The sequence below is a fragment of the Prionailurus viverrinus genome, chromosome A1 (genome assembly GCF_022837055.1).
Source record: "Prionailurus viverrinus isolate Anna chromosome A1, UM_Priviv_1.0, whole genome shotgun sequence".
NCBI classification, from domain to species: Eukaryota; Metazoa; Chordata; class Mammalia; order Carnivora; family Felidae; genus Prionailurus; species Prionailurus viverrinus.
Window position 1 is genome coordinate 178369593 of NC_062561.1, and position 288358 is coordinate 178657950.

Consider the following 288358-nt stretch of genomic DNA (forward strand, 5'->3'; position numbering starts at 1 on the left):
AAGTACTTTCTGAACGAATGACAAAGAGGGGCCCAATATGCACAGGTTCCCTTTCATTTCTCTGCTCTTCCCAGTTCGTGGTGCGTACAGACAGCACCAATTGTTCATCTCCATAAACCCACTTTCCCCAATGAAATTTCCAAACCTCGCACTCCTGGGATGCCCATACTCTCAGAGCCTCCTCCCTTGCCTGAGCTTCTTTCGCTGGCTGGCACCCTCCCACACCTGAGCGCCAGGGCTTCCTAACGCCCCTAGAACCCACCTGTCTCCAACATCTGTCCCTATCACCAGCGGCTCGCCCACCAGCCTCCCCGCTACCTAGGCGTCTTGTGGACACTGCGGCGTCGAGTGCGCATGTGCGGAAATCGGTCCACACGCAAGATTTCTGACGAGTGAAGAGTTACCTCGGAGTTTCCGTCCCGGTCCGAAGCGCCTGGGGCTGCCAGGAAGTCAGGGGAAACTAGCCGGAAGGAGAATCCGCGCGAGGGCTTTCTGGGACATGTAGTTGTGGCGCTCCTGAGGCCCTGTTTTGAAGGAGCCCTTCATTCTTTAGGTTTGCACGTGCCACTTTCAAAGTCCAGTGCTACTTTCGGCTCAGAATTCAGCTTCGGGGTGCCATGAGAGATTAGCCTGGTGTTGGCTTCTCGTTCCCACAACGCTCTGCGGGCTCCCCGGCGCCTGCTGGGAGCTGTAGTCCTCGATCGGCGTACTGCGTTCGCCGAGGGGGAGGGCGGAGCTGCCGGCGGCCCGGGCGGGCTGGCAGCTAGAGTGGGTACGATAGCCGCCTCCGCCTCTGCCGCCTCCGCCGTCGCCTCCTCCGCCCGGGCCGTTCGCTGCTGCGCGGGGAGAGCGAGGCGGGGCCGCCGGGGCCGCCATGGAGCCCGACTCGGTGATTGAGGACAAGACCATCGAGCTCATGGTGAGTGCGGCCCGCTGGACCGTTCTTCCGTCCGACCGGCCCCGGGCGGGCCTGCCCACCTCAGCGCCCGGCGCGAGGCCGGCTCCGGCCCTTCCCCGCCGCCGCGGCCCCGACCTGGGCCCCCCGCCTTCCCTGGCCTCGGGGCCAGCGCGGTTCCTCCAGATCCCTCGAGATCTCAGGCCGGACCTGGCCCGGCCCCCTCCATGCTTCTCGGTTCTCATTCCTTCCTCTGTCCTATATCCGGGCCCGTCTCTCGAAGGACCCTCGCTCGCTTCTGCTGTGGCCTTAGCGCACACTCGGTCTAGCATCTCATTCTCCTTCTCTTAGAAGGGGATTTTTTTTCTCTATTTCTCCGGCCCAGGCCTGCACCTCTCTTGCAAGCCCCACTCAGGCCGAGTGAGATGGTGGTGGGAGGGGGGTTAGGAGGAGATGGGTCAGGGCCTCGGTCTCCGCGTCCTAGTAAGGGTCTCAGCACCCTCTCCCCAGCGTAGGGCTGTGTGGATGCCGGGATAGGCCCTACAGGGGTGGAGGTGGGAGCTGTGGGGTTTGTAGATGTGACGTATAAGGGGCCTCTTTCCCGGGCCCCTGTGGTGTCCGGCTTCTCGGACAAAGGGTTTCCTACTCCGCGATGAGGGATGTTTGCATAGCAAGGCCCCAGGTACTCTGGATTCCATCTCCCAGGAAAGGGAAACTGTAACTTCATGTTTTTCAGCGCTGCTTTGGGAAAATTGGGGAGGAGCGGGGTAGGGTTGTCCTCATCACTGCCGCCAGTTCTTTCTTATTAAAAAAAAAAAAAAAAAAAAGAGAGAGAGAGAATCCTAGGCCCCTGGGGAAGCGATCACTCTTCTGTTACTAGCCATTGGTAGCCATGCCAGACTCCCTGGCCCTACGGACACCCCAACCGCTTTCCGCCTTAGGACTTGGAGCCAGAAGGGGTTTTTGGAGACAGGACTGTGAGAGAGTGGTTACCAGAAGCGAAGAATTTGCTGCTTGGTGGATGGATTGGTGGAAGAAAAGAAACATGGCAGCTATTACCTGCCAATTTGAACATTGGGGGAATCAAACTGGGCTTTGGAGAGTTGGGAGGAGGAAGTCTTCAGGGTTTCTTTCCTTTGGAAACCTTGACAGTTTCTTTGTATCTCTCCTAACACAGTAACCACCTCAACCCCAGGGTTGAGAGGGAAGATGAAAGAATCTACTTAACCCAGCACAATGTTTTCCTAGCCAGATTTTCTCCAGTGTGAAAATGTTTATTGAGTCAGTGATTCCACTGGGTAGGGTCGGTGACATCAGAGCCACTTCCCCCATTTAATGCTATAAATAATAAATGGTGACACTGAAAGTCTGTTGGATAGCTGCATGGTTTCTGTGGATGATGGTATCTGGGGAGTTGAGCTGCATGTTTTAAAAATGGAAGTACAGTAGCGTAAATACACAACTTAATATTTGCTGTCCTTTGCATAATTCACAGAACTAGACCTCTCCAGTATTCTTTAAAACTAGAAGGAAAAAAAAAAAAAAAAAAGCTTTGGTTGTTCCTGCTTTGGGCTCGTGTGCACACGTGTGCTTGCTTTTTCAAGGATGTTGTCACTTGTGAGTTTTTCTTTGATTTTCATGTAGTAAGTAATTTTTCCTTTTTCAGTATAATTTATCAAACTATCGTAGTCAAGCCTTTGTATTCTGAAAATTTTGTAGTGGGTTATTTTGGTAAATATCTTCATTGGGATTCCACATATAGTACATCCGTATTCTTATGGATGTACAGTACAAACACTTAAACTGGAGGAGTACTTCATATTGAAAAATTGTAACTTGGTGCCTCTTTGAAATTGGCTGTTCTGTGCTCCTTCCATTTTCATTCATTTAAAAAATGACTAAAATGTCTTTATTTTCAAAAGACTTAGAAGAAATACTGCATAATTCATTTAGTATTTTTGAGTGTATGGTAAAAAAAAAAAAAAAAAAAAAAACAACAAAAAAAACCTCTGCCCTAAATTTGTTGGTTCCCCATGCTCATAACTTAAAGTTTTGATTATACATGATTGTACTTGTCTGTGATCTGAAAAGATATTTCAGCCTTTCAAGGACGTTATATACTGGAATTCTCAGAAAATTTAACAAAGAGAGCAATTTTGAAATGGCTTTTCATATACGGATTTTGATATTCTCTCAAAGGGATACCAGTTAAGACTCTTAGGCAACCCTTTTCATAAACATGTATGTATTTATTGTAGTGGATAGTGCAGGTATTTAACAACTGATTTGGTAAATCCAGGATTGGATGTAGGAATGATAATGCCTTAAAATCTAATTGCATGTGGCTCTCTGTATTCGCTGCATTTTAATTACAGTTTCCAGAACTAGGTTAAAAATACTCTTTACGTTGGTTCTAAAATAACATGATTGAAAGAAAGGAATGGGTTAAACTGATGGTATGTTAAGAGCCTAAAGCATGAAATATTTTTAGATTTTTATGAGTCAGCTTCAATACTCAAATATTTGTGATTGTGCTGCCTGTACCAGTTTGGTACTTAATGGTTAACAGGATAACTTTCATTTGATATTTCAGAGAGTGCTATATGAAAGACAGGAAGCAGACTTTTGGGGTATCTCCAGTTTCTTAATCTTCATCCTTCCACTTCTTTTGATTTTGATTCTTTTTCTTTTTCTTTTTTCCCTTGTGTTTTTGTTTTTCTTTTTAGTTTGCTAGGAAATAAAGCTGGTGATAGCCCAATAATGAAATCTCCAAAATATAACCTCCCTTTGTGACTCCTATCTCTGCCTAAGGCTGGGTCCACAAAGAATGCTTCTCCAAGTGACCTACCTCATAGGGTTCAGTCTTTAATATAGACTATAAACTCTTGATTGAGACAACTGAATTTATAATTGCTGATGGTAAATAATTTAACCACCAAATGACTTTCATGGCCTTATATTGGACTATAGTAGTTTGTGGGACTTTGTTTCTGACTTTGGTAAAATGAGTTTTATTATTATTGAGGTAGCGAAGTAATAATCCAGTTGGAAGTATGTCTATGTCTAGTGCGGTGGATATCACTGGAAAGAATGAAAACTGCATTATGTATCACATGATGTTTTTTAATGCTTGAGTTAGGAGTAGGAGTTGATGTTCAGGCACTCATTGCTAGAAAGCGCTCACAGAGCTGCTGATTGGAAGAGAAAGATGGTAAGTTTTCCCTATTAGAAGATAGCAGAAGCTGATGTTAAAGTTTTAGGAAAGGTAACCCTTGCTTTCTCTATGGGTGTTAGCGTGTGCCCACCCGTCACCCCCAAGCACAAATTATACTCTTATTAGCTGTTGGATGGTCCCCCTCTTTGGTAAGTGACCTTAAGTGACTCATTTTCTTTTTATGTTGTCTCTAAGTGGCTATATTACTTGTTGAATGTAGTAAAATACATTGGACCTAAGAAGGTAAGATATCAATGCTATTTTTTAGAGCTGTTGAAGTATAGGCAGGCTACAAGGCTAAGGAGATGAAAGAAACTAAGTAAAGTTATGGGAAATTTTTTTTTTCTTTTTGGATTGTCCCCCCCTTCCTGTCATTGGTTCTCTCAGTGGAGTAAGTGGGATTGTTTTTTAGTGACTGCTTTAAGAGATTGGATCTTAGTTTGTCACTATCACTTACCCTCATTTACCTCTAGCCATGTGTTGATTTACCAAATGCCGATTAAATAGACTAAGGCTTAATTAAGTAGGGTCCGAATGGAATAAACCACATACGTATACCTACTTACAGACTCATTTACCTGCCTCAAGACACTGTGGCTCAAATATATCAATTTTTGTTCCTGATTTTTGAGCAAGTTAGCTGCCCCTTCAGAAGTGACAAACACAAATACGATCCTGTGCGCACATCTTGGTACTCCTGGCTCCTGACTGCTCTAAACTGAAAACAGAGAGCTGGTATAGGAAAGTCACTAGGCCATTACATGGGTTCACAGAACAGCACTTAAGGCCACTTGACCCTTGAACGACGTGGGTTTGAACTGTGCAGGTCCACTTATAATAATTTTGTTTTTTACAGTACTGTAAATGTATTTTCTCTTTTAATGATTGTCTTACTATCTTCTTTAGCTTACTTTATGTAAGAATACAATAGGTGATACATATGAAATACAAAGTATGTGTTAACCACCTGTTTATTTTATTGGTAAGGCTTCCAGTCAAAAGAAGGTTATTAGTAGTTAAGTTTTGGGGGAGTCAAAAGTTATATGTGGATTTTCTGTTACATGCGGGTCAGTGCCCCTAATTTCCCATGCTGTTCAAGGGTCAACTATATATCCTTCTGAGTAGTGCTGTTTGATTCTATGATCCTCTGAATTTTGTACTCTCGGGTTCCTGGGTTCCACCTGGTGGTATTTCACTTTAAGGGAAAGAAGGCATTTCAAGTCCTAGTAATTTCAGTAACAGATTCCCTTCTAGCTTTTCTTCCCACATCATTCCTCACTTATTCTATATTTCAGCCAGACGGTAGACCAGGGTTCTTCAGATTCTGCTCACATTTTTTTTTTTTTTTTTCTTTTTCTCCCCCCATGCATTGAAGGCTACCGATAGTTACTGGCGGGACCTAATAGTTGGCTCTCTGGCCAAACTGGCTTCAATCAGATCTCGGCAATTCTCTCTTCCGCCTGTACTGAGAAAAGTCCTGTCTCCTCAAAACACAATTTAGGTGCCACCTCTTTTGATGTCAGTTTACGTTATGGTGGCAGATACTATTTTGTTTTTATAGCATTGCCTACCCGATGTTCACTGTTAAATGAAATGAATGAATTCTGGCACTTTGTGTTTATCTTGTGGCACGTAGCATTTTCCAGGCTTGTATTAGAGTTTCCTGTTTGTGTCTCCTATTAAATGATAAACTCCTCGCAGTGCCTTCTTACAGTACACGTTCAGTAAACGTTGAGTTGAATTTTCCTGTTGGTTGTTTATATGCATTATTGGTGTCTGTCTGGTAATTCTCACCTGTATCAGTAATTCTCTTAATGTATTCCTAACTCATATGGGACTTAATCATACCCTCCTGTATATCGTAAAAGCTTGTGATTATGTCTCAATTTCCCTTCCAGAGGCTGTATTGTCTTTTGAATCCTTCACAATGCTTAGGACTTGGGTGTGTAATAGGTACATTGATTGAAATTAATGTGAGGTATTTCTTTTTTCATGCTGTGAAATCTTTTTAAGGTTTCCTTTTGATAACTTTTAAGACAAAGGCGTAGATGAATAGAGGAATAAGACTGGTAAGGCAGAAGAGGAGAGTGATGTGTGGCACACACACATCTATAGACCATTGTTTACTGTTTATACAGACATCCTATAAAACCATTATTTACAGACTTTTACATCCAACAGATAGATTTACATACATCCCAGAGAGTGGTTGATAGCAAAGTGTTGAGGAAACCCTCTTATACATGTTGATGTGAACTTGCCAAACAGTAAATTCTGAGGAAGTGTGATTTATCAGCAAGGGCATGGACTTTAGAGGGAAGCACCCAAGTTTTATCCTAGCTTTGTCACCTGCTGGCTGTGTGACCTTAAGAAAGTTAACCTTTCTGTGCTATGATTTCATTATCGGTAAAAACAAGAAAATGTAGGTTTTGCTCTGAGTTGTTGGGAGGATGATGGGAGAAATGTGTGTGAAAGGACCTTGCAGAAGCATATCTCAGCAACTGCTTGCCGTGCTAGCTTCCACCGGTACAGGGACTGGGTTTTGTAAAGCACAGTCAAGGCAGATGGCGGGAAGAAAGTTTTATTTTCCCCCCTTAGTTGTGCATGTATTTATTTGTGAAGTTTTACAGAGGCCTGACATTGAGTTGCTTTAATTATATGTTTCATGAGGTATCTCTTTGGAAGAAATCATGAAATCATACAGAATCAGTATTATTTTGGAAATTTGGGAAGTGGAAGGAGCGTTACAATTATTAAGAACTGTCAGTTAGACTTAATGGCCTGTACTCGAACTACAGAGAGAACCCACCGGACCCTGCTTTAGGTATCCTGGTAGAAAGAGACTGGTGATTCGTTCCTATTAACATTGAGCATTGTGATTTACGTTTGATCAGTTTAATTTTGATGAGGAAATTAGGATTTTTGAGTTCTTATTCTGGTTTTAGCAAAGCTGATGATTTTGACCTTTAACAGAATAAGCAGTGAGTATTATACAAGATTTCCTCCTGAGTTGTATTGTTGTTCATTGAATTAGTTGACAAAGGGGGAAAAAACCTGTTGGTCAAGAATGTGCTTGTTAGCTTCAGTTAAGTTTCTGCTGATCACAATTGCCTAACAGGAAGTTTGTCTTTGTAGGCAAATGAGAGACGAACCAGGAGGACCTGACAGTCCAGTAGGGTATTTCTAACCTGGAGCTTATTATTGTTTTAACAAAATTCAAAGATTGCAGAGTTCTGTGATGTCATCAGGAAGCATTTTTAGGAAATTCCCTCTCAGGGTTAGTCAACAATGAAGAACTTCACAGAATGGAAAGCTGTGAAGTAGAAACAGTGGGACATTAACTTGTAAAATGAAGGGGAAAAAAAGTCTGTGAGTAGAGAGATTGATAAATATAATAAGTGTAATGAATATGGGAAGTCATTCTAATAGCTTGTCTCTGATTCACAGAAGAAAATTTAAGAGAGAGCTCTACTGTTGAGAAAAAGGAACTTGAGTCATTTTTAATTTTGATTTAAGAGTTAAATTGAGAACCCTTAACCAGTTTTGGGAACTAATAATAAAATACATTTTGGTTCTGTGAAATGATTGCTTGGGAGACTCAAAGAGAAAGGGACAGAGAACAGGAAGAACTCAGTCTTTACACTTTTGGTCTGGCTTCTATTAATCTTGGTATCTCTAGCATTAGGGCCGCCACGAATTAGGCATTCAGTAAATATTTATTTGAAGGGAAGACCAGAAAATTAACACAGTAATACAGGAAAAAGCTTGATGACTCAGGAGGTTCAGAAATGAGTCCATTAGTCAGATTGTGGTTGTGTTTTGCTATCATTGCTCAGCATTTTGGTTATAGCACCGAGTTACACTTTGAAAAGCAGAGTATATTCTTTTTAGCAGTTAGCTAGTAACTCGCTGCTTCTATCAAAATAGGGTTTTCAGTTTATTCTTAGGCTTATTCTAATATCACTTAACGGGAGAAGCTTGAACACTCATTCTTTGCTTGAGATTTTACTTAAGTGATCTCTCTTTTAAGTTGTGGGTATTAGGATACTTTCCTAAGATTGTTACGTTATGGTGAGGCTAATCATAGACTTTTTTTCAGTCACTCCCGTTGCTTTGCTTACAATGTGATAAATCAGAACATCTTCAGTGATTGCCTGTGGACTATTTATTGACAAATCTTGGAATTTTAAAATTTCTTGGTTTCAGTTGGATTTGAGATTCTTTGTCACAGACAGTCTTTGCTGCTAAACACAAAGACCTACTTGGCAACATTATAATGTGTTTTATTATAAATATTGTGAGCCTCACAATTGCATGCCTTTGTTAAAGAAATGCTTTTTTAAGTGGTAAAATATGGAGCGTTAGCCCTTTCAGGATGGCTTAACTGGTTCAGTTGTGTTTTAGTTTGGCTAGGCGGAAATATTTACTCTTCTGTATTTTTGTGCTTCTCTATTCTGACGTTAACTCCGGACCTTTGAGAGTAAAGCTTGGTTTCTTCTGCCCCAGGAATCATGGCCTTTCTGATCCTTAGACTTGGCAGACCACAGTGCTCTGTGGAAAGGGGATGGTCTCTACCAATTAGTAGATGTGGGACTTTGGGCAAGTTATTTCTTCTCTTTTTTCTCTTTTTTTTTTTTTTTTTTTTTTTTTTTTTTTTTTTTGAGAATTAAATTTGAGTAAGGAACGTAAAGGTCCTGACCCATTAGTAGCCCTAAAGGTAGGTATTCTAATTACTGCAGGAACATTTTGGCTGTAGGTTTTTAAGGAAGTAGAAAATTTATATGTAACTAACAGTCTTTTGACTGATTTTTAAAATTTTTATCTATGTTATTCCGTAGAATGGCTTTTTTCTCTCTCCCTTATAATTTGTTTGTATATTTGCAGTCTGATGGAGAAGTTGGTACGGTAGTAAAAGAATGTTGATACAATGTTGACTCGGCTTATATATTTAAAGGTGTTATTTAGTAAATTGTTTATTAGTGTTTTTTAAATTATTTTCCTTAGTTTCCCCAATGACTGGTCATTGTAGAGGGTTGGTCTTTATTGAATCAGAAGTTCACTCTTAAAATTATGCCATGTGTTTTTAAAATGTCGTGTATTTCAGGTGAGGTTTGAAGATTTGGGTAATGTGTAGATTTGATGTCTTATAGGTAGCAAACCAAAAGATTTCTTGTTAGGTGCCTAAATATCTTTTTGGGAAGTATTTGAGCCTTCCTATATCATTAATTTTTTTGTAATGCTGGAGGAGCTGTCTTAGAAAATGGGTAAAGAAGTTCATCGTAGCTGAATGGTCTGGGACAATTTATGTGGATAACGGAGTAAGTTTTTAGCTGCTCTCATTGGAAGACGCGTATTTATCATGAGTAAAAATTAATATTAGGGAACGTTTCTTTCTCTACCATGTAGAATTTCTTATCCTTTTGTCGGCACAGAGGTGAAGAATGCTGCTACAGAACTTTTATACCAAATAGCTGACTCAGGGGTTGTGACTTTTCTGTGCCTCAGATCCACCACTCCGATGACCCTTCCTTCCATTTCTTGGTGGCTGTCCTTTGCCGCTGGTGCCATGGTGGGTGTACGGATTGCTTTCTGTCTTTCAACAGTTACCGAAGTGCATGTTTGGGATTTTATTGAAGAAAGCTGGATACAGTAAACGGAAAGAATCTTGGAAGCTGCTTGACTGCTGTCTTTTCTCAGACTAGTCTGAAAGGGAATACCCCCATTCATTCTGGATTGGTGGATCTGAAGTACAAAATATTTTCCAGGTAAGCAATTACCCTGTATTGTTTTGTTGTATGGACCTCAACTCACTGAAAGAAACTTAAAAAACAGAATTTCTCTACTTTTTTCCATTGGTAGAGACAGGAAGGATGTTAGATGTTTAGACACAGTGTTCGTGTCTGGGGTGGATTAGTGAAGGTGCACGTGGCAGAATTGCTAGTGGACGCTTGGTTTTAGTGCGAGAAGGGCAGTTATTTTCATTGTAGGCCCAGATGGTTTATAGTTATAATCCAACAGGGAATACGGAAAACAAGGGAAATTTGGGGAATAGCTTATAAAATATGGAAAACAAATGGTAATTTCGAGGTATTCTCTCATGATTTATACCTGATACCTGGTCAGAATAGTTTTTGTAGTCACTATGTAAAGCAGTGGTGTTTCATTCTTAGGACTCTTGGAGGGTCTTCTCGGGAAGATTTACTACCTGTAGCACCTGTTTCTTGAGCATCTGCTGCGTACTAGGCACTGTTGGAGGCTCTTTACACACATTTCTGATTCAGTTGGCACATGCTTTTACCTTACATTTTACAGATAGTGAGATGAAGCTCATAAGCATTAAGTTCAAGTTGCCCAGGGTCATAGAGCTAGTAAATGGCAAAGCCAGGCTTTAGGCTTGAGTCTTTATGCTTCCAAAGTTCTGGCTCTTTCCATGTGACTACATTTGCTGAAATTTGTACTTCAACCTCTGGATTTTCAAATTGCCCATCTGCAGGAGCAAGGTGTGGGTTTCTATGGTGGGTTTCCACTCAGAAAATACCTGACTGGTCATTGTTTGGTGTGGCATTTTAATTATATCTGGTGCTTTCTCTGCTTGATGAAGAAATTAGAAGATCTTCGGTCAGTTCGTCAAGTGAACGTACAGGTAACTTAGGGAGTATGAGAGAGGCAGTGCCTTTAAATGTCAAAACACGGTTTATACAGGGAAGTATCATTTGGTCTAGTGAACTCGAACCTGTATCTTCTCAGTTCCTCTTTAGTTTTTACTGGTTATTTAAATAGCTCAGTAGCTTATTACATGGACTTCTTTTGACCTGTAGTTTGTCAGCCTTACAAATAAGACATTGTTGGGTAACTCTCTTAAAAACGTGCCTTTTTTTGGGTATCTAATATTCCCTACAGAATCCATTTCCTTTAATCTTAAAAAAGAATATCTTTTTATCATAGATGGATACTCTTGCATTGTGATCCTTGTTTTAGTTTAATTCCTTTATATTTGCTAATGTTTCTCCTAAGTGAGCATTTTACACACTTGTCATCTGAAGAGCTATGAGGGTGGTGTGGTGGGAACAGTAAAAATACTAGCAGTTAACACGTACTGGACACTTACTCTGTATTGAGCACAATTATAAGCACTTCATTTGTTTTTTAATGTTTTTATTTTTTAGAGAGAGCGAGCGAGCGAGCAGGGGAGGGGCAGAGAGAGAGGGAGACACAGAATCTGAAACAGGCTCCAGGCTCTGAGCTGTCAGTACAGAGCCTGACGCGGGGCTCGAACTCACGGACCATGAGATTATGACCTGAGTCGAAGTCAGACACTTAACCGACTGAGCCACCCAGCACCCCTATAAGCATTTTATGTGTATAAACTTTGTATATTTATAGTAACCCAGGGAGGTAGGTGCCAGATGAGGAAACTGAAGGATAGAATAATTAAATAATGTGTCCCAGATTACATGTCTAGTAAAAGACAAAGATGAGGTATGAATTCAGGGAGTCTGGCTTCAGAGAATGTGCTTCTAACATCTGTGCTATACCGCCTGTAGTACGAGTGTCATCCTGTGATAAAAAGAGGGGTGGAAATCCTGAGGGCTGAAACTGAAATCAGTGCAGAGGAAAAGGAAAATTGTTGTTGAATATCTACCTCTTACCTTTGGTATAGAAAACGGTCTAGATCTCGGTTCTGTGGTAGCCATCCAGTACTGTCAGGCTGTTTCCCAAGATGACTCATGGTAGGGTTTATTGGAGGTTATCTTCCAGAATAGTCTGTCCGGTAGAACTTTCTGTGATAACGAAAATGTTCACTGCCTGTGCTGTTCAGTATGGTAGTTGCTAATCACATGTGGTTATTTTGAAATGTGGCTCTGTCACTGAGGACCTGAATTTTAAATTTTATTTAATTTAAATTTACATTTAAATAACCACCAGTGCATTTTTAGAACTTACCTTAATCCTAGGTCTGGTCATTTGTTTAAACCCCTTAGAAATCTGATCTGGTCACAGGCTCAAAGCAACTCCTTATTCCAGGTCAGGGCACATTAACCAGCTATGCAAGACTGATGTATAAAACCAGAATTCCAGTTTATTAACGATATGTGCATTTTGGTATGATTAATATAAACATTTTGAATTTTTTTTTTATTTTTGAGAGAGAGAGGGAGAGAGAGAAGGGGGGAGGGGCAGAGAGAGACAGACACACAGAATCTGAAGCAGGCTCCAGGCTCTGAGCTGTCAGCACAGAGATCGACACAGCGCTTGAACCCACCAACTGTGAGATTGTGACCTGAGTCGAAGTCAGACGCTTAACTGACTGAGCCACCCAGGCACCCCAATATAAACTTTTTTGATAGGTAGTTTGCTTATTAGTTCCTAATTAGTATATCAGTTTAATTTTTTCGAATAAGAAACAAAAGTTAGAGGGACCCGAAGGTTCAAACCTAGTGACTGGCATATTGTATTTATGTGTGTAGACTTTACCTATCAGGTTCAATCATAGTCGGGTGGCTTAGTTGGTATGAACTCAACCAGAGAAGTGAGATATTTGCTGGACAGGGACTGAGGCCACCTTGGTCCCACCCTACGTCAGGGATGGGTGGTTTTTCCCTGTGGCAGAACCTCTTTGTTTGCTTTTATTTCCCAAATCCTTTTCTCATTAAGGCACGTGTTTTTAGACTAGTTAGTATATTCAACTTGAATGCATTCTTGACTTTATAGGTCTCGGAAGCCCTTTGTTTTCCTTCAGGTGCCTTTATCACTGCTATGATCCATTTTGTGTTCATTTTTTACTCTAAGAAAGCAGTTGGATGTTTTTGCTTCTGTGTAGTCTCTTTTTACCAAAACAGATTTATTAGCTTATTTAATTTGGTCATATAGTGTGGGGTAGAGTAAGAACATACTCATAAGAAATAAATTAGGTAGTACATTCTCTTTGCATTGTATCATGTTATTAAAAGAGCTAGTTTTTAGCTTACTTTATCGTTACTTTGGGACTTGTTCCTTCTGCTCTTAAAGTACCAAATTTGTATTTTAGGAAGTTAACCTTTCAGGTGTGTGCAAGGTGGGTTGAAGAGACAGAAGGCACGGAGACCAGTTAGTTCACGTGAACAATGGGGAAGGCAAACCGAAGCATCGAAGCATCGACAGTGGGTGTGAGGAAGGTGGGGAGGACTTAAAAGAGATGTAGGTGATAGGATCTACAGAACTTGGGGACTAGTTAAAGGAGTAGGTGATAGGTGAGTACAGTATGAATTTTAGGTTTTTGCCTTGGGCACCAGATGGATGTTTACTGTCTTTTCCAAGATAGAGAGTACTAGAAGAGCAGACAGGAAGTGGGAGTGGGGGAGGGAGAAAGAATGAGTTCCAATTTATAAGGAATTTGAGTTGCCTATCAGTGAATCCTCCAAGAAAAGTGTCTAGTGGGAATATGAACATCAGAGAGAGCAGGGAGAGAGAGAATGGGTTGGGAATTTTTATTTTGTTTCAGTGGTAGCTCACTTTACTCAGAGTTCTGTTTCGCAGAGTGTAGATCTAGAAATCTACATTATCAGTGTATGGGAATGTTAACATAAAGGAATGGGCTATAACTCAGTTCAAATGACCTTGATACTGATCAAGAGGTATTACCACTCTCCTTTTTTTCTGAACCCAAGTATTCAGATTTAGATGCAAAGGAGTTTGCAAATTAAGTTCCATGCATCTGGTGACAAAAATAAGGGGGAAATAGCCTAAACAGTGAAGGTTCTGGATCAAGTGTGACATGGGAAATGAAAATTTGCTCTTCTCTCAGCCTGTCTCAATTCCTGAATGCTTCTCATCTAGCCGTGTGATGAGTGTGATTATGGTTTTTTAACGACACATTTTTAACATCACAGCATGAGGTCTAAGGACAAGCTAGCTGTTTTGTTGAAGAAAAGGTGAACTATTCAAGTGGAGTGAAAATTAGCTGTGTTGGAATTATTGAGATGGTGTATCAGTCTAGTGGGCATATATTTAAGGGATTTGTTAGGCAAATGTTTACTCTATGTTGTTTTCACCTTATTCACTAATTCCCAGGTGAGCTGTAGCTCCATGATTTTGGTAATGAAAACATGGAGATTGGAAGAGTTCATTATAGCTACAGTGAATCAGTACTTACCAAAAAGATTTTTCGAATACATTATATATGTCTATGCTACAGAGTTGATTGATAAGGTACAAAAAGGAGTGGACAGTTAAAAAAAAGTCTGCAACTTTTTTCCCTCTGGCTCCAGCTATTCAACCATATTTTTGCATAGGTTTCATATACGTGTGTGTGCTGTACATAATTCTTCTGAATCTTGAATTTTTTTAATATAAAACATGACACGGTCATTTTTCATATCAGTTCCCTAAGAGCTCTCAAATTTTTTGAAGAGATAATTTAGAAGATGCATACTCATTTATTGTAGGTGCTATAATTTGTGAAACCAGTCTGGACTGATATACATATAGATTATTTCCAGTCTTTTGCTGTTACACCTAATGCTGTAAAGAATAATTTAGTGTGTATGTCATTTCATGTATGGAGAAGTAGATCTTCAGGACAGATTCCTAGGAGTAAGCATCACTAGATACACACTTTTAAAAATCCCATAGACATTGCCACATTGCCCTCCAGTTATACCGCAACAGTACATACTCTCACAGGTTTTGCTTGAGAATATTCTTTTTTCCTGACACTCTTAATGGTGTTATGTGGATTTCAAGCTGATTACTTTTTAAACTGTTCTTCTCTTTTTCCCTCCCATAACTTTTATTATGAAAAATTTAATATATATATATATATATATATATATATATATATATATGGGAAAAAAACAATACAACAAACATCTGTATAGTCTTAACACCTAGACTCAACAGTTGTTAACATTTTGCCGTATTTGGATCATTTCTCTGCTCTCTGCCTCAGTCCCCCCCCTTTCCTCCCCTTATTCCCTCTTCCCTCCCCTTGTCTCCCTCTCATCCTTTCTCCTTCTCTGTCACCTTCTCCTGTCCTCCCCCAAAATAGGTATCCTTTGTAGTGGTTAAAAATTTGACAGTGAGTTGCAAACATGATATTTCATTCTCTAAACATTCCAGCACCTGTCTCCTCTAAGAGTAAGAATAGTCTCTTTCTCTAAAACCACATAAGCACACAGCCATGTACAAGGTATATATCTATCTCTCTCTATATAATCTATATACATATGTAACCACACATTATAATAGTCATATATTTCATACATTTATAAAACCACAATACTATTTTTATGTCTAAGAAAATGAAAATAACTCCATAATGTAATATCAAATATTCAGTTAGGTTTTCCTAATTGTCCCAAGAATGTCTTTTCTGGCATGCCCCCCCCCCCCCCGCTTTTGTTTTAATGCCAAGACACCCTTTGTATTTGATTGTTCTATCTCTTTAATTTCTTTTCATTTAGAACATTCCCTCTACCTTTTCCCCTCCTCTCCCGGCATTGTTTTTGAAGAGTTCAGCTCAGTTGTCCTGTAGGATGTGCAACATTCTTCATTTGTTTATTTCCTTATGGTATCATTTAACTGGTTTCTGTAGGTACTATGTTTCCTGTAAACTGGAAGTTAGGTGAGAGGCTTGATTGCAACCAGGTTAAACATTTTGACAAGAATGTTTCATCATAGGTGAAGTGTACTTTGCATTGAGTCATGTTGGGAGGCACTTGATGACAGGTTATCCCATTATGAGCTATGCTAAATTTGATCCCTTGGCTGAGGTGGCAATAGCCAGATCTCTCCTTTTTAAAGGTACAATTTTATCCTCTGCTATTAGAAAGGAATTTATGGGACAGTATTTTGGCACCTTGTAAATACCCTGTTCTGTTACAACATTTCACCCAGTGGTTTCAGCAGCCTGATCCTAGAATCAGTTACAATGAGAGTTACAAAATTGTGGTTTTCTATCATTCTGTCTACATTAATTAGCTATCATTCACAGAGGCCATCCCTGTTTCTTCTCCTTTCTTTTGTGTAGCATCGTACTCTCATGGACTTTTTATTTAGTGTGTTAACAATCAGAGTCTTTATTGGTGCTCAAATTGTCCCAGATTGGCTAATGAGAGCCCCTTCAAGGTAGTTTCTGCTTCTTTTTAATATGATCCTATCAGTCTTTGTTTCTTGACTTTTTACTTTCCCTGCATTTCAGACACCAGCCATTTCTCCAAGAAGCTCTGATTCCTTTTAGTGGGGAATGGTATTTAGAAGCCCAAACCATTGTTGTTGGGTCGTGTCATTGCTTCTAGACCTTTTCAACAGAGCTAAAGAGTATATTTAAAAAGAACCATGAGATCATGTTCTGATTCAAATTTAATATTAACAGGGATGTTTTTCTAAACCCGTTAGCCTTTTGATTTTTCAGCATTGTAAGGGACCATATTGATGTGTAATGGCCATCAAGTTGAAATACAAATTGTTATGGAAATAGGTAGATAAATAACTTCATTCATTATTCCGCATGTACTCAAACAGGTACTGTTTGATTATTTGGGGAATACAGAACAGAATCAGATATGTACCTTGCTTCCAGAAGCTTGCAGTCTTTAGCATAAAAAAGTATAGTATAGGGTGAAGACTGGTAGGGATTGTGAGAGGTAGACACACAGTGTTTTACAGTTACTCTTTGAGGCCTGAGTGGAAATTAGATGTGATTGTGGGTGTATTGGGGCAGGGGATGGCTTTCATAGCAAAGATAAACAAATGAACGATGGCTGGCAGGCAGTGGTGTGTATTGCCTATAGGGCGGGACAAGTAAGTAGTTCTGTGAATGTTGGAGTATAACTTGGGTGGTAGGATTGAGGGCAGATAAATTTGTAAAGATAGATTGTAACCAAATCTTGGACTTTATCCTTTAGGCCATACGTTACAAACTAGTAGCCTGTGGATTGAGCTCCACAGATTTACTTGGTCTGCATAGATTTAAAAAATGGAGACATTCCTTGTCAACACTGATTTCTGGTTTTGTCTGAAAATTCGAGCTGGGGAGTGGCTGCTTTTTAGAGTCAGGGCTTGTGCTTTCCTGGTTCCTGTGTCCCCTGTAAGTTTGTCTTTATCTATTTGGCCCTTACAAACTTCTGATCTTGTGATCCTGCAGGATTGGAGGAGGGGTGTGAGGGTGGTGGATGTGATTTGAGAGGAAAGGTGACTGAAAGCTTGAGCAAGACCTGTGCTTTAGAAAGATCACAGTCGGTTTGGAGGATGTTTTGGAGTAGCGAGACAAATACGTAGACTATTGGAATATCCCAGGGAAATACAAGATAGTAACAGATGGTGCAAAGGGGATAAGATGAAACATTTTTAAATGTAGAATGGTTAGATTGTATTGATAGATGAGAGTATGTGTGTGTATATTGACGAGAATGTAAATCAAGCTCTATTAAAACATGATGTCCTGTTTTTAAAAAGCTTTGCATTCATAAATTGATTTCTGGAAGTTAACCACATGTTTTCATTATCTATTGGTTAATTTTGGAAGATAGTAGTAATGGTTCCATGCATTGTTGTCACTGTGTAAAGTTTAGTTTTGTAATAGGCCAATAGCATCTTTCATCAAAAAATCTAACTGTGACCCAGCTTTATCTGAAAGTTGTGGATGAAGTGAATATTTATGATCTTATCATTTTCCTTATAATTATGGAGCTAAATATTCAGACAAAAATATTAATAATGCTATATACTTATTTTTTTTTTTTTTAATTTTTTTTCAACGTTTTTATTTTATTTTTGGGACAGAGAGAGACAGAACATGAACAGGGGAGGGGCAGAGAGAGAGGGAGACACAGAATCGGAAACAGGCTCCAGGCTCCGAGCCATCAGCCCAGAGCCTGACGCGGGGCTCGAACTCACGGACCGCGAGATCGTGATCTGGCTGAAGTCGGACGCTTAACCGACTGCGCCACCCAGGCGCCCCTATATACTTATTTTTAAAGAGCTGCCTGCTTGTAATTCATTTTCCCCACAGTGTCTCTCAGAAGTTAATCCAAAGGATAATGAGTTGACATGGAACTGTCTGGTACACTTAAAATCACACGGGTATTAAAACCATGTATGTGGTTACGTATTTTGGGCATCTTCCCTGTCTGGTTGGGGCATGACTTGATCCAGTTCCATTGTCAATGCCATTACTCCAGGTATTTAATAGCATCACCAGCTTAGGCAGTCTGAGAGAGATAGACATGCAGAGCATGTAAGTGACAAGACTGGGAGTGAGAGTGACTCACAGTGACAGAATCCATACCAGGATTCTGTGTCATAAGCTTTGGCTTCAAGGGGTGAACAAAGATTGGTTTAAAGGGCATTTGAAAATACATTTTTGTTATAACTTACATATAGTATAGAACACAAATCAGCTGAAAAAACCCACAAGTCAGCTGAATGAATTTTTGCATATGTATATACAGCACACTGTGTAATCACTACCCAAATCAAGATATAGAATATTTCCAGAGCCTCTTGAGGGCTTCCTCATGTTTATGCCTCACCCAGTCCAGACCTCCCAAAGGTCTGTTCTGGTCTTCTTCACTGTAAGCTAGTCATGGCTGTTTTTGGATTTTATACAAATGGAATCATACAGTTCATAGTCTTGTGTTTTTTTTCCCCTGCTTGTTACTATGTGAAATTCACCCATTTTGTTGTAACAGGTTCCCCCCGCCCTGCTCCGTGCATTATTCCATAGTATATATAGTCCATGGTTTGTTTATTTTATTGTTGATGAGTTAGTTGGATTGTTTCCAAAATTTGGCTGCTATTGTGAATAGCACTCGTAAGGTGGACATAAGCACTTGGTTCTTTCGGTTATAAAAAACCTAGAGTGGAATTACTGGGTCATAGGATAGGCATATCTTCATATGTAGATACTGCTAAACAGCTTTTCAAGTGCTCGTGCCGATTTACACCCCCACCTCTAATGTGGGGAGTTCCAGTCATCGCTCGGTTTTGCTAGTCCTTTTAATTTTAGCTATTCGGATGAATGTGTAGTGGTATCTATGACTATAAGCTATTGAGGTATAGTTTACATGCAGTAAAATGCACTCATTTTAAGTGTACTCTTTGAGTTTTTAGAGCTATATACGCTCATGACCACTACTGTGATCAAGATGTAGAACATTTGTACCCCCTTCCCATCAAAAAAAAACCCAAACTTCTCTCACTCCCTTTGCAGTTCCCTCACACCTGTCCTTGGCCTCAAGTAGCCTGCTTTCTATAACTGTAAATTAGTTGTGCCTGTTTTAGGTGGACGTGTATAGAGTGTGTAGCATGCATATACTGCAGGTACTCTTGTCTTTAGCTTATTTTGCCCAGTGTAATATTTTTGAGATTCATTCCTGTGGAGTTAGTTTTTCATTCCTTTCATTCCATTCTTTTGTTTATCTGTGCTCCTGGTGAAGAATATTTGGGTTGTTTCCAGTGTTTGTTGTGAATAAAGCTTGTGTGAACATTTGTGTTCCAATTTTTGTTGGGACATTTCTCTTGGGTATACCTAGGAGTGGAATTGCTGGGAAGTGTAGATGTATGTTTAGCTTTTCCCAAAATCGTTGTACATCCTTACGGTTTTCCCTACAATATATGAGAGTTCCAGTTGCTCTACAGCCTTAGCAGCACTTGGCATTGTCAGACGATTTTAGCCATTCTGACACATGTGAAGTAGTATCTCCTTGTGGTTATAATTTACATTTCTTAAGGACTAATGATGTTGAGCATTTTTACATGTGCCTGTTGGCCATTTAGATATCCTCTCTAGAGGAGCGCTTTTTCAAATCCTTTGACCCTTTTAAAAAATGGAGTTACCTCTTTCTTATTGATTTGTGGGAATTCTTCACAGTAGCCAGGAAACAAAATTCTTTGTCAGATACACATATTGCAGACATCTGTTCTGTGGCTTGCTTTTTCAGTGTCTTAATGTTGTCTTTTGATGGACAGAAGAAAAGTCTTAATACTTACAAAATCTAATTACTCAAGTTTTTCTTTTGTTGTTACTGGGTTTTGTGTCCTGTTTAAGAAACTTTGCCTACAGTCTTAAAAATATTCTAGCATCTTCATGGTTTTACTATATTAAAATAACTTTTTTTTTATGGTTGAGGCTAGGAATCAAGATTCATTTTTTCCCCCATATGGCTATCCAGTTAGCTCAGTGCCATTATTTACACATACATTAAAAAACTATTGAAAAACTGTTGAAGAACACAAGAACATATGGACATAAGAAGCTTTTGTTTTTACAGAATTAACCATCATTACAATAAGACAGTTAAAAGAAAAATAATGTAAAATAAGAAACAAAAAGAAAAAATTCCTGATAACTGTTAATATTTAGTATTTACCTTCCTTCGTGTACATACTTTTTCTTTTATGTACATTTCGTATGTTTTTCACATGTAAAATTGTTTTGCAAACTGCTTTTAAAATTCAGCAATACTTGTGGCATCTTTCTGAGCCATTTTATATTTCTTTATAATATTTTGAAGGTGTGCCTTATGTGTATGAATGTGGAAATAGCTAACTAGTTAAACTCTTACTTTGTTAGACATTTAAATTATTTCTAATTTATAACAACTTAAAGCTGGCTTGTTCCTTCTTATAATCTAATTTTTGAATACATCCATGAGTATTATCTTGAGTATTAATTTCTAAGAGGTGGAATTGATGGGTCAAATACACATTTTTAAGAACATGGTTATTTTGTATGGCCAAAAGTTTTATCCATTTTCTATTACTTATATGGACATTAATATTCTTTATATTTTCTCTATAAAATTGCTGTTTTCTCCACGTTTATGCCATTTTCGAGTGTTAGTAATTAAAAAATAATACCAATTTGGTTAAAGAATTAAGTGATTTCTGTAAGTACTAGTGTTATTGGGTATGTTATGATGCTTGTCGCTATTTATGTTTCTTTTGTGAAGAAAGGGAAATGTGTAGAATAGCTGTAGTTGTACTCTTGTTGATTTAAATCCAGGTGCCTTGGGGAATTTGGCGGAAGGAAGTCACCAGGGTAGGGAACTTCTGAGTTTGTTGTGGCTGGGACAGTGTTGCCTTTTTGTGATCAAAATGGCCATTTTTGGTAGAAGCCAGCTGCAGAAATATTTGCTTTACTCAGTGACCTGTCTGTGGCGAGCTTAAGCTGGTCCCTGCTCTGGCCAGACCCTGGCTTCAGATGCTCTTTGTGAAGCTCTTTGGGATCACTCACTGCCTCAAGGACACTCCTTCCTACTAGCCTGCTTTGAGCTAGGAGGCGAGGTTCTGCTGGGAATTTCATGTACTTTTTAGGTAGGCTTCTGTTTATTTACATTCAGTGAACCCTACTTCCACTCTTGTTTTTTTTTTTTTTTTTATTGTATTTTATAGAAATTTCTTGAAATGTTTTATATATGTGCAGGGCATCCTAGCCAGGTTTCCAGTGCCAATGTAGACTCTTTTATTTTGACATTGCTTTGATGATTTCAGTTGCACCAATCAGAAATCCCAACCTTGACACCTCTGTTTCCCTCCTAAGTCTTGTCTGGTTTTTTTCTTTTTCATTCTAGCTTTCTGTACTTAGTTACAGTGATTCCCCCACCCCTTTCTCTAGTGTCTTGACCCAACAAGTTCTTTATTGGGGAAACTTCATCCTTTCCTCCTTTTCTTGCATAATTAACCTCTGCGTGTCCTTCAGAGCTGATTTCAAGCATCAGTTCTTTAGGGGTTGTGTCTGGGTCACCTAGGTACCCCTACAGGTTGGATTCCCTTGTCACATTCTTAGCACTCACTTCTTTTCCTTCGCTGCTGTTAACATAATTGTACTTGATAAATGTATTGCACAATCCCCCAGTAGACAGCTCCTTTGTTAGAAAGTACTCTTCATGGGGACAAGGATCATGTCTGTCATGCCACATTCAGCTCATAGAATATTTCCAGCATACAGTGCATACCCTATATCTGCCCAGTTGAATGAGGGAATAAATTTGGGAGGGCAAATGAGAATTACCACGTTGTATCAGAAGTTTATATTCACTTTAAAAATGAATGTATTTGTTCCTTACATGCTTGGTGTTTCCAGTTTCAGTATCGTCTCTTAATTTTAAATGACTTGATCCTGAAGATTAAACCGTCGGCATTAGAAACTCCTTTCAGGGGTCAAAAAGCATCCCTTCTTTCCCTCTGCCTCTAAACCAGATTTCTAAATCTGTCATTGACTTCTAATCTCTCCAGATTATTTTGCTAATACTTAAGCTGTCATTCTGAAGGATTTGTCAACTGTTGTAACTGCTGATTCTTTCCTCCTCCCCTTTCCGTGTGTGTGTGTGTGTGTGTGTGTGTGTGTGTGTGTGTGTGTGTCTGTCTGTCTGTCTGTCTAATAGGATCACTATTCCTGGGAGTTGGTTCCTTAGGTCAAGTAAATTGGGTAAATTCCTCATATAATCTCCTCTTGGAAATTCACTTAATAGATGTCATTTTAATAATTTGTTTCCCAACATTTCCCAAACTTTCTGACCCCAGAATGCTTTTCCTCTATTGTGGTTTAAAACCGATGCAATCTAAGAGCTATTCTTGACTGTCATTTTTGTCATTTCATCCCAACTTCTTGTATTCAAGAGTTCTCTATCTTCTTGTCAAAGTAATGAGGGAGGGAGCTAGCACTTGTTAAATGCCAGATTTACATCTGTTATTCCTTTTAACCTTCTATAACTTTGAGTGAAAGATAGGCTTATTTTCTACATTTTAGCATGTGAGGAAACTGAGACTAGAGAGGAGAGGTTTTTTGTTTTTTGTTTTTGTTTTTTGCTGAAGGCTACATAATGGGTTTTATCTATATCTGTTTATCTGCGGTGTCTACAAAGCATTGTGTTCTTTCCCTTGTGTAGAGAAAAACACTCTTCTGCTGATTTGAGAAACTGCACCTCCAGCTATCACTTAAGTTCGTTTGAGGAGTGTTAGCCTCAGGAGCCGCAGGGCCTCTAGGCTCTTGGTGGGCAGCAGCATTGGTGCCTGAAGAGATGGAGAAGAGAAGGCTGAGAAAAGCCTGGACTCCTCCTGCCTTTGTAAGCCCTCATGCTTTCTTCTCCCTCATTCCTTGCTTACCTCATTCTCTTCAGTTCCAGGCTTTCCTACTCTATGTGACTTCTTCGTTGGAATTTTAGGTTGGCTTTTATCAGTAACATAGGAGCTAATATTTATTGGGTGCCTGCTTTGGATGTAGCAGGCTGTCCTCTTTAGCCCTCTAAATAGCCGACTCACTTAAAGTCACATAGTGTTGAACCTGGGATCTAAACCCACCTCTGTTTTTGTGTTTTTGGTTTTTTTTTAGCCTCAGTAAATTTTTTCATAGGGAAAACCTACCTAAGCAATTAAAATCTATGAAATCGTGGGTTTGATGTGCTAGTTATTTTTTATAATATATATTGAAGTATATGGCTATCAAACATTAAAACATCATTTACGTACCACTGAAAATCACCTTGAATATTAAACCTTGGGAAATGTTCCTGTAATCCACCCTTTTAACTTTTTCTCTTTATCTGTTTATTCATGAATACTTCAGTATGTATCTGTAAAAGAGGAGGACTTTAAAAACAAAGCAAAAGATTGTTAAAAACACACACAGAGCACACAATTCCATTATTATACCTAAAACATTACCAGTATTCCTTGCTATCAAATAGTCTGTTTATATTTGCCTACTTGTCTCAGAAATAATTTTAGAATTAATAAACTTAATTTTTTAGAATAATTTTAGATTTACAGAAAAATTGAGCAGACAGTACAGAATTTCATGTATTTTCCCTCCCCTTACAGTTTTCCCCACTATTAACATCTTAAATCAGTGTGGTACACTTGTTAAAATTAATGAACTAATATCGATGTTTTATTATTAACTACAGTCCATAGTTTATGCAAGTATCCTTAGCTTTTTTTTTTTTTTTTTTTTTTTTTAACCTCACGTTTTTTTTTTTGCTCCAGGATCCCATCCAGGATGCTATCTTAACATTCAGTGGTCATGTATCCTCAGGCTCTTCTTGGCTGTGTCAATTTCTCAGACTTTGTTCTTGATGATGTTGACAGTTCTGAGGAATTTTGGTCAGGTATATTGTATTGCCCTCTATTGAATTATCTTGTTTTTCTCATAAATGGTTTTTTAATAATTGTTTTTTTTCAGTTTAGGGGCCAGACTTGGTTCACACCTTGCATATAGTTAATAGCCTCTTAAATCTTTTTAATCTATAAAAATTGCCTCTCCCATTTTTTTTTCTTGTCGTGTATTTATTGAAGAACTGGGTTGGTCATTTGTTGTGTGTAACTTTACAAATTCTGGATTTTGCTGATTATATCCTCTTTAGGTCTACATATTCTCTTCTTGGTATTTCTTGCAAATTGGTAGTTAAATCCAGAGGTTTGTTGGATTCAGGTTCAGTGTATTCTGTATTCGTTAAAAACCAAAACACAACATAACCCGTGCTTGCTCTCCTGTGCCATGGTGCTTTCTTATTTTTGTGATATTCTCTGTTCTTTCCAAGTAGCTGAGTTTTGAAGAAACCTAGGACTCTCATGCATGTACGTTTTTCTGAGTTAAAAATTGTATAATTAAAAAAAAATGCATCATTTATTGATGGTAGGTAGTGCAGCAGTATGGTGGCAGGCATGTCTACATGTAGTTGTCAATTTTGCCAAGGACGATGATGACACAATTTATGGTATTGACCATCAGTATTAGAGTATTATTCCTGTAGGTTTTTATTTTTAACCTTCTCCTTTTCCCAATTCAGATATGTAATGACTTTTGCTACTGTTAGTATATACTTAAACTTTATTAAAAAAAAAGAATTTGAATGATTACAATGACACATACAGTGTAGGAACATAAAAACAAAATAAGTGGGAAAATGAAGATGAAAGGAAAAATAAATGTAGGAAAATAAGATGAAGGAAGGAGTAAAGTAATGTAAAAATGCACAGAATAAGATCAGTTGTCATAGGGGCACAGATTAGGCTCTGCTTGTCGATAGTGTTCTTTGTAGCAGTTTGCAGGAGTTTTGTATTTTTAGATGACAAATATATTACTTTCCCCAGGGTTATTTATTTATTTGGTGTTTGTACTTAGTAATGCCAGTCTCATTGCTTATTTGGAATGAAGTGCCTGCTAAGATGTGGGTCAGGTTTCTCAGTGTTTGGTTTCAGAGCTCATTAGAAAATCAGGACTCATTTTTTTCTGTTGTGCCTTCTTTGTACAGTTTTCTTGCAGGTTTGATTCGTTTATCCTGTTGTATAGGTTTTTTGTTCTCTAGTCTCTGTCGTAGAACACAAATGAGATATTCTTGGGACATTTAGTTTTGAAAACCTTTGTTTATTAGTAGAATAAAGTGTGACTTCATAGGAAAGAAAATAAGAATTTCAGAATGTTTCACCAGCAGAATATGGTGTCTTTATAACTTTGGCCATATCAGATATCTTTTTTGAGTTTTGCCTGTTGTATTCACACTAAATAGTTCAGGTTTCTTCCGTTTTTTCCAGTTAAAGTGGCCGAAAAGCCTACTTAAAGCTGGTTTAAGCCAAAACACGGAATTTGTAATACGAAAAATATAGAGGTAGTTATGGATTCAGGTTTCTTCCTCAGATGCAAAGTGATACCTCCTGGTGACCCAACTCCACACTCTCCCTTGTGGTAGCATGAGGAGGGCATCAGCACCTCCAGCTCTCATCGTCTCATGTTCAAGCTCAGTGGGAAAAGAGATGTCTTTTCTTGTGGCTTCCATAGAGGTCCTGGGATTCGAAGCAGAACTTGTGCCCACCTCTGAATTCATTGCTGTGATTAGGAGATATGGGCAGAAAACAAAATGTCACCATCAGCCCCTTAAAATTATAGCACATTCTTCTCTGGCCCCTGAGTCAGGTTTTTGCCCTGCATGTAAACTTTCTGGACTTTCCATGTTAATTATTTGATAACAAATATTTATGGAGTTCCTACTATGAACAGGCACTATAAGGACTTAAAAATATTACATTGTGAAGTTTTTAATGTTTATTTATTTTTGAGAGAGTGAGTGGGGGGGGGAGGGGCAAAGTTGGAGGGGGACAGAGGATCCAAAGTGTGTTCTGTGCTGATGGCAGAGCCTGATGTGGGACTCGAACTCATGAACTATGAGATCATGACCTGGGTCAAAGTCCCAGCTTAACCGACTGAGCAGCCCTGGTGCCTCCAAAATAGCACATTGTAAATTGGTAAATTGCCTTTCCAGTTGCTTGTAGGATTCTCTATTTTTATGTTATTATGGAAAGATAACAGTTGTTTTGGAAATAAACTATAATTTTTATTTTATTTTTGTTTTTATTTAAAGATTTTATTTTTGTAAATGTTTATTTTTGAGAGGGAGCGAGTGGGGAGGGGCAGAGAGAGAGAGAGAGAGAGAGAGAGAGAGAGAGAGGAATACAGAGAATCCCAAATAGGTTCCAAGCTGTCAGTGCAGAGCCCAATGCAGGGCTTGAACTCACAAACTGTGAGATCATGACCTGAGCTGAAATCAAGAGTTGGACGCTCAGCTGATTTGAGCCACCCAGGTGCCACTTAAAGATTTTATTTTTAAGTAATCTCTACATCCAACATGAGGCTTGAACTTAAAACCCTGAGATCAAGAGTTGCATGCTCTACCGACTGAGCCAGCCAGACACTCCTGGAAATGAAGTATACTTTTTAAAAGAAAATTGATGACTTTAAGATTTTCCTGTGGTTTATAGACCAGTTTTTGGCTTAGGAATTTGATTATTTTCAACATCAGAGTAATATCACCTTTTGAGCCTTTTTTCATTTACATCCCAATCTTGGTAGCTATTTCTGTTGTTTCTTTGTAGAATTTTAACTCACCAGTTAAAAGAAATATGGCTTGTGGATTTTTTTTTCCCTCTTAAATGCAGTAGGAAATGTTCCTTTGAGATTTGTTTTCTGATCTTCCTCTCAATTCTGTATTCTCTCAGAGTTAATGAAAAATTTATTATGATGGTGACATCTGTGTTCTGTGCTTTGTAGAACATCTTGGCTGAGTGCGTATAGCTGAGTCATTCATAAAGTTATTAAAACAGTGAAGTTGAACAAAGAAGTCCAGTATCTCTTAAACTTATATTTGGGCTTTCCATCTTGACTTCATTACTTTGTGTGAGGACTCCCAGAGTGCTACCGTCTACCCATGTTCATATGTACTCCTGCAAAAAGAGTCTGAAACGTACAGGTTGACCTTACTGGAGCATGTGTTCAGCAGTAATTATCTGCTGTTGAGACTAGGTGCTTTCAAGAGGATGCGCACCAAAAGCACAATGTGAGAGATTTAGAGGACTTAGGCTAGAAAAGCATTTTAAGAAGACGGACAGAATGCTCTGTAGAGTCCCTTTCAGCTCCAGAATATAATGAAATCTCTGGCTTCAAGCAGTGAGAACTCTCCTTACCCAGTTGCCTGCAGGAAACAGACAGTGTGAAGGGAATCAAAGACATCCTTGCTGTGCAGCAAGCAGCAGGAATCCTTCACTAAGGCAGCCCTAGCCCCTGGCTGAAAGACAGATTCATTTGTTCGCAGGGCCCAGTGGATTGTGAGGCACATAACTTCATTCTTATTTGAAACCAAGGTCAGCCTAGGATATGAGGACAATGAACTACATGAGAAACTAGAGCAAGTGTAAAGTTTGCTATAAATTTAATTAAGGGATGATAAAATGTGACCCTTTATAGGTTAGCTTTGACAACTCTTTGTGCTCTTCCTAGCTAAAGAAGCAAAATTTTGATTGCCATTGTTTTCTTTTCTTTTTTTTTTTAAGTTTTTAAATTTATTTTGAGAGAGAGTGGGAGTGTGCAAGAGGGAAAAGGGGGGGGGAGAGAGGGGGAGAGAGAGAGAGAGAGAGAGAGAAGAGAAGAGAAGAGAAGAGAAGAGACGAGACTCAATCCCATGACCCTGGGACCATGGCCTGAGCTGAGATCCAAAGTCAAACGCTTAACCAATTGAGCCATTCAGGCACCCCAATTACCATTGTTTTCTAAGTCAGTCAATACACAGTTGATTGTGTTTGTGTATGTATAAAGTTTTAAACACTGAGACTCTACTAACTTGGCTGGTTAGGTCTCTGAAAGTAAGCATACATTTGAGAAATCAGCAGTGTTTAGAAAATGTTAGAGGGCTTGTTTAAAGGGTGTAAGGTCTGAATTGAAAAGATTTCTTTGTAGGATCAACTATCATTCTATAGATGCTTTTTCAGAGTTAATAATGAAACAGGAAGCATATTAGATGGTGAAAGCTTTGAAAGTCTTTGGAAGGTTTTTTTTGTTTTTTTTTTTGTATTTTGGTGTTTTTAAAATACCATTAGTTAGTAGGGTTTAAGTTTTAATACTCTTAAAAGCTGTGAAACTGCATTTCTTTAAAATATTTTATACTTCTTTAGGAATTTAGCTGTCTTCTTTAGTGAACTGGGAAGTAGTATAGCTTTATTTCCAGAAATAATTTTAATACCAGAATATTTAGTTTTGAGAATTCTTGTGTCTATTGAGGCAGTTAGTGTACTGGTATGCTCAGTAAGCCTTTTTGAATAAATAATCAGTTTAAAATGAAAAAGTTCCAATATGATTGTGGTGTGGTCTGACTGTAATTGAGTCAGACCCATTGAGAGTAGCTATAAGTCATATCATCTTCCTGAAAATGATATCTCTTCCTAGAAAAAAATGAGAATATCCATTATATCAGGGAAAAAAGTTTTCCCTTTCTGTATGTTCTAATGGTGTTTTAGAAACATGGTGAACTTTGCACTCTCATGAAAATAGGTCAAGGATTTTGGTTCAGTATGTCATATAGCAATCAGACCTTGTTGTGCAGACATGTTCACAAGTTCTCTGATTAAAGTTTTTTTGGCTTGTGAGAGTTGATAGGACTAGGAAGGGATGCAGCCAACCCCTATGTTTGGAATGGGAAGTTGGATTAACTCAGAGTGGGGTTTGGTGCTGTGGTGTAGATAATGAAATCAGGTGTCCCGCAGGTCTCAGATGATGTCGAAAACATGAGGTGAGGTTTCAGGTCTCTTACCCGGAAGTCCTCTCAGATGTTATGGAGTATGGGTTGTCGGATATATGGAGGTGGCAGCGTTATAAGACAGAACACCTGTACTTAAGAGGTTGTGTTTTTTTTTGTTTTTTTTTTTTTTGCTGTGTTCCCTTAGTTAGCTGTCTAGAAGCCTCAGGCATTGAAATGAATTTAGGTTAGTGTCTTTGTTATCTCAGAGTGCAGCTAAATTCTGAGACCTAGCTTAACCCCACCTGTTCTCCACCTTCATTGAAGGGTAATAGGCCAGAATCAGGGGGACAAGTTGCGATGACCAGTTCCGTAAGTAACAGTGGGGAAGTGACAGTTCCTGTGTTTGGAGGTGGCCTGGAAGAGAGAGGATTGAGAAACCGGAGTACTGTGTTGCCCATTGTCTGTCAACTGCATCTGAAAATCTATAGTGGACCAAAAAAAAAAAAAAAAAAAAAAAGAGAAAGAAAGAAAAAGTAAAGTAAACATCATCTGTATTTACTTCTGGATATTTTATATATATTTTATGTTTTATTAAGTAAAAATGGGATCATTACAAAAGTCCTGATTTGTAGCCTTTATTCACTTCATATTTCTTGAACTTTTTCAGTGTCTGTTAATTTTCCATATATTGTAAACTTCCTTCTGGGTCAATAAATATACTCCTACAACAGGATTTTTATTTGGTGGACACATAATATTCTGTCTTCTGGATGGTCTGTAATTCATATAACCAATCTCTATTGTTGGGCATTTTTTCCTTTGCTGTAATGACAGTGATGTGATGAACATATTCTTAGCTATATTTTTGGACATGTCTTTATTTTTGTCCATAATTTAATTTTCCACACTTGAAATTGCTGAGACAATGATGTACCTGTTTTTCAAGTATTGAGTATGTATTGATAAGTTGCACAGGAGAGGTTGTATAGATGGGTAACAAGTAGATAAAATTTGCAAGTAGATTAGAGGAAATTGCTGCTCCAGGGAGTTTAATGGCAAGCAAAGGAAATGAGAGGCAGTATAATTTAGGGAAGAAAGCAGGGATTTTGGAGTCAGATAGAATTGCAAATCTGCACTTTTGACCTCTCGCCAGTTATTTGCTGTGTCTTGTCTTCAGTTTCTTCCTCTTTATTTTTTTTTTATTTTTTATGTTTATTTTTTGAGAGAGAGACAGAGTGTGAGTAGGAGAGAGGCAGAGAGAGAGACACACACAGAATTCGAAGTAGGCTCCAGGCTCTGAGCTGTCAGCACAGAGCCTGACGCGGGGCTTGAATTCACGAGCCATGAGACCGTGACTGAGCCACCCACGCGCCCCAGTTTCTTACTCTTTAAAGCTAAGGTACCTGTCTGGCCAGAGGTGGTATGAGAGTTAATGAGATCACAGTACAGTGTGTGGCACATAGTAGGCACTTTGAAAATATGAATGTGCATCCCCCTCCCACTTTATCCTTTTTTGGTAAATTTTCATTTACATTTATCATTTTCATTGAAAATGAGGTTAAGCTTGTAGTTTGGTGGTCTCCCCTAGTCCTGAATAACTTTCCTTATTGGACCACAGATGCTAATTGACAAAGGCTCAGATGTACTTAATCTTACTGTTTAATTCTCTCCTGTCTCAGGATTTGTGGATCTTGGATAAACCCCATTGGGATTGGGTTCAGCCTGATCCGACCTGGAGCTTGCTGGGGGAGACTGTTCCTTCTTGGCAGCTGAATCTGATACTGGGCCTAGTACAACTGAGGACCCTTGTGGCTCTGCCGGAAGTAGATGACTTTGTTACATCCTGTTCTGTGTCATGCTGCTTAGAATAGAGATTTTGCTCCCCCCATTCATATATCTAATCCTCCTTTCCAGCTTCTGTGAGAGCTCTGAAAAACCTGGGGACATTTTTGAATGCTGGGTGATAGTTGTTAAGTGGACAAGGATGCCTTTTTACCTATGGAGTTACTCATGAATAAGGTGTTAATCATTTTGAGGTGTACTGCTGAGGGTCACTAGGTAAAAAATATTTTTCTACCATTCCAGCATCTTAACACAACTGTAAACTACAGTTGTTAAAAATGGACTTAACTCATTCTTGGGAAAAGAATTTGTTTTTATTTAAGTTGTCAAATTACTGTTTATAATGTATAACAACTTACAATTAAACAAAATAAAACATCACTTAAAATTATGCAATGTAGTGTTAAACTGTTATAAGTACTTGATGTTCATTGGAGAAAAATCAGAAAATATGAATGAATAAAAATTCAAAAAGAAAAATTACCTTCATTTGTCTACCAAAGATAAATCTGCAAAGATCTATTTTAATTTTATTAGCTGCAAGTTCTGGTCTCTCATTTTAGATAATCATTCAAGATGAGATCATTTCCTGGACATTAAAATATTTGTTTTTAAAATTATTGTAGGGTTTAAGGAAAGTCTGGGCTCTGGCTTTGAGTCCTGATTTCACTGCTGTTTGTTTAAATTTGAAGCTCTAAAACTTGCAGATAGTATCAGGTTTCCTCACCCTTCTTTTTTTTTTCTTCCTCCTTCCACTGTGGCCTCTTCCTCATACCCTTTTCTTCTTTTAACATATATCCCAGCCTGAAGATGCTCTGTGGTATATTGTTTATAAATACGGAGTTCTACCATACAGTTGTTAACAATTAAAGCAGTAACTTTCTTAGTTATGTCATATAGTTTATACCATCAAATTCTGCTATAATAAAATATCATTATAAGGAAAAGAAAGTCTTTCACACATGGAGGCATTGGACTAGTATTCAGTTCTTCAAAGGGCTTTGGTGAATGCCTTTAAATCGTGAGTTAACTTTTATTCTACAACCTGATTACTGAATTATGGTTCTTGGTTTTAAAAGTAATACAGTTTTTGGTGGGAGTTCGCTCTTGTAGTTTGCTGTCAAACATTTTAACAGTAGAAGCCTAGGTTTTGAATCTTAGGAGATGCTTTTAAAAGCTTTCTGTGGCTCTATTTTCATTACAGCTGCTGCTTCTTGAAAAGCAGTAGTCTGAGAATTCGGACACAATAAGGATAGTTCCTAATTTGGATGACTTTTAATACTTGCTTTATTTGCTTTGAGGTGAGGACAGGCTCCAGCTGAAAGAATGGATACTCTGTAGCTTTCACATCCATGTTTAGAGAGAGAGTTACATAATCTCCTTGAGCCTGCCTATTGTATGATTCTTCAGGACCAAATCCCCACTCCTGGATAGAGATTCCCAGTGGAGAGTGTCATGGCCAAATGGTAACCATAAAATGGAGCTTTTATTTCACTTCTGTTATTTGGTAGCCCTCATTTCATTATCATGGCACTCTCTGTTTTATATCCTGTCCTATCAGTAGGGCATAGTGGAAATTTTATTAGGAAAAAAAGAACCTAGACTGGGTTATGAAAATTGACTGTAGGCATGTACTTCCAAAGGTAAGTGCTGGCCCTTGTATCCACTCTTTGCAGCCTGGGTGGAAGAACTTTGTTGGTTGTAAAATAAAAATAAGAGACTGTCTTGTAGGTTCTTCAAGAGACTTCTGTTTCTAACTTCTCTTCAACATGCTTCTCTCCGGCTACCAGGAGTCGTTCCTCTCTGCTTAAAACGGTTTAACAGTTGTCTCCTCATTGACTGTAGCAGTGTTTTGAACTCTAAAGTTTTTGATGTCTCACTTGAAGGCATTAAAAAATCAAAACGCTCTTATTTCACAATATCTATAAAAACATAACATGGTTTTTATACCATTGACTTCCTCTCTTTATCTCTTTATTTGGGTTACTATTGAGCAGAATTCTTTTTTCTCCATTCTTGCATGTGGCAGATGCTTCCCACATGTTCCTGAAAACATAGATCTTTCTCTGATGCTGGCTTGAGTTGGCTTGGCTTTGGCTTGATATTCTGCTTTGTCCCCACCTTTGAGTCTAAGAACCTTACCCCCACCCTTGCCAGTATGTTGCATGTTCTGCTTCTATCCCTTTTTGACAGATGTGTTTGAAACAGTATGTATGCTGAGTTGCTGGAAAAAAAAACTTGCACATGTTGATAAAGAATTGGACCGCACACTTGGGGAGTTTTGGTTGTTTACTGGTGAGTTATACAGCACACAGTATGAGAGCTGTTGTCCTACAGGATGAAGTCCAAGTTTGATAGAAGGGTTTATGAAAGACCTCTGTGATTTGGCCTTTCCGCTTTCCCCATGTTGTACTGAAATACTTCAGTAATGCTAAATTAATTGCAGATCTTTGAGTAGGATGTGCCATTTCTTAGCTCTTTGGCTCTGCTTATGCTATTTATTCTGCCTGGAATGTCTTTCTTTCTCTTTTTACCCTGGCTGCCTCCTACTCATCCTTTATGGCTTAGTTTAGGCATCCTTCTCCTTTGGGCGGGTTAAATCTGTGTGTGTGTGTGTGTGTGTGTGTGTGTGTGTGTGTGTGTGTGTGTGTGTGTGTGTTAGTTACACTGCACATTCTCAAAATTCCCTCCTTTGAACTCCCGGACAAGGGAGAATTTCTTAATTGCTTTTCTGTCTGCAGATATAAGTTGTTTGTTGAACGAAATAGTATTTAAGCTACTCTATTGGTTATCCCAAGCATGATGATAGGAGTTAGATGAGGCTGGTAATGATTCTGTGGGAGGTGGTTTAAAGAAAAGAAATTAAAGGATTTATAGAAAACCCCTAAATATATACTTATAAAAATGTAGAAAATAAGGCATACTTCTGAATCAGAGTGACATTAGAGAGACCATTGACATAAAATACCTCTTTGGGTAGCTTTTAAAAGAATTGCCTCTTTGAGAAGGAATCAGGGCAGGATATTCAAAACAATCCCATCTAGAAACAGACCAAAGTTAGCTTTTGTGAGTTCTCCTTCAAGCCAGCCAATTAGAAGACAAGGTGCCTGCAGCTACTTTTTCCTTTTGATTTGTGGTTCCTATGGCAATAGGAAGAGAGACTAGGACATTTCTCTCCTACCTCTTTTAATAACTTTTTGCTTTTGAAAAATGCCAAAAGCTGTTATTCTTCTTGTCTTTACTTACAGTATTTCTCACCATGATGGCCCTGAGTTTTAAAAAAAATTTTTTGATGATTATTTATTTTTGAGAGAGAGAGAGAGAGAGAGGGAGAGAGAGAGAGAGTGTGCTCGTGCATGTGAAGGGGGAGGGGCAGAGAGAGACAGGGAGACACAGAGTCTGAAGCAGGCTCCAGGCTCAGAGCTGTCAGCACAGAGCCCAATGCGGGGCTTGAACTCACGAACTGTAAGATCATGACTTGAGCCGAAGTTGGACGCTTAACCGGTTGAGCCACCCAGGCGCCCTTGATTTTGGTTTTTGATTATACAGTGGATATGACAAAATTAATAAACATTCTCTGTTCCCTTGACTACTGCTATTTTCTTTGGCTATAGAACTGCAAATATAATCAATCTAATTGAGTATTTGCTGTTAATATTAGAACACTTTGTGAATCATTTCTTATTCTTTATGGATAATCCTAAATTAGTATACTAGTCATTGCAAATAGCTAAATGTGAAATTAGAGCAAACATTTCTTGGGGGTTTTCTACCCCTAAAAAGCCTCTGTTAAGTGTTCCCATTGTGACCCAGTGGGTTTCTCTTGAGCTTGAGGCTAAAGTCTCAAGAGGAAAGAGGCTTAGTTTGTATTGTTGTTGGCCTAATAAGTAGGTCAATAAGCATTTGTTAAAATCGGTAAATACCCACAGTGTTAGGGTAACTTCTTGAGATATATTTTAATAATCAGATAGTGTTCCTTAAGTTTATAGAGAAACCAATAATCTTAAAAAAAAAAAAAGACAGTAGTCTATACATTTTGAATATAGCTCACAGGAAGAAGTCTTTATTCTGTTGAAGAATGATAGATAATAGTTATTCCATAATAGTCAACATAGGTTTCTATCCACGTCCCTAAATTTAAGATTGGAATCTTCAAGAATCAGTTACTCCTGTGGTCCTACCTGCATTTTAATGCTCTTAGGTTGATAAATGTGGAACTTTTAGTTTTATCCATTGTTTTCAAATTACGTCAATGTCTTTTTGGTCACTACACTTAAGAGGAACCTTGTTTAGACTAGCAGGTACATCCTTATTAAAAATAGGTGTATTTTCTAGAGTGGCATTTTCTGTTGAGTAAAGACTTTTTCAGCACTGTGGTTGGTCTCTTAGCTTCAAGGTAATTAAGAGTGAAAATAAAGCAGTTCTAATACCTTTAATAAATACTGGCATTACTCTCTGTATCCCACAATGTCCTTCATAGATGTTATAAAGGTAAATTCTTGGAAATTAGATCTTGAAAGTGTCCTTATATTTCCCTGAATGTACAATTTCAATATCAAATTTTTAAAAACAGTATAAATGTTTAATATTTTGAAGTTAAGTTCTCAGGAAATTTTCTTTATATCGTTTTCCATATATTTTTAAGTATTAGGTCATTTGACGGTTTCCTAACCTTGGGAAGATCATTATTTTTCTTTTTGGGCTTTAGTTTCTTCTAAAATTAGGGGTGGAAGTATGGACTAAATTGTCTTCCAGTTCTTTGTGATTCTTTGGTTTATTAAATGTGAAAATGTGTCTCCCCCCCCCCCCCCCCACCTTTTTTAAGTTTTGGATCCCAAGGCATTAGCAGAATCTGATCAGGTTATAGTATTCTTAGGCCTTCATAGTTTTACTCTTTGAGTCAAATACATATTAAACCTTGCGAGCTCTGGAACCTATTTTTTGTGGAATAAATGAAAATTGGTTTGCTGGTGAGCTTTGGTGTTAATTTGGTATCAATTGCTGAATCCAGGTGTAATCCTTAAACTGTATACTCAGATCTAAGTGATTCTGTGATTTGGTTAAAGATTCCAAAAAAGAAACTTAAATTGAACTATGGGGATATTGAGTTTATTTAATTTAAATAATTGATGTAAGCAGTGTGTACAAATGTATTGTGTCTGGGTCTTTTCTCTGCCCATCTACTTCTGATGCATGCTGATGTAAGTATTCTTTTAATAAGCATTTACTAGATACCTCTGAATAGTTTTAGTGGAAGGAAAATGAGTTTGCTTAGAGTCAGGCAGGATTAACTTCTAGTCCTGATTTTGCCACCAGTTAGCCCTTGTTTTCTTGTGTTAGCTTGTTTTTTTTTTAATGTTTATTTTTGAGAGAGAGAGAGAGAGCCAGCGAGCGAGCGAGCAAGCGAGCGAGCAGGGGAGGGGCAGAGAGAGAAGCAGGCCCCAGGCTCTGAGCTGTCAGCACCGAGCCTGACGTGGGGCTCGAATTCACGAACCTTGATATCACCACCTGAGCCAAAGTCCGAGGCTTAACCGACTGAGCCATCCAGACGCCCCATAGCCCTTGTTTTCTTGTACCTTGAACAAGTTGCTATTTCAGTAAGTTAAGTGCCCCTTTGCTGATCCTCAGATTCCTCATCTGTAAAATGGAATAATACCTCCCTTAAAAGAGTAAAACTCTTGTAAGGGTTTACTATGTCAGCTGTTTAGTGTATGAGAAGGACTTGATAAATGGCAGCTATTTTTATTATACAGATATTTATTCAGCATCTTTTGTGGCACTCTGCAAAAGGGTTGGGGTTACAAAATGTGTGCCTGAAGTATCAGTGATAGATTTCTGTATTGTCTCTGGTAAACTTTGGAGTTGAGGCACATGTTGGAAATGTATGGCATTTTTGTTGTTACCAAAAAGCTGCTCAAGTTTTTATTCTGTTTGGTTCCTCTGGTGTTGTATTCTTTAAATGCCTTTTCTAAATAATCTCAATACTCTAGCTAAATTGTAGGTGAGATGTAGCTAGTAAGTGGCAGATGCTGGATAGGAGCCCAGGTTTATTTGGTTTCAAGCATAGCTGACTTTGTTTATAATATAATTGGGGTGACCACAGAATTTGTCTCCCAAACCAGAACACTTCTGAGAATGAAAGTTATTCTGGGACAACAAGTGTAAACCTGGACTGTCCAAGGAAAATGAGGATGTCTGACCATCCTAATTATAGCTAGGGTAAACAAGTTTATGATGTTGAGTCTAAGACTTCTGGAGTATTTTGGTTGAATCCAAACACCCACCTTCAGTTAAAAAAAATTTTTTTTTTTTTTTTGCATGGTTGTTGTTTTTGCCACAGTGAATTCATTGACCTTAGATCTGCCAAAAAAGTACTTATTGAGTACAGTATATAATCTAATGGCTTAAAAATACTAGCCACAATGCCTATATTCATTTTTATATTTCCCTTTTTTCTTAATTCCTTTAAAACCAGCAAGTTTTTGAAAGAGAATGGGAATGGGTAAATGAAACAAACCTTTAAATTCTTACTTGTGTCAAATGAACTTTGTAAACAAAGTCTAAAATCAATATCATCATATTCCAAAGTTTTTTCTTTGGAGGGCAGAGGTGTGGGTGTCACTGAAAATCAGATGTGTTTTTAATCAGCTCTTTTATTGCCTGTGTCTATCAATCTATCACTCATCTTTCTTATTCCTTTTGCCTTATGTCTGTAGATGTCCTGTGATTTTTATTTAGGGAAGTGCAAAACTGTATCTACATGATAAAAATTCAGGTGGTTTTACAATGGAAGCATCATAGTCTTGTAGAATTCATGTGGGTTTAATAGCAGACAAACGAAGATTTGAAATTCTGGCTTTCCACTCCTTTGCTGTGTGTCCTTGTGCAAATGATTTAACCTCTGAGCCTCAGTTTCTTTACTGTGGTGTGGGAATTAGAAAACACGTTTAAAGTCCCAGGCACATAGTAAGTGATGGTAATGATGGGAGTTATAATTTTATGACGCAGACTAGAAACCGTTACTTTTATGAAGCTATAGTCACAATCTCACCCCTAATCTTGTGCACTCAACTTTCACAGTTCCCTCTAGTGGGTTTCCATTTAAACATTCTCTCTCTCCCTCTTGATTCTGTTCACTGTGTCCTGAGGAATTCGCGGTTGGCAGCAGAAACCTCCTTTCTGTAGGACAGAAAGTGGGCCCTCTCCCAGGGTTTCAGTAAGTTGTCTAGGACCACCACCCCTGACCTCCAAACTGCCACGGGTGCATCCCCTGCCCGACTAACATTCAAGTTGCCTGTGTGAAGGAGTGATTTGTTGCGGCCTCTAACTGCTTCTTCTCTTCCTTCCTTTTTGTCATCCTGCAGTGTTCTGTGCCAAGGTCTTTGTGGCTAGGCTGCGCCAACCTGGTAGAGAGCATGTGCGCACTGAGTTGCCTGCAGAGCATGCCCAGTGTCAGATGTCTCCAGGTGCCTCTCTTCTTTCTTGTTGTAAATGTGTTTTTTACGTATGCCATGAACATTTGTTGAAACTTGCAGTAGTGTGTTTAATCCAATGTTAAGTCTGCTAAATGTTCTGTGTAACCCTCTGCTTTTCTCCAGCCTGGGTGCCCCCCATGAAGGAGTTTAGTACCAAGAGGGGCCCTTCTGAGAAAATGGGTCTTTGGCTGGGCCCTGTTCTACTCCTCTTTTTCTGCTCCTGCTTTTTATTCTCCCCTCCTCCCTACCTTGAAGTTCTGATTCTTACGTTTAATAGTTGTGCATGTGCCCACAAAACCCTGATAATTTCCATTTGGCTACTTTTAACAGTTCTTTGTTGAGTTGGGAGGGTTTCATAATTCAAGTGCTGATTTTTCTATTTCGAAACTCATCTTTTGGCATGCTTTCACTCCCTCCTTCAAAAAAGGAGTGGGGAGGGAATCCCTAATTGTATAAAACCTCAAATTGAAGTTCATTGAAGGTCACAGCTTTATGCTGCCAATAACTGTTGGTTTGGGCCACCTCCCAAAGGCCAGATCTGACACCTGTCCTCAGGGTCCACCCAGGTTTCCAGGCCGAGGCTGGCAGAGAATTCCACAGATAAAAGTAAAACTTTTTTGGGGGTGGGGAGGGTTGCTCAGGAAAAAAAACTGTCAGCAGCAGTGTGGCCGGATTGCACTCTTGCACTCGTTGGGATGGAATCTTAGGGAGCCAAGGCAGAAAACGTTGTGGCTTTATTGGGGAAACTCTGTTTAGAGGAAACGTGTATTTAATTAAGTATGGTTTCAGTAGCAATATTTAGTTTTCATCACTGCATATTCCACACAGTTTATTATATCTTTAAAAAGCATTATGAAATTCCTGGTATCCTGTGGAGACTGCCCTGTTTTAGGAAAACACTGTAAAATCAGGAAATGAGTTAGAGGGATATTATTGATGGCATGGATGACTTTACTGTTCTCAAGGTTATCTTTCTATTCATGTTTACAGTCTCTAAGTGGAGCGGGGAAGCAAGGAGGGAGGAGAACTTCTTTCACATTGGGATTGTGTATTTTATTTACTTACTAGCAAACATTCTGAGTAGCATTAGTGTGGTTATTGATTCAGATTGCTTTCTTTAGAAAACTCTACTGGAACCTCATTAACACAATTAACTAGAGAGTAAGTTCAGTGTAAGATCCAGTTGTTATAGGAGTGTGCATAAAAAGGCAATACAACTCTTCAGGGTCCAGGGATCAGATGTTTCAGTGAGGCTCCAGCGTGGTGTGCATTTACCTTTGGAAAAGCAGCTTCCCTGCATGCAATGTAGCTTTAACAAAAATGTTCTTGAAATAGCAGACATTGTCGCATGTACTCTCCTTGGTGCTAAATAATGGATATTTGCCTTGTAGTAACAGTGTCTCTGTTTTTCTGAAAATGCTTACTTGAATGTTAAAGTTAATTTTCGGTGGAGTGATTGAGTTTTTTTCCAGAAATATAAGTAGGGGAAGAATTGTTGTGCAGATTGAAGCGCAAATTCTTTTTATTGAATTCGGTTAAAAGTAATTGACCAATGGGAAGCATTATTCAATATATTTTAGTAACATTATTTTGAGATCTCTGGAGGTGGGGTGAGTAGGAGGAAATACTGGTTCTTACCTTGTTGAAAATGGAAACACTAATGTGTTCAAAGTTCTTTGACTTATCTCTCCCAGTGAAAATCCTTTAAGAGAAAAAAATGTAAACTTGCCTTGACTGGATCTTGAAATAAGGTGAAGTATTGAATGATATTCACTGAAATGTGAATGGAGCAAATACTGTCTTTAGAGATGTATAGGGAATTTTGTTTATTTAGGTTTTTATTTTCTTAAGTATATAATTGAGAATCTGCAGCACAGTAAAGTGAAATACATACTCAGCTGATTGGAATTTGCAAATAATTACTCTCTTCCGTTTGTGAATGGAAAGTAAGCATGTATCCATGAACATGGAAGATTTCTTTCCTGTCCAGTCACTGGTTTTACCTATTACTTTTTAACACCTGTGTTCCTGCTCTCTACCTACAGTCTCCAAACAGTGCTACAATTTAGTTGGCTTAATTTGGGTTTGGGTTTTCAAAGAATGCCTTTTGGCTTATATGCTACATCTTTGGTTTATCACAAAGATGACTCTCGCTTGACTTGGCACATCTCTCAGCTCACCCATTTTAAGAAGGCCTCAGAAGGGAAGAAACAGGTTATCTGAAGAGCCTAGTTGACTAGGCTCTGGAGTTGCATGACAGGGTCTCCCTTAAAATTACCACACCAGACCCATTGCCAGATGGAGCTTTAGCCAATTAGACTGTGTGGCTGAATTAGCATACCTTTTGAAAAGCAGAAATAAAGATAGTAGTTATCTTTGGCATTATACAGTCCCTCTGGTTTCTGCCATTTGTGAGAAAAGGGATAGCAAAGACTGAAAAAGTGAAAATCACTCATTTACCTCAATAAGCTGTGTAAAAAATAAAGATCATTTACCATCAACTGTACTTGGTGCTTCACATATATTAACTTCGTGATAACCTGGTGAGGTAGGTGTACTTATCCCCATTTTTCAGATGTGGAAAACTGAGTTTTAGAGGTGTTATGGGTGACTGGACCTAAGTTAATACTACATAGCTGTGAGATGGTGGAGTTGGCATTTGAACCCCAGATTTGCCTGATTCCAAAGTTGTTTTTCTTTCCTCGGTGCTTGAATGCTACTATTTCTAGAGTTTCCCATCATAGTTTTGTTTGTGAAAACTTTACTAGTGACCTATCTGGTGTGGGGCTTGTTTCGTCATTATTTATTTGAAAATCAGAAAGGGAAAACCTGTCAGATATCTGTAGGTGAAAAAAATTGCATTTCTATTGCCAGAATGAGCCCTCCTGAATCTTAAAGCTAGTGAGGTTCCTGAATGGCTTTTCTGTGAGAATATTTACTGAGCATTTGCTATGTGCCTTGGCCTATACTGCTGCTGGACACATAAAGATGAATACAGACTTGTTCCCTATTCTCATGGGGTACCCTGTAGTAAGCAGACCCATGAATGAAAATCCAGACTGAACTACAAATAAAGTCCGAGAGAGAAAGAGAGAGAGAGAGAGAAAGTGTGTCTAATAAAACTATGAAGTTAGCCCAAAAAAAAAAAAAAAAAAAAAAAAAAAAGTGAACTGGTTTAAACTAGGACTAACTCTCAGCATTTTTTTAAAGAACAGTTGGACTGGAATATCTGGATGTCTGTGAACAAGCTGAACTGAATCAATATCTCAGTTGGTTCAGGTATCCAGATTGAACCAGTTGATCGTTACATCAGATAATCAAGCGTTCACGTGTAGAGTATTTGCTAAGATTCCAAGACTAATGGGGCACAGGAGTAATAATACTAGTGTTAATAACAGTGTGTATCATTTATTTTCCACCTCCTTTTTATGTGTCAGGCTCTAGGCACTAGGTTGTTCATGTAATCCTTATGCACAAGTTCTCTGTGGTGGCTTTTTGGTATATGCAGTTATTGAACTGAACTGACTTGCTTAAGGTTGCACATTTATTTAAGTGACAGAACTGGGCTATGAATGTAGGTCTGGATAGCTGCAAAGCCAGTGCTGTAGTTACCATTCTGTAGTGATATTAACTTGGCAACGGCCTTTTGTTTGAGAACAAATTCTTTATTTCTGGTATCAAAAGTTGAAAGCTAACGCACCTAGAATGTAGTGGTTCCATGTAGTGGATGGACAGATTTTCTTGGGAATGCCATTTGTGAGCTGTCAGCTGGGGAGAGTGTTAGTGCTAAGCCTTCCTCAAGGGTAGGACTGATGATTTGGATCGACAGCAGGGATCATGTGAATCAAGTTGTAGTGCCTCCTTCCAAGCTCTAGTGTGGGTAGTGCTGGACAATCAGTACAACTTCTTGACAGCTACCTTTCTTGTTTCTTTTCTTTAAGTATGGATAGTGAGCCACAGTGGGTTAAGAACACTACAGGTGGAACTTACAGCTGCCAGCAAAAGAGGATATTTTTTAGATATGGGCTGTAGCTTGGTAGAAAGAATCCTGGCTCTGGAGCAGACAAACCTCAGTTCTAGTCTTCTGCCTGCTACTCAGTAGCTCTGTGACACTAGGCAAGTGACTTAAATTAGCTGAATCTCAGTTTCCTCATCCTTAAAAGTGGAGATGTATCTACATACAGGATTTTGTGAAGTAGAGGAAGCTACCTCTTAGTGATTGCTTGTTGTTGAGGGGATGAAAATCCCTATCTTTTCATTGCTTCTTCCTGGTTCCCTATTCAAGAAGAGTGAATTCCAGTCTTATAAGTCTTAGATTCCATTCCGGGGCAAGTAAGAATAAGATAAAGGCACATGATATGGCCCCTTCTGTCAGGTGTTCTCCTTTTGTTCAGGACTGTTTCCTTAGGTCAGACATGGCTGTTCCAACTCACTGTCTCATTTCTAATGAGCATTGGGGGTTTTATCATTTCTTGTTGATTATCTTGTTGCACTCTGAGGCCACTTTGAAGGCTTTGAGTAACCTTTTGGATTATTTAATGGAAGAGTCTTTTATATTTTATGAACGTTAAAAAAAACACCTTATTTCTCTTTATAAGAAAATTTACAAAATACTCTTATTTAAAAAAAAAAATCCATTGGTACACTCACCACCCAGAGAGAACATTTGTTGCTGTTTTAGGGTCTTCCTTCTGCCTGTTAGGCAAGGAGGAACCATCAAGTTGTGCAGGCTGTTATTATGGTGATGATAATGATTATAAGAGTGGTGTTTTAAATGTCCCATGGAAGCCCAGAGTTTGACTTTGGAGTCACTAGAGGGATAAAGGAGGGCCTAGCACAGTGCTTCGTCCTACTTGTGCCTCACCCAGAATAGCTCTGGATTTATCTGTATTATATAGCAGGGCTCTTAGTAAGATTTTATGTGAAGATTTTGGCTGTGGGAATTCCCAAACATACAGAACAATAAAGAGAACTATTCAACCCTTGAACAATTTTCAAAATCATGCTATTCTTGGTTCAACTTTCTTCTCCAACTTTATCTTTTTCTGGGGTATTTTAAAGCAAATCTAAGATGGTCTAAGAGATAAAAAAAGAGTTTGACAAATCACTGTTTCATATCAGCATTTAAAAAATTAGAAAAATGGTTCATAGACTTAAAAATAATAGGATTGGTACTGAAAGTTATAAAAGACGTATAAAATTTCCTTTGATCCCAGATCTCACTTCCCAAAGGATCACTTATCTGTTTCCCAGTATCCTTTTAGACAAGAGCTTAAAAAAAAATACAAATGGAACCATACTATACGTACTGTTTTTCAATTAAGAACTTGTTAAAAGGTTTATTTATGTATTTTGAGAGAGAGAGAGGGGGGAACAGAGAGAGAGGAGAGAGACAATCCCAAGTAGGCTTTGCACCGTCAGTGTGGAGTCTGACGTGGAGCTCAATTCCATGAACCATGAGATCATGACCTGGGACGAAACCAAGAGTCAGTCCCTGAACTGACTGAACTACCTAGGGGCCCCAATTAGTAACTTTTTCAATTAATAATATATGTTGAGCATTCTTCCCTATCAGTATATAAAACCATATAACATCTTCTTTTTTATAGCTGCAATAATGTTCCATCATATCATTTATCATTGAAAACAAAATTTGGCCAATTCCCTACTCAGGGAACTTTAGACTTCAGTTTTTTTGTATCATAGCACTTTACTAATTTTATTGAACATATATCTTAGACTTAGGTGATTATGTCTATAGAAGGAACTCCTAGAAATACAATTGCTTGACCAAAGAATATCAGTGTTTTATTGTTAATTCAATTATCTATATATAGAAAAGTTTAATACTATCTCCCTTCCAATATCCCCCAAATGCCACATCCAGATGTTTACAGTTTGTCTGCCACTGTGTATTTGTTGTTGTTGTTGTTGTTGTTGTTGTTGTCATTCATCTGAGGATATGTAGCACTATATTTAAGGGATTTAGGGAAAATGGGCTCACAATGCACCTTCGTTAACTTCCTTTATTTACTTAACATTGTATTACAGACATGTCCCCAGATTTATAAAGTCTAAATAACTTTTTCACCAGTGGTACTTTTATCATTCACAGATTTGGTAGGGTTGGGGAGAAAGGAGAGTATAGTTTTTTTTATTCTTTTTTGAGTTAGAACACATGTATAGCAAAGTGCAGAAAACTTAACTGGTTTATCACAAAGTAGGCAGTGCTTTATTTTGAAAGGTATGGCTAAATTTTTTTTTAATTAAAAAAATTTTTTTAATGTTTATTCATTTTTGAGAGAGAGAGAGAGAGAGAGAGAGAGAGGCAGAGACAAAGAGAGAAAGGAAACAAGCAGGGGAGGGGCAGAGAGACAGAGATGCACAGAATCCGAAGCAGGCTCCAGACTCTGAGCTCTCAGCACAGAACCCGACGTGGGGCTCAAACCCATGAACTGTGAGATCATGTCCTGTGCCAAAGTCAGACGCTTAACAGACTGAGCCACCCAGGTGCCCCATATGGCTAAATTGTTTTAATGAAGGTTGGACCATTTTATAGTCCAGTCATTGCCATAAGCTATGGATATCGTCACAAAAATGTTTAAGCTTTACTTTTAAATTTTTATTTAAAATAAATTATTATTGTTTAAAATTAAACCAGTAATAGAAAGTGGCAAATAGTAACATGAACTTTCTGTCATCATTTAAAATCACTGCATAAAGGGCTCCTGGGTGGCTCACCCGGTTAAGTGTCTTGACTCTTCACTTTTGCTCAGGTCATCATCTCATGGATTCAAGGCCATGTCAGGCTCTGTGCTGACAGTGTGGAGCCTGCTTGGGAGTCTGTCTCTCTCTCTGTCTCTCTCTCTTCCCCTCCCTCCCTCCCTTTCTCTGCCCCTCACCTGCTCTATCTCAAAATAAACTTAAAAAAAGTTAAAAAATTAAATCCCTGCATAATATTCCATTTAATATTATTGGTTTGAAAAGTCCGTCCTATCTGCATCAAGACTGCCTCCAGTTTTTAAGACATTTGAAGTAATGTTGAATAGAACCTCATTGTAGCTAAGTTTTTGTATATTTTTGTAATAATCTCCTAGGTAAGAGTGTACACTTGAAAATACTTTAGGTGGCTAAATTGTACTTTTGAGAGGCTGGGTCAAATTATACTCCTAAAAGGAGTGGATGAGAAGAGAGATTATGCCCTAGATGACATTGGATATTTTAATTTTGTATTTCTTCGCTATTTTGATGGATTAATATGTTAATATGTTGTAGTAATGTACATTTATTTGCTTGTTAGTGAGATGGAATATATGTAAATGCATATTTATTTATTGGACATCTCTGTTTCTTGTTTTGTGAGTTGTCTCTTCATACCTTTCCTCCATTTTTTCTATTGATGGTTTTATTTTTTAAAAATCTGATTTGTAGGAATTCTTTTTATGTGTTAGAGTAACTCACTTATTGCATATTTTCCCTAGTTTGACATTTCCCTGTCAGTTTTGTTCATAATGCTTTTTACTTTGAAGAAAATTTCGAAAGGAAGTTTTCCTTTTTATGTAGTCATACTTATTCCTGTCCTTTACTGTTCCTCCAGTGATTTATGACTTTCTGTTCTACACTTAAATCTTTGAGTTTCTGTGTAATTTATTTTGGTATATGCTGTAAATTAGGGATCCACATTCTTTCTAAATGGCCAGTCTGTTTTCCATATGCAGTTTACTGATCTCGCTTTTTCCCATTGATTTGAAATCATATGCTCTTGTTTCACTTCCTTGTATCCCATGATGCTCACTCACAGAAGTCTCTTTCAAGCTTTTGTTGTTTTTTCCTTCCCTAAGTATCATCATCGGTTATCAACCTCTGTGGTCCTTGTGCTATATCATGCCATCCTTTACATATTAATGCTAGTTTCAGTATTTTGTTAATGATGATAGGCTTTGAAAGTCCAATGCCAAACAGAAAGATTTCATTCTAACATTTTTCTAGAAGAGTGATTTTTCTCTATTCTTACTATGAATTGAAATTTTTGGTTGGTTGTTTCTCATCATTTCCATGTCATATTTTCGGAAAACAGTGAGGGTGACTTGATGATCTAATAAGACTTTGAAGCATCAGAAGAGCTGCAAGTAAATTCATATTTTGGAGAAAGTTGTCATATCACAATGCCTCACGTGTAGTACTAGCACTAAAGAAATCACATTTCCTGTGGAGGAGAGCCTCTGCTATAGGAAAATTAAAACTACATCTAATAATTTAATTTGTGGTTTCTAAAACAGAGTGCTTGGTGATAAGGTTTAACAGTATATTTTTGAGGATAGGGAAGTGAGCAGATGAGACTCAGACCACATTAGAAAATGTCTTTTTACTTGTTTCAATAAAAATGATATCTTAAAGCCTCATGCAACAGACATTTGTTACGTTGCTTGTAAAAATGCTGTTTTTATGTATTTCTATTGATTTATATTCAACTTTTGCAAAAATTTTAGAGAAGAGAAAACAAAATGAACCATTTACCGTAATCCCACTTCATTTTTGTGTCCAACCTTTGTTTTTTCTTCTTGGCTCTCTCTTTCTTTCTGGAATTTTATATATATTATATATTATATATATATAATATATAATATATAATATATAATATATAATATATAATATATAATATATATATGTACATGTATTTATTGTTTCTTTGTTTATGTATAGGCCCGTACTTTATATACTGAATTATAACCTGATTTTTATCAGTATGGCTCATATTAGTATATTTAGGTCTCTATTTAAAAATTTTTTTTAAATGTTTATTTTTGATAGAACAAATGCAAGCGGGGGAGGGGCAGAGAGAGAGGGGGACAGAGGATCTGAAGCTGGCTCTGCATTGACAGCAGAGAGCCCGATATGGGGCTCAAACTCACGGATCGTGAGATCACCACCTGAGCCAAAGTCTGACACTTAACCGACTGAGCCACCCAGGCACCCCTTAGGTCTCTATTTTTAATAACTGAGTTTCATTCACTGGGCATACAATAATTTAATCAGTCTCTTGTTGATGGGCATTAACGTCACTAAATTTTAGTGTCTATTTGTGATTAATTCTTAAGTTATATTATTCATTGGAAAAATTCTGAGTCAAAGGGTATGACCTTTCTTAGGGTTTTAAACTTTCGACCAAACTTCCACAAAAAAGATTATTCTAATTTACATTACAGTAGTCTCCCCCATTATCTTTGGGGGATACTTTCTAAGACTCCAAGTGGGTGTGTGAAACTGCAGATAGTATCAAACCCTGTGTATGCTAGGTTTTTTCCTATACATATATACCTATGATAAAGTTTAATTTATAAATTAGGCACAATAAGAGATTAGTGACAAAAACTCATAATAAAATAGAACAATTATAACAATATACTATAATAAAAGTTATGTGGATGTGGTCTCTCAGAATATCTTATTGTACTGTACTTACCCTTCTTATGATGATATCAGATGGTAGAATGCCCACCTGATGAGATGAAGTGAGGTGAATGATGTAAGCATTGTGACGTAGTGCTAGGCTACCATTGACCTTCTGATAGTATGTCAGAGGAGGATCATCTGCCTTCACACTGCAGTTGACTGCGGGTGACTCAAACCACAGAAAGCAAAACTGTGGATAAGGGGGCACTGTTGTCTTCTCAGCAGTGTTGGAATATAATAGAAATAACATGCCCAGTGTAGAAAACTGGAAAGCACAAAGACCAAATTAAAAATCACTCTTGGTTTGTTTTTTTTTTTGTTTTGTTTTTTTGATTTAAAAATCACTCACTTGATTTTCTTCAAGCAACAAATATTTATGATGTTCCTGTTGTGTGCCAGGAATTCATGTAGGGGATAGGTATACAGGAGTGCATCAAATAGACAAAAAGCCACTTTGTCTTAGAACCTAAATTTTAGTGGGGAAAGCAAGAAAATGAGTAAAGCACATAATATGTTAGATAGCAATAAGTGCTATGGAGAAGAGGGGAGATTGGGCACTTCAGGGTTTGGGGCTTTTATTCTGTATGAGATGGGAAGCCATTAGAGAATTTTGACCAGAGGAGTAATTTATCTCACTAACATGTTAACAGGATCTTTGGCTGCTGTGTAGATGATAGAATGAAAAGAGGAAGCAGGGAGACCAATTCTGACTTTGGCTAGTGTATTAGGCTTCTTCAGAGAAGCAGAACCAATAGTAGATAGATGGATAAGTAGGTAGATAGGTACGTACGTGGGTAAATAGATATTTTAGACCTTTGGCTCATGTGATTGTGGGGACTGGCAACTGTGACATTTGTGGGGCAGGCCCAGCAGGCTGGAAACCCAGGCAAGATTTCTCTGTTGCAGTCTTGAGACAGAATCTTTGCGTTAAGGCCTTCAACTTATTGGATGAAGCCCATCTCATTATAGAAGGTAATATGCGTTGCTCAAATTATCTCAATTATAAATGTAAATCACATTCACAAAATACCTTCACAGCATCATCTAGATTAGTGCTTGAGCAAACAACTGGCTAGCATAGCATGGCCATTTTGACATATGAAATCAATCATTACAACTGGTGACTGAGAAGAGCCTAAACTTTGGGAGTTAGGGGCACAGAATGGAAACAGGCAGTTCATGACCAAGTGAAGAAAGAAAAGGTGAGTGTGACATTAGTAAAAATGATAACAACCTTGTCAAGCCAGTGTCGTTTATATCACCAATGTCTAACAAGCATTTAGTCAGAGGTGATTTGGGCTTTGGAGTCCCTGATATGATTGGAAGATAAAAACATATGTGTCTGTTTGTAGTAATGGTATGCTTGCAATAATGAGTCTTCAGGAAAAATCATTCAGTATATATATATACTGAATGAATATGAATATATATATATATATATATATATATATATATATATATATATACAGCATTCATTTGGTGGAAGAACCATAATGTGTAGGGAACTCACAGTGAATGAATACTTATGCCCGTTACATTACTAGACTCTTTCCCATACATTATTTTTCTTAATCCCCTGAACAACTTTCTAAACCAGGTACTAGTATGTCTCTTTTATACATGGGGAAATTGAGATTCAGAGAGAGGGAGACAGACAGACAGACAGACATGGAGCTTACGACTCGCTTAAGGGCACACACGTGCTAAGTGGCAAAGTGAAGGGTTTAAATCTAGTCTGTCTAGTTCAGTATACCTTACTGCCTCTTAAAAATAGAAACTATTTTCATAGGGATGATTATTTGGTTTTTTATGTTGTAAATAGAGTTTTCTAAATCTTGGGACAATTACGCAATAGGAATGCTATTTATGTTATTAAGCGAATAGCTTACGTGATCAAATATCTCTTCTTTAGAGGCCTTCTCTGACCATCCAATCTAAAATAACTTCCCCCTTTTCACTCTGTTCCTTTACTCTGCTTTATTTTTAATTCATAGCACTTAGCACTGCCTGAAATTATATTCCATGTTTGTTTTTTTCCTCGTATCTGTTGTCTTTCTCCCCCACCAGCATGTAAGTTCCATGAGAAAAAGAGTTGTGTCTTGTTCATTGCATGGTAAATATGCCCGTTTCTAGAATAGTTCCCAAATAGGCATAATAAACTGGAATGTGAAGGAATGGCTGTCTTTAAGTTTTGTTCGGATTATATGGTATAGTGGTATTTGCTGTCCTAGCTAGAACTGCTTTGAACTTTGTTCTCTGAATTCTTTGAATCCAAGTGTTCACGTGAGTTGAAAGAGTATCTTGAGTAAAAATTGATTTTGCTTTGAAGACTAGCTTGTGTTTTTGCTTTGCTTTAAAAATACTCTTTTCTGATTATAAAAGTAGTGCATGCATATTGTAGAACGTTGGGATAAGAATGGAAAGGAAATTGAGAAATAATCCTCAATTTAGGGAGTATAATTTTTACTATTTTGGCATATTTTTTCTTAGTATTTAATCTACGGGTGTGTTTTATGTAGTTGAGAATTTTTATATGTGTATATAATTTCATACATTTATTTTACTTTATATGCCTTGTACATTTATTCAGGATGATTGTGTAAATGTTTTCCTATTATTAAAAATTTCTCATGGCATACTTTGAAATTTCCATGTAAATGTATTTCATGAACATCCCACGATTTGTAATTTTTCTGGGTGCTTAGAATCTTCATTTTTAACTATAAAAAACCTAAGCACCATCTTTGTACATAAATCTTTGCTTTCATTTTGAAATCCTTAGGATATATTTTCAGGAGATATACTATGTATGTTTTGTTAAATTGTCTTCCAAAGAATTTGTATCTTGTTGTACCCAGACTAGGATTAAACATTTTTATTTCGAAAAAGTTTAACAAGCCTGTTCAGTAGTATACTCTAAATTCACAAGCCTCCTTGCAAATGGCACCTCTCCTCTCTGAGCAATTTGAGTATATGCTGAGTCAGCTAAGGCATGGCCTACTAAAAGAAGCTATAATACTACTGGATATGCTTGGCCAAGGAAAAGAACTCCAGAGACATTTTCAAACACATAGCAACTGTGCCAGCCTGTTCTTCCAATTACTGAATTGCCTGGGTGCTCTGATGGAGTTCAAAATTGAGATCATTCAGTTAGAATGAGGTTATTCAGAAAATACTTAAGAAATCTTAGAATCATTCGTAAATCCTGTCCAGATTTACTGACTACCTACTATGTGCCATGCATCAGATACCACGCGATGGCATGGTAATACAAAGAACCAACTACCAATTTTTGTAGATAGATTGCACAAAAATACTCCTTACCCTAATAGAAGGAAGGTTCTTTCTACCCTGTCCTCCTGTAGAAAACTAGGAATCAGTTACTGGAGTCCTTGTAAGATCTCTTCTTATAGGATGCTTCCTAGTTGTTTAATTTGGAGTAAAAGGAAAATGTTAAATCATCCACCGTTAAGACAACAGGAAATGAAAAATTAAGGATTACAGTACTGGTAGCAGAAGACACTATTACCTAATTAGTTTCAAAGAAAAAAATTCTGCCAAAGGAAATATTGCCCCAGGGGATCTGGTAGAGTTCACAGGGAAGGGATAGATGGATGAACCCCTCATTGCTGATTTAGTAGTGAATGGCTGGCTTGGGGAAGACCTGAACCTGTAGTGTCCTCAGTACTAGTTTGAGATGTTTACTAAGATCATTTAGCAGTAGTGGTGAAAAAGAGCACAAAAGATTTCAGCACATTTTTTTCCCATGGATATGATCTGACAATTTGAAGTGTTACTAATTAATGCAAACCAACTGTTGAAAGATTGCTTTTTATTTATTTTGAGACAGTCTCAAGCTTAATTGTAAGTACAATGCAAAGAACTTTTTGTTTTCCAAACTATTTGAAAGTAAAGCTGAATGAGTATTTTGTCATGCTCTAATGTTTTAGTGTATATTTCTTACAAAGGAGGTGGTCCTACATAATTTTAATATGAGAATCAAATTAGTAAAACAACTTTGATACACGACTGCCATTGAGTCTTCAGTCTCTAAGTTTCATCAAAGGTTCACTAACTTGTTTTGTTTTGTTTTTTTAATTTTATAGCAAAGATACCCAGTTCAGAATGACGTGAAGTTGCCATACTTCGTTTCTTTCAATTTTGAACAGTTTCTCAGTCTTTGCTGGACTTTTCTTGACCTTGACACTTTTGAGGATTACAGATAATTTATTTTGTAGTAGGTCTGTCAATTTGGGTTTGTCTGTTTCCTTATGAATAGATTTAGGTTACATATCTTTGAAAGGAATAACACAAAAGTGGTGCTGTGTTCTTCTCACTGCATCTGATTATCAGGTGGTGTAGGATTTTGGTTTGCCTCACTACTAATGGTGATCACCTTGATTACCCAAGTAAGGTAGCGTCTAGCAACTTTCTTCGCTGTAAAGTTATCCTTTTTCCCTTTGTAATTAAATATTTTGTGGAGAAGTGTTTTGAAACTGCATAAATATCCTCTTTTCATTAGAATGTCAGCTTATTCATTTACTGTATTAGTATAGATTTGTGGTTCCTATTTATTCAGTAGTTATAATGTTATTATCATTATTTATTTTGATGGTCAGTGTTCGAAGTTTGGCTAGTGGATAGATGCCCTTTCACCTTGCCTCCTGTATCCTTTTGATCTGTCCTCATAATTCTTTAAACACTTCTTACTTTCTGCTGCAACAAAAATGTTCCAGGCTCATTTTATATTTTCCCATACTCAGAGCTGGGTTGAGTCAATTCTCCAAGGAGTGTTGGTGACTTTTAGTGAAGAATGGCAGTTAAAATCTTGGTGGTAGGTGTGTTTAGTGCTACTGGGATTGCTTCTAGTCATTGCTTCTAGGCCTTTTCAGCCAATCATGTTAGGTAACACACGTATAATTTTGTCTTTCTCTGTTAAAAAAAAAAATTCCCTCCTTTTCTGTGTATTAAATCCATGAGTTCACAATATCTCCAAATCTAGTCTAATCTCATAATTTCATTCTAGCCTTTTGTAAGGTCATGCTTTTTGTTTTTATAACTCCCTTCTCTGACAGTGAGAAACTTGGCTTCTGTCTTCCACAATATATTTACTCAATTCTAGAATGTATATTAAGTCGTTTTAGGATTGCTCACTTACATCACTGAAAATAAATGTACTCATCAATGCTGAATACTTCTTTGTAATTAAAAAATAAGTCTTTTGCTTGTGGCTGTATAGTCAGTCTTAACTACTGAGTTCAAGAGTCACTTGATATGGTTTTCCCCCACCATTAAGTGTGATTATATTATTCATTTGAAATATATTTAGTTTTATTTCTTTCTGCTGATACTCCATCTCTCCCAGTCTTTGATGATTGTATTTTTATTTGAGTATATAAAGCATTTAACTTACCTAGTTCTAAGAATCAAAATAACACAAGAAGGTATAGTCATCGTTTTTGTCCTCTTCTCATTTTTCCATTGTTTCCACTGGGTAACCAATTTCATTGGTTTCTTCTGGTTTATTCTTTCTGGGTTTCTTAGCACACTAATGAACAGGTACACATACGTTTATTATTTCTGCTTATTTCTTCCACAAAAGGTGGTACATAGATACCTTTTTTCACTTTGCTTTTTTCACTGAAAAATGTATCTTGAAAATTACTCTTTTTGGTCTGTTCAGGCCTTCTTTATTCTTGCTAAAGGTTGCATAATATTCCCTTTGTGTTGATGTGCCATAGTTTATTCAGCCAGTATCTTATATATGAGCATGTAGGTTGTTTCCAGTTTTTTTTCAAACTATAAACAATGCTCCAATGAATAACCTTGTGTTATTTTCATGACGTTATTTAATTACAGTGTATCTTCAGGGAAAATTCCTAGAAATGGGATTGCTGAAACAAAATGTAAACTATAGGTGTAATTTTGTTAAATATTGCCAAATTCTCCCAAGGGTTGTACACATTTGCTTTCCCATCAGACATAGGAGAGTGCCTCTTTCCTTACTGTTTCACTGACAGAATGTGTGGTCATACTTCTAAATATTTGCCAGTGTTAGGTGAGCAATGTGTAACTTTGATTTGCATCTCTTATAATTATGAGCAAATCCGAACATCTTTTTTTATTTAAGGGTCATTTTTGTTTCTTTTAAAAAGTGCTTGTGTCTTATCCCCATTTCCTATTAGGAGTTTGGTAACTTTTTACCCCTCAGTCCAAAAGAAATTTTTAGGCATGTAAGTCCTTTCATCTGTGACATATATGTGCAAATATTTTTTTCCCAGTCTTTTCATTCTCTTGTTGATTTTATAGTGTTTTTAAAAAATATTGCTATGCAGGGGCACCTGAGTGGCTCAGTTTGTTAAGCATCTGACTCTTGATTTTGGCTCAGGTCATGATCTCACCGTTGGTGAGCTTGAGCCCCATGTCAGGCTCTGCTCTGACATTGTGGAGCCTGCTTGGGATTCTCTTTCCCTCTCTCTCTGTCCCACCCCCAAATAAATAAACTTTAAGAAAGAGAGAGAAGAGAGAGAGAGAGAGAGACAGAGAGAGAGAGAGAGAGAGAGACAGAGAGAGAGAGAGAAAGAAAGAAAGAAAGAAAGAAAGAAAGAAAGAAAAGAAGAAAAAAAAACTGCTATGCAAAAGTTAAAAATTTTTATTGGCGAGATTTTCCTATTTTTTCTTTTATTGCATTTGGATTTTGACTCCTAGCTAATTAAATAACCTTACCCTGCACCCAGATTTTAAAGAAATTCACAAATGTCTTTATCAGTACTTAGGGTCTCACTCTTTAAATTTCTGATCTATTTGGAATCTATTCATGTATAATTTGTTAAGTATGGATCTAATATTATCTTTTTCCAAATGGTTAACAAGTTATCCCTTCTTGTTAAAAAGATCTGGGAATACAAGGTTTGGAAAACACAAACTCGAAAAGATTATCTGCACTCGCGTGTTCATAGTAGCATTATTTACAGTAGCCAAGACATGGAACCGACCTAATTGCTCATTCATGGATGAATGCATAAAGAAATTGTGTTATATATATTCAATGGAATATTACTCAGTTATAAAAAATGAGGAAATCCTACCATTTGTGACATATCTTGAATAGACCTTAAGTCAGACAGAGAAAGATAAATACTGTATTATTTCCCTTCTATGAGAATCTTAAAAAGCAAACAAACAGAAGCCCCCAAACTCAACAGAGAAAGAGATCAGACTTGTGGTTACCAAGGCAGGATATGGGTGGTGGGAGAATTGGAGGAAGGTGGTCAAAAGGTACCAACCAACATCAGTAGGGATGTAATGTGCAACACGATAACCGTAGTGAACGCTGCTGTACAATATACAGGAATATTGTTAAGAGAGTAAATTTTAAGAGTTCTCATCACAAGGAAAAAAAAATTCCCCTTTATTCTTCTTTCTTTTCTTTTTACTGTAAGTATATGGATGTTAGTTGTTGTGGTAATCATTTTACAATATATGTAAATCAGACCATCTTGCTGTATGCCTTAAACTTAAAATTGATGTTTGTTAATTATTTCTCAATAACTCTCAGAAATGCCAAAAAAAAAAAACCCCAAAAAACAAAAAAAAACCCCTTTATCATTGGGGTTTAACATTTCCCCACTGATTGGTAATACGTAACATGTTATCTTTAGCAGTGCATATAATGATAAGGTTATTTATGTTTAAAATATGTGTGGTTTAATCTGTGGGACTAAATTACAGGCAATATGTAATGTTTAACGAAACTTGTCTGTAAAGCCTGTTGGTGGGTCCAGGCTTTGTTCCAAATGTCTGTATAGATAAATAAAGAATAAAAAAATAAGTTCCCGAGTGATTTGAGATGCCACTTTTATCATATACTAACTGTCCATTATGTACTTGGGTCTATTTCTGGATATTCTATTCTGTTAGACCAGGATTTGGCACACTATTGCCTGCTGGCCAAACTCAGCCTTGTTTTTGTAAATAACAGTGTTTTGGAACACAGCCACAGTCACTCATTTACATATTGTATATGGCTGCTTTTATGCTACAACAGAAGAGTTGAGTAGTTGTGACAGAGATGGTGAGTCTTGCAAAGTTTAAAATATTTACCCTTGACCCTTTACAGAAAAAAACTTGCTGACCCTCCACTGAAGTAATTATGTATTCCTTTGCCATAGAAGTTCCTTCTTTTTAATTAGAACGGCTTATAGTAGTGTATTTTAATGTCTGTTAGGGCTGATTCCACTCCCCCCCACCCCACCCCACCCCACCCCGTCCCTTGTAGCTTTTCTTTTCCCATGTTTTTTTCCCTGAGTATTCTAACAATTTTGTTTTCATATGAACTTGAGTATCAACTTGCTTATTTCCACAAGAACCTTTTTTGTAATTGTTGGGCATGTGTTAAACGTATAAATTAGGGTAAACTGCATTCTTTATAGTGTTGAGTTGTCTTATCTAAGAACAAGTTATGAAGACAAGAATAGGGAAACTTACCAAAGAACTAGTCCACAAAAATGCATCAGACCAACATGGCTTCACGGGGGGAATTCTACTAAACCTTCAAAGGACATACAGACCAGAAGCTTCATAAGTTTTGTAGCATTGATTTTGAAGGAGAATGCTTAAATTATTTTTATAGAAATCATTTTTAGTTTTATTGTCTTTTGATCAGTGACTATTATTTGATTTTTCTCCTTTTATGGAATTTACTATTTCTTTGTGATCTAAATGTGATCAATTTTCATGTGTGCTTGAACAGTAGGTTTAGTCTCTATTAAGGGTGTAAAGTTTAGGGCCACCTGGGTGGCTCAGTGGGTTAAGCATCTGACTTCAGCTCAGGTCATTATCTTGTGGTTCATGAGTTCAAACCCTGCATTGGGCTCTGTGCTGACAGCTCAGAGCCTGGAGCCTGCTTCGGATTCTGTGTCTCCCTCTCTCTCTGCCCCTTCCCTGCTCATACTCTGTCTCTCTCTCTCTCAAAAATAAATAACACGTTAAAAATAAATAAGGAGGTGAAATTAATTTAAGAAAAGAGTGTAAAGTTACTATCTCTGAGATCTGCCTGCTTTCTTGATTACATTTACTCTTTTTTTATTAAAAATTTTTTTTTAATGTTTACTTATTTTTGAAGGAGAGAGAGACAGAGCATGAGTGGGGGAAGAGCAGAGAGAGAGGGAGACACAGAATCTGAAGCAGGCTGCAGGCTCTGAGCTGTCAGCACAGACCCTGATGTGGGGCTTGAACTCACAAACTGTGAGATCATGACCCGAGCTGAAGTTGGACGCTCAACTGACTGAGCCACCTAGGCGCCCCCGTGCTTACTCTTTTTAAAAAAAGTTTATTTATTTTGAGAGAGAGAGATAGTGGAGGAGGGGCAGAGAGATGGGGAGAGAGAGAATCCCAAGTAGGCCTACACTACTAGCGTGGAGCCTGACGTGGGGCTTGATCCCACCAAATGTGAGATCATGACCTGAGCCAAAACTGAGTCAGACACTCAACCGACTGAGCCTCCCCGGCCTCCCCATTTATTCTTTTGAATTTTGTTTGTCTTCTTGATCTGTCTTGTACTGGGAATAGTATGTGTTTGTGTATTTTCAATCCATGTCTCTTTGCATATCTTCTACTTTCTTTTCATGATGTAGTTTTTTCTTTTTGAAACTTCTTTTTAAGATTAGGAAGGCTCTATTAATTACCCTTATAATTGTTCTATAATTGTTCTGTTAATTACCCTTATAATTTTTTAAAGGCCTCTAATTCTTTGTTTTTTACTTAATGTTTTATTAAGAAGTTTATCAATCTTCAGTGAAATCCTTTAACTCCCACCTACTGCCTATATAACAGAGTTTGTTCTTTACTCTTTCTGATCCCTTCTCCTTTCAATTTTTTAAAAAAGTTTTGTTTATTTTGAGAGAGAGAGAGTGAGTGAGAAAGCAGGGAGGGGCAGAGAGATTAGGGGAGAGAGAATCCCAAACAGGCTCTGCACTGACAGTGAGGCTGGATTCCACAAACTCTGAGATCATGATCTGAGCCGAAATTAAGAGTCAGGACACTTAACCGACTGAGCCACCCAGGTGCCCCTCTCCTTCCAATTTTTTTTTTTAATGTTTATTAGTTTTTGAGAGATGGGGACAGAGATAGAGACAGGAGAGGGGCAGAGAGAGAGGGAGACAGAATCTGAAGCAGGCTCCAGGCTCTGAGCTGTCAGTGCAGAGCCCCACCCAGGGCTTGAACCTGCAGACCAGGAGATCATGACCTGAGCTGAAGCATGAAGATCAAGCAAGAAGATCAAGACCTGACCTGAGCTTAACCAACTGAGCCACCCAGGTGCCCCTCTTCTTCCAATTTTTAAGTTGCATTATTTTGACTTTGCCAGAATGAATGGCGTATTCTTCTACCCTTCTCCCTTTGTCTTATTCATAGGTCCATAATTAGTTGTTTTAAATGTCTACCATTAATCTTTTTGCTAAAGTTTTCTGAGTCATCTCTTGGTTTCTGAAGAAGGGCTCAGGGGTACAGAATTCTCTGACCTGTTTACCTGTTTAAAACTCCTTTTCTATTGCCTTTGGATAGAACATCTTTGCTCTACACTTTCTTTTCTTTTCTTTTTTTTTTTTTAACGTTTATTTATTTTTGAGACAGAGAGAGACAGAGCATGAACAGGGGAGGGTCAGAGAAAGGGAGACACAGAATCCGAAACAGGCTCCAGGCTCTGAGCTGTCAGCACAGAGCCCGACGCGGGGCTCGAACTCATGGACTGTGAGATCATGACCTGAGCCGAAGTCAGCCGCTTAACTGACTGAGCCACCCAGGCACCCCTCCACACTTTATTTTCTACAGTGTTTTGAAAATGCTTCTCCACTGATGCCTTGCTTGACACATTGTTTTTAAGACATTTGATGCTAGTCTAATGCTCTCTCTCTTGTAAGTTTTTTTTTTTCCAATGAAAATTATTTTGGACTAGAGACTGTGAGAATTTTTCTCTTTCTCTTTAAAATCTAATAATTTTCGGGGCGCCTGGGTGGCGCAGTCGGTTAAGCGTCCGACTTCAGCCAGGTCACGATCTCGCGGTCCGTGAGTTCGAGCCCCGCGTCAGGCTCTGGGCTGATGGCTCGGAGCCTGGAGCCTGTTTCCGATTCTGTGTCTCCCTCTCTCTCTGCCCCTCCCCCGTTCATGTTCTGTCTCTCTCTGTCCCCAAAAAAATAAATAAACGTTGAAAAAAAAAATTAAAAAAAAAAATAATTTTCATTAGCTATCCACTAGAGTTTTATGCTGTGAACCAATTTTCTGTAGTACCTGGACACGTTTTTAACATGCAGTTTAGGTTTCTTTTTATTTCTGATATGTTTTCTTGAATTATAGTATTTTTAAAATGGCTTTATTGGGGTATAATTCACATATCATACAATATACCCATTTGAAGTATACAATTCATTGATATTTAGTATAGTTACAGAGTTGTGCAAGCATTAACCACAATCAACTTAGAACATTTTCATCACCCCAAAAGGAAACCCTTTTAGCTGTCACTCTCTATTCTTCTTCACTCACGGAACCCTAGAACTTTATCTTGAAAAACTTGGATCATAGTTTTAAATGTTATTTTGGCTTCATTTTGTGTGTGTATATGTGTGTATGAACTCCAGTTATGCTTGAGCTGGATTTTTTTTTGTTTTGTCTTCCATTATTTCAACTAATTTTGTCCCATTTTGCTTCTTTCTTTTTCTCATTTCCATTCTCTTAGGTTATTTTCCTGCTTTTCTTCAATGATTCTTACTATGTTTTTCATTTGATATTATCACTTTGCGGCATTATAATTTACTTTTATTTGTTATAGGCTTGTTTTTCTTTTCTAAGTCATGTTTCACTTCTTTCTGCTTTTGGTGCATTTCTATTCTTGTTTTGAGCTTCCGACTTAACACATGTAAAAAATAACATCAAAAACTTTTTTGAGCATATGTAACTCAGTTTGGAGTAACTCTTTTCAATCAGATTCCATAAGAGCAGTTGTTAAGGCATGCATGTATATTATAAATTCACTTTTCTCATACATAACTAGAATGATAGTTACCTATATACTGTCCTTAGGAAAAGTAAGAAGATAGTTACTGATATTAGGGCTTAATTATCTTGTTGAACCCCAGTTAAGAAAGGCTGATTTCTGCTATTTTCGTTTTCTTCTTCTGTCCCCCTTCTCTCTTTCCTTCTTTCATGTGTAGGTGTTTTTCTGTTTTTGTCTTGATGAAGGTTGCTGATGTCACTACATTTTTTGGGACAGGACTGGCAGTTTGAAGTTAAACTCACAAAATTTTAGTGTAAGAACATCCTTTGCCAGTGTAACAAAGTATAGTTTCTTTATTGGATGATCTTTTTTTGCAGGAGGGGGGATTGATAGGGAGTAGGAGATACAGTGGGGGCAAGCTTTGCATCCTTTGAATGGTTTTTAAAAATTCTTTAATGTTGCAGGATCTTAAAATCCCTCCCCTGGCATTTCTTTTTCCTCTACTCATATAGTTTCTAAAAGATGCCTAGGCTTTTCTCTTCTTTTAAAAAAAGTAAATAGACTTTCTTAGTGCGGTTTTAGGTTCATAGCAAAATTGAGTGGAAAGTATAGAGGGTTCTCACACACGTACAACCTCTCATGACAGTGATACTTTTACTACGATATGAACCTACATCATCACCCACAGTTCATAGTTCACATAGTTCACTCTTGGTGAACCCTGTTGATCACTTGATGGGTTTCAACAAATGTATAATGATACATATTCACCATTATAGTACCATATGTAATTGTTTCACTGCCTTAAAGATCTTCCTTTGCCTGTTCATCCCTCCTTTCCTCTAACCCCTGCCAGCCACTAATCTTTTTACTGTCTCCATGGTTTTACCTTTTCCAGAATGTCATATAGTTGGAATCATACAGTATGTAACCTTTTCACATTGGCTTCTTTCACTTAGTAGTGTGCATTTAATGTTCCTTTGTGTTTTTTTCATGGCTTGATAACTTATTTCTGTTTAGTGCTGAATAATATTCCATTGTTTGGATGTACATAGTTTATCCATTCACCTACTGAAGGACCTCTTGATTGCTTCCAAGTTTTGGCAGTTATGAATAGAGTGGCTATAAAAATCTGTATGCAGGCTTTTGTACGGACATAAGTGTTTACATCCTTTGGGTAAATAACTGTGGAGTGCATTTGTGTGATCATATGGTAAAAGTATGTTTAGTTTCGAAACTGTCCAGCTGTCTTCCAAAGTGGCCGTACCATTTTGCATTCCCACCAGCAGTGAATGAGGACTGTTGCTCTGCATCTTCAGCAGCATTTAGTGTTTTCATGTTTTAGATTTTGGACATTCTAATAGGTGTATGGTAGTATCTCCTCATTTTAATTTGCAGTTTCCTGTTGACATACGATGTTGAACATCTTTTCATTTGCTTACTGCCATTTGTATATCTTCTCTGGTGAGGTTTCTGTTCATGTCCTTTGCCCATTTTAAAAATTGGATTGTTTATTCTCTTTATTTCTTTGAGTTCTTTATATATTTTGACTAACAGTTCTTTATCAGATGTGTCTTTTGCAAATGTTTTCTCCCAGTCTGTGGCTTTTCTTTTCATTCTCTTGACAGTGTCTTTCACAGAGCAGAAGTTTTTACTTTTAATGAAGTCCAGCTTATCAGCTATTTCTTCCATGGATTATGCTTTTGGTGTATATCTTAAAAGTCATCACCATACCCAAGATCACCTAGATTTTCTCTTACGTTATTCCAGTCCTGTTCATTGAGAAGTCTGTCTTTGCTCCGCTGTATTGTCATTAGTCCTTTGTCAAATATCAGCAGACTATATTGGTCTGTTTCTGGACTCTGTGTTTCATTGATTTATTTGTCAGTTCTTTTACCAATACCACACTGTCTTGATTGCTGCTGTCGCTTATGATAATCCTCGAAGTTGGAAAGTACCAGTCTTCTAGCTTATTCTTCTCCTTTAATATTTTGTTGGCTGTTCTAGATCTTTTACCTCTTCATATAAACTTTTAAAATTTGTTGATATCCATAAAATAACTTGTTGAGATTTTGATTGGGATTGCATTGAATCTTTAGATCGAATAGAGAAGAGTTGACATCTCGACAGTGTTGAGTCTTCCTATCCATGAACATGGAATATCTATCCAATTATATAGTTCTTTGATACCTTTCACCAGAGTTTTGTAGTTTTTCTCATATAGATCTTATACATATTTTGTTAAATTTAGACCTAAATATTTAATTTTTGGAGATCCTAATATAAATAGTAATGTATTCTTCTGAAATCAGGTGAGATTGGGTGCGTTCAGGATGGTATGGCTGTAGACAAAAGTAATGTATTCTTAATTTTAAATACCACTGTTGGTGTACCTGAATGCAAACGACTTTTATGTATTAAGCTTGCATTCTCCAACCTTGTTACAATTGTGTGTTTATTTCAAGAGTTTTTTTCTTTTTTTGTTAGGTTTTATGTGTTTGGTTTTTTGTTTACATAGATGATCATGTCATCTGTGAGCAAAGACAGTTGCATTTCTTTTTTCCTCACTATGTATACCTTTTTTTTCTTTTTTGTTGTCTTATTGTATTAACTACCTCCTTGAGAAATAGTGTTGAGAGGGGACATCCTTGAATTATTCTTGATCTTAACATTGAAAACTTCAAGTATTTTAAGTATGATGTTATGTTTACTTTTTTTGTAGATTTTTTTTTTAATCAAATTAAGGAGCTTCCTTCTATTCACCTTTCCTTTTGCACTCTTTTTTTAAAAAAGAGCCTCCCCTTGATGACTCCTTTTTTGCATCTCTGATACTTTTTTTTAAGTTGCTTATCTATAATCAACTCTGATACATTAGGACTCATTCTCATTTTTTTCATACTTAATGTGGTTTTATGTCCATCTTCGGTCTGTTGCTTGTTTCTCTCTTTTTGTCTTTTGTGTATTTTATCCTGGTCTACTCTTGCTCTCTAGGACGGCTTATGGCAGGAGAATATAGGTGTCCCAGAATTTATTTACTTTTCTACTTATGTTTTGTTCCTTCTGGTTATGCTGAGGGCTTGAGTTTCATGCAGCTTTATTCGTCCTTTTTATTCTTTGTATCCTGTGACTTTACTACCATCACATATTAGTTTGACTTGTTTTGTAGGTTTCCTAGGATTTTCTGTGTAGACATCATGCTGTCTGGTTCCTTCCTGACATTTATTTTGCCTTTTTCTTGCCTTATTGTACTGGCTATGATTAGTGAAATTTGTATAGAATGGACATTCTACTTTTGTACTTGAGGATGGGGGAAAGTTTTCCATTTGGCCATTAAGTGTGTTAGCTATAGGTGTGTGTGTGTGTGTGTGTGTGTGTGTGTGCGTGTGCGCGCGCACATGCACATGTACATCTATATATTCTTTATCACATTGAGTAAGTTACCTGAGAGTTTTTATTTTTTTAAAAATGTTTGTTTATTGGGGTGCCTGGGTGGCTCAGTCGGTTAAGCGTCTGACTTTGGCTCAGGTCACGATCTTGCGGTTCATGAGTTTGAGCCCCGTGTCAGGCTCTGTGCTGACAGCCCTACAGCTGCTTCGGATTCTGTGTCTCCCTCTCTCTCTGCCCCTCCCCTGTTCATGCTCTGTCTCTGTCTCTGTCTCTCAAAAATAAATAATTTTTAAAAAGTGTTAAAAAAATGTTTATTTTTGAGAGAGTGCAAGTAAAGGAGGGGCAGAGAGAGGGGGACAGAGGATTCAAAGCGCTCTTTGCATTGATAGCAGGGAGCCTGATGTGGGGCTCGAACTCATGAAACCACGAGATCATAACCTGAGCTGAAGTCAGATGTTCAACTGACTTAGCCACCCCGGTGCCCCACACCTAAGGGTTTTTAATCATGAGAGGGTTTTGAATTTTGTTATATGCCCTAAATACATGTATTGAAATCATTGTATAACTTACTGCCTTACTGTGTATTACATTGATTTTTTGACTCTTCAGCCAGTCTTTAATTCTGGGAAAGCCCCAACTGATGATGATGTATTATCCTTTTTATGTAATTTTGTATTTGACTTGCCAATATTTTGTTGAGGGTTTTTACACCTTCCTGCCTGAAGGTAATTGGTCAGTTTTCTATTTTGATAGTGTCTTTTCTCAGGTTTTAGCATTAGGATTATTCTAATACAATGACTCATTCTCTCATTCTCTCTGTTTTTAAAAAGAATGTGAAAGATTGCTGTTATTTCTTGTCTAAATGTTTGATAGTATTTACCAAGCAAGTCATTTAGGCCTTGAATTTGCTTTGTGGGAAAGTTTTTGTTTTTGTGTAGCACTTAAAGTTTTTAAAAAGTTAACTTTTTTGAGGTATACTTTATACATAATAAAATTTTCCAGTTTTAAGTGTGTAGTTTATGTAGGTTTGACAAATGAATACATGTAACATTCACAGCAATCATATTTATCCGTTTTGTTTTGTTTTTTTTCTTGTGATGTGTTTGAGAGACTTCGGTATCAAGGTAATGTTGGCCTCAGAATGTGAATTGGGAATGTTCTTGCCTCATTTACTTTCTAGAAGTTTATGTAGAATTAATATTACTTCTTTTGTAAATACTAAATAAAATTCACCAGTGAAGACAATTTCTTTAACAGATATGGGGCTGCTGAGGTTGTCTATTTCTCTTGTTGGTATCCATGTGTCTTTTAAGGAATTTGTCTCTTCCGTCTGAGTTGTAGAATATATTAGTGTAAAATTATAATATTTCCTTATTTTCCTTTAATGTCTATAGGATCTGTATTCATGGTCCCACTTTTTATCCTGAGATTGGAAATTTGTTTCTTATCTATTTTATTTTCCTTATCAGCTTGGCTAGAGGTTTATCACTTCTATTAATTGTTTCAAAGATACAGCTTTTGGTTTCATTGATTTTTCATTATTCTTTTTCTGTTTCATATTATATTAATTTTGGATCTCATCTTTACTATTTCCTTCCTGCTGCTTATTTTGGGTTTCATTTGCTAATTTTCTAGTTTTTTAAAGGGGAAGCTTAGATTGTTCCTTTGAAGACCATGTCCTTTTCTAATGCATTTAATGTTATAAGTTTCTCTCTAACCACCATTTTAGTTATATCCCACAGTATTTAATATGTTGAATTTTTACTTTCATTCAGTTCACAATATTTTCTAATTTTCTTTGTGATATCTTTTAGTGATATATTAATTTCTGAACCTTTTGGGATTTTCTGTTACATTAATTTTGGATTAATTCTTTGTCATTCTGGAGCATACTTTGTATAAATTCAGCCCTTTAAAATTTATTGAAACCTGTTTTATGGCCCAGAATAACATTTATCTTGGTGAATGTTGTGTACTTGGAAAGAATGTGTTCTCTTGTTGGGTAGAGTGTTCTATAAATGTCAACTAGGTTAAGTTGGCTGATAGTGTTTTTCATGTCCTCCATATCTTTACTCTTTTCTGTCTGCTTGTTCTATGTATAACTAAGAGAGGAGTGTTGAAGTGTCCAAATATAAATTTGGATTTGTCTATTTCTCCTTGGAGTTGTGTCATTGTTTTTTCCTCCAGATGTATCTCCAATATTTGTTAGAAAAGGGCATATACATTTTGGATTGTTATATTCTTTTGCTAAGTTGATCCTTTCATCAATATGAAATACCTCACTTGATCCCTGATAACATTCCTTGTTCTGAAATCTGTTTTGCCTATTATTTATATTAATTTACTTTGACTTTTGGATTTCCTTTGATAAGTAATTCATGGTGTATACTTTTTTCTGTCCTTTTAACCAGTGTGTCTTTATGTTTAAAGTGGGGTTCTTTTAGAGGGCATATAGTTATCCAGTTTCACAATCTCTGCTTTTTAATTGGAGTGTTTTGACTACTTATATTTGATTAATTATTGGTATGTTTGGTTTTATTTAAAAAGTTTTTTTTAATGCTTATTTATTTATTTTGAGAGAGAGAGTGCATGTGCGCAGGGAGAGGGGTGGGGAGGGGCAGAGAGAGAGCGGGAGAGAGAGGGAGAGAATCACAAACAGGCTCCATGCTATCAGCACAGAGCCTGACGTGGGGCTCCATCTCACAAACCATAAGATCATGACTTAAATTTTGGACGCTTAACTGACTGAGCCATCCAGGTGCTCGTCAGGTTTCTTTTAAAATGGTTAACGTTAGAAGCAAAAAAGTAAAAATGTTTTTCTGGTTTATATTTTTGAGCAATGTTATCCTGTAGGTGCTTTGCACGTGTTATTTCTCTTCCTGCAATGTAGGCAGTGTTCTCCCTGCCCTATAAAAGAGGAAACTGAATCCGAGAGAGAAGTCAAGTAACTAACAGGAAGTCAAGACAGTTTGTCATTGTCAGAGCCCAGAGTTTGCAGTGGGGGCATTGTGTCTCTAAAGGCCTGCTCTTTACTCTTCAGCTGACTGACTCCCTCTGTGGTGCCGTGACTCAGTGTCCTTTGGCCATTCTTCTACTACTTTGAAAGCACCTTCTTTTTCTGGCTTCCTTCCTCTAGTGAATATGAAACATTTTACAGGTTTTACTTTAGTAGTTCTCTTCCAAGTGTTAAGCACCAGGAAGCATTAAGGGCACATTCTGCTACTCCCCGTTTGCTTTCTCGGACTCTAGCAGACTTTTATCTATCCATCCTTTTGTTGGACCTTTTTAAGCAGTCAAATAATTAATGAGGTGTTCTTCTTTTATGTAGGTGAATGAATACTTTAGGGGTAAAAAAGATGACTGCCTTTCTGAAACTAGATTTTGTTTCTTACTGCTTTTTGTGAGGGCCAGAAATTGTGTTGCATGCCCCCCCCCCCCCCCCCATTTTGAATCCTTGCTCTTTGTGGACAGTTTGGAAACTATGGGAAAGGAATAAGCAGAAACAAAATTACCACTTTTGTCATTACAATTCATAGGAAGATTGTAATAATTATAGCCAAGACTCATATCAACAGATACTTATTATACTTCTGTACTTAAGTAGTGTGCCAGGAATTATCGGAAGTGGAAGGAATACAGAATGAATAACTCAGCCAAGCTTTTTCTGCCCTTTGGAGGTTAAATTTGACTAAGGGAGCCCTTATAAGTGCCAGGATTCTCTTTTAAATTTTGTCACTCCCTGTCAGGGAGTGCCTGTTTCAACCTCAGTTTTCTGGATGAGGAAGTGGGCACAGAGAGGTCAGGTGACATGCAGGAGGATCCTGCCTCAACTTTCAGTAACTAGTTTCTGTTTCCTTAGACTAGAGCATATGTATCTGGGGTCTTGGCATGGATTTTTACTTTTGAAAGTTTAATGTTAAAAATCACCATTCCTTACTGTTAAAAAGAGAGGTCTTTAAGCAAATAGAAAGCAAAATAGATAAGAAAGATAACATTGTTAGCATTTTAACACACCTTTTCTAGATACTGCTCTAAATAAATCAATAATTAAGTTTTATCCATGAAGATGGAGTCCTACAGATATATTCTGACCCCCCCCCCCATTTTATTTTTCATTTAAAATTTACCTTAGACCTTTTTTCATGTCACTATTCTTCCAAGAAGTAGTTTTCCCGTAACTTTAGACAGGTGAGTACTATCTTCACAGTTTTGGACATATCTGTATACTGTGTGTCCTTTTATCTACTTCACATATTTAAAGAATCTGCTCTCTTTTAAAAAATCAGAAAAGGAGACCGTATTGTTGTATGACTGGAAAACCATGGCACTTGCTGAGACCCATATAAAATTCTAGCCACATACCGTTTGTTACAGTAAACTGAATAGGAAGCTAGGTCTTTTTGTTAAAAACAGATAATTGAAAGTATTTAACAGTGTAAAAAATATCTTTTGATATAGTTAGAAGAATCGAAAGACAACTGAAAAGGTGGTAGGTAACTTTCGCAGTATGGGATCCATTGTACTCCAGTACCTTACTTAGGGGTTTTCAGTGTTTTTAAATATTTTCATAGTGAGAAATAAAACTTATATTTAGACCCCGCCCAGATTTACATTTAGACTTAGTACATGTAATCATATGTGTAATCATAGGTGCACACACATATTTATGTGTATGTTTTATATATGTTTGTGTGTGTAACATAACATACATTCCTAAAGTCACCCCAATGTATACTGTATTCCACTGTGAAACATAAGACAGCATAGATTGTAAGATATGCCATTTTCTGTAACACTCAGAAAAAAATGCTACCAGTTTTAAGATGCCATTGATGGTTAAGAAATATCTCAATTTCAGAGATACTAAAATGTGAAAAAATATGTGTTAGAATTGATGAAATAAGAGATGTGTTGTGTGTTCTTTTCTTCTTTCTTTCTTTCTTTCTTTCTTTCTTTCTTTCTTTCTTTAATGCTGGGTGTCCATTAAGTTGGTATTATAAACCACAGTGGGTTGTAAACTGCAATTTGAAAAACATAATGAATGCTGACTCCTACTTTGCATAAAAATTAGTATAGATGAATTTTAGATGTAAGTATAAAGATGAAATAGGGTCACCTGGGTGACTCAGTTGGTTAAGTGTTGGACTCTTGGTTTTGGCTCAGGTTGTGATCTCCCGGTTCCTGAGAGAGCAAGTCAGGCTCAGTGCTGACAGCATGGAACCTGCTTGGGATTCTCTCTCCCTCTCTCTGCCCCTCCCCTGTTTTCACTCAATGTGTGTGCCTGTGCTCTCTCTCTCTCCCTCCCTCTCCCTCTCTCCCTCTCTCTCTCAAAATAAATAAACTTTGGGGAGGAAAAAAGTAAAACTTCTAGGCTACTCCATGGGAGACTATATAATAAACATTAAAAAATTAAGATTAGTTACTTCTCTTTATCAAAAGACACCATTAAGAGAATAGAAAGTTAAGCCACAGATTAAGAGGAGACCTTTGCAATAAATATATTTGGAAAGGGACTCTATTCTAGGATAAATAAAGAATTTCTGGAAATGAGTAAGAAAAGACTGTCCAATTAAAAATGGTCAAAACCTATTTTTTTTTAACATTTATTTTATTCTGAATTTATTCCTGGGCCGCAAGGTTTTGTTTCTCCAGTTTCCTCTTGGATATCTTTTTCTTTGGTGCAACCACCTCTTCTGATTTAGGAATACTTTGCTCTTTTTCAGTAAGGATCATCTCAATGTGTCAGGGAGAGTTCATGTATGGGATAATCCGACCATGAGCTCTGCAAGTTCTGTGCTGCATCCTGGGGGCTTTGTTCACCTAGATGTGGTCAATGACCAGAGAATGTACATCTAAACCCTGAAGTTCAGCATTACTGTCTGCATTTTTAAGCATTTACAGTAAAAGTTACTATATTTTATGATCTGATTGTTCACCCCTACTATAGACCCAACAGAAATACCTGCCCATGTACACCAGCAGACATGACAGAATTATTTTAAATGCCAAAAGTGGAAGTGACCTACATGTTAATCAGTAGTAAAATGAATAAATATTTTTTGAAATAATATAGAGCAGTGAAAAAGAATGAACTGTTGCTGTATTTAAGAATCTCAAATCATAGTGTTAAGCAAAAGAAGCTAGACCTAAAGAGTATATATGATAAGAATCTATTTACTTAAAGTTCAAAAATGGGAGCAACCTGAGTGGCTCAGTCAGTTAAGTGTCAGACTCTTGGCTTTGGCTCAGGTCATGATTTTATGATTTGAGACCCACATTGGGCTCTGTGCTGACAGCACAAAGCCTGTTTGGGACTCTCCGTCTTTCTGCCCCTTTCCTGCTTGTGCACATGTGTGCACCCTCTGTCTCTTCTGTCTCTGTCTCTCTCAAAATAAATAAACATTTAAAAAAAGTTCAAAAATGAATGTATAAATCTATGGTGATATTAAAAAAATAGTGGTTACCTTTGGCCATTAATGACTGGGAGGTAATATGAGGAAAATATTTATGGACCCTGGCAATGTTCTTTATGTTGGTCTGAGTACTAGTTACACTTGAGAATTAAACCCTTTATTATATTATACTTTAATAGAAATGTTTTTAAAAAGAACTAAAAATTTCTACCAGCATATATTAAAAACAAAATTTTTTTTTTTACATTTATTTTTGAGAGACAGAGAGAGACAGAGCACAAGTGGAGGAGGGGCAGAGAGAGAAGGAGACACAGAATCCGAAACAGGCTCCAGGCTCTGAGCTGTCAGCACAGAGCTCAACACGGGGCTCGAACTCACAAACCATGAGATCATGACCTTGAGCCGAAGTTGGACGCTTAACCGACTGAGCCACCCAGGCGTCTGTATCATATTTTTAAATGATACCCTGTTGTTGGACATTTACATTGTTTTCTAGTTTTCCATGTTATAAATTGTCATAGCTATAATTTTCTATAGACATACAGTTCCTTAGGAAAAATTGCTAAAGTTAAATTATGTCCATTGTTAAGTAGTACTTTTTGAAGTTATGTATTGATAAATATTCTCTGAAAAGTAACAATTTATAATCTTACCAGAGTGCCCAATTCCTGTAGAGTACATAAAAATAAAAGTTGCCAATTTTGGTAGGTGAAAAATTGCATCTTTTTATTGTTGTAGGTGTTCATTTTTGATGGCCATTTAAATTTCTCATTTTGAAATATCTACTTACTCTTATTTGCCTATTAGGGTATTAGTTTTGGTTTCTTATTAATTTATTAGAAATATTTACATAGTAACTTATTTATCATACATTGCAATACTTCCCCCAATGTATTGTATTTGTTTTTGAAATTTATTGTGAACATTCATGAGTTTGAATTTTTTTATCCAATCACATCTACATTTATTTCTGTCTTTGGTATCATGCTTAGACAGCCTTTCCCTGGTTCCATGAATTTGTAGAAACTCCTGTATGCTTGCTTTTAGTAGTTTTATGGTTGTAATTTTTCACACTTGATTCTTTGTATCCATAGTATTTATTGGGATGTAATATGAGGTAGCATTTTAACTTTTCTTTATTTTTAAAAAGTTTTTATATTCATTCATTCATTCATTCATTCAAAGCAGGCTCCACACCCAGTGTGGATCCCAATGTGGGGCTTGAACTCACAGACATGAGATCAAGACCTGAGCTGAGATCAAGAGACCCATGCTTGACCAGCTGAGCCACCCAGGTGCCCAACTTTTGTTTATTTTTATTTATATTTTTCGAGCATGTGCGTGTGTGCACAGGACAGGGGCAGAGGGAGCGAGCGAGCGAGAGAGAGAGAGAGAGAGAGAGAGAGAATGAATGAATAAATGAATCTTAAAGCAGGCTCCACACTCAATGTGAGCCCCACAGGGGACTTGATTCCAAGACCCTGGGATCATGACCTGAGCCAAAAGCTAGAGTCAAACCCTCAACTGACTGAGCCACCCAGGCGCCCTCCACCCCCATCTTTTATTTTTAATCCCATAAAGAGTATTATCTCTTTCTCACCAATTTGAAACTCTGACTTTAAAATACACAGATTTGTAAGTATAAATGATCGGTTTCTGGACTTTCTATTTTGTTTCATTGATCTTGCTTTGCCAGAACCATACTGCTTTAATTATTGTAGCTTAAATTTTTTAAAAAATATCTAATAATATAAGCATTCCCCTCTTTTAAAAAATAATTGGTGGTGAGGAAAGGAAGAAAAATTTTACCCTGTGTTCATTCTTCTACATACTTTGATATGATCTTGTCATGTAGTGTCAGGAACAGCCAAACACCTAGTTAGAAGTGTGAGTAGAACTGCAGATTAGATAAACTGGAACAGAACTTACTACATTATAGAAATTACGTGGCAGTGATTTCAGACAAACTCCCAAAGAATTAAAATTTAAAAATTTTATTTTAATTGTAGAAAGAAAACAACTGGTTTGTTCCTATATGTTGATATTTGTGTGGAGGGACAAGAAGATTTTTGATTAGCTATGTTTAATGGTGGCTGGAGTTGTTGCTTTAAAAAGTCATGTATGCATAGATGCGTTCATGTTTTTCTTTCTTCTGGAGTTGTGAGATTACTATGAGAGAGGGGACTGCTTTTTTGGAAAAGCTTGTCTCTTCTTCTTCCAAGTGAATGTTTCTCCCTCTTCAGTGATCTCATTTACCAGTAATGTGTTGGTAAGATTTAGGTTTAAGGGGAAAGAATTTTAGGTTAGACTAGGGGCCTGGGTGGAATTAACAATAACAACACAGAGGTGTTTGGTTTATTTGTGTGAGTCATTGTTCTGTTTATCTTTGGAATTTGTGGCACATAGTAACTAGCAAACTAGATTTGGACATTTCTGCTTGGCTTGATCTTAACACAATAATCTTTTCTTGATTTCTGGCTGTATTTGATACTTTTTCTGTGGCCTGGGATGCTCTGTCAGTTGTTTTTTTAATGTTCTATGGAAAGCCAAGCTTTTATTTGTTTGGTCTACTTGATCTGTCAAAGATGCAAGGGTGTTTTAAAAATTAAAAAAAAATATACAACTTTTTTCCTTGATATATTTTGTGGAATTTTATATTTAGTGTATATATAAAAGTACACATTATCCTCTTCACAAATTACGACTTTTAGAGATTTTTAAAAACTCTTTGTCACTCATGATTTGACTTGAGTATTGTTCTCCTTCTGCAATAATGAGTTTTTCTTTCCTTAATTTGAATTTTCCTGTTCTGGTTTTGCTCATTCCTTTTATTTACCCCTTGTGATTTTTGTTATGCTTACCTTTGTGAGCAGGGGAATGCCCAGATTCAATTTCGTTTTATTAGAAAATGCTGATTGCGGCCCATTAAATGAACTTCATAGGCTACAACCAGCAGTTGGAAAAAACTTGAGATGTGTTTTTCTGTACGGAAAGGACATTGACTTCTGGTTAGAACAGACCTAGATCTGATTCCTGCATCTCTCATTTACCAACTTTGTGACTTTTTTTTTTAAATTTTTTTTTTTTTCAACGTTTATTTATTTTTGGGACAGAGAGAGACAGAGCATGAACGGGGGAGGGGCAGAGAGAGAGGGAGACACAGAATCGGAAACAGGCTCCAGGCTCTGAGCCATCAGCCCAGAGCCCGACGCGGGGCTCAAACTCACGGACCGCGAGATCGTGACCTGGCTGAAGTCGGACGCTTAACCGACTGCGCCACCCAGGCGCCCCCAACTTTGTGACTTTTAATCACTTACTTATCTGTTCCTCATTTTTTTTTTTTTGTAAAATTGCAATATATACATTCATATTTTTTTCCTCAAAATTAAAAGGCAATGTATGAAACAAGCCTAGATTAGAGACCCAATGAACTTAGCTAATAGCATTTTTGCATTATATGTCTGTCATTCTTAATGTCTTAAGTCCCCCAATTTTAAAACACTAAAGAAAATGGCAGAATGCTCCCATGTTTTCCAGATCCTTTGTGGTTTTTTTAATTTTTGCTTCCTCTAAAGAGTAAAGACTCCTTTTGTATGAAAATCTTACGTTGTATAAACATTTCTCTTTTAAAAAAAATTTTTTTTTAATGTTTTTATTTATTTTTGGGACAGAGAGAGACAGAGCATGAACAGGGTAGGGGCACAGAGAGAGGGAGACACAGAATCGGAAACAGGCTCCAGGCTCCGAGCCATCAGCCCAGAGCCTGACACGGGGCTCGAACTCACGGACCGCGAGATCGTGACCTGGCTGAAGTCGGACGCTCAACCGACTGCGCCACCCAGGCGCCCCATCATTTCTCTTTTTTAAAAACATTTTTTAATGTTTGTTTATTTTTGAGCGAGAAAGTACAAACAGGGAAGGGGCAGAGAGAGAGGGAGACAGAATCTGAAGCAGGCTCCAGGCTCTGGGCTGTCAGCACAGAGCCCAATGCGGGGCTTGAACTCACGAACTTTGAGATCATGACCTGAGCCAAAGTCGGACGCTTAACTTACTGAGCCACCCAGGTGCCCCTGTATAAGCATTTCTATCATGAAACTCATAATGCCGAATTGGTAGCATTTTTAAAGTAGGAAATGTATTTCTCTTATATAACTCTTAAAGTAGGTTTTTTCAAGTGACATATGTTCTCTTAGCTGGTGGCACCTACTGGCAAAGATGTACCACAACTTAGAGCTTATTGTACCTACACATAGACTCAGCTCATAAAGCAGTCTGGGAAAGATGAGAGGAGACTCGGAATATTTTGTGCCTACCAAAGTGGTCATTTCCTTTGTCTCCCAGAAACCTGGGTCTGGTGAAGTGAGAGGAGGGAGGACTTCTGCATGCTATTGCCCTAGTCCAGTGTTTTCCAGTATTTGCTGAGCTCTTGTTAAATGAGGTATTGTTATAATAAGAGAGGTGTCCATGTCCAACAAACTTGGGAAAGCTAGGTTAAACTATCTTAACCTGATTGTTACTTACGAGACATCTCTGAACCTTTAGTGTCTTAAGTGTTGGTTTTTTAAAATGTTTTTATTTATTTTTGAGACAGAGAGAGACAGAGCATGAGCAGGGGAGGGGCAAGGAGAGAGGGAGACACAGAATCCGAAGCAGGCTCCAGGCTCTGAGCTGTCAGCACAGAGCCCGATGTGGGGCTCAAACTCACAGACCGTGAGATCATGACCTGAGCTGAAGTCGGATGCTTAACCGATTGAGCCACCCAGGTGCCCCTTAACCAAGTGGTTTTTAACCTCGGGGGTGGGGAGGGAGAGAGCAAGTGTTTGTGCAGCATATAGCATTTGTCAGATTTTATTAGACCGTGGGACCCTTTTTTCTCTGAGCGTCTCTTGTGTCACCTGGAAGACTCTTGGGAAATGATCCTCTGATCAATGTAGCTTCAGAGTAGCATTTTCCCTTTGGCAGCTTCTCCTCAGGGCTTTATAAGAGAAGTTGAAAAGATATGTATGATGGGGGAGCTATTCCAGCCACCCCAGGGCTTTATTAAATACAATTTTATTAAATCGTATCTTTTTATTCATTTTTATCAAGCCTTAAGAGAATAGTTGCTATTTTTATCAGAGGGGTTGTTTCTTTCTCATCTGTATAAATAAACACCATTTCTCTGTCTTGGAATGAGTGAAAGGAAGAAAGACAGTTGTTTCTTGTGTAATCTGTAGGGACTTCTGACTATTTCCTCCCTGAGTAAGGAAAGTATTTAGGTAGCTTAGGTCAGAAGAGTTCTGATGGGTTCAGACTCCTGTATAACAGAAGTTTTTACTTTAGTTGTTTTAACATTGTATTTATTTTTGAGAGACAGAGCCTAAACGGGGGAGGGGCAGAGAGAGAGGGAGACACAGAATCTGAAACAGGCTCCAGGCTCTGAGCTGTCAGCCCCACAACATGGGGCTCGGACCCACCAACTGTGAGATGATGATCTTAGCTGAAGTCGGATGCTTAACCAACTGAGCCACCCAGGCGCCCCAAAAGTTTTTAGTTTAAAACCCTACATATATGCATTCCTCATACATTTCCTCAGGTGCCTGAAGATGGGGGCAGGGACTTGCCATTTTTCTTCTACTTTATACGCTTACTCTTCATGTTTCCAGCCATGGTTTCTTCTTGTTACTCTCTTAGAACCCAGGACATTGTGACCTTGCAAAGATGGCTTTGTAACTACTAGTTGGACCCAGCAGATGAGGTATTAAGTCACTGTTTCCACTTTGTTCACTCCCCTGCCAGCTTTATGAATCTTAAGTCCTTCAAGATAGCAGTAAAAGGAAAATTACATGGAGAGAGAAGTACTACTTTTGTTTTTCTCTTCTCCACCCTCTTCTTCCCATTCAGGATCATTTATTACCGTCTACTCTAGACCTGTTTTGGACTCTTGGACACAATGTCCTCCTCTCTAGCTCATGGTTGGCTTTCCACATGTGGGGAACCCTGACCGTTTGCCCTTCTCCCCCATTGCAGACCTTGGCACTGTGGGACTTGTAAGATTTTATTGAGGGAGCCAGTGGATTTTCTCTACAGGCAACCATCTGGAGCCATTCTGTCAAAGCCTGAGGTTAAAAAGTGTGAGACGATAACACTTAAGGGAAAGTAGCATCTTCAAAGCTGGGCATGAATGATTTTTTGAGTACCAGTTACACACCAAACACTGTGCTGGGGAGTCTCCATCCCACAGTACCTCTATATGGTTTGTATTTGTCCATGGGTAAAACACCTTACTCAGAATCACACACACACACACACACACACACACACACACACACACACACACACACTGAATAAGTGACCACCTCACAAATGCAACGTGTCTCTGGTTTCAAAGCCTTTGACTGTTGTACTACATACTGTATTCCTGATCAGAGCGAGCTATGTGACCTGCAAAGCACTAGTGTTCTGTAGTGATTCTTCTGTCATTAACCCACGTTGGGAAATACTGTGTGGGTGCAAACATTTTATGACTTGAAGAAAAAAAGGAAAAATAGGGAAGTTTTGAGAGATAGGCTTATCCCTAAAGGCAGTAAACAGAATCTTGTAAACACCAGTGACTTAAACAGATCTATAGGATTCTTTTGAATAATACTGTGGAGGGTTACAGTTTATCTTTTGTACCCCAATCTTAGAACTTTAGGTTTGGGAAAGAATCTTAGAGGTTCTTGAATTGTTATTCCTTTCGGAGCACTATTCTCCCACTTCCCCTTCTCATTAAGTTTCCATTTAGCCATTAGGTAGGAGCTTCAAAAGGGAAAATCCAATCATGTATAATCTCTAGTTAATGGGCATCTATTGAGCGACTAGGTCACCAGAAAGAATAATCACACAGTGCCTCTTTGTGCGGTAAACACAAAAATCAAAAGCTAATGCATTCCCAAGGCAAGCCAGATTGTTACTGGCTACCAGCATCCTCCCCTTCAGGGAAGAAGTTGGGGCACCCACCACTGGTGCTTGCTAAGGGAGATTGCAAAGCCGGTCTAGAAAAACAAGGTTATCAAGGAAGGAAAGAGAAAAGCAAGGGGGGTACTTCCAGAGCTTGGCAGTCCTAATTGCAGGTGATGGTTGGGATGGATTACTGAATAGCAGACATTCTAGTAAATGTTTGTGCAATCAAAGAACTAAGTGGGTCTCCGTGGCTTCTTGCCACAAGTTAAAAGAATAACAGTGATGGTTGAGGTAGAGCCTCAGCCCCAGTCCCATAATTTAGCTTGTTTTCTAAGTGTGCCCAGCCTTCATAAATAAAGGCTTTATGCTTAGTTTTGTCCAGCAACTAACTAATTTCAACTAATGTATGAAGATGAGCACAACCCTTTTGACCCCAAAATGGCGTCTGTCAGTCACAAGCCAAATAATTCTTGGGTTGGTGTTGGTACATTCTACTTTGGGTTTTCAAAATTATATTTTGGTGTAGGATTTGCAAAACTCGGCATAATTCAAATAACCTGTTTTTCCCCCCTTAGAACACTTCAGTTATGGAGGATCAAAATGAAGATGAGTCCCCAAAGAAAAATACTCTTTGGCAGGTAGGAATGACGACGCACAGATAAGAGCAGTTGACTTACTATAGATAAGATGCTCCCTCAGCTCATGTCCTCAATGAAAACCAGAGCCAAGCAAGCGTTTTTGTTTTCTTTTGTGCAATTTTGCTAGTTTCGGAATTCACCCTAATTTATCTTCTGTTCCTCAGGGAGGTGTCATTACGAATAGTAAAAAATTTTGGAGTTGCTACAAAGATTCTGAAGTGTCTGTAGCCTAAAATACTCAGTTTGTCGCCACAGCCCAAGCCAAAGATGGTCAGTGGTGGCATCCTTTGTCACCAGAATAGCACCATGCCATACCAGTGTGTGTGCATTGGTGATTTTGTCTCCCTACCCTCACCCTTCTCCCCCATTTCTTGTTAGTTTGCCTTTTCCTTTCTTCTTTCTTGGTTCTTTTTAGTCCTGCCAGTTTTCCTCCCAATTCCCCAGGGTTTTTTTTGCCCTAGCTACGGGGAGGGATGCTATGTAAAGTTTCATGATTGGATCTTTCCATCAACCATTATGGTGCAAATAACTTTGCCCCTCAGAAAGACACAGTAAGAGGCAAATAAACCTAAAGATGAAGAGAATAATGTTAAAAAATCTTCTCTGCGTTCATTTGATTTGAAATGAGAGGAGTAGATGAGTTAGCAAGAATAAAGTATGCCCAACAAATTTATGATGAAATAAGCAAAGCAAAACAATGTCAGGAAAATCTGGGCTCAGCAGGTGGCTAGAAGTAGAAATGGGAAATGTGCTGTAGAACTGTGCACTTGCCACTGCGTCGGGGGAACTGTGTGCAGCTTGATGTCTGTTCCTCCTTCATGCTCCGTATTTTCCAATAGGGTTCTCTTCATTGACTATTGATTTTTCAGTTCACAGTGGTTCTTAACATTTTGGCTTTCAGTTTTTCTTTCGTAAGTTCTTTTAGTTAACTAGTTAATGGTATCCCAATGCTGTAGGGAAGTTAGATGTTTAAGAACCCTCCTGTAAATGAAATAATAATCTCTTTGCTTATCAAATGATAATGGATATGAAAGTATTTTGGAAATTATAAAGCAGTACACAAATGCAAGTTGTTACCATATATTTAACCTGTCAGGAAAGCAATTATTTTGACAAGTTACAATGAGTAAAATGTAGAAAAGAAGGAGGAAGGAAATACGGCTGTTTTTTTTTTTAATATATCCTTTATTCTGTCTTGTGTGTTCCCCATTGCACAAACTAACCGTGATTGTAATGCTGTATAAAATTCTGCATCCTGTCTTTTGTTCCTTAATATTGTTTCATAAACATGTTCTCTTGTTATTAAGATGTTACTATATAAATCTAATTTTAATGGCTTCATTATAGTACCTTATGTAGATGTATTATTATTTGCTTTAACCAGTTGCCTATAGTCGGGCAGTTACTATAACATTATACTCAACATCCTTATACTTAAAAGTAGCGGAGATGTCCCTTATACTAGCTGATACCACCGTGAAGAATTTTCACTTCTGACTGTTTTGAACGTTGATTTTTGGGCTCTGTCAGATAGAGGTCTTAACTACAAGCAGCATCATAAATTTCTGTTCAATGCTGCCCTCTGGTGGTACCCAGTGTCAGTGAGCTCTCCATCCAATTTCCAGGGGGGGAAAAACATTCCTAGAGAAGGAGGTAGTAAGATAAATGGGATGGGAGGTGAATGCCTTCTCACTATGTACCTTTAAATGTGGACATAAAAACTTGCTGCAGAGAGGTATGATATATAAGATTTTAATAAGGAAAGTCAGACTCCTTTGGTTATTTATGAAGGATGTCTTCTTTCTGGGATAGATTCAGTTAAATTAGGGGACATAGTGATAACAAAGCTCTTGGTTCTTTCTGTGTAAAACTTCTGAGATAAGCTCGTGCATGGAGTTAATGCATGTCTGTAATATAACTCTTCAGTTTTCAAAATTCTCTTCTAGGCTATTTCTGGTGTTACACATGAAGGGGCTCTCAAAGGAGTGACTGGTAGATAGCTTGGCAAATGTTTGACAAAAACATTGAAGTAATTTTGGTTTTAAACAGGGATGTTACTGAGCCTTATAACACCAGTGGCAGTTGTGGCTTCAGTCTGGGGATTCCAATTTTTTTTTTTTTTTTGATGCTGTTGTCAGATAAAGTATATGTAGTTTTTATTTTTTAAGAAATATACTGGTTTTATGCAAGAACCATCATCCATGTAGCTTTGAGGAGAAATGATGCATAGGTAGTATAGGAGTCTGTGGGATATCATCGACCAACTCTATAGGATGAGAATCTTTTGAGGTGTATGTGGTTCACCTTGGGTTGCTTTCAGAGTAGGTGAAGAAAAAAAAGGAGTGAAAGGCTAAACTGTTATTTGCTAGCAGTCTAGTAGCTCTGGTAACAGTTTGGAGATGGGTTCAATTTTTAGATTGAATTGCCTTCAGATTTCTTCATTAAATGGACCAGTGGTTTTCGAAGTGTGGTCTCTAAAGTGCATTCTCCGGACCATCAGCACCAATACCACCTGGGAACTTGCAACTTCTCAGGCTCTACTCCAGACCTATAGAATGAGGACATCTGTGGTGGAGCCTGGCAGTCTGTCTGTTAAGAAGCCCTCTTGTTACTCTGATGCACACACAGGTGTGAGAACCATTGGCTAGATGAATATAGCATTGACTTTGATCTTTGAAGAAGTAAAGCAAACTACTAATAGTCAATCAGTTGCTACTTTGCCAAGTTGAGCACGTTCTCTAAGATAGTTATCTCTGACATTGGTTATCTAATAACCACATGGTTTTGGAATAAGCATTGGAGAATGATGACTTGGGACACCAGATAGCTTTATAAATAGCTGTAAATTCGACATTTACTTTAGAGACTTAATTTGAGGCCCTAAATACGTTTTAAATTACTTCATGAATGAATTAATAAAGGAATGAGTTTGGCTTCAGGGTATAGCTGGTATTTTAAGATTAAATACACAGGGTGAAAAATGTTTCCAATAAAATACTAATTAGAGTTTTTTTCTTTGTCAAACTAATTATTTTTTTTGTTTATTTTTCTAAAATAGATAAGTAATGGAACATCATCTGTGATCGTCTCCAGAAAGAGGCCATCAGAAGGAAACTATCAAAAAGAAAAAGACTTGTGTATTAAATATTTTGACCAGTGGTCTGAATCAGATCAAGTGGAATTTGTGGAACACCTTATTTCACGAATGTGTCATTATCAGCATGGACATATTAACTCTTACCTGAAGCCCATGTTGCAGCGGGACTTTATTACCGCTTTACCAGGTAACTGTACTTGTCTTTTAAAAAGCTGAGCAGTAGAAGAATGTCTAGTCCAAGGGCCTACGCAGAAATCAGTAGATATTTGTGAAATGAATGAATGAGTACAGTGTGACTACAGTGTGAGTTTCTTTGGTACCCATACTATATTTTATTATGGCATTGGAAAAGGAGTTATAATTTAGGATCTGTATAGGAAATGTAGGCAGTTGCCACGATTAGTGGTGTTGATCATTGGTCATACCATTGTTTAATTTAGTTTAATGAGCTAATGCTATCCTGTTTTTTAAAGTGTTTATTTATTTTGAGGTGGGGGAGAGGGAAAGAGAAATCCAAGCAGGCTGTGTACTGTCAGCACAGAGCCCAATGCAGAGCTTGATCCCATGAACTGTGAGATCAAGACCTCAGCTGAAATCAAGAGTTGGATGCTTAGCTGACTGTGCCACCCAGGCATCCCTATGCTGTTAGTTTTGAGGTAGCCTATATATAATCTGGATTTTGCTTTTATAAGTAATTTAAAAAATATATGAGATAATTTTTCCTACAGCATTTATGTTTAAGCAGTATCCCAAAGTTTAGGATGTTCATTTGTACTTAAAATGACACTTAGGGTAGGGAATGGTACAAATGTCTTGGAAAAACTGATGGCATGTCTTTATTACATTTTTTGAAAAACTTATTTCTGGATCTTCTCCCTCACCACTTCTCTTTTTCTCTCTCCCTCCCTCTCTGTCTCTCTCTCTCCCTCTTCCTCCCATCCCCATACTCCTCTGGTTAAGTTTACTTTGATTTAAAAAAAAAAAGAGAGAGAGAGAGAGAGAAACTATTTTCTTAGAGTAGTTTTAGGTTCAGAGCAAAATTGAATGGAAAATACAGAGAATTCATATAGTCTCCATATCCCCATCCTACCTCACTATCACCATCCCATCCAGCCTCCCCCGTTAACATCCCATCCAGGTGGCTCATTTGTTCTGGGACACATGGGCCTACATTGACACATTATTATCACCCACTCCATACTCATTAGGGGTCACTCTTGGTGTGCATTCTTTGGGTTTGCACAAATGTGTAATGACATGTATCTGCCATTATCGTATCATATTGAATAGGTTCACTGCTCTAAAAAGCCTCTGTGCTCTGCCTGTTTTATGCCCACTTTGATTTTTGATCACTCATTAATTCTGTCTTTTCTCTCTTTATTTCTCTTCCTCCTCCTCCTCCTCCTCCTCCTCCTTCTCCTTCTTCCTTTAATTTTGATTTTAACTTTAATTTTAAATTTGGCTAGGTAAGATAGATTTCTGAAGAGAATGCTGGCCAGAATGTTTCTTCTAATAATGGTCATTGTGGTCTAGAGGTTATAACTGCCATGCCAGGGTAGACCTAGAAATAGCCAGGGATAAAAGTGCCATTGCCACCAGCCCTGTCCCGTCAGAGCTTCTCTTCAAAGAGGAGCTCCTTCCTTAGCTTGTCTGTGATTTACAGTGCATCAGGACTCCATGCTCTAAGTATTTTCATGGCAAATAGGAGCTGTTCTCAGGTCTCAGGCAAATTGAAAGGCCAGTTTTGAATTTCGAATCTTTCTTCCAAAATGTGTACATTTACTTTCTACAGTGGGAGTGTAAGGATATTTGAGAGTTAGCTTAGGAAATTTTGACTCTTCTGGTTTATTTTATGCTGAAATATAGCACTGTTTGCGCCATTTCATTCATTAGTATTTCTAGAAAAGAAAATAAGAACCCTCTCTTTCTAGAATTGTGTAGTATTTAATTGCTACGAAGGATCTTAGCCATCACTTAATCCTCTTTCTCACTCTATAGACCAGGAAGCCAAGGATCAGAGAAATTTCATGAAATGACGAAGATCATACATCTTGGTTATTGTGGTGATTGAATGGTGGGCGATGGTGGGGGCTGGTTCAAAAGTTAGTGCACAGGCTGAAATTGCTAGGATTACTCTGGAAAATTCTTATTGGCCATAATATAGAATACATGTTTACAACCCAATTTACAGCCCAGTTACTTATGATAGGGAGAAAGGAGGAAACAGATATGGTTTTAATTGTATGAGAGGGAAGGAAGGTGAGGGGCTCAGGGGGAGAGAATTATAAGTGAGTTTAAGTAAGGTGATTGACCATGTGGTGCCGTCTCTCTGGTATGAGCAGTGCCAGAACTCAGAACCTCCAGCAACCAAGCCTTTCTGTGGACTCAGGTTGCATCTCATATCTAGAAAAGATCAGACAGTTAAATATTCGATGATGGTACTTGTTCCTCATCAGTGCTTTGAAACTATGCCTCCATTTTGCTCAAGGAAACCTGTTGTTTTTTGGTGTGCTTGCTTTCTGCTGTTCTGGTTTTATTTTATTTTTGCCTGTAATTTGCTTCTCAAACATTTTAGAGTGCCAGGAAACTCACCTTGTATTTACAGAATATCCACAAGGTGGCACTGTTGAAGTTCTCTTGATTTGCAAAGTGTAGTCCAGAGGCAACCCCTTCTCTTGGGGAGTGTACAGTCTTGGAGAAGAGACAGAACAGATGAACATGTGTTATGTATATAAATATGGTTAGTATAATTGCATACAATTCAGTTTTCATTACAGCGAATTTTAAGGCATTGTCCATATCTCTGTTAAAGTGGAATTTTGTGGTATTGAATATTACATGAAATGAATGGACCATTGGCTGGGACATGGAAATATTTTTGTTAAAATGCTATTTGTTTTAACAGGATTTGATCTGAACATATATACATATGTCAGTATATATCATACATACGAATCTAATAGCTGGGGACAAGCTGGCCAAGTTGATTGTGTTCGTGTCTAGTAGACTTGGATTAAACCTGGCATTAGTTCCTTAACACAGACCCTGCCTTAAGAGTATTAGGGGAGAAACTGGTCCATGTGTACGTGCATACTTAAATTTAATAATGTATGGAGCAACTTAGTAATCACTATTCTAGTTTGGTGTTGAACTTTTACCATCGATGATCTTGAGTTTGAAGTTTTACTGTTTCAGTTGTCAAGTTAAGACTTCTTTTGATTGGGAAAACCATTAATTCTATAAAAATTGTCTGTAGTTCTCGCTTTTTAATGCTTACTGTGAATATCATACCTGTCAGTATAGGGAAAATGGAAAATGTTTGTGGTCTCTGGCTCCTTTTGGTTCAGTGGAAAGAGTGATAATTATGATATGCTTTTCTAAAAATCATGGTAAATGTTTAGTCTGCAATGTCAATTTCTGCAGGCTAAGTTTGTGGTTTGTAAGAACTGTTGTTAAAGGGAAAATTTACATCATTTGAAGTAGAGGCAGATTGTACTTCAAAGAGGATGATAAGCATTGGCGATGTTTTTGGTGAGGTATCTGAGCAATTAAGAATTTTGAAACACTTAGCTTCCTGGCCATGGTTTATTCATTTGTCTTATCCCCAAGTAAGGGCGATAAACCGTTATGGACTGTAAATGTGACAGACTAAATCAAAGGTCTTGAGAGAGCATAGCTGAGGCTTCAGGCTGGGTGTAGGGCCAAGGACCAGCATGACAGAGTGGAAAGAGTGTGGGTGTTGGATTTAGACAGTCCCTCAATTTGAATCCCAACCCCTGCACTTCATAGTTACATGAGCCCACTTTTTGGAGCCTCCGTGTCCTTATCTGTATGGGAATAATAATAATAATACTTCATGGGATATTGTAAAGATTAAAGACAAGGTATGTAATATGCCTGACATCTGGTGGGTATTGTGAGGATGGTAGCTTTAAAAAGAAAAAGAAAAAAGAAAAAAAAAAACCTGGAGAGACAGGAAACACCTGCTTCTCCAGAGGTAGTAAGATTTGTTGCCAGGAAGTTTTAATTATTCACCTGCTAATTTCGGAATTGATTCATCCTGACATCATAGAGGTAGATGCTTGCGCCATTTTGTTGGGACAACAAAATGTTGAACTTTGTGACTTGAGTGTCATTTCAGTTCATTTCTGTCTGAATCCTTAGGTCTGTATATGCCAAGTTAAAGGCATCCATTGACATCCTATTGCTGTCAGCAGTTGCATTGTTTTTTCTTTCAAAAGGTTGCTAAGTTCAGATTTTACCACTAGATCTGTGACTAGGAAGGGACAGCAGGAGTGGGTGGGGAAGGAAGTTTCTTTGCAGCTGCCCTTTGAAATGTGTTTCTAAAATAATAAAAGTTTCTGTAATTGTATGATCTAAGCAGCTGTGTTAAAACTGGCTGTAGTCAAGGGCATTGAAGTGACATTATACATTTGAGTTTCATTTTGATATAGTGTTGTTTACATACTGAGCTTTGAAATTTGTGCCTCTTAATTGTTTTAATTTATTGTTGAAAATTTTCCAGACCTTCGTCTGGTGCCTATAATTAGCAACAGAAGCACTTCTTCAGCATTGTGTGTGCCGTATTCTGGCCTCATTTTCTGAAACCATAATGTGTCCTCTTGTTGCCTTGGGAAGGGAGGTGGTAGTGGGAGACGGGGTGGGGGGGGGGGGTGTCTCAGCAAGATAGAGAAATGAGAGCCAGATATTGGTACTTAAGAAAATGCTTAGTTTTAACACTTCAAAGCACTTTCTGGCCTGAGCAGATGGCCCACCTTCTTCAGTAACTTCTTTGTCCTGAATAGGCTTGAAACGAGAAAGTTCCATGGTCTGCTTGGCTCCTGGGGATACTGTTCTAAGGTGTTCTCGTAGAGGTTGTGGGATTCCTGTTATGCTGACATTTAAGGGGATATGCGACTTAGCACCAAGATGTTAGAATGGGCTTTAGTGCTTTGCTAGAGGAGCTGTTCAGCGTTTTTCTTTGTGGAAAATAACAAGAGCAACATTGCTTAGTTTCTTTGACCAATGGTAGCAGTTAAGGGGATTTGGAGATGAGGGAAGGAGAGCAGAGACTGACACTTAGCAAGAGCCTGCTCTGTATCTGGCTCCTTCATAACCTTCTCCTGTTAACCTTCCCAACAAGGCTAAGAAGTTCCTTCTCTGTAAAATGAGGATATTGAGAATAACTGTTGTCAGAGTGTTACTGTGCACATTATATCAGATCATTCATGACAGGTGTCTAATATTATTCCTATTTTATGGGAGACTGAGATCCAAAAAGGAAAACTGATTTGCTTCAACCCAGGTTATCTGACTCTACAGCCAGTGCATTTTCCAAGAGACTGAAATGCCCTGCCTCCTGGAATTGATGGCGTGAACTTAAAGCATTATGCAAGGGAAGTCAGTCTTCTAGATATGATGGAGATGTGGCTGGATTGGAGTGATGGCATTTGAAAGAGGAGGAAAGATGTGTTTGAGATTTCCTTATGTAGCAACTCAGTGCTAGTCATTAGACTATCACTAGACAAAAAAGGATATCAATTGCTATAAGGCAGTAGTTCCCAGTATCAGAATTATCTGGTGGCATTCTAAAAACACAGATTCCTGGTCTTCACCATGTAAACACACTGATTCAGTAGACCAAAAAAATGTCCAGGGAATCTGTTTTTGGTGGTGGTGTTTTTGTTTGTTTTATTTTAAGTTTTTTTTTTTTTTTTTTTTTTTTTGAGAGAAAGAACGAGCGAGCCCACAGGCACACACATGAATGGGGGAGGGACAGCGAGTGGGGTGGAGAGAGAATCCTAAGTAGGCTCCACGATGTCAGCACAGATTCCCACTCGGAGCTCAATCCCACGAACCATGAGGTCATGACCTGAGGACCTGAGCTGAAACCAAGAGTCAGATACGCTATTGACTGATCCACCCCAGGTGCCCCTGTTTATTTTTAAAAATCACTTGCCCTAAGTGATTCAACTACAACTACACAGGCTTCTGAGAGCCAGCTCCTGGACCATCCAGCCAGGTAGAAGACTTGGATGGATGCCACTTTCCCAGCTCAGGTACAGACGATGGAGGTGTTGCAGTCATTGAGGAAGTTGCACTGAGTTGCAGTGAGAAAGCAACTATCTGATGCATTCTTATCTCACTATGCATTTCATCACTCAGAGCGAGGGACTCATGAGGGGAATTGGTTAGGGGTGTGTTTATAACCAATTAAGAGGATTTAGTTGACGATATGGAAGTAATATGGACCTTGAAAGGTGACTGTTCTCATAGAACGTGAGAAACTAGATGAGGTAAGTACCCAGAATTAGAAAAATTCAGAGAAGAGCTAAATCTATTAGCCCATGATTAGAGGTGCTAAAAGAAAATGTGATTGTAGAGGGCAGAGAGATTCTGAAATTTGAAATTCTTGTCAGTAAATTTGTCAGCCCTAGCAGTGGAGAGGTACAAGTACCCTATGATTATCCATGGATCTCCCTGATTTTAAATGCAAATGGAAGAAAGGAGCACATGATCATGGAGATACACAAAAAGGAAACACATAGCTTCTATAGACAAGTAGACCTAAAGACATTGTGTGCCAGGGTAGTGATTGAACACGGAGTTGTGATTTTCAGAATTGTGGAACGTTGAGAAGTAATTGAAAACCATAGGCAGAGGGGCTCCTGGGCGGCTCCGTCGATTAAGTGTCTGACTTGATTTTGGCTCAGGTCATGATCTCAGAGTTCGTGGGTTCCAGCCCCACATTGGGCTCTGTTCTGACAGTATGGAGCCTGCTTAGGATTCACTCTTTCCCTCTCCCTCCATCCCTCCATCCCTCCATCTCTCTGTCTCTCCGTCTCTCTCTGCAGCTCAAAATAAACAAGCATTAGAAAACCGTAGGCAGAGCTACTAGGTACAGTTGTACCCTTTACAGCTTGTACAACTGCATTTGGTAGCCCTGCATGGATAGTACTCTGAGATGATTGATGAGCAGACTTCCTGGTGTTAAGAGCTGGAGACCTGAGGTTGGGTGTACTTGGGGGATATTGGCTAGTAAATTTAATGTTACACTGTGGCAGACTTTTAAAATGGATTATCGGGGCACCTGGGTGGCGCAGTCGGTTGAGCGTCCGACTTCAGCCAGGTCACGATCTTGCGGTCCGTGAGTTCGAGCCCCGCGTCAGGCTCTGGGCTGATGGCTTGGAGCCTGGAGCCTGTTTCCGATTCTGTGTCTCCCTCTCTCTCTGCCCCTCCCCCATTCATGCTCTGTCTCTCTCTGTCCCAAAAATAAATAAAAATGTTAAAATGGATTATCAAATTTAATTAATTTGCAGCTGAAGAGACCGTGTAGGGTTGTGTAAACCTATAAGGATGTATACAGAATGCTAGGAACCTTTATCTCTGAGAGGATTTAGGGATTAAAAATTTTTGCTTATATGCATTTTATAATTTTTGTGTCATGAACTTGGGTTATATATGTTAAAAAAAGGGATACAAAGCAGCTCCTTGCCAACTTGTAAACAAAAAATACAATACCAACTTTATGTAGGAAGCACCAGCAAGGGAATACAAAGAGTAACCATACCAAATTCACTTGATTGTGGGGTGGGAGATTGGGATAAGCCTATCAGATTAGTAGGTCAGAAGAATGGTGCAAAGGTAAAGGTGATAGGGTCTTTATGGGGGGCAGAGTTTCTCCAAATATCCGAACATTGAATAGAGAGATGTGGGCTGGACAGTAGTACATCCGGGTGGCCACAGAACCAGTGGCTCTGTATTGGTACTGTGAGTATTTAATGAATGGATCCACAGTAGCCTCGATGGAAATACAGATCTAGAATCATGGGTGCTGTCCTTGGTTCTGACCCATTTAACATGTTTGCCAAGAACTTGGGATAAAGACTTACTACATTTGCCCATCATGCAGATTTGGTGTGGAATATCCACTCTTCTGGATGACAGAATCAGAATTCTAGAGGTGACATGCAAGGGTCAGTTAAGCTTCAAAGGTGAATTACAGTAAGGATAACTATAAACTTTTGCATGAAGCTGCCCTTCACCTCTCCATTAGCCATACAAATGTAGAATTAGGGGGAATTTTATTTTTTAAGTTTATTTATTTATTTTGAGAGAGAGAGAGAGAGCATGCCTGTGAGCAGGGGAGGGGCAAAGGGAAGATGAGGGAGAATACCAAGCAAGCTCCACACTGTCAGCACCAAGCCCAATGTGGGGCTTGATCCCACGAACCGAGAGATCGTGACCTGAGCCAAAATCAAGAGTGCCAGACACATAACTGACCGAGCCACCTGGGCACCGTGGGGGAATTGCTTTAATAAATCCTTTTGGAAATCAGGCCTAGGAATTTATTTATCTTACTCATCTTAGGAATCTACTGTGATAGGACTACTTAGATAAAGGCAGTATAATCTTTGACTGCATTAACTGTGATACAATGACAGTCATCAGAAAAAATAGTGGTCTCAGTGTATGTAGTCTTTATGATCAGATCAGAGCTTGGATATTAGATCTAGTCCAGAGTAGGAGAATTAGTATATGAAAAGCCTGTAAACCACAATCAGGAAAGAGTATAAAGTGTCATTCTCAGAGTTGAAGAAACCATTAGTCTATAAAGCATTTTAATGCACCATCTCATTTTGATATTTTCAAAATAGAGATTATTATCCCCATCTTATACAGATGAGGAAAACTGAGCTCTGAAAGTTTAAAAGAATTACTTACATCCTGCAAAGTTAATGCTACTATATGGCTTCTATTTATCTTGAAAAAGAGAACAAGTATTTACCTTATATGGTGTTTTGTTGCCTTAAAATCTTTTTATAAAGTTCTTCCATCTGATTCTTACTGGTAGTATGCGAAAGGACAGTGGTTACTGGCAATTACCATTTTTTAATGGTAAAAGACCAAGGGGCAGTGATGTTTCAGGATTATGTTTAAATATTTGTTTCATGTCAGAGAACTGCTACATGGTGAGCCTTCACTTGAAATTGAAATTTTCTGCCTATACGTCTAGTGTTCCCACCACTACAATAGGTCTGGGAGGTGAGCTTTATTTTTTGTAGCTACAGAAGACTTGCCTAGAGCCATAGGATGGGAGTTCACAGGTGGCAACGTTGATGAAAATGGTGATTTCCTTACTAGATGGCAGTGTCAGGCAGACTCTGAATCTTGGTTGTCTTTGGGATGACCCTTGCATTGTGTGGGATAAATCTCATAAGGTTCAAGAATTTACAGACATGTGGTTCTTGCTTTTGAGGATTCTACCTCCATAAGAAGGAGATGAAGAAATGATTGGCAAAGATACATTTAAGGAGACCTGACTTTAACTCTTGGATTGTCACTTGACTTTTCATAAGCTTTTTAAGATGTGTAAGTGTTTCTCCTTCTTTGTCTCCTTGGCTCCAAGAGATTCACATAGGTCATATATTAAATGGATGATTTGTTATGAGAGACGGTAAGTCAGAGGGGAAAGAACACAAACTTAGGAGCAAGAGATCGGAGTTGCAATCTTAGTTTTAGTATTCTGTAGTTGTGAAACCTTGAGGACTTAATAACCTCTCTGTGCCTCATCCTTAAAATTTGAGGAATCATTTCCCTGTAGTAATTTTCTAAGAGTTATGTAAAAAGAATGCAAATAAGTCTTTTTTTTGTAACATCTGACAAATAGAGACCTGTCCAGGATCCACTTTTATACATAGAATCTGTTGCCATCAAAACTTTTTTTTTTTTTTTTAATTTTTAGGGTGCCTGGGTGGCTCAGTCAGTTGGGGATCCGACTGTGCTGACAGCTCAGAGCCTGGAGCCTGCTTTGGATTCTGTGTCTCCCTCTGTGTCTGCCCCTTCCCCGGTCTCTCTCTCTCTCTCTCTCTCTCTCTCTCTCTCTCTCTCTCTCAAAAATAAATAACCATTAAAAAAATAAATGTATTTTTTTTAAGTAAGCTCTGTGCCCATCCTGGAGCTTGACCTCACAACTCCCAGATCAAGAGTTGCATGCTCTACTGATTGAACCAGCCAGGCACCCTTCCATCAATTATTTTATCTTAAAAACTCAGAACCAAAAAGAAGTGTATGTGTTTATGTACTCATGCACTTGTATATCTGAACTTTTGATACTAGTCAGGTATGTTACCTGGTTCAGGATTTCTTTATTCCTCTTACCTTTACAGAAATGGTGACTGGTACATTTCCATCTCCCTTCCCATTCCTTCATTGCCTTTTCTATTTTGTAGAGCAAGGCTTAGATCACATAGCAGAAAACATTCTTTCTTACCTGGATGCCAGGTCTCTGTGTGCAGCAGAGCTGGTATGTAAAGAATGGCAGCGAGTGATCTCGGAAGGAATGCTTTGGAAGAAGCTGATTGAAAGGATGGTGCGCACTGACCCTCTGTGGAAGGGACTTTCAGAAAGAAGAGGGTGGTAAGTTCCTGGGTTGCTTGTTCCCCTGAAAAAAGTTTCTTGGACATAGGGTCAGTTTGGTTATTCAAACAAGCAGTTTGACTTGCCAGATGTGTTGGCCTATTTTAAAGTGGGAAGGAGGAGTGGTCATAAGTGGCACGTGGGGGAGGGGGAGTTAAAGCTGTTAGAGTAATTCCTTCTGCAATGCATATTTCCTTTACAAGTATTAACTGTTAGGAAGTATTATATAGTTTGAGTGATTTGGCTTTTCAAATCTATGAGTTTATGTTTTCGTTTTCCTTTCACATTTTTCTTAGGTGATGATACTATTACCAAAAGATAGATAAGAAAAAAGAAAATATGAGAAAGTCAATAACATTTTGTTTTTGGTCATTGCTCTGACTGAAGATATGGGAGGCAAGGCGGGCAGGAATTTTCGGCCGACCCATTAACTTACGTACAGTTCTTTACCTTTATACGTGTCCATAACCTGGCCCACTTAGCACAGAAAGAGAGTTACAGCTTGTACAGGCTATGGTGTGAGTGAGGGATAGGGCTGTTGTTTTCCTTATGGGAGGAAGTTTGATGTGTCCCAAGTAAGGTTTTTCACAAAGCTGCCTTAGCGTTTTTTATTAAATTGTAGAATGAAAGGCTGGATTAATATGCGTTGGGTATTCAGAAAATAAAAGGCCAGGATTGTGTTAGAGAGCTGGAAGTTAAAGTACATTTGTGTCTAATATGTAAATGTAATGGTCAGAAATCCTACTTTTGAACTGTTAAAATCAAAACACTCGAAGGGTACACTATCTTTGTCAGCACCACGTTTAAATAAAATTCACCTTTTTATGTGCAAGATTATAACATCTGTTTGTTTCCATTTGCCAGGGATCAGTACCTGTTTAAGAACAGACCTACAGATGGCCCTCCCAATTCATTTTATAGGTCATTATACCCAAAGATTATCCAGGACATAGAGGTAACTTTATGATTTATCTGTTTTATGGGCTCTTTGTGTCTTGTTCTCAACTTTTTATGTTGCCTTAGAGCGTTTTGTTGATCTAAAAACATGGAGCTAGTAATTTTTTTTTTAAGTTGAACTCTTGAAGCAAATATGTCAACAGTCAGTATAACCTGCAGCCATACTTCAGGGTAGATAATGCCTGTTTGTAAAAACTGACCTGACTTTTCTAAAACCTGAAATGCTTCTGCAAAGTTGCCAGTTAATTAAAACCTGAGTCCAAAGTCAGCTTTTTATTCTAATTTGATAAATTTTCCAAAATCCCAGGCACAGTTTTTCAGGTTAGCAGTTTTACATTTTTGAGCCATCTCTAGAGAATTAGAGAAGGCACAAGGCTCAGTTTCCTCTGTAAATTTCCCATAATTTTTTCATAAAAATGACTCAAATATGAATCTAAGCAATAGTTAAGTGGGTTTTATACAGCAAATTATGCTCCTGGACCATTTTGGATTTGAGTGTAACTTCACCAGACCAGTAAAACTCTGTAAACTTGATGAGAAACATTGGAGATGTTTGATATTATTCATGTGTTCTAATTAGTTCAGTTTTATTATTTAGCCCTTTTCCTTGAACCAGGAAAGACAGGCACAGGCATTTCTCATTAACTCTTTCACATGTGTTCTTGGCAGGTCTTGGTTACTTCACTATTTCCTCCTTGGCGAAAAGTTTAGCCTTTGCTAGGCAGTGCTGTATCACCCATAAAGTTATACTCAGTTTCCCAAATGTCAAGTAATCCTCTCTCCCAGGTGATAGACATAAAAGTTATTGTGCCAAAATTCATTAATGGAGAAACATGTGCTTTTCTGGAAGTTTTCCCCCACCCCCTTCCCTTTTAAGGCAGATGTGAACTGATGGAATCATTAGGTTAATGGTAAATTTCAATGTGACTGGAACATCATATTTAAAACACAAACCCTTGTTTTGAGTATCTACTTCCTAAAATGATCTGTAAAGCAATCTTTTATGGAGGGCTAAATAATTTAAAACTTCTGCCTGACTAATCAAAGGTTAGGAATTACTTGATCCACTGGAAGTTCAAAACTTAGAATAAATTGCTCCTACACTGTTAACTTGAATCTTGAGTTGGTGTGTGTGTGTTTTAGGGGAGAAGAGCTGTCTCTTACCCCAAGATAGTTGTACTAATTATTGCTTTGCATACATATTAGAAACTATATTACTTTTTGCTTCTTTTTTCAACTGTTCTTTCCAAAGCAACTCCAGATTTCCTTGACTAATTTCAGCAAATCCTTTGTTATGAGAAGGATGATGTTTAAAGTCAATATTAATAAATAGGAACTCTGGAAGAACTTTGATCAGGTTGAAGATTTTGGTGACATAGATTATTTAATCCTCATGAGTACTGTTATAATCAGTAGTATGAACTCAGTACTCTGTGGCATGATAATATGTGACACTACCTACCGTAACCATTTCCTCAGGCTAAAATAATATTTTAAAGTTAGTGGAGGAGGCAGATGTGAGGGAAATAGAGCTATGGGGGAAAACCCTATTTGATGCAAAACCTCTACATCATGGTGGTCTACCCAGTGGTTCTTAAAGTGTGGTTTGGGAAAACCCACTGGTGGCCCACAAGAGTCTCCTCCAGATTTTTGTGGGCTAGATCTCTTAGTGTAAGGGATGATGTTTTATACTTTGGCATATCCACTAATAGTAGTCATAATAAAAAATAATGTATCATGCCTACAAGACCGTTTACTTGTACTAGATACTTTGTTAAGCATCTTATGATACACTTTTCCATTTAGCATTCTGAACAGTACCTGAAAGGTAGGCCATGTCCTTACTCAGAGCTAAGGAAATGGAGACTCAACAACATTAAATAGCTCGCCCCAGATCACACAGTGAGTAATAGAGTCTGTGATCAACCTACAATTCTTCTGCACTTACTACAACTTTTTTGTACTCGAAATCACTGGTGACTCATCAGAATAGAGTTCTTTACCTCTGTTTTGGGAGTGTGTTTTATTCTGACCAGGGTGAACACACATGTAGAGAGTTGTGTCAGTGACCTATGGATCAAACAAATAGAGACTCAAGGACTTGATTCTTGACCATATGGCTGGCATGAAACTCTCATAGCAGAAGAGAATAATTACAGGTACCCTCTGTTGAGCTCTTGCAGTATACCATGAACTATGTTGTATGACTTACAGAGATTATTGCGTTTAATTCTTAAAACAAGGTACATATTATCCCTATCTGTAACAAGGGAAAACTGAGACTAAGGGATGGGAATTGAACTGAGGTCTGTTTAGCTTTGGGGTTAGTGTGTTGTTTATCATTTTCAAAGTGGAAAACTCAGGAAGTGAAGGAGAAAGAGGTGTGATGTTACATGCCTATGGACTTTTCAAGGTGATCTCATCTCTCCCCAGTTGTCTGAGTACTCAGCATCCTTGACTGCTAGTTTAAAAAAAGAGCATGAGTTAAGGTAAGATTAATTGGCCTTGTTATAGTCTACTTACGGCAAAGGTAGTATTTTAAAGGGTTTTAATTTTAAGAAGCACATTGCCAAAGATAAATTACACCCCGAGCATCAAGTGGGTGCTTATGCCCCCTGCCCAGTTGCCCCTCCATGCCTGCAGAGTCTCTGCGTAGTTCCCATATACTTGGCGAAGTTGCCAGTACACAACAGCTGCTTCTTTTCTTGCTCTACTTTGACAGCTGTGTTTCAGGTACCGTCTTGTGTCATCTGTCCATTCCTAGATTTGACTGTGATGAGCAGATGACCTTGCCCTTCTACATTGACCCATCACAAATCGGCTAATTTTTAAGAAAAAAAATAGAAAACCTAGCTTAGTGTGGCCAACTCCCATTATTGAGGAAATGAAGATGTGAGAGATGAAGTCTAGGGAGAATAAGAATTCTTAGCTTTCTGCAAAGCTTCATTTCTCTTGGGTGTTCTTGCCACACGCGGGGGGCGGGGGGGGGCGTGGTTTAGAGTACCTCTGAGTTGAGAAGGAATTCCTGGAAAACCTGAGGCACATTCCTCAAAGATGCAGCCATATTTCCCCTGCTGTCTAGAGTCTCAGTTGTTCTGCTCACTGCTAATGGTGAGCTTACTATTAGGTACTTTGCTGCAGTGATTTAATTTAACTCTCAGACGATCAAAACAGAGTCTTAGTCCAAAGCTCATGCTCTTTTCATGCTCTTTTGGGGGTCTACCATGCCCCCAATCGTCTCTCAGCAGAGAGGTGGGAATTGTTACAATAGACTTAATCAGAATTCTGTGTCCTGAACTTGGATTTTTCTCTGTTGCCATCTCAGAGTAGTGTAAACTCTTTCATGTAATATGCATTTCCCCTCTTTTTATTCACTGGATTAAAGCCTTTGAAGCACTCTCCTTGGAATAGACCACTGGTAAAATGATGGTGTGTTGTATCGCACCTTTTAATAAACCACATTTTATTCAGGGAAAGTGGGAAGCTTTTTTGTGGTTTGCAAACTTGATATTAATATTGTCCTGACCAGAAAATGCTGAAACTTGCCCACCCACCCAGTTGTGTTTAGGCTTCTAAAAATAATGTTATTCCTCCATACTCAGACATCTGTTTTCACTCTATTGCCAATTTAAATGCCGCTGTATACTCTGTGTATCATGGCTACTTTCCCAGTATTTTTAAAATTTGCACAGGGTAAGGGGATTTTACAAGTTCTCAAAAACACGAAGGACTCCTCTACAGTAGCCACACCACATGATGTCTAAGTGTAATGGCAGGTATCTGCATAATTAAAGAGGTGCACCTGTGTATGCCCTGTATCCCTGCTGCTGGAGTCACAGTTGAAATGCACTGGAAGGTTGAGCCCCTTCCCAGGAATGGTTAGGGAGGGCCCAGGGCTAGCAGCATTAGATACCAGCCGAGACCGAGACAACCGTTCCTGACATCTTGGTGAGAAGATTTTGTTGGTCACAGCCTACTCCTTTGGGTCTGTGTTCTCCGCAGCTGAGGAGGAGCATCGCTGTTGTCGTTTGTAGGCACTGTGATGAGCACTTTATATGTGTAATTTCATTTGCTCCTTACAAGAGTTTTAAGGAAGTAGATCTTATTTTTCCCATTTTTACAGAGGAGGAAACTGCAGCGCAAACAGTCCCACCTCATTTGCCAAAGCTGCTAACTGACCTAGGTATTTTCTGTACCACACTGGGCTGCCTTCCATTTTTAAGGGTCTAGTATTTTATTTTTTATTTATTTATTTTTTTAAAGACCTGGCTTATAAGCATTCTAGTAAGAGTTGAGGTCGTCGAATATGGTGGTAGGTAGTATTTTGGGCAGGCATAGTCAGCAGGACGTGCTGCTTTCTTTTGTGGGTGGCCCAGGGAATTGAGAAGAGTAGAGTCTCAGGAGTTACACGAGATTGGTGTGCAGCAAAACCATCTGTTCCCTGCTCTGGGTTAGTGTCCCTTTCCTGGCATTTTGAAACAAACCACTTCTGTGGTGATTCAGGAGCTTAAAAAAATTTTTTTAACACAGCCTTAAGCAGGAGCTCCCTAAAACGACCCATCAAGAATGACCTGGCAGACCTTTTATTTAAAATTCAGAAATGTATTTTAGAAAAACTAGGCTCTTTTCTGAATATTGAAAAGCTAAGCCATTTCCTAGTTCTTAACTTCCATTCAGCTTAGAACAAGAGCCTGTTATCTGACAGAGCTTTGGAGAGGGCCTTGCCTCCATTTCTTATGTGAGGGCCAGAGGCAGAGGGTATGGCCCAGGCTGTCACGTCAGGCGGTGTTCTCTGACCAGACGTTGCAGGGGATGGGTGTACCCCAGGCTGTCTGCTGCCTCACCCCAACTCCTCTTTGGTCCTCTCTGCTGTATCTTTAGGTTTTTAGGTATAGTAAAAGATTGTAATCAAGTCGCCCAGTTCTAGAAAACATTTTCCACTCGAGGGAGCATATAGGCAGTTCTTTTTGGTATGAGGCTTCTTCTGCTTTCTCTTTTTACATTATTTTTTTTTTTTTTCAGTCTCCCATGTGATAGTAAATACTTTTCCTTTGCATTGAAATATATAGAGTAACAAAGCTGCTTTACTGATTTGATGATATTTTAAAGCAAATGTTTATGTTTTATAACTGAAAGCAGTTGTATGAATTTTTAAAATAACACCTGAGATGCACACACACATCTATATATATACACACACACACATATATGCATATATATGTATATATGTAAGTTATGTTACGTATTCAACTTTGTAATACTTCGGGTTTATATGGAGTCATACCTTCTGCAGCAACTCTCTGGGCCCCTGTAGGGTGTAGCCTGAATATCGGTAACCACTGCCGAGAGTCACTGGCCATGAATGAGACTTGTTACCAGTGCATCTGTCTCCTAAGTCAGCGTTTTCCTGGTATACTTAGCATGCTGAGGTGGCTCAGTCACTATCTAAAAATATATTAGCTCTCTAAATGATTCTAAGCATTGAGTTCAGTTTAAGTCTTTTTTTCTGGACCCCTTTTCTAAAAGTTGCTTATATACTCAGATCTGTTATCTACGTTGGTAGCGGTAACAGAGGTGGGGTGAATTGTTAATATTCTTATTATTAATTTTGGTTTTGGAATATTCTTTATTTCTGACATTTCACAAACTTACTGGAGATGATGATGCTGGCTCAGAAGCTCTGACTTGGTAGCAGATGGGCAGATGAGCGTTTCCTCACTCCTGGCATCTCCATGACACCTCCTTGCATCCCTCGGGTGTTAGAAATATGCAATCCTGCCCTCTCTCAAGGCTGTACATAGGAGCTCTTTGAGGGCAGGGATTATATTTCCAGGCTCCTGTGCTAAGTGTGGAGGCCACAAATGATGAAACATTTTCCTTTTTAGGTATATGTGTATCACTATCTCCAACCTTCCATTCCTTTTTCTATAAAAGGAGGACAGTAATTTCGGCTTCAGAGTTGTGATGATTAAATTAGCTATAAAATATTTAAATCACATATCATAGTGTTATGAAAGCATAGTACCTGGCACATAACATTCAGTAAATTTGAACAGTTTAGAGCATACAGAAGCATACTGCCTTCAACATAAGAGGAGATACAGTTTGTCAGATGTCAGCAGAGCTAGTAATTAAGTGCATATTGTGAATGAAGATGAGATTTATCACCTTCCTTTAGCAGAGCAACTAATTAAACTTTCAGCTACTCATATAATTAACTACTCAGAGATAATCTTTCAGGCTATATCCTGAACTCAGGTGTAACCAATTATTTTAGTCCCCATCGTCCCCTAATTTCAAGGATTTGGAGTTGACGCTCAAGTTGTTCTTAGAAACATTGTGCCCTTTGATCCTAAAAATGCCTCGTATCTACTACCAAAGCTTAGGTCTTCTAGTGCCCTGGGCATGATCCACTTTCTCATTAAACTTTGCCCACTGGTCTGAGGCCTTGGTTCTGTTTTTCTCCTGTAAGTGTCCTACAGAACTTATAGTTTTAATCCCTCATTTGGCACTCATATTTTATCTGAAATTGTTACCGATCTTATGTTTTGTGTTCACTGCCTCAATAGCTAGGACTATACTTCTTTACAGACACCGCATATTTTAGTGGAAAAGCATGGACTCGTTGTCAGGAAGAACCGGGTATAATTTCCATTTAGTCTAGTTACTTAGTTTTGTGGCCTCAGGAAATTAAACTCTTCCCTTGTTTTTAAAAGGGAAGTAATAAGAACTTCCTTCCAAGGTTAGTGTGTGGATCATTTAACCAGATAAACATCTTTTGAGTATATCTAGTTCCACGTACTGTGTGCCTAGATACCTGTGTGCCTGTAGTGGTAGCTCCCTTGAACAGTGTGCTTCCTGTTCTTTTAATCCCCGGCACCTAGCACAGTCAGTATATGGAAAAAAGTAGCATCTCAGTAAATGTTGCATGAATGATGGAAGAATGTTATCCAGGGCCCAGGTGTGCCATTCTTATTCTAAAAGACCTTTCAGTCTAGTAGATGATTAAAAATGGATAACAAATAAAATTCTTTCTGTAGTAGTTGACAGGTAGTAATTGTTCGATGTCTTTTCTCAGTGATTAAGACAATGCCTTGGATGGATACATAGATTGTCAGTATATGCTTAATGTTGGTGGTGGTCTTCTGCCAAATATTTTAATTGGCATTAGAGACTGACCCAGTGAGTTACTATGTATTTGTATATTTTGGGTGCAAATGGCATTCTTTAAGCATATTGAGTTCTGTCTAGGCTATTTTTTTTTCAAACCCAACTCAAACTCATTGGAAATCCTATGGTGGTTGCCAGATAGGGAGCGTTTGACAAAAAACACTGTTGGGCTAATGTCTTACTTGGAAAGAGCATGATTCCTATCCACAGACAGTTATGCAAACCAAGATGGGGTATCTGGTATGCTGTTCCTGGAAGCAACACTAGTGTCTGAAGCCTAATAGAATGGTTGATTCACAAAAACTCATCTGTTGCCTCCTTTTCCCCCCAGACTATAGAATCTAACTGGCGGTGTGGACGACACAACTTGCAGAGGATTCAGTGCCGCTCTGAAAATAGTAAAGGTGTCTACTGTTTACAGTATGATGATGAAAAAATTATCAGTGGCCTACGAGATAATTCTATTAAGGTGAATGACTGTATTTTGTATGTGTTCTTCTTAGAATTGTGGTTGTGTTAGATACTAGATCACTGAATCTCTCCATTTATTCCAGATTGTTTTCATCAGTGCCCTTCCATCTTGGCAGCTCTCAGTGTGGTTCTCAGGAACCGCAGAGTGTTTCCCTAGACTAACACAAGACCCCTGGATTGTCTCACTTCTTATCCTTCTCTAAGCACATGTGCATTCTGTGTTCTGTGTTTAGGTGCGCATGGAAAATATCTCAGTATCACAGGACTCTTGCTGACTTTGCTAGCTGGTGGAGGCATTGCTGCCTAGCCTGTAAATCAAAGTCATTGCCTTTTATGGGTGCTGACGAAGGCTCAAGTGATAACACAAAAGAATGATAGAGCAATTTATATTTATATGTTTTAATTCACTCTTCAAAAGTAGATAAGCTGGATCATTTCTGTGTTTTTAATGTTCGGCAGCTGATCTGACAGATTTTGTTTTACATTGTTTATAGCTTATTTTCTCGTATTTAAGAAAACATCGCAGGATTTTTTTTTTGCCATTTTTTTTAAAGTTACAAGTTACATACAGGAAAATTCACTCTTTTTGTTGTAAAGTTTTATGAGTTTTGACAAGCACAAAGAATTGTGTAACCGTAACAAAAATCAAGATATAGAACAGTTCCATCATCCCCAGAAGTTCCCTTATTCAGCCCCTTTGTGTTCAGTTCTTCCCCTTAGGCACTGGGCTTTTTAAATTTATTTATTTACTTTTTAATTTTTTTTTAAAGTTTATTTTTGAGAGAGCACACGCGAGTGCAAGTGAGCACGTGTGCTCATGTGGAGTGGGGGGGAGGGGCAGAGAGAGTGGGAGACTGAGAATCCCAGGCAGGCTCCAGACTCTGTGCTGTCAGTGCAGAACCCTACTTGGGGCTTGAACTCATGAACCTGTGAGATCATGACCTGAGCTGAAACCAGCAGTTGGATGCTTAACCAGCTGAGCCACCCAGGTGCCCCAACCTTTTTTTTTTTCTCAGTCTTTTTTTTTCCCTATCCTTATAATTTTGCTTTTTAGAGAACAGTCTATAAATGGACTCACACAGTATGTAGCTTTTTGAGTTTGTCTTCTTATACTTAGCATCTTAGATGAGATTATCTCCTTTGTTACATTTAGCAGTAGTTGATTCCCTTTTCTTGCTGAGTAGCAGTCTACTTTCTGGTGCACCCCAGTGTGTTTATCCGTCTACCTGTTGAAGGACATTTGTGTTTCCAGTTTTCACAATTATGAATAAAGCCACTATAAACATGTATGCAAGTTTTTATGAGAACATACATTTTCAGTTCGCTTGAGTAAAAACATAGGAGTGGGATTGTTGACCCATATGGTAAGTATCTGTATTTCTTGCTAAGAAATGGCCAAGCTGGTTTTCAAAGTGGCTGTACTATTTTATGTTCCTATCAATAAGGTATGAGAGTTCCCTTTGTTATGCAACCTTGTCAGCCCTTGGTATTCTCAGGTTGATATTTGCCATTCTAATAAGTATGTAGACAGATGTCATTTTGAGTTAATTTACATTTCCCCAATGACTGATGATCACATGATCTTTTCATGTGCTTATTTGCCATCTGTATATTTGGTGGTGAAGTATCCAAATCTTTTTTTTTTTTAATTTTTTTTTTTAATGTTTGTTTATTTTGAGAGAGAGAGAGCGAGCGAGCAGGGGAGGGGCAGAGAGAAGGAGGGAGACACAGAATCCAAAGTAGGCTTCAGGCCCTGAGCTGTCAGCACAGAGCCCGACACGGGGCTCAAACCCACGAACTGTGAGATCATGACCTGAGCCGAAGTCGGAAGCTTAACTGACTGAGTCACCCAGGCGCCCCGTGAAGTATCCAAATCTTTTGTCCGTTTTTAAAATGGGTTGTTTTCATATTATTGAACTTTGAGAGTTCTTTACATATTCTGAGTACAAATCCTTTTTTTAAAAAATATTTTTATTTATTTTTGAGAGAGTGCAAGTAGGGGAAGGGCAGAGAGGGGGACAGAGGATCCGAAGTGGGCTCTGTACTGACAGCAGCTAGCCCAATGTTGGACTTGACCTCACAAATCGCAAGATCCTGACCTGAGCTGAAGTTGTATGCTCAACTGACTGAGCCACCCAGGTTCCCTTGGATACAAATCCTTTTTTGAGATATGTTTTGCAGATATTTTCTTCCAGTCTTGTCTTCTCATTTCCTCAATGATATCTTTCATAGACCAGGAGATTTTGATTTTGATGAAGAATAGTGTACCATTTTTTTCTTTTATGGATCATGCTTTTTTATTTTAAAATTCATTTATTTTGAGAGAGAGAGTGTATGAGAGTGGGGGAGGGGCAGAGAGAGAAGGAGAGAGAATCCCAAGCAGGCTCTGTACTGTCAGTGCAGGGCTGATGCAGGGCTCAATCCCATGAACTGAGAGATCAATACCTGAGCAGAAATCAAGAGTCAGATGCTCAACCAACTGAGCCATCTAGGTGCCTGTCTTATGGATCATGCTTTTGATGTCATACCTAGCAAGTTTTTCACTGAGCTTTTGGATCTGTAAATTTATATCTTTCATTCACCAAATTTCAAAAGTCTTTTGGCCATTATTTTTTCAAATATTTTTTCTGCCCCGTTTTCTTTTTTTCTCCTTCTGAGACTCTAATTACATAAATAGTAGATCTTTTGTTATTGTCTTACATTTTCTCCAGGCTTCCCCCCTGCCCCTCACTCTTTTCTGAATAATTTCTTTTAGTCCTCAAGCTGATGGCATGCTGTATCTCCTTAGAAATTCACAGGATAGAGTAGCACATAAAGACTCTGAGGTCTGCAGGAGAGAGACACCCAGTGTTTCCCCACTTCTAAAATATATTTGACCTCAGAACCCTATTTTTATGTAATACTTCTCAATCAATAGCCCTGATAACTTGCAGCCATAAATATACTCTGGCAAGAGTGACGTATGTTACTATTTAATTTGGGCAGTTATCCTTTAAGGAATAGTGAGAATGTTTTATAAGGGAGGTGCCTGGGTGGCTCAGTTGGTTAAGCATCCAGCTCATAATCACATGGTTCGTGGGTTCAAGCCCTACATCAGGCTCTGACCCAACAATGTGGAGCCTGCGTGGGACACTCTCTCTCTCTCTCTCTCTTTCTCTCTCTCTCTCTCTCTCTCTCTCTCAAAATAAATAAATACACCTTAAAAAAAAAAAAAAAAAAGAATGGTTTATAAGGACCTTGTCAGAGCATAGGCTGACCACAGGCTTGCGTTTCATTTACATTGGATGTGTTTCTAAAAGAGTGCCGTTAATAGAGGCACACCATGTTTAAAATAGGCATGCATTTTATTTATGAGACATAAACAGTAGAGCAGAGATGCACTTTAGAGAGATCATCTAGAACAGTGGTTGCAAACCTTTTGTCCTTCATTCTGTACCAGTCCTGGATCACCAATCACTCTTTCAAAATAACCATGGTTCTAATAGGTCAGAAATTAGAAGCAGGTCTTGCTGTTGTAGAAAGACAGTTAAATGTCTTGTTTTGGCTATTTGTAGTAAACTTGAGGGATGCTGCAAATTATGACAGTATGATTTTACAACGGAAGAAACAGGTTCACACGATCTATTTTTAACAATCCAATCTTTAAAATAAATGATTTCCTATCCCCTGTTATATGTGGGGAGTATTGAAAACTTGAAAAACATTGGAAAGATCAAAAGAAGGGAGAAAAAGAACACTCAGAGAGCAAAGCCGACTATTTAACATTATCTTTCCTTTTCATCTTTTTTTTGTTTTAAATATATTGATTATATCACCCTATAGATGGCTTTTATTCTATTTTTTAAAAAACATAACTGTAATGAAGCATTATATTCTCTCATTAAAAGCTTTTCAGTTTACTTTGAAATTTTTCTGAAATGTCGAACATTTTTCATTTTAAAATTTTTGTAAGTAATCATAATGGGTTAGACATATGCATTTTTAAAGGCTCTTAATAGATGTCACACTGTTTTTCAGAGTTTATTTAAAAATTCCCTTTATAAGGCTGTTAAATATAGTAAGTATAATAGTTAGAGGGACAAAGTAAACAAAATAGCACATCTGTTTTGGAAGTTATTCGATATTGCCTCTTCCCTTTTTTTTGTCATTTTCCACCTGTTTGAAGTTTAACTGTTCTTATTTACTGTAATGCAGGTTTGTTCTATTTTGTGATTCAGAAAGTAAGGTGAGACAAAAACATTTATCAGAAGGTGATAGACTAAATCACTGTTTGTGGTTTTCTTGTCTCCATAGATTTGGGATAAAACCAGCTTGGAATGTTTGAAAGTGTTAACGGGACACACTGGCTCTGTCCTTTGTCTCCAGTATGATGAACGTGTCATTGTGACTGGTTCTTCAGACTCTACAGTGAGGTGAGTGATTTGGCTTCGCTGGTCTGACTTCCATATCTTCGGTGAGAAGACTGAGACTGCACTCTTTTCGGGGATAAGGACACACGTTCTTTGTATATGTTTTATGTGCTGTATTTCAAAACCACTTTAGATGTGGGTTTATTTGAACAAAGCAGGCTAGAAAGCCACCTTTTGTTAAGTAGGTCCTATGCTCATTGTTGTATGTTATAGAGATGGAAATGTACTAGGAAATATTACCTAGTGTTAGACTAGCTTTCTCCTGGGAGACCATGCTCCAGACATTTGGAAAAGTCACCAGCATGCTAGTGTCCTTTCTCTGACTCAGTGCTTTTCAGGCACTGCTTCTGCCACAGAAGCCTGTGACTTTCCTCCTTTGGTCTGTGTGAATTTGTCCTCTTAAGAGATTGGGTTTACAGAAAAGCTGTGACATGAAAGGGCTGCCCCTGAGAACCTTATATGTCATGGATGGAGCAGCTGCCATATTGCCTTTGTCCATAAAGTGGTTGGGTAAATAGATGCATGTGGGAATTGATGAGTTGTCATGACTTACAGTCTCTAGTGTGCAATGGATAAGTAATGGACTCTGAGACCTATCAGAGGCCAAAAAGAGCCTTAAGCTTGGAAACTGCCCTCAGTTCCCCAGCTATGAAGCCTCCTTCCCCTGTCATCTCAGACTCCCTGCGAGCCCACTTACTTGAAGAATCATTTTGTTGTCCTCACTGTCCCTGATTACCTGATGTTAAATAAACCTAAACCGGACAGAGCCAGAGTTGGCCTTCTTTCTTCCTTTTTTTTTTTTTTTTTAAGTTTGTTTATTTATTTTGAGAGATCAAGAGATCATGAATGGGGGAGGGGCAGAAAGAGAAGGGGAGAGAGAGAATCCCAAGCAGGCTCCGCACTGTCAGTGCAGAGCCTGATGTGGGGCTCAAACACATGAACTGTGAGATCATGACCTGAGCTGAAATTAACAGACGCTTAACTGACTGAGCAGCTACCCAGGCCCCTCCATGATTGGCCTTCTTTTTTTGAAACCCTCTCAGTACTTCTCAGCAAATACAATAATTGCTTCTGGGGGCTCCTTTTAAACATGGTCTTGGGTGTGAGGTCCCAGTCACAAGTGAAGCTTACATCTCCCTAGCCTACTACTAAGAATGGGCCCAAGGCACAGACACTGACTCTTCCTGGTTGTCTCAGTAATCACGCATTGTGCTTTTCTGTTCTCTAGAGTCTGGGATGTGAACACGGGTGAAGTTCTGAACACATTGATCCACCACAATGAGGCTGTACTGCACTTACGCTTCAGCAATGGACTTATGGTGACCTGTTCCAAGGATCGCTCCATCGCTGTGTGGGACATGGCTTCTGCTACCGATATCACTCTACGCCGTGTCCTGGTTGGCCACCGTGCTGCTGTCAATGTGGTAGACTTTGATGATAAATACATCGTGTCTGCCTCTGGTGACAGAACCATCAAAGTAAGTATCTACTAGTCATAACTCTGTTTCCTCCTGTGCCTTTTCAAGCACAGAGGAAGCAGAGGTGGGCTTTACCAACCTGGTACTGGGCAAGATCTGTAATCTCCTTCGTCTGTGCTTGAGCCCTTGAGGCAATCGCATTCTTCATGCTTCTGGAATCACAGGCAAGGTAGGAGGAAAGGGCCACGGGTCCACGATGGAGAGCAGCCTTCTATTTCATGAAATGACACCATTGATCGCATGTTTAAGGGGAAGAGAACTAACCTGTGGAACATGTACTGTGTGCAAGGAGCTTCACCTTACCCTGTCGCTGATCTCTTCCAGCACTCTGTTGAGGAAGGTATTGCCATTTTACAAATGGGGCTCAGAGAGTGAAGAACTGGGCTGGGGACCACACAGCTAGTTAGTGGCGGAGCTGAGATTTGATTTATTCACTTAATTCACTTCATTTGAATTAATCCACTTAATGGTCTATGCCATGCCATAGACCCTAGGCTGGATGCTGGAGAGACAATAATGAATAAGACCCATCCCTGCCCTCAAGAAGCTCGGCATATGGTGGGTGGCAGGCATGAGACAAATGGTTGTAGTCTACGGTGAGTCATAGGATGTAGTAAATGCAGGTCTGATCCCAGTATCCATTTTAACTTTTTAAAATGTTAGCTTTTGAGATATAGTTCACATATCGTGAGTTTCACCACTTAAAGCATGCAGTCCAGTGCCCCTTAATGTAACTACACTTAATGTAGTTACAGTGTTAGCCATTTAATATAGTTTAGTTTCAGAACATTTTCATTGCCCCCTGAAAAAACCTCCTACCCACTGACAGTCAACCCCTGTTCTCTTCTTCTGGTCCTTAGCAATCACTAATCTATTTTCTGTGCATGGATTTGCCTCTTCTAGACATTTCATATAAATGTAATCCTATAATATGTGGCATTTTCTGTCTGGCTTCTTGCACTTAGTGTGGTGTTTTTATGGTTCATCCATGAATATTGTAGCACGTGTCAGGACTTCATTCTAACGACTGAAGAAAATTCCATTGTGTGGATGTACCATGCTCTGTTTATCTGTTCATCAGTTGATGGACATTTTGGTTGTTTGCACCTTTCATTTGTTAAACATAGTGCTGCCATGAACATTTGTGTATAACTTTTTGCACAGACATACATTTTCAGTTCTCTTGGAATTGTAACTCTGGGTTCGATATTTTGAAGAGCTGCCAAACGTTTTCCAAAGTGGCTACGCTGTGTTAAAATCCCACCAGCATTGTGTGAGCATTTGAATTTGGATCAAAAAACCTTCTTTTTGTGACCAGCACTAGGTGGCATTCTGGTATCTAGTATCTAGCCCCACACATCACAGAGGTAGCATCATCCTTTAGATAAAGTGGTCTGGCAGTTGAACAAGTAGGGTTTGTGTGCAGTAACTCACTTACCATTCAGTCAGACCAGTTGGAACAAGATCACTGCCTGGAAGTCAGGAGGGTTTGGGCCTTTTTTACAGAGCAGCCGTTGCATAATATCAGCCTGGAGGATTTCTCCGTATCCTTGCCAGCACTTGTTATTGTCGTCTTTTTTATTACAGCCATCCTTGTAGTTGTGTAGTGGTTATCTCTGGTTTTGGTTTCCATTTCCCTTGTGACCACTGATATTGAACATCTTTTCAGTGCTTATTGGCCTTTTTTGTATCTTCTTTGGAGAAACTTTCATGTACTCAAAAAATGGGATTATTTGGGTGTTTTTTGTTTGTTTTTGTTTTTTTTTTTTTTTGATGTGTAGTTACAAAAATTCTTTATATATTCTGGTTACAAGTACCTTAAGAGGTGAATGATTTGGAAATATTTTCTTCCATCTTGTGGCTTCTCTTTTCACTGTCTTGATGATGTTCTTTGCCACACAGACAACTTTAATTTTGATGAAGTGCAATTGATCAATTTTTGCCTTTTGTTGCCTGTGCATTTATTGTCCTGTCTGAGAAACCATTGCCTAATCCAAGATCACAAAGATTTACTCCTGTGTTTTCTTCTGAGAGTTTCATAGATTCAGCTCTCACATTTAGGCCTTTGGTTTATCCTGAATTGTATTTTTGTATATTGTGTGAGTTGGGGGTCCGAGTTCATTCTTTTGCATGTGGAGATCTAGTTATCCCATTCAACTACAAACGCAGCTGGTAAAATAATTCAGGGCACTCTGGTTGCTTTGCGTCTCCTTATTTGGCTTGTAATATATTAAGTGTGTCTGTGAACATCTAAGTCTTGCAGATGGTTTCACAAAAGAGGGATTATTTATTCCACATACATAATATTAGGAGTGATGTGTCAAAACAAATGGAGCTGTTCAACAAACTATGCTGGAAAAGAGGAGGATGTGAAAGGTGAAACTTTTTCACATCAGTTACATTGGATATGACATGTCAGCTGGCATGAAAACATAAAATCTGGCCCACACTCTTCCCTCTAGGCAAGTGAATGTCTGAACCATCCAGGAGATGTTCTCTTTGTGAATATCTCAAGGTTGGAGACTTCACAGCTTCCCTCTGTGTTTCATTCCTGTTTTATCACTCTGCAGCTAAGAAAACTGTATGCTGGCCAGTCTGTCCCCCAGCTTCTGAACCAGATTTCATAATCAAGTATTTTGGTCATTCTTAGAAGCGCTGATTTTTTTAAAAAGGTAATTGTGAGGGGACTTTTCGGCGTTTATTCTTAAAGTATTATTAATTGGTTATGCAGGTCTGGAGCACGAGCACCTGTGAGTTTGTTCGTACTCTGAATGGGCACAAGCGAGGCATTGCCTGTCTCCAGTACAGGGATCGGCTGGTTGTTAGTGGATCATCAGATAATACCATAAGGTGAGTAGAAGCTGGTGTGCTGACAGAGTAGGCTGATTTTTGCTATAGTTTTGACTCCTGCCCCAGTCCTGATGCTCAAAAGACTTGGAGCCTTTGGAGATACTTCAAGTAAGAAAACTGTAGGTAACTTTTATTAGTCCATTTGGTCCTGTGAACTGAAGTGGGTAAACTGACTCCTCCAATACACACGTTTTATGACATAAACTCCACCCAAGATCCCTTAATACCAGAACTCCTCAGAAGAGAGGACGCTCCAGCCTGACTCTCTACTTTCCCCTATCTGTGAGCTCCTGTCTCCCTCACTAACAGGTGGGAGGAGTGTACTTGATTTATCTGTGTCTCACCCGAGGCTACACTACAACATCATCCACTCCTGTTTCATCATTTATTTTATCTCCCTTTTTTCTTCCCAGCACTCAGTGTCCTTGCTTTCTAATAAATCTGACTATCCATAAACACTGTATTTGTTAAGAATTTCCCTTAAATATCTACTCACTGATCCCAAGTCGTTTTTCCATTGTCCCAACATATGCTGGTAGCTTTTTTTTTTTTTTAACCAAATTGTTTAATGTTTGGGCAAAATAAAGATTGGTTTCAAGATGATTTTTAAAAGAAAGAAGGAAGGAAGGAGGGAACAAAACAGCAATAAAGCTGAAACTGCTGCAAGTTTTTTTATCATTTTAAGTTTTAAGATATTGTTAAAGTCAGTTGACCCTGAATCTTGGTTCTCTTGTATCCATCATGCTTTATATTACTTAATATTTCATCAGTAAATAGTCCTTACCTTTCTCACCGGAATCTCTGAGATTTTGCAAAATAATAATGTATATTCCTTTATAGTTTATAGAGGGGAACCACTTTGGAGTCAGTGGCAGTGCTGAATGGCTCTGCTCACAGTAGGTTAGAGAAGCCACCGTCACTGACACTGATGAGAAGATTTGCTGAGGGTGGCTGTGGTAAAATATTCATTGGGTATATGGTAAGAGCTATTGGGAGAGGGGCTAAGAAAAGGTTGTTACAGAATGAGTTTGCTAACTTTGTTTTGTACACGTTAGTTTGCTGTGATTTATGTTTACAAACAATGTAGAAAAATCAATGATGACAGAAAAATTGAAAAATTTTTATTTTCAGAACTGTTCTGTAAATCATACACCGAGAAGAAGGCTGGGTGTAGTGTGTGGGTTCATGTTCCTGAGACACTTCTTATACTTAATGAGAGGCTCCCACTGTGACTGTGTAAACTGGACAACCCTCGTGTCCGGGAGTGTTATCTAGGAGGGGTGTCCCTAAACCTCATCAGGAGAGGAAGACCATTATGCTGGCCCACTGGTTCTAACTTCAGTGGGTCTCATGGATTCCAGGCTAGAAGTGCCTGGGGTGGAAGCCTACCCTCCTGACTGTATTATATCCTCCCCCAGCCCACACACATGATGCCTTTTCTTCTCTCCTGCCTACAGTCCCTATCTCCCCCGGAAAAGCCCTTCCTAGACCATTTGGCTACATGGTTTAATCAATTCAGACATCAAAAGAATGCCTAGGAACTAAATATAATTGAAGTTTGTTGTTTGTTGATCTTATTTAAATAGTAATACATGCGTGTGATTAAAAAAGGTTTCCAGTTGAGTAAAAGAAAATACAATGAGAAGTAAGGCTTCTACCCAAATTAGTGCTTTAAAATGTACAAATGGTATAAATGTACATGCGTATCTCTCTCTGTGTACAGTGTAGACTGGGAACAAGATAGAAACAAAGTTCAGGAGAGAGTGAAAGTCACATTACGGGGCAGATAGTGTGAATCATGTGTGGGAAGTTGTTTCACAGAGATCTGTTTCACATTCAAGGCTATGGGATATCGAATGTGGTGCCTGTTTAAGAGTCCTAGAGGGACATGAAGAATTGGTCCGATGCATCCGGTTTGATAACAAGAGGATTGTCAGTGGGGCCTATGATGGGTATGTATTTCAGATTTCTAAGTGCACTGCTGCCATGGTATCTAGAGGAAAAGGAGTGTTGAATATTAAGCAGCTACGTATCTGCCAGTTCTGTGCCCGGTCCTTTCTGTGTAATGGTGGATGGCAGGTGTTGCGGTACCGCTTGATCAAGTGAGGCCACTCTGGCCCAGAAGGATGAGCAGTCTTGCCCCAAGTCTAGCAGAGCCTCTGTAACTCCTGTGCTTACAGCTTTAACCATTATTGTAAAGGTTGTGTGGGAATTCAGTTCTTTGCCTTCGCCCTAAATTAAACTAACTGTGTGTGTGTGTGTGTGTGTGTGTGTGTGTGTGTGTGTGTGTGTGTTCGTTCGGCGATACATTTCCTTTTCCCTTTTGGTTAATTGAACAAATACTCTTTAAAAAGCCTTGTGACTTTTTAAATGAGCAAGTGGCAACTGTAAACCTTTCAAGGTGACCTTGTATATACTCACAGATTAGTTGGTCTGTTTATGCTCCTATTATTAACTTTCAGCATTTGCTTAGTTTGAAGAAAGGTATCCTTGGAATTTCCCAGAGAGCCCTAGTTTCTGTCAGCAGCACCTACTCAGCCCTAGAGAGCCCCCTGATTAATGAATTTGGTGACATAGATTATCAAGTCAGGAACTGAATTCAGATAGCATGAAGTTGTTTTCTTATCTCCCTTAAAAATATTTCTTCACAGTTTCAGCAATCCTGAGAATGTGTAGGTCCTTGTTTTTTCCAAAATCAGATGTAATTAGTTTAAGTAATTTGTAAAAACATAAGCATGTTCTCCATTAGCTTATTATTATTTTCTAAAATTTATTTTGAGAGAGAGATTGAGAGTACAAGTGGAGAGAGGCAGAGAGAGAGAGAGAGAGAGAGAGAGAGAGAGAGAGAATCCCAAGCAGGCGCCACACTGTCAGCATAGAGCCCAATGCCGGGCTTGATCCCACAAACTGCAAGATCACACCCTGAGCCGAGATCAAGGGTCAGATGCTCAACCAGTGGAGCCACCCAGGCACCCCCCACTAGCTTTTGTACTAGCAGTTCATGTGCACTCCTTTCTATCAAGGAAGTGCTCGACAATATATAAAATGTTAACTTTCCCACTAATCGCAGTCTTCTTTTCTAGGAAAATTAAAGTTTGGGACTTGCAAGCTGCTCTTGACCCTCGAGCCCCAGCAAGCACGTTGTGTTTGCGCACGTTGGTGGTAGGTAATCTGTTGAAGTGGGAGTGGTTCCCGTGCTGGAGGGTGGCCTCCTGTAAATGGACCTGCCCAGCTGTGTCACAGGAGATCTTGTGTATCTCACAGCGTGCCTTCAGAGAAATGCACTGTTTTGCTCATTTTGGTTAGCCCAAATCAGAGAGTAATTGACATTGACGTTACAGTGAGCTCTTCCCTAAGGAACATTAATACAACTTAAAACATGAAAGCAGACATCCTCATTTGTAGGTGGATTGGTTTCCTCGTAGATCTCAAAGTATTTCCTTCCTATAGATTTGGAAGAGTTCTTTTATTTATTTTTTTATCTATCTATCTATCTATCTATCTATTTATTTATTTAGATGTTTATTCATTTTTGAGAGATGGGGAGAGAGCATGAGTGGGGGAGAGGCAGAGAGAGAGGGAGACACAGAATTCCAAGCAGGCTGCAGGCTCCGAGCTGTCAGCACAGAGCCCGATGCGGGGCTCAAACCCACAAACTGTGAAATCATGACCTAAGCCGAAGTCGGATGCTTAACCGACTGAGCTACCCAGGTGCCCCTTGGGAGAGTTCTTAATACGGGTATCTGGTTACGTTGAATTTTTATAATACAGCACATTTGTGTATTATTAAGATGGAATTTCTCCTCAGTCTATATTGTGTGAATTATTGCTTTGGCATTTAAAAATACTTTATGTAAATCTTGTTTTAACATCTTTAGCAAGCTCATTATTTCTAGTAGTCTGATTGATTTTGTTATATTAATGAGGAGACAGTTTTTTGAAAATATTGATAGATTTTTCGTATTTTTCGTAGCTTTACCTTTTTTTCTATTTCTTTGCTTCTTGCATCGATTAGAACATGCAGAACTATGGTGAGGGCCATTCTTGTTTTCTTCGTGATTTTAATGAGAATGCTTCTTACATTCCACCATTAATTTTGAGTTTGGCTGTGGTTGAGATAGATATTCATGGTAATGTTAAAAACACTATCCTTCTGGTCCTTTCTGCAGTGTATCAAGAATGGGTATTAAATATTGTTGTTCACCTTTCCAAGATCTTTGGTGAGGCGATCACATAATTTTTCTTCTTTGACACATTAATGAGCCAGGATCTCAGATACAAAGATTAATTTAAAGAAGAGGCCTAGAAGGAAAAGCCAGAGTTTTGTCCCTGGGGTGAAGGACAAAGATCAGTAAGCTCTGGAACATTCAGTAAGCCTGGATAAGTAGCTGCATTTTCAGCCTGCGCCAGAGCACGGGTAGAAATGAGGGATTGTAAAGGTCTCATTTTACTCATCAAGCTGTCACATTTCACAGGAACATTCTGGACGTGTGTTTCGGCTACAGTTTGATGAATTTCAGATCATCAGCAGCTCCCATGATGACACTATTTTGATTTGGGATTTCTTAAATGTGCCTCCCAGTGCCCAGAATGAGACCCGTTCTCCCTCCAGAACATACACTTACATCTCCAGATAACAGTCTGCACTTTACCCGTTTCAGGTGAGTTTAATCTTGCTAATTGAATTCATCTTCCCTTTGGGGGAATTTTGTGATTTGGGCTCCCCATCGACAGGAACCAAAGTGATTAGTGTTTTTTAGCTGTGTCAACTTTGCAGTTCTCATGTAAGGCTAGATCTTTATGGTCACATTAAAATAAGATCTAAATCAGAGTCCTACATATTGTGGGTTTTCACATGGGCAGACAGTGTGAATCCTGTTTTTAGAAACTGATTTCCTAAATGATTTCCTGTCAATTTAACACAGGCAAGGTCCTTCAGATTCTGTTTTGGGGTGCAGGAATCTCCTTTTTCTCTTTCCTGTTTTTCAGTTCTTTTATTTAAAAAAAAAAAAAAATCAACATCAGCCAAACACTCAAACTTCCCCCTCTGTCCCTGGTATAATCTACCCACCATCACTGTCCCCTAGAAGAGGAATGAAAGAAAGGTGTTTGTTGAGTGAGCCCCTAGAACCCGTTCTTCGTCCACTAGATACAGCAGGTACCCTGGAGGCAAAGTCCTTTGCTCTGGTTACAGGAAGAGTTAGAGCCATTGTAACCATTGATGATGGCATGTTTTGATTACTAAGGGTGTCCAGTCTAGAGGATGAGAAGCCTTACTTGGCTGTGTCCTGGGACCTGATGACCCTGTTCATCTGGAGCAGTATTTCCAGCTCTGAATATTTTGCAAGGGGGCCAGTAAATCCTGTGCACGTTAAACTTTACAGATTGAATAAATTGGTTTGTACCTACTTGTATTACTATGTATATATGTATGTAAAGACTGATTAATAAATAAAATTCATACTTATTTTAAAATATTACTTACTACTTAGTGGCTCCTTATCATTGTATGTTTTCTGCTCATTAAATGTTAAAAGTGTAAAGAGAGTTTAGATGCAGAATTGCGGGGAGAAAAAAAAAAAGGGCCCTTAGATCACCAAGTTACCATCATTTCTAATACTTCTTACTTAAGACTCTAAGGCCCAAAACACAGATGTCCAGGAAGTTTGTCTTACCCAAGGGTCAGCAGACTATAGGCAGAGTCCAAATTTGTTCCACTGCCTGATTTTATTCCCCTGCTATAGCAAGCTAAGAATAGTTTTTTACACTTTTAAATAATTGAAAAAAATTAGAAGAAGAGTACTATTTCATGACACACGAAAATTATGTGAAATTCAAGTTCTAGTGTCCATGAATGAAATTTTATTATAATAGCCATGCTCAGTTTACGTATTGTCTGTGGCTGTTTTCATACTTCATTGGAAGAGTTGACTAGATGCCACAGAGACCATATGGCTTGTGACATCTAAAATATTTATTATACAGCTCTTTAAGGAAGTTTGCCGTCCTCCAGTCTTGCCCCTGTGCCATTGATCAGTGGTAAACCCAGGGTCTGCAGGAATGGCAAATAAGCTTTTTCTTCATCCTGGCTGAGTTTGATCAGTAGTGCCTGGCTGGAGTGCTGCCTTTGGAAGGATTCTGGGACCTTGTGACCCCAAGGGATAATGCTGTGATGGGTTGGCAGTGTCTGCCTGGATGTGGGAGGTGAGCAGTAATGACCTGTAAGCCACATACATAGTTACTGTTTCTGGTCCCAAGTGCGTTCATATTATTTCTCATGATAGTAACCATCTATCTGCCTTGCCATCTTCTCTCTGGATGGATTCTTCCAAAGTTGAAAAAACTGTATGGCAGAATCATTACATTTTTTGAATGGAGCCTTAAAATAGATACAATGGGGGATTACAGAGGAAAAAGGCAAGGATCTCTTGAGTGATTGCTCCTCCGCGCTTCAACCGCCCTTCCCCCAAATCCTAAGGAAGATACAGGGAAGGAGAAATGGACCTAGATGAAAACTGGTTTCCCTCCTGGTCTTTCCTCTCCCTCTTCAGCCCGATCTCCATTCTGCTGTCAGTTAGGATCATCTTAAGCCCTGCCTCTGCCGTCCTCTGCCTTACTGGTTTCCTGCCGTTCACGGGATCATGGTTCAACTACTTCACATTAGCTGACAGGAGTTTGAGCGTCTGGCTGTTACCTTGTGTCCTCACTATCCTCCCCATGCTCTCGTCTCCTGTTACTCCCTTCCAAAACCCTAGCTGCAGCCAGACTGAACTCTGTTTAATGTCTCTAATTACACTACAGTAGTGCAGACCTCCACCATCTCCCTCCCCTTGCTTGTGTTATTATGGCTTCTAGACAGCCCCACTCCCCCTCTGCCCTTTCATTTCATGCTTAATTTATTATTTGATATTGAAATGGTTTGCACGCCTGTCCCACTCACAAGGCCATGGTCCTCCTTGTGTTGCGGAGCTCCAGGGTTCATTGGAGTCCCCGGTATATTGCAAGCGCTCATTGATGTTTGTTGGGCAAGTGACACCCATGGCCAAAATGACATATTTGTGTTTTTTCTCCGAGGCCACACAAGAATTTACCCTTAAGTAGATAAATACAGTTTTAGGGTATTCCTGCAGTCACCTTCAGCAAGCATAAAGATAATAAGTCAGTGAAAAATTGGAGTAAATCATCTAAACTGACACAGTCAGGTACTAGATACGTTCCCTAGGTAGACAGGTCACCTAGATGTACGTGTCTCCCTCTGCCCCTGCCCCTGTTGTTTTTTAAACCAGTTTTACGGAGATAGGATTTGTGCAAAACTTGCACTCGTTTAAAGTGTACCGTTTGATGAGTTTTTACAAATGTATACCTGAAAATCCACAATCTACAACCTGACCTCCACAATCAAGATAAGAATATTTCTGTCACCCTCAAAAGTTCCCTTGTGCCACCTTTGTAGTCAAAGCCTGACCCCATCCCAGCCTTAGCAAAGACTGACCTGCATCAGTTTACATTTTCTAAAGTGCACTGTCCACTAAAGTGGTAGGCAATAGCCACTTGTGGCTATTGAGCTCTTGAAATGTGGCCAGTGTGACTCAGGAACTAAGTTTTAAATTAAATTTTAATTGAATTTAATTGAATGTTTAATTGTATTTAATCATACTTTATTTAACATTACATTCAAATAGTTACACATAGGTAGTGATTCCTGTTTGGACCGGCATAGTTTCAAAAGTTTTGTATTTTTAGCTTTTACATTTCCGTCTTTGATCATTTAATTTGTGTGTGTGGTGTGAGATAAGAAAGTCACTGGTCTTTTTATATAGCTGTCTAGTTGTTCCAGCACTATCTGATTAAAAGAATTTCCGTTTCTCATAGATTTGCTTTAGCATCTTTGTCCAAAAGTCAGTTGACCATTTATTTGTAGGTCTATTTCTGGACTCTGTTCTAAAGTCCATGATTTATGTGGCTGTCCTTTCGCCAATACCATAGTGTGTAATAAATGTTCCAACTTAAAAAAAAAAAATTGCTTTGACTATTCTAGATTCTTTAGGTTTTCATATTCAGTTTTGAATTGTCAAAGTCTATGAAAAGGACAACCGGGATTATAGTTAGCACTGCATTGAATTGTAAGATCATTCTGGGGGAGAATTTCCACCTTAACAAATGTTGAGTCTTACAACCCATAAACATGGTAGAACTCTCTATTATTTAGGTCTTCTTCAGCCTCCTAGCAGTATCGCACTTTTGCTTTGCTTTGCTTCCCTTTGCTTTGCAAAAGCAGCTTTGCACATCTTTTGTTCAATTTATTTCATTCTTTTTCTTTTCTAAGCTATACATTTTCCTCTGCACATTGCTTTAGCTGCATCCCACCTATGCTTTTGTTTTTCCACATAAGAGCATCACATAAAATAGGACCTGGGCAACTGTAGCTGGAATGGATAGTCTCAGGGGAATAGGTGTATCAGAGAACAACTTAAGTGGTTAACGCTTTTTTTTTTCTTTTGTATTTTTGATATGTGTGTTTGTCTTCACATTCTGTTTAGAGAGGTACGTGGTAAAATCCAAGACATCCATAGTATGTTTTCCCTCTCTGGCGTATTTAGTAGATGAATGATAGAACACAGTAAAATTTCACAAATTGGACAACTTTTACATATTACTTTAAAGTGCCCCGGAACAAGATTTCTTTGGTTGAGAAATGGAATAATGGTCACCAGTGGTGTTTCCCTCATTGGCTGTGGTAGAAAGGAAACTGTGGTGTTACTTCTTCCAGGCCCTCCTCCCGCCCCTTTTTGGGAATGTAAGAACAACTGCCCTTGTTATGATCCACAATTATAAATCAATGGAAAAATCTTATCTGCTTTTCAAGCAGCACAAGCAGTGAAACCTCAAATGTGTTTGTCTCTTCAAAGTGAATTACTTTTGACAACCTTGGCAGTCAGCTCTATAGATTTTACTGCTCTTTTCCAAATTCTTTTCATTTATTGTAACATGAAAAAAATTATTACCATGTGATACTGTAAGATTTATGCATAATAAGAAACACTACCCTAATGATGATTTAACCTTGCAGTAAAATATTCACCCCTAAAATATAAGGTAAGAGTATTTCTATGTCAGGAAAGTTAGCAACAGATTTATTTGCTGAGTCATTTTTTTAAATTACTAAGAGCTAATATATACAGTAGTTCTCTTTTTTATTACAAGACAATATAAGATCATTATTAGGAAATTAGAGTAAGTAGATAAGCCAAAAGAAAATAAACTCCTACTCATGATTCATCATTATTCACTCCCTTGTAGATATTCTTTCGGGCTTTCTAAAATTATGGTTGAGAACTGTATATGTTTTTAAAATGCTTTTTTCCCCCCTTTATTGTAAATTTGTTCCTTGTCTGTAATGTCAGTATTTGTCTAAATCACCATCCCTAATGGCAAAATAATATTTAGTTGTTTGCATGGGCCCTGTTATGTACATAAGTTTTCCCCCAGCTTTTAGCTGTTATAAAACACATTGCTGTAATCATTCTTTTAGCTTAATCTTTGCTTTATTACCTTTGGATAAAATTCTAGAAATGTCTGCAGTGTCAGGTTTAAAGGTATGATGTTTAAAGACTTTGGTTCATAGAGTCATGTTACTCACCAGAAGAGTTAAATCAGTTTACGTTCCTGCCAGCAGTGTTTGAGAGTGCCTACTTCTTATCTGTGGATGTTAATGTTTTAAAAATAATACTCTTAAAGATCCTTCATGCGAAAGCTGTGGTGAATGAAATTAAATCTCCCTTGAACTCATTGAAAAGGCTTATTAGGATTCTTGATCTTTATGAAAATAGACAACCTTTTAGGAAAGTTTCCTTTAAAAAAACATACAAGCTTTTAAAAAAAATCTCTTTCTCTCTCTTTTTGTCAGAGAATCTTAGACATATAGGTAACTTTTAGATCTTCTAGGCTATTGGTTTAGTGCTGTGTTTGGAAAGGGTTGTGACCCATTAGTGATGGTGAAATCATTCTAATGGATTTTGACTTTGTTTTGATGAAATTTAGAATAGAAAATGTCAGCCTGCATTGTACATAGTAATGATAAGTTTAGGTGTGTGCGTGTGTGTGTGTGTGTGTGTGTGTGTGTGTGTGTACACATATTTATATACATGGATGAGTGTAGAATATATGATTAAAATGTGTCCCTGACTCAAGGTCACCGTCAAAACAATATTTAACATTCAGTAGTCTTTCCCTCTGCATTGTATTGTCCTTTTATAAATGATTTATTTTGAAAAGAAGTAGTTTCTGATTATTAGCATTCTATTTAGAATGAATACTTTATTTACTAGTTTTTGCATATTTTTGTTTCACAATGATAGATGAGGGCTCTCGGGCAGATATGAGACCAGCCGTCGTAGACTTTGGATGTCATAAAAGATTATGCTAACTATAAAATCTAACATGAAGCATATTTTGTTACATGCATTATTTTTAGCAGGAAGCACTGAAAGATGTACATTATAGGGGTCAGTCATCTCTTCTAATGCCCTCTCTGTCACTTAATGGCTAATGCTTTGAGCTAAACAATGTGTCTGAGCCTTAGTTCTTTTATTTGTCAAGTGGGTATAATAGTTTCTACCTCATAAGATTGTTGTGGTTTTAAATAAGTACGATGCCTGGTATGTAGTACACTCAAAACATCTTGCAGCTTTTATTTTTTATATGTTTTTATATAATACATAAAGTCTATTTTTTTAATATTTTTATACGTTTTATATATTTGAAAATCAGTAATGTGTTATGTGTGCACAAGGGCATGTCTGTGTGGATGTGGATGGGCTGTGGTGTATATCTCCATGTCTAACCAGAATATCCATCCATACTCCCTTTGTGTTTTGTTTTGTTGTTTTGTTTTCCCAGGGTTTCCTAGTCTTGAACTACTGGCTACATGGCTACCAAATGCCTAAGGGAGTTCTTCGCAGCTGAGTTATGAAGCTGGAATTGGTTCTAGACGCTGGGTAGATGCAAAGCAGCCTAACTCTTCCAAGTACCAACATTTCTCACCTCCGATTCCGGCCTCTACTTTGAGAAGGATACCTTAGCTTCACCGACTTCCAGTAGAACAGAAGCCCATTTCCTCCCCCCATCAGTGAAAAAAAACAAAATCTAATGCTTCAAATGTAAATTGTTCATATAAAAGGAACGTACAGTCTGTCTGTTTTACAGAAGTAAATCGACCATCAAGAGAAGACTTGGCCTCTAATTTATATTGCTTTGCACTTTGGTCTGATACTAAGAAACCGCATTCTTCTTTGGTGAAATTTTGGGTGCCAAACACCTACCCAGAATGTCCAGGGCTTTCCTTTTCAGAAGTTAGCATTCTCCTTTTGACCGTCCAAGTCATTATGAATTCTGACCTGTATTAGGAACATGTTGGACAATGGAAACATTTCTCTGGTTTGTTTTAGTAATATTTTTTGGATCACACTTCCTTTCTGTACCAATTTCTTTTAATTTAAAGAACTATAAGCCAGGTTATATTATCTCCCAACAGGTAATATAGCTCTTTTCTTTTATTAACTGTTCTCTGTCCCCCAACCATCTCCTGATATTTGGTAGAGTAACACTTTTACACGTGTGCTTGCCTCCTAATTTAAAATACTGTATCCGCATGTAGATATAATGTACATAACAGTTTAACCTCAAGGTTGCTAGAGTCAGGGCCCCTGTGCCTGAGACACTAATACAGAGTGTGTTCGCACTTAGCCATGGGCTGGGCTCAAGAACCTGATACCAGGGTTGATGTGGATTACCTAGAACCCTTCCTGCAGTATTCATACGGTATTTTTATTTTGTCATTGTCATTTTGTGTGTATGTGTGTGGTGTGTGTGGTTTTAACGGGAATCTTGTTTTTAAAATGTAGTTTCTAAAGTTTAACACAAAATGTTTCATTCATTGTGCAGCATATACAACAGAGAGGTACCTTAACATTATTTTTTGTTGTTCTTTTCCTCCCAAGTACTTCTCTGAGTACGAGCGTTCATCTGACTTCACTGTCAAAGATCATTCTTCTGTGCATTAGTAACCCTGGAAAGGGAGGAACAAGAAGGCCCTGTTGACTGGGTTTCCTGGCTCTGGAATTCAGGCATCCTGGCTTTACCAGGATGTTAACCGGGCCTGCTCATATGTTGGAGCCCGTATCCCATGGCAGGTTGCTTCAGGGGCCCATCTTGAGTGGAAGGGTACCCCTGTGTGGTGCAAAGCCTCAAGCTCCTGAATCCCATTGCCGTCATCTCTGGTGTCACATGTCGCCGTGGCCCTGGCAGGTTCTCAAAGCTCCCGAGTGCCCCGCAGCCCGAATGTGTGAATGGCACTCTCACGCCGACCGTGCACCGAAAGGACTTTGGCATTCGGTTGGCACTCCTTTTCCCTTGTTCAATATTAGGTTCCTGTTTGCCCCTTGCCATTGTTTCCAAAGATTAAGCAACGTCAGTAACATTTTAAAGGACCAATAAGAACCTCCTATTAACTAAACCTCTTCCCGTGGAAGCACACTCTATAACTAAAGGGAAGGGCCCTGGGCTCTGTTCTGTCCTTTGCATTGAGAACGGTGTGGGGATCAAAGTGTGTGTATGTGATTTGTTTATTGGTTTGGCTTGGCTTTTTTGATTTTTCTTTTCTCCTTTTCTAAAAATGCATCCTTCCCTTCCACATGTTACCAAATTAATTTCTATTTTTGAGAAGTTGAGTCTCCAAGTGTAAAAAAAATAAATAAATAAATAAATAAAAGGAAATCTCTATTTCGTGAGGTAGATGTTGTAAGCTTGACAGTGGCTGTGGAAGTGAGTTCACCTTTACCACTCTCCACCTTACAGCTTTATATCAGACTGGTTAGGAGAGCCCGGGGGTGTGGGAGGGGCGGGGGAGGAGGCAATTCTTCTGAACGAATGGACTTTCTGTTGTTGTTTTTGCATGTTTAATATAGAAGTTCTTGTTCCTTGGGAGATCATGGCCTTTGAATATGCACACAACCTTTGAATTGTGCCTATTAAATTATAGCAGGGGACTCTGGCACCCAAGGAATTCTGACTTTCTGGGATTATAGTAGTAATTCCCAGCCGTACTCTGGACTTTATTTTGCTAACCATAATTGAGCAACTGTAAATTACTGCTATATTAATGTTTTAAAGCACTGGGATAGTCTAATTCTAACTTGTAATTAATTATGTTTGCCAATTATCTGTTTGAAATAAATTTGTGTCTGAACAGCTATTGAAACTGTTAAATTGTACAGATATTATTCATGACAGCTTTGTACTGTGGAATGTGCTTAATAAAAAACAAAAAGTTTGACTTTTGTCCAATAAATTGCTAAGTAATGTCAATAAATCAAGTATGAGTATTATGCAGTACACCTAATCTGGCTTCATGCAATTGTTACTTCAGCTACTAATTCAAAGCCAATACTCTTAATAAAGTGTTGCAATACTCTGATGCTCTGTTAAGAAATTTTTCAAAAAAAAAAAAAACCCCAACTGTTATGTTCTCTCAGTAATTCAGTGATGTACCATTAAAGTTTGTAGATTAAAAAACAACAACAACAACTCATCTGCTCTGTAAAATGAGGTTGAAAGCAAACTGCTTTTTGACTTGGGAGAGGTTTGTGTGCGAGAATACCGGTCTGTGCTGGGGCGTCTTGCTCTTTTGTTGCTTTCATCTGAGGAGCTGGGTGGGGGCTGGCTTCCCCATAAGTTCTTCCTTCACTGCTTCACAAGTTACTGTAAAAATCCGAAAACGGCCCCTTCAGTGTCCCAAGTGGCCCCGAGGGTAAGTGGATCCTCTGGTTCTCGAAGAAGCAGGTGGAGGTGTGAAAAGCACGCTTGCTGCCTGACCCCGGTAAATGCAGGACGTGGGACTGTTGAGTTGTCCACGTTCACAGAGGCACACACCACTGGCTGGTTACTAAATCAGGAAGGATGCCGTTTGCGTGTGTAGGATTCTGCTCAGAAGTCCTGCGTGGTAGCGGAAGTTTCCGCGTAACTAGATCTCCGCCCCCCCCCCCCCCCCCCATTAACCCGCCAGGTTGGTAATGTGGACTTTGGGGATGAGAGTGTTTCTAGACAGTATTGCCTCCATCCATTTTTCTTGTAAATGTTTTAAAAATATGTAACATGCATATGATTAAGCAAACCTATGTACAAATCATAGAGTAAAAAGTGATCCTCCCTTTCACCCTGGACCCTCAGTCCCCTAGTATTATCCAGTTTTTTGTATGTCCTTCAACAGCTAATAATACTCTGTGTGTATGTATACATATATGAGTATATCATGTACACATACACACATCACCACACCCCTTTTAACATCAATGGTAGCGTGCTGTGCCGCACTTTCATCTTACGCTTTTTTTTTTTTTTTGAGAGAGTGTTTGTGTGTGAGGGGGGAGGGGCGGAGAGAAGAACCACAAGCAGGCGCCATGCTGTCAGCGCAGGGCCCAGTGCGGGGCTCGATCCACGAACCCTGGCGATCATGGCCTGAGCCGAGATCAAGAGATGCTTAGCCAACCGAGCCACCCAGGCGCCCTTTCATCTAATATTCTCTAGGAGATCATTCCATGTGAGTGCATGTAATTTTACCTCCTTGAGCATGACCGTGTAATATTTGGTTACCATAATTTATTCAGCAAGTTCCTTGAGGGAGGAGTTGAGGTGATTGCTTGCCCTTCCCTGTAGTGACTCATTTTTCACAGGTCTTTCTGTCTGTGCCTGTGCTAAATGTGAAAAACTATTGGTAATTTGTGCTCATCATTATGAACAGCAGACCTTGAGCCCGAACATTGCTGCAGAGTGGGAAGGACCTCAGGTGTCAGACGATCTTAACCTCTCCAGTCGACTCCTACAGTCACATAAGTGTTCAATAAATAATAGTTTCTTTTTTCCTCAGTAGGTGAGTTGTTACTGCAAGAAATTGACAGCTACAAATGCATCCCATATTGATTGTGGAGATTCTAAGAGAGGTTTTGTAGCGCTCCTTGGATATACAATCAGAGATGAGTGGTTCTTTGCCATTCAGCCTATTGGTTTTCTAGTTAATAAGGAGAAAAGGAAGTTGGGCCATCTGGCTAATAACCCTGTTACTAATTAGCTGTGTGGCAATACCCCCTTTGGGGTCTTAGCTTCCCCATGTCTAAAAGAAGGTGTCACTAGCTCAAGTCCTGGAGGGCACATGCCCCAGCTCTAGACGATCTATTTGCTTGCAGGAATGTAGACCCTGTAATGCCAGCTCTAGATTTCCAAGAAAAACTGAACATCCATATTATGTAAAGACCCAATTTTTATAAGTTGGGAACTTTTAAAGTCAGTCACTGGAGCACTGACAGCATTGTGATCCCTGAACCAACATGATTTGAAACATTTCTAGTAGCGACCTCTTGAAATATTGTGCCTAAGTTTGGCCACCGAACACTTGAAGAATAGAGATTTCAGAGAAAAGGGACAAATTAAATGATATGCCCTGTGACAAAGTGACCAGCCCATAGAATGACTCCATACATGTTCCTTTAGGAAAAATGACCAAACAAGGGAGGAGTTTGAAAAAAAAAGAGGAGGAAGGGGAAGGAAGGAGCCAAGAGCTGGCGACCACCGTCTTCAGTCACGTTGTGAGTGTTGAGACCAGCTGCCTGCTTTTGTGCTGGGACTGAGTTCACGTTACAGCAAGGCAGGCTTTAGGCCCCGGATCGACTTGGTCTTCCGGCTGGAGAAAATTCTGGGAGCTCTAGGACCTCCAAGCTCCTGTTGGTTTTCTTGATGCTGGGTCTGAGACCTCATAGACGTTCAAACTTATATGTGGGGTGACTGCGTACATGGCTGTCTTAAGGTGTTTACCTGCCCAAAGATGGGGTGATGGACCCCATACATCAAATGCGCTGAAATCCTAATCCAGTTTGTAAGAATTTTTCTTAGTTATGTGTAGCCATGTGAAAGAATTATAGTGCAGGCCATAAGTAACGATTTTTGTGTGCATGTAGGGTAAACTGGAAAGCAGACTCCTGTAAGTGGAGTTGTATTGTTGATTGCTTTCAACTTTCTGGCTTTTTACTCATCCTGTCTCTAGGAATTGCTTCCTCATATTTTTCGTATGTTGTTGGACTGGCCTGGGAGAACCTACGAGTGACAGCCATAGACTTCATCTGTAGTGGGGTCATGCCCAAGGAACCACTTAAAGCTGGCGAGATCTCAGTGACACAGCGTAAGCTCCCTCCACCCTCTACTACCAACCTCGGATCCAACGGACCTTTCTCGAGGGCTGTGTCTTACTCTCAAATGCCCTGCAGCTCTAGGGGTTGAGAAGGAATGCTCTCAGAGCACTGCAGCCTTTGGAGCTTAGTATCACACCCAGAGATGCCCCATGGGGGGGCTCTGGTCTACTGGATGGAGGAAAGAGCATGAGCCTTGGCGTCATGAGACCCAGCTTGAGACTGGAGCTCTGCCACCTATCTGGCGGCAGCCCCATAAGCAAGGACATTCTCTGCCCTGAACCTGAGCTTCCTCTAGGAAGTGGAGACAGTGTTTTAAAGTCTCTTCAAGAATTAAATGACATAGCCTAAAGTACCTCATCTGAAATCTCAATTCAAGTTGACTCGAACCTCTGTACCCGTACATAAGTTACCTTTATCAGTGCCTGCTCCTTTCGGCAGCTCCAACTGTGGCTTTTAAGCAGCTGGTACAGAGTGTCCGGAGCAGAGAAAGGTATTATGAGGGTTAGGGTTCAGGATGGTGGGGGATGAGACAAAATCAAACGTGCTCAGGCAGCCTGAGCGAGGCCTGTCTGGGCCTCTTGAAGGGAAACACAGGAGCTGGCACTTGGAATTATGCTGACCGTCCCCAGGGAGCATTTGAATCAGTAACCAGGGCCTGGGCTGCTCAGTCGGTGCAACTGAGGGAGGTGGACCAGATGGATAGTATTTATGCCAAGTTACTTTTGTTGGTTTTTAAGTTTAGAATAATTCAGCTTTAAAAGCAGTCAACTTATATCCTCCTGGGGTGTTTCTGGGAAGAGAGCGAGACCTCAACACGCCAGTATGCTCAGCAGATTGTAGTGTCTCCAGAGTGGACAGGCGAGACTTTCACGTCCTCAGCGTGTGTGTGTGTGCGTGTGTGCATGCGTGCGCGCGCGCGCGAGCGCGCATGTGGGTGGTGGGGCGGGGAGCAGGGTGGGCAGTGCAGGGAAGAGGGTGGTTCAACGCCAGCTATAGCAACAACAAGAATAAACATAACCACCAAACAGTGAGTGCCAGGCCTGCTGGGAAGGGCTTTCCACACCGTATGATCCTCACAAAAGCCCTGTGTGCTATGTGTTCGTACCACTTGACAACTGAGGAAACTGAGGCCCAGGTCTGTCTTGCTAGGCGGCTGGGCTTAGCCTTGATTCCAGTCTATCTCGGCTGCCACAGCCGGCCTCTTACCACGCCACCCTCTGCCCACCCACCGCCACCCCGCCTGTGCTCCACGGGCACTGTGATCAGCAGCGTCTCCCGGGAGGAGCCTTCCTCTTACATTAACAGACGCTCTGCACATCTGTTTTCCTCCCCTGCCATACATTCTTTGGTCATTAATAAATGTGTGCAGCGCTTTCATCAATGCACAAAGTTTGGTAGAGTGTAAAGAACACAGCAACATAGGTGCCGGGGACCCGACCGTGGCCAGGTTGGTGGGCCAGGCTGAGCGTCTATCTTGGCAGCACTGGGCAGCCACTGATGCGTTTAAAGCCGGGGATGAGCAGTCAGAAGGCTGGTGCCAAGATTCAGGAGAGGCATGTTGAGGTCTGGAATAAGGCAGAACACTGAGGAGGTGAGAGAGGGCGGTTTTGCGGGGTGTTGAGGAGGCAGGAGCTGTGCGATCCGAGGTTGAGGGAGTAGGAGGCCTTAGCGGGGGCACCCACGGTTGGCGTGTCTCCCATGCGCCGCTAGGTGGAGCTGTAGGGACAGGAGCCCCGCCCCTGCTCTCAGGAAGCTTCCAGTCCGGAGGAAATAGACAATATACCGTGGTTGCTACGGTATACGCACGCGCCCGTGAATTCACGGCTACATCCTGATTGCGGTAAGTGCTGTGAAGCGATTACGACCGTCTGCGAGTGTGCAGCGGGCTGTGGGACATCTGAACCAAGACCTCAAGGATACAAGCAGGAGCCGGTGGGGGACGTCCCAGGCCGGGGAAACACATGCAAAGGCTGTAAGGTGGGTATGTCCCTGGACCAAACTGGCAGGAGGGGCACTTGGTCTCCCCGATAAGGGAGGGAGGTTTGGGTGGAGGGGTGACGCTTTCGGATTTGGACATTGCAGGTGCCTGAGAAATAGTCACGTGAAGCTGACTCGGGCTGCCTCAAGAGAGAGAGAGAGGCAGGGGGCGGCTTTCGAAGAAGAGCCCAGACGCTGAGTCTGGAAGGATGTTGCATTTAGGACAAGGGCACAGGAAGACAAGCCAGCGACAGAGGCGGAGAAGGAGCAGCTGTAAAGGTAGGGTGGATGCTCCCAGAGTTTGGAAAGCCTTCCTCTCTGAAGAGTTGCCTCCGGCCTGGCCGGGCCTCCCGGGGAACAATGCCTGTCCACTCATCATGCCGCAGGACACCTAATCCTGCTTTCCCCTCCTTCAGCACAGCGCCCCATTCTCCGATGGCCAGGCTCCGGTCGCAACAGCAAACAGCCCGGCCCGGCCCTAGCCTCTCTTGTCTTTGGGAGTGTTCCCTGCAGCCCATCTGCACAAACAGACGGGGGCCAGGTCTGCGCCTCAGGAATGAGAAGATAAAAGGGACCATCGGGGCTTTTTCCACCAAAGGCGAAAGCATTTTATAGAACGGGCTGCGAGTTTTTGTTTCAGGAAATTTCATCATGTCTCCAAGAAGGGGAGGGGGAAAATGAGAGAGGGAGAGGTGGTGGTGGGGGAGAGAAGTTAATTGGCCTCAGATTTTCTCACTCCCTTTTCATGTTGGTAACACGAGGCGGCCCAGGTCAGCCTCAGGTCAGCGACGTTTGGGCTCTTTAGTGCCCCTCTGTGAATACCTCATTTCTGTAATAGTTTTTCCTTTAAAAACAGCTCTGCCTTCTTTGGCAGATGGTGACATTCCATTAGCATATGGAATATTTTTCAAAACACATCCGAAAGCATGTCTCTTACGGAGGAGACTGGGCAAAAGCAAACGAATGTTTGAAAAGTATGTTGGGAGCAACTCAACATTTAACAGAAGGCTCCCACTCCACCGCCCCCATCCTGCCCCTCCCCGCCATGGCTCCCGGGCTGTTCCTGTAACCAACAAGAGGAGAGGATTTTCCCCCAAAGCTTGTCTGTTGGCTTTACTTTGACCATCACAGTGCACAGAGGGTAGCTAGAGAGAGCCTGAACCCAAGAGGATAAAGAGCACATTTCTTGGACTGGAATGGACATTGGCAAGCTTTTGTGGATGTGGCACCAGGGGTAGTGATGCACACTGCTTGTTCATTGAACACTTACTGTGTGCCAGATGCTGTGTGTGACATACGTTATTGTCTTTCCTGCTGAGATCCATCTACCACACTGTAGGCAGAGTGATCTCTTGAACCTCTAAGTCAGAGGTCACTGCCCTGCCCAACACACTCCAGTGGCTGGCCATTGTGCTTAGTTAGAATCAAGTTCAAACTCGTTGTCATGACGCAGCAATCTAGCCCCTGCCTGCCTCCCCAATCACAGTTCCCTCTGTCACTCCCACTCCAGCTGTGGGGCTGGCTTCCCATTCCTTATTTCTGCCTCAGGGCCTTTGCATGTGCTGTTCCCTCTGCTTAGCATGCATTTCCTCAGTTATTCATTATGGCTGCTTCCTCATCATCCAGGTCTCAGCTCAAATACCCTCTTCTCCTAGGAGCCTTCTCTTACATGTCACTCTCCGTTGCTTCCTGTGTTCTATTTATTCCGCAGTACTCACCCGGGTTATTACTTTGTTTACTTGTATTTATTCAAGACATATTTATTGAAGGCTTACTATGTGCCAGGTACCGAGGCAGGCAGTGACAAAACAAATATCCCTGCTCCTGGGAAGCCTACAGTATGACACGGGAAGGCACATGATAAACAAATTGTATGGTTTCTGATATCCCTTATCAAAAGTGTAAACTTCCTGAAGTCTGGGACCTTATTTTTCTTCTTTAGAGTCCATTTTGGGCATGGTAACCACATAGTTAAATAAAGGACTGGACCCCATTGTATAAACAGTGGCATTGAGGACAGAACAGAAAGTGGTTTTCAAAACGGCAGAGCAAGGATCTGAATCCAGCTCTGTGTGATTCTGAAGAGGGCTCCCTACAAGGCCGGCCCAGTCCAAGGCCTCTTGCAGGGTGCCTTCCCTACTGTTTCCTTCTCCCAGCCCAATATCTGGGTCCTCCTCATCTCCCCCACCGCCATCTGACCTATCTCATGACTGTGCCTTCAGCTCCCCACTCTCTGTGGAGCTACTAGGTTTCTGTGTCACTCTGGGCCATATCCGTGAGCTCCCTGAGGCCCAGGTCCCTGGTCAAAGTGAGAATTTAAACCACAGTAGATTTGCCAAAGCTCTCGAGGTTCTGGTATCTTGAGTTCTGATTAACTGATCTGTAAATTGGGTTCAGGACAGGTTGAAAACTAATTTTGATTTCTGCAGCCCCAGCTGAATAGTAATGTCAAGGACCAACACAGTCTCAGTGGCTATCTCTTCTCAGACTCTTATTTCTAGCCCTCTACTCAGCTCACTCTGCAGCTCCAGGGATAGAAGCCCAATTCACAATTGCCCGGGCAAAGAAAGGCATTGATCGGCTCATATTACACAGGAACCCAGGAAAGGGCTAAGCTTTAGGCATGGATCTGGGAGCCTCCAGCTATGTCATCAGCCCTTGGGTCTCACTCTCCCTCCCTGCCCAGCTCTCCTGTCTCATGGTCTCATTTGAAGACAGCCTCTCTGTGCACACGGTGGCCAGGTGACCGCTAACAACCCTAGGGGCACATCCTATCCTCTGGGTATCTCTGGGTGGAACAATGTCTCTCTTCCTGGCAGGCCCAAAGAACCCTGGACTCAACACCCCTCGGCTCAGATTGGCTCACATGCCCACTCTGAAAGCCATGGCTGTGGTCAGTAAAATGTGATGCTCTGGCTGGCCAGGCCTGGGTCACAGGCCTGGAACCAGGGCCCGGGGGTCTAGCCCACACAAACCATACAGACTGAGAAGGGAAGGGAGGCAGATCCCAAGGGAAGAGCAGGGTGCTGAGGTCCAAAAACAAAGGAGGGCAGAGGCCAGGGAGATAAAACCCTGGGTCTGCTGCTCCTGACACCAGGCATACATTTTCCCCATGGCGAGTGACGAAGTTTGCATGTTCTTCCAGGCTCAGCTCAAATGCTGCCTCCTGCCCCATCCGCGGAACAGGGACTAAACCCTCCATGCCCGAACCCCTCTCCTGCCTTCCACTTTCCCCTTCGTGTTGTAGCTAGTAGTGTGCACATCTGAGGGCCTGCAGGTGGAGAGGGTGAAGAGTCCGCCTTTGGGGGCACAGGGTTTGGGTTCAGATCTCACCCTGCTGTTCATTGATTTGGTGACCAAGGACTAGGCACTTCTTCGTGATCATTCCTCTCCCCAGGAGCTGCTTGGGACGAAGCCAGCCCAGCCTGGGTTCACAGAGGGCTTTTGATTTCCTTCCTGCCACTCTCTAACCCTGTGTCCCCAGCCCTGATCACAGGGTGTTGTGTGTTGTACACTCAGTTTCAGTTTGTGGCACTCAGATTCAAAGTGAGCCCTTCAGGTGAAAAACCACAGTCAGAGACTCTTGAAAACTCTCGTGATGTGAATGCAGTATCACACATAAGGTGTGTGTCGTATGACCCAGGACAGCAATTCTCACACCCGTTTAGAGGTTGAGAACCACCAGGCTGGTCAGGGAAGACAAGAGAAGTCTAAACACAGACATTCGGTCACTCAAATGATTCTGCTCTTAAAAGGACTATCAGGAGGGATGGAGAGTTACGAGGGAAAAAGGAGAAGAGAAAGTGGGAAGTTCCGAATTTCAAATTGCCTGCAAGGTTCACTCCATTCTGGCTTAATGTGCAGCCTTATTTTCTAAGTTTAATACATGTCAAGAGACTTGTTTGTTATGCGGAGAACATTTGTGACCATATATGTAAGTGCGTGGAGGACAGTGTGAAGCACAGAGTGGGGGCCCCGTGAATGTGATGGACCAAACCCAAGTCTTGCTCGGTGGTCTGACATGCAACGATTCCCTGGGTTGCTGTAGAGGTCTCAGCTGCCTGCATCTCCTGCTGGCGGCTGCACCAAACTGACTCTCGCACTCGCTTTGAGACATCGGTCACTGACATGTAGGTCCTGAAGCCTGGGGTGAAAGTCAGGCGGCATGGACGTAGTTGGGCTGCTGCTCCCGCCTCCGTAACCCTGTGGCTGGGGTGTAAAATCCCGGCAAGTGAAGCTGACCTTGGTCCCTTTTCCCTGAGTCTTGGTTAGCAGCATATTACTTTCAGGACAAGTACGTAACCTCAACCACCTCCTCTCCCCCTTCCCATCCCTCAAAGCCACCCAGCCCTTGAGTCAAGAGCACTGCGGCATTGTTATTCCAGGAACGAAGGTTTATCCTGTGTTTTTGCAGGCTGTGTGATTTCCGGGCCAGCCGCGTCAAGCCTCTGGGTGTGACTTTAGCCATACTGAGGCATGACTGCAGTGTCCCTTGGGGAGAGAGGAAACTGTGAGGTCCAAAGGGCCCTAGAATCCAGAGGTGCGTCCAAAGGCTGAGAGGCTTCCTGCGGAAGCCCAGGTCCTTCCCACCGGCATTTGCACCCTTCGACTGTCATTACCCACATCGCAGTTCTCCTGACTGTGGTCTCTGAAACCACGCCTTTCCTTGGCCTAGGGCGGGCCAAGGCCAGCGGCGCTGGTTCTTTGTGGAATGGCAGAAACACTGGCTCCCTGTGCTGACTCGCTGATTAACAACAGCCTGGAGTCTGACTCCCGTCTCTGCGTGTGAGTGCTCAGAGGTCAGGAATTGAGCGGGCTTTTTGCTGTCAGATCTCTTCGTGGCGGGTCACCAATCTTCACGCCGTGGAACCAGTGTCAGCTCCTGTTTCTTGTGCATTTTTCTTCTGCCACCAACTTGCAGCCTCCCTCGCGGTTTGCCTGGTCGAGTCCCAGAGCGACAGAGCCTCATGTCAATTACTTGAACGGACTGGGAGGAGCTTTTTTGTCCTGGCCTCCTCATAGGTCACCAACCAGCCAATGAAGGGGCTGCCCTTGAATCAGGTGCGCATCTTTTGTCCAACCCGTGACCATCCTTTGTTGAAGCACAGCTGAAGCACAGCGGGCTTGGGTGGACCGTTTCCCTTAGGAGGCACTTACGGGTGGCTGATACCACCCGTCCCCTCCTGACTCCCTGCCCAACTCTTTGGTAAATGCTGACAGGGTCAATATAACTGACTGATAATGTACGAACTGCATATTCCTGAAATGACTTGGAGGTCTTAAGGTTCAAGGGGCAGATGCCCCTGTTCTTTACTGCATCAGAAGGCTCTCCAGGAAGGCTAGCAGTTTCTCCACATCCTGTACTGCAGTACCTACCAAAGTGTGACTTTTTGTTTTCACAATTCCAAGATCTGGCTCAAGGCCTGACACTTGGGCAGCCCTTGGGAGGCCCTTGGAGCAGCTACAAAAATGTAGAGATGGGGCACCTGGGTGGCTCATTTGGTTAGGAGTCTGACTCTTCGTCTTGGCTCAGGTCTTGATCTCAGGATTGTGAGTTCACCCCTGCATAGGGCTCTGTGCTGGGTGTGAAGCCTACTTAATTAAAAAAAAAAAAAAAGCAGGGATGCTCAAATAAAATAAGGATGAGCCATACTGACACATTTAAGGCAGAGAGTTCTCTGGCCAAAGGGCTTTGGTCTATTGCCACCATTATTTGATTTTGTTGGATTGGCTTTTACATCTCATTAATATACTATATTTCACTTTCTCTGTAGTCCCTTTGAAATGTTTCCCAATGCGTGTCCTCTGGGATGATAGTTCCATGGATACTAAATATTATAAGTGAAAAAAGATTGCGTGGTGGAATTTGAAAAATGCGGACCAAAAGAAATTCAAGCACATTTTTTTAAACTGCAGGTCTTATCAGAGCCTTTAATGGGCTAACGCATGCTGTTGCTGCCCATGAAGGTAGTGGAGGCTTTTGTGTTTCCCACATTTATTTGATCTTGGAATCATTTTTTTTCCCCCTGTGACTATCTCACAGGAGTAGTACTCTAAGGGGAAACACACTGAGAAATGCTACTCTAGACAGTAAGGGAATACTATCTTTCCTTTCTATTGGATATGTGGGACTTAGGTCATTTGCTCATTTGTCCGATCCATTATCGCCAGATGTGGGAAGACACGCATGTGTCACCGGATGAGACTGTCTGTCTTCAGAGAGGTTGCCTGCTCTTCCTGTTGGCCCACTAGTTATCGGCAGTGGTTGTTACAGTGACGGGGAAGGTTGCTGCAGACCCACGGGGGGATTATGCGTAAACGGTGTGTACATTTGGGGCAGCCTCTTTGAATTGGGTTGGAGTCACAGCATTGTCTACCCCAAGAGAACACGATGAAGTATATAAAGTCCCCTAATAGCCTGGTTTCTGTCTTCAAGCATGTAGCACTTTAAGACTCCAGGGAAGCTGAGGTGGCTAGAGAAGGGGTTGGTGTATTACTTCTCCTGTGTTTCTCACCCTCAGCACTGTTGCTGTTTGAATGGGATCATTCCTGATCCCAGGAGGGGTGCTGGCTTGTGCACTGTAGGATGTTGGGCAGCATCCTTGGCCTCTACCCCCAAGAGTCCAGTAGCACAGAGTGCCTACCCCTTGCCCCACTGTGACAACCAAAAATGTCTCCAGACGTTGCTACATGTCCTCTGGGTGGGGGGGAAGATTTGCCCCTGATTCACAACCATTGTTTTAAGGAAAGCTTGACCAAAATCTGTGAAAGGCTTTCAGGATATATTACCGTACTCCCAGAAAAAGGCAAATAGTGCGGTCATGCTCAGAGCATGGTCTGACAGCCTATAAGAACTGCCGACTAATGAAACTCTCCTTTCGGGGCATTTCCTTTTTTTTTTTTTCCTTCTTTTTTTAAATGTTTATTTATTTTGGGGAGAGACAGAGTGTGAGAAGGGGAGGGGCAGAGAGAGAGGGAGACACAGAATCTGAAGCAGGCTCCGGTCTCTGTGCTGACAGCTCAGCACATGGGGCTTGAATTCACGGACCATGAGATCATGACCTGAGCCAAAGTTGGACGCTCAGCTGACTGAGCCATTCAGGTGTGGGTCATTTTCTTAACTCATCCTTAAGGCTCATGTGTCTATTGAGGTTCTTGTTGCAAGATACAGAAAATTCAATCCAAAATGGTCTAAGCAGAAAAAGGAATTTTTTGGCTCATGAGATGGAATAGTTCAGTGTAGTGTGAACTTCAGGTACAGCTGGATCCAGGCGCTTAAGTAATGTTATCAAGAATATTTCCACCCCTTTGCCATGATTTCCTCGATATTGGTTCCATTCTTAGACAGGCTCTTCCCATGTGGTAGTGAGATGGCTGCTGTGGCTCCAGCTTACTCCTCACCACAACGCATCTGATGGAAAACGGAGACCTTCTTTTCCATCACAGTTTGAATGAATGTCCTGTGTTGGCCCAGGAAACTATGCTACTCTCATTAGCTACACCTGATTCACACACCTCTCCCTGGTGGGAGGGGAGGAGTCCACACCAATTGAACCATTCAGTTGGGAATGGAGAAGGGATGTTTCTTCAGAGAACTGGGATGGTTACCTGAAGAGAGGTGGATGGACGCTGGTCAGACAAGCATCTCTATTGCCCCATTAATGATAAAAACTGTAACAACAATAACCAGCAGTGGCAGCCTGCAATTGTGGAACATGAGTGCCATACTGGATCCTACCCTGCCTTATTCCTAATCCCAATCAGTATCTTGGGAGATAACTGTAGTTATCCCATTGTACGGACAGGTAAACGGAGTCTCAGAGGGAGATGAAATGACATAGCCAAAGTCACCCTGCCCACCGCAGCTGAGCCACAGACCCGAAGCACCATTTGGCCTCTTGTAGGGCCCCCTGCCTATCCGTCTTTTGCTCTGCAGCAGTCCAGAAGGTTTCATGAGGTCTGTTTGGTGATAGTCTGGAAAGAAGTGGGGGGATAGTGGAGGGCCACCAGCCTTCCGGTCACTGTCCGACCTGCCCAAAATTCTCTTGGCAGTTTGGTGCCAGTTTGTGACAGTCATTCTGTAAGGGCCATTCTAGAGAGAGAAAGCTTGGTTGGCGTTTCCAGGCTTTGCCCTGTTTTGCCTGCTTGGTCTCTTTTCCTGGCCTCATTCTTTGTCCATGACCTGCTATTCTATCTACCCCCCCCCCCACTCCGCCCCCCCCCCCCCCCCCGCCCCGGGTGAATTAATAACAATAGCTAACATTTCTTCAGGGCTTACCATATACTGGGCACTGTGCCAAGGAATTTCCATGACATAAATTTCATAAAACTTCCTCAAATGCCATGTGTCGATGCTACTGCGATCCCCATTTTACAGACAAAGTAACTGAGACTTGGACAGGCTAGGTGACTTGCCCAAGGTCGCCCTGCCAGTCGATGGGAGAACTGGGACTTGAATCCGGGCAGATCCCGTCGCCTTGACCGTGACACAAAACTGCAGAAATTGCAACCCGTGGCCTGTGAGTCAAATTTGGCCTACAGATATATTTTGTTTGGCCCATGTAGCGCTTTTGAAAAAAAGAAAAAAAAAAAACATTTGAATTAGTTGCCAATGTTTAAAAATTGGGAACCTGCACATTAAAAAACAAAATCCGTTCTTTCCTGCTTGTCTTGAAAAAAAGCAGAAGATTGGCGATCCTGGGTCTGCGTTCCCGAGTGGCAGGGCTTGGCGGGAGCTGACGGCCCCGGGCCCGGCTGTCTCCACTGCCGCAGTCCCCATCGCTCCCTCTTGCCTTCCCAACACTGTGTGTCAGTGGTCAAGGCTCATCATGTGTGTTCTGGTGTTTCCTTTACGTGCTTCACGGTTTACCTGCACAGCCTCAGAGGGTGTTTGAGCTGGCCGCCCCACCTCCCCGATTCTGACCACAGTGGTTTGGGGTTGCTGATAGTCCTGCACAAATTAGGTGGAAAGAGCTCTCACTGGTGAAGGTCTGACTTGGACACTGGACCAGTTGGAAAGAGCCCCACTTTTCCTCCAGTGCCCCAACCGCCACCCCGCCCCCCACCCCCCGCCATCTTCCGTTTATTGACCATGCAGGGCCACTTTCTTGGCAGTGCTTGCCTTGGGTACATGGCTGTTGTTTTTTTTTTTTTTCTTGCTCCCCTCAGAGCCCCCGACCATTTTCTCTCCAATCCTCCTCAGGAGAACCATCACTCGGATTATCATGAAACCCGAGTGCATGAGCATGAGGCACAACCTTTTACGATCGACGGACCATTTCGTTTCTGCCCAGTTCTGTTTGTTTAAACTCTTTGCTGGCAGGACCCCGGCTCAGGGGCAGAGTTCCATGGCGTTCTCCGGCAGATGTTCTGGCCTGTGGCAGGGGCCTGCATGAAGGAGCCAGGACAGGAGAGCTGGTGGCTGGAATCCAGGCTGGGGGGGGGGGGGGCGTTGGAGGGCGCCTCACAGGTGTGCTCAGGGAGGAGAGGCATTTGGGATGAAAACAATGGCTCACGATACTTTTGTAGATGGGATTTACCGGCCCCCTTTCATGCATGAGAACGCCCGCCGAGGCTGAGAGGGGCGAAGGCGCCTCGGAGAGGTGAATGTCACAGAGCTGGTTGAGAAGAGAAGAGGAAAGAAATACCGTGTGTTGTTTACGGCATGAGGGTATGCCAAATTTCAGGTGGGCGGGTGTTGATGAGAGCAGCTGACAGGCACAGTGGAGGCCTGAGAGAACTTCTGCAGTGTGGACACCATAACCGGCCTCTGTTCGGGCATGACTGCCTCACCTGGGATCACAGAGTGGGTAGACGGGAGGATGTCGGCCTCTGCTTAGACGGGGTCCTGGCCCTGCTGCGGGCCAGCTGAGTGACCTTACGTGAGTCGTGGAACCTCCATGAGCTTCAGTTTCCTCATCCGTGGAATGGGAGGGGAGGTGGCGACAGGAAGGAGTGGTTTATGGGGCTTTCATGAGGAATACATGCGACAGTGCGGGAAAGCGTGGAGCATGAAGCCTTGGTGTGAGGCCTTGCACACAGTGGGGCATCGGCAAAGACCATCCAGAGCCCTTTTTGGGAGGCAGGGGCCAGAGGCCAGGGTTAAACTCCAGCCCCTCAGGTTCCTACCTGGGTGACTGGGGCAACATCACAGGCCCTCTCAGGGTTCCTGCTTCCTGGTTTGTAAAGTGGCTGGGGTGGGGGATAATCCTCCCTCGAAGGTTTGTTGGAGGATGAGAGGGTACAGTACAATTATGAGTGCCCAGGCTTTTCTCCTGCCCAGGCCCGGGCTAACCTCTGAGGGTCAGGATCGCGCGCGCGCACACACACACACACACACACACACACACACACACACACACGTTTCCTTTCCTCCAGGGGATTAAGATGAACAGGACAGGTGCTCAGGGTAGCCTCACACACAGACCTGTGGAACTGGCCAGCTTCCACACAAACAGAGCAAGAGGCAGAAAGCCAGGCAACCTCTCCTGAGGGCCTACTATGCCCATACACTTTGCCTACCTCAAGTGCATTAACTTCTTAGTCACAAACTCAGGCATGCAAAAATGTCACTTTGTTTCCGAAACACAGGCTGACAACCGGTTTCCCAGCTCCCAGAGTTCCTTGCGTGCCTCATGGCAGCTGCTTAATCTGGTCATTTTCCGACTTGCCTCGCTCCAGCCCAGGGACTTCGGCTCTGTCAATTACAACTGAGTCACCGTCGGATTTGACTGGCCCTCCTTCCCAGGTTCCTCTCTCCTCTTGGAGGGATGGCAGTGGGGGCTCCGCTCCTCCCTTGGCCCCCCTCACTTCTCTCTAGCCTGGCCCCCTCAGCCTGGGGGACTGTTCTAGCAAATGGTGGCCTTGACCTCTGGCTAGTGCTGGCCCTAGAGCCTGGTGAGATCTCAGAGACCTTGAGCCCCTGAACGTGGCTGGAGGTCGGCTGGGGCCATTCAGGAAATGCAGGGACGTGAAGCTCTCCTCCTATTTTCTCAGTTGCTGACTGCTCTGCCATCTGCATAGCCCTCCCTGTGCCCCTGAGGTGGGGACACATCAGTCTTTCCAAATTTCAGGAATGCTGTTGCCTGTGCACCCACAAGAGGGTCTCATACTGGTGATAACCCTTGGGATTGGAAGCAGTCATGAACCCATTTTGCAGAACTATGTGCTCAGGGAGATGGTTAATTGCTTCAGGCCATTCAGTGGGGAATTTAGCATTTGGACCCAGGGCCATCTGATTCCAGAACTTGTCCTCCTTTTACTTCATAGCACTGCCTCGAAGGTACCGTTCCCAAGAAACCCAAGTTCTGATAGCAGGAGAAGCGATGTCTGCTAAACAGTTCATAAAACGTGCTTTCGGAGTCTATTTCCATGGAGGAAACAGAGGCTCAGGAAGGAGGAGTCACTTACCCAAGGTCAGACAGCTAAGAGGCTGAATCAGGATTCAGGTTCAACTGAAGGTTCAACCATCCAGTGCTGGATTCACAACTCCTTGCTGTCCCGGCCCCGGAAGGTCTCCTGACTGGGGAAGCCATCAGCCGAGTCTGAGGATGACATGGCTGTCCACTGGATGTCATTATTTCTCTACCAAAAGCTAGCTAGGCCTTCTCCTTGGCAGGAGAATAGGATTTTCCCCCTTCCCTGGGCAAGGAAGTCATGGGACGCTCAGGTGTGGACTCCCTCTCTTTTGGCTAGAAGACAGAAGGTAAAGCCTGCTTCCTGTTTTTCTGGAGCGGGGAAGTTCTGTGCACAAGCTGACCGTCTCCCTCCTGGAGACCTGTGAACATTGCACCCCTTCTTCGTCCTCTAGGGCCCCTCCCTGTGTCTCGGCCCGAATCTCCTGTTACTCTGCCTTCCCCCAATCTCTCAAAAAATATTCTTCCAAAACACTGCTTCCGTACGGGAACAAGGATGCTGTCTCTCCCCCCAGGATTCACGTCAGTTCGGAGCCACAGTCGCTGGGCAGTGATGCTCCGCCAAGCCCCGTGCTGCCTGCCGCCCGGTGCCGAGGATACAGAAGCAACAGGAAATGCCCTTGGCCCCAACGGGGAGGCCGGCACGGGCTGGACAATTTCAACCCGAGGAGGTCAGGGGTAGACACGGAGATTACAGGGGAGGGGAGCACAGGCATTTCTGGGGAAATCAAGACAATGAGGAGGATGGCGGGAGGAGCGGGGAAAGGATGTGCTCGCCAGAGGCACAACCCATCAAAATGAGAAAGGGTGTGCGTGTGTCAGGAAGTGCTGTATGATTGGAGCCTGAAGCGAAAGACAGGATGGGGCGGGAGACAGCCAGACTGGCACAGAGAAGGGCTTCCTTGAAGAAGAGGCCCAGGGTCCCTGCCATCGTCCACATCACCTAAAGAATCCACCCTCCAGCTCCCACCATGGCACACGCGCACATCAGACAGTGAGGAGAGGCCCCACGTTCAGCCTCCTGACTTTTGATCCGGCTATTAGCAAACGGCCTTGGGAAGGTCAGGTGACCTCTCTAAGCACTGGTTTTCCTATGCGCAAAATGAGAACACCTAGGACGCTGTGGGATCGTGGAGGTGGAAGGTACTTTGGATAAAGCAAAAAAAAAAAAAAAAGGGCTATTCTGGTATTTGTCAAATGAATGTTATGATGAAAGCATTTATCAAAATAATTTTCATTAAATATTCTAAGAGTGAGGCCCAAATGACCACTGGACATGCAGGGAATGAGGGAAAGATTTGAGTTAACCAGTTGGGGGGCAGACTCGGTAATAACCAATTGTTATGGGATGAATAGTGCCCCCCCCACCACCACCCTCCCAAATTATACGTTGAAGCCCTAACCTCCAGTATCTCAGAACGGGACTGTGTTTGCAGACACTGTCTTTTAAAGGGTCGTGAGGGTGGACCCGAGTGTAATATGACTGGTGTCCTTATAAGAGAAGGAAATTTGGACACACAGCAAGACACCAGGGATACAAGCACAGAGGACAGATCACGTGCAGGCAGAGGAAGCAGGATGCCATCTGCAGGCCAAGGAAAGAGGCCTCCGCAGAAATCAAACCTGCTGACACCTTGACCTTGGACTCCCAGCCTCCAGATCTGTGAGAAAATAAGTTTCTGTTGTTTAAGCCACCCAGCCTGTCGTAGTTTATTGTGGCAGCCTTAGCAAAGCCGACACACCACCGAAACCTCATTTTACAAGAGGGAAGGAAAGGAATTTATCCCTTTGTTCCACAAAACTTTCCCGGATGCCCACCATGAGCTAGGCATGCCTCTGGATCCTGGGGAAAGCACAGTGCAGGAGACAGGCAGGCAGCCCGACAGGAAGTGTGTCCAGCACTTCCACGTCTAGTCTCCCCTGTCATCACCGGGAGCCCAAGATGAAAGCCAGAGCCACTTTACTGCAAAGCGTGCTTTCTTTTCATGACCCCTTGTGGGACCCCAGGACCGAACTGTCTTATGCTGTGTGTACACCTGTTGCATTAATCAGGATGTACTTGGCTGCAGGTAATAGGACGATCATCGAACAGTAGCGAAAGCAATAAAAACATCTTATGCTATAAATCTGCAGGCAGGCAGTTGGGCATAGGCTGGTTCAGTGATCAGAGTTCACATCAAGGACTCTCCTTCTGTATTCTGCTCCCCGCCATGTATTCCTTTTAGGAGTCCAGCCTTGTCACCTCATAGTCTTAAAAGGCTGCCATAGCTGAGAGTGTCAGTCTTCACACATCATGGTCAAAGCAGAAAGTAGGGAGCTTCCCGTGTATTGGGGGGGGTGGGGGAGAAGACCTGCCCCAGAGGCTTTAGCAGGCATTTCTTCGACAAGAACTGGCTCACAAGATCAGCCTTAGCTACAAGGGATGGGAAAGTGAGTAATTAATAAAAGGGAATGGGGGGCACCTTGGCTTTCAGAGATGTAGCATGTGTGTCCCCTAAGGCTGGGCACAGCCTACCAAGATGGGAGTTCTGTTAGCAAAGACAAAGAGAGGGGCTGGCTGTTGGGAGTGGGGGGCACCTAGGTGTGTGGGCTACTCTTGGCCCCATCCAGCCTTTAGGGTAACACTGCTGTCATGGTTGTTACTCATGGGCAGATGGAGGTGATAACTTGAGGAGTGGGCATCCCCAGTGCTGAAGGAGGAGGGAGACAACCCGAACCTTGGGCAGCAGGGAGTGCGTCCTGTCCCGTCTGTGGCCCCTGTGGCCCCGCGGCCCCAGCTGAGGCCAGGCACAGCATGTGGGCTCAGCAGGTGTTCCGAGAGTGAAGGAACCCATGTGGGGGCAAATGAAACTGCGGTGGCAGAGATCGCTGCCCTGTTGCCCAGTGTCCTTTATCCCTGCCGTGCCCCCAATACATTCCTTCTGGAGCCTGGTTCCAGTAAAAATGTTGTCTCTGCCGAGGTTTGAACATGCTTTCTGTTGTCGGAAAATGAAAACTATGCAACCCGATGTGTTTCTCTTTCTGCCTCAGCTGCCAGAAGCCGGAGCCAAATGTGTCGCCCAAGTGCTGGGGGCCGTGCTCCCTGGTTTCTCAGCACCGCCCCGGCCTCCTCCAGGGGGCGCTGTTCAGGCTCACCTGCCTGTGTCAGAACCTCGGGGCACCCCCAACGCCCAGTCCCGCGGGTAGGGGGCAGATCGGCAGGAAACCCACGTGCTTGGCAGACTCACCTGGGAGCGCAAAGGCATCAGAACTGCTCAAGTGTCTTCTGAGGCTCTGCTTCCTCTGATCTGGGAAGAGACAAAATAGGGGAGAGGAATGGGTTCCGTCAAAGCTGAAACCAAACATTTTGGCTATCTTAACGACCACTGAATCACCGAATCCACCGTATTTTTCCACTTTCAAGTTGTTTCTGGGCTGCTGTGGAGACACGCCCTTCCTGGGTTTAATGGCTTCGCTGTCAGGCGGTGGGGAGGAGGCGTATTTACTTTTCGCAGGGAAAATAGCGGTTAACGGTGGGACGGGTGGACCTGATTAGTAATCGGGTGATTTATCCCATGAACGTTCTTTGGGTTTTCCTGGTGGTTTGCACTTGAACTTGGGCTGAATGGAGCAGGAGGAGGGGGTTGGAGGAAAAGGGCTTTCGGGAGAAAAGGGTGGGGCTGGCTCAGAGCGGGACAGGTGGAGATGTGCCCAGATCACAGATCCAGGGAAGATGTTGTTCCCTCCGTTGTCCCAGGCTCTTCCTCTGTGTTCATTCATTCATTTGCGTACTCTCTCACTCAACTGCATTTAAGGTTTCAAAATTCTGAGCACCTTCTCCGAGCTGGGGAACCAGCAAACCTACTGAGCCCTGGGGGTGCAATGCTTTGAATAGGCATTCTTCCCTTCCCAGGAGAGCCTAGCCTCCCCAGGGGAAACAGATCATCCCCAAAAGGGATGGGGGCAAACGGCATGAGGTAACAATAACTAACCTGTTAGGCGTTCTCCGTGTACCAGACGCTGTTCCAAGGGCTTTTCATGTATTAAGTCGTTCACCTCATCAACAATCCCAGGAACTAGATCCTGAGAAAATGAAGGCCCAGAAATGCGAATAACTGCCCACGGCCACACAGCAAACAGATCTGCACCTAGGCAGTCTGTCCGCCTTTTTACCATCATCCTTTCCTAGCTCCACTTTGGATATGAGGTGGGTCAGCCTCAAAAGAAAAAAAAAGAGGGGGGGGACTTTGGAGAGAGTGATTTGTGAGTCTGGGTCTTGAGGAGGGACTAGGGAAGTTTCTGAGGTAGAAGTGGCAACCCAAGACCCCCAGAGTTGAGGGTGCCTGCCACATGCCAAGAGCTGCAGGGGTGGATGTGTCCTGAGAGGGGAAATGGAGAGGCAGACAGGGCCAGATAATGAAACTATATTGAAGCAAGGGGGTGAGACAGTCTGATTTTAAATGAAGAAAGAGCTCTGCGGCAGCTCAGTGGAGGATGCATTGTGGGTGGGGGTAGATTAGAGCAGGGCAGTTTCAGCTTTTTGGCACCCACTTTCCCTTTTGCTCTGACCTTCCCCAGGGGATCTCACTCTGCCTCCCCCTTGCTCTCAAGCCAGGGAGTTTGGATGAGTCCAGCTAGACTTGAGGGGTGGGCATAGGACTCAGGGCTGGCCAATCAGCTTCTTCCATCCCTCTGGGCCCAGGGATTGGCTCAGGAGTATGCATGTGACCCAAATCAGGCCAATGAGACTCAGTTCTGGGATTTTTGTCAGACCTGTTAGGGAAAAGAGACTCTTTCCACTGAGGTTGCTGAACTGAGGATGTAAGCCTGTAACTGCAGGGGCCATATCATCATTTCCTGGGAAGCATCTGCTTGAAAATGAAGCTGTATTAGTTTGCTAGGGCTGCGATACCAAAGCACCACAGACTGGGCAGCTTAAATTCAACACTCGTTTATTTCTTCATAGCTCTGGAGTTGGAAGTCCAAGATCAAGGTGTCAACAAGGTTGGCTTCTTCTGAGGCCTCTCTCCTTGGCTTGTAAATGACTATCTTCTGGTGTCTTCACATGGTCTTCCCCCTGTGTCTGTCTGTGTTCAAATCTCCTTTGCTTATAAGGAAACCAGTCATGTTGGAGTAGGGCCCATCCATGTAACCTCATTTTCCCTGACTTATCTTTTTAAAGATCCTGTCACAACACATAGTGACATTTTAAGGCACTTTAAATGGAGGTAGGACTTTAGCATATGAATTCTGAGGAGACACACTTCAGCTCATAACAGAAACCAAAACAGAAAAAAACCACCTGAAGGTAGAGTAAGAGACTGAGTCCTGACCTTATTTGAGCTCCTGGATCCAGTGGTACGTAAAGCTGAACTCATACTATCCCGGACTCTACATTTCATGAGCCAATAAATACCTAAGCATTATTTCCCCCTTTTTATTAAACTAATTGAATTGGCTTTCTCTTACTACATCTGAAATTCCTGAGTAACATACAGGGGAACCAGTTAGTAAGATAGTCCACCTCTAATTAAACTTCATCTTGCAAGATAGTGCTTGTATTTGCACCCAGGTCTATCCAACTCCAATAGCCAGAGGTAGCAAATCCAGAAAAAATATCATCTGAGTTGGCACCAGCCTCTTCCCACTTAGGCAGGAATTTCCACCTTAGCCCTGAAGCCATGGGGGACAGGGCTGGAGAAACCTCCTTTACCCCCAACATTTCTAATGCGTAGAGTAGGCTAGGGTGCTGGCGGGTAAAAATAAAAATGCAGTTGGGGGTTAAAAAGGCTTTCAAGAAGGGGAGAGATCATGTTGAGAAGCCTTGGATGGGGCCGTGAAGGATGAGCTGAGAGTAACGCTTCACAGGTGGTATCTCCCTGGGAGACGCTCAGACAGAACTCAGGAGCAGCGGTTTGGCTCAAGGTGTTAACAGGCAGGAGTCGTCCAGCAAGCACTGTGCTGGGTGTAGCTTCTTCATACCTCGTGTGAGGTGCTGAGCAAGGAGAGGCCACGGCTGAGGTGGTCCCCATCAGCTGCGCAGAAATGAAGAGAAAGCAATAGAAACGGGGTGAAGAGGGAGTCCAGTCTCTGTGCCTTGCAGTCTTGAAGTGGATGCCTGACCCTTCCGTGGCTTTGATCTCTGCCATTCTCATTGCTGCTGAGTCCAGCTTGGGGTCTCCTTCAACAGAAGAGGGATTTGGAGGGGCCTCCTAGGTATCAGGCCTTGGTCTCCTCCCGCAATGCTCAGAGGTGGCCCTTCTGGCGGTGAGACGAGGGCACCAACAGCCCTGGGGACTCAACACACCAGCATTCACTTGGTGCTCTGGGCTTGACCAACCTGGTGACTTGTGGTGAGTGGCTTACTAGGGCTCGGTGCTTTTCATCCTCACCCTGGCAAAACGGTACCAGATAATCTCAGTCTCACCACCTTCTCATGAAGCGTACGTGAAACCGAGTAGTAACAAAGGGACAGGCTCTGGAGTCTGGGTTTAAATCCCGGTCTATTTCCTTATTAAGCTGAGTGACCTTGGGCCAGTCGCTTACCTTTTCTGAGCCTCGGTTTCCTGATCTGTAAAGTAGGCACAGCAGCTCATCGTGGGCGTGACTGTGAGGACTGCCTGAGCTAAAGCATGTAAACTTCATGAGGACTGGCAGTTTTGTCATTTTATTTTATTTTTATTTGCGGTTCCTGAGACATAAAGACAGTAAATAAATGCGAGTCATTGTTACTGTTAACTCGATTCATGATCGTCTGGCATTGGCTGAGACCGCTGGGTGGCGTCCTACAGGGGCTGTCTGTGGGCTTGTGGTCCAGGCGGGAAAGAGAAGACACCACAGCCGGCCTACTTAGTAACCTGCCTTCAGTTCTGTAAGAGAGGGTGCAAGCAGAGGCCAGGGGATGTCCTGGTTAAGCACCTCACATGCATTATTTCACTGCATTCTCGCCACAACCCATCAGCTAGATGGATTTATTACCCCTTTTTTATAGGTGAGAAAGCCGAGGCTCAGACAGTGGCTGAGGTCACACTGCCAAGGAATAGTACAGCCAGGGTTGGTACCTGCATTTGTGCAGCTCCAAACCCTTTGTATTTAAACGGGGAGACACAGGGAGGAAAAGGCTAGAGGTGGAGGTGAAAGGCGGGTCCCCAGGGGGATCGCGGCGGTCCTCCAGCAATGAGCCCAGCGATGAGCTGCAAGGGCCAGGGTCCTGCTGCTCTGAATTCTTTAGCAAGTGGCTTGATGAACCAGCTCCCAGCTGAAACAGGACGGGGGGGGGGGGGGGGGGGGGGCGGGGGGCAGGGGGGGCTCTTTATGGGTGGGGGATGGAGCACAGAAACCACCCCTCCCCCTGCCGGCGCTGGCCTTCCAAGGTGAACAGAACACAGCCGGTGTTGGAATGGCAGTGCCCACTGCCCTAAAAGCCATCCGGGAAATGGCCCCTTTCCTTGTGAACCCACAAACAATAGAGAAAAAGGTGGCCAGCCCAGAAGCATTGCAGAAGCATTGCGGTGTGGCCAAGTTCTCCAATCAAGGGTGAGCAGAGTGGCCTCCGGGTCACCCACCCACCAAAGGAACATGGCGGGCCCTTTCCGAGGGGTTGAGGTTGGGGTGGGGGTTCTGGCCACTGCCCCTGGGCCAGGACTGCCCCTGAGTTGGACTGAGAGCCCAAATGCTCGTGTGCATCTTTCTTATTCATTTGTTTAACTGAGAGAGAAGATAGATTTGGGAAAACTTCTATTAAAAATGCATTATCAGGGGGGTACCTGGGTGGCTTAGTTGGCTAAGCGTCCGACTTTTGCTCAGGTCATGATCTCGAGGTTCAAGAGTTCGAGCTCCATATCGGGCTCTGTGCTGACAGGTCAGAGCCTGGAGCCTGCTTCAGATTGTGTCTCCCTCTCTCTGCCCCTCCCCTACTCACACTCTGTGTGTGTCTCTCTCTCTCAAAAATAAATAAAACCGTTAAAAAAATTTAAAAATGCATAATTATGGGGGTGCCTGGGTGGCTCAGTCAGTTAAACATCAAACTTCGGCTCAGGTCATGATCTCGCAGTTGGTAGGTTCGAGCCCCACGCTGGTCTCTGTGCTGACATCTCGGCAGAGCCTGGAGCTGGCTTCAGATTTTGTGTCTCCCTCTCTCTCTGCCCCTCCCCTGCTCTCTCTCTCTGTCTCTGTCTCTCTCTCAAAAATAAATAAACATTAAAAATTTAAAAAAAAAAAAACACTGTCAGGAAGGAATTTCTTTTTTAAATTTTTTTTTCAACATTTATTTATTTTTGGGACAGAGAGAGACAGAGCATGAACAGGGGAGGGGCAGAGAGAGAGGGAGACACAGAATCGGAAACAGGCTCCAGACTCTGAGCCATCAGCCCAGAGCCTGACGCGGGGCTCGAACTCACCGACCGCGAGATCGTGACCTGGCTGAAGTCGGACGCTTAACCGACTGTGCCACCCAGGCGCCCCAGGAAGGAATTTCTTGAATAATTCTTAGATAGCTCTGAGAATCAAGAGACAAGTGGCAGGATGAGCCTTAGGCAAGAAGGAGGAAACTGAGGCATGGAGAAGTCCCTGCCCAGAGATGGTCCCTTTCACACAAAGGTACTGACACCATTGCCATGGGACACTTGCTATCCCCAGTGGCACTACCAGCCCTGGGTCTCATCTACCCCCGCTGAACGGAATACCATTGAAGCCTCTCTGAGCCATCTCTCTCTCTGTGCCTTTGGGTCCCTCCTTCCAGAGACAAATTCCCCACAAACCGGGTTGGGGAAAAAAAAAAAAAAACACAGGATGCCCATTGAAATTTAAATTTCAGATAATAAAAAAGCTTTCTTAGTTGATGAAGTGGTTGTTTATCTGCGATTCAAATGTAACTGGGCCTTGTCTATTTTTATTTGCTAACTCTGGCCCGCTTACCCAAAGGGCCTTGCTCTGTTTTAGGTCGGTGGGAGGGGATATCTGCTCCTCCGCTTCTGTAGCAAGAACGCCAGTCTGGAAGGACTGGATTGATTGTATTGTTGGATGCAGTGTAGTCACAAAACAGATCAACTGCAATTCCTCAAAACCTGCCTTTAAGAAACACGTCGCACGCCTGACTTGTTTTCAAAGCTGCCTTCACCCAGAGAGGGCCTGGGTGGCAGGAATGACTCACACGGTCATTCCTTTTCTGTGCCCACTTTTCATAACACAAAAGATGTCCCTTCCCCACTCTCCCCACACTGGGCCGTCTTGGAGGCAGAGAACTCAAGGACCTTTCTGGAACGAGCCTGAAGTCTTTACCAATGTGCCCTCGTCACTCAAGAGCAGGTGACGGAGCTGAGCTGAAATGGAAATAATCTATGGGGTTGACTGTCTAGACAGGGCTCGATCCTCTGGACGGGGAGGAAAGCAGACACAAGTGAGCTTTGGCTAAAGCTCTCACCACCTGTCTTCCCCAAGCCATCCTCAGACTGCCTGGGCCATAGCCAGAATTGGCCCAGGGCTGTTTCTCGCTCTCATTTCAAAGGATTTGTGCTTCCACTGAAGGAAAAGTTTGAATTTTCACAGTGAATAATTTAACAAAAGGTAAGAAACAGGTGCCACACCTCCTCTTTCTTATCTTTTTGGTTGGGGGAGGTTCAATGAGAGAAAATGAATATTTTAGCTTGAGACAGCTTGGCCTGAGATCAAGTTTAGAAAGAAAGGCATCTATTAATTGAAAACATCATTTTGGGGGCCCTTAATTTAAGGGAAACAGGTGCAGGTTTGTGGTTTTAGAGTCTTTCTTGTGGAAAAAAGAAGAAAAAGTGCCCCAGATAAGGTCTCTCCAAAGCCAGCAGACCTTTACTCTTCAGCCCCTAATTACTTAGAAGGTGATTGAGAAGATTAACTGAGATGTTAAAAGAAAACCAGCTCACACCCTTCTAGGGAATACTCCAAAACCTCTTTTTTTTTTTTTTTAAATTTTTTTTTTTCAACGTTTATTTATTTTTGGGACAGAGAGAGACAGAGCATGAACGGGGGAGGGGCAGAGAGAGAGGGAGACACAGAATCGGAAACAGGTTCCAGGCTCCGAGCCATCAGCCCAGAGCCTGACACGGGGCTCGAACTCACGGACCGCGAGATCGTGACCTGGCTGAAGTCGGACGCTTAACCGACTGCGCCACCCAGGCGCCCCCAAAACCTCTTTTTAAAAAATTTCTTTTTCTTCCTTTGCAAAGCTGAAGAGAGTGCGAACGTGTAGAGCGATTTCGAAAACGTTCTCTTACAATACTGTCCATTCCTGAGTGGGTTCCCACACCTCATCCACTTTTATTCTGGATCTCGTGAGGCCTGGGCCTTCCTTCTCTTTTTGTACAAGCTCAAACAGAGCTGCTATTTCTCCTTTGCCATTTCCCTGGTGTATTTTTCAGCGTTTTCTCTGGTTGTGAAGGGACGGGAATGTCCAGGTCAAAAAGTCTTAGAAGAAGAGAGTAATATTTTCATGCCGGCTGCACGTTGGGTGCGTGAATATGTCGTATCTCGGCATCCTCACAGTAAAACCATGGGAGCTCGTGGAGGCTGTCTTCCTCCCTAAGCCTCTTTTGAAGGTTGAGGAAACGGAGGCTCAGAGAGGACAAGGGACATGCCCAAGGTGGTCCAGCTCAGAAGTAGCAGCGTTGAACTTGAAAGCCAGGTCCGTCTGATCATCAAGACTTTGCACTACAGTGCCTCCCACCTTTGCAAGCACAGGGGCGGCAAATCAAACTACCAGCTATGAAAATACACAGATTTTTTTCTTCGAAATAGTTCACAGCATCTTCCTGTCTCAGGGAACTGTTCAATGGGTTATCTTTAGTCAAATGTAAATTACTGCCATGTTTTCAGGGGAGATTCTCAATTTCGTGTTACTGATCAAGAGAGGGGGTCAGTGGAACCTGTTTTTTCAAGGAAGGAATATGCTGTATTAGTTATCTGTTGTTGTGTAACAAATTACCCCAAAATTTAGCATCTTGAAATAACGACATTTATTTTCTCACAGTTTCTGTAGGTCAGCAATCTGGCAATGACCTAGCTGGATCCTCTGGCTCAGGGCCTCTCGTGGACTATAGACAAGGTGTTAGGTGGGGCTGTCGTCATCAGAAGGGTTGACTAGGGACAAGGTCTGCTTCCACGCTCACTCACGTGGTTGTTGACAGGCTTCAGTCCCCCACAGGCTGTTGTGGGCCTCAGTGAGGAACTGGCTAATGGCCTGAGTCCCTTGCCGCATGGCCCTGCCCAGTATGGCTGCTTGCTTCATCCAAGTGTACAAGCAGTGAAGGCAATAGGACTGGGTCGGCAAGATGGGAGCCACGGCCTTTTCTAACCTAATCATGAAAGTGAAATGATCCCATCACTTTTTGCTGCAGAAGCAAGCCACTGGGTCCAGCCTGCGCTCAAGGGGAGGGGATTACACAAGGGTGTGAATACCAGGAGGCAGGGATCACTGACGGCCACGTCAGCAGCTGCCTACCGCGCAATGGAAAAGAAGCCGTGGTGATCAGAGTAACAGGAACGAGGCTGGTGGTGATAGCCAGTATTTATTCGTAGTTTGATGTGCAGGCACGGGGCTAACCCCCTTCTTTGCGTTATCTCACTTAATTCCACACTACTCTTTGAACCAGGAAGGTTTGTTAACTTTCCTGAGTTACTGCGGCAAAGACAGTAGAGCCTGACTCTGCTGGTTCCCACTTCAGAGACTGTCCCTTTCCATGATGCAGATGCCTGACTGAACCCACTGGGCTGCTGAAGCCAAAGCAAGCACTTTGGAGACAGGAGTCGGACAGACAAAGCCGAACTCACTGCTCATCAGAAAATTGCACATGATTGCAACCAGAAGCCATTTCTTACCCATCAGATTGGGGGGGGGGGTGGAGTTAAGTTGGTGAGAGTGTGGGGGAATTCTCATGCACTGCTGAGAGACTATAAATTTGTACTGCCACTTTGGAGGGAAATTTGGCAGGATCTATTAAAATTTTAAAAGGACATAAAAATAAAAAATGTGCATAGCCTATGACCCAGCAATTACACTTTTAAGTATCTACCCTAGAGAAATGCTTGCACATGTGCATGAAGAGCTCTGGACACGAATTTTCATTCCATTGTTGTTTCTAAGGGTAAGAAGTAAATCATGGAATTGGAAATGATCTAAATGTCCATCAGTAAAACAAAATGGCTAAATGAATTGTAGAACATCCATACTATGAAAAACTATGAAACAGGTAAATAGAATGAGGTAGATCTTTAAGTATGGCATGGAAAAATCTATAAAACATGTTGTGGAATGAGAAAGACAAGTTGCAGAATGATACCCTCAGTATGATACCATATGTGTAATCCCCAAGAATATTACAGATCATTTGTAATATTGTGTATTGTACATTTACATATACAGTATAACTGTATATATTATATTACATATGATATATACACATACAAATACATGTGTTGTCTATATACAAATAGAAGTATGTTCAAATGCATGGGAATGGCCTGGAAGGGTGCTCAAGAAACTGATAACAGGAGAGGAAGGAGGATAAGAGACTAGACTTGAGGGGTGGTCAAAGGAAATCTCAGCTTTGTAGGTAGTATTATTTTGTTGTAAGTAGGCTCTATGCCCAATGTGATGCTTGAACTCATAACCCTGAGATTAAGAGTAACATGCTCCACTGACTGAGCCAGCCAGGCACCCCAAAGGTACTTTTTTACAAAGTAGCTCTACACCTAACATGAGGCTTGAACTCACGACTCTGAGATCAAGAGTCACATGCTCTACTGATTGAGCCAGCCAGGTGTCCCCTGTATGTGGTATTTTTGGTATTTTTTAAAGAAAAAGTTTAATTACCTTACTTATATCAGTTGATTCTCTCTCTCTCTCTCTCTTTCTCTAAGTTTTTAATTTTATTTGAGAGACAGAGAGAGTGTGGGGGAGAGGGGCAGAGGGAGAGAGAGAGAATATTAAGCAGGCTCCATGCTCAGGATGGAGCCCAATGCAGGGCTCGATCCCATAACCCTGGGACCATGACCTGAGCCAAAATCAAGAGTCAGATGCTCAACCGACTGAGTCACCCAGGTGCCCAGAGCCCATCTCCTCTTAAAACCATGACTGTAAGCCCCACTCAATGATTTCCCTCATATTGAATTGGCCAGAACTGGGTTACATGGCCACCCTTAGCTGCAAAGGGGTCTGATAAGGTGATGAGTTTTTAGCTTTGCTAGTAGAGGAAAGCAAGGAAGAATTGTGAGGAGCTGTTGGGTGGCCAATTAAAAACATCTGTCAGAGTTCGATCTATAGTTACTCAACATTCACACATGCCTTTCTTTCTATACATATACTCTGTATATAGTCTAAAGTCCAAAGTCAATTGCTACATCTGTCTTGAACTCTGGGATCTTTGAGTGACGAAATGCAGGCCACCCATTAGATCCAGATGTGAGACGACACTGCCTTGTCTATTATCTTAGCTATGTATGAGACAGATTTTAGGGTGGGTGTCTTTTCTGGGGACTGTACCAGCTTTAGTAGCCCATTCTTCTTGGTGAGAGTTTGACTCCCAAAGATTATTTGTAGGGTTTAACAGCCTATCATAGGCCACGCTCAGATTGTTTTGGAAATATATATCCCTCAAAAATGTAATAGAGATCAGTCTTTGATTTCAGAGACTTCCATGTATAAGTAACCACAGCAAAAGATTTCATGTAGACAGAGTGTGTAAGCCTAAAGAGTCTCCTCTCTTACCCACTCTCTCTGTGCTCTGCCCAACACTCTAGTCCCTGGTTTAATGGCTGATTCTTTGGGGCAATTTAATATAGTGATCTTGAGTGGAGAGATACCTCCTTTAATTTGATCTTTGTTGGTGCTCCTCCTTTATTTGACAGAGCGCTCTTAGGGGAAGATTCTAGACAATAGTCTAAGTCTGATCTCATTTCCTGTTAACATTGTAGCTTCATTGCTGTTACATGGGCTTTTCCAACTTGGAAGCCTTCAAATTCTGGAATTCTCAGTCAATTTAGATTATAGGCTGCAGTCAGAAGGTGCCTCTCTTAGCAAAACACTATCCCTTCCAGTGGCTTGCAGACTGGCTAGGTCTTGTCTGAGATCATCTCTCTTTTGCAGGACTTTATTAAAAATGGCAAGGGGTGCCTGGGTGGCTCAGTGGGTTAAGCATCTGACTTCGGCTCAGGTCATGATCTCATGGTTTGTGGGTTCAGGCCCTGCATCGGGCTCTGTGCTGACAGCTCAGAGCCTGGGCTCTGCTTCGGATTCTGTGTCTCCCTCTCTCTCTGCCCCTTTTCTGCTTGTGTTCTCTCTCAAAAATAAATAAACATTTTTAAAAAATAGCGAGAAATAGCCAGCATGGACTAATATTCTGGAATTTTCCTATCATTTCTTCTGGCTCTTCAATCTCAGTTGGCATGAAGTCTTTAAAAAAAAAATTTTTTTTTTAATGTTTATTTCTGAGAGAGAAAGAGAGAGACAGAGACAGAGCATGAGCAGGGAAGAAGCAGAGACAGACGGAGACACAGAATTCAAAGCAGGCTCCAGGCTCTGAGCGGTCAGCACAGAGCCTGATGTGGGGCTTGAACTCATGAGCCATGAGATTAACCTGAGCTGAAGTCGGAGGCTTAACCCACTGAGCCACCCAGGCACCCCTCAATTGGCATGAAGTCTTAAGGTAGAGCAGGCAACAATTTGATCAAATGTTTGCCACTGCATAAAAGGTGTCATCTGCTTCAGCCAGTAAAGATCAGGTGCTCCCTCCCCATGTTTTAGGTTCTGTTACCTTCATTACCCTACTCTTGGCACCATTTTTTTTTTAAATTTTCTTTCTTCTTTTAACGTTTTTATTCATTTTGGGGGGGGGGGGCAGAGAGAGAGAGGGAGACACAGAATTTGAAGCAGGCTCCAGGCTCTGAGCTATTTATTAGCACAGAACCCGACGCGGGGCTCAAACTCATGGACCGTGAGATCGTGATGTGAGCCAAAGTCAGGTGCTTCACTGACTGAGCCACCCTGGTGACCCCCATTTTTTTTTTTTGAATCAGAGAGAACTTTTAGTTGCGTGCAACAGAAGTTGAGTCTGGCTTACCAAGCAGAAAAGAAGATTGATGAAAGAATATTGGGTAATTTAGAATTGTTGCAAGGGCTGAAGAATCAGGGTCAAGGTTAAGTGTCCAGAGACAATGTCCCTATAAATTCTTGGGAACCAATATGATGAGAAAACTGTCACCCCTGCTATAAGCAAGCAGTTGCATTGCTGTCAGGAGCTCAGCTTCAGCGCAGCTACTATTTCTACTGATGCTCCTCCCGTGTGCCAGCAACTTGACTTCTCAGCCACTACCACCCTTGCAGCCAGCTGCCTCTGCTCCTGCCTTCCCCTGCAACATGTGTTTCGAGCAATGCCTCCTTGCCCCCTTGGTTACTTTATACGCAAAGCCTGCATGAATACACCTTGTTGGTGGCACCCAGAGCACAGGCCTGTGACCAGGGGCAAAGGAGCTAGAGAAGCAAGTTTTCTGAATTCTACCTTATGGATTCATAAAGCCAAAGAGTTATAACTATATTATGATTTATAAGAAGATACATGTATTTGGTCTTCCTCTCTGTTTCCAGCGCAGAGCTCCTCTAAGAGCCACTTAGGAAACTTGGGTTTCCTAAGTGATAAGAGCAATAAAGGCGGCTTTTGTTATGTAAATGAGACTTTTGGAAGCCTCCCAGGTCACCTAAGGATGGGGGCTGGTCACTAGAGGAAATCAGCCACGGGATTAGAGGGTTGGGACTTTCCCTCCTATCCCGCTGACCTCAGAGGAGGGGAGAAGGGCTGGAGATTAAATTCAATCACCAATGACGACGATTTAATCAAACATGCGGATGCAATGAGGCCTGTACAAAAACCCAAAAGGGTGGGTGGGATTCAGAGGACTTCCCACTTGGTGAAGATAAGGGGATTCCAGGAGAGCGGGTTCTCTGACTCCTTCCCACCTACCTTGCTCTGTTCATCACTTCCATGTGGCTGTTCCTGAGTTATAGCCTTTTATAATAAACTGGTAGTCACTAGGTAGAATGTTTCTGAGTTCTGTGAGCCATTCTAGCAAACTAATTGAACTCAAGGAGGGGGTTGTGGGAACCTGCAATCTATATAACTGCTCAGTCGGAAGCCCAGGTGACAACCTATACTTGTGATTAGCATCTGAAGTCTGTGTGTGTGTGTGTGTGTGTGTGTGTGTGTGTGTGTGTGTGTTAGCGGGGAGTAGTGTTGTGGACTGAGCTTTTAATCTGGGGCATCTGATGCTATTTCAGACAGAGAGTGTCAGAATTGAATTCTTTGGTGGTGTGGAAAAGGACACACATAATGTGCATATTAAGGGTGTTCAGAAGTCAGTGGGCATCCAGACAACACGACAAGTCTATACAGCAGCTTTACTCACTCAACAGTTCCAGGCTCTTCCCTGATGGTGACAGGATAGCTGAGCAGCTCCAAAGTCACACCCTTTCAAATTCAAGACCAGTGGAAAAGAGTAAGATTGTTTTTCCCCCATAAAACTTTGAGACTCACTTTGATCAGACAGACTAGGTCAAGTGCCCATCCCTGAACTAGTTCCAGTGGCCACGGGCATGGCCTGCTTTGATGGACCAGGACTGGATCATGCGCTCCACATCTGAAACAGATTTTCATCCAGAGCTCAGGGCCTGAGAAGGGAGGGGGAGTCATAAACAAATATTGGGAAACGGGGACTGGATTCTGATAAACCGGAAAAAGTTCATGTCTTCTGTCCTATATGTAGAGTGGAACATTTTTCCCATTTCCTAAAACCTCTTTGAACCTCTTGTTTTGTTTATTTGTTCACTTAAGTCAGTATGAATCATGAGTTCCTATCTTAATAGGTTATAATCTGTTACTATTATTTATTTTGATGTTCCACTCATCCCCGATTTGTCCAGTGAGAGCCCCGTAAAGCTGCATCCTGTATCCTTTTGATGTGTCCCCATCTCTTTCTGAGCATTCCCTTATTCTCCGGTAAAGCATATTACAGTCATGTCTCATACTTTTCCCGGCCCAGCCCTAGAATTAGTTACCATTTGGTCTGGGATTGGATTGTATTCTAATTACAAACTATTAAGAGCCCCTTACTCTTTCATGGATGCTGATAAAATACATGAGACCTCTGAGTCAGAGACAAGGGACTTTATTACTCATGACACAGGAAGTGGCATGAGCATCAGCACACTCACATTGGTTTTTCCTACACCCAAGTCCGACGGGAGCAATGTGATATGGCCTCCATGGACAGCTGCAGTGCATTTGCCTGAGAGCTGGACACTGAGCTTGGGGAGCCCACTGCTTTTATAGAAAGCATGAAACAAGCCTTCTCTTCAGCCTGGAGGAGGGAGACATTATGCATTCTGCAAAGTTGGTCAGTGCTGACATGACCCTGGGACAGGCCTAGAAAGGAGTGATCGGATTCTTCTATTCTTGGCACACCAACCAAGAATGTGCAGGAATGCTTAGGCCTATTGCAGATTGCTTCTTCCAACAGCCATTTCTTCACAGACCCCCTGGGTTCTTTTAGGGGAGAATGGTATTTAGAAACCAAGATCTCCTAGTGAGGTGTGCTCATTGCTCTTGAGCTATTGTCGTTTCTAGATGCTCTCAGAAGACAGAGCTAGGGGAACTGTACATACACACACACACACACACACACACACACACACACACAGAGCCATCTATGTATCTCTCTCTGAATTCACGTGAAGTCACAGTGATATCTCCAGTGCCACAGGTTCATTCCAGTTTTCTGCCTTTCCAGATTTATAACTCTCTTCTCTGGCAATGAGAAATTCAAAACGTATTTCCCATTTGGCTTAATGCTCCTATAGTCTCTTCACTGCCACTTCAACCCACCCTCCAGACATATGGATGACTTCCTGACCACTTGGGTTCTGAACCAAAATGCTGGGATGCATCTCTTCTCACCCCGTATGGAGGTCCTCCTTACCCCAGTCAGACTCCACACCCCTTGCTGGCCCGCTGCAGCTGCCGCTGCTTATGAGGACATTCTCCTCCATCCACTCAGGCTCTGAATCCCTGTGCTAGACTGCCCCCCCCACCCACCGCCTCCCTGCAGGGGTCCCCTTCTCATCTGCTTGGTGAGGCACCCTGTGCCAGGCCACCCTCCTGCATGGACACTCATGCTTCAGCACCCTGGGCCGAGCCACCCCTGCCACTGCCACCACCCTGTGTAGACATACTCTGTACGTACCTTACTGAGGCTCTGGGACTCCCCACCCTCACCTTCAGGAGATGCCTACCTTGCTCAGCCGCACCTAATGGCTCCTGGACAGAATTAATCAGGAAGGGAAGGGAGGGAGTAAGGACCTAATGATCATTTGTGATGGCTGTAAAATACTACATTAGGTGGATGTAACCTAGTTTGCTTACCACGGTAAGCAAGTCGAGTTTGTTTGTATTTTTCCTTTTCTAGATACCATCTCAGGGGTCAAAGTGTAGACAGAAATCTTTGTGCGTCTCTCCACGCACCTCTCAGTGGTTTTATTAGGACAGGTTCCTAGAAGGGGAATGATTTCCTGGGTCAGAGGGCATGACCGAGTGCAAAGCTCCGAGTCTTTGTGGTGCAGCCTCTGTGTCCCATCTTACAATCCCTACACACTTGAATAAATAAATAAGCACGACTCGGTCCCAGGCACTGCTTAAGATTTTCTACAGATGATAGTTGTTTCACTGCTCGATGACATCACCTCGCTTTTTACACCAAGATTGATGTGGGAAATTCTGTATAAATACCCTGCATCAACAAGCCATTGTGCCCAGGCCTCTTAAAGATGGGCCGCTTGCTGTAGTGTGGCTGGCCAGCCTGCGCGGGACAGGCGCCTGTGATTTATAAGGTCCAAACATGAAGTCTTCAGGAAAGTTGGTGAAGTACTTTATAGGTCACCTGTATTTTTCCTACCATAGATGTTTTGACTCACGGGTTTCCTTTATGTCACTCTGTCCATAGTCTAGGTATTATTAAAATGGAATAAAGAGGTTACTGTAGCAGAGGCTGAGTAGCACATGGGAGGGAGTTTGTGATTCTAAATGAGAGAAGAAAGAAATAACAGGCAAGGGAATTAATTAGGACAAACATTGGCAGCCAGGCAACCAAGTATTTGTTGCATGAGGGCCACTGGCCTAGCTTTGTGCTGGAAGCTGTCAGGAGGTTCATTTGTTCATTCAACAAACATTTACCAGGCACCGACTCTCTCTAGGTCCTGTCCTAGGCACTGGGGAGCCAAATCCTCCTGAGTTCCTACTGTAGCTCGGGGAAGGTTCTGTGAATGTTTCCAACAGAGTGCTTGAAATAGAAAATGTATCTCTTAGGTGGGCAGCATTTTTCCAGGCAGATGAACCAGTATAAGGAAAACCACGTGATTTTGTCAGCATATCAACAAGGATTCAGTGTGTGTGCTCTACATGGCCAGCCCCGCTCCAGGGAATAAGGAGGGAGTGAATTTCATACTCCAGATTTTACTGGGGCAGTCGTGAGAGGACTGTTTGCATAAAATTATTAAGTGAGTCCTTTTTGCATGCCGGGTAGATTCTGAATGTCTTACCCGGGCATACAAGGCTTACAAGTTAGCATTTGTGGTGTAACAAATAACCACAAAATCTCCTTGTGAATAGTTCTTGTTCATGCACCTGTGGAGTGGCTAGCATGTGGCTGGTGTTGGCCAGGCGGAATGGGCTTGACTGCAGGCTGGGTGTTGGGTCTCGGGTCTGCCCCATATGTCTCATGCTCCTTGGATCAGTGATGGCCTAAAGCGTGCTCTTCTCAAGGCAGAAGGCAGGAGTTCAAGGAGACAGTCCTAATCTTGGAGACACATTTACAGCCGTTGCTCTTCTCAGGCCTGCTAGCATCTGGAGGTCAAAGCAAGTCACATGGTTAAACCGAATATGAAGGGACTCTCAGGACCATGGCAAAAGTGAGGTTGTACGATACATCCTCTGAAGCTGGTCCTTGCAGACCTCAGCTGCCCCAATTCTTTCTTGTCACACTCGGCACCTGTGCACATGCTATTCCAGGGGCCCGGAACGCTCTTCCCTGCTTCAACCCCATTGTATCATTTCTGAATAAGTGAGGTCTGGCTTCAAGGGTCAGGGACATTCTCATTTGTCTTCCGTTTCCTCTTCATACCTGTGGGTGGGTAAGGGGATTCGGCACCCCTCTTGGTGTTTGGTTCTTTCTCGTGGTTGTTCTCCTCCCCCAACCAGAATCTTCCCCCTCCTTCTCTTGTATGTATTTTCAGCATGCATTGGTGTGATGATTTTAAGATTAAGATTTGGAGTAGAGATAGGCGGCCTCACTTTGACCTTGAACCTTGTCTAAGGTGCACTTAATAAGGGTCATCTGAGACGCAGTTTCTGAAATGGCTCCTAATTCCCTTCTGCTCTTGCTTCTTGGGTTTCCTCTGTGGGGAGGGTGGTAGCAAAAAAGCAGCATCCAGACACTCCTGGGTCCTGTGCAGTGACACCATCAAATAGTTCCCAACCCACCTCACCTCCCCTCAAGCATGGAACAGGTTGCACAGAAGAGCTGTCAACAAGTCTTGGGTGGATGCATGAATGAGTGAATGGATAGATGTGTATCCTCGATGTAGTCTTCTGCTCACTGGCAGGGTCTTGGTTGAGTCCAGCGGTCAGGCTTGCAAAGGCAGGAGAGGTGAAGCAGCGATGAGAAGACGCGTGTCTTGGTAGCCAACACAGAAAGCAGTTCTGAAGGGCAGACATGTCTGTAAATGGATCCAGCTTTGGAAGGGGGGACTGAGCTCTAAGCATTCTATTTGGAGAGGCTCTAGAAAGTTATGGAGCTCTGGGGAACCAGCCTGGGGCCACTCATAGCCCACTTAGTGCAAGTGTTGTCTTTAGAGGCCTCTAATTCCCTTTTTAAAGAGGTGTGGTTTTTTTTGTTGTTGTTGTTGTTTTTTTAAATGGAGCCTGGATACAGTTCGCAGTAATGTTGAGCAGGCCAAGCAGTTCCAGCCATTACTGATAATAAAAGAGAGATTCTGCAAATGTAACAGTCAATGCAATGCCCCAATAGGCAGCATATTAGTTGGTCTAAATTGTGGATTGTTCCTGCAATTTAATAGAGAAGAAAGCTGAGGCTGAGGGAGGTCAAGGGATCCCCCCAAGGTCACACAGGTAGGACGTTAGTGGAAACTGGCTAATAGCAGGTTGGCTGAGTGACAGTGCTCACTGTCTGTGTGATGTAGAAGGTCTAGGGGTCTGCTCAGGGTCGCAAGGGAAGCAAATCTCAGGGCATTGATCTGAAGACTGAGGTCACTCACGAGCAGGAAACTGGGCTTTTGGAGGCAGAGGCTGGGAGGATTTGGCATTTGCATAGCATGTGGGGCAGGGTCAAAGACCACAGTCAAGACTACAACTAATGCCCATTTTAAGGGACAGATGTGTGAACCTAGCACAGAAGGAGGGAGTCCAGAACCTGATCTGTTTAGCCTCCTTCATCCCCAGGCACTCCCTTTCTGCTGTACTCCAATGCCCCTCAAGACTGCTCCATGGACAAAAAATGCTTCTTGGAACAAAGCTTGGAGACCAGATTTTTCAGGCAGTTGGACAACCCTGGGCCCCTTCCACCAGAACATCAGCCAATCCGTGAGTCACATCCACCCTGGAGACAGATGAACTGGTCAGATTTGCTTCTCTACCTTTACAAGAATGGAGGGGAGTGGACACAGTGGGAGAATCAGAGCTGATATAAGTCTAGGATAAGGCAAAGCATTCGATGGTGAGGTGTGTATTTGCTGCCGTTGGCTTCTCACCGCCCACTCCCCCTTTTTCTTGGTGTCAGCACCCCAATTTTCCACTGGGTGCTGTCCCCCACATAACTCTTATTCTTCAGTGGGAAACAGGCCCAAACCCTAGTTTCAGGAGGTGGATCCTGTTTGGCCTAAGCATGTGTTCACAGCTTAACATCCTGGGCCTCAGTGACTGGCAAGTGTCTTCGGGAAGCTGGACATTTTTGAGAAGGAAGCCTTTTTTGTTGTTATTCTTTCATAGAAGCTATCTGGGAGGAGCTCTCTTTCCTCACTGGGCTAGGATGCCCTTTTTGCTGCAGGCAGCCATCTCGTGGTCAAGAGGAGAGGCAGACTCAGGCAGAAGGCAGAGTGGGGACATGGAAAGAAACAAGCTTCTCGCACCCTCCCCCGAGCTGCTATCCTGCCCCTCCCTGGACTTCTCAGTTGCAGGGGCCACTAAATTCCCTTAATTCACTATTGTGTATTACTTGGGAATGAGGTGTTCCTAAGTGATTTACAGAGCTACTGCCTCGTTCATGTTCTTTTCTTTGGAAAGCATTTCAGGCCATCTTGCAGATGCAGCCTCTGAGTTATACCCCAGCACTGGGCTCAGGGGACGGCACATGGGGGAGGTCAGAGATCCCTGCCTGGCTGCCAAGGCCCAGCCTCTCCACCCTCTCTGTCACAACCCCCTGCCATAGTCCAGATGTCAGACCGATGCGGCAACCTTGGATGATGGTGACATCTCAGAAACGGGTGGGAGAATATGCCTTCTAATATTTTCTTTTTAATGAAATGTTGTCTTGATTTTCTTTTTGAGACTTCTCTATCCATTTTGGATGAGGTCAGCCATAAGACAGAAGCCCCAGGGGCTGTAAGAACTGAATATTCGACTGGACTTGGACAGAGTACTCTGTCTGGCCCTTTCCAATTCTGATGAGCTCTGATTCTGTGAAAGCTGATCCAGTTATGGTAAAGGGACTCCAAGAACGTGGGCTGTGTGCCAGGCACCTCACAGCCACCCTCTCCTTTGATGCGCTCCTCCCTTATGTGAGGAGTCAGTCCATATCCCCATTTTGCAGATGTGGAAATCGAGGCTCTGAGAAGCCACGTGGATAGCTCAGGTTGACACAGAAGCAGAGCCAGGATTTGAATTTGGCTCCTTCTGATACCAAAGCCTTTTTACTTTGTATGACACTATGTGATAAGCCCTTACTTCGGACATTTTATTCCGTAAAGATGGTTACCCTACTTTGGAAAAGGTCAGATGGAGTGATACAACTGCAGCCTAGTGGGAATTTTCTTGGAGTGGTTGTGCCATGTTTTCTTTCTTTCTTTTTTTCTTTTCACGAACTCACTCAGTTCAGCCAAGGGTGCTTTGAGAGGCCAATTTTCAGCCTCTGTCCCCACTGAAACCTGGAAGAACGTGAACGGCCGCCAGCGAGCTTGCTGGATAATTTTGGAAGCGAAAGCAGCAGAAATCTGCTGGAGTTGGCCCGTCTCTAGCTCACTGTGTACAAGTGAAGGATGTTTGTTGGTTCAGCGGCCACCAAGCAGAACTCAGGGAGAGGGCGCGGAGCCCTCGGCGGCCAAGCATTCTGAGAGGACAGGGCGTGTGCACGCCACAAACCAGCTTCAAAAATACCCGCAATTCGGGGGGAAAAATAACCCAACCTGACTCCATAAAGCTCTCCTGATGAATATACCAATCCCCCGCCGAGGAAACCCTCTTTTCTGCAAGACAGTCTGGGTTTTTATTGAGCATTCGCTGTGTTCACTGGAGGGAATTTCAAAGGGAGTCGACAACTAAAAGATTTGGAGTTGGGCTGGGTGACCTTACTTTGACCTTCGTCTAGAGTAAATTTTATAAGGGTCACCTGGGATGCTGTTTTTGAAATGGCTCCTTTGTTTCTCTTTGGCTCTGGCTGCACGGATTCTCCTTGGGGGAGGGTGGTGATGGTAGGAGGCAGGATCCAGGCACTGTCAGATGGTTCCCAACCCACCTCACCTCAGCCTCAGGCAAGGAGCAGGTTGTACAGAGTAGCTGTCAACAAGGTTGGGTGGATGGACGGATGGGTGGATGGATGGATGCATTTCTTGCTTTCTGCTCACTGTCAGGGTCTCCGGTGAGCACAGCAGCTGTCCTTTGTTTTGAAAGATATGTTCCCTTACTTAGTATATTGACTCTTACGGGCTTCAGACGATAAGACCCTGAACAATTGCACTGATGAAGGGAGGCTCTGAATTTTTGTAACGTTTGCTTCCCAACTTCTGGAGCTCATGTGTCCTATCAAGGCCTCTAGCATATTCGTCCAATATGGTGATATCACCGATATAGTGATATCTGACATGTCTGTCAGTGAAAAATGGGATGCTCTGCAGAATGTTCAGATGCTCCAGATCCCTTTGAACGATATTATGAAAAAGGATGGGAGAATTAATATAGCCCTAGAGTGAGACTGTAAAATTTCTACTGTGGACTGTTCCATGGGGATGCAAACTACTTGTGGTACTCTTTCTTTTTAAAAAAAAAAATTTTTTTTAATGTTTATTCATTTTTGAGACAGAGAGAGACAGAGCATGAATGGGGGAGGGGCAGAGAGAGAGGGAGACACAGAATCGGAAGCAGGCTCCAGGCTCTGAGCCATCAGCACAGAGCCTGACGCGGGGCTCGAACTCACGGACCGCGAGATCGTGACCTGAGGTGAAGTCGGACACTCAACCGACTGAGCCATCCAGGCGCCCCATGGTACTCTTTCTTGACAGGGGTAGAAAAGAATACGCTTACCAGAGATGGGGCTGCGTACCATATGCTGGCTCTGTGTCCCCCAGCAAAGATACTACATCTGAACCGGCAGCTGTGATTATAGCTACTACTTTGTTGAATTTGTGGTAGTCCACTGTCCTCTTCCAGAATTGACCCGCTTCCTGTAGGGGACAAATAGGGGAACTAAACGGGGATATTGTGGGGACTACTACACCTGCCCCTTAAGAGGACGCTCCCTCCCTCCTCGATAAAGGTGGCTTCTTAAAGATTCTTTTTGGGATGTGATATTGTTTTTGATTTAATACCTTGAATGAAGGGTGGGGGACAGTTTCAGGAGATTCCACTTGGCTTTCCCCATGAGGATGGCTCCACATGTCAAGGAACGCCAATGTTGGGGTTCTCCTAACTACAAAAGGTACCCATTCCATTTATATATTTGAGAACCAGGGAAATTACCACGAGGTGGGTCCACTGATTACCTGGCTCCCTCCCATCCCCAGCTTACAGGAGACCAGGGGATGCTGCAACTTAGATCCAGTGTCTCACAGTCCTTGAAAGATCTGGACATTTTATCTGAGTAAATTGGCTATCAGTCCCTTTGGGAGATGACTGGGGGATTCATGACTGTGTATACCCGAGGCAGTGATGCAGGGTCCGTCCTCATGAGGACTGCTTTAGTAGACAGCTTTCAGGTCTAAAAACTGGGCCAGGTATCAAAACTCTACTGATACAGCTCCCCTCAGTTTCCTGAGAAGTCATCCTTGATTTCTTTTCATTGGTATAGTTTGAGTAATATCCTTTGGGAGGCCATCCATTCTGTGCATAGAGGCACTGCATTCTCTTCACCACTCCCATGGGTCTCTGTGAGCCAGCCTCTTGGTTGCCATGCCATCTTGCCAGTCGCACCTGTGGTTGCACTGACCTTGCTTCAGACGGGTCAGCAGCACCACCTGGCCTCTATTCTTCTGTGATCCACTTGCTATCATGGAATCTTGTAACAGCATCTCCTACTGTCAGCCCTGGCTCCTGGAGCCCAGCCCCCCTGAACTTCAGTCCTGTCTCTGTCCCTCTCACCAGCTCATTACTTACTGCATTGGAAGATGGGGCGTGCTCTAGGTCCACCTGCAGAATAGAATTGGAGAACATAGCTACTCTTTTTATCCCTTCTTCCATCATCTACGATGGCAGCTCTGGGATTTCTGCTTCACTTAGTGTTGGCCATTCTAAAAGCCACCGAGTAACATGTTTAGTGCTTTCTCCTGGGGTCCTCGCTGGGATGTTAAATGCTGTATCATATGGGAGGTGACCATGTTGATAAACTCTCCCTTTTCTAATTATATTCTGTCCCCTTGATCCAGCATATGATCCTGTCTGCTGGTCCATGTTGGCTCCTTCTGGGTAAGAGTCTCTTTCTACCCTTAGCGGGCACCTGTCTAGAGAGAGAGAAGCAGGACTAGGCAGAAGAGAAGATGAACCAATGCCGTTGCAGCAGAGGATTCGGCTGATCCCTCGGGGAACGTGGAGGTTGAACTGGCCTTTCTGCACCAACCAGCCATGCGGTGTGGGCTTCTGAGCAAAGGAAGTGTCACTGTGGTTGAGATGGCTTCCTTTTAGCTGAGGGTGATAAAGACAAAAATTATTCTGATGCTTAAAAGGGCAAGGAGGACTTTATTCAAAATTATTGCAATAGGGATATTGCAGGAGGGGTGAGAGATTGGGCTCAATTCCAAACAGAAGGATGGATGGGGGTTTACAACCAAGGACAGGGTGAGGAGGTCAGTGGATGGAAAATTACTAGGAGACATCGAGGGTAGGAGGTTCTTGCTAAACTGGCCAGGCAGGATTCTTACTAGAGGCAGGCCAAGGAATGAGGGATGAAGAATTTGGGATGAGGAACGGGGGTGAGGAGCTTGGTCAGATATCAAGTGGGGGGGGGTAGTTCTTGCTAAGCTGGACTCAGCAAGGATGGATGTGGAAGCTCAAGGTTGAGACCATTTGAGAAGAAGGCTCAGAGGGGCCTGAGTGGAGTTTGATCTTTGTCAAGGGCAGCTCCCAGGAAGGATCTCAGCTTCGAGCCATCAGCGAGTGTGGGGAGTTCTCAGTCCTGCAGGGGGCATCAGACCTACCAGTGTCTGAAGTTAAGGTTCCCTTTGCCTGTTGACTGGTTGTCTGGGGGGGGGGGATTGATTAAAGACAGGTGAGCTGATCTGTTTTGAGGACAAGGGTATTTTCTAGCCTTGGCTTTTCCTCAATAAACTCTACCTGGGTAGATTCAAGCAGAGGACTGTTAGGTTGAAGTTGGAAAAGAAATAGGGTCATTGGTGTGATTGGAGCCAAAACTAGAAACTTGGTTACTTCAGCCAACTTCGTTTTAGCCCACGTAGGCTCTGCAAGATAATGAATACACTAAATTGATTGGTGTCTGAGCCTCTCCCCTGACTGGGAAGCAAAGATTATGGACCACCTGGGACAGGTCATGCAGCTGAGGGTGTCTTGTACCCATCGCTGTGATGCAAAGAGCCAGAGGGAATGAATACGTCTGGGGGAAGGCTGAGGGTCAGGTAGAAGTACAAGTGTCTCCGAAAGGGTCATTAAAGCAAACGCAACCTAATTTTTCCCAGGGCTTCCCAGTTTCATGGTGCCAACGCATTCAACTTTCACAGACTTTTTTACTACAATTCACACAATGTAGGACATTGGATTCCTCAGTGTTTCCCTGGTTATTTACAGCAATCTCTGGGGGTGTCTTATGTGAACCTACAAACTAAGTCCATTTAGATGATCGTCTAGTCCCCTTAATAACGTCTGCTGCCCAAAAACCTACTCGAGGGCAGTGCGTTGCCAGTCGCGATGCCACTGGTGAGCTCCATGGGACTGAGATGTTTTGATGGGGACGTAGTACCTTGCTTTTGTAGCCACAACCCTTCAAGGGGCCAGTCTGGCCAGTCTTTCTGGGGGGCTTGCTCAGTGTTGAAGCCAGGATGAGTTCCAGACAGAGTGGGGTGCCTTCTGCCGAAAGAAGTTTTCTCGTTGCTTTGAGAGGCCCATGGGGAACCAAGCTCTCTTTCTCTCACAGCAAATCCAGTGAGGGCACAGTAGCCATGGCTCCTGTGGAGAGCCATCTCACAGACCCAGGGGAACCAGCCTTGGCGTGAAGCTGACACTGTGGTCAGTAGATGGAGAGATAGACCATTGACAGTGAGACACTGGATCAATTGAATTTGAAGTCTCCCCTGCCCCTCTGCCCCACAAGATTTGCTCTTATTTGAACAGATAAATTGACTATCTCTAGCCGGTTTGATTTTTTTTTTTTTTTCATTTGCTATCTGAAGGATTTTGACATATACTTAGCTCTTTTTTTTTTTTAAATCTGTCTTTAAATCCTCTCTTGAAAGGACTCAGATGCAAATCCATGAAACTTGATTCTTTGCTGTTTGCAAATACCTGTTCTCTCCTCCAGCCAACACTCCACCCCCCCCCCCCGCCCCCACTGCCCACAAATCCACTGAAGGTGGCCACACTTGCACATTAAACCTCAGCTCGGTATTCCAGCTGGGGCTCCCCAAATAAGGAGAACCTAGGGCAGTTATTGGGAGCCAGAGTATGGCACTGATGGCTGGAGAATCTGGGGGGTTGACAACAGGTACTCAAAACAAAAAGTTCTAGAATCAGACCTCTGGTTTCAAGTCCCCACTCCACCACTGGGGGACCAAGAAGAAAAGTAATTTTACTTCTCCATGCCTCATTAAAAAATTTTTTAAAATGTTTATTTATTTTTGAGAGAGAGAGAGAAAGATAGAGAGAAAGACAGAGCATGAGGGGGGAGAAAGTCAGAGAGAGGGATACATAGAATCCGAAACAGGCTCCAGGCTCTGAGCTGTCAGCACAGAGCCCGACATGGGACCCCAACCCATGAACCATGAGATCATGACTTGAGCCGAAGTCGGACGCTCAACTGACTGAGCCACCCAGGCGCCCCTTCCGTGCCTTGTTTAAATTGGATTTGATAATAACAGCTATCACAAAGTCATGAGGATTAAATGGAATAATGTATGGAAGGTGCTTAGAACAGAGCTTGGTATGCAGCAGGTGCTTAATGTTATCTGTCGGTGGCTATTTTAACGGGAAGCTTATGTGATCAGGTGAGAAGCAAGAAGGAAAGGTGTCTATTACTTGCCCTTAGCTCTACCTGAGGTGAGCGGGCTCGGATCTGGGCAGAGTGTGCTCAAAGAGCCAGAGGCGGAATGGACAGTTCCTCCTGGGTGAAATCCTTTGCTGGCTGCCTCTTACTTCGTACATTGAATCCAAACAACTTAGTGGTGGTGATGGGGTGGGGAGGGAGGAGGGTGAGTTATTGGTTGGCGTGTCTGAGAATACTCCCTTTCCTTCTTCTGTGTGGGGAATTATTCTGGATTTGAGGGTTCTGAAGGCCTCAGAAGGTGGCTCACCGCAGCTTTAAACTTCTTCTTTTCATCTTGCTTGGCCCCTGTTGCATCTTTATTGGGTTTATAAACTCTTTTTTCTCCTCTCTTTTAAAAATCACTGTTTATTTGTAGAGCCACTCGTTTTAAAACTTGAGCAATATCTTAAATGTCATTTTTTTTTTTGCCCTGGTCTGCTCATAATGCATGAGCTAGTGTCTCTTACATAATGCACTCAGAGGCCTTTGAAAATAATGATTCCCAGCAAGCATTTAGCATGGGCAGTCATTACATAACATGGAAAAATGTACAACACCCACCATCAATTTGATCTAGTCTTTTACGGTTGGGGAGATAGGGGCCACATATAGACCTTGCCAATAGAACCGGTTACTTCATCCAGTGCAGGCTGAGTCTGCTAAAGGTTTCAAGGTGAGCCGATAGACCCCCAAGTTCACTAGTCAGTGTAGTGAGGTAACCAGCCAGATTCAGTCTTCAACTGGGTCATCTCTCTCAGACAACCAGCTTTGTTTATTTTCTCTTTCCACTGTATTGGCCAATGGAATGGGATTAATTGGCCTGTTGTTTTGGCATTGGGTACAGACACAGTTACAGTCAAATCGTTGGCCAATTCAGTGGGGGAGAAACATCTGTCAAGCTTGTTGTTCCACTAGCTGATCTGGAAGGCCCGTGGAGACACAACTGTCGTTAAGATCAGATGAGAAATATAGGCCCAGGGAACATGGTGGTTAGATGCCTTGTTTCCCTTTTTACATGGCTGTATAATATTTGTGGCCTGACACCCACTCTTCCTGCATGATGCCTCAATTTTGGTAATGCATTCCGGATGACTGGCTGGTTGGTTAAACGGTTGATAGTAGAGGCCTTGCTGACAGGCGCGAGGCGCTTTGGAGGCAGAGGGATGTCGGTTTGTCACTTGGCCCTGCCAGGGATTGCTTGTGTGACCTTTGGCAGTCACCGTTCCTTTCTGAGCTTCAGTTTTCTGCAGTGTAAGTGGGAACAGTTTCAATACTTGCCTCACATCATGGTTATGAGGTGTTGGGACCAACCATCCGGGTTTGCTGGAGACTGAGAGCGTTCCTGGGATGCAGGATTTTAGTTTTAAACTGGGGATAGTCCTGGGAAGACTGGGATGAGTGGGTCACCTGGGTTGTGAAGATCACATAAGACAGGGCCTGTGGAGTATTTGAGGCATGCGGAAAACCTTTCACAAAGGTTGAGAATATTATTTACTGTCTAGATTTTGACCGAGGTTTACTGGAGCTAGTAAAAAAAGAGGTGCTCCTTCCCTCAAGATGGCATGAGTTCCCACAGCATAGGATGGGCCCCTCTCCTCTCCCATATTGGACACTGTCTCTCTCAATTCTTCATTCACATGAGGTGAGGTTGGCAGGCTTTTTGAGTTTCGGGGACACTCGATCTAAGAAAGGCCCAGAGCTTGTCCTCAGGGTCCAGAACGCACTGACCTCAAAGTCAGGAACCTGTGCTTGGTGCCCTGCTCTGTCACCTACTAGTTGTATATATGGGACACTAGCACTTTACTTCTGAGAGTCTCAGTTTCCTCAAAGAGAGAACAATCCAGTTGCCTCCCGAGGCTCTTGTGAGGTTCAAACGACATCATGCATGTCAAAGGGCTTTCCTGAACCATGAACCATCGTTCAGATGTGAGTGCTTTATCAGCAGCACTGGCTTAGCCTCGGGAGAGAAGTGGCAGCAGAAACCTGGACTCTACATTTCGGCCAAAAATTCAATAGTTTTCCACCTTGCCACTGGGCACCCTTAGTGTGCCAGCCCCCTGCTGTGTGCTGTATGAACGCTTGTGGTCTATAAACAAGTAAGTTCAATGTCATGTGTTGAGTGAGGAGAGGGGGTGGGGCTGGATGCTGCAGGAGCCCCAAGGAGAGGGAACCCTGGTCTGGTGCAACAGGAACCCTGAGGAGAGAGGCAGGTAGCCCAGCACGAGGGGTTCGAGAATGGCTAATGTGTGAAGGAAGCAGGTTCCAGGCACAAGGAACAGCCTGAGCAGATGTGAAGGAGAGGAGCTTCAGAGTGCGTGCAGGAAACTCCGAGTGTTTCTATGTCATGGCACGTAACTTTTGAAGTAAGAACATGATAGAAGGCAAGGTAGATGGGGGCTAGATCATGAAAGGCCTCCAATGCTGTGTTTGTGTGGCGTCCTTTTGTTGTAAGAGGCAACCAGATGAAGGTAAGATAAAAGAACAAAAAGGAAGGATTTGTTGAAGGATCCCGGGAGAGTTCAGAGAATTGAGGGCAGCAGTACAGAAAAACTAGATTTGACAGTTCCTGGTCTCTGTCTCTCACTCTTTCCTACCTTCAGTTACCATCTTTCCTATCACACGTGGCCAACATGACAAGGAACATGGTCATCAACAGCCAGAGTCACATCTATCTATCTATCTATCTATCTATCTATCTATCTATCAGGGAGAGAGAGAGAGAAAGCACAAGCAGGGGAGAGGCAGAGGGGGAGGGAGAGAGAGAGAGAATCTTAAGCAGGCTCCATGCTCAGCGTCAAGCCCATTGGAGTGCTTGAGTTCATGACCATGAGATCATGACCTGAGCTGAAATCAAGAGTCAGGGTCTTAACTGACTGAGCCACCCAGGTGCCCCTGGAGTCACATCTTTCTAAGTCTATCCTCCAAATTGAAGAATCTTGCCTCCCAGTTCCAGGAGAAAAATTCCAGCAGAGGTCTCTGATTGGTTGTGTTTGGATCATATGCCAGTTTTTGGACCAATCGCTGTAGCCAAGGGGATAGGACGTTGGGATTGGCTCTGTGTGGTCATGTGCCTATCCTTGCATTCACTTTATCCCCAGACAGAAGTAAGAGGAAGAGGTGCTGGGAAGGCAATGGTAATAAATACAGTTGATCCCCATTATTCACAGATTCCATATTTTCAAGTTTGCTTACTAAAATTTATTTGTAATCCCCAAACCAGCACTCATAGTGCTTTTGTGGTCGTTGACGGATGCGTGGAGAGCAAAGAAAAATTTATGTCACCTGATGCACACATTCCTAGCTGAGGACGAACAAGGTGATGCTTGCCCTCCTGTTTCAGCTCTCAAACTGCAACCAAGTGTCTTTGTCATGGTCTATTTAATGCCATGTTTTCCCCTTTTTTTGTGTGTGCTTTTTCATGGTGATTTCACCATGTAAAATGGCTTCCAAGCATAGCGCTGAAGCGCTGTCTAGCGATCCTAAGCTCATGAAAGATATGTTGTGCCTTATGGAGAAAACATGTGTGTTAGATAAGTTTCATGGACGCATGAGTTGTAGTCCTATTGGCAGTGAGTTCACTGTTAATGAATCACCAGCATATATTAGTATATATGTAAAAATTAAACCAAAACACACACACAACAAGGTTACATATTATCGGTTGACAAAAATGTTGTGATCAGAGGCTCACAGGACTCTAAATGCATTTCCCCCAAGAGGAATAGTTTAGTATTCACTAATACAGTGTTGGCAGTGACTTTATAGAACTTGGCTACTTTGGATAACAAGAATGGACTGTTGTATGTAAAATGTTCTATGTAAAAGAGCTTACACTTTATTCTGGAAGAAACAGGGAACCACTGAAGGGCTTTTTTTGTTTTTTTTTTTTTTTAAACAGTAGAGAGACACATATGATTTGTGTTTGAGAAAGTCCCTCTGGCTACTGGGTGGAGAGAGGATTGGAGGAGCCAAGACTGAAGACAGGAAGAACAGTTAGAAGGTGGTATTGACCCTAAGTGAGAGATAATGAGGCCCAACGCAGGAAGTGGTGCTGGGGATGCAGAGAAGGGGATGAATTTGAGAGTGGTATTTAATAGGCAAAGTTGGCAAGGATGGGAACTCACTGATGAAAGCAGCAGGGAAGGAGAACCCCACACTTCTCAGTGCTTTAAAAATACCTACATCTGAATTTTATTTTCAAATTAAAGAAATGTCTCACTGGTTTGAGCCATGTGTTTCCTTCCACGAGAGGTGGTGGGGACCCTCAGCCTTCGGAGGGGGGCAGAGCAGCTGTAAGGGCTGGTGTTTGGGGACAGGCACACTTTCTCCCAGCGCCCTCTCTGTAAACTGCACGCAGGAGCAGCTGTGTTTTCTCTGCCTCCTTACATCATCGCCAGTCATAAAAACCCTACCGGGGGGAATTGTGCTGGCGATCTGGGCTGTGATGTATGAGACAAAGGAGTCCAGGGGCCGGTTTCAGAGTTTGTACAGTTAAGATTCCTGCTGGTTGGGAGAGAAGGCAGGTTGGACCTGGCACGTGTTACGTTTGACGATCGTCTACGGTCACTCTCCAGGTCAATAATTTCCTGGCTTTAAGCAGCTCTGGCTGATTAGTTCAACCCTCGTCTTTTTTTTTTTTTTTTTTAAGGATTGTTCTGAACTTTATTTTTTTTTAGACATCACCATTTTTTAAAAAAAAATTTTAATGTTTATTTATTTTTGAGAGAGAGAGAGAGAGACAGAGAATGGGTGGGGGAGGGTCAGAGAGAGGAAGACACAGAATCCGAAGCAAGCTCCAGGCTCTGAGCTGTCAGCACAGAGCCTGATGCGGGACTCGAACCCATGAGCCGTGGGATCATGATCTGAACTGAAGTCTGATGTTCAACTGACTGAGCTGCCTAGGCATCCCAACCCTGGCCTTTAATACAGCTGGTGCACCCCAGCAAGGTGCTGCAGCTGGGCTGGAGCACCTCCCTGGCCCTCCCCACTCTCCTCCAGTGGATCTCCAGGTCTCTGGCTCCTTGATTACAGATGACCTGTTTTCCTTGCCTTTAGAGTTCTGCTTCAGCACTTTCCTCTGGCTGACCCATTGTAACACCTCCCCTGGGGCGCGCTGTAGACTTGTGTCTACGTATCTTGGCTCTCTCCCTATGGAATAGGGTGTGTAAGAACCTAGTCCTGCTCCTGCACACTCCGGACGTTTCTGTGGCCCTGCTCTGCCAGTAGGCAAGGATCTGAGCTAAATACCTATCCTTGTTTTAGGAGGAAATGTCCATCTGTTGAATTGGATCCTACCAGGTGCTCGTGCAGGACATATAAGTGTAAAAAATAAATCTTTCAGTATATGTCCTATATTAACACTAACTCACGTTGTAGAGTGTTCACCATGTACCAAGCACTGTGCTGAAGGCATTTACTTGATTTACCTATTCTAAGCCCCATGACCACCTTATTGGGTAGTTTCCCATCCCTTCTCCATTTTATTGCTGAGAAAATGAGGCATAGAGAGGTCCAGGAAGGTGTCCTAAGTCCTGTTGGTTGTGAGGATGTCAATCCAGGGTGGTTGATTCTAAAGCTTTTACTCTTTACTGATACACTGATATCATTGCTGATGAACACCTTCCAGGAACCGCATGCTTGCTAAGTGGGCCTCACTGGCCAGCGTCTGACCCCGTCAGGGTGCAAGAAAATCCAATGCGTCAGAGCTCAGCAATTCCCCAGGGCCGTGCCCATCACACGCCTGGAAATGTGGATTCTTCAGCTTTCAGGATTTAGGAACTCATCTGGAGTGCTGAGGTACCACCCCCAGCACACACGCTTTTTATATTATTTTATTCTGGGCATTTTTCTTTACACAAGTAACACATGACTTTATTCTCATTGTGAACATTTCAAGAATATTCCAACGAGAATGTGAAAGTTCGTCCTTACCTCTCTTTCTTCCCCTTTTCCTCCGCTGGGTGGCCACTATTAATAGTTTCCCACCCCTTCTCCCTGTCCACTTTCTATGCGTTTCCTGGCATATGTGGGGTCTTTGTGCCCCCCACCCCCTTTTGAATACACGGGATCAGCCTAACCACACTGTTGTGCAACTTGATTTTTTTTTTCACTTACTATATCTTAGAGGCCTTTCCATGACAGTCCCTGTCCTTTTCCCTGATTCATTTGAATGGGTAAGTAGTACTCCATATTGTGGATTTACCATAATTTATTTAACGTACTTGACCAGGCACTTTTAAGCAATGCAGATCATTCGAGAAAGTAAACGATCCATGGTGACTGGGTGGTAAGAAAATAAATAACAAAGACTAACGTGGGAGACAGTTGTCAAAAGTGGAATGTTAATTAGGGTATAGGGAGAGATAAGGGGTTGGGCTAGAACCCCTGTCCCCTGCCAGCTTTGACCCAGAACATCACCTGCCTGCTTCTGTCTTCTCCACTCAGCTCCCCACCTGGCTGCGGGCTTTGTAATCTTCCCTAATATTAACCTTTCCCACAGAGTGATGTCATGCTCCTTCTCCATCCGGGCCTTTCAGTCCTCTCTGACCATGGAACCCCCACGTGACCATGTGACCCCTTCCTGCTGCCATCCAAAGGAGGTGCGGACACAGGATGCCTGAGTTCCAGGACCATCTTGGCACCATCCAATGCCACGGGGACAGCCGCTGGTTATAACTTGCTGGCTAAAAGGCACCAGAAAGGCCGCCTGTAGCAACTCAGATTCCACCTAGGCATCTCACCCAGTTTTACTCAGTAAAACCCAAACACCCATTTTTGTTGAGACTTTGACGAGCCCTTGAAGCCACCAAGGGCCCGGCTTGCCTGGGCACGAGTCTGAAATATGTCAGGCAGGTGTTTCCAAAGAACTTATGCTACAGGAAAATATATCCTGATGTAATCTGACTAATTTGGCTTTTGCCTCACTTTCAGGAGAACTAGCTATTCGTAATGGAAACAGTTCTCGGGCCACTTCAGACGGGGCTTTGTAATGTGAGCTGGTTAAACCCTGCAGGTGCTACGGAGGCCTCTGTTTTCATTTTACATCTCAAGTTTGTTTACTTTAATGTATTTCTCTGGGAGGGGGGAAAAAAGTGACCCGGGAGGGGTTTCACAAGTCATTTTTCATTTCAAAAAAAGAAATGGTTTTGTATTAAGAAAATTAGCGTCGAGCGGGCCCCCGGAGTCCTGCTGGCGACAGGAAGCACACATGGCCTAGGAGGATATGTTTCCTGAGACTAATTCCCCAAAGATGTGTGTTCAGGAGCCGACATACCTGGGGCCCTTGGCAGGGGCATCAATTAGAAAGCGGGAAGCCGTGTTTCCCTTGCTAATTCTTGGCTACCGAATAGGGGTTACTGAAAGCTCCTTCTTCCCCCCTTCAGAGTTAGGTGGTTTTGAAAATTGTAAAATTATGAATTCAACCTTGTTTTCAATCAAGAGAGGGGGAAATGGCTTCCAGGGTGCAAAGCCCGTGTGATGGGTGGAGAGGGCCATACTTCCAGAGCACCCAGTGCCAGCCATCAGTACCGGCCCTACGCAGGTGAGGGTGGCCCCAAACAAGAGGTCGGCGGCGGTGGGGGTGTCAGGGTTGCTGCAGGCCCCGCCCCAGGGCAGGGATTCCAGCTAGAGAAGAGACGAGGGAAATGAGAGAAACCCTGTCAGTTTCCCAACATTACTTTATGCAGGTTGAGGGCAACAGATAGCTATCATTAGCCTAGAAAATACGAGGTGTTTGTCACCTATGGCTCTCCTGTGCCCTGGAGATGGGGTTCATTGAAACTTGTACCCCAATTCCCTGCCCTCGATGGGAAAGCTGAGTGCGTGTTCCCCCCCATATGGCATTCCCTGTGGAGAATGTTTTCACACTTCCCGCTCCCTCCTGGACCCTGTGTTTGCATGGGCTGCCTTGAGACTGGGCCATGTCCGTCTGTGCAGGGAGTTTGACCCCTTCTCTGGTTTTACCTAGAAAATCTGCCCCTAGAAAATCAGGCATGTCATGAATTTGGCAACGTTACTGACCCTTGGTGAGGGTATAAGGAGTGAGTGCTTTTAGAGCACACAGCCTTCCGCCATCTTGTGTGTCTATCTGGGTTTTTTCCTTCTCTCCCTCTGTCTTCTTCCCTCTCTGGAGAAATAAACAAAGTCATCGTCTTTCCTCCTAGAGAAGAGCCCCTTTCTCACATACTCAGGTGCCATGATTGGCTCACACCCCTGCTCAAATACTTTTCCTCTCCTAAGGAGAATTCCTTAGGTGAATTAAATGAATTAAATGTTCAACTCAAGCATAAAAGTACCCATAGACACCTCACAGAGCATTTAAAGTAGTGTTACATGCCCTCCTGCACGTTCTCACTCTCTCTCTTTCTCAAAATAAGTAAACTTAAAAAAAAAAAAAAGAGGCACCTGGGTGGCTCAGTCTATTAAGCGTCTGACTCTTAATCTCAGCTCAGGTCATGATCTTGCGGTTTGTGAGTTCCAGCCCCACACTGGGCTCTGCACTGGCAGTGTGGAGCCTGCTTGGTATTCTATATTTCCCTCTCTCTGCCCCTCCTGCACGTTCTCTCTCTCTCTCTCTCTCTCTCTCTCTCTCTCTCTCTCTCAAAATAAATAAGTAAACTTAAAACACACACACACACACACACACACACACACACACACAAAACGGGGCACCTGGGTGGCTCAGTTGGTTAAGTGTCCAACTTCAGCTCAGGTCACCATCTGTGGTTCGTGAGTTTGAGCCCCAAATAGGGCTCTGTGCTGACAGCTTGGAACCTGGAGGCTCCTTCAGATTCTGTGTCTCCTTCTCTGCCCCTCACCTGCTCATTGTCTCTCTCTCTCTCTCTCTCTCTCTCTCTCTCTCCCTCTCTCAAAAATACACATTAAAAAAACCCCAAAGACGAAAACCCCAAAACCCTCAAAAATCCCAAAGACAAAACCAAAACAAGGGTTTTATATATATAGATCCATGGAGTCATATGTGATCCTAGCCAATTCAAACTGAAAAAGGCTTTGGAGAACCACTAATCTAAACCTTCATTTGACAGGTTAGGAAACAGAGACCCAAAAAGGGGAAGGGACTTACCCAGGGTCACCATGAAGTAGTGGGGAAGCTGAGCTAAGAACCTGGACTTCCTGACTCCTGTCCCAGTGCTCTTTGCTCTGGGCCATGTATCTTTAGCCACCTCCTTGCCCCATTTTTTAAAGGCTGCTCTCAGGAAGGTATTTGAGTGCATACCAGCACACTCCATGATAAATCTTGTTGGTACTTTCTATTACATCTCTTTCAAATTCATCCTTCCCTCTCCTTTCCCATCTGGTAGGGGGAAGGATGGAGGGGAGACAGAGTAAAACAGTTTGATCTGAATTCATTGTACCCTGAGATGTGATAACTATTTGCTGGATAAAGTCAAGTTAATGAAGAACGACTTTGAAGATTATAATGCTCAATATTTGGGAGGCTTTGGTTGGGACACAACTCCTGGGCAATGCTGGTGGGAACTGATACAACGTTACCCAAAAGTAATTTGGTAATATGTATCATGAATTTTAATAATATCATCTGTTATGTTTTGCTAAACTTTTATTTTTTTTCTTTATTTTAAAAAAAAAATTTTTTTTAACATTTATTTATTTTTGAGACAGAGAGAGACAGAGCATGAACAGGGGAGGGGCAGAGAGAGAGGGAGACACAGAACTGGAAGCAGGCTCCAGGCTCTGAGCCATCAGCCCAGAGCCCGACGCGGGGCTTGAACTCACGGACGGTGAGATCGTGACCTGAGCTGAAGTCGGACGCTTAACCGACTGAGCCACCCAGGCGCCCCTTGCTAAACTTTTAAACCGAATGATAACATGATACAGTTTCCATGCATGAGCCTTAAGTGAAGAGCTTGATGAATTTTTATTTTTATTAAAAAATTTTAAAATGTTTTTATTTATTTTTGAGACAGAGAGAAACAGAGAATCAGCAGGGGAGGGGCATAGAGAGAGGGAGACACCAAATCCAAAGCAGGCTCTGGGCTCCGAGCTGTCAGCACAGAGCCTGACGCGGGGCTCGAACCCATGGACTGTGAGATCATGACCTGAGCTGAAGTCGGACGCTTAACTGACTGAGCTACCCAGGTGCCCTGAGCTTGATGAATTTTTAAAAGTGAATTCACATGGGTGTCCACCATTCAGATAAAACATTACCAGCACCTCCAAAAGTCTCTCTTGTACTGTCTCCTGATCATTACTCTCCAAAAGTAACCAATATCCTGACTTATAGCACTATAGACTAATTGTGCCCAATTCTGCATTTCATATAAATGGGATCATAGATAAGACTTGTGCTCTTTCTTGTCTGACTTTCAGTCACATTATATCTTTGAGACTTATCCATGGTCTTGTATATACTGATTTGCTTTCTTTTTCACTGCTGGATAGTATTCCATTCCATTCCAAATATAATGGAATACTGTTTATTCCATTCCATTCCATTCCATTCCATTCCATTCCATTCCATTCCATTCCAAGTATAAATGGAATACTACTTATTTATCCATTCTACTATTGACTGTTGAATGGTTTCTAGTTCCTAAGTGTTAAAAATAATGTGTGATATCTTTGGACATGACTTTTCAATACACACACACAGATACACACATATACATATATCTATTTCCAAGAGCATACTATACATTTGTAGTAGAATTCTTGGTTCATAAAACATATGTATGTTCAGCTGTAGGAGGTACTGCTAACAGTTCTCAAAAGCCGTTGTCTAATTTACACTTCCACAGAAATATAGGAGAGTGCTAATAGACCTATATCCTAACAACACTTGGTTTTGGTTTAAAACAATTTAGACATTCTGATTGTAGGGAATGATATCTCATTGTGGTTTTAATTAGGCGTTCGCAAATAACAAATTGAGCCCTTGAGTATTGCTCTGTTGTCAAGTGCCTGTTCAAGACTTTTTTCCCATTTGGGGAGGTGTCTTTTTCTTATTATTCAGAGGAGTTCTTTATATATTCAATGTACAGTTTCTTTGTATTGTAAACGTCTTCTTGCATTTTGTTTGCCATTTCCCCCTTTTAATGGTGTCTTTCCATGAACAGTAATTCTTAATTTTAAAATAGTCTAATGTACCTGGGCACCTGGGGGACTCAGCCGGTTAATTGTCTGACTTTGGCTCAGGTCATGATCTCACGGCTCATGGGTTTGAGCCCCACGTTGGGCTCTGTGCTGACAGCTCAGAGTCTGGAGCCTGCTTCAGATTCTGTGTCTCCCTCTCTCTCTGCCCCTCCCCTGCTCACGCTTTGTCCGTCTCTCTCTCAAAAATAAACATTAAAAAAAATTTTTTAGGGGCACCTGGGTGGCTCAGTCGGTTAAGCATCCGACTTCGGCTCAGGTCATGATCTCACGGTCCGTGAGTTCGAGCCCCACGTCGGGCTCTGTGCTGACCGCTCAGAGCCTGGAGCCTGCTTCTGATTCTGTGTCTCCCTCTCTCTCTGACCCTCCCCCGTTCATGCTCTGTCTCTCTCTGTCTCAAAAATAAATAAACGTTAAAAAAAATTAAAAAAAATTTTTTTTTAAATAGTCTAATGTACCGATCTTTTCCTTTATGTTTAGTGTTCTTCGTGTTTTGTTAAGAAATCTGTGTCCATCCATGGTCATAAACATACACTCCTGTGTTTTATTCTAGGAACTTTATTGTTTTACTTTTCACATTTAAGCTTATGATTCACCTGAAGTAGCATTTAGAGTATGTTATGAGGTGAGAATCAACAGCCATATTTTCCATAAGTTTGTGCAATTCGTCTAGTACCATTATTGACACGACAGTTTCCTCCCCACTATGCTGTAGTGGTATCTTTGCCATAACTCAGGTGACTGTATTTTTACAAAATTTGTGTCTGATCTCAAGTTTGTTAGTCAAGTCCCTTCAATCTTTATACAGCCTTATTTACTTTTGTGTCTGTTTGTATTATCAGTTACTGAGAGATATGTTTCAAAACATTCTACTATGATTATGAAATTGGCTATTTTCCTTTTAGTTCTAACAATGTTTGAGGCTCCATTACTAAACTCATTTGAATTTAGGATTGTTATGTATTCCTGTCGAGCTGGCCCCTCTATAATTATAAATTGTTACTATTTTTTTAATGTTTATTTTTTATTTTTGAGAGGGAGAGAGAGAGAGAGAACGCGAGCGGGGGAGGGGCAGAGAGAGAGGAGAGAGAGAATCCTGATGTAGCGAGTCTGACGCCGGACTAGAACCCACGAACTGTGAGATCATGACCTGAGTGGAAGTTGGGTGCTCAACCGACTGAGCCACCCAGGTGCCCCATGAATTGTTATTCTTAATGTCTACTAATACTTTTGGTCTTAATGTCTGTTTCATCTAGTATTAATAGATCTATACCTCCTTTTAAAAATAATCTGTTTATTCTTTGATGTTTTTATGGATGTTTTCCCATCCATTTATTTTTAAGTTTTTATTTGTGTCTCTTATAAGCAACATGCATTTAAAAAAAAATTTTTTTTTAACGTTTATTTATTTTTGAGACAGAGAGAGACAGACCATGAACGGGGGAGGGTCAGAGAGAGGGAGACACAGAATCTGAAACAGGCTCCAGGCTCCGAGCTGTCAGCACAGAGCCTGATGCGGGGCTCGAACTCACGGACCGCGAGATCATGACCTGAGCAGAAGTTGGCCGCTTAACCGACTGAGCCACCCAGGCACCCCAGCAACATGCATTTAGAAAATCCAGATTAATTACCATTCTGTTTTAATTGGAACATTTAGTCCTTTCTAGTTTTTGGCTCTGATCAAGTTGCAGCGAGTATTTTAATACAAGACTTCTTGTGAGTATATGCTTTTTTCTTGGGTTAATCTAGGAATGAAATTGTTGGGTCACAGAGTTGGTGTTTAATTTTTATTGTTTCCAATTCATATTATTTAAGCATAATTTATATACAATAAGGAGTTTAAAGTAACAACATAGCTACCACCCCAAATTAAGATGTAGGTTATTTCCATCACTCCAGAACCTTTCCTTATACACGGCCTTGAGATGTTGACCTGATTTTCATCACCATAGCTCAGGTTTTTATGGAATCAGACAATAGCTACACTTGTCTTCCTTATTTCATGCCAGGTAATGCTTTTGAAACTCATCTGGCTGTTGTATGTATCAGCGGTTTATTCTTTTATTTATGAGCACTATTCTACTGTGTGAATCTAACTACAATTTATTTATGGACATTTGAGTTATTTCTAATTGTTGCAGTTTTTGTGCACTTATATATTTTTTAATGCTTCCCCCCCTCCGCCCCCCCCCCCCCCACGCTTTTTCATTCTCTTGGGTAAATACTTAGAATAGAACCACTAGGGCATTCTGAAGGTCTACATTTATAATAAACTGCCAAACTGATTTCCAGACTGGTTTGCATAATTTTATACCTTATCAGCAATGTATGAGATTTGCAGTGCTCTGCCTTCCTCCCCAAGTGTGGTATTGCCTTGGTGTCCCACTGTGATTTTACTGTGCATGACCTTGATGAACAATGCTGTTGAGCACTTTCCTCATGCTTATTGTCCATTCATATATCTTCTTTTTGGCACACTTTTTAGCACACTTTAAACATTGGATGGTCTATATTTTTCTTATTGATTTGTAGGAGCTCTTTATATATTCTGGATATAAGTCTTTTGTCAGATATATGTATTGTGAGTAATTTCTCCCAACCTATGGCCTGGCTTTCATTTTCTTGGTGCATTTGTTAATAATAGTGAATAGTTCTTTGAGGAAAAGAATCCTCTAGGTGCCCAATAATGTGATGCGGGATATGACGAAAATACTTATTACAGACTGTTGGATTGAAAGAGGAGGATGCAACATTTTACTTTGCATTATGACCTTAATTATTTAAAAATATGCATTTTTTTTAACATTTATTTATTTTTGAGACAGAGAGAGACACAGCATGAACGGGGGAGGGGCAGAGAGAGAGGGAGACACAGAATTGGAAACAGGCTCCAGGCTCTGAGCCATCAGCCCAGAGCCCGACACGGGGCTCGAACTCCTGGACCGCGAGATCGTGACCTGGCTGAAGTCGGACGCTTAACCGACTGCGCCACCCAGGCGCCCCAAAAATACGCATTTTAAAAGGTGGAGAGAAATACATAAAACATTGCTTTGGCTGACTCTGGGTAGTGAGATTATGGTCTCCTGCAGTTCTTTGTTGTGGTAAATGCACATAACATAAAATTTACCATTTTCGCCATTTTAAAATGTACAGTTCAGTGGCATTAAGTACATTGATGATGTTGTACAACCATCGTCACCACGATCTAACTCCAGAACTTCCCCATCGCCCCAAATGAAAACCCTGTACCTATTAAGCAGTCATTCCCTATCCCTCCTCCCATAGTCCCTGGAAAACACTAATCTGCTTTCTGCCTCTATGTGCCTGCTATTTTAGAAATATATACATTTGGGGCTCCTGGATGGCTCAGTCGGTTAAGCATCCGACTTCGGCTCAGGTCGTGATCTCGCGGTCGGTGGGTTCCAGCCCCGCATCAGGCTCCGTGCTGACAGCTCAGAGCCTGGAGCCTGCTTCGGATTCTCTGCCTCCCTCTCTTTCTGCCCCTCCCCTGCTCGTGCTCTCTCTTTCTCTATCTCTCAAAAATAAAAAAAAATTTTTACAAGTATATACATTTGGTATCTTTTTTCTGACTTTTTGCTAATGAGCGTGTGCTTCGATACGAGAAGTAAAGCAGAAACCAAGAACAAGGAAGGATGTCTTTTGGAGGGGAAACAAGTATGTTATGAAGAATTGATGCTAAGCTTATGCCAGAGGGAGCGGGGAGTAGAATTCCCTTTGTGACAGTAGCTCAACATGCTCGGCTCGGCTAGCTGCTCCTGTCCCGTGTATCTCACCCCCACCCTGGCAGCCGGGTTCCAATATTATGCCCAAGTTACCCGTGATGCTGTGGCTCCTCCCCAGGTGCCATTTTCTCTGACTCTCCACCGCACTGGGAGTAGAGACCATGTTGGTTCAGTTCTCCAGTTCAGTCTCTTTGCTGTCCGGTATGACCCCAGCTTATCCTTTCGGTCATTAAGAGTTCTGGAGTAAATGAATGCCTTTGTACAAGAAATGACTTTGCCCAGACTCTAGAGAGAAAAGAATCAGATGGGTCTGTAGGCGTAGCCTCAGAGCCACGGGCAGGCTTTGAAAAGTGCCGCTAAGGGGCTGAGGCCAGCCCTGAGAGAACATATCTGTATGGTAGATTCATGAGGTCCCTCATGACTTTCATGACCAGGGCGGGAGGAGAGAAGTAATAGCGAGTGACATTTATATAATGTGTTACAGTTTACATAGCTCAGCATGTGCATTACCTCATTTAATCCGGAAGGAGCATAGGGTGGGGCTTCAGCACGTGGCCCCAGAGTTGGCTTGTCTGAGTTTGCATCCTGGCTGCACCACTTACTGTTGACCCCGGAATATTTGTGCACCCCATGTCCCAGTTTCCTTACATGTGCGCTGAAGACACTGATAGCACACACAGATTTGTTGTGATAATTAAATAAGGTAGGCGGTGCTCATAAAGTGCTTAGAATTGTGCCTGGAGCATAGTAAACACTAAATAAAAGTTGCTTGTTATTACTCAATGCTCTCAGTGGGCCCTGGAGATATGTAGACATACCCCATTTTATGGGCAGCTGACTGGGGCTCAGAAGGATGGAGTGACCTGTCTGAGGTCACACTGGAGAGGTTGGGGTGGGGAGGCAGGGCTTGGACCAGGTCTGTGTCACCCCAAAGCCGTGACTTTCCAGCTCCTTCATGCCACCTCCTCTGACATGCACCTTGCCTGGGCTCATGGGCAGGAGAGTCTGCCCCTGCACCGGGTGTCAGGAAAGATCACCCGTCTTGTCTAGATGAGCTACAACCCCAATGAAGACAGCTGAGAAGTCACTTTGTACTCCGCCAGAGTATGATGGGAATGTAAAGAATTGTTACTAATACTTTAATAAAGTATTTAAAGTTTTTTCCTGGCACGGGTTTCCCACGTTCTGGTAACAGCACCCTGATTTCCTAGGGGGAACCACCGCTCGCCCACTCAGTCTGGGCGTAGGATTGTCCGTGGCTAGAGGGATGGGTGTGTAACACAGGTCCGGCCAATGTGAGCACTGTGTCATTTTAGCCACCAGGATTAGCTCTGAAATCAGTATTTGATCCAATCTGGGAACCACCAGGTTCAGTTGTAGGGATTTGATCATGGTTGTTGGGGCAGAGGCGTTTGCTTTCCCCCGGGGAGAGCTGGGAGAGCGGGAGTATGGGATAGAGCCTGAGCTCCCGACGCCATCTTGCTACCACGGTGGGGACAGCCTGCTGAGAATGGGGCCTTCCCAGAGACAAGCAGAGCTGTAGATGGAGACTGCGCCAAGGGCCAGTGTCCCCTGGACTTAACTGGGCATGAGTCTAGATTTCCCGGGACTCTTCTGTTCCGCTACCTTTTGTTGGCACCTACTGGCCTTCTAACGCTGTGCTTGACTGTTATGTCCTTTTCATATCCCAACAGCCACTCAGAGGAGGTGGCAATAGCCCCATATGACAGAGGGGGAAACTGAGGCTCTGAGTGGTGAAGTGATGTGGCCAAAGCACACAGGTGAGCAGAGTTCCTTCTGCTGAGGGCTCAGCCGCTCTACTGAGAAAGCCAGCGACAGTGTCTGAATAAAGTTCCTGTCTTCTTTCTTTGCCCTCCAGCAAGGGTGCATGTCCTCCTGGAAATGTCACAACAGAAGGGATGGATGCCCTAGAAAGGCGTCTTCCTTGGCTCCCTCCCTCATCACCCTCAATTATCCTTCTGACAGCCAGATCAGAACCAAATTGGATTTAGTGCATTTCACAATTTTTTTTGAACAAATTTGTGGATTAAGGGAACAAATTAAATCCACATTTTTATTTGACATCATCAAAAATATGACATGCAGACTGGAAATGGACCTTCCTGGTCTGGGAATAATTTCAGTGAAGACCAAATCCCTACATCCCAAGGGTATTTGTTTAAAAAACAAAGCAAAACAACAAACAACAAACAACAAAAAAAATCCAGATTCTCACAAACACCTGTAGGAAGCCTGGTCCCAAATCTTACCTGAGACCTGGGATCTGACACTTGGGGTGAGGCGAGGCCACACCAGCCCGTACCTGAGATGTGACTCTAGTGGGAAGGGGGCCTCTCTGCCCCCACCCATCATTCATCTGTCTTCTGTTTCCCCTGTGACTCTCCCTTGGCTACAGCCCAATTTAAGTTTCTGTATTTTTCTATAACTGGACTAACAGATTTTCATGTTAGTGCCAAATCAAGTTCCCTATCCCTTCTCTAAATTCTTAGTTAGGCCAATAAATATATAGCTCATTTGGCAATTAGGTGCCTTTGGCACTTTACCCAATAGCTACTAAAAGAATATAAATACTTCACTTTTCTCACCTTTGTTTCTTGGTTTCATGGTAGAAAGACAAGCTATATGTGGGCAGGGAATGTGACTTCTACTTTTCTATATATGTACCCAACATGTAGTAGCATGAAATGAGAATTTATTACCTTATAAATTTAATTGGCATGTGATTACTTAACAATACATGATCTTGGCTAGGCTTAGTGGAGGCGAGGCTGTAAAATACATTGGGTTAATGTGAGGGCTCTGATGCTAGAGAGCCTGGGTTTGAATCCTGGCTCCCCATTCATTGATTATATGATTTTAACAATGATATAATCTCTCTATGCCTCAGTTTCCCTGTCCATAAACTGGAAGTAACAATAACACTCGACGAAGCACCTAAAACAGGACCACATTCTCTAAGTGTCTGTTGCCACAATTTCATTATGTCTTTCCAATAGTCCTTATAGTCTTAGAAAATACATATCGCTAATAGGTAGGCGGACTTTATCTTACCCAATTTTTGTCTCGATTATCAGATTCTTATCTTTAAAACATGACTTATCTGGATGACTGTGGGTTTTTTCACCATTATATAAGTTGGAGGAACAGAATAGAAGCTGACCAAAAACAATAAAACAAAGAAAAACGTAGAATGAATCAGTGTTAGCAAAAGAGAAGAGCCCGAGGGAGCATTAAGAAGGCTGCCAAATAGATCTATTAAGTAAAAGAGAGATGGGGAGAAAACCATCAATTAAAATTAATTGAAAATTTTAATTGTTTGTGATGCTGACCTCATGCTCCAGGTGCCTGAAACAAAAGAAGAAATGTGGATAATTGAGTGGCCATGACATTTTTCCAACTGGCCACTTTTCTCTTAACAAGACCACACCTGTCTCTTCCTCATGAGTTCCTTGGGTCAGGACCTGAATCATGGCTCAGGCTGCACTCCGCTGGAGAGGAAGTCCTGAGGCCTGGCAGGCAGCTATCTAGACCTTTCTTCCTCATTCTTATCCAGCAGCACGTCCTGCTGATTACACTTTCAAACTGAATTCTGCTTCTCTGTACCTCTCCCCCTACTCCAAGCCTCCGTTTCCAGCTGGAAAACCACAGTGCCTCGCTAAGTGGTTTTCTTGTTTCTACTGTTACATTTATCATTCTCTGAAATTGCCTTGTCTTGATTTTTCTACTTGTTTTTCCCATTAGCCTGTAAACTTTGCGTTTGCCAGTGGCTGGTACACCCATGGCCCCATCATTTCTTTTTCTTTTTTTTCAATTTTTATTTAATGTTTATGTATTTTTGAGAGAGAGAGAGAGAGAGAGAGAGAGAGACAGAGCACAAGTTGGGGAGGGGCAGAGAAAGAGGGAGACACAGAATCTGAAATAGGCTCCAGGCTCTGAGCTGTCGGCACAGAGCCCGATGCGGGGCTAGAACTCATGAGCGGTGAGATCATGACCTGAGTCGAAGTCAAATGCTTAACCAACTAAGTTACCCAGGTGCCCCTTGAGTTTTGACTCCTGATTTTGTTATTCAATTTCTCTTTTCTATTTAGTCTTCGGTCGCTGGGAAGCCTGGCCTTGCAGAATCACTTGGAGCCGGTTGTTGTAAGGGAGTAGGGTTGGGGACTGGGGTGGGGCAGGGAGACTCTGCTCTGCTGGCAGCATTGTTTCTTGATTGAATGGAAAGAGCTGGAAATAGTTGCCTTCTCAAGTAAAAGACATTCTCTTTCCCAAAGGGAAGTCCACTCTATAGATAATGAAAGTGGGCCCCTGATAGACCTTCTGGGCAACATTTTGCCAAAGTCATTCAAATTATAAGACTTCAAAGTCATGAAAGGTAGTCATGCTCTCCCTTTTAAGTGTGTCATTTGTATTTTTCACACTCAGGAGCTGGAGAATGAATGAAATATTGCCAAATTAAGATGACCTACTCGCCTATGGTGACTCTGGTAGTCAAGCCTCCTCCACCTCATTCTTAGCAATTATATTCAGCTTTTGAATGTTTGCCTCACACAATTCTGCTTCCCTGATATTGGCTCTGGGGGCTCTGAGGTACAAGGGTTCCCATCACTCTCTCTCTGCCACATTTGTGACCACCTTGGGAAATATGAGGTCATTACACATGGTCCAGAGTCACTCATCAGGAAGGATCCCAGGCTGTTTCTCGTATGAGGAAGCTCCATCCTGGCATATTTGATTCTCCCTTCCCCCTTCTGCCACAGCTGATTGGAGCGGGAGTGGTCACCCCAAGGCTATCCAATCCAAAGGCTGGTAGACACAGATCCTGACTCAAGACAGGAAACTCCAGCCAATGAAATGAGTCAGTCACATCCCATCCACCCCCTTTGGAGCTTGATCTGGGAAATGCAGACAGAATTATATGGTCACTGGAAGTTTGGAAGGTCATGAGAAAGGGAGAGGCCTTGTGGGCCCAGGAGCAGATCAGAGTTAGAAGGACTCAGAGGCAGAAGTGCTGAGCTGAAGAGGGGATGGTTAGAGTGGTGCTCAAGGAAGCCACTGGAAGCAGGAAGAGATGGGGCAGACACACAAAGAAAAGCAGAGACCCAGAGAGTGGCCAGGTCAAGGTAAAGGTGGAATGCTAGAGGGAAGCTCCCAGAGTCTTGCAGCAGGGGCTCCTGGAGCACCTTGGTGGATGCTTTGGGTTCTCGAAGCCCTTCCTGGTCCAGATTCCAGGATCCCAGGTTATGGTATGCCCCTGATTTCCATGAGATTTTTGACTCCTGCGTTGTTGTGCCACAACAAACCCTCATTGCCTGAGCCACCCCGAATGGCTTGCTGCCCTTATGGGCTCACAAGTCGACATACCAAAAGTAACTACCACCAGTGGGCTGCAGCCCCACACCAGCATGGGCTGTTTCTGTTAGGCTCTGTGTGTGGGTGCGTGGGGGTGATGCATAAGAGCTTTCAGGGTGTGATGCCTCTCTTCAAATGCTCTGCTAATATCCACAGGGGTGGTTGCATTCCTCAAGGATCTAGCTCTGTTTTCTTTTTTTCATGTATCCCCCAATTTTATATACCTGTATGTTTTATAAAAACATTCATAACCGTATCATATATAAACTATAAATATATATGATATCTAAATATAAACACACACCCATATGTTACAGGTACAGTACAGTTGCAACTTCGATGGGGGTTAGAGTCTGCGGTGTGTGTTAAGCCAAGGCTGTATACAGTCAGAATCATGCCTGAGAACCCTCTCAACACCTGTAGAGCACATGTACATGATTTGGGGTTCTGGAACTACAGCTTTATAGTAATAGCAAAGATAAGTGCAGAGAAATGCCAATATGAGACCTTCCTGCAGAGCGCTTGCTGAAGTAATTGCAAACAAGGAAAACAGATTCAGGTTTCCCAGCCCCTGCTGAATGTTCAAAGTGGCAAAACTGTGACCATAACTTGTAAAGACATTTTCCTTCCCAAGCGGCAACCGAATAATTTCTCCCGGCAAACGAATCGCCGTGACATTCCCTGTAAGTCAGATATTCTAGGAGACAATTTTTATTGCAACCCTCATGACTTTCCAAAGATCTGAGGTAGTTCTGATAACTGGCATATAGATAATAGCTCCAGTAAACTAGAAAACAAACCCAAAAAATCATAGAAAGGGTCAAATAATGAAAAAAAAATGAGGCTGATATCATTCCCACAATGGACAACTGAACTCTGAACTTCCTGAAGTCAAGGGAAAAAGGGAAAATCCTAGGGGCGCCTGGGTGGCTCAGTTGGTTAAGCGTCCAACTTCGGCTCAGGTCATGAGCTCACGGTCTGTGAGTTTAAGCCCCGCGTCAGGCTCTGTGCTGACAGCTCAGAGCCTGGAGCCTGCTTCGGATTCTGTGTCTCCCTCTGTCTCTGCCCCTCCCCTGCTCACGCTCTGTTTCTATCTCTCAAAAATAAATGAACGTTAAAAAAATAAAAAAAAAAAGAAAGGGAAAATCCTAGATAAGAATTATCATTGTTTAATCAAAGTCATCAAAATTAAAAGTCACTCGTAATTTCATCACAGTGATATTCTTATTTTACTTGTAGACACCGTATTCCAGTGTCTCTGTAAGCAAAATAATAGGTAATTTTATTTTAAAAATATTCGAATAGGCAAAACATTCACATAGTCTGAAAATAACAAAGTGTGAAAAGTTTCGCTCTCATCCTGGTCATACATTTGCCCATTTCAATTCCCCCAACCACCCCCGCCCTGTTTTGTATCCTACTAGTTTTTATGCACATTCAGTAATATCGTCATCATCATCATCCTCAACAAAATACAGATTCTTATTCCCAGGCTCTTCTTATACCTTGACTTCTTTCATTTAACAACCTTTCTTGTAGACTTTTCCATATCAGTAGAAAAGCTCCCTCATTCTCTTTCATACCTACAGGGGCCTAATTTACTTAAATTTACCTAATTTAACCTGGGACCTATGGATAATCATTTAGGTTGTTTCCTTTGTTTTGCTATTATAAACGAAGCTAGGAGAGTAGCATTATGTACATGTAGTTTCACACATGTATGTATATGTGTTATAAGTATATATTTCAATATAATATATATGTTATATATAATTATATAATGCTATAACTATGACAAGTATATATATAGAATATATATGATAAATATATATTTCACACATTTATAGGAGATAAATCCCTGAGGCAGATTGCTGGGTCAAATGGTAAATGCATTTGTGAATTTCATAGCTGTTACCACATTGCCCTGCACAGGGGTTTTGGCAATTGATGCTGCTGGAAGCAGGGCCAGAGGGTTGAGCTGCCACATTAACATCTATGTACTCCAGAACCAGACTCGTCTTACTAAGTTCCGGGGAGGAAGGAAAAGGAGTGAAAGAAAGGAAGACCTATCTATCAGGCACTCTACATATACACCCTCATAATGCTGGGAGGCAAATTTGTGACCCTGATTTTTCCTCATGAGGCACTTGCGTCTCAGAGAGGTTAGGGAATTTGTGCCGGATCTCGGGGAAGTGGGCAAGGGTTCTGCCCTGGAGGCTGGCTTCGTTCTGGCACCCCGGAGTCCTGGTGCCCTGGAGGATATCTCAGCAGGCCCTGCCTGATGGCATTCGTTCGTGAACCAGCCGTGGTGCCAGCAAAGTTCTCAGGGTCTCAGGTATTTTATTGTCTTGCCTGCTTTGAAATTCAAGTGTCACAGCTCAGCTCTTGTCAGCTGGCAAGCCTTCCCCTGCTTTTCACTTGGCGTCCTCCCCAGGGTCCAGCCCCGGGCCCTCACAAACCGTTCTTGAAGCTGGAGCAGGGATCCTCCGGGTGCCCCTCTCCCAGAAGGGCATCTAACCACCCCTCCAGGTCCTGTACTAGCTGCTCCAACTCCTGCACCTCTTTTTCTAGCTTCTCCAAGAAAACGTGCAAGTGTTCCTTCAGCCAGGTCCTGATGACCTTTATTGGCTCTTCTGCGGGTTCATCGGTCTGGTATTCAAATCCCTGAAAGGCAGATATCAAAATTGCATCTTGAGCTTTTTCACGTAGGACACCCCCCCCCCCCCCCGCCGCCCCCCGCCTCTTGCCATTGGTTTCAAAAAGCTTTCTGAGCCTTTGCAGGGTTTCTGTCTGGAGTGTCTACCCCCACCTTCGCCACCTGGCCAGCTCCTAATTATCGATCCTTCAAGATCCAGCTCGCCAGTGACACCTCTGGGAAGCTTTCCCGGATTTCCTCAGCCAGGCTTGGCATCCCCTCAGTACCTTTCCTGAATATGTTACCTGGGAAGCCACAGGATTCTGGGGATAGTTACATTCTCTGATCCTTTCTGACACCTCCCAACTTCTTCCTGAAACAGGCACGAACATCGCCCCTTAACAAGGGCAAGTGAGCAGTAGTTGAAATGAACATGTTGGGTCCTCCCAGTGGGTGAACGAGGTAGGAGAAGGCAGGCTGTGGAGGCCTCGTTGGCATGCAGCCATCTCCAGAACACCCCTCCCGACCCCGTGTGGACTCGGCTCCTCCTTTCTGAGATTTCGGAATGCTCACCTGATATTCCTGTGCCCACGTACAGGACCAAGATCAGCAACGCCAACAGCGTCTGGGGGCAAGAGGAGGAGGAAGGAGGTGACTTTCTCGGGGGACAGCAGGCATCCCTGCTTCCCTCACAGAGGGCTAGGCACGGGGGTGCTATAAGATCGTTTTTAGAGCTCAACTTTTTTCTTTATCCTTATCTTAACTTTATCCACGTCATGCATGCTTATCACACAACCCCCAAACATTGCAAAAGTCGGTAACATGGCGGCCTCCCGCCATTCCATTGGTGTTTTTCCTTCCTTCTGCCTGCCGAGAAGGCCCGCCTCTCTTCTCAGTCTTGCCTTGCTTTTTTTTTTTACATTTTTGCTCTACATGATCTTTAAAAGGAATCAACCTTATTGTGGTATACTTCACAGGCAGTAAAAGGCACACATTTTAAATGTATGGTTTGGTGAATTTTGACACGTCTACACCTGTGGGCGATCATCCCACTCAAGAGAAAGAACATTTCCATCATCCCAGCACGTTCCCTTATGTCCTTCTGTAGTCTGTTGCCTCCTTGCCCCCACCATGCCAGAGGTACCCACTAATGTGCTCTGTCACTATGGAGTAGTTTTGCCTGTTCCAAAACTTCAAATGAATGGAAACTCATAGTCTGTACTCTTTTGTGGTAAGCTACTTTTTTTTTAAACGTTTACTTTTGAGAGACAGAGAGGGATAGAGTGGGAGTGGGGGAGGGGCAGAGAGAGAGGGAGACACAGAATCGGAAGCAGGCTCCAGGCTCTGAGCTGTCAGCATGGAGCCAGGTGCAGGGCTCAAACTCAAGGACCGCAAGATCATGCCCTGAGCTGAGGTGGGACACTTAACCGACTGAGCCACCCAGGCGCCCCTGTGGTAAGCTACTTTTGCGCAACATAAAGCTTCTGAGGTGTCTCCATGTTTTTGTGTTCACTGCTATTGATGAGTAATATCATCTTGTGTGAATATGGTGCAGTTTATCTCTTCGCCTACTGATGGACCTTGGGCTCCTTCTAGTTTCTGACTATCATGAATAAAACTGCTGTGAACACCTTGGGTACGCCTCTTTGTGTGGACATGTGTTCTCATTCTGCTGGGGGCAGTACCCAGAAATGCAAATGCCGGGTCATATGGTGAGTGTATGTTTAATTTGATAAGAAACCACCAAGCTGTTTTCCATGGATTGGTACCAATTTGCATTTCTACCAGCAACACGAGGATTCTAGTTGCCCCACATCTCTGTCAGTAATCTTCTTCATGTTAGGCATTCCATTGGCTGTGTGGTAATATCTCAACCTAGTTTTTACCTGCATTTCCCCAATGATTAATGATGTTGTCTTAGTCCATTTGCACTGCTGTAATGAAGTGATCACAGAGCCGGTGGCTTATAAACAACAGAAACTTCTTATAGTTCTAGAGGCTGTAAGTTCAGGATCAGGGGGGCAGTAGGGTCGGGGTCTGGTGAGGGCGCTCTTCTGGGTTGTAAGCAGCCATTTATTTTCTCATCGTATCCTCACATGGCAGAGAGCAGAGAGAGCTCTCTGGGGTCTTTTTTTAATAAGGGCTCTAATCATCACCCAAAGATCCCAACTCCTAATACCATCATTTTGGGAGTTAGGATTTCAACATAGGAATTTGGGGGGGGACATAAGCATTTAGTCCATAACAGATGTTGAGCATCTTTTCATGTGCTTACTGATCATAATTCACACATCTTACTTTGTGGGTGTGTCTATTAAAAACTCTTTGGGGCGCCTGGGTGGCTCAGTCGGTTAAGTGGCCGACTTCGGCTCAGGTCACGATCTCACAGACTGTGAGTTCGAGCCCCGCGTTGGGCTCTGTGCTGACAGCTCAGAGCCTGGAGCCTGTTTCAGATTCTGTGTCTCCCTCTTTCTGACCCTCCCTCGTTCATGCTGTATCTCTCTGTCTCAAAAATAAATAAATGTTAAAATTAAAAAAAAAACAACAACTCTTTGGTCATTTTTGTTGCTGTTGAGCAGTTGTCTTCGTATTAAGTTATAGTTCTTTATGTGTTTTGGATATACATTTTTTTGTCCGATGTTTGTATCGTGACTACAAAGTCAAAGTCTGTGGCTTGCCTTCTCGTTTTCTGACCAGTGTCTTTGAAAATTAAACGGTTTCAATATTTTTTTAAGCTTATTTATTTTTGAGAGAGAGAGAGATAGAGAGCGCTAGTGGGGGAGGGACAGAAAGAGGGAGACACAGAATCCGAAGCAGGCTCCAGGCTCTGAGCTGTCAGCACAGAGCCTGACGCGGGGCTCGAATCCAGGAACCGCGAGATCATGAGCTGAAGTTGGACGCTTAACTCACTGAGCCACCCAGGCGCCCCATAAACAGTTTTAATATTGATGAAGTTCAAATCATCAAATATATTCCCTTTATGGTTGTGCCTTTTGTGCGCAGTCTAAAAAATTTTGTCGAACTTGAGGTTGTGAAGATTCTCTCCTCTGTCTTCTAGACATTTTATTACTTTAGCTTTCCAGTTAGGTATATGGTCCGTTGTGAACCTCCAGCACCGCTGGGTTTCCAGTATCTCTGCTCTGCTCCCAACTGCATAGCAGCCACTCTGCAGAGAGCAGCTAATTTAGCCCTTGGCATGCACATCCCCGCCCCCTCAGCCAGGGAGTCATGGGGCTCCCCTTGGTGCACAGCTCTCCTCCCTCTCCAGGGCCATGTTCTCTAGAGCCCAGCTGCTTTAGCTGTCCTACACTGGGCAGCTCAGTGGGGACTGCTGTGCGTGCTTGGGCTCTGCTTCTCGGCGCAGCAGCCTCTGGGAAAGAGGCGAGGCTATCACGAGTTTTCCTTTTCTCAGGGATGGCACTCTTGTGCTGCCTGTTACCCCTCCCCTGAAAATAGCTGCTTTCTAGATATCGACAGTTTTGTGGTTTCTTACGATGGGAGGGCTAGCTTCGCCCCAGTTACTGGGTTAAGGCTGCAAGTGGAAGTCTAGTCATAGTGTTTTAGTGCAGGCTGGAGTGAAGGAGCCGCCTGGAGGCAACATCACTCGCTGATGCTTGGGTCAGCCCACGATCATTTAGGAGATTCTGGTGGATGTGCCAGGATTAGGAGAGGAGACAGGGGCCTTTTAGAGAGGTGGGAGAAGAGAGAGGCCGAGTCTGAGTCTGGGAGGGGCCTGGCGCCCGCTCTTGGTGGCTTTGTAGTGTGTCTGGGCAGGCCTTAGCCCAGGGAGTTCAGAGACACCTGCTTTCAACAGACAATGTGAGCTGCGACAATGATGCTGTCAGGGACAAGCAGAAGTCGACAAAGGATTAAGACAAACACAGTATTGACTGACACGGAACTTTGCTCGACTCATTAGATGTGGGCTGAGTCAGATTTAATTTGACTTGAAATAATATATTTCTTACTTACCCGAGTTCACGAAGCAAGATTTAGACCTGCTACCACAACAAAGAAGATAAAAGATTTGCATAATTTCCCTCTCCCCCAGATAGTTTTCTTTATATATACTAGTAATTATATTATTATTATGATTAACTTTAAAAATAAAAATAAATTACAAAGCATCAATCTGGCTGAGTCTTACAGTCTTACAGACACTGACGAGGGAAAGAGGCCAGGCGTAAAGATACACACTGACGGATTCCGTTCACGTGAAATTCAAGAACACACAAAACTCTACGATGGTAGAGATCAGAGATCATGGTTATGGGGGCGGGGTGTGAGATGGGAGGGGCCTGAAGGAGGCTTCTGGGGTACTGGAAATGGAAATGTTCCATTGCTTGATGTGGGGGACGATACCTGGGTGTGTGCATTCAATGTAAAGATCATTGCATTTTACACTTAAGTTTAGGGGGCTTTTTCTTTTATAGTTTATTTTTTATTTTTTTAAATGTTTTCATTTATTTTTGAGACAGAGAGAGACAGAGCATGAGCAGGGAGGGGCAGAGAGAGAGAGGGAGACACAGAATCCAAAGCAGGCTCCAGGCTCTGAGCTGTCAGCCCAGAGCCCAACGCGGGGCTCGAACTCACGGACCCCGAGATCGTGACCTGAGCCGAAGTCGGACGCTTAACCGACTGAGCCACCCAGGCGCTAGGGGGCTTTTCCTTAACAATGTTCCCTGGGAATCTTTCTACAGGCACAGAATTATCTCATTCTTTGTAATGGCTGATGCTCAATGCTCTGATATTTCTTTAACAGCCCCTCTGTCCATGTACTTTACAGAACAATGCCTTCCCCAGTACACTTGCTGTTGGGTTTTTATTTTGTGCTGTTTGGAGACTAAGGGGGGAACAGGGGCAGGATTAAGTTGCCTTGGGGCCTGAGCCAAATCATTTCTTCTCTCTGAGCCTCAACCGCTTCATCTGTAAAATGGATTCTGAAGTATACTGAAAGGTCTTTCAAAAACAAAAGCTGGGGCTCGGTGTTTGATTGGTCTGGGAAATGCTGTGGTCAACAGAGTGAATTCCTTGTTGCAGAACTTCTCAGAGCCTTCATTATGTGAATGAGCAGTGTCAATCTCCAAGAGGGGACAAGAAAGAGTATTGGCATTCCTTGAATGGCAGAAGTCTTTTGGAGATTTTTCTCAAAGAGCCTTCCTGGGGCTTGGTATTTGTGGGGCTCTTGTTAGGAAAAGCTACAGCATGATGGGATCCCATAAGGCCCCATCTTGCTGTGAGGTCCAGCACAAAGGAGGCGTTGGAGCATGTATATCAAATGAACAAGTGAACAAATCTTTTGGAAACATATAGAGATCAGCCGTCCATTGCTCTGCTTACGATCCGTCAATGGCTTAAACAAACCAACAAACCAACAAACCTTTAATGGCCTCTTATGAATCTCAGAATAAAATCCTGTCCCTTTCCGTGGCGTGCATGATCAGGCCCAGCTGACCTCCCCAGCCTTCTTTTATATGCCTCCCTCACTTCCCCGCCTGGGAGGCAACGGAGTGCAGAGTAAGCTTGCTAAGAGTTCTGAAATCAGATGGACCTGGCTTCAAATCCTGGTAGATCGTGGCTATATGGTCTTTCTGCCTTTCTGAGCCTCGGTTTACCCATCTGTGAATGAAGCTGTTAATAGCTGCCTCTCGGGAATGCTGTAAGTCATGAAAGAGAGAGGGGGGTGGAAGCACCAGGCTGTGCATAGTAAGTGATAACATTTCCCATTTTGACAAAGTTCTACATGAGGTTGAATTTCAGTCCTAAGAACAAATACTCCGGGAGGTCTATAATTCAGATGTATCCTATTTATTTCAAGTCGTTCATTCACTCATTCATTCATTCAGCTACTAATACGAACCAAGCACCACTGTAGGCACTAGGGATATAGTAGGAAACTAAATGAAAAACCCAGCCCTTCTGGAGCGCACGTTATGCTGGCAGTGCTGGGGATGAAGTTAGAGAGTCAGTCAGTAGTGACTTCAGGGATGGAGAACCCAAGCACCTATGCTGTGTTCAACCAGGTCGGGCTCCAGGGAGAGTCCGGCTGAAATTCAGCCTCTTCTGACTTTGAGGGCCTTACAGTCTGTCTGGAATGTCAAAGGGACCCCAGATGGGAGGAAGGCAGCATGCGTCTGGTCTGGCCTCACCTGTTTCTTGTCTTCACAGCGACTGCCCCTTCTCCTTTCAAGACTCTCGGCTGCCACTCGCCCCCTGCTGCCCACCTGTTGGATCACCATGGCCTCAGGTCAGGCTGCCTGGGTGCAGCAAGGTACCCCCACCTGCCGGGCAGAGGGGCTCCTCCTTCCTGGCCTCTGGTCACCAGGCATCAAACACTGAGTTCTGATGTCATAGAAGGTGGGAGACAGCAAGGCCCCCACCTCGTCACCACCCTGATTTTTATTCCTACCTCTCACATTTTTTTTTCATATAAATGTAAAAAACAAAGATCAGGAAAAACAAAAGCATCAAAATATTGTGTTTCAGGATGGTGATTTTTCAGATTTTTTTCTCCTATATTTTCAAATCTTTAATAAAATAGGAGTTTTAAAATACAAATCAATAAAAGTTTTCACTGAAACTTTTATTGAGATAGTTGTAAATACACATGCAGTAGTAAGAAATAATACAGGGGGTCCACTGTACCTTATACCCAGTTTCCCCCTGTAATCCCCTAGATCCCCGGTATCCCCAAGATACTGCCATTGACCCAATCTACCAATCTTATTCAGACCCCTCCAGTCTTACTTGCACTCATTTTGTATGTGTATTTAATTCTAAATATTTGCCACGTGTGTGGGTGTCTGTATCCATCCCTACAGTCAAGATGCAGCAGAATTTCGAGATTCCAGAAGAAGAGTGGACACCCACCATCCTTTCCACTGTCCCCACCTCCTGGCAACCACTCATCTGTTCTCCACTTCTAAGATGTTGTCTTTTCAAAACTGGAATATCAAATAGTAAGCTATCTTTGGATGTGGGCTTTCTTGTACTTCGCATCGTTCTCTGGAGATTCATCCAGATTGGCGAAGTATCATTAGTTCCTCTTTAGTGCCCCATGGCATGTATGTGTTTGTTTAACCGTTCACCCACTGAAGGACATCTGGGCTAGTTCTAATTACTGGCTCTTCCGAATAAGCTGATATGGACATTTTTGTACAGTTTTTGTGTGAACCTAAGTTTTCGTTTCTCTGGGATGCCTAAGATGCAAATTGCTGAGCTTTATGGTAATTGCTTAATAGTTTTGTAAGAAACTGTCAAACTGTTTTCTAGAATGGCTGTACCGTTTCACATTCCCATTAGCAATGTATGAACAATACGGCTTCTCCTCAACCTCGCCAGCTCTTGGTGTTTCCATTATTTTTTATTTTGGACATTTTGATAGGTAGTTAGTGATCTCATTGTGGTTTTAATTTGCATTTTCCTAATAGTTAATGATATTGAACTTTTACAGTGTGCTTATTTGCCATCTGTATCTCCTTTTCAGTAAAATCTCTGTTCATGTCTCCTGCCCATTTTCTAACTGGATTGGTTCTTTTTACACTTGAGTTTTGAGAGTTATTATTCTTTAATTAATTTGTTTATTTTGAGAGAGAGAGAGAGAGAGAGAGAGAGAGAGAGGCAGAGAGAGAATCCTGAGCAGGCTCTGCACTGTCAGCAGACCATGAGATCATAACCTGAGCCGAAATCAAGAGTTGGACACTTAACTGACTGAGCCATCCAGGGGCCCCAAGAGTTCTTTGTATGTTCTAGATACTTGTCCTTTTTGAATATATGGCTTGTGAATATTTTCTTCCAGTGTGTAGCTTGTCTCTTCATCCTCTTCACGTGGATTTTTGCAGAGACAAAGTTTTTAATTTTAACGAGGTCTGATTTATTAATTTTTCTTTTATGAATCATGTTTTTTTTGTGTAAAGTCTAAGAACTCTTTGCCTGGCCCTAGAAACAGAAGATTTTCTCCTATTTTAAAAACATGTTGGGGCGCCTGCGTGGCTCAGTCGGTTAGGTGTCTGACTTCGGCTCAGGTCATGATCTCACAGTTTGTGAGTTCGAGCCCCACGTCGGGTTCTGTGCTGACAGCTCGGAGCCTGGAGCCTGCTTCAGATTCTGTGTTCCATCTCTCTCTCTCTCAAAAATAAGTAAAACCATTAAAAAAAACATGCTATAGTTTTATGTCTTACAGTCCAGCCCATAATCTGTTTGGAGTTAATTTTTATATGAGGTATGAGGTTGGGATCACGGTTCTTTTTTTGTTTGCTTGTTTTGTCTTTTTTGTTGTTGTTGTTGCACCTTTGTAAAAAATCAGTTGCACATATTTGTGTAGGTCTATTTCTGTGTGCTCTATTTTGTTTCATTGATCTGTGTATCCTTGCACCAATACCACATTGTCTTGTTTACCATGGCTATACAACAAGCCTTAGTATTGAGTAGAGTGATTTCTTCTTCTTTGTTCTCCTTTATCAAGGAGGTCTCAGCACTTCTAGGGCTGTTATGTTTTTCCATATACACTTTAGAACAAGCTTGTCTACATCTACAAAAAGAAACCCTGGCTGGGATTTTGATAGTAATTGCATTAAACCTACAGGGGCGCCTGGGTGTCTCAGTTGGTTAAGCGTCCGACTTCGGCTCAGGTCATGATCTCATGGTTGGTGGGTTCGAGCCCTGCATCGGGCTCTGTGCTGACAGCTCAGAGCCTGGAACCGTCTTCAGATTCTGTGTCTCCCTCTCTCTCTGCCCCTCCCCCATTCATGCTCTGTCTCTCTCTGTCTCAAAAATAAATGAATGTTAAAAAAAAAAATAAAAAAAAAAACCCTATAGATCCCTCTGGGGAGAAGTGACATCTTCACTGTGTTGTGTCTCCCAATCTGTGAACACAGTATGCCTCTCCATTTATTTAGGTTTTCTTTGGTCAGCATTTTGCAGTTTTCAGCAGACAGAGCCTCTTTAAATGTATATTTAAATATTACATTTTTTTTTACTTCTCTCGTATATTTTTTAATTAAAAAATTAACTACCCATTCCTTTTAAAAAAAAATTTAGTTTCAGGTGTACAATAGAGTGATTCAACACTTTCATACAAAGCCTTTGTCTATCAAACAAATGTCATGTGTTAAGAAATCATTAATCTGCAACATTTTTATGCACTAACTTTCCCAAAGTTACATGTCCACAGCTTCTGATTAGCACCCAGGTAACTTACTCATTGAACACCTACTATACTTTAGTCATTTCACTAGCTTATTTTTATTGCGTCTTCTCTGGGCTATAATTTTGTAGATAGTTGGGGATTAAGTATGTTTTACTAGCCATTGTGTCTCTAATTCCCATTATGCAGCCTGTTACACACTAAATGTTCGGTAAAAATATTTGTTGAAGGGATGAATAATGAGCAACTTCAAACTGTGGGTTCTGAGAGGCCATGAACTGTGTCTGGTGAATACATTTTTGTATTCATAATACTTGGCTCAGTAAATATTTGTTGAATGAGTAAAGCAGGTGGTATGATTTTAATTTTACCAATGAAGAAGCTGAGCCCTAGGGAGGCTAGGGAAGGATATTAGCCGTAGTGGCTGGCATGTAGTGAGAATTGACTTTGTGCCAGACCCCATGTTAAGTGCTTTTTCCATACATTATCTCATTTAATCCTCATAGCTGCCCTGCAAGGTTAGGGTTGCCAGTCTCCCCTTGGGGGATGTTACTTTCCTCATTCAAGATCACACACCTTACCTGGACTGAGCGCGGGTCTATTTAATTCCAGAGCCTTTTAGTTGACCACAAGGAATTAATGTAATTTCAGCCCAAAGCAAAGAAAGTTGCCTTTCTTATTATCCTTTATGGCTTTATTGTGCATAAGGAGATGTGGGATTCCCATTAAACTTTTTGAAATATCAAAAGTAGCTTTATTCTCTCCTCTCCGTCCAACTCTATGACTCCCTTAGCTTAGCACGTAGGGATCTCATACCTGTCCTTTCATACCATTCCTTCTCCTTCCCCCTTCTCTAGCATATTCTTATTATTATCATCCACAGCTAAGAGATTTCAAGAAATGACTGAGTACCAGGCACTGTGCTTCACATATATTGGCTCACTGTATTATTATTGCAACTCTAGGTAATAAATAATATCATTGTCCCCATTTACAGATGAGGAGACTGAGGCTCACAGTAGTTAAAGTTTCTTTCTCAAGGTTACACAACTAGTGAGAGCCAGGGCTGAGATCTGAACTCTGTGTGTCTCATGTAAGCTCCTAGGCTCTTGATTGCCATGAGATTTGCCTCTTCCTTGGAGAAACTCAAGACCAGAAAAAGAAAAGGACCTGTCCGAGTCAGTTGGAACAAAGGGACCAGATCTCAAGTCTCTGATCCCCACGCAGGGGGCTTTTTAAAAGGCCGTTTGTGTCATTTCCATGGTGCAAGATCATGGAGATGACGCCATTGCTCTAGGGCAGCTATTGGCCTCTCGGACTTAACCTCGCAGAAACATTTCAGATGTCAAATGCAGATCAAAGACGGGGCATTAAACTAATTACAACACACGGAGAGTAATGAATTACAGTCATGGAAAGAGAAGATGACCAGGAACTTTTTCTAGGAAACCCAATGAATTCTTCCAGGAAACTGCCCTGAGGAACAGCGACGAGTCGGGAAGCTTCTGAGATTAGTTGGTAGGGCCATTTGCTGTGGATTCAGCTTCAGGGCAGGGAAGAGAGGAAAGAAGGGCCTTGCCTGGCCCTCAGAGTGCATGCCCAGAAACTGGTCTGGGTTGAGGGCTGGGAAGGGTCCACACTGAGCCCTGTGGCTGACAGCCTACCCAGGCCTCCCATTTCCCAGTAAAGGAAGAAGGCGGGGATGAGAAGGGAGGAGGGGTACTGTAGACAAGGGAATTAGGCTTCTTGCGTGAATGTGGGAATGAATGGGGGAGGGAGGGAATGAATGGAAAATGTGCGAACGAATGGTGTTCCAGGCAAATAACTAATTGAAAAATTCCACCCTGCCACAGGGGACGTCTGCCCCATACCTAACAAGTGTAGCTCAAGCAGTGCTGTGTGCTTAAGTCCAGTCACTCGACCATATCCGGATTCAAGTCCTGATGTCACTGAAACACGTCCCTAAGGAACATGACATCCTGTCTCTGAGTCTCAGGCATCTGAAAACTGAAGCCGACGAGGGTGTACGTCTTGCGGGGTTATCGGGAGGGCTACGCAGGATGAACTGATGGGATAGTGCTGGCTTCACAGCAGGAACCTCGGTTTCCCACTTCTCCCTCACCCTCTCTCTCCTTTTTTCAATTTCCCTTCCTTCCTTCTTTTCCTCACTTCTCCAAAATTTATTGACTAGCTGCTCCGGGGACAGCTCAACGCAAATGTCTCTCCCTCCCAATAATTTAAGAACGCAAAGACTTCTCTATGAAGAGGGTACTCAGAGGGAGCACCTGGGTGGCTCGGTCGGTTAAGCTTCTGACTCTCGATTTTGGCTCGGGTCACCATCTCGTGTGAGTTCGAGCCCCGCGTCGGGCTCCACGCTGGTGGCACAGAGCCCACTAGAGATTCCCAATCTCCCTCTTTCTCTGTCCCTTCCCTGCTCGAGCTCTCATGTGTGCTCTCTCTCTCTCTCTCTCTCTCTCTCTCTCAAAATAAGTAAGCTTCAAAAAATAAAGAAAAGAGAAGTGTACTCAGGAAGCTGATACAGCAGGATAACAGGCAAGCCTGGGTAGGAGTGGGTGGGGAATAATGGCGAGATGGAGGAGGGGACAGAATGGCTTCATAAAGGGGCAGGCGTTTTTGGCTACTGGAAGGGAGAAGAAAGGCTACGTGGGGAGACTGAGCCTCCCGGGCAAAGACTTTCCAACCTGGGCCTCCCACAGGAGCCCTGTCCTACTCTGGCTCTGGTGCCTGCCTCTAGTCTGATGGGAGAGAAACTCGTATTTGTAATAAGAATGACAAACTCAGAGCCTAGAGGTACTGAACAATTAATGAAATGAGGGGAGTGGGCTGGGTATACAACCAAAAGGCCTATGGCAAATTATAACATAACACGCATGTCTAGAAGGGGCAACAAATTGTTGCCACGAAAATGTGGGGTCTAGCGTTGCAAGAACTGATTTTTTTTTCAAGAGAAGTTAGAAATTCAGGCTTTTGGGGCACCTGGGTGGCTCAGTCAGTTAAGCGTCCAACTTTTGGTTTCGGCTCAGGTCGCGTTCTCACGGTTCGTGAGTTCGAGCCCCACATCGGTCTCTGTGCTGACAACGCAGAGCCTGCTTGGGATTCTCTCTCTCTCTCTCTCTCTCTCTCTCTCTCTCCCCCCACCTCTGTACCTCCCTTGCTCACTCTCTCTCAAAATAAATAAACAAACATTTAAAAATAAAAGAAATTCAGTTTTGAATGTGGAGTCTCCTGACTTATAAATGTTGGCAACACATTCCACTTTAGTTAAAAATACACCATGTGAGGGAAATGCAGGCCATTGGTTTGTGAACTCTGATTTATCTTGTGTCGCCTGTGTGATGGGTGCTGTGCTGGGCCCAAAAATGGCCTCTCCCTCATCCTCACAACCGCCCTGCCACGTGCGGTTTCTTACCTAAGATGCCAACCAACAGAAGCCCTGATGGCTCACTAAAATCAGAAAAGAAAGTTTGGGAGGAATGTCCAAAGGGAGCTCCTGGAATTGATGAAGAGGCTGAGGATCCAGGGAGGGAAACAACCGTCAGAACCACAGACAAGGGCCGATCACAGAAACAGTCTGAGCCCAGGACTGTATATGGGGGCCAATGCAGGCTCCCAGCGGTTGGATCCCAACGCCATGAGAGAATTCTAAATTCTTTTGGCATCTGCATCAGTTACCTACGGCTCCTGTAACAAATTGCAACAAACTGGGTGGCTTAAAACCACAGAAGCTCATTTTCTCATAGTTCTGGAGACCAGAAGTCCAAAGTCCGTATCACAGAGCTGAGATCAGGGCATCGGCCTGGCCTCACTCCCTCCAGAGGCTCTAGGGGAGAATCTGTTCCTTGCCTCTTCCAGCTGCTGCTGGCTGCCCGCGCTCCGTGGCTTATGGCCACGTCACCCCGACCTCTGCCTCTGTGGTCACACCGTGTTCTCCTCTTATAATAGGAAATGTGTGTGTCATCTTTCTCTTACAAGGATGCAGAGATTACACTGGGGCCCGCCCAGGTAAGCCTGGGTAGTCTTCTCATCTCAAAATCCGGAATTTAATGACATCTGCAAAGCCCTTTGCATTCACAGGATCCAGGGATTAGGTCATGGATATCTTGGGGGACTTTTCCCACCCTACCCCAATGCCTCTGGGACATTCCATCGAGATTCAAAGCCCCGAGTGAAGGCAAGCTGTAGGCTGGGCTCCTGGCTGCCAGGAGGCAGGGAGGAGGTCGGGGCTTCTGTTTTTTCCACAGTGGGCGGCAGGCAGGCTTGTGTTACCTCTCCAGGACTCGCATCATGGGTGGTTCCCTCCAGTGAAGGAGGGATGTGGGATGCGGATGGCACCATCAGCGCCATGAGGACAGAGACCCTCCCCCCATTGTCCTCCGTGGCATCCCCAGAACTTAGCACCATACCTGGCACTTAGTAGGTGCTCGGGATCTGCCGACGGCTTGCTGCCTCCAGTGTCTGGGTTCTGGCCCTAGGATACGGCATGGCACCTGGGATGCCAACTGAGCGAGGGGGTCAATGTACACATTAATACACAGCCTTGGCATATGCCTGCCTGCTGGGGACCAGGGCCACGCCAAAAATACCCGTCTGCATGCCCCATTAACCAGAGGGCTAAAAGAACTGTGAACAGTGGACCAAGAAAGAAAAAAAAAAAAGCGGGATTAATTTATGAGGCGTTCTGCTGCCTGGATGGCTCATTGCATACCCGTCTTGGCAACGCTGCTCAGTAATGTGCTTCTAGACTTACTGTACTTCGACATCCAGGGGCTCTTTTGTAATATGCCAAATATTCCGTCGTTATTGTTCTAGGCACCTCCTGTTGGTCATTGGGCTAATTTATTTCAGTCGGAATTTCAGGACCAGACACAACTCTTATTACTCACTGCTTCGAAGAGGGAATAAGAGAGCAATTGATATTTGGAAAAATGAAAAATATGTCCAGAATACTTTGGGCCCTGAGGCCAAGAAGAAAAAAAGAAACGGGGGGAAAGCTGGAGGGAAAAATAGCGGGCTCACCTCGTAATGCACTCTGTCGTGGCTTGTCTCGGAGACGTGGAGTCTAGAATGTCTGCAGACAAATGAATCAACGACAGGGCTCTGAATTCCTCAGACACCTGGGTCCTTCTGCACGTGACTTCAGCCTCCACCTGCAGGAGCAGAGGGCGGAAAAGACTGCAGCGTGGGGCGCTCACCTCAATTAGCTGAGTGTGTTACACCGGGCCTCAGGTTGCTGGGTGAGGGAGAAACCCCAGTGGGGCCGTTGAATTCCTAAGGCCACTGGCTCCCGCATCGGAGACTCTTCATGGAAAATTAGCCTAGGAGTAGAATTCGAGACACGACAGGCGAGCCGCTAGATTCCAGGAGCAATGGGATGCCGAAACGTGAGAGGGGCATCTGTAGAGATGATAAAGAGGCATCCCCGAACTCCGGCAAGTGGCCTTGGTGGGGCCAAAAGGGCGTGTGGCTCCTTTGCCGCGGGAAACGTGTGTCGCGCTGTTCCTGGAAGTCCTGGTTGAAGGCTGGGCTTTTGGCAGATGGAGGGGCTTCGGCGGGTACGGGGAAGAGGAGCGTGGGGTCAGCTCTGCGCTGGCCAGCACCGGCTGCATAGAGGGGTGATGGGTGGGAACACCAAGGGGTGTCTATCCGTCTGTCCTCGCTTTGGGCTTTCTTTAAAGGCACTGTGATGCGGTGGCGATTAGGACCCCAGGCTGCAGAGCCAGCCAGTCCTGGGGACGAATCCCACCCTACCATTCATCCGCTGCAAGACCCTGGACGGAGCACTCCACCCTGCCAGGCCTCAGTTTCCTCATCTGTAAGGTGGGCATAAAAATAGCTGCCTCCCAGGTGGTTGGAAGGAAAAAAAGATAATGCACGTAGAAGTCTTGACCTGCAGTGATAATAACTGCTCCCTTTTACTGCACACTTACCTCCAGGTGTCCAGTTAGGCACTTTGCTTCCCTTCTCTCATGGAGCCCTCACGGCAACTCTGGGAGGCGGAACCGACCCCATCTCTGTCCTACAGACGGGAAAACCGAGGCTAAGGAAGATTCAGGGCTTCACCCAAGATCACAAATGCACAGGCTGTGAATGAAGGCCTGTCTATCCCCGGAGGCTGAGCTCTCAACATCCACCGTCTCCCACGAAGATTAGGCCTTAAAGAGAAGCTCGTACAGCAAAAAGCGTACGTAGTCAAGTCAGAAGAGACGGAGTCTCTTGAAAAGCGCCACGCGGTCTCCGTTCCTGTGGTGACGGAAAGACCACCGGGCCTTCATCTGAGCACAAGTCAAAGTTGTTGCAGGCACGTATTGAACTGGAAGATCCTTTCAAATGGTAGAGCTGCCCTCAGAGGGACAGGGTGCCCACTCTAGGAGGACCCGTGGCAGTGGAGCCCCAGGGAAGGGGGCAATGCTCAGTCCCTGGTGCTGGGTTGGGAGGGCAGCACTGTTTTGGTATATTCTGGACGTTTCATTCCCTCTCTGATTGCATATGTTTTAAAATTTCTTTTTTTTTAATGTTTATTTATTTATATATTTTTTGCTTTTTGTTTTTTGTGTTTTTGAGAGAGAGAGCATGAGCAGGGGAGGGGCAGAGAGAGAGGGAGACACAGAATCCGAAGCAGGGTCCAGGCTCCGAGCGGTCAGCCCAGAGCCCGATGCGGGGCTCGAACCCACGGACCGTGAAATCATGACCCGAGCTGAAGTCGATTACTTAACTGCCTGAGCCACCCAGGCACCCCATCTGATTGCGTATATTTGAATTTGAGTAAGTTAGATGGCCAAGGGCCCATGCCTGGGAGGACCCTGTAAAGGTGCTACAAATACCCAGCATTCCTGGCTCATAGTGAGTGCTCAGGGTCTGCCAAATGAATGTGGCCGAGGATGAGTGTCCGGGTTTGGCCAACAGCCCTCTGCACCCCGCCTTGGGTTGAAATGGCTTCAAGATGAGACCAAAACATCTGTGTCTGGGACGTTTGTCGCAGAGTGCTGCCCAGTTCGGACTGCCCGTGCTCCCAGACATGCCCTGTGTCCTTCCCCAGGGGGCTCCTGAGGAGGGCTGCCCTAGACCTGTGGCTTGGGAACCTCAGGCCCAGTTAATAAAAACAGAGTGAGGGTGTAGACGCGGCCTGAAATGAGGCTCCCGCAGACCTTGAGCCAGTTTCTTTTTGTTTTAAGCTGTTTTGGGTTTCTGGCAGTTGGGAAGGGAGGGATCATTGACACAATAGCTGCATGTCAGGTTGTGCTTTTATAAGGAACACCGTGAAACTCTTTTCTGCGTCCAAGACGCTTCCTGGGCTTTGTGGATGAGCCTTGCCACCCAGTGCAAAGGAACATTTGATGGGATTGGATGGCGGGACAGGGCAGGACGAGGATGGTAGGTCATGGACCTGTGTGAGATGAGCCCACAAGAAACTTTCAGGGGGCGTGAGCTCCTGGAATCTAGTTTACACGGGGGCACCCACGGCCGTCCTCGGAGCAGGTCCTGTGGGTGTGGCCGGAGCAGATAGAAGGTGAGCTGTGGAGCCAGAGAGACTCCACCGACTCTGTGTAACTTTGCAAGGGTTCTTCGCTTCTCTGAGCTGCCTCAGTTTCCTTATCTGTAAAATGGGGATAACCACATCATCATCGGTTTCACTGGGCCATTGTGTCAGGGTAGGGGCAAGCGTGGGCTCTCCAAATGGGGTGGGTCGGGGTGGAAGGTGACAGAGCTGTAGCCGCCATCAGTCCCTGCTCTAAATTTTTTTTTCTTTAACATTTATTTATTTTTGAGACAGAGAGAGAGAGAGAGCATGAACAGGGGAGGGTCAGAGAAAGAGGGAGACACAGAATCTGAAACAGGCTCCAGGCTCTGAGCTGTCAGCACAGAGCCCGACGCGGGGCTCGAACTCACGGACCGCGAGATCATGACCTGAGCTGAAGTCGGCCGCTTAACCGACTGAGCCACCCAGGTGCCCCTAGTCCCTGCTTTAATAGCGATAGCAATTACAGCACACAAGATGTTTGGGATGGCAACGGCTAACATGACTGAGCTCTTGATCGTGTGGAATCTTTTTTTTTTTTTTTAACGTTTATTTATTTTTGAGACAGAGAGACACAGAGCATGAACGGGGGAGGGGCAGAGAGAGAGGGAGACACAGAATCGGAAGCAGGCTCCAGGCTCTGAGCCATCAGCCCAGAGCCCGACGCGGGGCTCGAACTCACGGACCGCGAGATCATGACCTGAGCTGAAGTCGGACGCTTAACCGACTGAGCCACCCAGGCGCCCCTTGATCCTGTGGAAACTAATGAGCTTGATTTCATATGATCCCCACAACTACCCTCTGAATACATGTCATTTTTCTTATTTTGCACATGAGGAATCAGACACCAACCAAGTCCATAACCACCAAGCCACACCACCTCCTGAGAAGCATCCTCATGGTAAACACGCAAACAGGCAAATCTAAATTCTACTCCCCAGCTGAGGCCTGGCGGGAACCCACCTCCTTGGGGGAGCCCTCCAGATGCAGGGATCTCTCCCTAGCCATCTGGCCCACAGACAGATGTTTACATTTTTAAAAAGCTGTCAATATTTGAAACTTAAGAGCCTTTATATACAAATCCAGATTTCTGGCTGTTCTCGAAGAATGAGAAACCTGGCCACACTGTCTCATGTTCCTGCATAAGGACACTTGCCTGGTGCTGGCGACTGCCTTCAAATGGGGCCTGGGCCCTCCTGTCATCCACTAGCTGCTGTTATGCTACTTATCTGGTCCTGAAGGCACGTGGCTTGGTGAATCTCACTCCCGGTTTAGTTGTCTAATCACGACACCTTGGGTTACTAGCAAATACTTCCTATGCATTGTTTGCTCCCTGTTGTGCTGGCACTCACTCCTGTGCAGGGGGAAATACCGTCTACGTTTTCAGCATCCCTCCTGTCTGGGGCCTTGTGCCAGCCCCAGGGCCCATGACCAGTAATGATCTGTTGATTGGATTAATGAAAGCAGGTGACAAACTGTTTTCTTGGAAGGCTCCAGACAGGAGTGTCGGAAGGGATTCAGTAATCTCAGAGCTGTTGTGTCCCCATTGGTCTGTATTGTGGTGGGGTGGTGGATATGAAACCATTGCTTATTAAGCTCCTGTTACGTACGAGACACAGTGGAAGGATTCATGATGGTGCAAACACCATCTCTCTGAGCCCTACACGTCCCCGAGGCTGAGGTCAGTACCCCCATTTCACTGGGGAGGAAAATCAGACTCAGGAGAAGTGAAGAGGCCCACCTAAGGTCAGAACAGCTTGCTGGTGGCAGAGCCAGGATTCGAACCCAGGTCTGTTGACTCCCACGTCTGACTCTTTCCACACACACCCCGGGCCAACTCTCCAAGCCAGTCCCCCCTTTCTGCCAAAGAGAAGACCTTTGCGATGTTTTGTGTCCTTGAAGGCAAACCAAAAGAATTCCCTACAACTCGCTGCTGGCATTTCAAGTATTGGTTTATGGGTTTTTTGGTGAGAATGCATCCAGGGGCCTATCACCCTTAGTGAAATAGATACTTTTCCAATCAAAGAGTCAAACCAGAACTTGGCTTCTTAGAAAACCACTTGTCTGGAATGCTTGCCAGAGACCAGACGGTCCCACACTTCAGATTCTAGAAACCGTCTCAAATGTATGGAGGGACCTTCAGGGTGGAGGGTGAGAAAGGCACATACCTTGCTACGGAAATCTACAGACGTTCAAGTCTTCGGGACTCCTCAGCCGGCTAGTGTCAAGTCAGCCCTTTTGTGGCCTCCTCAGGGGTCTCGCCGCCTCGCTGAACCAGAGACGAGGTTTTATTTTATGGGACTTTTCTTTCATGAAACAAAAACAGCAATTAAAGAGAAAAACCTTCTATAAACAAGTGTCTATAGTTCTCGTTTGCTTAACTTTTTCCAACCTTATGAAAAATTGGGACTGAAATTGCCTTCTGAAGGAAGGTTCGGGAAGTATTTTCTTTCAGGTTCATTCAAAACAGTCACACCCCCTTCTCCACCCCTTCCCGAATTCTGATGTTTCCAATGGTCTCCTCCATATCCTGGAGACTAATAATGTGGTGTGTTTTCATTATCTTTTGCCACAATTATAGGGACATGCAAATGACTTTGAATATACCCTCGCCCCAAATCTGGATGGAATCTGAGACCCCAAATGGTTTGACCATTTGGACTGAAGAGGTTGGTTAATTCTGTCCAAGAACCCGTTGTGGGCTGGTTAGGGACTGGTTAATTCATTCCAAACGGTCAACCGAGGATGGTGAGCAGACATAACCTGTGGTTCATAAAGGTTTCCCTTAACCCTTCCTGAGTTTTGATCTGAGGTTTATACAAACAGAAATTATGTGTGGGGTGGAGTGCAGCCAGGAAGTCTCTGAGAAAACTCCATCTTACACATTTTCTTTGAGACGGCCAGACATAAATCTTTGAGGATATCCGTCTTCCTAACAGAGCGGCTGGATTTTATGGTTACTACACCCTGGTTAGATTTTAATGGATAAAATACTTTTTCGAGTCCAAGGAAAGGGCTAGTATTCCCTGAATAGCTAATACAGTCTTTCAAGCAGAAAGGAACAACCATTTTTTAGAAGTCAGACTATATACTACCAAGGAGAGAAGGGAGGGTGTGTGTGTGTGTGTGTGTGTGTGTGTGCGTGCGTGAGAGAGAGTGAGAGAGAGAGAGAGAGAGAGGAGAGAGAGAGTGTTTGAATGGATGAATAAGTAAAAGAATGGTACTTTTTGGATAATTTTTCACTTCTTCTCAGGGTAAGCAAGTTAATTTTTCTGCTTCAGAAATAACAGATTAGTCTGGGAGGTGCTGGCTGTCTTCACGTAAAGGAAAGTAAATACGTATTTGTCCACTCAAACTACCCTTCTCTATGCCCTTTTGAAATGTCATTAATAATAATACAATGCCATTTTTAAAAAAAATTTTTAAATGTTTTTATTTATTTTTGAGACAGAGACAGACAGAGCGTGAGCGGGGGAGGGGCAGAGAGAGAGGGAGACACAGAATCCGAAGGAGGCTCCAGGCTCTGAGCTGTCAGCACAGAGCCCGACGCGGGGATCGAACCCACAGACTGTGAGATCATGACCTGAGCTGAAGTCGGCCACTTAACTGACTGAGCCACCCAGGCTCCCCACAATGCCATTTTCTAATCCATCATTTGTTATTGATCTACGATACTCAATCTGTTTTTATCAGCCCTTCCTCTCTTCCGCCAACCGCCCTGACAGTCTCATAGTGTCTCAGATGGGGACACTTCTCAGATTAGAGAAGCGTACTTATGGGGACATGGGGGTGGAGGTTGGAAGGTGCTCTGTTGGTTACTGGGGACACAGAGACCAATGATCCAATTTGACTTCAAGGAGCTCTGAGTCTGTCGAGAGAGGCAGCCTGTAGACAAGCCTCACTGTGGTGTAAGTCTTATGAGAGATACCAGAGAATACGGAGAAGCACCTCAGTCTGAAGTCCATGGAGAGGGACTCCTGAGAAGGCCTCCAGAGGAGTTCAGTGTTAAAGGCACTCTCTGGCAGAGGAAGGAGTGGGGAGGGCAGAAGAGGCAGAGGGGCAGCGTCAGGCAGCCCTAAGGGGGGAGAGCGTGGCGCATTTGAGGCACTGGCTCCAAGGGGTAAGGGTGGAAGGCAAAGTGGAGGAGGGTAGCAGGAGTCAGATCATGCTGGACCCTGGATGTCAGGCTAGCCAGTTCAGCATCCTATGAAAGACAAGAAGTAAATATGGCTGGAATTTGAGGTTCAGTGGGGAGGGAGCTCCACGTGCACTGGGCTCATCAGGGAGAGCTTCCAGAGAAAGTGAGGTGGGTAGATTCGGGAGGAAGGAAGGCAGGTGGTTTGTGTCAGCAGCAGAGTGAAAATGCAGAGGACGGAAGGCATGTGGATTCTGAACGGGAGATGCTATGGGCATAAGGAAGGTGCTCACCGGTGCCGGTGAAACACACTCATGGCGCGGGCTGTGGTAAGAGGGGATCCAGAAGCGCCTGCTGCAGGAAGCACACTGGTCCTGTCCTCTGCTGAATCCTCAACACCCACAAGGACTCACTAAGCTGTGCTGTGCTGAATAGATGGATGGACTCACTAAGAGGCAGTGAAGGTAGGCTGTTGGTCTCTGTGTCTTTAACTTGCAAGTCACATGCTATGTGGCCCTTACCCTGCATAATATCTCCAACTTGGGCAGAAGTGGGAGAGAGACACATAAATCATGTAAACAATAAAATAGAAGGGAGACTGACAAATTTTCAGCTGGAAGCTGGGGGGAGTTCAGACCGAATGGAGATCGGAATTCCTATGATCCTGGAATCAGGACCAGCTACCATTTTACTAAGCACTGATCATTTGTTCGACAAGCAATTTCTCTAATGTCTGCAAGTCCAGAAGAAAAGTATCTCATTCAAATTTTCACGGAGACACTGGTTGTTAAGGAGGCTCACCCCAGGTCACGAGGCTAGTAGGGGTTCAGCCCACATCTCATTGGCTTTGGAGCTTGAGGTGGTCTCCTTGAGATATGGAAGAGCTTGAAAGAGGGTCAGATGAGCCCCAACCATCACCCATCCCGCTCTGGAATCCAGCTCCAGGGGACTGATCCCCAAGGTGGGCAAATTGGGCGAGGCCACACTGGGTTTTCTTCCTTCCTGTGTTGGGGACTCTATGATCCTTATTGGAAAGCCAGCGCTTCCACACAGAAGGGGATGCAAGCTGAGTGAGATAAGGAAACCATTCATTATATGTTCTAGGGGAAGGTCCAGGAGCCCGCGTTATCGAACCCCAGATTGGTTAGCAAGGGAGGAAAGGAGAGGGGTTCTTTCTCCCCCTTGCTCCGCTCCCCTAGACTCCAGCAGCTGGTGTGGATTCAGATAAGCATCTGCACTTGGGGAAGTCGATGCCTACTGGATCCAGCTCCTGGACTGTCTGAGGTCCACCCATCCCTAATTTTCATATGAGTTACATTAAAGAGTCTGATGGGAAAGTATGTCTTGGTTTAAAAATAGAATAATACAACAATAAATCAAGAAGAAAAAGCAAACTGAAAAAATGCAGAAAACAGATGAAAAGAAAAGGGAAAAAGTGAACGGTATAAAAATACCCTCCGTGCCAGGCACTTCAAATGTGATTTCCTGTGGCCTGCACTTTGAAAACGCCTGCTGTTACGCCATAGACAGAAAGGGGTGTTGAGACTTGGAGGCAAGGGTGACATCTGACCTGCCTGAGCTCCAGACACGCGCGCCGAAGACAGAAGACACGTCAGAGGATTTTCCATTTGGTGGAACAGAGCCCTGCGGGCCTGCTCCACCCACCCTGTGCCCACCAGGCTCTGAGACGCTTCCTGTTATGGGTGGCAGGGCACACAGTGGGGCCACTGGTAGAAGCCTGGGCTCTGGCTTCCCAGTGAGCTGGGGCAGATGACTTCAAAAGCCGCGTCTGGCAATGTAGAGAAACGATTTAAAAGTGAACTTGGGTGGCTCCCAATACGACCTGCTCCAAGTAAGTAGAAAGAAAACATACATTATCTCATGTTAAAGAGCAGGCTTCTTTTAAGGCCCTGCCAACTATTTATGAAATTCTAACTTATTGCTGAGAAAAGTACCCCCCCCCCAACAATCCTAGTAACCGCTGGCAAGGCCGAAAGGACATAAACATGATGTCAGAGAGCCAGTTCCAAATTGGTCAGGATTGCATGACAAATTTGTAATTCTAATCAGCCAGAATCTCAAATGTATGCCCCAAGAATATACTGTCTGCCTCAGAGATGCACTTGCCTGATATTAAATTATGCCAAGGAAAATCAAAATAAACATCTTTTCCAACAGGCTGATTTGGGAGGGGTTACGGGTGGTGGTATATGAGTGGAAAAAATAACATTTCAATAACAGGAGAGACAAAAAAGAACAAATCAAGACACGACTGGATGCAGCCTGTGAAATTGTCCATTTCAGATGTCTCTTTGGTGCTTAGGAGTTCGCTGTGCGTCTTGGGACATGGAAGGCTTGTTGGGGTTGAGCGTGGGTATGAATGGACCTGGAGTCCTGTGAGCACCTGACACAGATGGGCTTGAACCTGAGAAGTGTCCCAAGATGGATTGGGGTCATATTTGTAAACCACTAAAATATTTCTGGTTTGCCAGGCAAGAAATTGGCAGCAGGCATCCTCTAAACATGAGTGAGTGAGAGCGTGCGTGTGTGTGTGTGTGTGTGTGTGTGCATGCGCGTACATGCGTGTGTCCTGGCTGTCAGCTTGAGGCCAGCTGCACTTGGTTAGTCATCTTCAGCACGCCCACAAACATGCATGTGACTGAGGGAATAGTATGCTATTAACAAGATGTGACTTGTTAACAACAGGCTGGAGATCCCAACCACTTGTGCCATCCCTCTGCGCCTTGGGAATGGTGACCGGGGACGGGGGTTGTGTGGGCTGCCTGTTGAGTCTGGGCTTTAGAAAACAGGAAGGCGATGTGGAGGAAGAAATGTGCTTAGGACTCTGTCCCTTTCCTCACTGCACTGATCCCACCCCAGGGAGGAATAAAGGACTCCCATGGCTAGCAGTCCCCATTTCGGAAACTCCTGATTTTAAGTCCTGGTTGTGCCTCTGAAAAGAGAGAAAGAAGGAACCAAGCGCTGACTGTTGAACCTGATCAATTCTTTGAACCTCTAACCACATCATGGGGAATCATTTTTCTGTTCCTTTCTCAAAGAGAATTATTGCTGAAGATCAAGACCAAAACTGGGTATGAGTTGTTAGTGCTAGAAGCATTATCGTTATGAGTGTTATTTTTATTCAGGGGGAGCAAAAACTTCCATCTCAGGCTATCTCATTTGAATTGGCCCTGCCCCAATGCCTGAAATTTCTGATACTTACCATTGCTTTGCATTAAGCATGGAAAGTTCAGGTTCAAAAACAAATCCAACCAGAGAAAAGAAGGCATATTAAGGCATGTCATATGTACTGCTCATCTAGCATGGCTTTGAGGCAACATTCTTAAATTGAGGGGGACATAGAACTCTGATGGACCCTCCCAAAATGTGCATTCATACGTCTGCACAAAACTTACTTATGATTTCCTGGTGTTGATGGATCTGCTGAAATGGGAATCTAGGGATCTCATATTAAGATCCTTACATTTCAAAAATTGGGACTATAGACTGGATACATTTTGAAGAATCTCAAGAAAGGTCAGTGACAGTAAGTACAGCCTTGGAGGGCAGATGAATGTGCTGAGGCTCAGCAAGATGGAGTGACCATCTCCAGGTTACAGAGCCAATGAACACCAGAGCTAGGACTAGAACCCAGGGCTATTGGACCCATTATCCAGTGGAGTCAGGAAGCCCGGGTTCAGGACACCTCTTATCCACTTACTTCTGTGTGACCTTGGGGAAGTCATTCATCCTCTCTAATCTTCAGCGTTTTCATTTACAGCAGAGGCATAACCACATACTCAGGTTTAGTCATCTACGAATGAGAAGCTAATAATTACCTTAAGTACTTCATTTTCTCCTTGGATTGTTGCAAGCTTTTAGTTAATTTCCAGAGTTCTGAGGATGTGGGTTTTCGCCAGGGTTATTGTTGCTTTTATGGTATAGCAGATTTTTGGAGGTCCTTTGTCCTCCATTCCAGAAGTGTTTCTTCTTCTGGTCTGTTTACACTTAGTGTAGTAATTGTTTTAGTACAGGACTCAAATTTATCATTTCTCTTTGCCTATGGAAAGCCTGATCCATAACCGGTGCCCAAGCTTGGTGAGACATGACTGGCCATTTCAGGAATGTAGGAAGGGGTCTTCCTGATTGAGAACTTAGCTCACTTAGTCCTCTCTGCTTTCACAGTTCTACGACATCTCTAAAATATGATTTAATAATCCATACATTTTTATTGTTGTTGTTGCCATAAAAGCTATAGCTTGCCTCTACTTATCACATCCTCCAAAGGAACAGAACTTGGGAGCCTTACTTAATAATGGACAGTTATGGAAGTCTTTGCTGGGATGGTAACATTTTAGCTGAGGCCTGTGATATTGTGATTTATCATAGATATATATTTGGTCTTTGACCCCATTCCTGGCACAGAGCTCCTAAAACCCTTGGAATTTCCTAAGCACTGAAAGAGATGAAAGTGTTTTTGTTATGTTAATGAGGTGACTTTTGGAATGCCCATAAGTTATATAAAGGTAGGAGCTGGTCACTGGGGAAGCTAATCCTGTCATTAAAGGGACTAATCCTTTTAGTCCCATCCCACGACCTCAGGGGAGGGGAGGATGGCTGGAGATTGAGTTCAATCACTAATGATTTAATCAATCATGCCTATGTAATGTAGCCTCCATAAAAAGCCCCAGAGGACGGGGTTTAGAGAACTTCTGGGTTGGTGAACATGTGCAAAGCCCTAGACAGTGGTGCATTCCAAAAGGGCACCATATCTCCAGGCCCCTTCCCCATGCCCTGTCCCATCCATCTCTTCCATTTGGCTCTTCCTGAGTGATATCCTTCTACAATAAACTGGTAATCTAGTAAGTAAAATGCTTCTCTGAGTTCTGTGAGCCACACTAGCAAATTAACTGAACCCACAGAGGGGGTTGTTGGAACCTCCTATCTTTACCCCTTTGGTCAGAAGCCAGGTGACAACCTGGACTTGTCATTGGTGCCTAAAACTGGGAGGAGGGGCAGTCTTGTAGGACTGAGCTCATAACCGGTGAGATCTGACAGTGTCTCTGGGTAGATAGTATCAGAACTGAATTGCACGACACCCAGCTGCTGTTGGAGAATTGCTCAGTGGTGTGGGAAAAATCCTTACGTATTGGAACTGGTGATCAGAATCCTAAGGCCCGAAAGATAAGAATGAGCCAGCCATAGGATGAGTGGGAGACAAAAGCATTTAAGAGAGACTGGCTTGTATAAAGGTCTTGTGTCAGGAAAGAGATTGGCCCATGTCAGGAACTGAGAGTCGGGCAGTGTGGGGGAGCACAGTGAGGGAAGGAGAAAATGGAGAGAGATGAGGTTAGAGAAGGAGGCTGGGGCCATTGTAGGACTCTGAAGTTCACAGCAAGGAGTTTGGATTTTATACAACATGGATCGAGAAGGTTTGGGATTGATAAGGTCAGGAGTGTTACATGATTAGATTTACATTTCAGGCAGATTGCCATGGCTGCTTGGGAAGCATGGATTGAGGGATAAGGTTGGGAGGAGGGGGGCCGAGGCTAAGTCTACTGTAATCACAGGTGAGAGGTGATGTAAACCTGTGCAGGAGGCTCTGTTCCCTTCCTTCCCCCATTTTATCCAACACTTAAGCAGCTATCTCCTCAGTCTCCCCAATATTTTCAATCCCTTTCTTTTCTCTTTCTCCCCAGTCTATATACATAACATAGTCCCCTATGTTATAAAATAATCTTTGTTTCATTGTCCCTTTCCAGGTACTGTCCAATCTCCTTCTCCTTCTCAGACGAAATTTTCAAAAGAAATCTACAACTGTTGCCTGACTTTTGCTCTTTCCGTCCTGTGCTCAGTTCCCTGTGTACTTACTTCTGCTCTGTCCCACCATTCCACAGCTAAGTGGCCAATGACTTCCTAACAGCACTGTAGGATCCCCCTCCTACTTCTCTCTCCTCATCTGCTACAGTTAGCAGCTTGTTCCAATTGTCAGGCTTGATGCATGGGATGTAGCAGGTGTCAAGTTGATCTTCTTCACATAAATGATATTCTAGAGATATTCACATGGGGATTGATCATCTTGGACCACCAAGAATAACCATATACTCACACATCTTTATCTTCCTTCATTCAGTATCAGGGGACAGTGCATCTCTGTTCCTACTTAAATTTAACCCCTTAGTCTGTACTAGCTATTAATTAATGAACTCATTCATTTATTCCACAAATATTTCTTGATAGCCCAACTTGTGTAAAGGACCATTTATAATTAGTACAATCTCTGTAGTCTTTCTCATTCAGAGTTTAGCCCAGTGCCTTGTACACAGTAAATGCTTAATAAATGCCTATAAACTTGAACTGATTTACGTTAGGATGTGCTAGTTTCATCCCTCACATTCTAGCTCTCTGTAAAATTAAAGCCAGACACATTTAAAACAGTTTTTATTTAGGAATGTCTTATACACAGTAAAGTACACAGGTCTTAAATGACACTTATACACTAGGGAACCACTACCCAGAACAAGATACAGAACTTGTCCTAGAAGGTTCCCTCACGCCCCACTCTCTGACACATTTTTGAACATATACACATGAATAAAAAAACCTTCCATTTATATTGTATGTTTTCTTTTATAAGCAACCATAAATGTTCTAGAATAAAAAAGGAAGTAGATGCTCAAGGAAGGTGAAACACGAAGCTACACTGAAGGACATGACAACCTTTAATACCAAATGTCTGACTATTCAGGATCAGGAATCTTTTACCCAACTGAAGAGATGTGACCCAGCAAAATCAACTGTAAAGTGAATTTCTATCAAAAATAATCTTTTCGCATCAACTCCTATAGTAAAATTGGAAACACTCCCTTTTAGGGGAACACATGTTGACCTCCAGCTGTAGGCCCACACTTAAGAAAACCAATTCTCTGATAAAACCTTACCAATAACCCTCAAAATGCTGATGGGACTCACACAACTCAGAATCCCCTGTGGCGTTCCAAAGAAATCACAAAATCAAAGCACCGGAAGTGGAAATGTAATGAACATTCTGTGGTGATGCGATGGCCTTGCGTCATAACCTTCCGGCAGCTGAGTAATCCCATGAGCTAAAAATTCTGGGTGCTTGGCTTGGCTCTCATGCTAGTGGTGCTCCTTAAGTCAGTTTGCTTTTCTGAACCTCAGTTAAATTCATTGTCAATATTGGGGTAAAAACTACCAGCCCTTCTTTCCCATGAGGCTTCTGTGAGGATCATATGACCTCATGTTCAGTGGTTGGTTTGTTCCTTTGTTTAGTTATGTGTCCGCCCAAACAACATCTGTTAAGGATCTCCTGTGTGCCTGGTACTGTGCTGGGGCAGAAAGTGATGAACAAGATGAACAAGATGAACAAGAAGATGTGTCTTCTGTTCCTGTGGAGTTTACAACCAATTGTAGCACACAGAAATTAAACAATTTAACTCGAAGTTCCTTGTGCAATGTAGCCAATGAAAATGGTAGCCAGTCAATTAAAAACAAAACTTGGTTACCATCAGAAATTAAGAAAATGATACATATATGCTGTAAGCATTTTGTTTGGATTAAAAACATATACATATATACTTATTCACCAATATTTTGATGTAGGAAAGGGTCTTTTCTTGGCCTTTCGTATTGGGTGGGGTTCTGTCCTTTTTTTCATATACCACTTTCTTTAGAGTGAGGCAAGATATTTACGAATTAATACAAGTGCATAATCCTTCTGGAATTTTATGCTTATTGTCTCCAATTGTGTGGAGTTTTCTCCTCACCTGCATCTGACAGTTATGTTTTCGGGGATTTGCCTTTATTGATTCTTTTCAGAGTAGAAACAGCATTTTAAAAAATGTTTTTTTTTTATTTTTGAGAGAGAGAGAGAGAGAGAGAGAGAGAGAGAGAGGCAGGGGAGGGGTGGACAGAGGATCTGAAGTGGGCTCCATGCTGACAGCAGAGAGCCTGACATGGGGCTTGAACTCATGAACCACAAGATCATGACCTGAGCCAGAGTTGAACGTTTAACTGACTGAGCTACCTAGCCACCCCCAAAACAAAAATTTTTAAAAATGCTCAAATTTCACTAATTTGCATGATATTCAATTAAATTACATAATTATAATACTGCCTATGTCTGCCATAAACAATTTAGACACAGATAGAATGGTCTTTTGGTCAGTACACAGCTTAACTTGTAGGAACTGAAGTTCAAGGTCATGCTGAAGAGTGGCTGTGTGGGATATGATGCATTCGGCTGCAAGTAACAGAATCTTTACCTAAAACTAGATTTAAAAAAAAAATACTTATTTAAACTCAAGTTATTTAACATACAGTGTAGTATTGGTCTCAAGAGTAGAACCCCTCCTTAATATCCATCACCCATTTAGCCCAACTCCCACCCCTCTCCCTTCCAGCAACCCTCAGTTCATTCTCTGTATTTAGGAGTCTCTTATGGTTTGCCTCCCTCTCTCTTTTGTCTTATTTTTCCTTCCTTCCCCTATGTTCATCTGTTGTGTTTCTTAAATTCCACATATGAGTGAAATCATAGGATATTTGTCTTTCTCTGACTGACTTATTTCGTTTAGCAAAATACTCTTTAGTTCCATCCACATTGTTGCAAACGGAAAGTTTTCATTCTTTTTGGTTGCCAAGTAATATTCCATTGTATATATACATCACATCTTCTTTATCCATTTGTCAGTCGATGGACATTTGGACTTTTTCCTTAATTTGGCTATTGTTGATAGTGCTGCTATAAACATTGGGGTGCATGTGCCCCTTTGAATCAACATTTCCATATCCTTTGGATAAATACCTAATAGTGCAATTGCTGGATCCTGGGGTGGTTCTATTTTTAATTTTTTGAGGAACCTCCATACTGTAAAACTAGCTTTTAAGTTTTGCCTTCACAAAACCTTCAATACATAGAAAAAAAATACAATTTACATTTTCATTTAGTACACAAGCACCTACACATACATAGAATGTGAATAGAAACACATTTTCACAAACACTACTTAACTTTATTGTGTGGGTCGCTATCTAATGTTTTTTATTCTAGTCTATTCTTTCCTCATCTATTAAAAGAAAATATTGGTCATAGCCCACAAGAATAATCACATGCCCTATTAAGAGGTGCGACCCACAGTATGAAAACCATTGGCTTAAATGATAAAGACATTGATTATTTTTTTTAATGTTTATTTTTGAGAGAGAGCAAGTGGGAAGGGCAGAGAGGGGGGCAGAGGATCCAAAGCGGCCTGACAGCAGGAGCCTGATGTGGGGCTTGAACTCATGAACTGCTAGATAATGACCTGAGCCAAAGTAGGACACTCAACAGACTGACACACCCAGGTGCCCCTGATAAAGACATCTATTATTTCACACAGGAAGAAGTCCAGAGACAGGGGAGTCCCTGAGTTGTTGCAATGGCAAAACAGTGTCCTTTTTTTCTCTGGCCATCCTCAGAGGACTAGGGATGACTCCCTTCATGGTACAGAATGGCTCCCACATCTATCAGCACTTTCACACAGACAGAACTTCATTCAGCAAAGAATAGTGAGAGGGAACCCTTCCTGAAGCCCCCAGCTGATTTCTCCTCAACTTCTCTTGGCCAGGATTGGTCACATGCTTACATCCTGGCTACAAAGGAAGCTGGGAGAGCAGGTGACTGGCATCTTCAGCCTCTATAAAGCAATGGGCTCTTCCAGAAAGGACGAAAGGAAGGGGAAAGAGTGTCAGGAAGGCAGCCCAAAGGGAAGGGCATTGTGGCCTGGCAGGCATGAGCATCTGGCTTGTACTGGGCATCAGTTGTGTACCTTAAAGAGGGAGGGGCTGGAGAGTGTCTCTTAATCTAGGGAGTTGGCCAAGTAGATGCTCATTAAGAGAGCATCTTCTGAAGTGTGGTGCAGGTTATGAAGAAAGATGCACAGCTGTTACTGGTTCCTGTGGCAGGGCACTTACCTGGGTGAGGAGGATGGGGAGGCCTCTAAGGGTAAGTGGCCCTGTGAAGGCGGTTGGAGTAGTGGCCTAGTGTGGGCAGACAGGCCCAGGTGGGGGATGGTGGGAAGGGTGTTCCAGGCAGAGGGAAGAGGCTGTGAGAAGGCTAACAGGAAGGAGAGATCATGGCTAGGTGGCATGTTTATTCCTGTTAGCTGTTCACTTCCTACAGGCCAGTCCTGTGCTAGGCACTAAGGGTTTTGAGGAATGGAGACCTCCTGCCCTTGGAAAAGTCACTGTCCATTAGGAAGGATGAAGTAGAAACATTCATGACAAGGAACCAAGGGGAAATATATCTTTCAAATGCTACGATCCCAGGGTGCCTGAATGGCTCCGTCGGTTAAACGTCTCACTCGTGGTTTTGGCTCAGGTCATGATCTCATGGCTCTGAGTTGGAGCCCCGCCTCGGGCTCTGTGCTGATAGCATGGAGCCTGCTTGGGATTCTCTGTCTCCCTCTCTCTCTCTTCCCTTCCCCCACTCACGCTGTTTCTGTCTCTCTCAAAAATAAATAAATAAATAAACTTAAAAAAAAAAAAGATGTGATCCCTTCTAACAGTGAGGACAAAGGGGACTTCTTGGACAGCATGTAACAGGCAGGACCTCTGTGTAGGACTAGCAGGGGAGACACCTTCCAGCGGGAGGGCCCAGCACGAGCAAAGGCACAGAGGCAGGAGAGCAGAGCCAGGGGTTGTACTCGACCTGAGGGGGAGCCACAGGAATCAAAGCTGGAAGTGTGTTGAAGCCCGGAAGTGGGTCAGGCCGTCTTTATCCCAGCTCCTTCCACAGAACCACAGACATCTGTTGCCCCAGGCTTGGCAAAACTTCCACGAGACTGTGACACTGAGCCTTGGGGGGACAGAGGGAATGACTTGGGCCTTGTTGCTGTTCAGCTGGTTAGTCTATTTTCCCCCAAGCAGAGCGACTCCGGGGGAGATGTCCCTGCCTGTCTCTCCTTCTTCACACCAGTGAGGGTGCCCCCTCAGTCTCTTTGGAGAAAGACGCGCCTCTGAACAGTCAGAGGGTCGCTGGGTCTTGTGTCTCCCTGGATGTGCTGGGAGGGCTGCCACGGTGGCATAAGGCCTGCCAGAGAGATCTCTAGAGTGGAGGTAATTGCTCTGGGGGGCGGGCATCTGTGGTCAACCCTGAGGGAGTGTCCAGGCCTGAAAGTCATGGGCGACAGCACAGGCAGGACGCTCAGGGACAGAGGTCACAGATGTCAGAGCTGTGGTGGGCAAGTCTTTGCGGTGGCCCTTGGGAGGCCTCGAACGGCTACCAGGACATGGGTGAGGCAGCTTCGTGCAGAGTTTCTCGACCTGGACACCACTGGCAGTTTGGGCGGCTGGTTCTCCATTGTAGGGGCTGTCCTGTGTATTGCGAAATGTTCGGCAGCGGTCTTGGCCTCTACCCACTAGATGCCAGTAGCATTCCCCTGCCCCAGTTGTGACAACCCAAAAGGTCTCCAGACATTGCCAAATGTCTCCTAGGTGGTAAAATTGCCTCAAATTGAGAATCATGACCTTGAGAACCGCGAACAAAGAGGCATCGGGGACCTCTCTTGTACAAGAGTGGACCACGAGAAACATTGCCCACCACTCGGCGCCCCAGGGGCAATAATTTAGAGAGGGCCAAACTAAAGGTAGGGTCTCGGTAAGGGAACCTTTGGGGTTGTTCTGGGACAGGGACGGTTCTGAGCGATGTCCTGGAGCTGCTGTTTGGACTCACAGCCTGGGAAGAAGGGGTAGTTAAGGGTAACTTCCAGGTGTCTGGCTTGGGCCACTGTGCAGGCTGCTGTTCCAGGAGCAGGAAAGGAGTCGCTCTGGGTGAGCAGGACTCACCCAGTAAAGAGAGAAGGCAAATGCTCTGAATTCAATCCTCCTTTGCCTGCCCCTCCCACCTTCTCTGGCCCTGTCTAAAAACTGTCCCCTCAGCATCTTTGAGGACGGGCTCCCACAGCTGCCGCTCTCTAAGGCAAGGAGAAGGAGCGGAGACAGGACGGGTCACCACCCTGGCCAGAGAAGCCTCACGTCTTTCCAACAGAAAACCCCGGGCTCTGGCTATGTTCTTGCTACTGTCTGACATTCGTTCAATTTGGCTTTACTGGGACCAGAGCCCGGAACAGGATTTCTCGCCAGTATTTGAAGGGTGAAGGAAGTCCTAGGTTGTTGATGGCTGGGAGAGGGGAAGGAAGCTAAAGAAGCAGTGGCCCCTCCCTCTTCTGAGCTTTGTGCAGGCAGAGAAGACCTTGGGAGGAGGGGCTGGACAGGTGGCAGCTGACCCTTTCAGAAGAACCATCTGCTCAGGGCTCTGGTGTTTTCTGAAAGGGCATTTTTAAGCACAAGAATGACCTTCCACAGAGGCTGGGATCCTTTGCGAACTTGCTTCTCTGGGGAGCTGGGCCTCGGACCAAAGGATCCTGCATCGTGGCTCTGTCCTTCCATCACCCATACCTGCTTCTCCTTCTCAACAGCAGTTGAACCTTTCTGGAACACTTGGCACCCCTCCAGGCCTTCTGAGGCCCGACAAGAACACATAGTCTGCCCTTGCAGACAGAAGACATTGAAATGCAAAGGCAAGCTGTCCAAACAGCAATTCAGGAGGCATAATTCAGCACTAAATATATATCCTAAGAAGCACAGTGACCATCTTCCTACACTGAGCCGAGAGAGGCACATACTTTCTGTTCCTTTGCCTTAAGTGGCCCCCACTGTGGACACTTGACGTTGTCTTTGGCCATCCAGCATCTGAACGTCCTTCACATGAGTCTTGGTGGGTCCAGAGTTCATCCTTCGGAATAAGATATGGGAAGGGTGACATCTATTTTCCAAACCTTCCTTGCCGCTAGGGCACAGCAAGTGACCCATGCTCTGCCAATCAGGTGTACTTGCCCTGGCCTTGAGATGAGGAGCTGTTGAAGCAGAGTGGAAAAGAGTGAAGGAACCCCTTCAGGGGCTAATGGGGGTGCTGTGGTGCTGTGGGTGGTGGTTGTGAGGTCCTCATTGGACCAATTCTATAACATAATTTAGAGCAGTGCTCCTGGCCATGCTGTCTTGAATGTGGTACTCCATTCCTCCCAGCACTACTGTGAGCTCCCAGTAAATATCCTTTTAATGAATTCATTTTCCTGCTTGAAAGAGCCAAAATCAGCATCTTTACTGGCAACCATGAACCCTGACTAGTATACTCTCCCTCTCCATTCCATTTGTTCTGCAAATTCCAACTCATCTTTAAACCCTCTACTCAAATAGTGCCTCTTCCAGGAAGCCTTCTTGGATTTTTTTTCCCTTGGTTACCTTCAAGTTGCAAGTAACAGGCAGTTAGTGGCTCAAGCATCTGGGCTCCTAGGTGTATACAAGGTGTTATGAGAACCATAGCAATACAGGAGACAGTTTGGATGGACCCACTGAAAACATTTGCATAATTTGTCTGTCTACTAGGTGGTAATGAAGGGGAAAAGGAAGAGGACAGTGAGATCATAAAGCAGAGTGGTTATGAGTTTAAGATTTGGAGTTCAAATCCTGGCTCAGTCACAGGCTGGCTGTGTGATTATAGGCAAGTTACTTAAAACCTCTGAGCCTCAGTTTCCTCTTCTGGAAAATGGGGTTGCTAATAGGACCTATCTCATAGGATTGTTGTGAGATTCAAATATAACACATGTGAAGTGCTGGAGAAGAGTGTCTGACACTGAGGAGATGCCCAATAAGTGTTAGTTATGGCTTTTGGAGGCGGCAGGATACAGCAAAAAGTCAGGAGAAGTGAGTTCTACCCCAGCTTTGCCACCAGCATCACGGGATCTTGGCAAGGCTGTTAGAAATAAACTTCTACTTCAAACAGCTTAAGCAAAGGAGATGGGGGCTTTCGTAGAACCCAAAGGTGGAAAATCACAATGACCTGGAACCGGAAATGGAAGGTCAATGCTACCAGTCAACCACCTACTCCATCTGGCTCTCCTTTTCTGGAGCCAGTAAGTCTGTCTTCTCTGCTTCTGTTTACTTGTCCAAACACAGCCTTTCTCCATTTCTCTGTGTACATTTCCCCCAAACTTACTTGCAGAAGCTCTCTAGTTGTCTCTGAACCCCAATTCTCAGTTCCCAGCAGAGAGACTCAGGTGGACTCAGCGTGGGTGAGGGGTCCATCCCTGGTACAATCAGCTGTGGCCAGGAGGTGGGGTCATGGGGTACAAACACAGCTGTCGCACCAGTGGATTAAACTGTCCATCAGACGTAGTCACTGGAGTTGGGCAGACCTGCCTTCCCTCTGTCTCAGTTCCTTATCTATAAAATGTGGCTTTATGAGTGTATCACTTGGAATACAAGTAACAAATACTCAACTAATAGCGGTTTAACTATCAAATACTTTTATTTTCTTATCTACCAAATAGTCTTTGAAGTAGGGGTGCTGGGCTTGGTTCATGGTTCAGCCTTGTTATCGAGAAGCTGGCATCTTTCCATCCTTCGGCTCTGCCTGTTGTTCTTTGTCTTTAAGCTTGTTGCTTCATGGTTGCAAAATGGCCATGCAGCTCCAGCCATCACATCTTCACAGGGTACTACCTAAAGCGGGAAGCACCAGACCTTTCCCCTTGCATCTATTTTTTCTTTTTCAAATCCTTACAGATTTCCTCTTACATTTCATTGGTCAGTAATACAAATTCAAGGGAATCTGAGAAAGTATCTGCTATGCCCAATTCTGTTATTGGAGAGAGATTTCACCAGGAAGGATGATAAAGGAGGAGAATGGCCGTTGAATAGGCAACCAACAGCGTCTGCCATGGTGAGATGTAAGGTTTGGTTGTGTCTAGATAATACCATTAATTGTCTGGCTAAAATAAGGCAATGCTCAGTGCTGTTGCTGCTGATAGAAATTCGGAAAGTATCCATGTACAAACATATGTCCAAAAGGCTGTGTTTTAGTCTCTTTCTTTCTAAGCCCAAAAGAGACATTATATATAAGCCGCTTCAGTGTATGTGTCTGTGTAAAGTTGAGTTTCACAAGAAAACCAGTGATGTGCTGGCATTGATTCTGGCTCTCCTTGGTTCTTTTCAGCTCTTCAAAAATGTATCCAAAGATGTTTTTACTTTGACTTTCTTCTTTTCATGGTAAGAAGACACTTCTTTAAACAGCTCATGGGCCAACACTAATGAATAACGTGATGGCCAAGACGAAAATGGATGCGCATGACTGTTTCACACCATCTGTGGGGAGCAGGCAAAGCTGGCCTACTTTTTCTTTAGTGCATAGCTTTGTTCTTATCTGTGAGTGTTTGTAAGTGGAGGAATTTCAGTGCAGATGTGAAATTGCTTTTGAAATATGGGTGGCTCTTATAATTTGTGTGCTTTTTACATTTTTAGAAAGAAGGGTTTTTTTTTCCCCCCTTTCCTTTCTTTCTTTTTTTGTCTTATTTTATTTTACTTTTTGGTCTGCTGCTCACTGAGGGTAGAAAGAAAGCCCAAGGAAAAAGAGGTGAGGGTCCTGCAATGCGGGGGCCCCTCCTCCAGTGCATGGATGCAAAGCCACAATATAATGGGTGCGTTCTTTTGGAGGCGCTGCGTACATTCTGCTGGGTGGAAAGAGTTCATTAACATGCTGGGTGGGTTGCAGGCTCTGTGTAGGCTTCAGAACTAACCAACTTGGGTTTCTGCTACTTCTTCGGCTCAGAGGCCTTGGGCAAACTTCTTCCCATCTGAGCCTCAGTTTCTCCAACTTGAGCAAAGCCAAATCATATCTCTTGGGGTCTTTGTGTAGATCTTAAGCGTTGGATGGCCCAGGTGACTTTCCAAGGTCCTTTCTGGCTCGGAACCCTCTGAATCTGAAGCCCAAAGTCCAGCACCAACATTGTCATTAACTCTTCTTCCTCTGTCTTTTTTTTCCCATCATCATCATCACCATCTCTTGAGTGTTATCTTATACTAAGCACTCTCCTGAGTCCTCTACCTGCGTGAACACACTGAATCCTCATGGCGAAACTGTAAGGTGGGTATTTTTACTGACATCTAATAGTTTAGGAAGCTGAGGCTCAGAGAAGGGAGAGGATTTGCCCAAGATCATCCAGCAGGTAGGTTACGGAGTAAAGATCAGAACCTCCAGGATAGGATTGGTCTTATTTATTAATTTAATTTATTTTTTTAATGTTTATTTTTTGAGAGAGAGAGAGAGAGGGAGATTGTGAGTGGGGGAGGGGCAAAGAGAGAGGGAGACATAGAATCCAAAGCAGGCTCCAGGCTTCTGAGCTGTCAGCACAGAGCCTGAAGGGGGGCTCAAACTCACAAGCTGTGAGATCATGACTTGAGCCAAAGTCAGACACTTAACTGACTGACTCACGGATTTGTCTCATTTAGAAGCCACTTTGTCCGTTTGATTGTTTCAGATGCTGCTCAAGAAGGAGCCCATGCTCCTCAAATAAATGTGCTCTGGGGTAAAGCTGTGACCCCAAGGCCCAGGGCCGGGAAGAGCTTTTGTGCAGGTTCAGTTGCTACAAGTTTCCTAATGATCAGATGACCTTCTTGGAGGACAGCAAATAGCCTTTGCCTAGACTGTATTATACTATCCTAGTAGGGGCATCTTGGAGTTTCTGCCTCCTTAGCATCCAACCCCTCCTCTTTGGGTGACACATTCCAGTTTTTCTTTGTGATAACCATCTCAACTCCACTCTTAGTCCGTGTGTTAGGGGAGACAGACTCTTCTTTTTTCCTCACTCCTCACCCACATGGCAGGGATGGTCACATGGTGTGGTTCTGACCTATCAGAGCATTCCTTCCATCTGACCAAAGCTTGAGACAGAGTGCCCAAATCATCTAGTGTCTGCAATCCTGGGAATCCTGTGAAACCCTTAGGAAAGACAAGCTTCTCTTCTGCTGGTAGGGACGTAAGTCAGGATGCTGGACTCTGAGACACTCTAGGTATATCTGAGAAAAAGCTGAAGCAGAGGGAAGTAGAGCTGAGAGATGACGGAAGGCACATTTGAGCACCTGGATCCATCAGTTTCTGAAGCCAGGAGTTCGGTTTCTGTCTCTTGTAATGGGAAGAGTCATGACTGATACACCTGCTGCCATGGCAATATATTTATGAAAGAGGTCAGGGAGGCAATCCCTCTAGGTCAATTTTTGGTACATCTTTCCTGAAAAAATTCTGTGATGTTTCATGTATGTAGTATATTGACAACCCCTATCTTCTCATCACACGCTCAAACACATTTTTGGTGTATAACTATATAACTTTGGCTTGGAGATTGCTTCCGTTTGGAGATTACTCCTTGGTGCAAGCAACTGCTAGTTGCCTTCTGGAAAAGGCATTGAAGGTATCGAGGTTCACTGAGGATCCCTGATGCTGGGACCTGGCGTCTGGTTCAGGCAGAAGCCAAGGCAGCTCTGGGAACAGGAGACCCCTGCGTCTCTTCTCTTGTGGGAGCTCTGATCCAGTTTCACTCACAAGCGTCCCCTGCCTTCTCATGGGTTTTGCTCCCTCAAATCTCCACGAGCCGGTGACCCAGTGAGGCCTTGACTCCACCACGTGCCATTCTTTCAACTTCAGTGCTCACTGGAAAGTCTGGAAGGAGGAATAGGACAGGCCAGCCCATTGTTTCATGACACGTCTCAGGTTGCTGGTCAGTTTGTGGATTCTCAGGTCAGGTATCCAGCCTGGGTCCAAGCTGCTGTGCTGGGGGTCATGTGAGGGTCTGTTATCCATCTAGTGTCCATCCGCTGTGATGTCATGTGACCTACATGTGGCTCCCCCCACAGGAGGGGCTGTGAGTAGGGCAGTGCTGGGGTTGACATCTCTCCTATGAAGACTCTATTTGAACATACCCTGAATTGGCACTGAGTCATAGTAAGGGATGTTTCATGTGAGGGTTTGAACAAAATCAGGTCTCAGGGAGCTTATAGCCTAGCCGGGGAGATGGGCAACAGATAAGAAAACACTGCAATAGAAGAGACTACAGTCTATGATAAAAGGTGGGGTGCGGTCTGAGAGAGCAGTGGGAGGGCCCACTGTAGATTGTGCAGTCAAGAAAAGCACCTTGGAGAAGTCACTGGAACTAAAGCTTGAATAACCAAAGGATCTGGATGGATCAAGAGCTGGAGGAAGGACAGTCTTGTGGGCAGAGAAACAGCATATGCAAAGGCCCCCAAATTGGAAATAAGACTGTGTATTTACTCAAGGAATTAAAAATGAACTTGGGACTGGGATATTCAGGGTGATGGGTGGAGGGGGGGAGCTCAGGATATGGTCAGAGATGTCAGCAGGAACCGGATCACTCAAGGCCTTAGAGGTCTTGGTGTGACATTTATGTTTTATTCTAAGAACAATGGGAAGCCATCAGAGGCTCTTATGCAGGACACTTGACATAATGCAGTATATGCTTTCAAGGTCCACGACCTTGGGAAAGTCATGTTGTGTCCCTGAGTTTTTCTTGTTCTCCTCTGTAGATGCTGATGAGAATCAGGCAACGTTTGAAAGAGCCTGTAAAGATTAAACGAGAAAATGTGCTAAATGAGATAAACCTATTTGAACATGGCTGGGCCTCGGCAGATCTCTGTAAAGGTTTTCCTCTCTTCCTTTTTAAAAGAAACTGTGTATTGTCATCTACCTGCAAACCCGTTTCCCTCATGACCAGCCTAGACACATGTTGGTGTCATGGTTTCACTTTTCTATTTGTTGGCTCCCACCCGAATTTGGCTGTTGTCTGCTCCCTCCTCATTGTGTTGAGAACTCTGCTCTTTTACTATTCAGGTGGTTGCATTTCATACGTCTTTTCCACGGTTAATCGGTCCAAACCCTCCTTCCGTGATTTCAGCTCTCTCTCCTGGCCCAGCTCCTTGCCCTGTGTAGCATTTGTTGAAGTTGTCTTACATAGGCCTTACCTTGACTTCCTCTGAAATGTCCCACTTCATATAGATTTTAGCTGAATGCAGGAGATGGTGATTTTATCACTGACCCAGTGGGAAAGAGAGGTCATCACGCCTGTAAGGATGTGTTCAGAGAACCTTGCAGTCAGACAGAATGGGGTCCAAACTCTAGCGGTCCTTTTTTCTGGCCATGTGGTGTTGGGCAAGTGACCTCACCAATCTGAGCCTCAGCTTCCTCATCTACAAAATGAGAGTATGACTAGGGCTGAGCTCCTGGCACACAGGAGGTATTCAACAACGTTAATTCATGTCTCCACCTACCACGTCTCCTTCACCCACGTCTCATTCTTTGACCTTTATCATGATGATCTTTGGCCTGATTCCTGGCATGCAACTTCTCAGAATCCACGGGCCTTCCTATAAGCTTCTTTTCATGGACTATGATCTTTGGGGTTAGACTGACTTGGGTTCCAACCCTAATTCTACTGCTTACCAACTATGTCACTTACATTCTCAGAGACTCACTCTCCTCATGTGCTAGTGGGCGATATGAAGAACGCTGACCTCCAAAGTTATCACAAATGTTAATTGAAATCACATTCTGGAAGCGCTCGACATCATGCCTGGTATGTTGTGGTCAATGATAGTGGCTCATGAACATTACTATAACTCTGTGAACTCTAAACTCGTGAAGAGTGAGGACTGCTGTTTTTTCATTTCCGTGTGCCCTTGGCTTTACAGAGCGCCTGGCACATAGTGGGCCCTCAGCTGGTTTTAGTGCCTTTCATCTCCCATAACAAGAATAGAATTTCTTTGCTGCCAAATTGGCTGGAACACTAGCATCCTTATAAAATCCTACCTGTTTACACAAATGCCACTTTCTAAGACCCTAAGAGGCACAGCAGGATCATGAAGTGAAAATACCATCAGACTTTATTGAGCAGTCCAACTCCTGGCTGCTCTTCCTGGGTGGGGGAGGGCTGGAGGAAGCCATGACCCCAGGAGTGCTTCTCTGGAGGGAAGGGCCTTGCTTTTTAAGAGTTGCTTGTCTTATTTACGTGTCCTCTTCTCATTACTTCTCTGAGGACCTTTTTAGAATTTCCCTGGGAGTCAGAAAACACATTCTGCCAAATTCCAAGGCCTTGTAACCACAAGGCTTGGTCCCTGTGACCAAAAAGACCAAACTGTAACCTTCTGGCGCTGGACGCTGTTTACAGCTGGCGAAAGACCACTTTGGGTTTTCACAGTAAAAAGGGTTAGAAAATTGTATGAAAGGGCTCAGAAGACTCACGGACATCAAATAGCTCTTACAAAACCAATGTTGTAATTAGTTAAGTATAAATGAATCAGAACCATATGGCTTAAAAGTTAAAGGAAAAAGGAGCTGGAGGAAAACATGTCCTCTGGGATTTAATCAAACAAAAAATGCTGGAAAAATTGTTGATGTTCACCAAGCTCAGACCCCATCTGGGTGCCCCCCGGTCCCCCTCCTGCTTTTTCCTCCTTCCCTGGTTCTGCACATGAGGCAGAGGTGACTTTTGGGCTCTGCTCTTTTCATGCTGGGCATCGTGGGGTGGAGTAGGTGTGCCGCAGTGCAGTGGCGAAAGCTGGAGAAAGGCTCAGGGCATCTGGGGAGCACAGAGGAGGGGTGCCCAAGCAGGTCCCTGGCAGATCGGGAACGGCTTCCCTGCGGAGATGATGGAGAGCCAGCCTTACAGGCGGAAGAGGAAGTGGGGAGGGGTGGGGGAGGGAGAGCGCATTTTGGAGGCGGCAGTGGCGTGTGCGCATGCGCAGAGCATCGCCCGCATATTGTACGATCGCAGAATTTGGAAAGCTCTCGTGTGACTGCCTTCCCTTGACCACCTCCTCTAAAGATGTCTGGCCTCTTCCCCTGTCGCTAGCACATCACCCTGTTGCGTTTTCCTTGCGGCACTTTTCAAGGTCAGAAACGCTCCTCTTTTCTCTCCTTGTCATTTACATCCCACTAGAACGTACGCTTCCTAGGAGATGCGGTCTCGTTTGTCTAGTCCCCTCCTGCTGGATCCCTAGCAGCTGACAGAGTATCCGATTTGGAGTGGCTGCCCAGGAAGTGTTAGGGAATGAATGAATGGCCAATCAATGCCTGAATGGCTGGAGACAGAAGGCCTGAGGGACAGGGAAGGAACAAAGGCTGGAGAAGTGGCGAGGAGCCAGGTCCAGAAAGACTTTGTAAATTGTGTGGAGGCTCCTGATGGTAATGGAAAGTCAATAAAGAATTTCAAGCAAGGATGTGACAAAGTCAGAACTGAATGACACTGGGAGCAAACCATGAGGGTGGGAAACCTGGAAAACCAGGGGAAAATAAGTGGCAAAGCGAATCTGAGGTTTATTTAGCTTTCTCCCCATCATCCTTTAAGGGTATGTAATAGAATGCTCCGTATAGAATAGGTGCCTCATAAAGGCTGCGGAGTTAATCAATGATAAATGCTTTGGCTCCAAATTGCTACATACAGGCCATTATTTTCTCATTTAGAAAATGGATCTTGTGGCTCACTGTGGAAAATCATCTTCCAGAAAAAAGAAAAAGAGAGATGTGTATGTCTGCTCTGTCTCCAATGTTTTCACTGAACCAGATTCTCTTTCCGTAGGCTGGCTGTCCTTGGCAGCTCTCGGGTTACATGAAGCTGGGCCGGGGTTTCTCTGACATTTTAGCAGAGTCACGAGTGGGTGGGATGGGAAGATCCGGGCTGCGAAATAGGTAAGTTGCTCAACGTCCCTGGAAAACCTCTGAGGACAGACTGAGAGTGATTTGGCGGAGTATTTTAGGTGGGAAGTCATTTTCTTTTAGGAGAGAAATGCATACCCCCTGCTCTTGCTAATGACTGTGTGTTATTGCTGGAAGTCCCAGAAAAGCCCAGATTCAGCAAGTTTAGTGGGTGTCTGTGCCCTGTGTGAGAAAGCCATCTATTCCCATCCCAGTGTGCAACATACCTGTACTGCAAGGGTCGCATACTTCCCGCCCCTGCTTCTCTACTTTAGGGCCCCCAGGGTGCTTCTCTGTGCAGAAGGTACTGCAGTCGCCATAGCTAACCCTTCCTGTGTTTGCCATGTGCCTGCTCATGTTCTAGATGGATCTAGATGGATCATCTTGTTGGACGCTCACCGCTGTTATTTTCCTGCTTAGAACAAAAGCTCAGACAGACAGGTGAAGTTGCTTGCCCAAGGTTACACAGGCAGGCCCTGTGAAGCCTTGGCACCACCACTCTCAGCTTCCCTCACCTCAAGGAATGGAGCTTACTAGAAGCCTAAGCCCACCCATTCCCTTCATGCCACGTAACTCCAGCCCTGGTTTCAAGGAGAAGCAATCTGCCTTCTGTCCTGGATGTCAGTAGTAACATCTGCAGTGTGCATCTGTGGGTTTGGGGCTATTTGACATCCAGCCTGCCTTCTAACAACACCTCGATTTCCCCATGGAGACCCACCCTTCTGCCATCGTGTATAGTCATAGGTGGGCAGGGGGTGTGTCTGCCCCCCCCCCCCCCGTAGATATGCAAACAGCACAGTTCTCCCTCTCTGCTTGAGCTGCAACTGGTGGGAGGGGAGGGGGGCTGGGCATATAATTCAGATGAGGGCAACCAGAAGTTCACTCCAGGACCTGGAAGCTTGAGTGAGCGATTCAGAGTCAGTGGTGGTGTGTTGGCCGTGGCCCATGACTTCACTAAGGCTCTGTTGCCTAACCTTCCAGTAATCTCTTGGTTTCTGGTCATTTTCCAAACTTTATCGCGACTCTCTCTGCCAATTCTATGAGCCCCTGATAGCCTTCCAATAAATTCCATTTTATTGCCACCCAGCTCGCATTCAAGAACCCTGACTAATGCACAGCCATTTATTAAACGCGAAGTATGAGCCAGACGCCTGGCATGTGACGTCTTGTAGGATTCCCAAATGCCCTGGTGAGGAAGGCATGAGTACACCTGCTTTCCAAATGAGGACCCGGGAGCTCAGGGAGCTGTAGTGACGTGTGCAAAGTTGCACAGCCAGTGAGTGGCGGTGTTGGAATTCGAACCCAGGGTGCTCCGATTCTGAATTCTGGGCTTTATCAATCCTCCTTTCCACCGGCCCCGACTTCTAGCGCCTCAGAGAAGCAGTGTTGGCTAGCCCGGGACTTCACGCAACCTACGTTGCAGGCCCGAGACTTGTGGCAGAAAAGACTTTCCAAATCTAATTTGCTCACGTCTGTGAACACCTGCCAGGAAGGAATTTGAGGCGTTTGGTCTAAATATGGAAAAGCTGAGCTCACTTACCCCAGAGGAGTGCCTGCAGGGAAGGGGAGATGGTTTGAACCCTCTCCTTGAGTCAGAAGAGGAGACTGCCACAGCCCCCTTTCACCCCTCCACCGTCAGGAGGGTCTGAGGTGGAAGTTCTGCAGCTGAGATCGCTGTGGGCTGTGAGGGAGGGAGAAATCCACGGAGCTGTGAGGTTTCCCTCTCCTCCGGTCAGTTTGCGGGATATGTGAAAGAAGTTGGAGTGGCACATGAAGAACCGTTTAATGTCATGTGGCCACCTGGGGGATGCTTGGGGATTCCTCAGACCTGAAAACGTGCGGATTTGAAGGCCTCGGAGACACCTGACCCGTTGACTCCCTGTGACTGTACTTTCTCAGTGATGTGAAGAGACGTCTGGGTGAACCTGCAGTTGAGGCTGCCGGGAAAAGGAACGACGTCACGTGCTTTTCTGTCCACGGCAGTGCAGGAATCCAGACTCACGCTGGACCCCCACGTTCCGCAACTCGGGGCACAGTTCATATTTCCGTGCCTACCTGCCCTGACCACTCTGCCGACACGGTTATGGAAGGGTCCACGCCATTTTGTGGGCATGGCTACATTTTCAGGAGAGAATCTCAGTTTTCTGAGGAGTCAAGAGTCTTGGTTAACATTTCAGTGGCTGTGTTTGCTGTGCACACCTGGAGATGGGTCCGGAGGTTCAGCTGGCCCGAACAGTCCATGTGGCTGTTTTAAGAAGACATTGCTTGGGCAGGATGAAAGTGATGCTCATCCAGAAGCCCCTGTGACTCTGAATCACGGAGGTGGGTATAGATCTTAGAATTATATCCTGATACTTCTGGCTATCTGGTCCAGCTCTGGGCGACGTTTGGGCCCACGTGTGTACATGAAATCACATTATTTTTTAATGGGGTTGCAAACATCGAGGTCTGTCTACCCCATAGTAGTAAAGGATGGCTGTAAGGAATAGAACGCCATTTAAAATAGCTCAGATAAAAGGGCGACTAATTGGGGAATAATAAAAGGGATTCTCGTGACAAGAAAGTACAGAATTAAGCCCAGCCTTGTGGGAACTAGAAAGTGGTCTGGCAATTCATCTTCCCGTTTCTTCCTTTGTGGTGCCGCCTGGCATCTGTTCCTGAGAGGCAACAGACTGGCCTCTCTGCCTCCTTGTGGTTTCTGTCTCTCCACAACTTTGGCTTGCGCCAGGATTTTGGCACTATCTCCAACCCTGTCTCCACGTGACTCTACAAGTACAGCACTGTCCATCAATGGCTGCCATCTCTGGGATTCTCCACCGGTTTTTAGGAGAGTGTATCGGTTATCTGTTGCCACAGTCATGCTGCGTAACAATCATCAATAACATCTCAGAGGGGTAGAGCAATAAACGTTTATTTTTACGTACCAGTCTGTTCTGTGGGTCGCTGGGCGGAGCAGAGCTTGGCAGGACTCTTCTGTGCATCTGTGGTCAGCTTTGGGTTAGCTGGGTGGCTTTGAGAATCTTGGATAGGCTTTCTCACATGTCTGACCCTCACTAGGGGCACATGGACTGACGCGGCTCTGTTCTTTGTGCCTACCTCCAGCAGGCTAGCTCAGTCATATCCTCATGGAAAAGCAAAGAATCAAGCGAGAGAGAGTGGAAGTACTCAAGCCCTCCAAAGCCCCAGTCTGAGAACTTGTACATCATCTCTTCTGGATTCTATTGTCCAAAGTGAGTCATGGGCCAGCCTAGATTCAAGGAAAGGGGAAATTGGGTCTACCTCTTGAGGGGAAAAGTCATACTTGAGGAGGCAGTGTGGCAAAGGGTATGGCAGCCGGGAGGGCTGAGGAATTGGGGCCCTTTTTGCAACTGCTGTATCACAGAGAGGGCATCTGATTGGCTGTTAGCCAGAGCCTGGGATTGGTTCCCTTAGGTTCACATGCTCAGTTCTCTGTGGCTTGGATGTGTGTGTATGTGGAGAGAGGGGGAAGGCCACAGGAGATATAGGGCTAGTCTTTTCAGTAGCTGTTGTTGGGTCAGGGTAACTGAGAAACCTTCAACATCCGTTTACTCTTAAGACCGCTCCCCATTTTGGTTTGGGCAGTGGTTACTACTTAGACTGGATGTGAGTCCTTCAACAATCCCAGGAAGAGGCTGCTTACTTTGGCCTCAGCCAGTGTATATTATGCTCCCAACTGGAGCCACTGGTTCAGGAATGGGCATGTGCTTCAAACCACACCAAACTGGGGCAATCAAAGACAACCAACCCTAAGGCCGTGTCTTAAGTCCCATGGAAAGGCATTTGCTGTCTCCTGCTGAATTTGGACCTGAGAGGACAGGAGCCTGGAGCTACAGCAGCCATTCTGCCAGCTTGTGGAGGCTGCAGAACCAGGAAAGCAGAGACAGAGAGAGATTAGATCCCAGTACTTAAGGTGCTGAATCAAGCCATGCCTGAACCCAGTTTGATCCTGGACTACTTATTTACATATATTGTCTTCTAGTGTAGCCCATTCCAGGTTGGGCTTTCTGTCACTTTCTATCTCAAAGGTCTTGACCGGTGTCCTAATATAGCAGAGAAAGTGACAGACATGTCAGCTACATGCATGTAGACTCACCTACATTTTGCGGATTGAGCAGTTACTTGTTCTAGGGCTATTACTGTGTATTACTGCACGATAAAGCTGATGAATTTGGATTTTTGGATTGCATTATGTAACTGCCAAGGCCTGTTTTAAAATACCTCTCCATTATTGTCAATGCAAATATCATGGAGCCTACATTTCCCTGGACACTGTGGATATTCCTGCTATTGTACAAAACAACAAAAACCAAATAACTCAGTTCCCTTAGTTCGGAGGGAACCCTACCATTGGGCTGATCTGCCTCATCTGTCAGGAGAGAGCTGGGCAAGATCTGGCTGACTTACCTACTGTCGTGATACTCAGCTCCTGTCTTCCTGTTTTCTTCTGCCTTTGAGAATGAGGACAGTAGGTGCTGTCTAGTAGGTGCTGACTCTGGGCTAAGTGCTTTTTACATGCATTATCTCTTCATTGCACTTACCAGTATGGATAATTGAATGTTTAAAACCTTTTTATTTTGTATATAATTTTAAGCTCCAGAAAAGTTGCAAGGACAAGAAAAAGAATTCAGGAATATCCTTTGACGTTCTGTGATCCATCAATTATTTACCTCCTACCTCATTTGCCTTATCACTCATGCATCCACTTATCCATTCATTCATTTTCCTCTCTCTCTGCATATATATGATCATATATAGAGATGTGCCTTTTTTCAGTGTTTATTTATTTTTGAGAGAGAGAGAGAGAGAGACAGCGTGTGAGCAGGAGAAGGGCAGAGAGAGAGAGGGAGACACAAAATATGAAACAGGCTGCAGGCTCCAGGCTCTGAGCTGTCAGCACAGAGCCTGATACAGGGCTTGAACCCACGAATCACGAGATCGTGACCTGAGCTGAAGTCAGACGGATGCCTAGCCGACTGAGACACCCAGGTGCCCCTAGAGATGCCCCTTTAACCCTAGGTATTTCAGTATGTCTTGCCTAAGAACAAAAACATTCTCTTTTCTAACAAGGATCAAAATCAGGAAAATTAACATTAATGGAATCCTCTTACGTAATCCACAGACCATATTTAAATTTTATCAGTTGACTCAATAATCCTGTCTTTAATAGCCATTTCCCCAGTCCAGGAGCCAATTCAAGACCAGGATTACGTTCATCGTCATGTTTTTCAGCCTCCTTTAACATAGAGTAGGCCCTCAGCCTTTCTTCATCTTTCATGGCCGTAACTCTTTTGAAGATTAAAGGCTAGTTATTTGGCAGGATGTTATTAAATTTAAGTTTAGCTGGTGTTGCCTCACAATTATATTCGTATCATGCATTTGGGGGCAGGAATACCACCAAAGTGATATTGTGTCTTTTTCAAGGCATCATGTCAGGAGGCATGTGGGGTTGCTTTGTCCCAGTTTTGGTGATGTTAGTTTTGCTCACTTGGTCAAAGGGATATCTTCATTATAATTCTATCTTTGTCTTCAGACTCAATAAATCATCTGTGGGGAGATAGTTGGAGACTATGTAAATATCTTGCTCTTTACCACACACCCACTAATTTTATCATCTGTTAATAATTTCCTAATTCTGTCATTCCTTGTATGTCAATTAGCTGGCATTCTATTGTAAGAAAGAAAGTTCTCCTCTGAGTTGTCTCAGATTTGGCAGTGGGGGCTCCTCCAAGCTGATTCTTGCGTCCTCTTGATGTGCCTCTGTTCTTTGCACACCACCTTGCTTTTGGGTGCAACCACGAGTTCTCGCCTCATCTGCCCCAGCCCCTAAATCAGCAATTTTCCCAGAAGATTTTGCTAGTTCCTTTGAGTGGAGAATGATATTTACGTTTATTATTATTTATTTTTTATTGTTTATTTTTGAGAGACAGAGAGAAAAAACATGGGCGGGGAGGGGGACAGAGGATCCTAAGAAAGCTCTGCGCTGACAGCGGTGAGCCCGCCATGGGGCTCGAACTCACGAACCACGAGATCATGAACTGAGCTGAAGGCGGACACTTAACCGACTGACCCACCCAGGCACCCGTGAGTGGAGGATGATATTTAGAAAGCAAGATCTGAGCGCAGGCTGTATGTGCCTTGCTACCTAGGTGTCATTGCTTCTAGAACCTCTTACTTTTACTTCCATGACAAGTTTTCTGATATTTTTGTCTATGTAGGTTCATTATTGAGATTTTGCCTATCCTAGAACTTCATAGAAATGCAATTCAGTATACAGTAATTATCGTTTTTGTATCTGGGTTCTTTCAGCTAATGTAATGTGTGTGAGAGGCATTTATGTTATTGCATGTGTCATTAGTTTGTTTCTTCTTTTTGCTAAGTGGTACTTACTCTGTTTTATGAGTACACCACAGTTTGTTTATTCATTCTCCCGTTGATGGACATTTGGGTTATTTCCAGTTTAGGGCTATAATGAATAAAGCCGCTATGAGGATTCATGTCAATGTGTTTTTGTGAACTTAAATATTTGTTGCTCCTGGATAAATACCTAAAAGTGGAATTGCGGGGCGCCTGGGTGGCGCAGTCGGTTGAGCGTCCGACTTCAGCCAGGTCACGATCTCGCGGTCCGTGAGTTCGAGCCCCGCGTCAGGCTCTGGGCTGATGGCTCAGAGCCTGGAGCCTGTTTCCGATTCTGTGTCTCCCTCTCTCTCTGCCCCTCCCCCGTTCATGCTCTGTCTCTCTCTGTCCCAAAAATAAATAAACGTTGAAAAAAAAAATTAAAAAAAAAATAAATAAAAGTGGAATTGCTAGATTAATGGTTAGGTGTCTGTTTTTTCCTTTTTCCTTTTTGCTTGGTGGGGGGGGGGGCAGGTAACAGCTCTACTGAATATAGCTTACACATAATTAACTTTATACAAAACAGCCAGATAGTTTTCTAAAGTAGTTGTACTATTTTGTACTTCCAGCAACAATGTATGAGAATTTCTCCTGTTTCACAACCTAACCAGTATTTAAAGTTGTCAGTGGTTTTTTTTGTTTGTTTTAAACATTTTTAACATTTATTTATTTTTGAGAGACAGAGCGTGAGTGGGAGAGGGGCAGAGAGAGAGAGAGAGACACAGAATCTGAAGCAGGCTCCAGGCTCTGAGCTGTCAGCACACAGCCCGACACGGGGCTTGAACTCATGACCATGAGATCATGACCTCAGCTGAAATCGGATGGTTAAGTGACTGAGCCACCCAGGTGCCCCTGAAGTTGTCAGTGTTTTAAATTTTAGCCATGTTGGTGGTTATGGAGAGGTATCCCATTGTAGTTCTAATTTATGTCTCCCTGATGACTAATGATGGTGAGGGCTTTTTCATGTGCTCAAATGTCATTGGTATATCTTCTTTTATGAAATGTCTGTTGTAGTCTTTTGACAATAAAGTAAGTTAAATATTTTGTTTTTTTGAGTTGTAGGAGTTCTTTATATACTATTCTATAAATGAAAGCTGTAGAAAGTCTCTACGTTTTTATTTACCTGAAAAAAGAAATCTTGATTTTACCTTCACTTTTGAAGGCTGTTTTTTACTCAACATAGATTCCTAGGCTGATACATTTTTCCTGACATTTTAAAGGTGCCCTTTTATTGTCTTCTGGACTTTACTGTTTTTGATGAGAGGTTAGCCATCATTTGTATATTTGTTCCTTTGTATGTATTGTGTTATTATTTTTAAAATGGTTTTACTTTCTTGGCTGAGATGCCTCATCTGTTTTATAATGATGACAATGTTTTCCTTTAAAATCCTAGAACATATTTATAATACCTGTTTTGAAGTGCTTTTCTGCTAATGTGAACATTTGGATTGTCTCAGAGTTGGTATCTGTTGATGGTGATTTTCTCTTGGCTGTGAGTCATGCTTTTTTGTTTCTTTGCACGCCTGGTAATTTTTTTTTACTGTATCCTGAAGATTTCGAACCATGCCTTGTATGACTTCTGGATTCAGTTATCTTCCTTTGAAGAATGTGGGGCTTTGCCCCACCAAGCTGTTGACTCAGTTGAGTTTAAACTCCAAACTCAGTCTCCTTTGCTGTGGATAGCAGCTGAAACTGCTTAGTTTCTGCAACTTCCAGCCTGTTGCTTTTTGCTGAGAATCTTGGAATCTTCCCTATGCACCCACAATTCAGGAGTCAACAAGAATTTGAGGTAGAGTTTTTAGTGCAGATTTTAGAGGTTTCGTATTTTGTGGCTCTCTCCTTTCCAGGATTTCCCCCTTGGTTTCAACCCTTCTGGCAGCCTCAAACTTCATTCTCTGACTCTTTAAACCAGTAATGCTGAGGATTTTTGCTTGAGTTACAGCCACTCTGGGCTACATCCATTGGGGCATATTCTTAGGTTGGAACCTAGTCAACTTCCCATCAGTTTCGGTCTGCTTTTGGTAACTCTCCACTGCCTTCAGATGGTTGTTTTGTCCAGTTTGTAGGCTGCTAGGAGAGTTATTACAACACAAGTTACCGTACCATTACTGGAAGTGTAACTTCCTGCATTTGTATATGATATCAACGTTCACTTATTTAATGTCTGCCTCTCTCACGAGAGGGAACTCTGTCAGAACAGACCACTTTGGTTTTGCTTACTGTTGCGTTCTCATTGTTTGGTATTTAGTAGTCACTCAACAAATAATAGCAGGATGAATAAATGAATGTGCTATTTAATTCTCACAACTCCCATGTTATGTTCTTTCCATTTCCCCCTCTGTTCTCAGCTTTGCCCTTTGGCTGGCTCTTCTTACAGTCACACGACAGCTGCTATAGTTCCAAGCATCTCATGCACAGATGACAATGCCAAGAGGAAGGGAAGAGACTGTTTCTTCCTATGCCTTTGCTTTTAAGAGCAGAAACAATTTTCCCAGAATTCCTCCAGCTGGCTCCCCTTCCTATCTCATTGACCAGAACTGGCCCTCAGGCCTCTCTCCTCGGTCATTTACCGGTAAGGGGAATGGGGACACCATCATTGGCTTAGACTAACTGGGATTTATCCTTGAGTCACTTGAAGAAGTAAATAGCAGGTCAAAATCTTGACTCAGCTAGCAAGGAGAGAGGGGGTGACATGAACAATAGGTGGCGACCACTAGTGACTTATATAAATGGTTGCCAAAATGAGATGTGGGTTCTCCCTTTGTGGGGCTTACGGTTTGGTGGGGGAGATTTATCTAATCACTCTGATAAACATGTAATTGAAACTGAGGTCAGTGCTACGAAGGGAAAGAAAGCGAGTTGTGTAGCATGTAGTCAGGAAACTGACCCACGATGGGGTGGAGGGGGGGGGGGCGGTCCTGGCGAATGTGGTTGGGGAAGCCGGGGACATGGTCTGCAGGTTTGCTGGCTTGAGTGCAAATTCCACTCCACTTCCTAGCTGTGTGATTTTGGATAAATCACCACACGTCTCTGAGCCCAATTTCACCTGCAACAATTTTTCCTAGGGTTGTTAAAGTATTAAATAAGCCACTCTGTGTAACCACTTGGCACATAGTAGGCACTTAAGGGATTCCTTTTCCAGCTTAATGAGGGAAAAAATGTATGTTTGGAGTTAGCAACAAGACAGGATGATTCCTCATGTTTGTTTTGGAAAACAAGTCTTAAACTCACAGCCGTGACAGAGTCTGACATCATCAGACATAAGGCGCTTTAAGGATCACACTCTTAATTGAACATGTTCAAAGTTTGTGATTAATTGTAGTCCTCTTCAGATCCTTTCCCTGAGAATTTCATTTTTCTCCCCACCCAGCCGGGGTCAGGCTCACAATGTAACAAGTACAATAAATCCCTCAGCGAAGATGGCCTCGTTCTTGTGCGAGCTGGAGCAGAGCTCATCTGGATTGTAAACCTTGGCGGTTTGGAGTCACCTGGTGGGGTTTATGTGCACCAGCTGGGGCCCAGCCTACCTAATTAGGACCAGAGAGTGGTCGCGAAGGGACGGGCGCGTATTCTAGGTGCCCTCCTCCAGTGTCTGTTTCTAATAACAGCAGCAAGTAGCAGAGGCGGCAGGGTGAGCACAATGACATCATCCCCCCAGCTGTTTTACACATCTGTAACATGGCTCATTAGGACTCTCTTAACACCTCATCCTTCCCTGCTCCATACAGCTCCAGTTGCGTGAGAAAGGGTGCTCTTGCATGCAAGGGGCCCTGGAGATCGCCGCACTGATTTCAGGGTCAAAGATTAGCTTGGGCATTCTCCCAGTAATCAGACTTTTCACAAGGACATCCCCATTAGCGCAAGCTCCTTTAAAGTGCTAATGGCTTCAGTATGAGGCTGGCACTTCTGCGCGATCCACGCTGTTCGGGGCCAACTTTGTATTGGGGAGCAGGACATCTGCGGCAGCTGCAGAACTGTTTTTGCTTATTTTGAGCATTCTAAGTTTTTCCGAGCCATGAATAACAACAATCGAATAAATCATCACACAGTTTGTAGAGAAGGGTTGTTTTTCCAACCAGAACAAAAAAAAAGATGGCTTATCGTGTGCGCTATGGATATTACGCATAAAAAAATTCCACCGTATTCACGTGCAGCGGTTAGCTACATGTATTTAGGTATTTGAAGTGTGTATGAGAAACGTTTCCCAGGTTTCATTGGACAGCTTAAATGATTAAACGAAAACATTAAAGTTTTATTACTATTAAGTATAATGCATATCCCAAAATGAAAGATATGTGATACTTACAAAATGAAAGAAAAAATAGACAGCCTCATGGAAAGCAGCAGAGTCCCCCTGGGCTTAGAGACCTTCTAAGGGTTCTACAACTTACCGTGGGGTAGGGTGGGGGCACGGGGTTCATTTTACTTCTTTAAGTTTCCTCATCTTCAAATGGGGATGATATGCCTCGTGGGGTTTTTGAGAGGATCAAAAATATAAGTATGGGGGGTGCGTGGGTGGCTCAGTCGGTTAAGTGTCCAACTCTTGGTTTCAGCTCAGGTCAGGATCTCACGGTTCGTGAGTTCGAGCCCTGCATTGGACTCTGCTGATAGCGTAGAGCCTGCTTAGGATTCTCTCTCTCCCCCTCTCTCTGCCCCTTCCCCACTCATGCTCTCTCTCTCTCTCAAAAATAAATAAATAAACATTAAAAATATATATAAGCATGGAAAATGGTATTGTGGCTATCATAAGATAAGTGCTTGAATATGTTAGCTGCTATTACTGCTATTATTATTATTTCTGCTACAACTGTGTTATTGTGGAAATGCAAAGGAGTAAGAGATATATGCGTGTTTTATCAACTATTACATGCTGCATGTACCATGTTTCAACTAATATAAAATGACACCTGTTGCAAGATGATTGTCGTATTGCTTCTAAGAGAGAAAAAAAGGCAGTCCATCAAACTGTGGCACATTGCTTTCTGGCTACATCAGCTGTCAGGTGTATCCTTTTCAGTTAGGATAGAATAGGTTATGCAGCAGTAACAAACAGCCACAAAGTTCCAGTGGCGTATACAACCAAAGTTTATTTCTAGCTTATGTTACCTGCCAGATGCAGGGGATGGGAGGGTTCTGCTCACTGTGGTCGCCTGGGGACTCTATTCGTTTGTTCGGGCTGTCATAACAAAGCACCACAGACAAGGGGATTAAACAACAGAAATGTTGTTTAACATTTCTAAAAGTTCAAGATCAAGGTGATCTCAGGGCTGGTTTCTTCTGAGGCCTCTCTCCTTGGCTTGTAGGTGGCTGTCTTCTCCCTGTGTCCTCACGTGGGCTTTTCTGGGTGTCTGTGTCCTAATGTCTTCTTCTTATAAGGATACCAGTCACATTGGGTTAGGGTCCACCGTAATGACCTGATTTTAACTTCATTATCTCTTTAGAGACCCTATTTCTAAATATAGCTCCATTCTGAGCTATCGGGGGTTAGGGCTTCAACATACGAATTTTGAGGGGGACACAATTCAGCCCATGACAGGAGGCCAGACTAGGGGAGGCTCCGTGACCATTTGGCAGGGACAAAGCTACATGGCCAACCGCACTGGCTCTTCAAGGCTCCTATTCAGAAACCACACTGTTGGCCAAAGCAAGTTCCATGGGCACGTTTAACTTCAAAGGGCTGTGCGACTGGAGAAGTGCGACGCTACCTTGTTCCCAGAGGGAGAGAACCGGCCTACTTTTTGGACGGCTTAATAGCTACCCCACAACCCAATTTTGGAAGTGTTAATATGTGAAAAAAATGTATATCTTAGAATCAATAAAATAGGAGATATGAGAGGGATGGTAATTGCTGAACTGTAAGGGTGACAGTCAAGTGACCCTCTCTGCCCACCTAGAAAATGGCTTAGGGAGTTCCTTATCAATAATTTAATGATTATAAATTTGAATGATCATTAAAAGCATAAGCATGAAGTTCTGGAAGAATTGGTAATCTCTCAGGCCTCTGAAAATAATCTGATTTCACAGACCAAGCCCTCTTTTCTTGCAAGCCGATCTAGGAATGTAGAAGATGTGCATCACGACCATTGCTGTCTCTCTCCTCCCCATCCGTTTCCTCTTTCCCAGCAGCTCTCAAGGTGTGTGGTCAGGTTAAGGGATTGCAGCTTAACCCAGGTAGGTGTCACATTCCTCTCGCCACCATCATTGGCTCTGGGATGTTTTCATGAGAAAACTGAGATGGTGAAAAAATAAATGCTTTTTTCCCCCCCGAGGTTATTGGCACAGTTCTCTGCTGGGGGAATTCTTTCCCTCTGGGCATGAAGTAGACCAGATGTAAGTTCAAAGTTATAGGAACCATTTTGCCACCACAAGAATCATGAGAATGAAGCCAGCGTAGTACGGAGAGTTGTTGAGAAACCAACCTGATTTGACCTTCTGTGAACCCCTGGATCTAGCTGTGCCTGAAGCCAGAACTTTTCAATAACATGAATCCAGAATTCTTTTTTTTGATAAATCACTTTGAAGTTGGGTTTTCTACAACTTGCAGCTGAAAAGGTTGATATGGAGTGAAAAAAATCTAGTAAGCACCACAATACTGTGCCTGAATACTAAAAGAGACAATTATGTGTGAACTTCCAGCAGTATTTAAAGAGCCCATTCCTGTCAGTTTCCTATAATACCTGTCAGAATTCCTGTCTTGGATTTTTATTGTATTGTATTGTATTGTATTGTATTGTATTTTGAGAGAGAGAGCATACATGTGTGCGAGCATGATTGGGGCAGGGGAAAAGGGAGAGGAAGAGAGAGAATCTTAAGCAGGTTCCATGCCCAGTGTGGAGCCCAATGTGGGCCTCCATCTCACAACCTCATGATTGTGAGATCATGACCTGAGCTGAAATCAAGATCAGGTGCTTGGGGCTCCTGGGTGACTCAGTCAGTTGAGCATCTGACTCTTGATTTCAGCTCAGGTCATGATCCCAGAGTTATGGGATTGAGCCCCGCCTCGGGCTCTGTGCTCAGGGTGGAGCCTGCTCTTAAACATAAGAGTCTCTCTCTCCCTCTCCCTCTCTCTCTCTCATTCCCTCTGCCCTTCTCCCCCACTTGAACGTTCTCTCTCTTTAAAAAAAAAAAAGGAGTTGGATGTTTGACTGAGCCACCCAGGCACCCCAGAATTGTATTTTCTGAGTTGAGCTTTAATGTCATGCATAGATAGGCATATAAAATTCATGAATGTATTCATTACAAAAAATATCACTGAAGATATCTTTGTATCGCTCAGTGATGTTTCGTAAATAAATTTCTTTTAGAATTCAGTGTTAGGAGAAACTTGAGGAAAAGGTATACCCTCCTCCCCTTCTGAAAATATGTGAATAACTAATCTTGTAATCTCTCTCTCTCCTCTTTTTTTTTTTTTTTTTTTTTTGCTTTGGCTGACAGGAAGCTCAGAACCACATTCAAAGCTCAATTTCAGGTTATTCTATACCACCCTGTGACCAGTGCATTTTTCTTTGCCTTGGTTCTCGTGTTCTGTGCACCATACATTGTATGTGTTTTTGTTTACACCACCCCCAGATTCCTTTATGGAAGAAGAATGTTATAAACACACAAACAAAAAGACGCCCAAGTTATAAAAGCAAGTATAGGAGAGAAGGAGTGTGCAACTGTGCTATGCATTTCCTCTAAGTTGAAGCCTGAAAAATGAGGTAGAAACTCTAAAAACCAGGTATTCGTGTGCGTTATAGGGGCCATGCATTTCCCTTCTCCTGACCCACACAAGTTTCTATTTTTGATATAATAGCGGAGGAGTAGAGTGGATTGCTTCTCCGTATGGCCTAGGGAAAGAACTTTGGCTGAAACAGACAGGTTTTGGCCACTTCCTAGCTATGGGACCTTGGGCAAGTCACACTGGCTCCTTTGAGTCCCAGCTTCTTTCATTACAGGAGGAAATGCCCATCACAAGTGGTTGTCAGAGAGGGAAGGGGATTCTGGATGGGTGCTCTGTGGCACAGTACCTGGCAGACTGAGGCCTCCCCAGGGTGGCATGTCTCACTCTTCGAGGACACAACCCCTTGCTTCTTGTACCACAGGACCACTTCTCTGCCTTCTTGCAGACCAACGCATCTGACATGGCTTGCGTATCGTGTGAGTTTACCCTGTGCCTTATGTCGGTCAACCACTGTCCCCCACCCTTCACCCAGAGGCAGCCGAGGAGCCAGCTCTGTGTATCCTATGTATTCTAGTCTTGTCAGGTTATTGTAGATATTTGGCCCTTTATGGGTTTAGGGCCACTTGGATGAAGCTCTGCGTGAAGCGTACTTTTTTCTATCAGAAGGTGTTAAGGGAAAGCTTTGCTGGGAATTATTTTCTCTCTAACAACAACAAAACAACAACAGTTAGGCAACTGATGCTCCTCCCTCCACTTTGGCTGCTGGGAAACTCAGCAGGATGTACCACGGACAGATCAACAGATCATCTCTGCACCAGTCAGGGGATGGGTGAGCTGTACTCCCTGACTTGAGACGTTCACAGGCTGGAGAGTCCATGTCAGATGGGAGGAGAGTAGGCTGCTGGGAGCCCAGGGCTCCTGGGGATTATTTGTTTTCTCAGAGTCTTGACTCCCTCCCAGGATTTAGGATTTTCTTCTAGATTTTAGTTTCCGTACTTATATTTTCAATTGCATGTTTTGTTTTGCAAGCTACCCTAAATCCTTTGAACAACGAGACAGAGGCATAGATAGCATACAAGTAGAACAGCTTTTCTCTCTTGTATTATCATCCTGTGATAGCCTGGCCTTTGTAAGGTGGCTTTGCCGCTCTTCCCACAAGAAGTGGGGTGTGTCTAGTTCTCCACCCCTTCAATCTGGGCTCCATGTTGACTCATTTGGTCAATAGGATTCAGCAAAAGTGAGGGTGTGCTGGTTCCAACCCTTGGTATAGGAAGTCTTGAATGCCTCCACTTGCTCTCTTGGACCCTGCCATCAAGAACAATCCTAGGCTAGCCTGCCACAGGGTGAAGTCCATGTGGAGGAGAGCCATCCTACAGCTGACTGACCCCTGAGCATGGGAGAGATCCCAGCCAAATCAGAGCTGCCTGGATGACACGTGGCTGACTGCAGATGCATACATAAGCCAGCTAAGACTAGTAGAACCGCTCAGCTGACCCGAAGACTCGTGAGCAATGATAAATGCTTGTTGTTTCAAGCTACTAAGTTTAAGGATGGCCTGCTACAGAACAATAGTTAACATACTCTCCCAGTACCTGCACAGTGATCGCGTACATTGTAAGTGCTACATAAATGCCTGTTTTGTGGAGTGAGATACTCTCATGTCATGGAATTAAGGACCTACATTTTTATGTGGCTTTAGAATATTTTCTCTTTTTTTAATAATTTTTTTAAGTTTGTTTTTGAGAGACAGAGGGAGACAGAGCACAAGCAGGGGAGAGGCAGAGAGAGAGGGAGACACAGAATCGGAAGCAGGCTCCAGGCTCTGAGCTGTCAGCACAGAGCCCGACGTGGGGCTTGAACTCACGAACTGCGAGATCATGACCTGAGCCGAAGTCAGCCACTTAACCGACTGAGCCACTCAGGTGCCCCGGCTTTAGAATATTTTATAGCTGACTTCCAAGTTTAAAGAGGGAATATAGGTCAGAGAAAAGTGCACTGGACTCAAGTTTGGGAGACCTGGACAGTGGTCCCAGACTATGGCTAGTATGTTTCATGGGTTACTTTGCTCATGGGTAACCTTGGTTACCCCATCTATAATGTGAAGAGGAAAACTGGCTTGGAAAAAAGGGCAGCCAGAACATTGGCCACAATCAAGTCATTGAGCCTGTCCTGCAAGGACTCTGTTAACCACTGTAGTGACCAAGGTCCAGATGCCATAAATGGCCATGCTACACCCCTGTACCGGCCACTAAGTGTTGGTGCCAGAAGTGACATGTTTCACTCCAGCTGCTTCTACCAGGGTGGTTTCGTCGTTGTCCCTCAGCTTAGTGTCACTAGCTCCCATGTGACATTATGAAATGATGGCTGGTGGTGCCTGCAGGGGAGGCTGGAAGGTGAGGGAGGTGCCTAGATTTTAGTTTCCTAAAGGAAACTAAAGGACCCTGCCTTTCACTAAGATTCATGTACTAGGGAATACCCCAAACACAGGAAGGAATTCAGATGCTGGCCACCTAAATACAGGAAGAAAAATATCCACCACACAAAATCCTTCCTAATGTTGTTCCAAGAGTATGAGAAAATGCTTACAAAGGGAGTCTGTGAGGCTTGGTAGGGGGCTTAGCAAATCAGGTGCTCAGCAAACCTTGTGATTTTTCACAAGTTGCATTAATTCTCTCCTGGAACTGAGCGAAACAGGGCTTACAGAAGTTAGCTGGGCCTGTTAGGCCCCACTATGGCCACTGAATAAGGCTCCAAGCACATGCTCTAATGCACCCTTGGAAATATGGGGGCTTGCACCTCTCCAGGGTAACCCCCCAAAATTGAACAGAGCAACAAACTGGGTTGATGAGATGACTTCAAAAGCCAGAGCCTCTCCATTACTGAGGAATCAGTTGGAGAACATTACAGTCAAGCAGAACTGAAGGCAGACAGCTCATTAAAAGGATGGCCCTCAGTAATGAAAGCCATGCTGGCATAGGGATGCAGAAGGCCCTAGAAAAGTCCTGGCATATCCCAGGCCCAGTGTGCAAACGCAGGTCCTCTGCTCTGGCTTCCGACCCTGAGAAATACTCTGCTTCTCTTCGTGGTGTCTTTTCCTCCAAAATTCATCCATGGCTTCTCCCTTCACTTGCCCTGAGTGTAGCACTTTACAAGGTGCTTAAGCATTCAGAATCGGTTTCCTCATGTGCAAAAGGAGATAGTTAACGCATACTAAGCAGGCTTGTTATAGAAGGTTGAAAACATTTTGCCGGGGGGCATGGGTCACAGGTCCCTTTGAAGATCTGATGAAAAGTGGTGATCCCCTTTCTAGGGAAAAATGTATACACACACAAACACTCCCTTCCACGATTTTGCTTAAGATTTAATGAAGTCGTTGGAGTTCGTCCATAAAAGCCTAGACGGCTAGAGCATGAAGTACCATGTTAAGGAATCCAGTACTCTCTGTGGAGGGCATTTAGGATACCGTAAGAGCTAGGACTTATTTTCAGCTCTTTGTAAGAGAGACACAGATATTTCTCTGTGGTGCAAGCAAGATAGATACTTCTCTCTTTTGCAAAAGAATCCAGAAGTTGGCAGTTCACAGTTGTCAACATCCCAGACTATGTTTTATCTCCCAGCTCCACCATTCCTAGTACTGGTTTCCATCCTCAGTATCCCTTCATGGTCACCAGTTAGCCCCTGCCACCCTAGCCATCATGTTAGTATTCCAGTCAGTAAGAAGGAGGGCCTGGAAAGGTCAAATGGGTCTCCCAGCTGAGTCAGTTCCTTAGTAAGTATGCTTTCTTGGAAGCCCCATCAAGTAACTCCCACCCCCATACTGTTGTGCAAAACTTAGATATGTATCTGAAAGGCCTTGGCAATGTAGGTTCTCATTTGGACTGATTGCCGGTCCTACCCAAATAGGCTCTTGTCCTAAGGGAGGAGAGGAGAATGGGCACTGGGTGGGCAGGGTGCTGTCTCCACCTGAGGGGTAGGAGGATTGGAAGCAGGGATGTTGCAAGGTCATGTTGCTAGTACAATGGATTGCAGCCTGGAAAGAGCAAGGGAAAACAGGAGACAGAGAGATGGTGAAGGAGCCTGAGTTGGCGTGGGGACTGCGGGCATGGAGAGAAGTCAAAGGGGAGAAGCCGGGAGCAACAGGACTTGGTGGTGGATGGGATGTGAGGGTGGAAGAGAGGGAGGGTGGCACTGTGACTTATGGTAACAAGTATGTATTTGGTCTCTGTCCCCATTTCTGTCACAGAGCTCCTAAAACCCTCAGGATCCCCTAAGTGATTAGAGCAATAAAGTTGGTTTTTGTTCTGTTAATGAGGAGACCTCAGGACCCCGCCCATGGATGGGGGCTGGTTGCCAGAACCAACCCTGTGATTAGAGGGTTCGGACTTACAGTCCTGCCCCCTGACTTCTGAGGGTGGTGGGGAAGGTGCTGGAGATTTGACTCAATCAGCAACGATCAATGACTTAATCAGTCATACCTGTGCAATGAAGCACAAATTGAAAACCCAAAAGGATGAGGTTCAGAGTGCGTCATGGAGCACATGGGCTTCGTGTGAACGCGTGGAGATGCGGGGAGAGAGGGGGGCATGGAGGGCGTGCGTGGAACCTCCCCACACCTTGCCCTGTGCCTCTCTTCTGACAAAGAGATCCCACGAAGCGCAGGATCATGACCCGGGCCGGTTAGACGCTCTGCCGACTGAGCCGCCCAGATGCCCCTGCTTAAACACATTTTTCAAAAGTCACCTTTATTGAGCTATAGCTTACATACAATAAACGCACACATTTTAAGTGCACCGTTCAATGAATTTTGTCAACTGCGTACACCTTTTGGGTAACCACCACCCCAGTCAAGGTAGAGAATGTTCCCATAATTACAGAAAGTTCCCCGGTGCCCCTTCCCACTCAGGCCCTACATCCCCTACCCCAGGCAAATGCGGCTCTGATTTCTGTGAGTATGAACTAGTTTGCCTGATTTGGGACATCACATACATGGAATAATTCAGAAAATACTCTTTTTGGTATGGCTTCTTTTACTCTGCGTCCTGCTTCTTAGGTTCCTAGTGTTGTTGTTGTGTGTTTGTTTCTAATTCCAGGCAGTATTCCACTGTGTAAATACACCCACAATTTGTTTATCCATTCACGTGTTGTTGGATATTTGGATTGCCTTCAGGTTTTGGCTGTTGTGAACAGACCCTTACGAACATTTGTGTACAAGCCTGTATTTTCATTTATCTCAGGTAATTACCTGGATGTGGAAGAGCTCGATCCTATGCTAAGTAGATATTCAACTTCTTGCGGAAGCTGCTGAATCTTTTTCCAAAGTGGTTGTACCATTCTGTTGTTCATCAGCAGTACACGAGCATGTCATTGGCACCACATCCTTAACAACACTTGGTACCATCAGACTTTTTATTTTATTTTCTTTTAAAGATTTTTAGCCATTTTGGTGGATATGAAGTTGTATCTCACTGTGGTTTAAATTTGTATTTTCCCGATAACCACCATCTTTCTATACGTGTATCGGAGATTCATGTACCCTCTTTTGAGAAGCAAAGTGGGTTTTTTTTCCCCATTTAAAAAGAATTAGATTATTTCTCTTCTTCTTTTAATTTTTTTTTTTAACGTTTATTTATTTTTGAGACAGAGAGAGGCAGAGCATGAACGGGGGAGGGTCAGAGAGAGGGAGACACAGAATCAGAAACAGGCTCCAGGCTCTGAGCTGTCGGCACAGAGCCCGACGCGGGGCTCGAACTCACAGACCTCGAGATCATGACCTGAGCCGAAGTCGGCCGCTTAACCGACTGAGCCACCCAGGTGCCCCTCTCTTCTTCTTGTCAAATTGTAGAGGGTTTTCTTTTGTTTTTTGGGTTTTTTTTTTTTTTTTTTGTATTCTGGATACAAGCCCTCTGTCAAACAATTGTTTTGAAAATAACTTCTCCGGTCTGTAGTTTGCCTTTAATTTTCTTAATTAATTGTGGCTTTCGAAAAAGAGAAGGTTTAAGTTTTGTTAGAATCAATTCATAATGTTTTGTTTTGGTTCACAGTTTTTGTCGCATCGAAGGAACCTTTGCTCAACCCAAGTCTGTAAAGATTTTCTCCTATGTTTTCTTCTAGAAATTTAGAATTTTTAGCTGTTAGGAGAGTTATGTTTTGTGCGTGGTATGACACAAGAGATAGGTCCACTTTTGTCCTTACAACTATCTAGTTGTCCTGGCACTGGTGTAACCACCTTGCACACTCAGATACTTTTTTGAAATAGCAATTTATTGAAATACTTTCTGTTCCTTGTATATCTGGTCCCTCTGGTTTGCTGGATGCATGCTTCACTTGCCTATGTAGTAATCCAGCTCTGACTGCTGATTTTTCATGGGTTGTATTTGCATTGCCTGTGGCTGACTCAGGTGGAACCAGCCGTCAGGCATTGGGTGGGCTGGAGCCCAGGAGAAAAGACTGAGCTTTATTTTTCTTTTTTTTTAAGTATACTAAAAATTTTTTTTCAGTGTTTATTTTTGAGAGAGAGATAATGAGCACAAGCGGGGGGGGGGGGGGCAGAGAGAGCCGGAGACACAGAATCAGAAGCAGGCTCCAGGCTCTGAGCTGTCATCACAGAGCCTGATGTGGGGCTTGAACTTGTGAACCATGAGATGATTACCTGAGCCGAAGTTGGACGCTCAACCAACTGAGCCACCCGGGTACCCCTTTTTAAGTTTATTTTTATTTATTTTGAGAGAAACAGAGAGCAAGTGGGGGAGGGGCAGAGAGCGAGGGAGACAGAATCCCAAGCAGGCTCTGCACTGTTGGTGCAGAGCCCAGTGTGGTGTTCGAACTCACAGACTGTGAGATCATGACCTGAGCCGAAGTCAAGAGTAGGGCTCTTAACCAACTGAGCCACCCAGGCACCCCAAAAATGAGCTTTAGATACAGAACTGGGACATATATTGCTAATGGCTGCAGTCACACAACATCAGATCCGTGGGAAAGCCACAGAGAGATTCTTTCTAGATTCTGCAGCCCCACCTTTCTTCCCCTTGCCTCTTTTGCCTATAGGTGGTGGCAGGTCCCCACTGGGGGCTTTACACCCCCTTGTTGGCTTTCACACCTCTAAATTCTAACACTCCTTTTGCACGTGCCATCTGTTTCCTCCTGAGACCCTGACTGATACCCAATTATGAAACAGTTTATGAAAAGTAACATCCCTTATTCTCCCTCATGTTCAACATCTGGGCACGTACCTGATAAGCATTTAAGCAGCCCATAATGGGCTGAAGCTGCAGGCTTCCATTGCGAAGCCTTAATCTAAGAATGCAAACCCGAATGTAGTGTCTATTGGTAATTTCTGAACTCAGTCCCGGAAGGAGGCCCAGAAGTTTCCACTGGGTACTAGACTGTTAGATCTTCAAGGGTGGGAATCGTTTCTGTGTTGGCTCACTCTTGACTGTCGGGCACATAGGAAAGCACCTGACATGTAGCAAACCCTGATATGTTGGAAACCCCGCAGTAGTGTCAGCACCCCTCCCTACACCCCCAGCGGCTTAGGATGGTACCATCAGCATTTAATGGGTAAAATACTAAGTACAACCCAGTGAGGGCATTCAGGGCAGGAATTTCGAGCCGTTTGATCAAGGCCACATTGGTCACAAATGAATAAGCCTTGCGGGTTCCAGGTGAGGCTGGAAAAAGGTAAAAGGGCTGGGTCAGTGGAGATAGGATCGCAGGGGAGAGTGGAATCTACCCTATCGGGCTGTGGCACGGCCATCATCTTTATTCTGGTGTGTGGCCAAGTGCTCCAGACCTGCTTCAAATCCCATCTCAGCCAGCTTCCTGGATGTGCAGCCTTGGGCGCACATCACTGAACCGCCCAGGTAATTCCAGCTCAGGCAGGGCTTGGTGCAGGGAATCAAGGACACTCCCAGAACGCACCTTCTCCATCTCTCTCTGAATCTCACAAGTTGGCAGCCTCAGGGCCAAGCCTCACATGCTTTCTGATTCAGTGTCACCTTCCCAGCCAGAGGTTGCTCAGTGGGGTCACAGACCCACGATCAGTGTGGCCGTGGGGTGTAACACACCAATGAGCTTAGGCCTGGGCCATGTTGTCCACTTCTGGGGCCTAGACCATGTGGACAGTAAGTGGGGGGGGGTGTGGTCCTCCCCACCCCCCTCACATCCCTACAAGGGAACCGAGAGCTCTTTGGAGGGTAAAGGGAATGGGTGTTACAGAGAAAGATGACAGAAGTTGCTGCAAGATCTCCACTATCGATATTTTAGAAAATGGGGAGGAGTGAAAAAAGCTCTGCGTTCAAATCCTACCTACCTTGGCCACTTACTTGCTGGGAGGACTCAGGAAAGTCTGCTTGTTTGAGCCTCAGTTGTGTCATTATAGAGTGGAGAAGGTACCTCCTCACTTACAATCTGTGTGCAAATGAGCAGTCATGTAAAGGGCTCCATTTGGCACCCAGGCCACGGGCAAGCACTAAATGGTAGCAATTATTATTATAATTATTATCATTCCCTGGTTTGGGCCTCTGGGAGTTCTACGGATGCCCAAGGACCAGCTGCAGATCATTAGGCTTCATGTGGCTGACATCTGGGCTCCGAAAAGCAAGTGTTGAGGACGTGTTGCTATCACTTAGACCACAGGGACGCAGCTCGATGGGGGCTCAGGCCACAGGCTGCCCCTGTCAAGCATCTGCATGGGGAGGGCGGGGCAGGCCTCTGTCCAGCCTGGTGTCTGGTGACTTGTTAAATAAAAGCCCAAGAGCACTGGTAACAATCTTATCTAAATGCACATCGAAGGTGGTACAGAGACTGGGAGATGAGGGTGAAGCCCGTGTTAAATGCTTCATATCGATGCAAAGACTACAGGTTGTCTCCTGGTGTCTGTTGTCCCTTCTCTCCAATAGGATCAGGACCCCAATGTTAACCTCTGCACATCAGTATCCAGAATAAAGGCATGTCCCACCCCTTTCTTTTAGCTAGTTAGGAGTGTATTCTGGTCAATGGGATGGGAACAGAGAGATCTGTGGAAGTTCAGTGTCTTGCTCTTAGAAGGATAGGGGCGTGGCCTTTCTCCTCTACATGTTGGCTGGCATGAATGCATGATGGTGAGCCATTGGGTCCACGAGGACACAGAGCAGCAAGAGAGAAGGAACCTAAGTTCCTGGCACTCTGGAGCCCCCATATCAACCCTGAAGTGCTCATGCCTGGAGACATCAGATCATGCCTGGAGACAAACAGATCTCTTACGGTTGAATATGAGTTCTGCCGTTGTAAAAGAGACCCCAACGATACATCTGCATCTTTAGGAGAACACGCTTTCCACCCTTTGCTGCGATGAGTAAAACAAAGCTCAGAAAGGTTTAGAAACTTGCAAAAAGTGCATTAGTTAGTGTTAACACTAGTTATGGTGACAAATAGACCCAATGCCAGACATATGTAGTCTTAAACACTATGATGTTTATTTTCGGCTCGCTTGACAGTAGTTGGAAGGTGAAAAAGTCAGTGGGGCAACCTTCTCTTTGCAGTCATCAGAGACCCGGGATAATGGAGGTGCTTCCGCCTTCAATGTGTAAATTCCAATGCACATTCCAACATGGAGATCTTGTCTTGGAGGCCAGCTCCCTTCCAGCCAGCCGGGAGGGGAGGAAAGCATGGAGAAGGACCGGGGAGTTTCATGGGCCAGATCATGAAGTGGCACACACCTTTCTCACTTTCATTGGCTAGAACTCTGTCACATGGCAAATCTAACTGCCAAGGGAAGCTCACAAAGGTAGTCTACCTGTGTGCCCAAGTAGAAGAGGAAATGTTTCTGCTAAAGAGTCAGCTAGTCTCTGCCACACTGGGGTCACTCAGCTAGAAGCTGCCGAGGCAAACGCGTCATCCTGATTCTGAAGCTCGGTGTCTTTTGGTTTCTCTCTGTTGCCTCCTGGGTTTGATGTCTGTGATGATCTTTTGATGCATCAACCTGGCTAGGCTACAGTCTCCAGTTATTCATTCCAACACTAGGTGTCGCTATGAAGTTATTTCATAGATGTGGTTAAAGTCCATAATCGGTTGACTTTAAGTAGGGGAGATGGTCGTAGATGATCTAGGTGGGCCTGATTCATCCAGTTGAATGGCCTTAATAGCAAAACTGAGGCTTTCCTGCTGAAGGAGAAATTCCACCTGTGCGCATCAGTGCCCATCTATGCCCAGTGGTTTCCAGCCTGTGCTTCCTGACGGCCTGCCTATAGATTTCAGACCTATCTAGCCAGGCTCCGCAATTGTGTAAGCCAATTCCTTGCAGTAAATCTCTTAATCTCCTAACGGTTCTGCTCTGCTGGTTGAACAATGTCATTTGCCCTCTGACTGTACTCTCTTCTCTCCAAGTTCCCTCCCTGTGACAGGTCCTGATCTCCCACTGATATTCATTAATGTGTGCAACAAATATTTATTGCACACTTACTTTACACCAGACACAGTGCAATGAACTGTCAAACATGGTCTCTGACCTCAGGAACTAGGGAGGCTCTTCTCGTGGGAGAGGCTGGCTTTAGTCAAATAATAAGACAAGCAGATATATAGTGTCATCTTATGGTAAATGCCGTGACATAAAAAAGTTCAGAGGACTATGAGGGGGCCTGATATCATCTGAAGGGTCAGGACAGCTTCCCTGATGAGTGACATTTGGAACCGAGCTCTGAAGGAGAAGTAGGAACACTCAGCTAAGGAGTGTGGGCAGCGCTTGGGAAGGGTGTCTCTGCAGGCGGAGCAGTATGGACAAAGGAGTTGAGATGGGGGAGAGCGGCAGGTTTGAGAATGGAGCTCAGGCTAGAGGGGACAGAGAACCGAGCATAGCAAAAGGATGGCAGGAAGCAGAAGGCAGGCTAGGGGTGGGCCAGGCAGTACCTGATAGTCCATTTTGAGGATTTGGGTCTTCATCTTAAAAGCTCTGGGAAGCCACTGAAGAATTCTTAGCAGGTATTCCCATTGAAACATGGTCTGGGCTGCTGTCGCAGAAAAGATTAGAGAGCCCCACAGTAGATGAGAGAGAGAGAGCAGTTTTATCAAAGGAAGCATGGCTAAGCCAAGCCCAGGCCTGATGGGCTTTACCTCCAAAACATCCTTGCTTTGCCCTCTCTGTCTCCCTCCTATCTGTAAACCACCCGTTTGGCAATCAGAGTCCTACTCAGATGCCATCTCATCAGGAAAGCCTTCCTGGGGCCTCCTGACTGGACTCTCGAGTCGGCCCCAGTGCTCCTACGGTATGTTCCGCACTTTTCCTTCTGTGTCATAATCATTGGCTAAGCTGCTTATCTTTCTCATGAAACTGTCAGCTCCTCGAGAGGAAAGAGGATGTCTTCCTCTCTGTGTCTCTCAGGATCAAGCACAGGGCAAGTGTGTTGAATGAACTAGATGTTACTGAACCTCTCCCAGGGGTGTTTTCATTTCCATAGGCAATGCATGAAGGAGACATCAGGCCTCAAAAGGAAGTGACCCATGGAATTTCCACCTCGGTGACTATGGGAAGAAGTGACGTCTTTGGGTAGTGTGTTTGAAGGGCTCTCACAAACTGCACTGCTCTGTGTTTCATTGTGGCTAGAGAGTCTGTTACACTTTTTTTTTTTTTTTTACCAATAATTTTATAGTTAGATCAATATTTCCTAAAGGGCTTTCCACTGAATTTCAGTGTCAGGGAATATTAATAGGTGCTATAGACAGACACACAAAAAATCCCTTGATCAAATAATGTATGAAGCACAGGTTTAAACAAAGTTAAACAGGTTTCCTCTCTGCAAAGAAAGGTGTCTGTGCCAAAGTGCATTGTGAGGCCCTAATTGGGAGATACATGGTCGACAGCATTTCCAAACTTTGAAAACCACAGACCATAAGAGCATTGGGTCATTGGTGCAACATATTTCTGGGAAAACTGAAATGCGGTTCCTCCCTTAGGGTCAAATCTTCAACTATCACTTCTGTCTCAGGGACAACTCAATAGAAACCCTGTAGGGACAGAATAAGAATGTTTTGTCTTCTGTGTCCAGTGTGCCTGTCTTCAGCCTTTCCCATTTCAGTGAACAGTGGTGACATCCATCAGGATCCTGGGAGTCAGTGATGACACCCACCCCTCCACCTAATCAACTGTGTCTCCATCCCCTTGTCCAAGCCATCTCTCACCTGGATAACAACAATGGCCCCCCTAAGTGTTCTTCTGGGCCTCTAGTCTTATCTGTACTGATGCATTTTCCACATAGCAGCCAGTCTGACAAGGGGTGAGTTAAACCAGGCCATCACCCAACCTAGTCACTGGTTTCTCCTTGTCCTTGGGACAAAGCTCACCCCCTTGACCAGGCTCTGCAAGGCCTGGTGGGACACAGCCCTGTCGACATCCCCAGGCTCGTGTCAGTCTCCTGCCTTCTTTCTGGGACGCTCCCATCAGGCTGATCTCTAAGTTTGGGGAACACAGCAAACTCTTTTTGCCCCGGGAAGTTTCCAAGCACAGTTGCCTCTGCCTGAAAGTCCCTTTTCACCAGCTCTTTGCCTATGTAGCCCTCCCATCCCCCTTAAGGCTTTCAGATTTTGTTTAAAGTGAGGCCAGCGAGTCCTCAAGTTAAATCGGGCATACTCCCATTGCACAGATCATAACGTATGTGACCATGATGTATCTCCAATCGCGTGTAAACTCCCAGAGGGAGGAGCATGTCTGTTTTTCTTCCCATTGTAGGACCAGCTCCTGGAGCCTGGCTGGCCCACAGTGGTCCTGCCGTACACATTTGCTCAAAGGAGAGAAGGTGATTCTGGATGCATGTGGCTCTGTGTGTCTGCTGCTCTCCTTTCCCTGTACTTTCAGGTTGTGCCCGGGCTGTCCAGGTGCCTGCTGGTGCCCTAGAACCTTGGGGATGACCAGAAGTACAATGTCAGCCAGAGCCCATGAGGGGCAGGCAACCTCCACAGGCCACAGTGTCTGCTCTGGGCCGGCTCTGCAGTGGGTTGGGCCTGGCAGGTTCTGGTATTACTCGTGGGAATATAATTCAGAAGAGAGGATAAATCGGAAAGGGTATGGAAATGCATATGACATGTTTTTAAATGCTCAGACCCTTCAACTTAACAAGATGGAAACCTTTATGTGGAAAGATGTTCATTTTAATGCTATTTATAAAAACAATTGGAAACAACTAAAAATCTAACAGTAGAGGGATGGTTAGGGAAAGCATAGTGCCTCCATTCTATAGAATATTACCCAACCATTTAAAATAATGTTTAAGGAGAGTTTAGAGAAATCCAAGGAAATGCCTGAGAAATAATAATTCATCACAAGAAAAAAATTGTAACTATATGTGGTGATGGATGTTAACTAAGATCATTTTGATACCTATCTATTTATCTCTCTATCTTTGTATATCCCAAGTCATTATATTGTACACCTAAAACTAATGCAATGCTTATATGGCGACTATATCCCAATGAAAGAAAGAACGATAAATTTTAAAAAGTGGGAAATATATGTATATAATATACACACACATATAAAAATTTTAAAATATATATGTCAAGATATAAAAATAAATATAATTGAATATACATACAATGTAAATATGACATACAATCATAGATAAAACATCAGTGAACCTATAATAATTATCAGGAACTTATACCCAGAAAAAAGGTGTAGGAAAAACAGATAAAAATATGAATAGATGTGTGAGTGGTACGCACTATTAGTGTTTTTGTCCCCTTCCTAATTTTTTAAAAGTTTACTTATTTATGTTCAGAGAGAGAGAACACATGTGTGTGTGAGTGCACGAGTCGGGGAGGGGCAGAGAGAGAGTGAGAGAGAGAATCCCAAGCAGGCTCCGTGCTGCCAGTACAGAGCCCGTCTTGGAGCCCTATCTCAAGAACTGCAAGATCAATGACCTGAGCTGAAATTAAGAGTGGGATGCTTAACTGACTGTGAGCCACCCAGGCGCCCCTGTCCTATTTCTGTTTTTTCTGCATTTTCTCTTTTGATTCAATAAACATGTTTTATTTGAACAAGTCATGCAAAATGATTTGTGGCCACCGAATTCATATTTGGTGAGACAGTGCTGGTGCATGATTTAGATGCTACCAGAAAATCAAGTTCAACAGCAAAAAGTGAATTTTTGTTGCACTTGCTCAAAAGCTTTCCCTCACTGGCACGATCATCACAGGTCACTCGATTGAAGTGGAGATTAGCTATTTTCCAAGTTTTAGAAATGATTCTGTAGAAAGAAAACCACCAATTAAAGGCAAGAGTATCTTGGGGCGCCTGGGTGGCGCAGTCGGTTAAGCGTCCGACTTCAGCCAGGTCACGATCTCGTGGTCCATGAGTTCGAGCCCCGCGTCGGGCTCTGGGCTGATGGCTCAGAGCCTGGAGCCTGTTTCCGATTCTGTGTCTCCCTCTCTCTCTGCCCCTCCCCCGTTCATGCTCTGTCTCTCTCTGTCCCAAAAATAAATAAACGTTGAAAAAAAAAAATTAAAAAAAAATAAATAAATAAAGGCAAGAGTATCTTAAAGAAAGCATACAGAATACTAATCATATATTATAAACTTGATAAGCACTTGCTGGAAATAGAAATAATCCTTTAGACCACAAGTTTCTTATGGAGGCCATACACCAGGAAGTCTGGGGATGGTTTTTAGAGACTCTAAATATGAAATTTTATCCAAATATTTTGAGTTTGGATCTCTTTTTTGGGGATGGGGGGAAATGTCCAAAAGGCCCAAAAGTTTCAGAATTACCATTTTAGACAAATATAACAACACGATACCTAACATCCTTTTTCATATATGCATTCCACGAATGTACACTTTGTGCCTGCTGAGTGCAGGCACTGGGCAGGTAGCGTGATCCCACAGGCATTGTCTCTGCCTCTCAGGGTGGACCTTTGGACCATCCTGCAAGCTATGTACCACCCCTGCTGAGAATCCTGAGGCTTAGTGAGATTCAATAACTTTCTTACAGCCCCCAATTACTCACTCGTTGGACACTCACAGCATGCCCAGCCTGCACTGTTCAACACCCAGCCTTTAGTCCCCCCACAGAGCAGGGCCACCGAGCACTTGAAATACAGCTAATCCACATGGATATGCAGGTACTGTACATATAAAACACACAATGGATTTTAAAGACCAGTACCAATAAGAGAATATAAGATATCTCACGGGTTTTTATATTGATTACATGTTAAAGGGATTTATTTTTGACATGTAGGGTTAAATAAAATACATTATTAAAATTAATCTTGTGTTTCCTTATCTTCTTTAAATATTAGAAAATTTAGAATTTTATATGGGGCTCGTGTTCTACTTCTATTGGATGATGCTGGGTAGGCACCGGAAATACAGTGGGGAGAACAGACCTCAGGAATGGCCGTTCTTAAGCTAGAGCGTAGCTCTGAAAAAATTCTCTAAAAGGCTAAATGTAGACAGAAATGGAAGAGTGTACTTAAAAGCACAGAGGAGGTGAATCCCAGGTGGGCAAGAAATGAGCATTTACTATTTTCTTTTGACCAGCTTCAAATGTGCCCTGAAGGTACCATTCTAATGGTTTAGCAGGAAACAACTCTGGTCATTACTGGGGGGCGCCCTTCCCTGGGTGGTTCCATAGGAAGGATTTTTGTTCCTCCAACACCTCAGTTCACACTGGTTGCCAGGAGGATGTCCACTGCCCCAGCCGACATGTTCTCCTCAAACACGGAGAGGGAGGTTTCGCAGAGACTAGAAACCTCGGTGTGCAGAATCATACCACACAGCCTCCTGTGGCCACCTGATGGCCACCTCCTGCCATCCCTTAAGGTGTTGGAGTTGGGGGTGTGGATCCCCACTCTCCCTGGGCCCAGAGAAATCCCTTTCCTCACCCTCTGTCTCTTTACCCCTTTGGACTCTCCCCTCCCTACATCATCCCCAACATACATCTATACCTTCCAGCTGGCATCATCTCCTGGCCAGCTCAGGCCAGAGGTCTGTGCCCTGGACCAACAGGTCTGAATCTAGCCTAATGTATTTTATTGGGCATACACAAAGTTCCAGTTTTAATTTGACTTTGATGCTGACATTTAAAGCTTTCACACAGGGGCGCCTGGGTACCTCAGTTGGTGAAGCGTCCGACTTCGGCTCAGGTCATGATCTCATGGCTCGTGGGTTAGAACCCCGTGTCATACTCTGTGCTGACAGCTTGGAGGCTGGAGCCTGCTTTGGATTCTGTGTCTCCTCTCTCTCTGCCCCTCCCCTGCTCGTGCTTTGTCTCTTCCTCTCAAAAATAAATAAACATTTTTAAAAAATGAAAAAAAATAAAGCTCTCACACACAAAAAATCCAGCTTTCCAAATTCTTGATAGGTTAGAATCTGGCAACCTTGGGCCTGCATTCCTATGGGAATGAATAGCCAGAGGAAGTCACTGTCCCCATTTTATTCCTCTTAGTGACTGCTGCTTTCCATTGTCTGTGTGGCTCTTGTATCCTTTTGGATTAAAAATAAACTGCACTTTGGATTATACTGGAAAGCAGGGCCAGGGCTGGGGCAGGGGAGGGGAGTGCGGTGCCTTGGGCACACAATTCAAGGGGGTGTCACCCTTGCACAATCACCTACAACCATACACTCGGCACCTTGCTCAGCACACTCTGGTCCCGAACTGACTGAGGTTGCTTCTTCCAGCAGCTTCTTTGCACCATTGAGGTACATACAGAAAGAGGCCTTGCCATGGGTGGCTGGTGAGCCTGAGGAGAGGACTTGCAGAGGCGAGGCTGGGTCAGAAATGAGAGGGCGGCAAGCTTTAAGGCGGGAGTGGGAAGTGCGGTCGGTCGTAGAACTTGCCAGGGTGGGAACTCCAGAAATTCGGTTGTCGAGGGAAGAAAGAGATGGGGCGGTAACTGGATGTGGGCTGAGGCTGCACATTCCAGTTGGGTGGGTGGGGAGCCAGGTGAGCAAAAAGCAGCACTATTCATTGCGAGCTGACTGTGTGCCACGGGTGCTGAGGCCTCCGTCCCGTCCCCTCCAACAGTCTTCCCGGCGGCCCTCCAAGGAGAGGGTCACATCAGCCTTTGCTGCGGACCAGGCGACCAAACTCAAAAAGGTGCCATCGCCTGGACACCTGGTGAAATCTTCCTCGGAAATACTACATCGGAGGGTTGGCGAAGAATACTCTGGCACACACACATCGATTCAAAATTGCTCCCGGCGATGAGCCCAAACTGGGCAGGCCAACGTGAAGAGCGGCGTGATGTCAGGTTAGGGGGTTCAGGCGGCATGCCTTCTCAGGTTTCTCCCGGCTCCCTTCCGACAGATTCCCTTTGGCCGTGCCAGGAGGGGTTTTGCTGCCTGTCCAGCAGAGGGCACTGCCAGGTGGTAGGAAGCCTAGAGTAGGTGCCTTTCAGATGTCCTGTCCCCCCATGCCTAGCTCCATTCCCCAGGAACTCTGACACGAATACTTTGTATTATCAGAATTGGATTATAGGAGGGGCACCTGGGTGGCTCAGCCACTTCGGCTCAGGTCATGATCTCGCGGTTCAGGGGTTCAAGCCCCGCATTAGGTTCTGTGCTGACAGCTCAGAGCCCGGAGCCTGCTTCCGATTCTGTGTCTCCCTCTCTCTCTGCTCCTCCCCCCACTCGTGCTGTCTCTCTCTCTCTCTCTCTAGTAATGACTAAACATTACAAAATTTTTAAAATAAAAAAATTGGAGTACAGGAATCATCTGCTCCCATATCTCAGGACATGTTGCTTCATGATCGACAGGTCATATAGTAATGGTACGTCATCACTGGTGATCATGTTACCATTATGCAGCCAAAAGCGTCTGGGGACACACGCTGTCCTCTGCGATGCCAGGAAAGCCCAGGAGGGACTGTTCGTGGGGAGCTGAGCCACCACACCCACGGCTACATGTGGCTAGTTTTTGTGGCAGGGCTGATGTTGAACTCAGGTTGTGTTTTGGTCCAAAGCCAAAGGAGAAGGGAGAAAGAAACAGCCTTGCACAAGAGGCAGCCCACCTGTCCAGGGGCCACAGGAGCCAAGAAGGAAAGGCTATTGTGCCTGCAGGGACAATTTTGTGGGGCTAGTGTGTGGGTGTGTGGACAGAAAGGGCAGAAAGTCAAGGGTAGTCTTTTTCCCCCCAGGTTTTTAGAGGTGTAATTTTTTAAAAGTCTGTATATTTGAGGCGTCCAACTTGACTCTTTGAGATATGCATACGTTGTGAAGCGATCGCTGCTATCAGGCTAACAAACACGGCTAAGAACATTTGTTGAGAGGGGAGGCACTGGTGAGGCTGGAGATTTGGAAGAGGAATTTAATGTTTGGGACAGCTACGTTGGGCTGGGGTGAGGGGGTTCACCAGGGGACCCCAGCAGGATCATAGGGCACCGCCGAGAACTAGGTTGAGTTTGGAGACCCTGGATCTGAAGTGACTCCAGTGTGTCTGGTGTGGGAGTTAGAGCCACAAAGCATCAACAGGTGGGCTGATCTAGGGTTGGGGTTTTGCAAGGTGGGAGAGTTAGGACAACAAAGGAGCCACGGGAACTGGCAAAGGATTGGTTCAAGTGAACAACGATGGGCCTGTTTAGATGAGGCACTTGCAATGAGTAGGGATTGTCATTGGGGTAGACATCAGGATGAATGTGAAGACTGAGCTCAGGGGTATGGATTTGTTGGGGCTGTTGGCTGCAAGACAAAAATTTCCTCTGTCCTGAGCACAAGAGTCCTCATTAGAAGGACTTTGGGCGCTCCCAGAGTTGACAGGAGCCTGGAGAGCTAGGCTTGGACTGTGAGTGTGAACCAAGGATGTCCCGGGATAGAGAGGCAGGCTCAAGCAGCAGAAATAAGTGCTCCCCAGCTCTACGGCTGCTGTGGCAAGCCTGACCTGCAGCTGTCTTTGTGTGCTGAAGTCATAAGCTCAAGATTCAAAATCACAGATGAAAGCATCCCACCGGCTGAGCCGATGTCATGTGATGGCGCCCTGGCTGCAGTGGGTGAGGAGGGGAGAGTCTGGCCTCTTGGGACTAGAAGATAGCCCCCAGTCCTCACCTAAGAGAGAGCATTCGGTAGACCAGAAAGAGCAGATCTAGTGCTGGAAAGCCAAACAAGTGACAAATGTCTGTTGTAGGTGAGAGTGACCACTAAGGTGTGGTGGTGCAGCTGCCCTTACTCTGGGTGTTACTATTTACAGAGGGGGAAACTGAGGCTCCGATGGGTGACACCACTCACTCAAGTTGTGGGCGGCAGAGCTGGTATTCCAAACTCGGTCACCTGGAACTGGTCTCCAAACTTCCTCGCTTGAGTCCTACCCACTCCCTGAACCAAGTCTAGGTCACCATCCCCGCAGCAGTCCTGGAGAAAGGAAGCCAAGTGACATCCCGACCCATCTCCCCAGCCATGGCATTTGGCTCTTTGTTTTGTCACATGTTATTTTGAAGTCCCATAAAAGCAATAAACATGCCAAGGCATGTTGAGTCCACTCTGGGAGACGGGTCTGAGTCCCAGGGGTGTGGTCAGGGCATTAATGACCCAGGCGCCAGGCCAGGCCCAATGCCGGCTCTGAGGTTCCTTACACAAGACCCCTTCCCACTCCACCCCCTGGGGGCAGGGTCTGGGGGCTGTCCTGTGGCCAAGCAGGACAAACACATCCTGACGGGCTGGAACCACTTCCTGCTCACTGTCCGGCATTCTGGGGGAGCCGGTCTCTCACTTTGTGTACTCCCCGAGAAGGGAAAACTTCCTGTTTGTGAAGAAAAAAAAAAGCCATCCAAATAGCTCGACGGCCCTTAGACATCAAAGTGTTCTTACAAAACAGCATCCTAATGGCTTAAGTATCAATGAATCAGGGACATATGGATCTCATTTGCCATAAAGTGCACACGGGTTTAAAAATCCTGAGGAAAAATGCCAGGCAAAATATGTTTCAGGTTTTATTGAACCAAAAAACTCTAAGAAGATGGATTTTCGACGGTCACCAAACCCAGAAGACAGGTCAGGCTGCTCAGGCTGACTGTAGAGAAAACTTAGTTCTCTTAAGCCACAGTAGCTTAAGCCACGGCCCTTGATAGCACAGACAAATTAAGTTAGATTTTGATGTAATTGAGATATAAAAGGCTTTTATAGGATCTTTTTCTTTATAGGAATATTGTAAGTGTATCTGAGAGGAGCCCAGCTAATTTGCTGGGAGAGCAGTAGGTTTGACATTTAGCTGTGCTCTGGGTTGGGGGCGGATCGGTGGCATTTGGAGGTACATCCAGGAAAGGGGGAAGGTTCAGGAAAGGAGACTTTGAGAAGCCTACCCAGAAAAATCTCTTGTTTTCCACTCTGAAACCATAACCGTTGGGAGGGAAAATGGAAGGAAAGATGGAAGGAAAGAGAAAGGGAGGAGAGAAAAGGAAAAAGAAAAGAAAGAAGAAGGAAGGAAGGGGAAAGAATGTTTTAATGTTTTCCTATAATCAAAGTTTCCACATCAGGAAAAACGGTGTCACACTAAAATGTATTAGCAACTGAGTAGTTTTATGCTCTGCATTCAATTTTTCTAGTTATATATTTCTCCCTGGTTTGCAACCTTGCTTTGTGAAAAGTGTCATAAAGAAATGCTTTACCGTTAACGCACTCTGACTGGATCATATTTCAGGTTGTTACTCTCCAAGACATTATCGCAACGAGAATCCGTGTACTGTGGAGTGATCTGTCGGAGCCGCTTAGAGGGACAGATGAGAGGACTGGAATGGGGCCCGGGGTTCGTAATGAAACCCTAGCCCAGACAAGGGCCGAAGAGGAGGCTGTGGTTTGGGGGGTCTTGAGGAATTCACGTGGCTTCGCTCTGGATGGGTTCAAAACAGCTCAGTGCTGAAAGATGAACATTCCTGTCTTTTGGCTTCATTACCTTCCTTTACCCTTTAGTAGGTGAACCAGCTCTGGCCACTGATGCCTCATGCATGAGAACACCAGATTTCCATTTGGCTTTATTTTTAGGTGTGTGTGTGTGTGTGTGTGTGTGTTCTTGTCACTTTCAAGTGGAATATGGTATGTTATAAATAAAGCCCCACTTTCTCCCATCCTGATCACATACCATATGAGCATGTGGGGCGGGGGGAAGTGGAAGAATTGGGAGGGGGGTGCAGATTCAGTACTGGTCCACATGCCTCCAAGATTTCCCTTTGAAAATCCCGAGGCCTGGCCCACACTGACATGAAATTATTATGTACTTTTGTTGTACAACAAATTATCATCCTATACTGTTGCAACAGGCGTTTGTACAGAGAATGCAGGTTGTAGTAATTTTGTCATATGGAGTAATATGTCACATAGACCATTCTGGATTTAGACCAATATATACAGTTTCTGGCCTAAGCAGTAACACATGTTTGGAGGAGAGACCGTTTCATTTTACTGGAATGGACAGTAAGTAGAAACACATTCCAGATTTCTTTTTTTTTTTCCTCCTGCTCTGAAATTTGGCAGCCGGAGTCCTCCTTGCACTTGATCTCAGGTTTTCAGCTGCTTACGAACCATGTGCACAGAGCACTATGATGCCCGTGCGTCTAGTGACTGGTGTCTAATGAAATCTAAAATCACTGCCCAACAGATTTCCCAGAACCCCTCCAAGAGCTGTTTGAAATGAATGCAAATGGCACTCAAAATTTGCCCAATAACATGCTAGCTCAAGTTCAGGACTTTTCTGAAGCTAATTTTATGCTTTCGAAGCCTGGCCTTGTGAAAACTTTTTTTTTTGGAATGCCTGTGAGTCGATTCAAGATGGACAGACAGCCTGGAGAGGACAGTGGGTGTACTCCAGACCCCGGAGGTTCCAACGTGGAGACGCTCAGGTACCTGTTTGCCTGGATCCCCAAGGTGAGGCTGCATTACCTTGCCGCTTTGTCTGGATGCAGAGGGCGGACGCAGGCAGCATTTGATGCTGCTGACCCCAGGGTCTGGAAAAGTGGGGTTAGAGTTGGAGAAAAGAGCACGATCCGCGTCAGTTGGACACTGAACCTTCTTTGTGCTTGGTACTGACTGTATTTCACTCAAGTGCTCACAGTAATACCTTTTGCTAAGAAGGACACTGGTATTCAAACTCTGCAGGTTTTCTATGGGATTTGATGATCAGGGCTGTCTGACCTAGAACTTGGGCTCTCTCCTCCTCCAGCAGCACTTTGCCCAGTGCCTGACGCATAGGAGGTCCTTAGTGAGGCTTTATTTTCCATGTGGTTAGTTTGTGGAGGCCCTATGGGATTATAAATTCTTGAGGTACAGGGACCCTGAATTTCCTTTATTTACCTTATTGCCCCTTTTGGGCCTTGTATCAGTGGAGATAATCCTTTACGACAATCATTCTCGATTGGGGACACTGTCCCCAACTGAGGACATTTGGCAATATCTGGAGACATTTTGGTCGTCACGAGTGGGCAGAGGGGTGTTACTGGCATCTAGTGGGTAGAGGCCAGGGATGCTGCTAACACAGGACAGCCTCCTACAACAAAGAATTATCCAGCCCCAAATGTTACTAGTGCTGATGTTGAGAAACCCCGGCTGTAGAAGAAAGGCAGTCAAGCCATGCATGGCTGTATGCTAGTAAAAACAATTCAACTGACTTGTTTTAAAGACTTTTTAAAAAGAACCGTAAATACCAAACATTCAATATATTTGCTTAGGAAGTTAAAACCATAGTCCCTCAGACTTAGGCCATAACTACAACAGACCGAGAATCAGTAAGGCTGAGAGAATTAAACTAGGACAGGAGCTTCTTAAGGGCAAGGATTATGTTATATTAGTTCTGTATCCCCTGTGAATAGCATACAAGCAGTGCTTAATGAATGCTTGCCGGGTGTTTGGTTGAACAAACAGAGCCTCTTGTCACACTAAATTGTACCAGTCATCGAACTGGTGCATGTCCTATGATCTAACAGATTCAGTTCTATAGTAATATCCCAGACTAGCTACTGATGGGGACCTCACTACCTCACAAGGGGGCTAATTCTGTGTTTGGATGACTATAGACATTAGAAAAAACAATGGCCTCTGATTATGATTTGGAGCTCCTCTTTTTGGGAAGGGGCCAATATCTGAAGTTCAGTGATCATTGGTTAGGGGGACAAAATGGCCAGGATGAGATGGTATTTAACAGGGACCAGGGCTGTGTCTTGATCACCTCTCAACCCCAGGGCCTTTACCAAGTTCAGCAAGAGAAGAGCTACTTCTCCCTCTCACTCTGGAAAAAGAGTGGACCTTCCTTCAGGGCCACCTCCTGTCTCAGCGTCTGTGTCCACGACGCTCTCCCATGAGGAAAGCTCTTTGTCTCTGCCGGACCTCTCCTTCCTACTGCACGGGTATCGGCCCCCCTACCTCCGAAACCAGTATTTCTGGGGGTCAGAGCCTCAGAGGGCCAGGTGACATGGTGGGCTTTGAAGCCAGATGGCTCTGGGTTCCGGTTCTGGTTCTGTCACTATGCGACTGTGAGGCCATTGGGCCTTGGTTTTCCCATGTCTAAAATGGAAATGACTGGGGCACCTGACTGGCTCAGTCGGTAGAGGATGTGACTCTTGATCTCAGGGCCGTGACTTTGAGCCCCATGTTGGACATGGGGCCTACTTAAAAAAAATAAAATGGGAATCATGACTACTACCCGGGTCAGATCTGATAATAATATTCATATCGTAATATGAGTAAAAGTTATTATTTATTGAGTGCTTGGCAAACAGTGGGCCCAATGAGTTGCTTTGTGCACACTCTTTTTCATCTTTCTATGAATGCAGTAAGTTTATTATACCCATTTTACCAGCAAGAAAACTGAGGCCCAGAGAAAAGTGACTTGCATGGGGCACCTGGGTGGCTCTGTCCATTAAGTGTTGGACTTCGACTCAGGTCACGATCTCATACTGTGTGAGTTCAAGCCCCACATCAGGCTCTGGGCTGACAGCTCAGAGCACAGAGCCTGCTTCGGATTCTGTGTCTCCCTCTCTCTCTCTCTCTCCCTTCCCCAACTCGTGCTCTGTCTCTCTCTCTCTCAAAAATCAATAAATGTTAAAAAAAAAAATTAAAAAAAAAAGAAAGAAAAGTGACTTGCTCAAGGTCTCACGGTCAGGAAGTGGCAGAAATGAATCCATACCCAGGACTAAGTGTTTCAGAGCTCAGATGCTCTTCAAGATCCCATAGCAATGCCCAGGTTATGCTTAATTCGTTAACTTCCTTTTCCCCTTCCAGTTCAACACTTAAAGATGGTCTTGGCTCGCTCTTCGGTGATTTCCTTGACTTGGTTTCAGTGTCTCAAATAGCCTATAAGCTTGGAAAGGCTGTGACCTCTCCTTTCCTGTGATCAACACTCTCTCCCTGCGTCCCTGTGTCCCCTGCAGACACAAGGTGGGTGCTCAGGTAACATTTGCTGACTTGAAACAGTACTGAAGGCCAGCATCTTGCCCCTCCTTCTATCCCTTCACACACACACACACACACACACACACACACACAGACTGCACACACACTCACACACATTCATCATCCTCATACTCAGACACACTCACACACACTTACATACACACCCTGCCCCTGGGTACCGTGTCCTTGGTGAGTGGGGGTCCCAGGTGGGGTCTGACTGCTGGTTTTCATCACGTTACAAGCCTGCCTGGGGAGCGAGGCCTCGTTTGGAGACGCAATATTAAATGGGTATGCTTTCCGCCGAAATTGTTTTTAAGCATGTACGTTTCAGATCCATTTAATCTCCAGCCATCAGTTGAAATCAAGCCGTTTCGTACATGTCACATACATTTTCGTCCTGGGAAGGCGTGTTTGTGGAGCCGTGCACGCCACATGTGTGTGCCAGGGGCAGGGCGAGGGGGCTGGGAGCAGGGAATGGCTTTTCCATGTGGGTAATTGTGGCCGTCAGGAGAGTGGCTCAGAGCAGTTACGCTTTCTCAGTTTACCAAAGCCCCAGCATCTGTTCTGAGGCGGAGCTGCTGGGTTCGGGGCGGCCCACGGCCCACCCCATCAGTGCTTGGGAGGCGCCCTCCCCGACAAGCCCTGAATCTGCAGAAACAAATAGAAGAAGGGGGAAGGGGAAGAAAACGATGTTGACACATGCTCTGAGGAGGCCAAGGAATTCTGTTTACTCCTCGGTGATATTTCTGCCTTTTGTTGTGGCAAAGACCTGCCTTTGACTGCATTGTTGAAACATCTTCAAAGTCTGCAGATCTGAGGGGGCATTCCAATAAAAACCTTTGTTAGGCTGCAGTGGAGAGAACCCCAAATTCAAATCAGGTCCCAGAACTTGGCAGCGGTGGCGAGAACTGGGCGGCATGAGCCGAGCGCGGGTGGAAGCCAAACTCGGCGTCCAGGCCGCAGGAGAGGGGCACAGGGCACTGGCAGGGATAGTTGCTAGGAACACTGTGGAGCCACGGAGAGCCCGATTTGAACCCCGGCTCCACCACCAATTCAGTGTGTTACCTTGGGCCGGCCACTTTGCCCCCTTGCCTCAGTTTTCTCATCTGTAAGATGGGGGAGGGGGGGAAGCAGCCATCTGTAAGGCTGGTGTAGAGGTCGGAGACAGAGTATGTAAAGTGTTTGGCTCGTGGGAGGTGTTAACAGATTTTAATTGCCCATCACCTTGCTAATATGGAAAAACTCGCTCCTGTGCCTCAGGGCCCCCTCTCTCCACTCTGAGCTTTGGGAAGAGGTAGCCCTGGGCACCCCACCTCCCCTACCTCCCCCACAAGACGAAGGAAAGCAGATCTGCGGGTTCCTTGAGACAGGGATGGGCCGCCTGGGTTAGCAGGTGTCTACAGTAGGCCAGCAAGGGGGATGACACTGTATGACCCACTCAGATAGGAATCAAGGAGGAAAGTAATTACTCCTCAGGAGGAAGGGACCTACGGGAAATGAAGCCCTAACTTACCCAAGCATGTCTCTGTCATCTGCAGACATTGCCTATCCCAGTCCCTGTAGGAGGTGGAGCTGGCTCCCACGTGGGTCCCTCTGATTCATCCACACTGAGCCAAGGTGGCCTCTGTGTCCGTAGTCCAGCCGTGGGCATCATTCAGTTTGAAATGTTCATTACTGCGTTTTATGTTTATCAGGCCATTCATTCAATTGGTAATTCAACAGGTGCTGAAGCACCTGCCGTGTGCCGGGCAGGCTTCGGACAGGGAGCTCAGTCAGACCCAGTCTAGTGGGAGGGTGGGCGGGCATGTCCAAAAGGAGGAGCCCGGGAGGAACCCCGTTCCATCCGCCAGGGGCCGAACAGGGTGGGAGTGGACACATCAGTCTCAGAGAAGAAGTTCCCTGAACTGACTCACTTTTCTCCATCTCAAGACAACACGACTGCACCTACCTAATGTTTCAAAACTTCCCTTAAAACTGTTGTCAGGTGCCTACTTCATTAGACAATGTCTCTAAGACCAGGAGGGACTCAGTGAGTGAGGGTTGAGGATGGACATCTAGCTCGAGTGTGTGGGAGGTGAGTGGGACTGAGGATTTTCTAAGGAGACGTTGCGGCCTCGGAACCCCAATCTGGAAGCCCTTGGATGCCCAGGGGCTGCTCCATGTGCTGAGCGCTGGGGCATCAGGTAGGGATGCCAAGTTCTGTATCTTTCTTTTTTTTTAATTTTTTAAATGTTTATTTATTTTTGACACATAGAGACAAAGAGCGAGTCGGGGAGGGGCAGAGAGAGAGAGGGAGACACAGAATCTGAAGCAGGCTCCAGGTCTGAGCTGTCAGCACAGAGCCTGAGGCGGGGCTCGAACTCAGGAATGGCAAGATTATGATCTGAGCTGACGTCAGACGCTTAATGGACTGAGCCACCCAGGCGCCCCAGTTCTGCACCCTTTCTTAAAGGGGAAAACAATGAGCCTGGTCAGAGGAGTGGGGCAGAGTGACCAGGAAACACAGAACACGGCCATCTGGCCTAGTTGGAAGAGGTAAGTCATTGAGGAAGGTTTTCTGAAGGAAGTGACCTGTAAGCTGGAACGGAAGGGTGGTGTGGATGATACCACCTAGGCAAAGAACAGCAGAAGGAGCTTTCTGGGCAGACGTGAGAAAGTGAGGGAAGCCTGGAGCAAGGCGGAGCTGAAACTACGCAGTGTGCTCGCAGTATATGTGAAGAAAAGGGTCTGGAAGGGTAATCAGAGGCCAGGTCCTGGGGCTGTGGTCCTCGGGTCAGGGGGTGACACCAGGGCCGGTGATTTTCTGACCTTACTCCATTCTGGATCCTTTGCCTCCATTCTCTGCTCTACCCCATGGTGTGCCCTGCTAGTTGCTAATGTGACCGGTTCTTTCTCCTGCTTGAATGCTCTACAGACCCACATGGTCCTCAGGACAAAATCCAGACTCCTTACCATGGTTTTCAAGGGTCCCCAAATCATAAATAGCATGGTTACACTTTCTGAGCTCTGTCTCCCCTCCACACCCTAAACACCTGGTAGTTCAGGGTCAGGTCCTCTTAACATCTTGAAAACTCGAGGGCGGGACACTCACCAATGTGACAGATGAGAAAGCCGAGGCTCACTCTGCCCATTTAGTCTGGCATGATTCCATTCCTATTTCTTCTTCCCAAGGTGAGGACAAGGAAGTGGCCCTCCTGAACCGGGCTCTTGTTTGGTGGCTCTTTGGCCACTGGGGTCCAGAACACATTAGTGACTCTCGCTTCTGACCAGTCTAGTGATAATTTATGCCATCATGCCTGCTGTGAGCTCTAGCTTTCCATTACCTCACGCCCAGCTCCTGGGTCACTGGCCAGACTCATGGGCAGGAAGTCATCTTCCCTGCCCACTGTTGCTTCCACACAGGGGCAGTGAGAGTGGGGGAGCACTGACCCCCGTGGGGTCACCATGCCAGGGCCGTAGGGGACCCACTCCAGGATGTTGGGGGTCAGGAATGTGTGTGTGGGAGGGGGTAGCTAGGTGACAGAAGGACCCAGTGAGAATCTTTCATGCTGGCAAGAAAACCTAACATTTACTCAGTGCCTACTCAGTGCCTCAGTGCCTCAGAGCCTACTCAGGCTCTGGGCTGAATGCTTTACATATTTTAATCTCATTTAACATTACAGCTCTAAGATTAGAGATAGTTATGGTCACCGACCCCATTTTACAGATGAGAAAACTGAGGCACAGAGAGGTTAAATTAATTGCCCAAAGTCATACAGCCTGCCGTGCTGGAGTTTGAACTGGGAAGTTGGACCATTGGACATGTGCTCTTGTTAAGCGGCTTTCTTTCATGCTTCCCATTTTACAGATGGGGAAGCTGGGGCCAGAGGGGGAAGAAGGGATTGTCCCACGCAGTAGGACCTCAGAGAACAGCTATTCCATGATGTGAAAAAGTCCAGGTGCTTTCTGGCTACACTTACTTGCTGAAGAAAATACACCTTGCCTTTGGTAATTTGGCTCTGTGGTCACCCAGACGTGGGTTCAATCCCCACTGAGTGATGTTGTCCAAGCAACTTCCCCTCTTGGAGCCCCACTTTCCTTACGTGTGACATGACACCAGTGCACCCTCTCTCGTGCCTTCATGGGCGGGGGAGGGGCTGAGGACAGTGATTTGCAGGAAGAGTGAGCAGGCAACACAGGGGAACCACTTGTCTTAACTGCCATCACCCCATCAGCTTCCACACAGGATCGGGCGCCCCGGTGGTAAGAACACTAGTATAATAAGGACTAAGATCAAGGAATGCAGGGCAAAAGACAGTAGCTAGAGAAAGAGGAGAGAAGTCACATCATGAGGCCTCGAGAAGATAGCCCTTCTGGCTTAGCGGGCAGTCTGCTGGAGCTGTGAAGCAGTGACCTTTCGGGTCAGGATCCCCGGGCCCAGATCTCAGCTCCACCACTTACTGGTTCTTGGACTTCGGGCAGATGACTTAACCTCCCTATGTCTCTGTGTCCCCGTCTGCAAACGAAACTAGCCCTTGGGGTCATGGTCGTGAGGGTTCCCCGAGCTAAAGCAAAGAGCGCGGGGCTGGCTTTGAGTGTACTATTCCTGACGCGACACGTGTTTGCACAGCCCTGGACGTGGAGCCAGTAGGACTGTTCCGAGGACGAAATGAGATTCAGCCCGATTAGCCGGTTGCATCTGTTGCCCGGAACTCGGACACAAGGACGGTCACGTTTTCTCCATTCTGCTAAGGCACCTTAAATCTGGCTCCGTATGCACTCAGCTCTTTAGGGGTGCAGAGTAGGGACAGGCTTGCTTTCCCTAAACGAGAATTCTGGAAACCTTACGTGGACCAAAAATCAGGGCTGGGCGTCTGGTCTTCCTTACTTGTCCAAGGCCTCAAACTCTGTTGTCAGGGATTCTCTGCTTGTCGCATCCACTCCCTTGGTGCCCATCTGGGCTATGGATACTTCACTGGGCTTCTGAGGACAAGGCAAGGCAAGGCCAGCCTCCTGAGGGTCTAACCTGTGCAGTTGGACAGAGCCCCATGCTCAGAAGGCCTAATGCTTGGCTTAACTGCTCTCTGTCACTGTCTGGCAATTCTGAATAATTTTGGAACAAGGGATTTGCATTTTTGTTTTGCACCGGGCCCTGCAAATTAGGTAGCTGGTCCTGCCCGGAGGGTCTGTGTCATTCTCCCTGGAATGATTCTACTCCTCCAGGGCCCTTTACGGGAGCAGGAGGCCCCTGTCTGCTGCTTGGGGAGCCCACACCCTCCACCACGTACCCATCCTTGGAAATCTTATGTGTCTTTCATTTCTCGGAATTGGACAGGCCAGTTCTTTGTGTCTCCAAACCTAACATTTTGAAAATAGCTAAGCCCCTTACCTCTTCCATGGGCTAGGGAAACCTCTGTCCTTTAGGGCACAAGCTCTCCCCCGCCTTTCCTCCTTCAAAGAGAAAAGGGGAAATCCTCTTACTCTTTCAAGAGCAGCCTCCTTGAACCCCTCACACAGCTTATTCCTCCATCAGGGAACATTGCCTGAAAGCCGGGTAAGTCATAACTCCTTGAATTCACACGGCCTGAGGTCGACTGTCATTAATGCTCCTATTTTACAGATGAATAAACTGAGGCCTAGAAAGGTTCAGAGACTTGCTAAAGATCACACAGCTTCCCAGCTTCCCCACTCTTCTCAAAGTTTTCATAGACCTGGCCAGAGAAGGGAGGCAATGGGAGTATGAGTCAGCAAAGTTTTCATCGATGTAATTTTCAGTCCTCTAAAGTAAAAGCATGGGCTCAGTCTATAACTCAGAGAAATCTAGACTATTTCCTATTACATACCTACTATATGATGGACACGGTCTGGAGAGTTAACATGCATATCTCTTTTGTTCCTCACAATAGCTCAGTGAGGTGTTATACTAATGCTCCCATTGAGCAGATGAGGAAACTGAGGTTTGAAGCAGCTCAGAACCACGCTCGAGGTCACAGGGGCTAGAGAATTAGAAGCTGGGAAGTTATCATTGTTTTTAGAAGGAAAACTGCCTCTCGGCTGGTTTGTTAGCTGGGAGGCTGTGAAGGGCCGCCCCGTCCCAGTTACATCATGCGGTGCGGTCGGGAAGGTCCATGTGGGAGACGCAGAACTGCTGGGAGGATGGTTTCAATTTTTGAGCCATGGTCTGACCACTTATGTTTTTGAAAATTAAAAATTAAATCTTGCCTCTGGCCCGAGAGCCAAGAAGCGATATTCTGCTGGTGGAGTCCTGCGCACTGGTCCTCGTGAATTGGGAGTTCTCCGTGGTGAGGGAAACGACAGTTGTGGTTGCCAAAGCGTAGATCATCCTTCCTGCAGCCCTGAAACCGAAGAGTTACTGCCGTGGGTGAGAGCCGGGTGCCTCCGGGTGCTGGTGAATTTGAAAGACCTCAATATTCTGGGATCTGCTAGAAACTCTATCCAGGAGCAGGGCGGAGCTGCGCACTGTGCGGGGGCCCTGCCAGTGGGGGGAGAGGTCAGGGCCTAGAGGACAACGCCTATTCAGGCAAGAGTCTGCAGCAGGAGCCAGGGGAATGCATGCTCGCGATACGGCTTCTGCAGGACCACCAAGTCTCTGGAACTTTCTTCTTTCTCTCTCTGAACTTGTCCCCAGAGAGCCCGGTCCTGTCAGGCCTGCCACCAAATAGCCCTCAGATCTGTTCGCTCACCTCTTGGTCTCCCTGCCCCGGTCCTTGCTGCCTCCCCACTGGTCACTGTACCAAGAGGAGGACCCGACCAGACTTCTGGGGCAAAACCTTCAGGCGTCCCCACTGCATAAACCTGACACATTTGAGGATCTGGCGGTGGCCTGGCTCTCCAGCCTTGTCCTCTGCCACCTTTTCCATGCCAGTAATGGCAAACCATGGGAAGTTCCCCAAATATGCCCCCATCTCTCCCACCCTTTGCCTCTTCTGCCTCTCTGCCTGGGAATGTCATGGTCACCTGCCCTAACTCCACTGGCAGTCTCCCTGGATGTCAAGCTCAATCTGGGAGAAACTGGAGTTGGTCTCTTGCCCTGGACTCACAGCTCCTGGAAGGCAGTAACTGGTACTTCCAGGTTCCCAGCTCCATGAGTTTGTCAAATTACAGTAAAAGGAAATCAAGTTGAGTCTAGCTCCCGCGGAGTGTAGAGTCCCAGCAACAGACAATGAAGGAGAGAAGATTCTCCGATCTAGAGAATCCAGAGCTCCAATCCTAGATCAGAATCTGACTGATAGTTCTTGTTCAATTAAATATTTCTTGAGCACATGCTGTGTGGTCCAGGTTCAGTTACAGGGCTCGGGACTAGATCCTGTTTTGTTGGCTACTCTCCACAAGGTTTCCTGGAGGGCACAGATGAGATGGGGAGCGAGAATCCACATGTCAGTGAGCAAACGCAAGTGCAGTTACAAGCTGGGGTAAGACACTGAAGGGAGAAAGCCAATTGAGAAAGTAGAGGGGCCTACTTGGACCGTGTGGTCAGAAGGTGTCTGGAGAGGGAGGCATTGAAGCTGAGGGCTGGAGGCCTTGGGAAAGGCCGTCCAGGTTGAGGGATCAGCACTGGCAAAGCCTGGGAGGCGGGAAAGAGCTTGGTGCTTTAGAGGGACATAAGGGGAGTGGGTGTCACTGGAGCGGAGTGAGGGAGGAGTGGGCGACATGCAAAAGGCAGTCTGGATGCCTCTTCTCTCATCCTCCTTGTAGCTCAGCCCCTTTCTTGCCCTGGAAAACCCTATCTTTGAACAGCTTTCTTGGGGAAGATGCTTTCTTGGGGAAGTGTGTGCAGGCCCCTGGCATCCCCTACCCCCATGAAGGGCTGTCTGCTCTGTCAGCCTGGGTATGGGAAGAGGAAGTCAAGACCGTTGGGGAACTTACTCTCCGGGCCCAGAGGGACCAAGTGGATGGCAGGTTTGGCTTTGAAGTTGCTCTTTTCTGAGATCACATCTTTGGGAGAAATGCAAGCATACCACAACCCTGGGGGACCCTGCAAAGACATGCTTTAAGCCTCCCCGTGGGTGCTGGCTGATAAGGAGAGGGAGGCACCTTGGACCTCCCCCCGTGCCTGAGGTGGAGGTTCAGCTTAGTGGTTGAGGGTGCAGGTGCCTGAGTTTGAAGATGCATTTCACCCTGTAACTACTGGTAATCTTGGATAACTTACTGGAACATCCTCCACCCCCCTCCCCATCCTGTTTACATAAAGGAGAAAATAGGACATAGAGTCAGCATGAGATTAAAGGAGTTATTGAATGTCAGGTATTTGAAGAGTGCCCAACACATAGTAGCGGTTCAATGGGCTTCAACAACTATTATTGTTAATATTTGTATACCTTTTAAAAAAACTGGTTATTTATTTAGTTTTGAGACAGAGAGAGACAGAGCATGAGCAGGGGAGGGGCAGAGAGAGAGGGAGACACAGAATCTAAAGCAGGCTCCAGGCTCCGAGCTGTCAGCACAGAGCCCACGATGCGGGGCTCGAACCCACCAACCGTGAGATCACGACCCGAGCCAGAGTTGGACGCTTAACAGACTGAACCACCCAGGTGCCCCAAGTTTTGTTATTAATCACCAGGCCTCACGTGCCTGAGGAATTGCCCACACCTGGCCAGCAGAGCGTGAGGTACTGAGAGGCCACAAGCCTCAAAGTTCTCCAGAAACGTCCACTGCGATTCGACAGAGTGTCCACGGTGCATTCGGTTTGTTGTACCCAGCAGCTGGTTCCCCAGGGAAATTCTCGCTGAGATTTATTGGGTACAGGGACAGGTAAATATACTGTTTATTCCTTCCTTCCCTCCAGCGTTTCCATCCAGGGATGCTTGGGTGCCGTAATGGAAATCTGGGGTTTATATTCTCATTAAACTCAATGAGCAACCTGATCCTATCTGTGTCCAACTTCATTTCATCCAGTTATCAAGCGCTGGGCCTTAACAAAACCAAAAATTTAAAAAGTAAAAAAAAAAAAAAAGAAAAGAAAAAAAGCCTTTTTATTGTTTGTTTTCCCTACAGCCATTTTCCTCTGATTTAAAGTCATGTGATTCCAGTGAAATATGATCCATATGTTTTTGATTCATTTGCTGATTAACTAATGATTGTAAAAATGGCTTTGAAATGACAAAGTTTAGTACAAAGTCTCAGCTTCATTATTATTTACACTTAGACATCAAATAGCTCTTGTGAAAGATTTTGTTAAGTGGCTGAGGGGCTTTTCTGGTCAAATTTCTGTTTTCTTTTGAATTTGCGATGGCGGCTGCTGCTTTTTCTTCCACCTCCTTCTCCTCTGCCCCTTTTTAATTTATTTTGGGTGAGAATTCATTAGAACTTGAGTCCGGAAAGCTTGTTTGAGATTTAGACTCATCGTGGTGAGTAGTGGGTTGTACGTCCACCTGAACAAGCCTGTTTCGCCCCACAAAGAACCCACGGCCTAGAAAACTGGGCGAACTTCTCAGGTGAGGCCATCAGGGATCAGGTGGAGCGTTCAAAGCATGTTCAGGCTCAAAACAAAACTCTAAGATTTCAAAACTGGGAATAAAACGGTCTAGGGATGTTTGTTTTTTTGAGATATTTGAAGAGGAAAAGAAAAAAAAATCTAGGGGAATTGGTTGGATTTTATCTGAGAAGATTTATTTGTTCAAAAGTGAAAAGTTACGGGATCCCAAATCAAAGATAGATTTTTGTCTTCCTGTTTGTTTTTATCCTGCATTCTTCCTTCTCCCCACATCCAGGCTTTTGCCAAACGCCGTGGAAATTTTTCTTCATGAGCCCTCGCCCATCAGCCCTGTGTTCTCCCTCTGCACACAACAGTTCTTTTTCTCTCTCACCAGGACCTGAACCATCATATTCGGTGGGCCTCTTGGCTTCTATCTTCCACCCTACCCCAGAAGGAACTTTCTAGTGTGTAGCTCAGAGCATGTCCCCCTGGTGCTTAAACTGTCCAAAGTAATGGTCTTTGTGGGTCAGTACTTACTGTATACAGTCTCTCTGCTTATCATGGATCGGCCTCCCTTTAGCCTCACTTAGATTCTTTGAAGGTTGTACCATACCCTCCCCATTTCACAGATGGGGAAGCTGAGAATCAGAGAAACAGAGTCACCCAGAGAGGAAGGAACAGGACAGGAGGTCCAGCCCAGAGTCCTTGGCCCTGACCCGCAGGCTCTACCTCCCTGGGGTCCCTGCAGGAGTAAGTTCAAACTGCTGAGCATGGGCCCCAGGCCTGTAGTCCCTTGCCTGTCCCCTCTCCAGCCACATCTGACACTCCTCTCCTACGTATGCTCTGGCCTCCAGCGGTGCCAAACAATTAGTTCACACTTCCATGGCCAGGCACAGGCTGTTCCCTCTGATAGGAAACGCCCTTCTGCTCAGCCCCAGCTGTGCCCGGCACGCTTCTGTTTGTCCCTCAGAACCAACCTCCCGGGGTCGTCTTCTGCAAAGTCTCCCTCACCCACCTTGTCTTGGGTGGGCGCTGACTGTCTCTGCCCTCCCAGCATTCCCACCCCTTCCTTCTCCTAGCGCCAGCACCCTCATGTGCAATCTCAGGAATAAGCAGGGAACCCAGACCTGGCCAATAGCTGACCAATGGCCTCACCTCTCTGGCCACGGTGATTGAGACCAGAGAAAGTTACGTGGGACCTGAGCAAATCCAATGACGCTCCATCCTGGGCATTTGGCTGAAGTTAAAAGTAAACAGAGATTCTCTTTTCACTGGGATTGCTAACCACCTTGGCTTTGTAGACTAAGGAGCAGGTAACCTCTCTCTGGGGGACATCTCGCCTGTCAGGGACCCTTCTTGAAATTAAAGTCAACATGGCTGAAAGCACAGCTCAAAGCTGCAAAGAGATTCCTCTTAACCTTCAGTTCCTGGATCAAACCATGCTTGAAGCCAATTCCCTGAACTTTGGGGAAACATGAGCCAGTCAGTCTCTGCCCCACCCCTGCCTCTTCTCCTCTTAAGCCAGTTTGAGTTGGACTCCCGTCACTTGCCATCGAGTCATGGAGAGTATCTCATCCAGGACAACACTCTCTCCCCCTGGCAACCCCAGGGCACACACATGTGTCGTTCCTCATGCATTCACCCAACTGCAATTTGTTCAATCACATATGTGAGCTACTGAACTCTGAGCTTCCTGGGAGCAAAGGCTATGCCTTCTTGAGCTCTGTTGTCTTGGCAGAGGCTAAGATACAGCCTAAAGTTGGCATTAAAGTCATGGACTTTGAAGTCCATCAGACCCAGGTTCGAGTTCCAACTCGGCCACCTGATGACTGCACAGCGTTGGCCGCATTCCTTACTCTGCCTCCTTTCTAGTCTCAATTTCCTGAACACTCATTATAAAGGGTCATTAGGAAGAATGAGGGAGGAAGTTTCCACTACCCTTAGCACTGGGTCCTGCCAATTCTAGGCATTTAATAAGTGCTAGCTATGATTATTACTACATGTTGTTGGTCCAGTGGAGGCAGTCCTATGAAAATCATGGATAATCCCGGGAGTGGTGCAGCTCGGGCTTGGGAACAGCCACAGCCACAGCTACCTGAAATTGCGGTGACATTGTTCCGGACATTTGGAGACTCAGCTCTGGGACAGGTGTAGGAGCACGGGAGGAAGTGAGCAGCCCCTCCCAGCCCTGCCCCTGAGGCCATGGCAGTTCTCAGGGCAGAAATGGGCATGGAAATGTGGGCCAGAGGAGGAAAGTCTAACTTCCCAAGGCTCTTTTTGACCAGTTTGCACACCCTCACCCCACACTCGGATTGGGGCAGAGAGGAGCATGGTTAGGAGTTTGGGTGTTGGAGTCAGGCCATTCTAGGTTAAAACCTTGGCTCCCCGCTTCCCTAGCTGTGTGTCTCTAAGCAAGTTACTTACCCTCTCTGAACCTCTGACTCTTCAGCTTCAAAATGAGTTGTCTAGAAGAAAAAATGAGATCATGTAATGTAAGCTCTTAGACCAGTGCCAACAAATGGTAACTGTTATGATCAAAGATTAAAATAAAATCTGTGAGGACTCCAACTTCATGCTGTCCCAGAACCCAGACCAGCCATTTGGATGGTAGCAGGAGCTGGGGCTCTAGGATATGTCTTCACAAGCCTCTGCTCAGTGGGATTCGATGGACAAACTCAGTCCTACCCCAAGAGTTGTGGTGGTAGAGAATGTGGATGTTGAAGCCCAGCTGCCTGCTGGTGAATTCTGGCTCTCCTAACTTATTTACTCTGATGTTTACTCCGCTTCCCTGTGCCTCAGTTATCTGCTCTGTACAATGGGGATAATCGCAGTATCTACCTCATGGGGTGGTTTGAGAATGACTAATACAAATAGTCAATACACTTAGAATTGTGCCTGACCCATTACCAGTTCTCCATAAATATTTGCTATCAGTAATTCCTAGAATAATTTAGTGACTACCTATTGCAGTAGAAGATCTCGATCTCAAAAGAAATGGAGGAAGCATGCTTGGCCTCCGTAAGCGTGTAGTCTGAACTGGGGCCATAGTGAGAAGTAACAGTACAATGATAGCTAGTGAGTTCGAAAGCAGAAGTGACCACGTTCCTTTGACTTAGCGAGGAACAAAAACCAGAAGCTCTTGGACCAGGCTCCTGGTCGCCATGAAGCGTGTGGATCCAGTCCTGAAGACAGTGGACTCTTCTTGTGTGACCTACCCAGAAGAATAGCTCTCTTCCTCTATTTCAGCCCTGTGGGTCTGGGGGAGGCTGGCGCTCAGAGAACCCCACTTTCCCAGCCACAGGGGTATCATGGCCAAGGCCCAGAAGTGGTTGGCCCGGCAAGGGCTCGTGACCCAGCCAGCACCTGGCTCGTGACCCAGCCAGGCAGGGAAGAGCTGTCTCTTCTGTAAGATGGGGACTGTATGGGCCATGCCCCCAGCTTTGTGGGGTTGCTGACGTGAGGGGATGAAGCCAAGACAACATAGGGAGGTCAAGGTGAGGGGAGAGAGAGAATGTATTCCCAGGTCTTGAAGTCCACCCGCCCATCTCCTTCATCTGCTGATGATCACTCCTTTCCGTGGCTTAGTTACATGAGCCAATGGATCCCCTTGGTTGCCTCAGCTGCCATGTTGCATAGAATCTGACGTGCTGTGGATCATAGATGCACCATTATTATTTTTTTATTTTTTTTAATGTTTTATTTATTTTTGAGAGTGGGAGAGAGACAGAGTGTGAGTGGGGAGGGGCAGAGAGAGAGAGAGAGAGAGGGAGACACAGAATCCAAAGCAGGCTCCAGGCGCTGAGCTGTCAGCACAGAGCCCATCGCGGGGCTCAAACCCACGAACTGTGAGATCATGACCTGAGCCAAAGTCTGACAACCGACGAGCCACTCAGGTGCCCCTATGCACCATTATTTAATGTGCCAATGAACTGTCCGTGGATTGCAAGGCACAATGAGAAACTGTGGGGTTAGGGGAGGGGATGTCCTTGAGGAGATGAATACTGTGGTCTAAACTGGGCATCTGTCTCTCACAAGAATAAGATTCCAATTCATTCATATGCCCTTCCTCTCCACCCTGGACATTCGCCCTGAGCACAGACAGCTTGGGGTGGCTTCCTCTCCTATAGGAGAGTTATTTGGGAGGAGGAGGGAAGAGAAGCAGCCGGTATACCTGCAGAAGTGGAAGGACAACGTGTAGAGCCATTCCTGTCCCATAAGGAGCAAAGCTGTGAACTCTGGGCTGGGGCACATGCTGGGAAGTCTAAGCAAGCATGTACTGTATGCTTTTCACCTCATTCCCTTTTCACATCAACTTGCGGGAGAGCTGCAGCTATCCTGGTTTTTCAGAGGGGAAAAGGAAGGCATGCTTTGGTGAACCTGCTCGGCCAAGGTCAGGCAGTAGGACACCACAGGGCCAAAATCCCAACCTTCCTGACTTGTGGCATCCTTTCCCCCTTGGAGCCTGGCTGATTCTACATGTTTGGTCTTAATTATCCCTAACATTATCGAACAAGACACACTCTGAGAAGAGAGAGCAAAAGTGTTGCAGAGCAATACTGTCCCTGAGTGGCCACGATCAATACTCACCCCCCCGAAGTCTTAGAAATTCATGGGGAAAACAGTGGCCAGCTGCTGATGTCTCCTCGTGGCCATCCCATTTGCATTTGAGCACCTCCAGGTATAAGGGAGACTGTAAGGTGCTGGAGGGGGCCTGGGCTGTCAGGGGCTCATAGTATGACCTTGGGCATACCCACGGTCACTTCTGTTCCGTGGCCTCAGTTTCCCCATCTTTAAAATGACAGGACCAGCTCACCTTTAAGGCTCTCCTGGACCAAATGTGAACCTTGGGCACTAACTTTAAGTAATTCACAGTTTGCAGAGATCTCATTTGATCCTCTCACCCAGCCCTTCTCAACCTAGTTTTCTGTTGGCATGCATGTGATGAGGTCACCACACACGTGGCATTCTGCCATGCAGAATTCCCACAGGCCACTTTCACATTTTGTCCTTTTTCTCTCAAATTTGCATTTGAGAATGCAAATGGGGAAGGGTGACATTGTCACAGGGCTAACCTTGGAGACACTTTCAATGGAATGATTGTAACCCAAAACATTGGAAATATTAGTGCTTTAACATTAGCAAATAATTACATTGCCAGGCTTCTCCCAACTGATTCTGACCCACAAGGTTGTCTAGACACAGTGGATCAAAGCCACGGCTGTAATGAGCCCAAGAGGAGACAGCACTGGCTTCAGACTCATGTAAGGAGCTAAAGCAAATGGTATTTTAATAGCTGGTGTCAAAATTCCTCCTAGGAAGGGAATTGTGTTTTAATATAGATTGAACTGAGGGAGGTAGGACACTGAGGGCCCTAGGGACAGTGTCCAGCACAGAGACAGCTCAGGAGGAAGGAGGGGAAAGGAGCGGGGAGGGGAGAGGTAGGGAGGAAGGAGCCAGCAAGAGAATGGAAGCCTCTCCTATGTTGGATGTCTCTCTGTCGTGTGATACCCAAACTTTCAGACACTCTCCCAAATGATCCAGTGGTACATGCATGTCTGTGTGTGTGTGTGTGTGTGTGCGCACGTGTGTGTGTGATGAATTCATCGGATGGGGCTATCAGACAACATACATATTCTTACTGTAGGAGCCAAGAAGCATGACCGATGATGAGACCCCAAACCTCTGAAAATTCACAGAAGTCTTAGAAGGTTCTAATCTGCTCCAGCCGATGGGATTGAGGTCTTCAGGCAACCCTAGCTAGACCTGCAGCTGACATGGCTTCATCTGACCTGTGGGTTTTCACCCATTTTGCAGATGGGTGGCCAAAAGGGCTTGCCAAAATTGAGCAACACTTGCTCATTTTTTCCACCCAGATATTTGTCGCTCATGGACCCTGATCCCGTCTCTCCATCTTCTCCTTCAAGGCCCAGCATATTCACCAATTTAGTAAATCCCTGGACAATCGTGGTGCCTGCCCTTCCTCAACATTTATTTAGTTAGGTTTTTATTTTGAAATAGTGTTAGATTTACAAGAGTTAGAAAGGCAGTGAGAGGGTTTCCACATAGCCTTTACCCAGCTTCCCCTAATGCAAATATCTTCTGTGACATTCGTCCCAAGTAAGAACGTTGATGGGACACTATTAAACTACTCCTAGGGCATCAGCCTTATGCCAATTTCACCAGTTTATTCGCTAACGTCCTTGCTCCTGTCCAGGATACCGTGTCGCATTTAGTCATTATGTCTCCTTGGCCTCCTCCCATCTGTGAAAACTCCCCAGTCCGTCTTCGTTTTTCATGACTTTGAGTATTATACACGTTGGCTCTCCACTTACACACTTACCAATTCATCCAATTGACCCGTCAGCTCACCCACGTGGTGTCAGGGCTCTGCCAGGCACCGGGAACTCAGAAGTGAATCAGGTGAGTTCCCTGATCTCAAGGAGCTTACAGACAAGGGGATTAGCAAGAAGCGGACCACAAAATCAGAGTGAGAAAAGTCGCGGCAGGGGAAGGCACAGGTGGCAAGAGCTGAACCCATGAGTGTAAATGGAAGGGCTGGAGCCTGGAGTGGAACCACAGAGCAGCAGAGGGATGGTCCGCCCTCAAGGGCCACCTGATTGTATAAGGATCTGGATCAGTGAGGCATCAGTGCAGATAGACCGGATACCTCTTCCCTATGCAGAAACATACTTCAACAGCAATACCTAAGCCCCGTGTATGATAGGAAGGTGTTGTGTCCACTCCCCACTCCCCCAAGATAGATAGAAGCCCTACTGTTTGGTACCTGTGAATGTTACCTTGTCTGGAGATCTTGCAATACATGCTACACACAGAGATCCTTCTGGGGCCCTCTTACCCCGTTAGGCCGCCTTTTTATTATTATTATTTTTAAATTTTTTCATGTTTATTTGAGAGAGAGAGAGAGAGACTGAGCAGGGGAGGGGCAGGACAAGAGGGAGACACAGAATCCGAAGCAGGCTCCAGGGCCGGAGCTGTCAGCGCAGAGTCCGATGAGGGGCTCGAAACCACGAACCACAAGGTCATGACCTGAGCCGAAGTCGGACACCTGACCGACTGAGCCACTCAGGCGCCCCAGTTAGGCCTTGTTTTTAAGTGAGGTCCTTTCCCGAAGGCTATAGCCCAGCTATTTTCCATAGTCCTCACTTAGCCCATGAGAAAAGTCCACCTTCTTTGCCCCACCAGACTCTGGAAGGGCACGGCAACATTCTCTCTTTCGTTAGTTCTCGTGAGCAGACCCCCAGGCTTTTGCCTTCAGACTTCCCTCGTGAGAGTCAGATACCATGTCTAGGTAACTCCAGGTGTGCCAGTTCAGTTTTCCCAACGATTTTTCTACCACCTGTACACTCCAACGGCATCACAGGGCGAACCTGCAGCAGAACATCTGAATAAAAGTGCATAGTAAAGACATAATTATTTCACCTAACACACTTCCAGGTTGGTCCAGAGGCTCAGTAGCTCTGGATTAATGTCTCTGTATGAGTCTCTTTGACTCAAGAGGGCAAGATGGCTGCAGCCTCTCCAGGGATCACAGCTTCATCAGCAGAGTCCAAAGTGCATGTGTGTGTGTGTGTGTGTGGGAGGAAAGGACATTTTCCTGAGTGCCTCTGCCCTTAGTCTTTCTGAAAAGCTCCTGGCGAACTTTCCCTTCCCCCTTACGCTTCATTGGCCAGAATCGTAGGACCAATCCTAGACCAATCACTGCCAAGAAGGAATGGGAGGACCAAAACTGGAATAGAACAATCCTGACTCCGCTTTTGGAGCCAGCACTAAATCGGGATACTGTTCTCTAGGAAGGAAGGGAGAATGGCTGCCGGGTAGGAGACCAGCAGCACCTGCCACATGCATTTCAGATGCTTCTGAAATTTTTCACTATGTAGATAATACTGTCCTAAATAGTCTTTGGCATAAAGATTTTTGTATATTTAAAAGATCGCCTTAGGGGCACCCGGGTGGCTCAGTCAGCTAAGCATCTGACTTCGGCTCAGGTCATGATCTCACGGCTCATGGGGTCAAGCCCCGCGTCAGGCTCTGCACTGACAGCTCAGAGCCTGGAGCCTGCTTCAGATCCTGTGTCTCCCTCTCTCTCTGCCCTTCCCCTGCTCTCACTCTGTCTCTCTCTCTCTGTCTCTCTCTGTGTGTCTCTCAAAAAATTAAAAAAAAAAAACATTAAAGAAAAAGATCTCCTTAGTGAGGTGGTTGGATACACACACTCCATGTTGTCTTGGGAATCAGGCTGGAGGTGCACAGTCAGGGGACTTTTCTGCATCTCAGTGCCCCTCGAGCTGTGTCCTCCCCTCCTCAGGCTAGCTGTCACTGTCATTTGTTACAGCACATCACCTGCAGTGTGTGAGTAGCTGGCCAGGGTTAACGTTCGCTGGCTTTGTGCCCAGGGACAGACTATTATCAGCTGATACAGACAATCTGATTACTTCCATATTTTCCTATTTCTACTTTTATTTTGGCTTATCCTTTGACTATTTTTTGAGCTCTAGTCCAGTCTAGTCAAAACACTGTAGCCAATCCCAACCTCAGAATTTGTGTCAAACCCAACTTTAACGACTTAGAACAAAACCTTAAGTCAACCAACAGAATCCATTTTTCTATTAGCCACTTCTCTGGAAATCTTCCAATGTGCACTTTTGATTAGCGACTGGATTAAGAAACCCCACTGCTGCCCACCGGAGGCTATATAGGAATCAGATTTAATGAACCCCAACCATTAGATTTCCCAGAGATGGAATTCATTGGTCAAACTGCATAATAATTATTGGGTGGCCTGTTAGTTATGA

The 288358-nt window shown here is 43.6% G+C and overlaps 2 protein-coding genes across 12 annotated transcripts; one reads left to right on the forward strand and one right to left on the reverse strand.

Annotated features, from left to right (window-relative positions):
• Positions 1-706: 706 nt before the first annotated feature.
• On the forward strand, positions 707-121541 carry FBXW11 (F-box and WD repeat domain containing 11). Of its 11 annotated transcripts, XM_047861415.1 has the most exons (15): positions 765-919; positions 9713-9874; positions 22979-23155; positions 77154-77216; positions 80275-80500; positions 90546-90732; positions 91597-91687; positions 99191-99328; positions 103624-103742; positions 104968-105217; positions 107949-108067; positions 109909-110019; positions 111151-111229; positions 112543-112728; positions 118967-121541. In XM_047861415.1, the coding sequence occupies exons 3-14, from the start codon at positions 23111-23113 to the stop codon at positions 112702-112704; spliced, it is 1590 nt and encodes a 529-aa protein (XP_047717371.1). In that variant the 5' UTR covers positions 765-919; positions 9713-9874; positions 22979-23110; the 3' UTR covers positions 112705-112728; positions 118967-121541. The 11 variants fall into 11 exon arrangements, with proteins under 11 accessions (XP_047717346.1, XP_047717355.1, XP_047717362.1 ...); XM_047861390.1 differs by lacking the exons at positions 9713-9874; positions 22979-23155 and adding an exon at positions 38299-38400 and having other exon boundaries at positions 707-919; XM_047861460.1 differs by lacking the exon at positions 77154-77216.
• A 67070-nt stretch (positions 121542-188611) lies between these two features.
• SMIM23 (small integral membrane protein 23) lies at positions 188612-195609 on the reverse strand. Its single transcript, XM_047871736.1, has 4 exons — positions 195461-195609; positions 189885-189936; positions 189617-189684; positions 188612-189340 (listed from the first exon to the last, which is right to left on the reverse strand). Exons 1-4 carry the CDS (start codon positions 195548-195550, stop codon positions 189128-189130), a joined length of 423 nt encoding a protein of 140 aa, XP_047727692.1. The 5' UTR covers positions 195551-195609; the 3' UTR covers positions 188612-189127.
• Between the last annotated feature and the right edge of the window lie 92749 nt (positions 195610-288358).

Bases quoted from the DNA above. Each gene is read 5' to 3' on its own strand.
- FBXW11 (XM_047861390.1), top strand. From the start codon at position 875: ATGGAGCCCGACTCGGTGATTGAGGACAAGACCATCGAGCTCATG. The intron at 38,401-77,153 runs GTGCCTCTCTTC...TTCCCCCCTTAG, and splicing joins CCAGTGTCAGATGTCTCCAG to AACACTTCAGTTATGGAGGA. The intron at 108,068-109,908 runs GTGAGTAGAAGC...TTCACATTCAAG, and splicing joins TCATCAGATAATACCATAAG to GCTATGGGATATCGAATGTG.
- SMIM23 (XM_047871736.1), bottom strand. From the start codon at position 195,550: ATGGTGATCCAACAGGTGGGCAGCAGGGGGCGAGTGGCAGCCGAGAGT. The intron at 189,685-189,884 runs GTGAGCATTCCG...TGCCTGTTTCAG, and splicing joins CGTGGGCACAGGAATATCAG to GAAGAAGTTGGGAGGTGTCA. The intron at 189,341-189,616 runs GTAACATATTCA...TCTGCCTTTCAG, and splicing joins AGAATCCTGTGGCTTCCCAG to GGATTTGAATACCAGACCGA.